Source organism: Lathamus discolor, chromosome 2 (genome assembly GCF_037157495.1).
Source record: "Lathamus discolor isolate bLatDis1 chromosome 2, bLatDis1.hap1, whole genome shotgun sequence".
NCBI lineage: Eukaryota > Metazoa > Chordata > Aves > Psittaciformes > Psittacidae > Lathamus > Lathamus discolor.
This window is the reverse complement of record NC_088885.1, coordinates 99162986-99451343: the sequence shown is the minus strand read 5'-3', so window position 1 is coordinate 99451343 and position 288358 is coordinate 99162986. Positions and strand designations below refer to the sequence as shown.

The 288358-nt window shown below is 41.3% G+C and overlaps 1 protein-coding gene and 2 long non-coding RNA genes across 13 annotated transcripts; 2 read left to right on the top strand and 1 right to left on the bottom strand.

The window, feature by feature from the left end:
• The first annotated feature begins 102611 nt into the window (after positions 1–102611).
• LOC136008502 (uncharacterized) lies at positions 102612–126730 on the top strand. 7 transcript variants are annotated; one of them, XR_010610111.1, is made up of 6 exons: positions 102612–103037; positions 103137–103398; positions 117180–117284; positions 118989–122869; positions 123626–123708; positions 126261–126730. It is a non-coding gene; the product is annotated as an uncharacterized LOC136008502 (long non-coding RNA). The 7 variants fall into 7 exon arrangements; XR_010610109.1 differs by having other exon boundaries at positions 123626–126730; XR_010610106.1 differs by lacking the exons at positions 117180–117284; positions 123626–123708; positions 126261–126730 and adding an exon at positions 117476–117524 and having other exon boundaries at positions 118989–123523.
• Positions 115613–244239, bottom strand: ZNF516 (zinc finger protein 516). 5 transcript variants are annotated; one of them, XM_065667872.1, is made up of 6 exons: positions 243370–243452; positions 198479–200503; positions 157126–158604; positions 152224–152328; positions 151259–151326; positions 115613–115807 (listed from the first exon to the last, which is right to left on the bottom strand). In XM_065667872.1, exons 2-6 carry the CDS (start codon positions 200376–200378, stop codon positions 115787–115789), a joined length of 3573 nt encoding a protein of 1190 aa, XP_065523944.1. In that variant the 5' UTR covers positions 200379–200503; positions 243370–243452; the 3' UTR covers positions 115613–115786. The 5 variants fall into 5 exon arrangements, with proteins under 5 accessions (XP_065523944.1, XP_065523942.1, XP_065523940.1 ...); XM_065667870.1 differs by lacking the exons at positions 115613–115807; positions 243370–243452 and adding exons at positions 144646–144789; positions 244123–244239; XM_065667868.1 differs by lacking the exon at positions 115613–115807 and adding an exon at positions 144646–144789.
• LOC136009326 (uncharacterized) lies at positions 241190–241820 on the top strand. The gene is made up of 2 exons (XR_010610498.1): positions 241190–241337; positions 241482–241820. It is a non-coding gene; the product is annotated as an uncharacterized LOC136009326 (long non-coding RNA).
• Positions 244240–288358: the final 44119 nt, after the last annotated feature.

Here is a 288358-nt window from a genome sequence, read left to right as displayed (position 1 = left end):
TAATTGCTGACCCTCGCAGGTCCAATCAGCAGTTATACTGAGATAGCCCACTGTACCAGTGCTTTTTGCACGTACATATATTGAAACTTTCATTGTACTCAGTAGTGCGTCTACAGGCTTTGCAGCTACTTTTCAACTGATTTGAGGAATATTGGGAAGAATGACTGCTGAACCACCTCTGGATATGAACAGGTATATGTACAGATATATGCGTGCCACCAAAAGACATGCACTGCAAAACGGTCATGATCTCGAACCAAATGCAATATATTTCAGCGAGCATTTTCAATCACATTCTCTGATTTTTATAATTTGATGAGGTAATCTTAACCATTTAGCTCTAATAAACTCAAAGATCATGAACAATGGCTGCATTAAGTCTATTGTCACTAGCAGTAACACGAGGCGCAAAGGCTCACCGGCTCTTCTCACAGCATCTGATTTTATTCACTCCATCTCTCATTCTACATCAGCTGCCATCTGGACAAAATTCAGAAACCATGACACCTCCTTGAAGAATAAGATGCTGATCAGATGGAATGAGCTGGGACTTTATCTTGAGAGCAGAAACGTGAATTGTTGGTAACACAATCGCTTAAAAGGTTTGTAAATTATGTGCCTTCAGCTAAGCATATGGCTCATGTGAAATATGGACTTGTGAACTTTTCACAAAACTTGAGCTCAGATGATATAGTGGTGGCTGTTTCATAAACATATGTGATAAATAAGTACAACTTTACACATATACACACGAGAGAGTGTCAATGGCTTTCAGCACCCTTTTAAATAATGATACTATTTTATGTTTGCTTAGCAGCATACAAATATTTATTTTGCCAAAAATATCCATGTAGGCCCCACAGTACTGATGGGAAAAAAAAAAAACAAAAAAACAAAACAGTCAAGAAAACCTGAGGCTTTCTGGCTATACTGCCCTGGTGTGGAAACCAGCCCCTGTTGCCACCCACACAATGGGTAGGGACTTAAGCCCTCCATCAGCTGGGCACAGCACAGCCCCTCAGCCCCTTTGCTCCAGCAGAGATGTAATTTCTGTAAGGATGGTCACGGTCAGCACAAAACCCCTTCTGTCCTGGGAAAGGTGACTCTGTCTCAGGAGTCAGCATGGAAATGCACCCAAGCAACCCTGCCCTTTGCAGACCAGGGACCAGAGGAACGTCTGGCATCTGTTCACTAAGGAGTTTGCAGAAGTGTAACTATCAGTTTGAGTGGACCAACACGGACACTGCAAGTGTTTCAAGCCCACTTTTGTTGATTCTCTGGATTATATGTCTGTGCAGGTTTCTCACAACATGTGGGGATTTCTGGGTATTGACAGTCAAGAACTGAATTTGAAGAAACAGGGCTTCTTATTACCCTATTATTTGATTCCAGCTAGTGCTGCTGAGACATTAATGAACTCATTTTCATTTCTTTCCCAATTTTGAAGAAAAGAAACCCCAAAACAAAAAATAAACCAAAAAAAAAAAAAAACCACACACAAAAAAATCTTTCAGAACTTTTTTTGGGGATGATACAGATTAAAAAAAGGGGGTCTCTCATTCTAATGCCAAGTTATGGTGCTTTATAGCAACCAGCTTTGCAGTGTTAAATTGTCTTTTGTAGCCTACAAGAAATAGTGACAAATTACAGTTAGGGGGAGAAAACTGATGAAAGAAATATTCCATTTTTAATTGCCTTTTCATTTTCTTTTTATAGCCACGCTTAAACCGTGAGTTATCAGAAGCTGTTCGAAGTCTTTCTTTTACCATTTTAAAATATATTCCTCCTAAAGCCAGATGAAAAATATGGTTAATGGGGTTTTGTGACTCCCACAAAGTCCCCTACAAATTAAGGGACTTTGAAAAAATGTCAGCTGCCCAGTTCCCAAGAAAGAAAAATTAAACAATAAAGGCTTATCGACTTGTTCCTGAGAAGATAAAGCACTTATGAATGAGACCCTCTCATACTCTCCAGTTTGTGATCAGAGGCTGCAATTTCCAAGATTCACAGAAAATATTTTGATTAGCAAAAAAACCCACTCTGATGAAATAAGCTTTAAGGTTTTATAACTGACTCCCTTCAACCTGTTTTCATACAATATACTATCTCCTTCAGTCGTGCTGCTATCACTACCAATTATAACCAGTGCCATAAAAACATCACATTCATGCAGATCAGCTGATCGTGCCAAGTTCAAGAAAGGACAGCAGGATAGAGATGACAGCAGCTTCTGCTGGCTCTGCTCCAAAGTCCCTTCAGGCTTGTTCTTGTTTTTCTCTTTTGCAGACCCCCAGGATTTTGCTTCCTCAGAAACATTAATTCTATCCCACTCTCTAAATGGGCCCAAATCCCAGTCTACAGACATGACTGAGGGTATTTCCATTGACTTCAACAGGTCATCTACAGAGCTCTTCATCTTTCACGTCTTCCTCTTTTATGCTATTTCTGATCTTGCTGCTTTGTGTCAGCTAAGCAAAAGCCTTAAACAGCAAACTCCAGCCGCTATCATGTATTCAGTACATACATATCACATACAGGTAAACTGCAGGATTATGGCTGACTTCTTCGCTGTGTGTATGGCTGCTACATGGTCTAAAAGACCTTAGAGGAAAGAGGGGGAAAGACACCTGTGGGAGACCTCCATTTTAAGTTTTCTAACTTGTGAAGTCCTGCCCTATGACATCTAGAGAAAGTGTGATAATACAAAAAGAAAAGTAGGACTTACGTTGCCTCTTTCTTGTCCAAGCACAGTAAACAAAGCATCTCTCTAGAATCTTGTCAGATTAGTATAGAAAGCCCAGATACCTTTCCTGATTTCCTTTATTTGGAAATTGAGAATTGTTTCACCTGGAAAATAATTATCACCTTAGCTAGCCAGCTATATTAATCAGAATTGAAAATGGGTTTAAAATGTTTTGCATTAATGCTATTACCAAAAGTAAGCTAAAGAAACCAGCTCTTTTTATACTGAACAAAGGAAAATGAGATATTAAAAATACCTTTTTTATTCCCTTTCCCTCTGTCACTCCATTTTCTTGACATTAGAAATGTGAGGGCAATTTCATCAACAAGATGACAATGGTCAGCTGCAGAAGGGAGGACCATTCACTTCTCCATATGAGCAGCAGCAAAACCTCGCCTAAAATATCCACTTCAGAGTTTTAAAAAAATCTTACCGTAATTAAAGACAAATAAAGCATTTTTATCTTACTCATTTTAATCTTTAAAAAAAAACAAATAAAACCAACTAAATCTAACACCATGAACACAGTGTTCAGCCTTCCTTCAGGCTCCTAACCTGAGCAGTGTTGTATATTTTTAGCATTCAGTTGACTTGGCTAACTAAGCAGGGACAACACTAATTGCCGTGGGAGGCTAATGTGGAAGAAAATAGTCACATTCTTCTTCTAACATGGCATAGTCTGCCGTGACTCTGCAGAGTGACACAGCGGACTCAGAATAGCAGCCAAACCAGCTGAGTCTTCCTAATGCCAAACAGGGATCATAGAAAATGATGGAGTGCCTCTGAATTAAAGACAAGAAGTAAAAAGTAGGCAAAGTCAGGAAAGCCAGCCCATGCCGAAGGAATATTTGCTTTGATTTAATTGATGATAAAAGAAAACCCAGGAGAAGGGTAAGTTTGGATGACATTCAAGTGTGTGTCCTGCATTAGGAGGAGGGTAGAGATACCATCTGCTTACATTACCCTTCATTGCTAGAACCACAACGGATAAGTACAACTATGAAAAGAGCTTTTGCTACACAAGAAGAGGCATGGCCAAAAAAGTCAAAGATTTGCTGTTTCATCAGCTGCTGGCCTGTCTGCTAAGGCATCTCCTCTGGAGTGGCTGGCGGAAGGCAGAACAAGTGGCAGGGAGCAGCAGGATGAGGCTACCCTGCTCCCTTAAGAGTGAATTTTCCCCATACTCATTCTTTTTATGTAAGAGAAAAACACCAAAGCTGTGCAGTTATGTTTCCCTTGGTCCAGAAAGTGACTCTCGACCCTTTGGTCTATTTATTTATATGTTGAATGTGATGCACAGAAATTCTGAAAAATTAAGGCATGTTTTTGTCAAAGGTGGTATAAACAAATAAAGAAGCAGAGAAGAAATTTTCTAAGCTCCAGGAAAAGAAAATTCTTTGTTGTGTCAAACAAAACCAGATCTAAAAAATAATCAGGCTTTTCTCATCTCATAAACCACCTGATCACCACATCTCTTTCTCACCAGTATGAGATGCAGGAGACATACAATCACTTTCCTGGTCAAATGCTAAAGAGGCATTGTATATAAAATGCACAGACAAGCAGAATAGGTTTACATAATGTTAATATAGACAAATGACATGTACAACATATCTAGCTGCAATTTAATTAGATTAATTAGATCAATATAATTAGCAGTGCTATATTACACTATCAAGACTTAGCCTTGCAAAGAACAGTGCTAAAAATGTTTTACAGTCTTAAAGCGTTGTAACAGCGCAGGCAGTATCCATGCTATCACGCATCAATATCACCACTAACACACTATTAATACTGGGAGTTTATAGGACACTCAAGAGACACATAAAACACTACCCTTGCAGAGGAAAATTTTGATAATGGAGCCTGTGAAATTATTTCAACTGTTGAAAAGAGCTCACTCGAACTTAATTCCAAACTACAGCATGGTCATGATTATATAGCAAGTTAATTTAACCCATTGAGGCAGAAGCAGACATAATGAACAAAACAGATTGAGGTAGCATGACTTCCCAATGAACATTTTGCTGAGAGTTCTCCATAAGTTTTGTACACATAATAAATCACAGGTGGCTGTTTAACTATTGCATCATCTACTTGGACGTAGACTGGATGTCACACTTAGTGAAATCTCATACAGTTGTTACTGGTTTTAACAGTGATTTTGCATTAAACAGGACTGTGGGGTTGTGCTTGGACATCTAAGCCTCCATAGTTGTAAAAAATGTTGATTTACATCTGCTAGTGTTCTTGGTACACTTGGGTTCATAACTTACCAAAGAAAGTATGTAAGTGTAACATCTCAAATCAACTACTGCAACTTTCTGTACGCTGGAAATCACAGCCCTTGCAGAGAGAAAGAAAACAAACAGCAATTCCAGCTCATTCAAAATAACAACAGCCACTAAAATTTAGTAACACGAAGTGGTAAATCCACCAGAATACATGTTTATGGATTTCTCCCACTAAGCAAAAAAACCAATCATAACAAGTCCATCTGCACTTTTAATCTGATGTTTGCACCAAATTTTAAGAAATAAAAAAAATGGTATATAAGCTACTTAGACTTCTAAAGGGTGTTTTCTTTTTGCATTTAGACATATGTAAAAATACATCTGCTCATGGAAGGGATGTAGTAACAGCCTTGGAGTCTGCTCTCTATGAACAAGGTACTCAGACAAGGCAAAAATGACAGAAAGCATACTTCCATTCTGTAGACTTTGCTGGTGAGAGATGGCTCAAATTGTATTTCCATTTGACCAGGGAGTACTAAGGAAATAAAATCAATCAATTTCATAAAGAAGATCAGATAATTCAGCGCCTACCATGCTCATCTCCCTAGAAAACCAAAGAAGACCAAAGAATCTCAGGACAAAATGGTCTTGTTTCAGCCTGTGAATCTTGGCTGGCCACAAGAGGTAGGTCCCAGACATCCTGAAGCTCATTAGAAGAGCATGTGCAGAAAGCATAGGTGTAGCTTAGATATTCTTAAGAACAAATGCAATTAAAAGGTATGTATCTCCCTATAAATGCCAAAGGAAGTCATCCCATTTTCTGTAGTTCCCAGGGTTCTACTGTTTGTTATAATTCATTACGGTTTACACTAGCTGTACTCCAAGTCATCTGTCCTTGATCATACTTTTTGTTTCAGGGGAAAGTTAAATTCAATGTGAATAGCCTCTCTGTCTTTCTGTTGGGAATATACCTTAATGCTTAACTGAAAAAATACCCAGCAGCATTCTGTCTTTATCTGTCTTCAGTATCACGTTGGATATGCACTACCTGACTTTGACTTTGGTTAATTTTGCATCCTTATTACCTACAATCTAGTCTTCACGAGATTTACACTACCAGATAAATAGAATAAAGCACAGAGGACTGAAATAAAGAGTGCCTTGTTTCTGGAAACAATCACTTATGTTGTGGAAATTGTGAAAGCTGAAAATGAACATTATAGCTTTCCAGCTTTCTTAATGTGATGCTGATTTTAGCTTCTCTGATAGAAAACTTTGCTCGCTCAATTTGTATGGGATATATTCAGAAGAAAGTAGTACTATTTTCATGTGTGAACACAATTAGCAAAAAGCACGTAGGTAGCCCAGCTGATATTAAATTAAAAAACTTGGGGGCAGAAGCCATTTGTGTCAGTTCTCCATTTTGTCACTCTCCTTTTCAAACAGCTAATTTAGAATACTCTGTCACACACTAGTGTTTTATGGTATGTATATTTTATGACAGCTAAATGACAAATTTGTCTGAAATGAAGCTATTCTTTGAAGAGTTAATTATAACCTGTGTAACATATTAAAGAAAATTAATATATATTTGGAATGAGTCACTATTGGATCTTATTCCAAACAGAGCAAGCCTATTCTGAAAATTAAAGTTCCATTTTTAACTCTGCTTTTGCTAAAATAATCTAATTTGAGAATTAATTAGTATAAAAAGGATACTTTGTCTATATTCCTGTGCAACAACCCTTTCTACTGTAGTATTATGTAATCTGCTTGTATGATGTTCGTCTGAAAAATTCACATTTAATTTTGTTTGACAGCAAAACAATGGCCCAGACTGGTCTAATTGCTGAACATCTTGACACGCATGATATTTGGACTTTGAAGAGCATCACCAAATTTTGGGTATCTGTTCCAACCTTTCAAGCTCTTTCAAATAATTAGACAGAGATCTAAGAATTTACTCTGAGAATTGCTCCAGGAATAAGTAAGGAAAAGTACATTTTCCAGTCACCTCCAGTACTAGGGGTTTTGTCTGAGGTAGCTACCAGTAATTTCAGCTTACAGGTTTTGTCATTATAATTTCTTACTGTGTATACCACATACTACAGCAATAGTTCTGCAGCTACAGCCACCCAAAGTATAACAAACTAAAATTTTAGTATGAAATATCTAAATGTTTTGAAGTTGACTCACCTTCTTCTAGCAACGACTACAAAGCTTAAGAAACATACCTCAAATGTTTCATTTGTACAAAGCAAGGGAAAGGATTAAAATAATTTATTATTTTTTCTTTAGAAAAATGTTAAGATCCTCAAAAAGAGACACAGAAAGACATGGTTTATAATATTCATTGGGCTTATAGTTCAAAAAAAATTTGGAGAAAAATAAGGACATGCATAAAGTAATTCATACTCTATTCAGAGAAGTGACTTTTTAGCTATATGTGGATGCTAGCTGCATGGATATTTATCTCAAGGCATTTAGCAGAATTCTGTCTCATCATCTGATCTTTTGGTCAGGTAGGCTCTGCAACCACGCACTCATTTTAAGAAAACAGGTTTTATTGCTGTAGCTGAAAAGAAGCCAGAGGTAATGTAAAACCAGTCCATTGTCTGTAGGAGGTATAGGCAGATTACGAGCAGGATTACAGGAGCATACCAATATGCCATCTACAGACAATGAATCCAAATTTATGGAGTTTCCACCTGTTATGTCCTGAAGCAATTCTTAGTTGCTGAGAAATAAAGCTAAATGTTCAATTACAATTGCAAAAGGAAAAGAGGATAATGGACAGCCTTGTCTAGCTCCCTGGTGTCATTTTAAAAAGGGCGAGTTTAAATTGCTAGTATATACAGACCTGGTCAGGATATTACACAATATTTTTAATCCAATTTTTATGAAGGTCTTTCTGAAGTGAAGAGTGTGAGTGTTTGCTGGTTTTTGGGTTTAGGGTTTTTTTCCCTTTTTTTCTTTTTTTAAGAACAGTCAACAAGTACATCCATTTCAATGGGTCTGAAGAGTTTCCCAGTCAGTTGAACAGACAAAGATATTTTATCAAATGTTTGTGGTAAATAAACACAAAACACAAAATCATCCTCAGTGAAGACCAATAGAAATAATCCAGACTGATCTATGTGGAAATCATTGTGATGAGATAAAGAACTGTCCCAGCAAGCTCCCCTTTAAACCTTCATTTTAAGGCTTACTAGAGATTTGAGTGCCTGAATATGCGCTTTGCATGAAGGAGTGTACTTCAACACCAGTGAATAAATGGAGTCCAGCATTAAATACCAATACTCAGTGCTGCAGGTAGATATGAAAACCAGTTCATTGGGATTGTCGAGGTGTGTAATAACAGACTTCTTGATTCAAAAGTTTGGTTAAACACTTCCAATAACAGTTCAGTTTTGTATACACAGTTTCTCACTGAATGTTTACTGGCAGCTCATCCAAACATGTTACTTTCACCACTGTTAGACTTTAACAGCATTTATTATTTCTTATTAAGTCTAAGGTTGCACTTTGATCTGGTGAAAGTTTCAATAAAGTGCTTTTGTTTACAAACTTTATCTCCTGTTTAAAGCCACTTGGAAGATTAGGGTGTCTGACATTGCTCTTTGAAAGCATTATTTACGATTTTTAGATCATATGTCAAAGTTGGAGCCTTTAGTTTTAATAATTGACACAGTTTGGGATACTTCATCTTATTCTTTACACAGAACATGTGCCAGCAGTTTCTCATTTGTATTCCTGCTGGCTTACTTTATATGAAAGCTTCTCTGCAGCCGTGGCTTGTTGCTGCTTGTTCACTTTTTGTCAGCTAATTCCGTTGAGGTTTTTTTACTACACATATTAGTATTCATTGATTTTTGTCATTTTAAAACTATTATTCAAAATTACTATTGTTGTATCTCTCTTTTTTTGAGGTCTGCACCATTGTTAATTGTGGTTTTTAATGATTGCTGTCTTGGATTTTATAGCATATTATTACCATCAGAGAATCAAGTTTCAAATTAATATTTTGCTCTGAAGAAAATCACTCTTTTTTTTTTTTTCCCAAGAAGTATTTGATTTGTTCATTCAGCTTCCTGCTTGTGACGATTGTAAAATGAAAATTTTCTGCTACTTTCACAGTGGGAAAACTGCCCCAAATATCTTTCTTTAGTCTTAAAGTCTGTGAGACAGGCATGAAACAGAAGATTTACTTGGCCTTTGGCGGTGAAGATTTTCTACGGAGAAGAACGCAAACCCACCTCCAAGATACGTAGTCTTAAGGTCTATCATCTGCAGCATCCTCACCACAGTGGGCACGCGAGTATCTTTCAAAAGCAGCAAATGCAAGGCTGGTTTGGAAGAAAGAAGCACCAAAAGAGAAGTAAAAAAACGTGTCTGTAACACTTGCATGACATTTTCAGTGTAGCCTTGTTTTTCTACAAGACAGGTTGCAACGTATTGATCCACTTTCCATGTGCTGTTCATGGTTGCCCAAGACAAAATGAAGTTCTGTAAGCTGGGGACACCTAACAGACAGATCACTGAAATTAGTCCATCACTTAAGGCAAATGATCATATATATCTTGCTGGTCCAAAAAGACCTTCTTCACCATTGCCTCCTGTGTACCTATGGCTAATGGCACTCCCAGATGAAGCTTGGGTCTGTGCATCATGCTGATGATCAATAGGAAAAAGCCCTCAACAAAAGGTGAGTTCTTAAAGTATTGCTTTTCCCTGCCACCCTCACCTTGTCTTATTTACTAAAAGCTGGATCCTGCTTCTTTCAACAATGTGTTTATTTCTCACAGGCACTGCAACATCTGGGCAGTAATACTGGTTGCCCCTGCAAAAACAGGCAGGAAGCTATGTAGGAATGCTCTTGATGATAGATTAACAAAGATGTTGAAAAAGATAAGAGCAGAAGATTGAAAACCACTTATCCCACAGGGGAGGATCTTCTGTTATCTGTCCAAGAGAAACATGCAGAGCCAGCTCAGAGCTACACATCCTGCCTGCCAGGTCCTGTAAGTGAATCAGCTGCACCTAAGAGACTGGTGCAGACTCTCGAAGGTTGTTGATGGATCAAGCACCAATAATGTACATGTCTTCCCTTGCTCAGTCGCCATAGGATGTTCACCCACCAGGATCACTAGAGCAGTCTCCACACTGTGCTCCAGACTGATACCTGATTGTGAAGAACATTGTATTTTGACAGCTGGAGTTCTAGACACACCTTTTCCAGTATTTTTGCTTAGACAAAAGAGTTTAGATGTCTTACGTATTCCTGCTTCACAAACTTGTTGAGGTGAAGACAGACAGCTGAGAGAAGTCTAAGAAGCTTTAAGCACCCTGGCTTTCAATCATTTCTCAGCTTAGCTTTAATATAAAAATCTGTTATTTCAAACCTTAAATCTTCTGTTAAAATTTTAACCTTAGAACTGAGGACTTCTTTATCCCAAGAGCTTTAATTTCTTTATGGATTGTTGAATTAAAATACAATCTTCCTGTAGGACTTGTCCCTATTTTTATGATTCTTCCTGAAGTACAAGATTCTTGATCCTGTACAAGAAACAGAGCGAGAGAAAAAAGAAAAAACTGTACTTGTCTTCTGGTGGTCTCCCAAAAAGAATGTTTTCCAGGAATAGAGAAAAGAAAGGAAAGCAGGACAGCAGCTTTATTATGCATTAAAGTTATTGCAAACAGGGAGAAATAGTGATGCATCATTTGGTACAGTGGTGACACATACAGTAGTAATTGCACAGTATCGTGGGAATTATCCAAAACTCTTGTACTAAATTTCAACATATCTTATATATTAACTGTCCAAACAACTTATATTACAACTACACACTGAGAATGAGCGAGTAAATTTACAAAGTTGAGATAAGCCATCCTGCCCGTAATAAGGGAAATTGGTAAGATAGTGAGCACCCTGAAGTCGGTTATCATATATTGATGCCCTAAATTCAAATTTTAAATCAACAGAAGTTCCTACAGAATCTCTAATTAAATACAAAGAAATGCTGAAAGGCTGTAATTTATTTCTGCTGTGCCAAGACACTACGTATAGCTGATATAGCTGCAGATGCAGTGGTAACCAAGGTACTGATACGCTGTTTATAAATATTAACAGGCAACCATGAGAACACTGGGAGAATGCTAGATGTTCAATTAGCAGAGGACAGGGTCTATACCCTAGTTTTATTAACATTAATATGACCGATTAAACCAGAGAAATCTTTCTAATAAATAGCTCTTGTTTGGGCAGGATATTAACTGAAGGAAAAATTATATGAAGGCTTAAGGTTAGGATTTGATTGAAGATTTTAGTCTACTGAATCTATTTAGTAATTAGATGAGGACTAAAGGGAACATTTTATCTCAGAGTGAATATGAGTTATTTGTTGGGACAAAGAGCCAAAGTCCCGGGTGTCATGCTTTCATCTACTTACGGCAAATGGGGAAAAGTTGGCTTCTCAGCAGTGGTCAGTAATCAAATGTGAAAATTCAGTCAACTTAGTGTTTTTTCAATTACAAAGCTTTTTAATGTATTGTTTTAAAATAATTGAGAATAAGCATCAGTGGGAATAAAATCCTCATTTTTAAAATGTTTCTGCAGCAAGAATGTCTAAACAAAATACAGCAAATAGCTTCATTTTTAACAGCCTCACTCAGTCTATTGTAAGTGCTGATGTAAATTACACCAGGGTTCAGACCTACATCGTTTTCTCTACTGTATTTTTTTTATTTTCATTCCAAAGGCAATGTCACACAGGAATGGTGCCGGGAGGGGCCAAGTTTGCACAGGATGAAGTTTCTTCACACAAATTTTTCTCTCAGAGTAGATATTCATTGAGAGATTTTTAGAATTTGCTATGTCAAGAGAGGGTTTCTTAATTCAAGGTATAATTCTGCCTGATCGTTTACAAACGTATACTTACAAACATTTAGACACGGAAACTTTGCAGTGGCTGTTTCAGTCAGTATTATTAGGTCCACTATTGCAATGCAACAAACAAAAAAATGGCAGGAAGTGATACCACAAACAGGATCTAAAAATGACACAAAAGCAAAAGACATCCAAGCTTTACATCTACAATACATGTGTCTGGTGTCATAATCTAGAGAAAGGAAGACACTCTCTTCAGCTGATGATACCAATGATTTCTTAAATCACCATATTTCACCTTTAAATTTGTTTTCCAGGGTTTCTGTGATTTGATACCTATTTTTTCCCTTTCAATGTCACTTTAATAGAATGCAGAATTCATAGAAAATCTACTTCTGAATTTGTATTCAGAACTCAAAATACATGAATTTGCATTTGTCTTATACTAGAGCACAATTCTGAAGGATCAAAAGGACTTGGATTTCAGAGCTGTTTATAAACTGTGAATGGAATTAACTTGTCTTCCAACCCTAGTTTCTTGGGATTAGTCTCTTCAATGAAATATTTCAGAATCTGAAGCTTGCACTGACCCCTTCACATCCTGTTGATGAAGGAGGAGACATAAAGTGGTATGATCTTTGTACTTGCTACTAAAAGCATCTATCCTACTCTTATGCCACACAAGCACTACTGCCATGGCAAAGCATCAAGCGCAGGCTTGCGTGGGATTCTTGAAGAACTTTTGGATAAGGAAGACATCCAAGAATCTTAACAGACAAGCCTTACAAAGAATGGACTAAGGGTACTAAGAAGAGGTCAGTTGTAATATTTCCAGCAAAGACCTGGGAAGCATCAAATGGTGTTATATAAACTAAGCCAAAAATCCAGAGACAGTCATGAAAATAGATTGAGATCTGCAACTGATTTTTATCTCAAGGACCCATACTTTGAACTGAAAGATCCCAGAGCTTAGCTGGGCTGAAAAATCAGGTACAACCTGACTGCATTTGGACATTTAAAATGGATGCACTCAAGAAGAGGATGAGCTTTATAAATTCAGCTGCTTAGAGAGGAAAAATAAAATAAAATTCCAATCACCACATTTGTGTATGAAGGTAATCTTAGGCCAAAATAGAAATGAGAGAATCAAGCACAGCATGACTTCTGTCTGCAGAGAAAAGAACTCTCCAGAAGGTTATGCAGAGGTCTGATAGTTTTTTAAATATTTTAAAGATTCATTTATTAAGAAAGTAAGGAACATCTCCATGATCCACACACAGAAAATGCAATTGAAGAATTATTTTGTAAACACTCTTTTGGATGGGGGGGGATATATGACTACTATTACAAACCTTTAACAAGCATACAGCTAAATCAATCAGTGAAAGTTGTGATTAAAGAAAAACAAGCTGTAAGTGAAGTAGACAGAACTGCTAATATCAGGCAATTGGAACAGAAAGTAGCGTAATAGATTGATCAATTTAATGACTGACTAAAACTCAGTTCTAAAATAAGCTGCAGGACAAATAGGTGTAAAAATCCTTCCTGACTACACAGTCATTTCTTTATGATCAATTCCTTCATCTGCATTGCACAGTATTACACAAACTGGTTGAGATTAAAATCTTGAGGCTCTGGTTTTTTGGATTTGTCTCAACTGGCAGCTTATTCAAAGTTATTAATCAGATCTGATTCATAATTCTCAAAATGTCATAAAGACGGCTCACATTAAAGAAAAAAACCATGTATATCACTCAAACATCTTCCTGGGGATGACTCAGTCAGCTGTAGGTTGTGCCGCAGCCCTGTTGCAGTGTGTACCACTGTTTGAGTCACTGATTCTAGCCAGACTTCTTTGAACCTGATTTCCTCCGGAAATCCTACAGATTTTTTTCCTTTCTTCCCCTCCTCAGAAGAGCAAGAAGACATAAATGAACAGATCTCCCATAAATTACTGTGACCCTAACCATATCTTCAACACAACACAGTAATGGAAAGCAGTAACTAAATCTACACAGAGTTGTTCTAAACTTAGATTTAATTACAAGCAAAAACAATAACAAAAGAATCAGGAATCTGAGACACATCATTTTTGTTTTCATCAAGTATGAAATCAGTCACCAAAGGATGGCAATGTTCTTCAGGATGAAAAAAAAAAAAAACAAACAGCCCCAAAAAACCCCACATTTTCTTATGGTATTTCAGCTTCTGGACAAAATACTCACTGAAGGAGATAAAACAGACTTGAGGAGAAAGACAGTGTGAGATGTCATCCACGTTGAAGGCTTTTCTAGAATTCTGTGGGTTTGGTTACACACATTAAACCCAGTTGTCAGACTAAATAGGGAAGGTAGACATGTAAAATTGAGTCAGTTCAATAGGAACCTCAGGACACTAAGAAACTGAGCTGTAAACTGTAGAGCCTGACCTAGACAGCTGAAATATTCTACAAAGCAGAACATTATTTAAAGACCTTTCCTAAAGGTAACAAAACCCCCTCTGGCTAAGCCTGAATAAAGCTCATTAAAAAGTGCTTCTCCAATCCACATTTTCTAAGGAAATTTAATTGCTCTTTAGTGGCAATTCAAATACCAAAAATTTTCTACCAAAATCCAAAATACGCTTCTGTGGAAATACTCCTATGCTGCCAAAATATATATGTGCATACATATATATAATTTTGACATTGTCTGCTCTCATTCTCTTCTGTTGGTCCACTTTCCAGACAGCTTTCTCCCCAGAAAGTCATTACAACCCTTCCTCTATTACAATGCAAAGGCAATGTGCTGGTAAGCATTAAACAAAGACAGTGTATGACTTTGGCTTTAGTGCATCAGTGGGAGATATTTGGTATATGGGTAGTCTGTCCCTGAAAGAGGATGGAGACAAGAAACAATAACCCCACAACACTCCCAATGTCTTATTTCCGGATCAAAATACAATCATAGAACAGTAAGGCTTGGAAAGGACATTAAGATCATGAAGTTCCAATCCCTCTTCCAGGGGCAGGGGCACCTCACACTAAACCGTGCCACCCAAGGCTTTGTCCAAACTGGCCGTGAACACCTCCAGGGGTGGAGCATTCACAACTTCCCTGGGCAACACATTCCAGTGCCTCACCAACCTCTGGAAAGAACTTCTTCCTTATATCCAATCTAAACTTCCCCTGTTTAAGTTTTAACCCGTTACCCCTTCTCCCATCACTACAGTCCCTAATGAAGAGTCACTCTCCAACATCCTTATCCCCTTTCAGATGCTGGAAGGCTTCTGTGAAGTCTCCACGCAGCCTTCTCTTCTCCAGGCTGAACAGACCCAACTTCCTCAGCCCGTCTTCATACGGGAGGTGCTCCAGTCCCCTGATCATCCTCGTGGCCCTCCTCTGGACTTGTTCCAGCAGTTCCATGTCCTTTTTATGTTGAAGACACCAGAACTGCACACAATACTCCAGGTGAGGTCTCACAAGAGCAGAGTAGAGGGGCAGGATCACCTCCTTCGACCTGGAGCGCTGGTCACGCTCCTCTTGATGCAGCCCAGGATATGGTTGGCTTTCTGGGCTGTGAGCACACACTGAAGCTGGCTCATGTTCATTTTCTCATTGATCAACACTCCCAAGTCCTTCTCCACAGGGCTGCTCTGAATCTCTTCTTTGCCCACCCTGTAGCTGTGCCTGGGATTGCTCCGACCCAGGTGTAGGACCTTGCACTTGTCATGGTTAAACTTCATAAGGTTGGCATCAGACCATCTCTCAAGCGTGTCAAGGTCCCTCTGGATGTCATCCCTTCCCTCCGAATGGCATCCCTTCCCTCCAGCATATCAACTGAACCACACAGCTTGGTGTCATGGGCAAACTTGCTGAGGGAGCACTCAATCCCACTGTCCATGTCAGCAACAAAGATGTTGAACAAGATTGGTTCCAACACCGATCCCTGAGGGACACCACTCGTTACTGGTCTCCAGGTGGACATTGAGCCATTGATCAAAAATACTTTGCTTTTCAGCCAAAAATATGCAGAAACTCTGTTACGTCTTTAAAACAAATGCATTTTTAAAAAATTCCCTTCAGGAAATCTGAGAGAAATTTTTTTTCTGCAAAACTAACCATCTCAGATGAAAATAATGTGATTATTATTACTTCATCTTTTCAGCTTTAAATATTCACAGTTTTTGGTAAAATAAATGTGTTTAATGCAAGTATTTGTAGAAAAAGTAATAGGGGTTCAACCAAGACTCAGTAAAGTTGATATACTTCTTAAGAAAAAATCCAGAAGTCACAAAGGATATTTCAGAGTTGCCTTACATGAAAAAGTCGCAGACATAATTTTATATTGTTTCATTATCCAGAACAAATTAAACTTCATAAAACATAAAATCCATCTTTTATCTGTCTATTATATAGTGTCATGAAAGGCAAGAAATAAATGTTTTATCACTGTCAACTTGAATATGCAGCTTATACCTTTCTTGCTCTATTTTAAGAATATTCAAGAAGCAAGAAACAAAAAAGTACTAAAAGTACTAAAAGTTGACTATCAAACATGCTCTATACTGAAAAGGTTAAAAGTAGATTTTGGGGTCTTCTTGGTGAACATACCCTGAATTTCTATTATATAATCCTAAAGCATATTTTTACTTTTTTTTTTTTTTTTTGCATACTACAGCTTGTAAGTCATCCAAGTACTACTATTTCAAGATGTTAACACAATCTTCTTTTAAGTATTTTCTAAATAGATGCAAAATCTGAAGGTTTCTTTCATTCCAATTACAAGTATTTGTCAATCTATTTCAATTTCACAATTCTATTTATGTTGTTTAAAAAATAACATTGTATTTCTCCAATTTGGATAAGTCTAACATACAGTCCACAAATTATTTTGAAGTGTTATTTTTTTAACTAGCACATTATATCACTTTAATGGGGTGTGTTGCATCTACCCAAGACCTTGCACGTACCCAGTGTCATCAGATTCAAGACTATTTTTCTCCATTTTCTCCATTATTTCATATTGTTGTTGTCAAAGAAGACCAGTATGCTTTTCAATCATGGAAATACAGACACAGCAGAGAACTCAACACAGGTCTGTATGAATTTAGAATAAGGCTGAGGTGTCCTGATGTGGGTTGTATTGCTCTTAAGAGAGTGACTTGAAAATTGCACTCTGTTTTTTCCAGCTGAACAATGGAACGTGTACATATATATCGGCACACCATTACAACAGCAAATTCTGTGCACCCTCTTAATATATTATGTTACTCTGTGCTATCGTTTCAGTCAATATTATTATCACTAACAGTAACATTTTAAAAAAAAAAAAAAAGTGTACTTGTTTTCCTGAAGAGGAGTGTGGAGACCTAGCAGTGAAAACCGTGAAGACTATTGCCATTGGAACTGGCTGGGAATACTTCTGATGGAATAATTTTTCAAAGGGAAATTCAAAAGTGTCCAAAGTAAGATGCTTTGGAAACTTACATGGGGTTTTGCCAAGATTTTCTTTCTGAGAAAAATGAAGACAAAAGTTCCAGCAATGAAGAAAAATCTGCTGCTTGGATATCTTCCAAATGAATCATTTCAGATTTTGCATGTGTGTTGCAAGCTTATGTTTCTCAATACAGAAGTAGCAAAAGGAAAAATTGTAAAAAAAAGGATGCAATTTTTCCGAAGTGATGTACTTTGATTGATCAGCAATATTTTGATGTAAGTGGAAGATGAAATTTAATTTTTTCACTCCAGAGGATTTTAAAACTTGCATCAATTACATTCTCTGTCCTTCATCCGCATTGCTTCAGGCAGGCAGAAGAATAGCAAAATTCAGGTTGTATATGTGCCACTGAAAGTCTTCCAGCACAAGGTGATCTTCCTTTGTCTGCAAGCTTCACCACCAAAACCTTCTATCAAACAACCTAAAGTGGCCCTTATGATGTTCAATAAACGGCCAAAGAGCTGCATGTGTGGTTTAGTCTGCAAAAACCTCAGTAGATATTATTTCCCAGGGATCCAATTGCAGACCATTCTGGGAAAGGTCCTGCACTGGTAAAACACTTCCACGAGGTCCATAAAGTTACCCAGTAGCATTTCCAATGGCACGGAGTTTGTCAAATTGGTATAGTTGCAAATTGGAAAAACCCAGGGGCATTTTGGGTACTAATTCAAAAGGTCCATTTCCTCCAGTGCATAAAAAGAAACTTGCAAGTGTGCATCCAACTTACTAGAAAGAAAAATAACATTAGGAATAGCTTCTGCACAGATTTTTGGCTAGCATCAGTACTTTTGTCCAAGGACATTTTCTGTCTAATGCTGGCTTCTTGCTGCTTCATAACACTTGACAAATTCTTGGTTCCTAAAAGCAACCCTAAATGTGTTGTGAATTGCTTCATTTAGCAGGGAGCTCTCAGGACCTCGCCCTGGTATTCAGTGTGGTTCTGTCTTCTCTCTTTAGCTTATCTTTATATTCATACATTTCCAACTCTGATAACTTTTTTTGCCTCGCCCCTTCCCTGGACCACTGGAGAGATTTACCATCTGTAAGATAGAATTTCCCCAGCCATAAGAAGTTCTCCTGAAGGGGGCTCTATTTTAGGAGGGCTAGGGCATACAGGAGCAGCATTTATAAATCCAGTGTTTAGGAAAAAAAGGAGGCAGTAGAGCAACTAGGGATTTTGTGCAAGTGCACAACCATTGTGAATTCCAACCAAAGTCATAAAAAGGGATTACTGAAATAGCTATTATATAATCTCTCTCCAGAACTACAGTATCATATGTTTTGAATAATAACCATTCAAGAGACCAGAAACGACATGCATTTTAAAAACAGGAAGGAGGAGGATTAAAAAAGAAATATATGTATGTCACCTAGCAAAAATCACATACTAAGAATCCAGTTGAAGCAGGAAGCCAAATTGACAAACCTTCTCCAAACACTAGCATTCAGAAAGGCAAGATATCAGAACTTGTTTGGAATATTTTGCTGGATAAATTCTATTAAAAATGAGATACGATCCTGTAAATATAAGATCATGTGTTCAATCTTTGTGTCAGCACTCAGGGCTTCTGGTTCATTCCCCAAAGTACAATATCCTGGATATTACACCAAGGCTGCACAGTACAGGTTTCAGTCACTCAGAAATGATACCTTTTAAACCAGATCATGTAAATGAAATATTTTTCACCGCAAAACTAACCTTAAGACTAACATAACATAACCCTGATTCACTGCTATCTGTACTACTGAAGGCAGAAATTTTAACTTGCACTAGTGAAAAATACCATGCACGATTTTACTAAGCACCTAGACAGGCACTTAAATAATAATTCCATACTTCTAGCAAGATTAGTAAAAAACACCCCAGTCAAAATGAAAAAAAAAAAAAACCCAAAAAAATCAGAAATCTCAAGTTGTATTAAATATTTGCCTATGAAAAGCACAGATTTTGCTTTGATCATATGCTTGAAGTCCATTTTCCAAGAAATCTATAATAATTGCCTGTACAATATTTGTTTTGCATGCAACTAGGGATTAAGGTAAATAGTCTATTTTCTCTAGTATCTTTTAGGTGGTAGTCATGGTAATACCCAAAACATATATTATTTTTGTAGGCTTCCTGACTTTTTGAGTTTGGCAATAGCAAAATAACATTAGGACATTAATTCTTGAGCAGCACAAGCAGAGCTAATTTAGCTACACAGGCAATTATTTGTCAGCAAGTACCATGGGAATCCTTGGAGATGCCCCTAGGATCTCTTACTCATTCCTAGGACAGCCCTGGTTAATGTTTCCTTCCTGCGAAATCAAAGAAAGAGATGAAGGCAAAAGGGAACACTCTCAGAATTCTCTTTTTAATGTGCTATAGTGTACTCTTTCATAAAACAAGAAATTATCCTTGAAGAATGATTGCTTTATTTACATCAAGGGGACAAGTAGGTACCTAAAATTTGGGATTGGCTGGGCACTGAAAGACAAAAATGCTGATAAGGAAAAGGAATTGTATTCCCTGCACAAGCATGCAAATTATGCTATTTTTAAATAGAAGGTTTTGGGGAGGATATTTGGAGGTGGTTGCTGGCTTCTTCTTTTACTGCAGCTGTGCAAGTCAATATATGTTTATGTGCTCCCCAGCCATGACTGAGCATGAAAATCTGTGCTGGACTAGGCAATATACAAACAGGACAAAAAGAAAACCTTTTCCAGATGGATCCATGTCTACCATTTCACCGCTTTTCCCACAAGACACTTGCAAAAGACTGTTCCTTCTTTTTCCCATCCTTCTTTGATTTATAACAGTAAGAGTCTAGGAACATTTCCTACTTTTTTGATTACTAGTTTGTCTATGTGTGGCCAGCACTCTGCTTCTACACCTCTACACCTCTAACGTTTCTAACCCATTATGCCTGATACATAAACTTAAAAAAAAAGAAAAAAAAATAAAATGTAGAAAATGTGAAATCTGTTTCAAAAAGCTATGTAGTGATAGAGAAAATGTGCCCAAAATCTCACTGAGGTTCATCCTAGTGTAAATCAGCTCTATACACCACCACATCCTCAATGTGTACCTTGAGATGTTTGTGAGCAACAAGGTCACACATATTTTTCAATCTTGTTGTAAGTCTTATGACGAAAATTTCAGTGTTTCAGCTATAAACATGATAAAACTGCAACTAACACATAGTAGGTGTATGCCAACATATCTTTATGTAAACTTGTTATTCCACAGTTCTGCATTTGGAGCAGTGGTAAGTACAAACATATTATATGTTTCCAACCCTTCAGACTAGTTGGGTTCACACATATCCTGAGCATATCACAGCAAGGGGACAACGCATGTGAAAGCCCTTTGATCCTGTAGCTCTTGGCCTCAGTAAAGGCAAAATTATGCTTGTCAAAATCATTTGTGTCCTTTCTTCCTCTTGATCCTTCCTACTGCTTTCCTAGCACACTGTAGCCTAACCCTGGCTATCATGTCCTTCTTTCCTCTCTAATTTACTGATGCCTCTACTTTTTTTCTCATTTCTACATACTCTTAGGTAGGCCCAAAATGTTCCTGGAAGATCTACATGCCCCATCTCCTTCTGTCTATCAAGACTGTATCATCTTGTATGAAGAACATCCCTGGTGTCTTCTGCAGGGTTATGGGATCCTTCCCTGTATGCCCTCAGCCTTTGCATAACAAGAGACATTCCCCAGAATCAGCAGAGTGCTCTGCAGAGCGCTTCTGGTCAGTGTGTCCTATGCCAGCTGATCAAATACACTGTCTTTCCAATCCTTGGTGGCAGGGTTTCAGCTGGAAACCATTATGATCCGCATTGAAGACAATATAAAAGATCTGGGATTCATGAAGACAGAAGAGACTGTGGTGAGTCAGTGTTTAGGTTACGTTTTCTACGTTAGGTATACAGGGTAGACTAGAGAAGTAGGGAAATAAACACATACAAAGCCCACTGCTGTGGGGACAGCACATACTTCTTTTACCATGATCTCAACTAGTTACATTAAGAGCATGGAACAAACAAAGTCCCTTTAGAAACTGTATAGTTCAATTATATTAAACAAATGACTAGCCCTCACTCTTGTTCTGAAGGAAATCAACAAACAAAAAAATATAAAGATTTTCTTCTGGAGAAGGGAAAAAAGAAAACAGCAAAGCAAAGCAAAGCAAAGCAAAAAACAAAAACCTGACATACATGTCTTTGTAGTGATTTCGGAGAAGTCAACAGTTCACATAAACAAAAATAACATGCAAATTTTGTGAATAGGTTAGCGAGGCAAGCCTGCCTTTTTGGCAAATAAACTATTCTCTCTCCACATTTTCTTTCTTTCCAACCATAACAAAACAATGCCAGTACTGAAGAACCTCTGAAAGCTCACTGAGTTTGAGTGCAATGCTTACAGAGAAAGAAAAGCTTCCTAACACCCATTATTTTCTCTGTGGACAGAAAAAGAGTTCACACCACTTTGCCCCATACGTTTTATTGAATTAAACTAAAATATGTTCTATCTTGTAGCTATCTCAAAAGAAGTAAATATGTTGTACATCCTCTTGTCAAAGTCTTCATTCATTGTTGCATTTTGGAAAAGCTACCTTGCATTTCATTTTTTATTGATACTGATTATTGGAGTTCTGACCAGAAAAGTAAAAAATCAGTAGATAAAATTTGCATCTAAGCTCCCCTGTAGTCTACTCAAGACTTGACCAGGACATCTGCTTTTCAAGTCAGTGGAAACTCTCTGTAACCTACAAGCAAGTTAAAATGGCAAAGGAGCTTTAAGAATCAAAAACGCAGCACCACAAGCCTTGGCTAGTGCTGGAATGTGAAGCACAGTCCTTGGGAACAGATGGTTTAATACATCACAATAAATCTCTTACCAGCCTTTGCAACATAGTACTTCACATAAAAATAAGTTTAAGTTACAGTCTGTGAACAAAATGTTGCCCTCAGAAGCAGAGAGGAACGGCTTTATACTTTACTGAGAGTAGCAGATCCATTTTAGAAAAAAAATTATAATTAATTTATGCTTTTATAGGAGCTGATCAAAAGTTCCTTCTCACCTTATTTCATAATTGTGAAATTCAGCCCAAAAGACTACATAATGACTCAACACTAACAACCCCTGCAGCTAAAAATACACCATTCGGCATTTATCCTCCTCACCCAGGACACTTGGAACAGCAGCTTGTGATCCACCTGCTTCACAGACATTAGAGAATACAGGACAATTATCAGAGCAAAGTAAGAATGTCATTTGAGCTACAAAGTGCCCACATTACATACAGCTGACACATCAGAATACCTGCTTTGAGCAACCAGATTTGCATAAATGAAAGAGCTACAGACCATGACTGTCACAAAGGTGTCACATCAATTGGACCGCGCTTCCTTCTGGGTTAGGTTTGTATGGAGCGCAGTCCAGGGAAGGTGGAAGAATGAGAAGAAGAAAGAAGGGTATTTTGGATAACATAGTACAGCTGCATTTTCCATTTTCAGCAGTTAAAGATTGTATTTTTAGAATGAAGAACTTAAAGAGGACTGGGTACAAGTTGGTAATTTCTTGACCTAAGGAACATTAACATTCATTTCTAATTCATATAAGTTGGCACGAATCTTCAATTGCATCTGCAATGTTTATTCCATCATTTGCTTCGTTTCACATGAGTTCTTTCATTTAAACAATATTCTTGTACAGTAGGGGTGATGGGTCCTGAGCTCTCTCCAGTGGCATCAGCAGCATCTTATGTCTCCCTTGGAGAAGTTAACAGTGGACAAATTCATCATACTCATGAATGCAGTTCATGAACAAACTGCAGTTTTTACAAGTTCATTTTCTATTTGAAGCTGTCCAATAAGTGTTTTGTGCAAACCAATTTCAGCCTACAAATTGCTCATAAACTGCTCACTGTGAGTAGTGCTCCCTGTATTTGCTACTTGTAATTCAGCAGTCAGCCTTTGGGATTGGTCAGGCCGATTATATGGCTTAGTTTTCTTCCTTGAACATTAAACTAATCCTACCAAATCCTAAGCAGAGGAGCAAATGGGAAGGTGACTAGGTAATAAACCAGGACACAGTAGGTGTAACGCCCAAGGGGACTTGTGAAGATAGGAAGGTCAGTAAGGATAACCTACTACATGTTAACAAAACAATGTTAACTTGGATGTTAGCAGTACGAAAAAATGAACAGCAATTCACAGTGAGGAGCTGCAAGTTTATTCTCCTTATTCTTTATTTAAGAGGATGATCCAGACCAAGAGGAAATTCAGGTTTGACCTGGACAAAATTATGAGGTTTCCCATGATAAATGAAGTCGCTTCATTTCATCATTTTAAAAGTTGCTTTTTTCACTACTTCACATATAACAAAACTATGCTTTTCCCAGATTATTTATTTCAACCATCAGTTCACAACAACCAGGTAGGAAAGTAGAAAGATTTGTGGAAGAACAGGAACACTGATTTTTCAACACTTCTGAACAAAAAAAAAAATTAATTCAAAAGTGTTCCCTGACCTATGTGTTGATACTGTCCTCTGCTTCAGACTCCATGTTCTAGAAAATATAAAAATACCAAGCCTGCAATATCCCTTCCCACTCCCCAAATAGTTGCCTTAGAATTGAGAGAGAAAATAAAAATGTTATTTCTCCATGCTACACGTAAGTTTAATCACAGCGCATTTTTCTTCCATTTGCTTCAAGGCAAAACAGAAATTTTAGAGAGGACTGAACAGTTACCAATAGATCATAGAGGTAGGCAGAAAGGCAAGAAAAGGACATAAAGGTATTATTGGCGAAGCAGAATAAGCAAAGGGGGACTCAGCAAGAGAATTAGCAGAAACATAGGTCAGACCTAAGGTCTTCTTGTCAGCAGAGGTTAACAAAGAAAGTTTGAAACTAGGAAAGTCACACAGAGGAAGTGTTTCTCAAGATGTGATTGTGCATGTGACCACTGGTGCTGAAGAAACTTCAAATAAATTACTGTACAATTATAACTGTAATTTCTCTAGTGGATATCACAGAAGTTATATTCTAAAACACTCTGTCAAGTTTAACTCGCACAGACTCTGGTATTAAACAACATCCAGAGGACTGGTTTTTTTTTCCAATCTGCAATCATTATTGGAGAAAAAGAGAAACTCAAGGCAAGTGGAAAGAAAGAACTCCAAAAGATCTATGCATTTGCTTAATTTTAAATAGATGGGGGGTTTTGAGACTGAAAGAATGCTTGTTTTCCAAGGCTTCAACAGCTTGTCATGTTGTTTACTGCTTCAAACACAGCAGAAGCCCAGAGCTTCCCTGGATAGGAGGTGACACCATTCACAATGCAGACCTCTAACCCAGAATATGACCCCAGACTCAGATCTTCAAAACGTGGTATCCTCCTGATCATGGACAGTTAGTTATCTGCCAGTACATTTTGAAGAGTAGAAAGAACCCATAGAAATATTTTTATCTAATGGGGTAAGATTTGGACGTATTCATGACAGTTTTCCAGTCGTCAGTGATGAAGAGAAAAAATCAGCTTCAGCAGAAAATTATCATGAAAAACCTTGAAAAGCCAAAGCTGAGAATTGAAGGGAGTGTGAAGCAGAGGTAATGCCAATCACTGTTCCTCCATCAGTTAGTGGCAATAGCATTAAGAAGCCAAATATTCATCACTTCCCACTGCACAGGTGAATTGTAATTTTGCAGCTTGGAAAAATGTCATCCTTCAATTGTATTTTGTTTTTCAACAGGTAGCAAAATATTGCCATCATGTGTGGGTACATACCATAATCCTGTCAGTGCTTACCTTTCAACAGATAATTTCAACCTCTAGCATCCAGACAAATTAAATGAGGTCATATGTAAAATACTCAGTGTTATGTGAAGACCAGAAACGCTTAGATTACAACAACACCAGTAAAGCGTCATGTGAACAGCAAGAGTAAAATCATTTGTCCAATATTGTTGGATACACACATTTTCAACTCCTGTGAATGGTAGCTATTGTTCAGAGACTTCTAGAATAATAACACATTGTGCAAGTAACTCTGTTAGGAGGAATAGAATAGGGATGAGACAGATGATCTTTCCAACTTTCACTCACTGGATTCCTCTCAGCACTTGGTTTCCATAGTCCATCCATTTCATCTGGTCACTTGGGATGTCAGCAAGCAGTGATGATACAAGTATACAGTCAGGTGCTGCTATTTACCAAGCACCATGCTACACCTATTGCTTGAATAAATCTGAACAGCATCTTAAAGCAAAGGAGACACTGCTGCAGTAACATTGACAGAAGACCTAGCTATTAAGCTGTCTACAGAGTCTAGTATCAGTGAAATGTTTGACAGCCGCAGGGACAAATATGTATTAGCAACATTGCTTAATCCATGTTTCAAGGGCAGAATTGAAACCATGCCTTCACCCTATGCAGGCACAGATTGCTGGAAGGATACTGTCATAAATAATAGTGCTGGAGGCCATACCATTATGCACCTCCTCTTCTCCCTCATCCTTCCACTTAGCTCCCCTAGGCCAAGTATATCTCATAAAGCAGAAGATGCACAAGCTCCTGGAACACCACAGAGTGCAAAAGAAGTAATCACAGCATACCTATAGTTCCTGGGTCTTCCTTTATCAGCTCAGAGTGGGGCAGTACCTCCTAGGAAAAACTCAATTTTTCTGTATCATGGGAAGGATCTGTCTATTATGAAAGGTCTATAGGTGTCATGGGAGACCTTTTCATATCCTGGGAAGTGAGAAGTTGACTTTCAAAAAGATATGCTCTAGTTCAGACAGGAATTAATACAGCAGAGCCTATGGCCTGTGTTAAGCAGGAGGTCAGATCTCATGATTGCAGTGGTCCCTTCTGGCTTTATAATCTGTAAAGACTAACTACTTTAAGGGAGGGAGGGAGGGATGGAGGGGGGAGAAAGACAAAAAAATAAACCAATACCAGCTTTTTTAAACCTCCAAATTCTCCACTATCCAATACATACTCAGATTTCTTTTTCAGGTATGTGTCTGGCACTGAAACATGTTGAAGAAGTGGGCTTAATAAACCTCAGCATAGAGCACCTCTTTCTTCAGGGAGTAATTCGAAAAGCTTAGCAAGTTATACATGCAACATGCAGGTGACTCTAAATTAGCCTAATGGAGGAGACTGCAGAGGAATCTATCAATCAATTCAGGAAGGTGAAGAGGCATATTACCAAGTGTTGTGCTTATGTTCCTATTCCCTTTTTCCTCTCTTCCCAAATATTATATAAAAGATTTTCTCTGTTCTCCGCTTGAATAATTTGGCAGAAGATAAGAATTGTGCAAATCACTGTTCTGTGAGAGCTTTTCATGAAGCTTTGATTCACCTGGGTTCATAAATCTCTGAGTCTTGCTTTGAGGTTTAAGGACATGTGAGCTGCAAAACTGCAAACTGATCTCACATTAATAGCATGCAAAATTGCGAAATTACAAAGCCATAAATGGATTTACATTTGCAACTTAGGAACAATGGGCTGACTTTCCCGTTCGTAACAAGAATCCACAGCCAGGCACGTTTTACCATACATCCACAGCATATGTGCACACAGATACAGAAGCAGCCGATTTACTTGCTGCGTGAATCCAAAGACTGAAAGCTCATAGAGAGTAAACAATTTGAGGAGTATTCTCTCTCTTCATCTTAGGCTTCTGGATTATTTCACTTTTATTTTCTCTTGTAGTACTGAATGTTAAATCAAATAAAACCCACACGATGTAAAACAAGAAATCAGTCAAGCTATTGAGACTGTAAGGCTTGTGTTTGTACTGGAGTATTTAAATAGAGAACAGAAATCCCCGATTTAAAAGCACACATTCTGGTGAATTCAGCAGGTGTGGTAAAATTGAGTAATTTCTTTTTTCTCTGCAATAATTTCATAACACAGGAAGCTCCTTTCAAGAATAAGTCACAAAAGAACAGTTGTACCAGTATCAAAGTGTTATGTTGACATACAGTCATTAAAAGCAAACTAAGCAAACTGCAATACAAAAATTGCAAATTTATTTTCATTTGAAAGGGAATTTTTTTGAGGATAGTTATGGTGGCCAAAAGGGACTATTTCACTTTGATAAAAATCATTTGGCAGGAGACAAAGAGGATAAAGTATTTACTTCACGTTTTCCATTCCAATTTCAGCTGTGTAACAAAAAGGGATGGGTCTATTCCACTTTTGACAAATGTTTGGCTTGTGAGAAGTCACCCATACCAATTTCCATCATTATTCCTAGCCAGCCACGTATTGCAGAGACAAGCGTGTGTCTCTTCGCTTATTATCATTATCATTACTGTTTATTCTGGGTGACAAAGAGGGACACCAAGCTCAAGGTTCATTGTCTTAAGTGTTAAGCTTTATCCTCATGTCAGGCCCCAAGAAGTCTTATTAAGATGCCTCAAATAGGCAACACTCAGGGTAACTGCAAGTCTAAGAAACTACAAAACTGCAACAGTCGGAAACACAAAGTAGTAGAAACATGCACATCCAGAAATGAGCCCATTTTCAAAGAGACTTAAGAGCATAATTACAAAATCCCACTCTTAAGGACTTTTATCCCCATGAGGTATATGCAAGTTAGGCACATACAGCAAGATTCATGATAAGTCTATGCATTTTTCAAGTTTCTGAGCCATGTAAAAGGTTCAGCTGAACTGTGCAGGGGCTCTTTCACCTCCTGGCCTCCTTAAAAGACATGCCAAAAAGAAGCTCCACTGTTTCTGACTATAGAGGTAGCTAAGTCCTCCTTTCTTATGCAGGAGAGCCAAAATAGCTAATATTTCCCTTTAGAGATTGCAGCTTGGAGATGTGTAGCCTGTTAAGCAAAATCCATTTCTCCTGTGGCTCCCTGTGTTATGCATCTGTCATGTGAGGGACAGTGCTAACTGTAGGGGAAAAAGGCACTTTGGAGGTAGAGGTGGGGATGACTGACCAGAAAGCAGCAATTCCTTGCTACAGAGGGGAAAAGGAAGGGTAAACTCTTCTTGCCTGCAAATACAGCCCCGCTTCCCACCTCCAAGCCGTAGACACACTCTCAGCACCTTAATCTCAAGGGTACATGCACACAAACTCACAAGCAGACTATTAGGTCCCTTCTAAGCAAGTCTGTGTCATGTCTCTCACTCTTAAGGCAAGTCAAAAAGAAACTACTTTGAGACTCCTGATGCTGCCAGATAGCTTTATGGACAGGTACCAGATTGCTTTATGAAGATCCATCAGCAGAAACTTAGGTAGTTCAGGACAAGGAGTGTATGTTTCAGAAATACTCATGGCTGGGAAGCTTTACTGCTTCCAGGTTTTGGCAACAAAGCTGAAGCAATTCTGGGGAGGTCAGTGAGGCTTTATAAGACAGAGGCAGCGAGAGATTTCCAAGGGCCTACGTCCAGAGCCTTGCCTTCATTAGCAACCCTAAGAATACTAACGCAAAGGCAATAATCTTTCCTGTTATCATTTGAAACATTATTTTATTTATTCCCACTTGGGACAGAACTAGTAAACACAGTATTTAAAAATTACTTTGCCTTCCTGCATGAGATCTCCCAGTGGTTTTGGACCTGTGGAGCAACAGAGAGAGAGATCTGCCAAAAAACCTCCTCAAACCAGGAAGCATTAGGAAAAACTCTCAGGAAATCCTAATCCCTCAGTATTTGTAACTCACAACAGTTTGGCTGAGTCTCCAAGCCCCTGGATGTTTATGTGAATTGGAATCACCGATCTTTGTAAAAATTCAGTCCTCCCTCAGAAGCGTTTAAAGCATTCTTGTCTTGCTAGTTTGAGCTCAGGTAAAGTCAAATGAGCTTTATGTCCCCACTGCCACTGAAAGCATGCCTAGAGCACAATAGGATCCTAGCTGGCATGGGTGACAGCAGACCTTTTGGTCCCCACCAGGGATCTCAGGTATGTGCTCAAATCACTAGTCCCCACTGAAGCCTGTACCAGTGTGCATTTGTGCTTCTTGCTAAAACCCAGTAAATTCCAGTCTCCTGTCCAAGTAACTCAATAAATGTGGACCACCAGCAGTAAACTAGTTTTTCTTAAGAAAGGCAAGGAGGACTGGGTCTTGGCAACCCATGTTCTACTCTCACTGGCCAGCTTTGCTTTCTAAGTATGGCAAAGTTCTGGCAAAAATAAATATATAAATAAAAAACTGCAGCGATCAGCATGAGGGAAGCAAGCAGAGTAGAAGGCTTTGCCCAGCAGCAGGCTGAGAGGGGCTGATAATGAATGACTGATGATGATTACATGCAATTTTTTACTTCTTTCAAAATGATAGATACTGGCCAAGTCAGCCCCACAGCATCAGAGCACCATAAAGCCAGGCTGGAAAGCCAGCTCGACAGCAGACCTCTTCTTCCTCTGTAGATGAAGCATCCACAAGCTTCTGGAGCTGCCCTGGGCACTCATGGAGCAGCTTGAATGCAGGAGATCCTGGGACACTGCCGCAGGTGGCACAGCCACTTGGCAGGAGTGGTCAAGGGAAAGGAATGGCAGGGAGATGAATTCAACAGGGGAAGGGGAGGAGGAGAAACCCACATAACAAAAGTGCCTATGATTAATGGATCGGAGATGAGGAAAGTTTACATATGCACTTGGAGAGGAGGAAAGGATGTTCACAAGCTTCCTCCATGACAAATGCAAGCAAGAAACAGAGAGGAAAGAACTATTAATCAGTGGTACAAACAAATTTTTTTCCCCTCAGGAGGAGCTAGTCCAGGTAAACCCCTCGGGGTGGCTGTCTCCAGCTTGCCCTTTACAGAGGGTTCCTCTGCAGGCCCTACTGCTGCCTGTGATGAGCCAGAGACCTTTAAGCTCAGCTCCTCTTTCATCTTCTCACACAAAGTGGAAAAGAATCCTAAAGACAGCATATGAGTAAAACCCTTCATCTTCATGTTTCAGACACTGTGTTGTTATTCACAGCGCACCTTACAAGCATGGCTACCTGCCAGTCAAACAAATACCACTCTACTGAGTCCCCTAAACAGCCATCTGATCCTTTTCTAACTGTTGTTTAGAGTTGTTTAGGGGTGCCCATGGAGTGCTGATTAACAGCCCCAGGCGCTGTGCAAGCACTTGGAATATGCATTTCTTACTAGTAGGGACATTTTTTCCTTCATATTTTTATTGGTTGTGTTTTATTAGTCACATTGCTCTTCAGCCTCCCTGCAGCATTGGCAGCAATGCCATTAGCTCGAGATGAAGGTGCATGTCCTCCCTTCATGGCTGAGGTGAGGTACCACAATAAAAGCAATATCAATAAACAGTACATTGCAGAAAATTAATAAGCAGTACACTGATGAATTGTTGGCACCTAGTAGTGACTACAGAATAGGTGACACACTAAATATCAAAGTTATTTCCTATTTTGGTTGCTAAGAAAGTATTTAAGGAGTCCTGGTAGAATGTAGTAAAACAGACTGGGAAACATTAAGTGAAGTCCAAGCACATTAATTACTTAATAAGTGCTTGTAATTATCTGAAGCACCTTGCTTGATCTGACATATGTAGTGTTACTCCCTTGCACCAGCCACAAGAAACACCGTGGAAACACTGGCACTGTGTAATAAAATATCCTGCTCTCTTACCCCGGTATCTCAGAGATCTGCACAGCAGGACAAAACCTCACAGCATCCCAGCAGTCACATAAGCCTTTTTGGACCCATTTTACAAGTGGGGAAGGAGAATCAGGAACTCCTGGAAGGTTTTAAAACTATATACTGAGGTGAAAAAGGAAAGCATCACCGTGCACCAGGGCTCTCGTACAGGAATAAGGACATCTGTTTTTTAATTCTTAGCTTTGTCCGGAGTCTCATTTTTTCCATATGGAAAATAAGGATGATACTACACCTCTTCATGTGCACATAGGTCCCACATAATGACAACTAACATGTCATCCACCTAAAAGGCATTTCCATGTCACTACTATTATGGTTTAATATTAAGCCGTGAGCATCACGGCCTATACGAGTGCAGGTGGCAAATTCTTCAGGGGAGAGGGCACACTTTCCTTACACACAGGTGCAGGACAGAGCACGGAGTGGGGCTGATTTCGCCTCGTCTTATTAGATGCTGCTGCAGTCCAGACAAAAAGCAGCACGAGGACGCACACAGCATTCTCCCAATATGATGACTGAGCCACAGGAATATAGATGATATTATATACCACCAGCAGCTTTGCAAGGAGAAAGAAATTATGCTACTGCAGTTGGGTTTGGTTTGTTTTAATTTTTTTCCCCAGAACTTTATGGAATGCCTTATGGCTTGCTCTTCTTCTTATGAAGTTGTTTAAAAGCATGAAGGAAGAAACTACGTGAAAGAAAAAGAAGAAGATTAACATATTTCCAAATACATTACTAAGTAAAGAAATTAAATCACCTGATCCCTACCAGAACTTCACATTAAATTGTTAAAAGGGGGGGAAAGAAGGGGGAAATCCTGTAAAACATCCCATCCAGATGGTAGTTCCAGTGCTCTGTGGTCAGCCTGTTTATTAATGAACATCTGTTTTTCTTACAAAACAGGGTGGACTTTTTACTACAAATTCTCTTTTCATATATTTCTTGGAAAATGACATTAGGAGCTACTCACTGTCACATAGATAAGCCAAATATATTTTTAATTTTAGAAATTGCATATTAATTATGGCATTTCTGTCACTCACTAGATTATTGATGAATGTGTTGCTAAAACATAGAGCTATTTGAATACTGAAAAAAAAATATGACTTTGTCTTTGAAGATATTTGGCTCCAGTCCCTTTAGCTGTCCTTTCCTTTTATCTTTCTGCACAACTGGATGAATGCTCTTGGTAAAGATGACAATGGACATCAAACTTCAAAGCACTATACACATAGTGCTAGATATCCCTAAAATAATCAATACACTTGAACATATCACTGTTCAGTCATGGATACTTTTTTAACAGAAAAATGTCTTTATTGTAATTCAAGGCAAGCTTATTTTTAGTTGTAACTATATCTTATCATTTACTGAATGTTATACATTTAATTGCATAGGAAGACTGATATTTGGTAATCTAAAAGGCAATTAAAACTTTGAGATAGACTAGTTATAACTACAGCACCGTATGTAGGGCAATATTTTAATTACAAATGAGAACATGATGGAAGATTTCAGTCCAGTCTCAGGATTTTGAATCACCACAATCAAAAGACATTGAAAGGGAATGTTTAGATGCAACCATTTGAAAAGTAAGTTTTACATACAAACTCAAAAAGATTTAATGGTCTATTACCGATATTCACCTTCCAAGACCATAAGGATCTGGAAACTCATCTAGAACTGGGGGTGGGGGGTACAAGCATGGCTTTGTTTCTGTATTCAGCATGATACTTACCTGCAGTTCAATGGTTATTCCTATGACACATGGCAGGTCAAAAACCTGTGAATAAATGGCATATTACTAGCCTACTGGAAGCTGTAATAGTGAGGGCAGTGAAACTGCTACTTAGAAAACATGGCTCCTTGCTAGTTTCAAACTACGCAGCACAGCCACCATCAAACTCAGCTTTTCACCTCCATCAGAGCTGTAAGCATTTTGGTGAAAAAATATGAACAAAAGAAATAAAACAAACCCCAGGCAACCAAATTCATGAGACAAAAGCCAGACAAAAGCATGTGATAAATGTTTATATTGTCTGTGTTGTCCATGCTGCAATAAGCTTTTTCAGAGAAAGCATGGACATTTCCATAGGAAAGGGGGAAAAGCAGAAGAGTACAAAATTGAGGGCAGGCGACCTTGGGAATGGGGTTTGGCTTTTATCAACTGAGGAGGTAACTCCCTTTTCCTGATTGTTTTCTCTCACAGGTAATCAAAATTGTCAAGGCAGGAGTTAACTAACCCGATACAAGCAGGGAGGGACTGATTCAGGTGTGGCTGTAGCTGGAAGCCCCAGCAGGCTTGGACACAAAGCCACAAACACCCCACAGCAGCAGCCAGGCAGCTCAGACCTTCCTTTGCAGTTGCCATCCCCTTCTGCCCACTCTGCTCACTTGGGAGGATTACACCATCCAACAACAAGCTGCTCAGCAGTGGACAAGAGCTCTGCCTCCCGTGCAAGGCTGTTGCCAGAACAGTTTTGGCATCCAATCTGAAGTTTTAAATAAGCGCTTCAAGATCCAAATGCCCCAGCCTACACCCACTGAGACTTCAGGAAGCAAAATTAAGCTTGGGATTGCCTTTATTTACAAACCACAAGCACAAAAGAGGTTTTAAATATCTGGCCTTAAATGCTTCTAAAACTGCAAGTGTAAAACCGCACAGAAACATCCTCCTTGAGGAAGGCTTGCAGCCGAGTCCTGGAGCAGCAACTGCTCTCGAGTCTGTTCCAAGTCCATTACAAATGACACAAGGCATATCATTTTTCTGTGCCTCACTGCCACCTTTGGACTCCTCTGTTCAGGCAGTAAACAGTTTCCTGAAGGAATAATCTCTGGCTGTGTCTGTGTTGCTCTTAGTTCAGTGAAGCTCAGCTGAGGCAGTACTGTAACTATCTGTTTCTCTGCTGCAACAGCAAATCTCTAATTATAAGCTTAATTGAATGGCCTCGAAAAGGGGCCAGAGCATCATCTCCTGTGCGTATACATTTAACAAAAATGGGACTGGGAGACAGAGCTGTTACAGCTTGCATCTTTCAGAAAAAATAAAATACACTAGGCTATTTCAGGATTTTCATGGTCAGCTTGTGACACCCTTGCACTGCTGTACAAAGGCGAGATGTACATTTTAAGCCCCAAGGTTCTTTCAAAAATCCTGGCCTCAGTGGTTAAGACTGTTTTATCACCAATTGAGTGATCCTTTCCTAACTCTAGGGGAAGTCAGTGTGATCCACTAGATAACAGAGTGGCCTGGAACTGCACAGATTTGCCTACAATCCCAGCTCTGCTATTACTTGACTAAGATGACCTTGAGTACATTATCTGACTCCACAAAGCTTTTATTCCCCATATGAAAATGGAGACCCTGACAGTTACTCCATTTTTAAAGAACTTGAAGATCTACTGGTAAAGATGTCTCAGGTAACAGCCACATATTATCATTAATAACTCACGTTCCTTATGCAATATTCTCTGTGCCAAACATGGAAGTCATTCAATTTGCAGAACTGCCATTAATTGCCTTGTTGCTGTTAAAAAGGAAGAATAAGAGCTTAAAAAACTCTCGCAGTAGGAATAGCGGGGACAAAATGAAGACCAGCTTTCACGTAAGACTGGTTGAATTTGTTATTGGTGCAACTGGCTGCAACAGAAGGAAGGTAGGTCTGCTGATCTGAGGAACTGCTTACTCTTTCAAGGGTGTCATATATGCTCTTAAAATGCTCTTTTCAGTTCCTCAATCAACAACTCTCTAAGCTGAAAGATATTTGGATCCTTTGTTCAACTTCAGTATTCTCACAATATTTTAATGCAATTTAACTAAAAGCAGACTTCAAGATGGTTTTTTTCCCTTCTTCACTGCCTCCTTGAAATTACAAGGTACCAGGAAGTTTCAAAATAAAGTAGCCTGTTTGCAGTGTTTTTAAATTAAGAAGTTGAAAAAGAGAAACTCTTGTGTGTGCAAAGCAAATGTTTGGTAGGCAAGTTGTAAGCACTTCTCTTTATCCCATAATTATAAGTGAAATGTTTTTTAATGTGCAGTACTAACCTTCAAGTTATGCTACTTTGCAACTAATAATAATATACAACAGCATGGGGCATGATAGCTAGCAAAGTTTTTCTAGCTTAATGTATTACCCACATCTATCTGCCTTATTTTCCAGTGCCTTGGCTTTTCAATCAAGCCTTTATGCTGGAAATTTGAGACTGAGTGGAGCAGTAGTTACTTACCTTTTTAAGGAAAGTGTTTGAAGCAAGACTGCTGAGTAGCTCAAATCATTCCCATACAGAGCAATGTATAATAGATTTCTTTTTCTTGTTTGTTTGCGTCAAATAGAAAAGCTGGAGATGTGACTGTTTGAATCCTTTAGTCCTGAAAAACCCTAAGTTCTTTCCAAACTTGCAAGATGTTATGCAAACAGGAGGAAAAACTGACAGAAAAAAAAGCAGAGGTCATCAAGACCCAGGAATGTGCATCAATTTTGCTCGCAAATGAAGGAATAAATTTATCATTTCAGAGGCTGCATTAGTTACTGTAGACTTGCACCATTTCCAAGATTTCTCGGGGGGTGAGAATACTGCGTACCAGAGCCAGCTTCTCCATTAGGCTTTTAACCGCAATGCTTCCTTGTTTTTCCTGATGAGGAGTTAGATTTAGAAGCATAGGGAGGGGAAGCAAGCACACACAAAAACACCATCCCTCTAGCTAAATTAAACTAAAACCTAGGTGAAGCCTCAGTGGGAAGCCTGCTGCACAAATTGGATCTCCAAATGCAGAAAAAATTAATTATGTGATGCACAGCAATGAAGTAAGCAACACCTTGAAGTTAACCTGGACAGAGCTATTGATTCAGCAAAAACATAAGCACTTTGCTTCACCTTCTCTGGTGTTCTAATGTTAGTTTGGACTGTTGCCTGACCATTTCCAGCTAGCATTTTGTTCATTTTTAGCTGTTCGAAATGCACACTCTTCCCCAATGGTTCAGACAAAAACTGATCCCACCTTAGTTAATATGTTGGTTTAGGGGAAAATACTGTGCATGCAAAAAAGAGTTTGTTGTAAACATAGCAGAACAGACCTTGCCACCAGCCCGGAGCTCTGAAGTGGATGGCTCTCAAAGCCCCAGGGAAGCAAACAGAATTGATCAAGTAGTTTTGCCTACCTCTACTCCAACAGTGCCAATAAATCACTAGAAACCGATGAGCTGCCTTCTACCCAGGGAAATCCCATATTGCCCCATCCTGCAAAGCTTTCTGCCATCTCCACTTCTACATGCTGTGTAAATGGGAACCCTGTCTAAAGATGACTTGGGCTGTGCATGAGAAGTGATGGAGGGAGAACACAGCTACCCAGCTGCAGCAGCGTGCTTTAACTTTACACAGCTACAGTTAGTTCTGCAGCCTGAGAGGGCCTTCTGAGCAGCAGGGCCCACCTCACAGCTTAGAAACCGTTTGAGAGCCATGGTTTTTCTGACCAAAAGCATTCTGTTCCAGATCTGCTCTGCTGATCACAACCAGCCCTTAGCTCTCAGAGCAGCTCTGCACTGAGGACAGCTTCTGTTAGTGCATGCTACTACACGTGCATCTGTGGTCATTCTGCCTCTTTGTTCATTCACAGCCATGCTTCTTGCTTGCCCTTTTGTGTCACCTTCCAAGCAGTGGAACTGTTTTAAGCATTGACTGTGATCTTTGTATTCCTAAATAAGTTGGATCCAGGCACCTTTAGCAACCACCTCTTCCTAGAGATATGTCCAGTGGAATTGTGTTGACTGATAGATGCATGAATTACCTGGAGCAAGGTTGTCGCAGGGTCTGTGTGAAGGGTTCTGGGTTCCAGTTTTTTTATTTCCTTCCTTGGTTTAGCAGAACCAAGATTTATTGACCTTCAAGCCATGCTACAAAACCTGGCTGTTGTTCTTGGCTCTTCCAGAGGAGGATAAGGAGGCAGCCCAAGGCACTATGGAACTTTCTGCTGGAGTACTTTTTCAGATGCTGAGCTATTCAAGTCTCTGTTCTTTATAATGATTGCTGTTGTGCCTGAAGTTTCAGTCAGCCTGCCTTTACATAAACCAAAAATTATCAATCAATATATTGTTCTTTATGGACAGTGATATAATCCCATTATTTGTTGGTGGCTCATCTTTTTTACTTCAGCTTCTACTGTTTAACAGGAACACGAAGGAAACTAAGACACATTTAAAAGAAGAAATTTACCTTTTGCTTCTTATTTGGCAGATTAGACAGGGCCAAAACATTGCACACAGGAGGTTCTAAGCAACTTTCTCTTTTCCTGTCCTCTACTTTGCAACAATGAAGACGAAGTAAAATTTTCTACTGTCTTAATAAGGAAGAAAGTAAGTTTGTCACAGAATTAAAACAAGGTCCTCCCCACCAGCACTGCGGAGTCCTTTCAGCTGACTCACACAGCAGGCCTGGAAGAGTATGATCTCACTTTGCAGAAGGTCCTAACAGCTGACATCTGGTGGATTGAAGTGTGTCAACACTAAGGAATTATTCTTTAGGGTAAGAAAAAAGTTCCAGTTATGAGGCTGGGATGAGGATACAGAATCATAGGTATGGAGATGCATTATTTCACTTTAAGAAGATATTTAAATATAGCCTGATTCCCTGAAAATTTTCCTAGGAATAAAGTCTGTTAGGCTGGGAAATTGTTTTAGAACAAAAAGAGTCTGCAATTGAAGGGGGAAAAAAGCAGTTCAAGAGAACATGAAGCCCATTGAAGACTTGTGTTGCAATTATTAATTATAGGCAAAAAGCAAACTGGGCTGGTAAAAAAAGGAGACTTGGAAATGTAAAATTTAGCTTTGCCATTTTTGCCATTAGCCTTCACAGCTAATGGAAATGCCAGCTATGGGTCAGGTGCCAGCAGTCAACTACAGATAGAATCCAAAGATTGAAATTCAAAAAAAAAAGGCTAAGACAGCTAAGGTGAATTTTACTCATAAGCAAAACAAGTGGTATAAGACTTGCTCTTCAAACAAATTTAAGGGCTTGATTCTAGGCTAAAGCTTAGCATTTCTCTCCCCCCTCCCTGGGATTTTGAGCTGTGTAGAATTTCCTTGATGTCCAAGAAGAGAGTAAGAAACCAAATCTCAAATCCTTCTTTCACGAGAGTGGCGTTTGACTCTCCCACATCCTAGTTGGTTGCTCTAAACAGCTTATATTAATTAAGGTATAAGGAAAATAATTACCTCCACATCACATTTTCTGAGCAACATAATGTATTCAAAGCATGCCTACAATATTAAATCCTAGTTGTAGATACAGTGTGTGACTCCTACCAGGGCTTAAGCACAGGATAAACTCAAAGTACCTTCAAAGAATAAAACCAGCTGATTTAGCATAGAGCAAAGAAATAACAGTCCAGAATCTACATAATGAATCAGAGGGTGTCTCTAGCATCAAACAGGACCTCTGAGGTTTAACAGAGCGGACATGGATATCTAAAGAGACTTTTAGTCACACAGCTTCTCCTCTCCCCAAGTTATTGTGTTAGCGAATGGAAGTATAAATCCCTGAAACAGAATTACTTCCCTGGCTTGTACTTTCAACTTCAATGTTTTCCTGTACTAGGAAATTTTCATTTACTAAAAAGCTCTCTACACCCATAAGTAACCCATGACCCTCTGTCCCACTGAACACAAACCATCTGACCATGCCAAACAACATGACCGCAAGCATGGTTTGAAGTTTGATTTCTCCAGCTCAGTACTTTCATCTCCAAAGTGGAAGCAAACTACCAGGAACAAAGAAAACAGTGTTCCCATCCCTGACTCACTGATCAATGTGGGACTTTTCTAAAATACATTGCTTTGTAGAACTGGTTTGAGACCTGGAGCGGATGTACCTTGCAAGGCATTAAATATGAAGTAGACTAAAAGAACATCAAGCATACATCCAGTGAAGACCTTGATGGTCTTAATATATGATACTACATCATTATAGTTTCAGGTAGCCATTTCAATTAAATGCAGTTAAGTGCTTTAGTGACAAAAAAAATCACAGAAAAGTTAGTCAAAGTTGTCATTGACTTTGATGTCTATTTTTAATACACTCAGTCCCTTGGTGCCAGTAAGTTGTTGCAGGTTAATTAATGACTGCATAAATGTGAAGAGCTTTACATTTCCTTTCATTCAAGGAACACAGACTTTGTTTCAAGCAAAACCAGAAAGCTCATCAACGTGAGTTATCCAAAATGATTCAGAGCAAAATATAGACACCAAGACAAAGCCCTTCATTAATATAGTACGGCAAGGACATTGAGAATGACTTTGTTAGGAAAGGGAGTCATACCATTCCCAGTGAATAAAGTTAATCATGTAGGCCTTTTTTTTCTCTCCATGAGTTACCTGTTAAGTCCCGGTTGCTTCAAGTTTGCTTAATGTAGCCCTTGGATCCTTCATAAACATATGGCACAAATATTAATGAGTCACTGTTGCCCCAGTGTAATTGGTCATCTAACCAAATGGCTCTGTTTGCATTCCTTGATTGGATTACCTCATTTTCTTTACGGAAGTGTCTAAAAATTGATTGTAGCTTGGTTTCTTTCAGGAGGTTTTTTCATTATGAACCCCACCTTTGCCCAAACTACCTACCCCAACTCTTCAGCCTGAAAATGATTTCTTAACCCTTATGCTCCCATGCAACATGCTCATTCTCTATCTCCAGTTTTAATTATCAGCCTATGGTAATGAATATGGCCATGGTAGATTTAGCCTAAATGACTCTGTCTTGTGAATTTTGTTTTTACACTCATGGATAACACTTTTTCCTTCCATAACTTCAGTTTCTCAGCTAAATATTCACAAATAAGAGACTAGAAGAGATTGAATATACCAGTAAAACAAGTATCTCCCTCTTTTTTTTTTTTTCCTTTTTTTTTTTTTTTTCATATTCATCCTGCTGGAGGCAAAAGAAACCCCTAATATCTATAAAGATCTGAACCACACATGGCAACAACCATTCCTCCCGAGTTAAATGCTAATACTTTTAGATAAACAGAACTTATTTATGACAACACCATCTGCGGGATTCTGATAATGTTGGGGGAGGAGATTAATTTATCTTGCATTTTAAATAGAGATGGCCGCTGGCATCAAAATCCAGATCTAGCTTTTAGCCACCCCGTTATCAGGGAATTTCATATTCAGGGTACTGCATCCCTCACCAGAATGTCTCTATAATACCAGTGGACAAGCGATATGAGGTGACATAATGGTAGCACAGATCAGTTCCTCCTTCTCCCCAGCGCAGGCAGCATGGCCAGATGAGCACAATGAAGAATTCCCCCAGTAATGAAAAGTTCATAGAGTTAGGACTGGATTTGATTTCTAGGTTTTTAATTAGCACATCATATGACATAATGGTCTTGCCAATTTTTGTGATCAATTGGGATTATCACAGTACTTTGTTGTCCCAGGAAAAAAGTACACAGTCTCAATTCTGGTCAGAGACTTGCAGATCCAGCAAAATTCCAGTAAAATCCTACACAATACATGCATAATATATCCCACTCCAAACCTGTTGCCATGCCCTTTCCTTTTCCTCACTTTATTCAAGGTCACTTGTACAGCAGTGGAAAAGGAGGCACACCTAGGACAGGAGTCTGCATGATCCACTGTTCTGCAGTATGCCTTGCTCAATATTAAATAGATAAGTTGCAAACTTTTATTATCCAAAGCACTGGCTCTTGTACACTTGATAGCTACTACAACCATAGCCACTGAAACAAAAGTGGATGAATACTTAGGGAAGTCCTCTATCTTCAAGCAAGGCAAGGTGACCTGGGAACTAAGTTTCCCACATAACACTGCGGATAACCTGCAGACTTCATAGCAGCACCCTATGGGGAAGGAAAAGTAACTTGCAACTTTATCCTATGTCCTTCTCTCGCTTTTGCGTGCCTACTCTTTTACCCACCAGAATACTGACAGTTATGGTGTATCTGACTAAAGAAATCTGAAATGCCACAAAAAAATTAAACAGATAAAATTAACATTAGAGTCCATTTACAACAACTTTTAATTCAAGTTACATGATCATTTCCTAATGGACATCAATAAAGAAAACACAAGATGATCCCCCACTATGAAAACCAAAACTGGTCTTGCTAAGATAAGTCTAAACAAAAGTCGGTTATCATACCAGCATTTCCTTCCCATGACCTTTTAATTCATTTGCTACAACCCTACTGCAGCCCTTTTGATTAAAGAACTCAGATTCAACCTGCAAAGGCAGGGAAAAGATGCCACACTTCAGTAATGAATACAAGTAATGAATACATCAAAGGAACAGAGGAAATGGCAACTCAAATTCTATCATTTGGTGAATTTTGAGTATTTAAGTAAAGTTGTAAGCCAATATTCTTTTAACGTTTTTTCACTTAATGCCTAGAGTTTGCAGGTGTGAAAAAAAAATGGATCTATAAATAGGTTGCATATAATTCTTCACATTCACCTCTTTGTTGAACAAGAGGGCTGAAGAGGGAAAGTGGCTGCTGTTCTTACCAGACAGGACACTGTATACTTGTATATATAATGCACACTTTGAAAACATAGCCAAGCCAATTTATGCACTGGAAGAAATGTAACAGTGTTAGTACTGCCACCACCATCAAGATGAAGTTGACCCCAGATGTCTAAACCTTGTTCAGGTATCTCCCCCGCAGCACAGACACACACACACACCTTCTGCAGGAAGCTGCAAGGTGTCTGAGGAGCAAAGCCGGTAAATAGATGTGATGCTGCAAGAGGGGAGATTGAAAGACACTTGAGAAAGGCTCCGATAGATGTGAGGCAATATCACGTATGTGTGAGCACGATGTGTGAACCTGACAGGTGTCAGGCAGCATCATGTAAGAAGCAGTAGGTGTGTATGCCTAACGATTTTTCAATAAATAGTCAAATACATCCACATCTTCTGGCCACCCCATGCCAGATGCCCACTCCAGGTCTCAGAAACAGCAGCAGTTCAAGAGGACAGCACCACTGAAGCTGCTGAAGAGTAAAGGAAAAGGATTGGAGAGAGCGGCAGCATTCACGAAGGCAACAAGAACCGACGCAAGGGAAGAAGCCTGTATTTGTGCTCAGTTTTCTAAGAGCTGTTGTGGAGTTACCTCCCTTGAATGTGTGGACTGGAAAAGGATGACCGCCCTCAGCTGATCCCTGCAGGAGAGGGGAGAAAAAAAACATTTCCTTGGGCAGAAATCCACAGGAGGCTGCAGGGAGGTGAGAAATCACCCCGGTAACACATTTCACCTGGTAGTCCGACATTGTTTATCAGCGTAATAAAAAGTGCCAATACTTACCACCTGTCTAAAATATGCAGTAATAATAAACACAGTTACAGGGCATATTATGGTCAATGATGAGATATTAATTTATAACCACGGAAGAAGGGAAGGAAGGCAGAGGCTGTGGTGCCTTACAGGGGGCAAAGCTTGCTGTGGATGAGGCCAAGGCCTTTTCCTCTCTGATGAGAATGAATTGCATTGATTTTTTTCTTCTTCTTTTTTTTTTTTTTTTTTTTTTGGTGGGTTTGGTTGTTGGGTTTGGGTTTTTTTCTTTAAGTTTTAAAATAATATCCCTGTATATATGATCAAGTTACTGAAACAAACAGCCAGGATATTAGCTTTCCATTCCCATGTCATCTGGTAATATCTGTGTAAGAGCACATGTTGATTTTGTGCAGAATTAAAGACAAATTAATTCAGATGTGTGTATGGGGGGTGTCCACCAATGTCAGGGCTCCCTGGGGAGCATTGAGGGTTCCTGGGACAGGGCTGGGCCAAGACAACAATTCCATGTTTTTCTGTATTATGGTACTGGTTAAAAGCAGAGTTGGCTGGGAAATTTTCAACAAAAGAATTATTTTTGGCCATGAAATTTCAATTAGCTCAATCTTAATTTAATGTCATGGCCATCAATGCAGTTCACTATTTTCCAGAAAATTATATGACTCAAAAGCACATCATAGGAAATAACTATAAGCTTAACTGTAATGAAAGAAGTGGATTATTTCCTACCATGTCTATAGCTTCTTACAGATAACCCTTTGCCTGTAACTTTAGACCTAAAAGTCCTGTAACTTCAGACCTAAAAGACCTGAAAAGGGGAAGTTAACCCTATACTTAGAAACATGGCTACATACAGCAACAACTGAGTGCTCCCATGCTTATGTGTGGGTCCATACAGGAAAAAAAATGAAGTTTCACTTCACAGGGGTTCCTCTTGCCTTGTCTTGCAGCACAGCTGGGAGGGGAAGGCAGATGAAAGAGTACACCTTGTCCTGACTTGCTGCCCTCTTGATGGAAAGCAAAGATGGAGTCCAAGTGGTCACACTCAGGAAGGCAGAAGAAAACCAGCAAAAGGAAAAGGTCCTGCTGAGTGAAAAACAGACCTCCTTGGGCCACCTACAGGGTGAGCAGAGGGGCAGCTGCAGCATCTGAAAAACGTGAGTTATACTAATGGCTGGCTCAAGGTCTTTGCCACATGCTCCCGGGGACGCACAGATTAATGTTAAGGTTTCTAGCCATGTTCTGGCTAACTCTTCCTCAGTCGTGTGTGGGTTTTTGCAAAACAACTCTTAGTGGTGGTGTTAAATATATTCAAATATGTGTGGCCAGGACATATAAAAATCTTCCTGCTGCTCCTGATTCAAGGTTGTTAATTGGGACATTAAAACACAACTGAAAGTCTCAGGAGAGAAACCCCTGAGATATTGTTATTTAAATGCAAACTCAAATTTTACTGACGGCCTTGCAGAAAGATTGGGAGCTTTCTGTTTGCCTTCAGCATTTTGGGTTAGAAGTACATTTACTACAAGGACCACTAGACAGCACAGATGCAGGAAAACAACTGTTTTCCTGCCTGATTATTTGAGTCAGGGATTAGACTCATTTATCGCTTGCCTCTACATTTGTACTATCTTTCTGTAGCATAATATGTGGAGTCACCCCTAGAAATGAAATGAAGTCTCACAAGTTTGTGAATTTGAGGGCAAATGAGTTTCAGAAATGCCACTAGGAAATCTTGGCATGCCACATGAAGTCACATGGAAGATTTCCACCTCACTCCCCCCTCGGCCTTTAGTTGTCCCAAGATTCATTTAGAACCCGCCTCGCTGCCTACCAAACATCTACGCTTTTTCTGTCTCCCACACATACACACACCCCCCCACGCTGCCATGCTGGTGTGTGTATACATCTCTCCAGCTGTGTCCTGGAGGTTCCCGGGAGCCTGAAGGGAATGCTCATGAAACGTGACTTTCACAGACTCTCCATCCATCTGGAACACTAGGACAGCATATGGCGGGGCAGCACAGTAACTGTCTGCGGACATGTCAGACTATTTTTGCCTTGTGTATTACCTGATTCAGGGAAGAGAAGACGTACCAGTATAAACCTCTTTCTCCCACATCAGCCCTCTCCGATTTTATTTTTCAATTTAAAACGAAAGGATCTTTTGGCCAGCCCTGCAGGGATAGCATTCCCCAAAAGGTACAAGAATGCCAACATAAACACAACGTTACTGATACAATTATACCAGCTTAGCATAGACAGTGATAAAAAAAATAAAGGCGTGCAAGGGAAGAATGTTTTTAATATAAATTGTAGGGTTATCCCTGGGGCTGGAGAAAAAGGTACAGTTAAAAAAAAAAAAAAAAAAAAAAGATTAGCAAATAATAACTAAAGCTGCATGCTTTATTACTTCAGGTAAAAATATCTTATGAATAATATAATCATTGTCTCTGGTTATTGGGTATGAAAAAGATAAGTGTAATCAGTGTACTGTGATACAGGAACATTAACACTTTCACATTGACTGGATGCAGACTTAGAAATGAGTTAAGAATCACTGGGTCATCTAAGTGGAGGATTATTCTACACACAGGCCCCTAGGTCAATTTAAATTATTTAATTTATCTCAGTGACCGCAGGGGCCTAACCATCCCTGAGCCTGCATTTTTATCTTGCAGTCCTGTTAACATAGGTTTAATTCTGCGGGGTCTGAAAAGCTAGACTAACAAGGCAGTGTACAAAAATGCAGGCACTGGCTCCTTTAGGGTTAATAATAGAACCACAAAGAGAAATGACTCAAATTATACCAAGGACGTTTTATTACCCAGCAGCCTTAATCAGTATTTTTTTTTTCCACATTATTATACCAAGGGTCCTTTCAGTGCTCATTGGGTTGTTACAAGCATTAAAAGAGGGGACAATGCATTACAATTAATTCCATATCTTACCCCGAGTCTCACTATTTTCTTTGAGTAGAGTTGGGAGGAAAGCAGACAGATGCAGCCTATCTTGCTGCTGAAAGCTGTCCAAAAATTACCAGGAAAGAAGGTGAAAGAAGTTTACGAGCATGCTACAATTACGCTCATTTCTTCCACGGGCAGTGGGGACCACTGCAGTCATTTACCCACAGACCGTATTTTTTTAAAACAGCAGATATTTCCAGCACTGAACATCTTCCTAGGATAATATTCAAGAGTGAAATGAATAATGGAGATCTGACAGCTACCAGACCTCCTTAGGTGAAGTATTATGCACCCAGTTTGGACCTCAGCAGCAGCTTAGCAAGTGCCATCCAAGGCAATGTTAAACACGCTACAGAAGGTTGCTTGTCAGGTAGAATTCAAACCTTGGTTCACATTGGTTTGCAGCTTCAAAAAGGAAACTATGCCCAGCGAACCAAAGTGGTTCTCTAGCATTTTGCTTTACCTTTACCCATCTTGCATTATTTCAGTTCACTTTAAATTCTAAGCATAATAATATCCCAGACCTGAAAGAAAATTTACCTGAAACAGTCTGTTTGCTGCCTGAAAATCTGCACTACCTCAAGGTTTTATGTTAAGTGAATCTCAGCCTTGGCTTGTGCTGTGCAAATTCACAGTTTCCTCTTGGTAGTTTGTTTTAAGTTTAAGCCAAAATCTATTGCAAAGAAAGACTTAAATTTAGGGCATTTTTTCCCCCAAAGTAGAACAGAAATTTCAGCACCTCTGCAGTACTTAAGAAATTCGGATCTGAATAAAGCTTCTGCCACCTTAAGTCATGGCAAGGTTTCAGAACTGGTTACAAATATGCCCCACAAAAAAAAAAAAAAAAAAAAAAAAAAAAAAAGGAAACAAAATCGCTGACTTTGTTCTGGTGTGAGGAAAGAAATGGGATTTATTTTGTTTTGTTGGGTTTTTTTTATAATTAACCACTGAAAGATCAGCCTTGACACTGTTCCCAGAGCTAGTACTTCCCCCTCTTGCATTTTAGCATAGGCTACTCTCAGCGGTTTCATGCAGCATGTTCTTTTTAGTAAACCAACTTTTTCCACCAGTGGTAGAAAAAGGACCGTTCTAGTCTCCCTCTAAAAACCTATTTACATGCAGATTTATGCAGTCTGTAGCTAATGTTTCAAGGGAAACTTAAGGTGGAAGTTGTTGACTCTGTATATACTGTTCAATGTGAAACTCTAATGGCTGTTCAATGTTGTTCAAAGCAGGTTAATAAGAGCTATTCATTTGGTGCTTATTTTTTCCCTTTAATTGGAGATTCACAACAGCAATGATATCTTAAAATAAAAACGCTTTCATTTTAAAAGATTACCTTTTCAGAATGTGTTTAAACTTAGATGCTCTAAGAAGGGTCCTACAGGACACGATACTTCTGTCAACCCAGTAGAAGACAACAAACAAATACTCCTGAAATGAAATCAGAGTTGATAGAAACCAGGAAACAAAAACCAAACCAAACCAACCAAGCAAACAAAACAAACAGAGGAATCTGGAGGAAACAGTAATTTAAATGAAGAGTTGTGAAAGTCTTGAAAATATTTTAGGTCACCTATTGAAAGCATTGGTAGGTCGAATATTCTTCTATTGCTTCTCCAAGATGCTCAAGAGAATCAAGGTGTTTTATTTCCATCTTCTTTGAATGGCCAAGAGGCCTAGATGTCCACTAGTGTAAAACTGACTCTTCCAAAACATTACAGAAGTGCTGATTATTACCCCAACGGAGCAACGCTCCTTGTCTCAATCAGTGTTTCTTTTAATTGAGGAAATACTTTGTTTTCCTTCACTGAATAAGTAGCATACAACCAGCCTCTTCAGTGAAGCTTCAGCTTTGCTCCTCTTATCCCTCAAATTAATGGAGGAAAGTGAAGTTGATAAACACGCTGGAACTTGTAACATTAGAAACACTTGCCTGTGTTTGCAGCTCCCCAAATGCACAGCCTCATTTGCTGCCCAATCAAACTCAGTAGTTGTAACAGTTACCTATGCAGGTCTTACTCTAGAGTTTAAAATTCCCCACCTACAATATATATAGTTAGTCTTAATAAATAAATGACTTGGACCATGCATTATATATCATTCAAATCCATAAGGACAGAAATTATGTATAATACATTAGCTGTGTAATTTATTTATTAAGCAAAACGTGAATTTTCCATGGTTGTGTTTTGAGGCACAGTTTGTCACACACAGCTAAATGATGTATTCTTATTAGTCCCACTCAATTACCAAGTCATCCCACTGTGCACTGTATATTTGTTAATGATAGTGCCACAACACTGCATCTACAATACCTGTGATTTTAGTGATTCATAACCACTCACTAAAACTGTGAAAATGATAAATTGACTGCTGTTGATTAAATGCCGCCAACAGTATGCTTCGTATGTGTTTGTCGCAGTTAGGAGTTAAAGAAACAGCATTGCTCCAATCATTTAAATATCTAATTAAGCAGAACCCCAGCTAGATAGGAAGAGCTTGTTGGAATGAAATATCATTAAAGGAAAAGGGGAAAAAAAAAGTGTAGCACTGATTTTTGCATGTGTGCACATAAAGACTTTTCATCTCAACCCCACTGATCGTAAATATGTCATGAACAAAACAAGACCAAAAGATAAAAATTAAAAAGGCTGAGGAAGTTGGAGTGGAGTCCTCCCAGACTCACTGCACAGCTGCACATGGTTGATTTGATGGCTTTAGCTGATATCTGAGATTAGCTTGAAACAACAGTGAACTCCAGTAACATATAAGACAGTCTTTGATGACAGCCCTTAAGACTGGGGCAAATAATGTGGAGAGGAGATAATAGGGGGAAGCTATATTCCAGTAAAGCAAATAGCACCTCTCAGCCTCCCACTGTAGGGAAAAATGTTTGCACATTTGTAGCAAAGGAATGGCAGAAGAAGAGGAAAATATCTCTTTCAAACTTAGATTAATTATCTTTATTGCTTCACTTAATGCTTTTTGTCTCCCTTCAGATTAATCCTGTATAGAATCCTCAAGCTAATACTGGAAGCAGAGTGGAACAAGACCAAGAAAAGTGGATGTTTCTGTGCCAACAATTTGACTCCTATCTGAGGATGCTAGAGTAGACAGAGTAATAAAAATAAAGACTTGCCAACTTATGGTCATCTTATTAAGATGAATTGGAAGGGATTTTTTTCCTCTCCCTCATTTTGAATTTGGAGCTAAGTAGATAGACACCAGAGTACATTAGGGGTTTATGTCTTTTTTTCATAACCATTCTTCTGACAGGCAATGCTTCTATATTTCTGTATCTAAATAGTCAGTTTTACTTCAAATAACTTTGCACACTCTGTGGCCAGAAAACTGCCTGGTTAACAGGAGAAGCAGAGGAAGAAAATATCTGTTGCAAAGTCTATGTCTTTTATAGTCCATTGTACGTTTTCTTTTTTAAATACATGAACTATGCTAAGCCCAAAAATGCTTCACCTTTTAAATGTGCACAGAACACATATGTGCAGTTTATTGCAACTCAGGAGCAGAGGTCTAAGCCAGTTCTGCCCAGATTTTAACTTGAGTCCACGAGGACAGTAAATATTTTAGACAAGATGCTTACATCACAGAATCGCCTTGTGTTGCAGAGTTATACTAATATGTCATGTATGGTCTTTTTCACTTTGTTTTCAGTAGGTATTCTCTCTTTATAGAAAATGTGTCCCCAGCACTGTACATGACTTCCTGCTCCTGTACCCCTGGACTCCTAGGCAGTGTTTTGTAGAAGCCAGTAAATTAGGATAAAAGGAAAGAATTTGCCTTTCCTATGAACTGTGTTCTACAAGGTGAACAAATATCAATTGTGATAAAGAAAGCAGCTTCAGGCTATGCAGTGCTGCCATGGAGAAAATAGTCTGTGAGGTGGTTAATGCTATGATTAAAGTGACATGCCTAAATTAACAAAGCAAACAAGGGCAAAAGTTGTGAGTTGCACTGAGTACCTCTGAAATTTAGACTTACACCTTATTTCCTTTTTTCTCTTTCCTGGGATATTCAAGAGCCATCTCAACACAATTGTGAGCAATGTGCTCTAGGTGACCCTGCTTGAGCAGTGAGGTTGGACTAGATGACCTTTAGTGGTGCCTTGCAGCCTCCACCATTCTGTGATTTCCATATCAACAAACCAATCTTCTTCTCAGTTACTGGGTGTTTGTTCATGTATGCTTGTATCTACATACACATCAACCAATCACCCATGGAAGCGGCAGGAAGAAGAGAAAGCCCAAGGGTGCTGGAAAAGTTGCTGCTGGGATTAACTTGTTCTTCCAAGTGAAGTTTGGCCAAGGAAGTATCTGAAGCACATCCCCAGCTGTACTTCAGCAGTAACTATGAAGTGCATATAGGAAGAAAAGGCAAAGATTTTTCACAGAGCCGAGACCAGAAAGATCAGAAATGAATATATTTTCATTGTTTTTTCCCATGTTTACCCCAGCCAGACCCTAAATGTGAGTGAACCCTGCATCTTGCCACAATACAAGTAATAAACCTATTATCCATCAGTGGAGAGGATATCTGGAGCATGGTTGTATGTCTAAACTGGGAAGAAAACAGTATCTGGAGCCAAAATAATAAGTGTCCTGATTTTTCATGACAGATTCACCATTCCACCAATTAAATACTTAAAAAGGCCAAATCTCATGTTATTTTGCATCTGAAAGCCCAAAGGAAAAGAATAAATAAAAAGCCTTGCATAGAAGTGCCACAAGTTAATGCTGAGATGCAAAATTCTACACTACAACAGAATCCTATTGAAACTTACCTTCAGACAAAGTGCCTAACCAGATCTTAACTATAATTGGGGTAGAAAGGAATAAAATAACAATTTTGTCAAAATAAAGACCCAAAGTATTAGGTGTCACAGAAAATGCACATGTCATTCTTCCATAAATAAAGTTGCTAAGCAGATTTACTGTGAAACAATTTATGCTGTGTTATGTAAATGGCAAAATTCTTAAGCCTGCTTGGTTGTAAAGAACAAACCTGTGAAAAGAATCCATTTTTACCATCAGTCACACCATACATTTAGCAGGTGTCTGTTTTACCCACAAGCCTTGCAGATATGCAAATAAATACGTAAAATGCCAAATGTATCAGCTATTCTAATAACGTTTTCCTCCTAATTTTTTTTTCCCAAAAGAAATGAGCAACTGCTTTATTAGACCTGTATGGATGTCCCTTTCCAATTTCTTTATAATCAACCAGAAACTTGGCAGTGAACCAAAGCATTTACTCTTCAGAGCACACAATGTTTTAGCTACTACTTAGCTACTCCTACTGTAAAAGACTCTTATCAAGGACTCTATCAAGTATACCATGAAGTATACTCATTATAAAGAATAAGCTTCTCAGCTGTCCTTTTATTTACTGACTGCACAAGCAACATTGAAAGGCAGGTTAGAGAACCACAGCTGGTTATAATCAAGGAATTAAGATTATAACCAGATTAAATACAAAGAATTTAACAAGGGCAGAAATGTGAGCAAACTAGGAGGTATAAAACAAAAATCTAAACTGAGGAGGTTGGAAGGAACATGGAATATAAAAAGAGGTGACAGGTTGATGGGGAAAGAAGAAGATGATGGGGAGGAGAATAGCAAAATAAATTCAAAAAAAGCAACAGCAAAAGAAGGAAAATCTGAAAGTAAAACCAAGGAATTGAAAGGGTAACACTGAAGCGTTAGAAACCAGAAGGTCCATTCACTTTCCACAGAGCATTAGGGAATGAACTGGTGGATAAAAGTTAAAAAACTGGCTGAACTGAACCCTCTTTTGTTTACAAGTATGAAAACAGATAATAACTGTTAAAAGAGCAGGGTGACTACAAGTTACCCCTTGCATGCGCGTCTGTGAGTCACATTATAGCTTTCCGTATCTATGATTAGCCATTAGTGCTAAATGGGTGCTTCCCTAATTTTCTGATGCTAGCTCTGTTCCCTCAAACAAAAAGGAAAATCTTAATTAAAGCCTTCCACACCCACCCCCCAAAAAAGTTTATAACAGGAAAATCTATCCATCTTTCAGTTCATCCTTGCTACAGGCCCAGTGTTTATTTTCTGTGCACATCCACCAGAACAAAAATGTCAAGTGTTCAAATTCTCTGAAAAGGGTGACTGCAGTCATAACTGGACTTTGAAGCTAATGAAAGCATAGGAAATACTGTTTCTATACTTGTTTGGTCTATACAATGGTGTCAAGAAAAAGAATGGGTTGAGGGTAGGCAGAAGATGCATTGCTGATGCAATGAGAAATATAATGCCTACAGTTTAATTGGTCATGCTGTCATCACATATCTTTGATACTAATGTTGGAATTCAGAACTAGCACATGTTCTTCTGCCTACCCAGACCATGCAAATGAAGAAACCAGGCAGCACAGAGGCACAGGTATAAAGTGCTCCTCCAACTGCATGCTGACATCTGACTGGAACATACCTAAGGAGCTACCTTGCAATTCATCTAGGGAAATCAGCACTCCTGCTGAGCCCAGACAAACAACATCCAAACAGTGAAAGCAATCTGCTTTAGTTTTACTTTGAAGTTTCATGACTAAACCAGCCAAAAGACATTTCTTTCTACCAGGAGTGTTTTTCTTCCATTCTCGTGGCTGTCCTTTACCATTCACCATTATTGGTCAGTTTCTGTGATATGATCTCTAAATGAAGTTTCCCCTTGCACAAGTGAAGCAAATGATTATGCAAGGTACTACCGCAGAATTTAGCCTTTCAATCAGGACATTTCACAGTTGCTAATGCAAGATTGTTTATTTAAGAGTGTTGTTTTTATTAAGTTAAGGATTTCCTGAAACTGTTAGGGATGTCAGTTTTCTAATCTTTTCTGTTATTTCCCACTGATCACTAAAGATGATTGGCTGGCAGACGTTATCAATCAGCTTGAGTGCAAGGATTTGCACAGCACTGTGTTTCAAGAAAAAAAAGTGCAGTGAATATTCAAGGCTCTATACTGACTGGGTACCCTAATTAGTCCATCTGATTCAATCTTGTCTTCCATTTTCAAGCTGTTCACTAGCAGCAAAGGTGTCACTCACTCTGAGACTCCCTTCAAGTAAAAGAATAACTTCAACATGTATGAGAAATAACAGTACCAATAGAAAGTGTGACATACAAATTAATAAAAATTCTTAATAAATAAAAATAAGCTTCCTGATTTACTTCTATCTTCTGTTTGCCCCCATTTACTCTCTGTGTGCAAGTAAAGTTACTGTCTCCACTTTTTCACCGATAATTCATTTACGTTTATAGAGTTGTCATGGTTAAACCCCATCTGGCAACTAAGTGCCACCCAGGCTATCACTCACTTTTTCCTAATGGAATGGGGGAAAGAACCAGAAAAATAAAAGAAAACTCATGGGTTGAGATAAAGACAGTTAAATAAGTAAAGCAAAAGCTGTGCATGCAAGCAAAGCAAAGCAAGGAATTCATTCACTGCTTCCCATGGGCAGGCAGGTGTTCAGCCGTCCTCTTGAAAGCCAGGCTCCATCACTCATTAACACCTACTTGGGAAGGCAAACACCATTACTCTGAATGTCCCCCCTTTTCCTTCTTCCCCCAGTTTTATATGCTGACCAGAAAGTCATAAGGTATATCCCTTGGGATATCCCTTGGGTCAGTTGAGGTCAGCTGTCCCAGCTGCATCCCCTTCCAACCTCTCATGCACCCTGGCCCACTCACTGGTGGGGTGGGGTGAGGAGCAGAAAAGCACTGTTCAGCGACAGCGAAAACATCCCTATGTTATTGACACTGTTTCCAGCATACATCCAAACTTTGCGCCATACTAGCTACTATGAAGAAAATGTAACTCTATCCCAGTCAAAACCAGTACATTCTCCACCTCTTATTCATACCATTTTTGTGATGCTTAGGTCCTATGCTATCCGGTGTTCCCTCATTACCTATGGTCACACTTCCCATCCTTCGGTTTAATACACAGATATTATTTTTCCTTAGTCTGTGGACCACCCGTGTGAAAAGTCTGTAGAATGTCCGTAAAATGTCCATAAATGTCAATAAATGTCTACAAAATGTCTGCTGAGTTCATTTAGTCCATGACTTTGGGCTCCATGTGTTATGGTGGTCACTTGGGACAAGAGAGGTGATGTGTTGCATGGAGTTACTGGGCACCAAAGCCGGCTCAGGTTGGGTCACTGCTGCATCTGCGCTGCTTCTTGTAAGGCAGAAGTGTTGGTTCAGTAATTACCTGCTACAGTAATTCCTGTAACATGCAACTCCAGTCTTGGAGTACAACAATTTCACGGTATTTCCATCACAATCTCCACCTCCAATCCCTTGGGCCAGACTAAAGGATTTAACGTTATGATAAGCTTCTCTCATTGCTCCTAGCCTGGCTAGCAACAAGTGGTTTCTGCTATTGTAATTCCCATAACATGTAACTCAAGTCCCAGGTTACAACACTTTAAAGGTATTTCCACTACAACCTCCACTCCAGTTCCTTTGGACCAGACCATAGGGTTTAACATTTCAATGAACTCCTCCCCTTGTCCCTGCTCCAGGTTGGACATATCCACAGGCTGTAGTCCTTGATGGGTGTGCCTGCTCCAAGTGAAGCCTTACCTATGAGTCACAGTCTCTTCAAGGGTATACCTGCTGTGGCACAGACTTATCCACAGCCAGAGTCACTTTAAGGTGCATCTGTTCCAGTGTGGCCTCCTTCATGGGTCACAATGCCTTCAGAGAGATACCTGCTCCAGCATGGCCTTACCCACAGCCACACATCCTTCAGAAGTAAACCTGCTCCAACATGGCCTTACCCATGGCTGCAGTCCCTCCAGGGGTGTACCCTCTTTGCTGTGGGCTTTTCTGTTGCCACACATTGAGATGCTTCCACACAATCTCATGCGCAGCCACCAGTTCTTGAAAGCGTACCTGCTCCTGCATGGACTTCACAGCCGCAAATGCTTGGAGGTGTAACTTTTCCACTATGGACTTATCCTTGCCCACAGTCCTTTCAGAGACACAATCCCTTCTTTGGCACAGACATAACCAGAGCCATAGACAATTTGAGATGTACCTGCTTTGGCATGGGCTTATCCACAGCCACAGAGACACCTCAAGGTGTCCTGCTCCTGCATGGACTTACCCACAGGACACAGTCCCTTTGACTCGAGTTCCAGCCTGTCCAGCACAGCAGCACAGAAACAGCAGCGATGCCCTGGCCACCTGCCATCCCAGGCGCAGGGCCATGGCTGTTATCAGAATGCTCCCAGGCACAGCAGGGAGGTGATCAGCAGTGCAGTGCTACAGCGAGCAGCAAAAGTGAAGAGCACCCACTAGCGAGCACTAGACTTTAATATACAGCTAGGCAAGCAAGCCCGTGGCAAGCAGAGGAGCCTGCCAATTAATAGGTGAGTGGCAATAACAGTCCACAAATTTGATCTAAGACATTCCAATCAAACCTCGAACCCTTTGAGCCCCATGTTGGGCATGAAAAAGGACTGTCGTGGTTTAACCCCACCTGGCAACTAAGCACCACACAGCGGACCTCCCACTCCCCCATCTCAGGATGGGAGAGAGAAGAGAAGGACTAAAAGTGAGAAAACTTTTGGATTGGGATAAAGACAGTTTAATAGGAAAGCAAAAGCTGGAGTGCAAGCAAAGCACAACAAGGAATTCATTCACTGCTTCCCATGGGCAGGCAGGTGTTCAGCCATCCTCTGGAAAGCAGGGCTCCATCACTCATAACAGTTACTTGGGAAGACAAAACACCATCACTCCAAACGTCTCCCCTTCCTTCTTCTTCCCCTAGCTTTATATGCTAACCCCAGTGTCATATGGCATGTAATATTCCTTGGGCCACTTGGGGTTAGGTGTCCCAGTTGTGTCCCCTCTAGTCTATTCACCCCTTCGTGCACCCCTAGCCTACTCTACTGGTGAGCTGGTGAGATGCAGAAAAGGCCTTGCCTCTGTGGAATCACTGCTCAGCAATAATGAAAACGTCCCTGTGTTATCAACACTGTTTTCAGCACAAACTTATATCATCACCCCATATTAGCTAATATGAAGAAAATTAACTCTACCCCAGCCAAAACCAGCACAGGAGACAAGAGGCTGCATTTAAAATTCTAAAATACAACAGAAACTAAAACTTATTCTAATTATCACAGAAGAGGCATGAACAGGTATTATAAAGGAAGAGAGCTGTGAAGTGGAAACCATGAAAGAGGTATCACTACAAATTAGAAACTGATTTACCCCTCAAAAGTTTGTTGAGCTGCCTGGGGAGGGAGATAGGGCAATATGTATGGCATGCTTACTTAAACAACGTGTTAACTTTTTCTGTTGCAAAGTATCAGTTAACAATTTCTATACATTTAAATAAAACACTGTACTCAGTGCTTGAGCCTACATAAAGTCTTAATGGAAACAAAGTAGAACCCTTTATTGGCATTAATGCCATTAAAGCATTCCTGTTAACAGTGACACTAACTTTTCTATTTACTAATACCTTCAGGTCTCATCAGATTTTTCTTGTCAGAAAGAACCTTGAAATCATCAAATAGGTATTTTGGCTTTCCAATTTGTTCAGTTTAAAGTACAGTTAATACCTCTTTAAAAACAAAAGATGTAAAACTAACCAAAGAAAACCCCCATACATTTCTAGTTTGACTGCTTCCAATACATGCAAAGTTATAAAAGGAGTCTGTCATTTATAAAAGGGAGTAGGCTTCACTTCTAATGCAAGAAGTAAACTTCGATTTCAGGGGAAATTTACCCTGAGACAACTGTATTAGTCAATATATAAAATAATGACAGTTCCTAGGGAGTAAGGGAATTAGAGATTAGTGATGTATCACAGGCTGCCAGAATTAGAAACACAGGGGCTAGGAGAAATTTTATTCTGAGCAATAAGTTCAACAAACCTGGAAATTCTCATTCTCTCCCCCTAAAAAAAAAAAAAAAAAAAAAAGGAAACAAAGAAAGAGAAAAAAAAAAAAAAGGCAGCAGGAATCAGTTTACTTGAGCCATGTGGAGCAGACTTCCAAATCTGGACATGGAAGAATTAGAGAAACCTAAGGACTGTTCATTGCACGTCTCTGTTAAATGAAGAAATGACAAAAAAAGTAACTAGTATTTTGTCTTCTTTTCAAAACAGTTTGGGAGAGAAGATGTTTTCTTCATGGTTTCCAAGCCTTTGCGATATACTTTTGGACTATTCTTCCCAGATGGAAGAACTAGAATTTTTTCCTTCAAAAGCTAAAAGCTGAGAGGATCACCCGTAATCTTATTCAGAATCTGTAGATTTAAGGGTCACAGAAAGGCTCCTATCTTTCCACTTTAGACTTTTGTCCTTGTTTTTCCACCATTCCCTATGTAAGTTCTTACTCTGCTGCCAGAATAAAGACATCATGCAATATCAAGTTATGCTTTGAATCTATTTCTGGCACTGTTCCATGCAGTTCTTGCTCTGTTTCCTTAAATAAGAAGCATGTTAATTACTAGGATGCATTTTAAGCAAACACACCATTTTGAGTGCTGCTGTCTTCTTTATAGCAGATTTCAGTCTACATTTGAGTTGCAATCTACAGAACCCCACCACTCCTATGAAATTTCAGAAAATCCTGAGTGAGGTCTACCAAGTCCAATTTCAGGTATGTGGGATCTGAAACCAAAGAATTTCTACTGTGCAAGCTACTATCAATTTCTGTCCTTTGTAGCTGAAATCAGGATCTGGACCACTGAATTTATTTTCTCCATTTGTCTCCTGTGAAAACCAGTGCTGTGTAGGTGTCCACAGCAGAGACTAATCTGTTCAGATTCAGTTGTTTGAGCTACTTTGCGTCAGTTTTAGTAAACAGCAGCATGCCTTCTGTTTTTTGTTTCTCAGACATTTTCTTTCTTCTTAGAGAAAGCTTTAAAAGAAAAAAAAAGTAAGTGCTTTCTTCGTGAGTCTTCGGCCTTACGTAGTGGCCTGTCCTCCCAGTGTCCTTCCCCAGGCCCCGAGTCATGCATCACTCATCTTGTCACATTGAACTCCAGATGCTCCTACCCTAGAGAATGCTCTGACTCTGGCAATTTTTCTTCATTCTCACTAACAATTTGGTAATGAAATATTGATTTTTAGTTAGATTCATATTGATGCTATTAGGTTTGCATTGATAAATCATGCTGGCCTCCTGTCTGAGAGGCTAGAAAGTGCTACACTGAACCCTGGAGATTACAATCAACTCATTGATGTGTTAATTTGATGGATTTTTTCGTTCTCTAAGAAGAAGTAGGAGGGGTAGGGGAAGATTTTTCAGTACGGCTGTTGTAAAGTTTTAACAGCAAAATCAGGGACAGTAATTGTGGGCTTTTCTACACTCGTTCAGTTTAAAAGTATCTTTCTGCCTATTTGTCCAGAACATAAAAAGGAAGGAGGGGGAGAAGGACCCTGGGGTTGAGAGGATATGACACACCTTGTAAACAGAGCTCCAGACTCCCACATGGAGTGGAAAAAATAAGAACAGTTAAATCCCAATTAAACCCTTCAGAGGTCGTAATCAAAAAGCATTTCCTTCTGCTAAACAGGTCTTCATGTAGAGCTAAATCCCAGATGAAGTGAAAATATTGTGGAAATGGGAACCCCCTCTGCTGGCCCTATTCTACCTGGAGACACAGCAGTGGGACAGCTCCCCCTTCTTTCTCCAGCAAAGTGCCACTTAGCCAACATCCACATGCATCTGCAGCCTATTTAAAACAGCCTCTAGCTTTGATTTATGGTACTGTGCAAATGTAATGCCTGTCATTAAGGGACAATACGTGCCTAACCAAAGGATTACATTGTGATTTCCTTCAAAGGCACAGGGTTTCAGGGGGGTACAGCAGCCACTACAGCATGAGGGAAAAAAAGGCTTTTAGAGAACACTTAAGTCAAAATTTGCTGAATCATTATTTTGTAAAGCAAAATCATTTCACATTTAGGCATTGCTTTACTTATTTTACCCAAAAGGCTATAATCCTTCCCTTCAGCTGCATCCCCCACCATGCCCCTCAGCACCAAGGGACAGCAGCAAAGCAAAACGGACCAATCCTGTAAGCTTTATTAATAAATCCATCTTCCTCACTGAAATAAATTCTCAAGTTCTTAAGTCAGATGCATCTTTTTTATTTATTTATTTTTTATTATTCTCATCCTTTCTTTTCCTGCACTTTTAAGAACACTGGTGATCAGCCTGCCATGTCAATGACATCTTAACCGAGTCTGGATCTCATGCAGCCTAGATCAGACCAAGGGAGTTACTAAAAGAGCCTCAGCAAAAGACATTCCAGCTGCCTTTGATTAATAATTCTTGTATGGAGTTGGAGGGGAGAGGGAGAGTGGAAGAAACTCCATTATCAACTCTTCTTGCCCTTCCAAGAGGCTTTGCTACTCCATTCAAGGTTGAACCATTAAAAATAATAACGCCACCGAACATAGGACAGTTTATTATTACCCTAGCTGTTCTGTTTTGGTGCCAGCAGAAAGAAAGAAGGGGCGCTTGGAGGAATAGAAAAACTAAGGCTTTTCTGTGCTGTGCGAGAAGGGGCACCTTTTTGCTGGAGCTTGCTTAAATAAACCACTTAGGTACTAGGACATTTTCTAATTAGCTTCACTCCAAATCTCCCTCCCCACATCTCTCTCCTTCTTCTCCCTCCTGGATGAAAGCATACAGAGAGTCCTGTCCTAAAGAAATATATTGCAGTACATAAGGACACAATCATCTGTACCTTCAGAAGATGATGTCAGTGATGAAACTGTTAGTTAAATTCTGTTGTACTATTGACATCTTAATGCCACAAACCCAGCTGGTACGAGATCAGTAACGTAAATAGCCGAGTTCAAATTAATCTCTTTGAACCTCACTGCTGAGCTGAAACCTCTGTTTGACAGTCTAAACTGCCAACTTCATCTTCTTCTCCTGGTTATACAGTAGGCTAAATGTGAAAAAAAGCACCCTGCTAATGCGCAAAGATTTTGCATGTAGCAAGGAAATTTAAACTCTGGCAACCATTTCGAGCACAGCTCTTCCTCTTTGCACACATGTAGTAGTTTGCATTACCACATATGCTGTTAACTAATTTACTCATTTATTTAGATTTTTACAGCACTTATCCCATGCTCCAAGTGCTTTTAGAATTATTTAAACATTCAGTGCAACACTTAACATTTAAATTTACAATTCAGTTAAGAATACTTAGGTTATGGTAGAACAACCAAATTTAAAACTAATTTACTCTACCAAAGCACCCTCACAGAAAACCCACAGGGAGTTAAAGCTGTCAGCCCAGCTCTAACCCAAACGTCTGCCTGAAAAAAACAGAGCTAAAAAGGAAAGGCAAGCAAGCCTCTGAGCCACTGGAGCTCAAACCAATGCAGGCTCTGAAGACTGGGGAAGGCAAATATGTTCTGGGATCAGAAACCCCTTAAGAAAGCATCCTGCCAGCTACCTTACTCCTTTAAAAGCCAATTCCAGCCATTCCATCAACAGCTTACCACATCCCAAACTACTTCATCCAGAGTTATAAATCTGTGTCTGCTGAAGTTCATGTCAGCTCTCTCCTATGAGCACAAGGTGGCTCAGGGTTTATACCCACAGTCAAGCTACCATGGCTAAGCAAGTTACCAGAGATCAGTTGAACCCAGATAACTCTTTTTGAGTGCCCTTATAGCCCATCATAAATATGAGGTAATTCAATTTAGCCTGCAATGAAAATAGATTAAGCTAAGTCAAATCACCTTACATTTGTCAAAGGTGAGGAGGACACATGCGGGCTGTTTCTGCAGCATAGCTGATGCATGGTAACCCGTTAAAATGCAGTAACTCAATTGTAGGTCTGAGCCCTAACCTGCAGGCACTCCGAAGGGCTGAACTTCTTGACATGAAGCATGTCATTTTTCTGTAGATCTTTTTTTCACTAACCTTAACAATCACAAGTGACCACAGTAAGAGCCAAAGTCCTGGCCCATGGTTTCACTGAAGGCCAACTTAGCTAGGTGTTCGAATGGCCACACCAGTCTGCACATTTGAATTAAGCTTGAAGTTTGTAGGTCTCCTCCCCTTACTATTCGAATGCTCCCACTGACAATTTAAGAAACTTCTGTGGGTCACAGGGCTCAAAGAACCAAATGCAATGCTCTTGAGAGAGCACAGAATATATTTAAAGCTGCACAATCACAGTATTGCAAGACTTACAGGAACAGTGGCAAGAAAGGAAGAAATAAGAGTAAGGGCTAAGGTCTACAAACTGGGTCTTTTCTGGATGATTGTTTAATATTTGTTGATATTTTCAGGGACTGGATGACTAAGAGTAACATAGGTATCTAGAGAGCTGTATTTTCTACCTGACAAAGCATAGCAGGAAGGCGTGTACTGCATATAAACAGTAAATGATTTTCTGATTATTATTCATTTTCCTAATTATTTCCACAGCAGATTTCCTCAAAGTTACTTATATACTCTTGATGCAATTGTCTGAGGTTTTTATGGCACCCCTAACACTGTAGCATGGCATTGCTTGCTTCCATACAGTTCAGCCATAAAATCCATCATAAAACAGCCCCTTGAAATCTCGGGATATTTTACACTTGATCTTTGCAATTTTCACACTTTGGACCATTTGCACACATCTCCTCTTCTCTGACCCTCTGCTATTTTCACCTTGCAAAGCTCCAGCTAACGTTGCTTTCCATTTCACTTTGAGGTTAAATCATGTCATCCTCTGCCCAAAACCCTGGCCACAAGGAGAAGTGCTCCAGCCTTCTGGTACAGCTGGCAGCCATGCTCATAGTGGCTTTTCAGTGGCATGCAGATGTTCACTTTGCTCAGGGATGGAAATCTCACAAACTGTGGCAAACCATAGCAACACTGCAAGATGTGTGTTTAATTAACAAAGCCTGAAGGATCCTCTAGAGAGAGAAAGGAAATTAAACCACCTATACCAGGAAGTATTTAGTGAGTTTAGCCCAGGTGACGGATGAGATCCAAAGCATCTCTCCAGACAGTGCAGCGGGAAGCAGCAGCTCAGCTCCCACCTCCTTCCCTGAGGCCACCTTGTCCCTGAGGTGAGACCTGGAGACGGAGGGTGCTGGTGGGGCTACCAGGGTCAGCTCTTTTCGGGAGATGTCTTGCGGTTTGCTGTACAGGCTTTTGCAGCTGCCCTTCCCCTGACCCTTCCCTTCCCTGACCGCACGCCACAATTAGATTTCACTAAAAGACAAAAGCTCTCTTCCTCCTTCACCGTAGGGGTTCTGAGGAGTGGGAAGGGATAGAAACATCTTCTACACGGAAAATAATTTCCTGCTTGCCAGTGTATCTGAAATTGATGCAGCCAACAGCGTTCCTTGTGAATGTTAAATTAATTTGGAAAGTTTTCATGTATTGTTTCTCACCATGAAAAGCACTCATCACTTCTCGCTGGCTCTCTGCCCTGCCTAGGAACAGGGAGGGAAGTTTAACAGGCCACAGCGAAAACATTCATGAGGCTGCAGCCTGTAGCTTAGCATGAGAGCTGGGAAATTCCTATCACCCAAAATAGTGGGCAGCAATGACAGCTTTGTGTCGAATGCAGAGAACTCAGAATTTATTAATGCTGCTGCACCAACTGTGAAAGGAAGATTGAATTGTCCTTAAAGGAAAATAAAGGTAAATATGTTCTTTTGGCTTCACACTTACTTAAAGCCTGCTTAAGAGTTCAGTATCTAAAAGCTCTCTGGACTAACAACTGTATAGGCATGGAAAACAACATATTGAATATGTCAGAAGAACACTGAAATACTTAAAAAACCTAATAAATCATCTTCTGATTAGTTTGAACTGTGCATGTGAAATTGTACCGGGTTTGCTTAAATGCTATAAGGAAGCAAGAATGACTCAAATTAAATTCCGTAGAGCAGGTTTCTTTTTTTGTCCTTTTAAAAAACACTATATTGTCAAAAATTGATTCTATATTATATCTAATTTTCCACTGCTGCTTTACCTCGCTGTAGATGCCTCTAAGTGTAACCAGTCTCTGAGTGCCTCTCAACTCTTAGCTCTGTTTATTTTTTTAAGTTCTTGAACTTGCTCACCCTTTCCACCTGCCTTATACTTCAGAGGATGCTGCTCCATATTAATCCATTCTGTCTTTTACCGATCTAGTCTTTCTGCTTTTTTCTTTCCTCATCAGAATGGATTTTTTTTTTTGTTATTAAATCCACATTCTGCATCAGCTGCTAAGTTGAAGATTGACCGTTAATTTCATTTTGCTTTTAGGCTTCCATTTCCTTCCCTAAAAACTATTTTTGGTATTTAATTTTTAATTAGAAGTGAGTCTGAGTTGCAAAAAACATCTCTAACCCTTCTAACTTCCAGATCCAGAGGTTTGGGCAGCCACGGGCTGGCCAGCTGTGGAAGCTGGATCTAGACCTAGACTGTGATTCCGGTTGTCTGAAGGTCACAACTTTTGGAACCAGCATTTCCATGAAAGTCATTATTTAAAGAGGGCCCATCTACCTTATTTAAAAAGCCTACAGTATACTAACAAGAGGAACACAGCTCTGCTTTTCCCAGCAATTACCCAATTCCCATGCAAGAGAGAAAGGTCTCCTAGTTCACCCATTCAAGACCTAGAGTATTGCCTCATAAAAGAGGGCAGAAGTCCTGGTTTATTGTTAAACACATTCACTGAAGTTTAATTATGAGATATCACTAAAAGAAGCATTTTAAAATCCCATTTTTCAAACTGGCCTCAGTAACACTCCGAAAAGACCAGATCAGGAGGCAAAACAAAACAGGCAAACTACCCTCTCCTCCCATATTATCTCCTTTATTCTGCAGAGTGGAGAAGTCTCCTTCCAGATGAGGGACCATGTTAGAAAGCCACGTGGTCAGCAAAGCTGCATTATCATTTGTCTCATGGCTCCAGACGTTTTCTGCCTAACCAATTCTAAAATACTAATTAAAGTAGGTAGTGACTCCTCCTTCCTGACCTCAAAATTTCCAGCACATCTGCTGAAAAGGTACAGCACATATTAAACATATGTGTTTAATATGGTCAACATCCTAAATGATCTTTACCATTCTTCCCTCCCCACATTTCACCATCACATTCAGATGCCTCCTCCAGAGAGGTATTAATGGGCTGGCTGGATTTTCTGACCTGTGTTTCAGGCCGTAATGTGGGTAGCTTTTGTCTTTTCCAAACAGGGGCTTTTCACTTCCTGCCTTGCAAACGAGCTTGTGCCCATCCCAGACCAAGAAAATAGGTGGAAAGATTGCTCTCCAGCCTTTTTAAGAAGAAAAATATCTCCAGACTCTTTAAGACTAATGGTGCCTCACATTTTTATCCAAAAATCAACTCCCGTTTCTCCAGAAACAGTGAAAAGCAACACATACCCCAAATGGCTTACAGTTCCAGGCAGGCAGGGCAAACTAAAACTGAGAGTAAAAGCAGTATATCCATTTGATAGTGAGAAGAAATACATAGAACAATAAAATTGCTTGCCTAAGGGAGGACCAAGAAATAAGCCTATTTTTTCAGAAGTCCAGCCTCATGCCCTTAAGATGAAGCCTTGTTATCCATGTTTGCCAACAAGAGAGTCATAAAACTAATGTTGAAGGCAAAAGAGAGGTCTAATGTGAATAATCCAGTCCTAAAGACAAATTAGGAATGATAGTCATAAAAGAAGCATGCTCTCCTGCTTTCCTTTTCCAGTTCCACAATAAGGACTTCCAAATTGAGTTTAACCTTATTAGAGGTGACCAGAAAATGCAGGAAATATGGATTTTAATAGCACACACTATCAGGTATATTGATCAATCACAGGGACAGAAAGGGACATATTCATGGTTTTGCAGATTAATTAACTGAAGGTTTCTTGCCTTTAGAGGTGGGGGGAAGGATACTTAAGTAAGCTGCTTAAGCAAAGACACTTCAGCAACCATATTGATTTCCTGCATAGACCTACATGGCAGTAACAATTCTGCTCACCAGCAAAGGCCTGACCTTCAGCCCTAGGTTTGCCTTCCCAGAGCATCCTGTATAACACCAAATGATGATACATTATAACAGAAAGAAACATGAAAGATCTTAACAGACCCCAAATGCTTGTTGGTTTTCAGAAAATGACTTGTCATGTGTAGGTTGCCAGCCACTGCTTAAAACCAACGATTTAATAATGCTGGATTGGCATCAGCATGCAAAGGCCCAGCTAAATCTCAGGGAAGCTAATCTGCCTCAGGGCTCTGGAATATTACTTGAATCTCTGGAAAAATCAGTAAAGCAAGCAATGAACATCTCTATCCTTCCTTTCATAATTAAATTGCAAGAAAAAAAGGTTTTATTCTGCAAAATCATTAGTTACATAGGAAAACATTTGCCATTCTCTCTGCGTCCCAGGATATATCTGTCACTGGAGAATTAACCCTGATTATTACCTTTTTTTATACACCATCTAATGAGCTAATGAAGGGTTTTGGGTATATCACGTTAGGCGAAAGACTAGAGAGAGTGTATTAGATACATCTGATCCAGTTTAAGAATACAGCAAGTTAACAGTGGAAAAGACATGTACCTGTGACTACGACATGCAAAATCCGCCTCCAGTCACTCCTTCCCATTGGTATCCCTGCTCATGGAGAAGACCATGTCCACAAATAATTGGAGATGACATTTGCCATGATGGCTGATTGCTGAATAAAAGGAAATGCAAACTAACCAGAAATCCTCATGATTCTCTCCAATGGACCTACTTCACAAAGGTGAGCTGGGTATTTTTAAGGGTTATATTTCAAGCATTTGTAGGGAAAAGGTCAGTGACTGCCATGTATATTTTCCATCCATGATTTCTTGCATCAGATCATCTGGTATGGGTAAATTTGTTAAGCAAGCGTTTACTGCAGAGCTAAACCAGAGATGGAGAAATATCTTTGTACCCATGTCACTGCCCTTCAAACAAGATTTGAGCATGGCCTCCTAAACATGCAATGCCTGTGTGTTTCCTCTGTATGTGAATCAGCTAGAGGTCCACAGGCCGCATTAACTGGATTGCAATCTTCTAGTAATTACCAATAGGCAGCCTGTCCCCTTGTGCATGCCTGCTGGGAAAGAATGGGTTGTATCTGTATAACCTCTACCCCTCATTTTAAAATCTGGCTACTTATTCAGATTAGATCTTACTGTCATTGTTTCTAGAAGCTATCAGACCTTGTTGGGGAAGTAGTTATCTTTCTTCTCTGGTCTGCTGTCTGTGTTAGAGATAGGATTTTGTGGAGATGCAAATCAGAATAAATAAATAAATAAATAAATAAATAGTACCTAATTTCATCAGGATTTTACAAAACCAGCTAATAGGTGACACAAATAAGATGCATTGCTTTAGTAAATGAATAGAAAACAAACAAAGGAAATGCTTATCTTCCTGTTTTAATATGTTACTTCACTTTTTTCTAATATTTAAAATCTGACCACCTGCAAAAGATTATCAAGAGCCTCTGTGGATTTGCAGGAATGCTTGCAGTACTTGGCACAAATGAGATACTCTCGCTAGCACACACTACTCCCTGTCATTCAGTGTGCTAACAGCGAGAGACAGGGCCATCAGCAATGCAATTGTTATTATTTGGTAAAGGCTGGTGGTGACTTATGAGTTTCAGAATGCAGCTTCCTCATTTGTTTAATGTCGAGAGATTACAGTTTCCATTTACTATGTTTTTATAACATGCAGGTGGGAAAAATCTCTTTTTGAAAGCCTGTCAGTAGCTGGTGCCAAAGCTGAAATATTCCTGCTTGATTCTTGCAGATGAACCTATGCCGTATTTGGGTACAACACTAGGTCCAGATCCTGTAACTGATGCCTGCTGTAGGCTGCTGCCAGGGACTCGGATGCAGCGCCCATGGACAGGGCGCACTGGCCGCACACTGCAGCCAGCCAAAGGAACCGCTGGTGAGCTACTGGGGTACAGCCAGTGTTGGGTGCAGCCCTCTAGCATGCGTCCTGTCTTGGCTTCCCCACTGCTAAGGGGTATAAGTAGAGTATTTCCTGATATGAGAGGGGTCCTGCACAGAGGAACTTCAGTGTCCTAGAGAACAGATCCATCTGTACGCTAATGTTTTAAAAGGCTGGGGAGGATGTTGTGGCCTGCAAAACAGTAGTTCTGAATTGAATTTTGATGTTTGAGGCATGGGTTCTTCCAGCGTCTTTCCCCTGGGTAACCCCAGCCTGACAGCACAGCAGTGTGGATGGCTTCACGTGAGTGCTATGCCTCTGTCCCACTGAACTATGTGGTGTCAGTCTCCTGGATGCCTAAACTAAGGCTTTGGTTTGGGGGTTCAGGCTGAAGCTATGGCTTCAGCTCTCCATTGTTTCAGCTCAAATCCTGTCAGTTAGGCAGGTTGGCAACCCCAAATCTGTTTACCAGAGGGTAAGGGTAGGCAGGCAGCTATGGGGCTCTGCCAGAGGGAGATTTTACCCCATGCTTCTTGACTATCTGCACTCCATTTTACTCTCTCAAGAAGCAGAGCTGGCAGCACAGTAGTGTCTGTGGTGCAGCATGAAGGTGGGAAATAAGATAGGATGCTAATAGTGTTGCTGTTAGTGGAACCTAAATAGGGTAAGTTAGTAAGACAGGACAAACTTTAGGCAGGAAAAAAGGAGGTCCATTCCTTCTTCAGACACTCCCACCAGCAGTATAAGCTCAGAATAGGCAGGCAAGGAAATTTTCCTTGCTGAATAGGTCCCCACAAACATTTCCAGAATGTGGGTACACAGAGGTAGACACATAACACATGTGCTGGCACAACACGTGGCAAGAATGATGAGGGGACTTGCAGTCTGACACTGCCCTGAAGCCTGATGAGTGAAAACAGACTTTGTGCTGAATAGACCCCAGCTAAGGGATGGCTGGTTGCGTTTGAACCATTACTGTGAAACAATAGGATATTGGGAGAGGGAATGTGGGGTTAAATTCAAAAGGTTTCAAAATAACGCTTCAAGTTGAATTCAGGCTCAAGAAGAAAAATGAGATGAGTGGGTTAAGATCAGGGTTGTGTGTGTAGTGTCCCTTCGTTTTCCTCACTCATATTTGTTGTTAATGATAATGGTAACAATGTAAAATATATGTTCTTAGCACTGCTTCAAAATGTTGATTGCTGTGAATTCCTGATGTAACATGAATGTGAGTACACAGGCATAAGCACAACTTGGTTAGGGAACTTTGAATCTTTCTTTTGAGATCTGGTTGTATTGTCCAGCTTTGCACCATCACAACATCAGCCACAGCATGAAATCTGAGTGACAGAGGGGCCAGCCTGAAAGGCCCTAGATCAGCTTAGTGAAAAGCTTTCCACAGTAGAGTAGGGGGCCCAAGCCAATGCAGTCTGATTCCCCTAAGCCCTGAACTCCAGTGAAACTGTGATCCAGGTGTTGCAGCTGTAGCTGATCTCAACTAAAACCTCACACAAAATCTGTGGTTAATCTTAGTCACATTAGCATTAATGTTCTAAATATAGACTTTCATTTGTCCCTCCTCATCAGAGACTAAAAGCACAGTGTCTTTAGCGTGGCTCTCCTCACTTCTATAATCAAGTGAGATGCTAGTCAGTCCCTTTCTTCCAGGAAGTGAGCTGGTGCATGCTTCCATAGGGAATTTACCCAGAGTAACACAAGTAGTTCGTAAAAAGGACAAGGACCTCTCCTGAGGTCCTGCTTATTTGCCAGACCATTTCTCCTCTGTAGTTATGAGAAGGGTCAAAACCCATATCGAGGTTCACAGCCTTGGCTCAGTCCCAAACAAGCCTGCAAAACCTAATAAGAACTGGCAATTTTGCTTTTACTTTTTATGCTAAAGCTTCTTTCTCATTTCTGTTTGTAAAGGCTGTGGAGGAGTGGACACGCATTGCTCTGCAGGTAAAAGATGAGACCAAAGTTTGGAGGCTGGTGTGGAATTTAATGCTATGTCTCACAGACCTTGTCAGCAGGTGTCAGTCTGTCCTTTTGGGCACGGGTGATGCCCTTCATTTAGTCACAGATTTCATGTTCAGGGAGACTGGAGCCTGTCCTAGCCCTGAGACACTGAGGATAAGTAGACAATTTTATTTGCATGCCAGGAGGTGAAGAGATCTTCCTACTATAAGACCTGCAGAGGCAGGGACAGTTTACTTGTGCCTTATAAAAATAACCATTTTAATTTGAAAAATAGTTACACATACAAAGGAAGAAAGAAAATATGTCTTAATATATTTCCTTTATAGGTTAGGTTGAAACAGAATACTTGTCTCTCCCTTCCCCCATAGACAAAAATCTGCACTGTGTGTTTAATTATATCTTACATTTATTTTAGGCTTTGTGTCCAACGATATCCTAAGTCAAAGCAGAAAAATCTCTTCACCCATCACTGAAATTCAGTCACCTTGGGGATGAAGAATGGCAGTCAACAGCACAGCCAGTACACAGTAACCTTGGCCAAAAACCCAGGTGCAGAAATCTGCTACCACCAAAAGTGCCATGGGACCTAGCTTTTAAAGACTTTCCCACAGTAAATTAAATGAAAGTGTATTTATCTGCTTCAGCAAAATGAAATGCTGAGTTGACTCAGCCAAGCCTCAATCTCTCATTTTAGAGACTCTGAGCATTTCAAACATAATGCAGAAAACACCATGCTCTTGCAGTTGCTTATGGCAATGACAGAAAAAAGTTGTTTCAAATCACTGACTTTGAATTTATCCAGAACTTGGCCTCTCCAAAACCACAAGGTAATGGCAAATTCAGAGCTTAGATTCCCCCTATTAAAATTGCTCATCCACACCCTATTACCAAGTCAAAAAAAAAGGAAGATCACTTTTGTCAGCACTGGGACTGAGACTAATATTTATCTGGCACAAGATACCAACACACATAACAAACATGCTAATGCATTGCTAGCTCAGTGCAATATTATTCAGCACACCAAATGAACAATTTGCAAAGGCACTTAGACTCTTACGCACATAAGATTCTTCTGAACAAAAAGTTCTCTTCTTAAGTAAGCTTGTGATGGGGAAGAAAAGTGATACTGCTCTTCTGAGCATTTTTAGCAGAAGTACAAATAATGGGCACTGAGACATTGCTGGTTTTTCTTACAAACACCAGATTTTTTTCTTTCAATTTTTTAGGCCCTTGAAAGACACAATTTCATTGGAAAAGCAGATTTAATGAGTGATTAGAGGGTAATCGCTGTTCTCTTGTAATATGCAAAGGGCAGTTTTGGGTTGTGAGGTAGTTTGTGGGTCATGTGAATTTAATTGTCATATCCAGAGACTTATACCACATTAAGTGTATCCCTAGTGAAACAGCAGAGCTGTAAATCTGTGAGATATATATATATATATGCACTATTTTATAACAGAGCTATGGGAATAGTCCATTACCTATAAAATAAAGAAACAACGTTAAATATGCCAAATCAATTTCCTCGTGAAACCAGCAACAGATACTTAGCCAGTTACTACATGAGACTCCAAATTTCAGCTCAGGTTCCACACACTGTCCCCCTTTCCACCATTTTAGCTAGTGCTTGCAATGCCTGTCTAGAAAGTGTCAAGTTTAACAAGCCGTCTTCGAAGACATGTGAGGATAAAATCATCTGTTAATTTCCTTTTCCATATTTCTGCGAAAAAAAATTGTCTTTAGAGTAAAAAGAGTTAAAATAAACAGAGAAGGACCACTATATTGCCTATACACAAAAGCCACACTGACCATTTTGTTTCTGAACTTGGGGATCTGAAGACCTAATCCTGACCCCCTTGAAGTCAATGGGGATTCCATCATAGATCTAAATGGAATCCAGAATTACTCTGAATCCTCTACAGCCTACACCTTGGCTCCTCTGCTGCTCACCCAGTACTGACTTTCCACTCCTCTGCTCTGTCCCACTACTGAAAGCCAATGACTCTCCTATTTTCCACCACCTGGCACTCAACTTTCTCCTCAGAAACTTCTTTTTTCTCTGCTGCCTTTTGAAACTCTTCTTCTTCCTGAGTTATGGTTTAAGGCGAAGTAGCTCAACTAGGTAACATAAAAAAAAACCAGTTTTCAGGTACAGTGGCATGCCTGTTTGTCAGTACAAGGCCTGAGATAGGAATCTTAAGGGTCTTTTAGTGGACATCGTCGAAAAGACAACATTTACTATTTCACAGTGATTACGTTACCATGATATCATCACTTCTACCTATGGAAAGTTATCAGTTACCTCAGGTATCTGAAGCAGAGTGTCTGAGAAATGCTTGCTCTAATGAAAGAGCCAAAAAAGAGACTGCAGAGAAGGGTGCTGTTGAGAAAAAAGGCCATAGTGGAGTCTCGAATCTAGTATGCCACTGCAGACTTAATGCAAAATTTTTTGTGTTATTGTTATTATTCTGCCATAAGACCTTGCACCGAGACCAGAGCTGTAGCCAGGATTTTCATCCTTAACCCTGAATTTCCTGGCTTTTATAGATTTAAAGCCAGCCTTTCATGTTACTCAAACATAGCCTTACGCAGCCGAATTGATTTAACAGTGTGGTTTAGCTAAATGGACAATCTCCATAGCAGTTACTTGAAGGAGCTCAGAAGCAGCTCACCTCCACTCACAGAACTCCAATGCACCCTTTCAAATGTGCCTCCTGATAACGTGCTAATTCCTGGGCTCCAGAGGCAGCCACTTTCACAGGAGGCCTCTGCTAATTATTATTCTTATAAAAGCAAAACAATCTCCCGGTTATTGTTTCACACAAAGTTATTTGTAACCCACCATTTTGCACAAGAGGACAGCAATACCTGTCTCACATTTTGAATCCATTTGGTCTTTAATGAGCAGATCTGGTCTTTCCAAACCAAATCTTTCCAAGTCACAGCTATGTGAAAAGTAATGCCAGTTTATCAAGAATGCTTGGGGGGACTTGGGCTGGCCTCACAGCACTGAATGAAAAATCAGGTTATATGCAGTGCACAGGATATGGTGAATATATTTCAGACGTGCAGCTTTAGGTAAAGGGGAACTGATTTAATATTTCTATTTGGAATCTTCTATCCTCCAAAAACCTTATAAGAGGCTGACCTACATCAAAATTTTCTTTTTTGTTTTAAGTAACATTCTGCAGACAGAGATAACTGTTCCAAAATGACTCCACAGTAAAGAAATGGCTTGAACTATGGTGCTACATATACTGAGTATTAAAAATGAGCAGCTGGTTATGTTTTTCTTTCAACAAATCTCTTGTTTCTTTTTCTACTGTGTTTTGTTCTAGCATCTAGTTATGAATTTTGTGAGCATAAAGCAATCTCGCTTGCTGTAAGGCCAAATGTGTTTAAAACACAAATCATGATTCAGAACTGTGGTGTGGAGATATGAAGCTGATCTTGAAACTGATAATTATCGGCTTTGGTTTCTCACCATTTATATCTGAAAACATAAGCCTCGCTTAAAAAAAAAGAAGGCTCTTCTCTCTAGAAACAACTAATTTGGAGGTGCCCTAATGCTTTAAGAGCTGAAGGGTCTCTGCATAGCATGTACACATGAACACAGTACACATGACCAAATGGGAGCACTTCTAGGTCTGTACACCTGATTAGCTAAACCCCATAAGCGTGTTCTGCTCTGTTGTGGAGTTCCAGGATAAAAAGACTTGGTTGCTTTTGTAAGTAATGAGAAAGGAGGAGGGAGGGGACCTTGTCCTCCAGGAAGATGGAGGGAATAAAGGGTATTCTTGTAAAATGTTATAAATGTTGCATTTAAATAGAAAAGTCTTAAATTGCGGAGCTGGTCCATGTAATAGAAGGATCAGTAATTTTAAAAGAGTGCCAGAAATGAGCCAATTTCACAAGCTATTTGAAGGATATTTTCATGTAACTTCTGGCCAAAGCAATGTTCCAAAAAGTCTGAAAATTGAATCCTAATTAGTTACAAGGATCCCTCTGGCTCAAGTTGACTATTATATTGTGCTCCATGCTCCCGAAGCAGATGAGAGCCATCACACCTTGCCAACATATGACAAGGAGAAAGGTAAACTCACCATGCCACTGCTTTCAGAAGAGTTTAAATCAAGAAAAGAGAGAAAATTACACAAATCTTGAAGGAGAATTGCCATTCTTCCCACATAATAACAGTCATCTGGGAAAATATGCCTGTATTTCACTTGTCAAAGCATGCTGTTTACTGTTTGGTCTTTTAATAGTGAATTTAGTGAACATTAAGAGACATTAAGGCGAAGCAAGCATTTTTATGTTATATCAGCTCATTCCCCTGCCCTTCAATACACAAGTCTTTACAGTCCTTTGTGTGTTCTGAAGAGATCTTATGCATCTTTCCATATAGGTTAAGCTGACACTGCAGAAATGAACACGGCCGATTTAAATCTTTATTAAAAATATAAATGTCTCAAATACTAAACCTGCCTATTCATAAACCAGGAACTTCTGCCCTGCACATGCTGAATAGATCTGGGGTTGCTGTGGGGACAGGATCATTCTCTGAGCTTTTGGTGTGTGTGTGCGGGTGTCCACACACACCTCCTCCTTGTGAATTTTTTCTTGTTGTTTTAAAGAAATGAAATGCTAATCTCAGCTCCACCTCTATTGGGTCAACTCCAGGTCAGCAGATTAGAGAAATCAACAGAAGAAGGAAGACAGTCTACTCCAACTGCGGGGCAGGATGACCCAGTTATTAATCAATCTGATGGCAGCATTTGAACAATGACAGTCATCTGTCAGAAACAGGAGGTGGCTCCTCATTAACACACCGCTCACCTGCCCTGAGCTACAATTCTTTTATAATAATATCTATCATTCACCTCCAAGGTGTTGCTTTTTTCGCTGGATACATGAAATAACAGAGACTGTTTTCTGCTCCCTCCCTGGTACTCCATTTTCTTGAAGCTTACTCAACATGCAGCATGGCCTTACCAGAAACAAAAAAAAAAAACCCAACAAAAACCCAAAACTCCAAAAAACCAAACCACAAAACACTGAAAGAAAGGAAAACCCCAAAACCTAAACAAGTAAAAATAACCAAGCAAAAACAGAGAGCCCAGAATGATTTCTAACTAATTTGATAAGACTTTCTAGCCTTCAGATTAAAATAAGTAAAGCAAGTTACCATTTTAACACAGTAACACACCACAGTTATAAATTGGCTTCTTTCTTCCAAGTAACAGGTCAACCGTTTTTTCTGCCAATCTGATTTCACCACAACTGTCCCAGCAGGTTCCCTCACACCAGCTTTATATCGTCATATACCTTTTAAAATTACTCTGTTTTGCTCTGGCAGTTTGCAATCCACATGCAGATGTTAAGCTAAAATAATATTTTAAGCAAATAATTCTTTCAAATATGCAGCTAATCAACACATATTTTTGTTATTAGATGCTTACACATGTTGGAGGTCAAACACAGGACTGATGAGTAACCACACACAGACCTGGTTCTGCCATTAGCTATGCCTACGAACAGGCTCACACCAATTTCCACTAGCCTCCTCAAAAATCTGACAAGATGTATCATTAAAGGAAAGATTATGCAGCTAGTGTAAACTAAAACTTACTCCACCAGTTGTGTTCAGTACTATATACTGGATCAACAAACTGCAAGGCACCTACAGATTTCTTGCTCCTCTGCCTTTGTTTCCAGTGCTTCAATACTGTTCACTCTTTAAAACCTCCTCCAACAAAAAACTGTGGACCTATATAGCCTTTCATTAAAGGAAATCCCCAAGGTGTTGTCTATAAGCACACCGTGTACTATAATTCTAACCCAAAGGTCCTACCTACCCTCCATCTCTACATAACCTGCTGCTGCTTCTCAGCAGCTCCCCTTGATCCCTCAGCCCAGGGTTTTCTTCCCCCAGTTCCTGTAACTCCTCTGCTTCTGATTTTGTGCAGGTTATTTGAGGATGAGTTTACACATAGCAGGGATCCTAAATGGCTGCAGATTATCTGCGCTGGAAGCTGAAGCACCTCTCTTAGACCTAGAACTGGTGTGAAGCAGCTCCTGAAGTGACACAAAAGCCCACAGCAGTCAAGGAGGGGCTCAAGCTTCTCAGAAACATAAAACTAGTACTAATCAGATAAAGTATGGCAATACCTCAGCACCAAGCAAGGTGAGAAGCCCTGGTGCTGGGAACGAGCTGTCCGGGGCTGACTGTGCATTCTGAAAAGCTTGAACTGAAAACAGACATGAGAAGCAAATGATGGAGTGAACTTCCAAGCATAGCAAGTAACACATTCGCTGCCTACCTAACACAAGAGCTACCATGTCCTATATGGGTGAGCACGTTCTATGGATGTGCTCTTAAAAGGGTGATCTTTCTTCAGCTGTTTTGGGTCTCCTCTACCAAACCCAGCTGCAGGCAAGCCACCTTCCTCACTCAAGCCAGCCCCTGGTGAGCAGACAGAAATGAAAGGCAGCAGCTTCTTAGCAGTCACTAGTAACAGGTATCACCTCATCCGCATGTTTCTGGAGGACTGCAGTGAGGCAGTTGGAGAGTAGGAAGGAATCACTGACTCCAAGTGCCCCAAAACTGCTGAGTCAAACCCCATTCAAACTACATCTGTCTGCTCAAATGGGCTAGAAACTTAGCAGTTAAAGTGCTGGTATTTCTGGTCTCCTTTCCACTCCTACGGCAAGGGCAGCATCTTGAAGGCTGTCTAAGCTGCTTCCAGTTCCAGTTGGGCATTATTAGCACATATTAAAATGGGGAAAAAGCTAGCTCCACAAATGCTTTCAAACACTCCAAAAAAAAGGAATAATTCCAAATCTGGGAGTCTGGACCTTCTTTTTTTTTTTTTTTTATACTCACTTTCTTGTTAGCAGGAATGCATTATAATTCTACTCAAAGTGAAAATTCATGTTTTGATTTTGGTAACAAATAATCTTTCTCTGTATTACACTAATTCTTAGCATTAGATACCAGCAAAACAACATCCAGCAAACAAACTAAAAAAACCAAACCCAAAACTTACCCCAAAAATTTAAGAAAACAGACAAAAAAAAAAAAAAAGCCAAACACAACCACATTTTAGAAACATTAGGGTCACAGTCTTTCTGTCTAAACCCTGTTTGTTTAGGCAATTCCACTGCCTGCTACTTACCCATAATGTTGTCCTTTAGTTGGAGTGCTGTGTGGATGATTTGATGGTGCTAATGTCTAGATTTCTGGGAGGAGAGAGGCGAGAGGAAACGTTACTTCTGAACTCTGACCTCTGTGGATGTCTTTCTGGGGAATGCACTCTACTGATTGTCTTCTTTTTGAGCTGCAGAGGATGTAATTGCATATATATATGGCCTGTGTTTTGCTTGTGTTATGTTTTTAGGTACAGATCAGTATGTCCACAATGGCGCATTAAGGTAATAATAATGAAAATAGTATCCAGCAAGTAATTTCAGTGCTGTTACCATGCTGGGCTGTAACCACCCTGCAAGCCTTGTGTGGTAACACTCATGCTCCATCTACCTCCATGCCACTAGCCCCCCACCCAGGACAGCAGGGCAAGCAGCACCCACCTTGCAGTTTGGTAGCTGTTCCTCCCTCCTCTGCTATAAGCACACGTGCGTTTTGGTGTGTGCACATATTCGTTACAGCTGGAACAGGAGCTCATGAGGGAGAAGCATGTGAGCCCTCAGCTTCACCCTCCTATGAAGGAAGAAAATATTATCATCATGTTACAGGTGAACAGTTTGATACATTTAAGTAATACACCAAGCAGTGGCACCTGAATTAGTTTAAAACTAACGAAGGGGAGCACACTGCTACTGAATCTTCCTTTCACACTGTGGATGTGCCTGCAAATCCTTCACGGCTAGCTCTTTGCACAGAAGGACCCCAAAACACACGCCGGGGCTGATTTCTTCCCTTTTTCCTCCAAATAATGCCTTTTTCCCCAGGAAAAAAAAAAAAAAAAAAAAAAAGACACAAAAAAACCAAACAAAGTAAACAAACAAAAAAGCAATAAAATGGGTTTAATTTTATCTTCTGTTTTATTGTCATTTCCTCCTTCACTTGAACAGGATTACTGTTAACATCAGTTTCAGACTAAAGTGTTGTGTCTCATATTTTGGTTCCCTCCCCCAGTGGAAAACCTTATAAATAATATAAGGGCATATCTACCTATCTTTTCCAATATTATATTCTTGACTAAAGTTTGGGGTTTTTTCTATTAAGAAATTTGTATTAAAACCCCACTTTCTTATTAATTTTGCGCAAGTGTATATGTTAATTTTGGTACAAGTGTGCATGATTTTTTGTACTGAATATCCCTTTTACAGTGCATATATACACATCGAGTGTCTCTCTCTCTACAAATAATGTAATGATATATCTGCCTCTCATGTTCTTTGTGTTTATATACTTATATATATATGTATGTACATGTGTGTATATTCCCCTGTATGTATAGAGATGTATGTATATGTGGATAATATATATATAATTGCCCGGGCTTTACAAACGGATGCCAGCGCGCAAATACCTGTCTATTGCTCTGTCAAATGTGACTCACTGGGAAAGCTATTGGGTTTATAGAAGAGACAAACATTTCAGGCACGCCATTCTGGGGTAATGAAGCATGGCAACAAAATATACCTGTGCAACATTTGATAAAGATGAGCTGACACACCAGTCCAAATAGGTTCTTTTGTGTGTCTGCACGTGTCTACCATCATTGCTTTCATCTTAAAACAGGAAGGTAGCAATAGCAGCAGCAGCTGGCAGAAACCACAAGAGGAAGAGCAGCTCACACAATTAAACGTCATTTACCTCTGGCCTTTATTTCACTCCTCTCTCCCCCTAATTTATTATGTGTTTTCTCCATCTCTATGCAAAAAACACAGGCTCAATTTTTCTTTCTTTCTTGTGCTATCTAGCTCTTTTTACAGGGGGACTAAAAAAGACAATAGGCAAAATCCCACGACATTTAGCTTTGGATCTTAACTTGAAATGCTTCTTAGTAGGGTTTTTATGGCCTTTATTGTTCTTTGATTAATGTAAAGTAAAATTAAACCCTACAGTTACACATTAGTACATCAACTAGAGAGAAGGCAAAACTGTGCTGTGTACTTCACTTTACAGAAAACATTTTTTGTTGTGTTTAATCCTTGGAGCAAAGGAAGGGAAAAAGCGTTACCTGCTGTGGGGAACTTCGAAGGGAAAGGAAAGGTATACCTCAGCTGCGGTGCTGAGCAAGCAACCCAAGTTACATTGCTCTCCTCATTAGGGGCTGACTAATAGCCCTGATTTAGGCAGAAGTTCCTGGTATGTGGAGTCCAGCAAAGAGGTCTCACAGGCTCTGCTTGACCCCCAGAAATTTTGTTTACAAGGGTAACTAGAGACAACCAAATTTTATAGTAGTTGTTATGTGGATCACCACTGTTTTTTACCAAAAAGAGACAGCAGCATAAACCTTTCTTCCAGGTTAAGTTTAAAAGCATGTTTTCATTGCCTAGAGGTTATATATATAAATATATGCTTGCAAATGTTTGTATTCAACTCAAATGAAAGCTTAATTGTGGATAATATTCTGGTTAACATCTACTCAATAGGCTGAAGTCCTTCTTTATGTATTGTATATGGCACATGTGTGGTATTTTTCACCAGATATGCCCTGCTCTCATCTCTTCCCTTTGCACAAAATCTCCTTGGTATGTGTGATTTTTCACTCTGCCAGCCGGTAAATTCATTTTTACTCTGGGTTTCCAGTGGTTCTTTTCTTCTTCTTTTTCCACAGCTGTTTCTAGGCAAAATGCATAACAGTTCAGCTCAAGTAAAACTTTCAGCATTATGGGTTCTGAGTGGGGTTTGAGTTGCGGGGTGAGACAGAATGAGTTTGGCTCCTTGTAATCTCTATACTGAAGCAACACGTAACTGAAATTGATAATTTTTTTCTCCCCCACCCCCCCCACCCCCCCAGTAAAACTCATGTTAAATCTGAAAGATAGGTAACACATTTGACATCATGTTTTCCTCAGAACAGCAGTATTTTTTATTATTTACTACTAGTTGGTATGGCTGATTGTAAATGCCTCTTAACATGCTTATTCTTTTCCATTTTCATAGTAGTCAGAGCACAGGGACTTCAATTTCAACTTCTGGTTGTCCCCCACCTCACACCCATTTCATGAAATCTATTGTATCTTCAGCCAAGTTCACAAGTTAAATGACATGTACGTGGCCTTTCTGTTCATTTTATCTGACACTTAAGAAAATTCAATTGATGCTCAGCATAAAAAGAAGAAAAAAAACCAAAATTACAGAGCAGCTCTGCCAAGGGTAAGAATAGGTCAAGAGCCAAAGGAATTTAAGCAAACTGTCTTTTATACACAGGAAGCGGTTAACGTATGGAATGAAAGAACAGGGATAGCAATTGATGAAACATTTGGGAGAAACTTAGATAAACAATCATAAAAAAGATTTAGACAAGTGCTTGGAGTAGCCAAAAAAATAAATAAAACTAGTATAGAGTGTACAAGTCACTTCATCGTCCTTCCATTCTGAAATAGCTGAAATAAAATGGCAATGAGCAGATAAACTGCAAAATATCATTATGATATAGTAGCCATTTCTTTCCATCAGAACCACTGTTTTAATTTTCGTTCTTCCAAATTACAAAGTAACAATAAAATATCCTTTTCGATTTATGGCAATGAGACCCTTTTAATTGAATTTCAGAAATGAGTTGATTTGACTGATGGGTAGGTAATGGGGATATACAATTTACAGTGGGAAATGCATTTCCAGTAGAAGGTTTTGAGGAAGCACAGCAAAATAGATATTTATAAGCAGGATTTCAGATGGCTTACATATACACACACACATACACACACACACAAATATATATGTTCACCCTGAGTACAACAAACAGTATTTCTGTTTAATCCTAAAAGCTTCTACCAAAGAAAAAAAGTTTGTGAGCACTTAGACCATTTATTCCAGTAACAGCCGAGTGTACAATCACTATGACCTCATTATAACTCTCACTTTTTCTCTCTGTGTAGAGAGACATGGGATTGAGGGCGCTTTTACCCTGAATGTTAGGCCAAATCTGAAAATACTGGTGACTTACAGGCCACCTCACTCTGCCCAAGAGTTAATGTGAAGTAACCGACACCAGCCATCACTTTTTGCATTGCAATGGCAAAATTCCAGCTGACTTTAATGGAGCCAGAATTTCACCCCAGGTGCACTATTACAATTGACTAGGGCCTGATAGATTGATTCCTGAGATGCTCTGGATTCCAGATGTGGATCTCATAAAATTGTGGAGTGCAGTGTGTGCACAGCTTTTTTTTTTTTTTTTTGTCCCCCATTAAATAAATAATAATAATAATAAAACACAGTCCTTATAATGCAGTGCAATAGAGAATATGTGCTGTTTTTTTCTCTGTCTTTCAAGAAACAGCCCCTTCTTCTTTCTCTTCTAGTTATGATCTCACATTTATATAGCAAGAGGACAAAAAACCCAAACAGCTCGTGAGCTGCATCTGGTTTAAAATATATGTAGAGCTGAGTCCATGTGTGCCTGCTGAAATTTTATCAGCAACACCTGCAATAGAAAGTCTAATCAGACGCCAACTGTGTTAAGTAAGAGAGGCTGAAAAATACCCTCAAAAGCCAGGCAATCCACAGGACTGTAACAGGAATAGAACAAAAGAAGCCTTCACCTTCAGGAGGGCATGGTGTAACAAATAAAAGGAGAGGAAAGGAGATCTGCCACTCTGAAATAAGCTCTGAGGGACTGTGCGATCAACAAGGCAGGTGTTTCCCTTCCTGGGCTGGCATTGCTTTGTGGAAGGGAGAGATCCTGCCCTCTTGTAACCAGGTATCTGTGCTGGCTCCTCCAGTTGTCCTTCCTCTTCTCTTTTGCCCTGATAAATATTTGAGATAAATCCATCTACATCTGTCTCCATGTCTATCAGGAGACTAGGGAGAGGAAAAATATTTCTGTTCCCAGGAGCCAAGTAACAGTGGGACAGTTTCTGCTCAGTAAGGACATAAGGACAAAATCTGAGCCTTTTTTCTCTATTACAGTTAGCAGTAGTAGCAGGGAGAAATATTCCTCACACCCCACGAGACAGAGATGGAGAGACAGGGACAACAAAAGAGCATAAAAGAGGAAGATGCGCAGTCAGCAGAGTTACCCTGCTGCGGCCTTTGACTTCCCAAGGGTTGGGAAACTAAGGAAGAGGAGAAGTGAAGGAGCCCAGGTAAGGGCATGATGCTTAGTGGGGCAGCAAGGGCTGCTCTCATCATGTTTCCACACAACTTGGTGGAACACAAATGTGTTGCACCCAAGTTAAAAACAGAGTCAAGAGGAATGTGGTCCATGTGTGTGAGTATTGGGAAAGATGCTATGTAGGATAAACTTTCAAATATTTCTTAGCAAGGATGTGGTGTCAAAAGCAGAGGGCTGCAAAGGAAAACAAGCAAGGCAACCAAAAAGACGAAACAGTCAAAAGGTAGCTGCCTGATTTTGGGGTAACATTACCCAGGGCTGCGTAGCCTACCCCAACTCAAGTCACCGAGTGCAACAGCAGCAAAAGCAGGCTGCACATCGTCAAGTGAAATCCCAGAAATTGTTGCAGGTGTGTTAGATGTGGTTGAAAGACAGAATGACAAAGAGGGAAGAGGCTGCATGAAGTTACATGGAGCACAGATTAAAAACACCGTACTATATTAAAAAAACAACATATCCACTATATATGCTATAGAGGCAGACCAAAAATAACTGTACCTATCTGTTTTGTGAGCAACATGGTACTATTTTAAAACTCTCTGAAAAGCACTCGTAGTAGCCACTGTATTAAAAGACATGTCTGCTCTTATGTTTCTCAACAAATGCCCCTGTTTACAACTCCTACTGTGGACACAAAATATTTTGTGTGAATCTGTGTTTGTATGGAATTATCAGATGCATTTGCCCGTGGAAGGACAAACACGGACAAGGTCAAAGGAAAATATTCTTTAGAATAGCCCTTAAGCAGGCAGAGGAATTAGGCCTGATTTATGAATGTATTTCCACAATTCACTTGAAAATTTGTAATGTCTGTGCTGTCTGGCAAGAAAAAAAGGTGAGGGTAATGTGAAGGAATGCTTCTATTCCACTTTATTGTAAAATTATCCCATGTTACCTGCTCTAATCCCCTGAAAACAAATTAAATCCTCACTAAGCTGACTTTAAATCAATAGTTTCATTTAAGAATAGTGTGACTTAATAAAAATAAAAAACTAACTGGTCCAGCCAATTTAAGAGGGAAATAAATCATTGCCCAAGGAAAAAAGCAGATTTGACTTGTATATGGGCCACAGTTTTGTTGAGGGGACTAACCTGCTGTCTAAATTAACTCAGGGTATATTACAAATCTCATCAGCCTCATTCAGAAATCTGCTCCACTGTACTAGGAAAGAAGATTGCTAAAAAAAAAAAAAAAAAGAAAGAAAAAATAAAAAAAGAACTGGAGATGTTATGAAATGAAACAATATTTCTGAGAACACTTAGTAAATCACATAAGAAAACACATCTCTGAATTGCCCTGAAAGATCACCTCACACTCCAGCATCTCCCTTGTCTAACTTGCTTGGAGAGGATGTTTATGAAGGAAAAAGGATGCCATATTTGCAGCTAGGGCAAGAGCAAAAATAGCTGTGTTAGAAACGGGAGAGAAAGGAGCAGAGCAATGAACAGACAGGCAAGCTGCCAGCTGTTTAATTCATTCATACAGCAAAACTAGTTAAAATAATAACTGAATAAATTATTTGTAAATCTATAGATTGAATTATCCATGCAATCTTTGCAATTTGGTAAAGATATTACTTCAGTGTTATTAAGTGTGGATATATTTATCACTAATTTACTTTTTAAATGTTATGAAACTTGCCTAATAAAAGTCTTAAAGGTTCAGAAGACCAGAATATAAACAGAGGCCACAATGAAGCAGCTTACTCAAATCAGTGCAACTTATGCATTGCATGTCACTGACAGCAGGAGAATTTAATAATCCTGGCTCCAGCTGACTTATTCTAACTATTCCCGGATGAATACCTTTCTCTATCACTTACCACATTTCCAGGCAAGCCTTTGAAAACTATCTTTTAAACAACCTATGTAAGGGCACCCCACAAGCTGGCAACAAAGGACAGGACCAGCTTCTTCAGAAGCTCAGGAAATGCTTTAACTGTGTGCCCATCTTGTAGTCTACTGTGATAATCTGTAGGAGCTGACAAGGTTTCTGGATTTGCCTCAAATACCCTGGATTCAAGGAAGGATTGCAGTGAATCCATGAGCTTAGAGACTTGGCTTAGAAGAAAGAACTTCTCATGTGGCTTTCCTCTACATTTGTCTGATTCCCCCAACATGATCACAAAATATGTTAATATCTCGATCTCATTTTTTCCCCTTACAACATTCCAGTAGGAATAAGCACTAAAGATTTTGGTGATAAGAACCCTAAGAATTCATGTGATTACTAGGGAAGAAAAATTACAGGTATGTGAAAGAATGACGACAGGGTATAGACTTTCACCTTGGTATTCTCTGTGCTGTATCATCAGTACAGGCTTGCCAACTTTGTCAGGTCCAACATAAAACTACCTCACACAAATATTTCAGTAGAGAATGAAAATGAACAGTCAAACATCCAAGTTTATAAAACTGGGGAAGCTATTCTTTTTCAGTTAGTTTTATTCTTAAGCACAAGCATTTCTATAAAAAGTAAGGATATTTTAAAACAGACAAACAAAAAAATTTGCTCAGGAGTGCCCAAATTTGCAAGGAACCTGACAGAGATGGACTTGAAGGGCTCTGGAGGAAATGGACTATTGCAGAGCAAAATATGCTCCAAATGCTCCAGACTGCCCTGAACCTGTCTGACAGAATACTATATGACTGTGTGTTTAACAGGTAGTTTGAGTTGCAGTTATCCGTATTTGTATTCCCCAGGAAGTGCTCCTAGGCTCTGCTACCCCACTGTGATTTTGAGATATGAGGTCTTAAGGAGAGTTGGATCAAATAGTGTCTCACAAGATCATCTGCACTGGCTCCTCTTTCTCTTTTTTCTTTTGGTTGTCATTTTTCTTATCCTTCCTTGATTCTGAGCCTACCTATTTGTTTGTTATAGGGATAACCATCTGTGTTAGAGCTAGAATGAAGGATCATTGTACATGTTACATTTGTATTTGATGGACTCCTTCTTGCTAGATAAAAATACAGTATGCTGTTGTCCACTGTATCAGACTGAACATACAGAAGTTAGTTTTCTTTCTGGCTGTGAATTATTTAATAAACTTTAAGATGATCTTCATATCATGAGGAAGATTTATGGCTGCATTCTTCCAAGTGGGAAGGTCTTACTTCTCCTCATAACTTTTCATTTCCTTTTTTCCAAATTCCTTAGAAAAGAGTGGTTTCCTTCATGTTAGGCAGAGTTTTCCAGGAATCTGTGAAGAGAACATCTTAAGCTTCCCAAATCGTCAGGCCATCCAGTTCCCAGATAATAATATTTTTAAAGCACACTCTCCTTTGTGCTTCTCAACATCTTTTTAAAATTCAGGATCTCCAAGACACAATTAGGAGACTCAAAAGCCTACAGTATTGGAAATTAGTGGTGGGGGTTTTTTAAACCTGAGCCATTGGTCACAACATTTCTGTTTGCAGACTGTCCCTGTCTTACTAATCCTCGTCTTGTTTTAGAGCTGAACGTTCATCAAAAGGCGTATATTTTGCACTTGCAAGGTGCCTTCAAATCAACTGTTGCTTGCAGTGACTTGTAACTTACATGTGCACACTCAAACCTGCTAAAGAGAGAAATGTGAGGAATGCATATCAGGTCAGAATTGTACTGACAAAATGATAACATTCAGAAAGCACTTGTAAGATTGTACAAAAGGTCCAAACCTCAAAGCTGAATTTTGAATACTTGCCCTTTAAATTCTATTATAAGTTTAAGGCAAACCTTAGGGCTTCTTAACATTTTTTTTGACAAGTGAATAAATTACCACAAGAATATAATTAATTGGTTTAACATAAAGGGAGAATAAGTTAGGATGTAAAGACAATAGTAAATGATACATTATAGACACCATCATTACGGTGTTACAGGTGATACTGCCCTTGAGTTGTAATTCTATTTACTTATTTTTACCTAGTACAGAGCCAAGTACGGTTTCACTGGTTAAAAGGAACTAAACAAGTAATAATAATGAACTAATGTAGTGAATGCACCATATGCCCATATGGCATATACATAGCATATGGAAAAGAAGTAAATAATTGCATTTTAAAACCAAACTGTTGCTAGAAACTCTGCTTTGTCTAAAGGTCTCTTTGTTACTCATGCTTAAAGATTTTTCTATTTCAAAATTCCAGGGTCATATAATTTGTAAAAAGCATTTGCAACCCAATGGAAAATTATATGTTATGTTATTTAGCAGGGTTTACATTTCCTAAGGACCTTGGGATCACCCCATCTTTCCAGGATCACCATACTGGTCGGACTTTCAGGATACACTTGGGTGTAACAGCCAGTATACTGATGAACCACTTAGTGACACTACTTACTAAACTGGAACTGGTTTATAAATTAGATTCTGTGATCCATTTGTTTTCACATGTTAATATCCTTGGCATCTAATGCACCAGAATGCCAGTATTTAATCTGGATAACATAAACTACAAATTCTCAGATGTTCCTCATCACCTGGATGATGAGGAAATGGAAAAAATAAGTTATTCATTCAAAGTTTTTGAGATTAAACTGCAAGAGTTACAAATTTCTGAAGAGCTCTGGCACAACTTGTGGATGTGTTCAGCTAGTGCAGTCCACGGACGGGTGCTCTTTCTGCAGGTAATCAGCTCAGGGGAAGGTTGTGTAGTGATTATAGAAACCCAAATGCCCATTCCCATTACAGAAAGTTTCTTGTGTTACTTTCACATGCCTAATTCAATTGGAGCTATATTTGCAGTGTGCAAATAGCTTCTCCTAAGAGAGATAGATTTTGGGACTATGAAAAATTAAACTGAAATAAACAAATGCTCTGAATCTTTAAATAGCTCCTTCTTTTCATGTTTATTTATGGAATCACAATAAATATTTGGGGTTCTGGATTTCTTTCGCCCACCATTTTCCCTTGTCATTGCCCATCATATAACTATGTGTGAAAATTTACCAAGAGACAAAACAAAGAACTATAAATCTCTCTTGTTCTTGGTAATCTCATGCATTCCTGGCTCCCAGCTGATCTATCAGAGGTCATTTGGTTGAAAGCCAGCTTGCCAGACCTCCCTCCCTTGTCACTGTTTTAATTTCCTTTTTTGCTTGTTTTATTCTCAGTACTGGTACATTTTAAAAGAAATAGCATTTGCATCTTTACAAGGAATGCCATTTTAAATAAGACATTCTTGGGCAACAACAAAAAAGACCCTCTGTCTCTGAGGATGTGTCTTGACAACTTGTTTTTAGTGTTTGGAAACACATACCACTTTGTTCAGTTCTGCACTAGCACATAGTTTCAGACAACTGCTTAATAGTACCCCAAGCAAGAAAAATAAGTCAACGGGAACACAAATCACTGGCTACTTATCCCAGGCCTTGATACTTGTTGTAGCCAGCAGTCTTCTCCCTGTCTGATGGCAGAAGTATTTTAAACATACACACAATATCTTTTCTTGCAGATTTGTATATAGTCTGACTCAGAGGGAATCAGACACAGGATGGGGGGCAGCAGTCTTCCAGCACTGCAAAGGGCAGAATTCTTGCCTGGCCAGTTTTGTTCTAGGTTTTATAAGTAAGAAGCACATCTTGGCCTTGATTGATTTAACAGTCTGGTGTTTGCTCTTTAGTCTTTGGTCTCTTTTCCAAGCTGGCTGTTGACAGGCTGTGGAGTATTACACACAGGTTTTAATCTTCAGGAAACATAAAGCATATGTAGCTGGCTCCAAATCACCAGCTCTCCCATACCACAGAATAGGAAAGATGGGGCTTAAGGGAAGGGCTAAAGTACAGAGGGGTGGGAGTAGCAGGAGTTTCCAGAGTACTGCATATAACTCCAGCCACTGCCATGCTCCCACTGAGGCTGAGACATCAAGAATTACTCAGCCAATGTCTCAGCTATTTGAAGCTAGGCCAGGAGCTGTTTGGTCTCTGCAAATACCTGAAAAGATATCAGAAAGGCAGCACAGCATCCTCTCTTCCTCTGCTCAACAGCAAGTATTTCCATTTACAAGCAGCTGGCACATTCAATCCAATATCATGTTTCGTGCTTACCTGAGATGCAGCTGGAAATCAAAACAGTTCTTTGGGCAGAAAAGCTAAAACTCTTCTGCAGATGATGTCACTTCTCTCATTTCCCAGATTCTGTTGCTGGGAGTTGTTCTTTGTGGTGAAGGGAAAAAGCCAAAAGAATCCATTTGATTTGCTGCCAGCCAGAGGATGGCAATGCTCTAATTTGCTCACATTCAACCCCAAACTTGGGTGATCTGAGTTGAATCCTGTCCCAGATTCTGCAGCTCAGGCCTGTTTCTAGAGTACATCTCTCTTCTGGCCTTCTTCTCTGGCCAACAGTGCCAGAGCCCAGGGTCGGTTAACCCACTAGCTGAGAAAAGACCGCTGTCTTCTCCTTTGACAAGTTCACAAACAGGAGCTCTTTAATAAGTTGCTTAGGAAATTCCCTGTATCTAGGTCAGCCTTTGACAGAAGACATGCCTGTGGGTCTTTGCATCGTCACAGCACAGTCCACAACATAATCCAGCAACTGGCCCAGCCTTTCTGTAATTAGACCAGAGTAACCCCGTCTCCCCCAGAACCCATGCCCTTTATCCTTCAGCAACTCAACGGGTGAGGAACAACCTCACCGACTGAGTTATGCTTCTGTCCTACTCTTACGTGGTAGCCTGGGGGGAAATGGGGTGTCAGTGGTTTATAAAGGCAGTCCTGGAAGAGGGAGCCACGAAATAAGAGGTTTGTGGGAGAAGCAGAGATCTGTCAGATCACCTACAGGAAGGACAGGATTTCCTACCTCCAGCCAGCAAACACACTCAGATTTTCTAGCCTCACACCTTTATATTATAGTATTATTACTCTTTATAGTTTAATAAGTTTCCCCATTGTTGTGACATGTGACAGCAGCACCTGTGTTGGTGGATGAAGCAAAGTGAGAACAATGCCTTGTTGTCTGTAACAAATACCTGTCAATTCCAGATTGACAATTTCTACTTAAGCTAATTTACAAAAGGAAAGGTAAAACACCCTCTCCCGGGGCATTATGAAAAGAAATAACGAAACGTTTGATATATGCTTTTACAATTAGAACAAAACCTAAAGCTTTAGCTTAACAGCATAAAAGAAAATAAAAGAATGAAAAAAAATGAATGTGTGGCCTGATTGACAGTTGCTGCAAAAAAAATATAAAGTTATACATCTGTGTATATATTCTTATCTGTAAAACAAATGTATTCATTTGGAAACTGGGTGAAAATCCTTCTCCTTCTCTTGCAGATTGTCCTAGATGTGCCACAAACCACTCCAAAGGCCGTGATCTGCAGGTGATGAAAGTGGCTTTGGCCTCCAGGACCAAGCCATTACTGATTCACTCTCTCAGTGAACACAAGACCATGTGGTTTTTATCAGTGCAGCCAGTATGTTTATGTCATTTAACAGAGCAGAGCACGAGCTCTCCTAGAAAGGACTAGGTGTGCTTTGGAAAGGGAGTTCTTTCCCAGTTCCCTCCTTCTTTTCTTCTCTTTTAGGTATTTAATGATGGCGTTTGGCTTTCCCGCTATGCTGAGCACCCTTTACTGAACCCAAACAGGGTGGAAATGTAGTGGGAAAAAAAAATTGCAGGTCTTCCTTCAAATTCTCTGTACCAGCACAGACAGTGGCATGCAGAAGGGTGTCCTGAAGGGGACAATGAGCCCCCTGCCTTGCTGACATATTCACTCCACCACCACGTGAACCATGCCAGTCCCGAACCCTGCAGGAGCCCGCCGCCTCTAATGGAGGCATTTGCAAGAGTCCCTGTTTGCTGGGATACGGGCAGACAGACGGCATGTTTCAAGAACGCGTTCTCCTAAACACATCCCTTCCCTATTTTCTACCTTTAGCAACTGGGAAAATGGGACTTCATTAATGTTATTCTAGACAAAGAGCGGCAGAGAAATGTAACTTTAAAAAAAAGCCTATATTTTTAAATTGAGAAAGACCAATTACAAAAGCTATAAACACTTTAATCATTTCTCTGAACATGTGGAAATACATACATTGTGAACCTTTTTCATAGGAAATGCTGGAATCCTTTCCTTAATAGCACATTTTCTTAATGGCTTTACAGTTTCTCAGTTCATTTCAAAGGGCTGTTATTTGTTATGTGGACATAAGTTTAGATTATGTTTTAGAATTCTGAGAGATGTTTGAAAGAATTATCTGGTGGATGGTGGCAGCTACTTTTGCGTTGCCTTCTGTTCTTGCTTGAAATATATGGGGGTGGGGATAGAGGGGGATGGAATGCCTGTGTGCTAAATATTCCCCATAAAAATGTGGGTTGAAATCCTGTCCCCTGTCAAATCAAGAGCATATCTTGCATTTCTTCAACTGCCAGATTTTATCCAGGTATTTTACTTTATTAAGTACTAAAGTAAAAATAAAGTTTATGAAAAAGGATGTCTTTATTCTTTGCACTGAGATATTTCTACCTTATGCTATGAATCTTTGATCTTTGGGGGCACAATGATAGTATGCGCAAGACTGAAAGGGGAAAAAAAAAAAGAACAAAAATGTGTTGTATAAAAAGAAGTCAGGACAGGGGCATTGCAGATGATGAAGTCAGAAAATTAGAAAACATTGATAATTTCTGGAAACAGAATGCTCTTTGTAAAGAAGAAATGTGGGCTACATGAACGTCTTAGAATGATGTGGAGGTCTTGGATGAAATCCCAGCCCTGCTGAACTCAATGGGACTTTTTCCTTTCACTGTAACAAAATCAAGATTTCACTTGCCCCTTGCTTTAAAAGCATGTGGAGGTAGAGTGGAATTTCTTATTTAGAACAAATCTTGTCTGGTTTAAACATTCATACTCCTTTCCTGCCCTGCACTCTTCTCCCTTGTCTTCCAGAGCTCTAATCTTGAGCTCCTTTGCTACTCAAGTATCTCACAGAGGGGAATTCCCCCCTAAATTGGAGACTGCATTCATTCACCGAACGCCTAATTCATACAATTTCATTGAATAACTATTGACATCCCTCTACCAGGGTTAAGAAGCCTATTCCACTGACTCTGAGAGCATTTATACAGACTTGGGAAAGCCTGAATGGAATTTTTGGAGGCCCATCAAACCACCGTTTGTCATAATCCTCTTGACCAAACTCAAGACTTGCTGGAAACTCAGTACAGCCTTTAGGGGTCTTCTGAAAGAAAAATTGTAAAAAATAAAATAATGATGGCTCATTTTATGGTTAATCCAGCCCCAGTGGTTGCATCAGTGTGCAAAACTGAAAGGAGGAAAAAAACAGCAAAACCAAAAATGTGTTGTATAAAAAGAAGTCAGGACAGGGGCACTGCAGATGATGAAGTCAGAAAATTAGAAAACATTGATAATTTCTGGAAACAGAATACAGAATCCAGCCTTAGTGGCTGGATTCGCCATTACTTCCAAGCAAGTAGAGATTGCTAACATAATGCCAGACAAGCAAGAGCTGAAGCTTCCTCGGGAGCTCAGCCTCTAACCTAAAGTGAGTGCCAGCTTGCCTCAAGTCTTTGCTTCCTTGGGGTATTTCACCATCCCCTGTTTTGGATTCCGTTCCACTGTAAAGAAAAGGGATGTGACTGCCTGTGAATCCTTAATGTTTGGAGTCCTCGGCACTTTAAACATAAACTCTAAGAGGTTACTCCACTGTTATATGCTCAGTTACAGATATTTCGCTTGTGTTTGTTGATGGAAAGTCATACTCTGGGTCATTGCTCTGTTCCATCACAAATCCAGATATTACACTAACACGTCTTCTGAAATGACAAGGCAAATTTGACATGACCTGTGGGATTCTTCCTGCGAAGAGTCACCGCTCAGTCCAAACGACAGAGAGTAAAGTTCAGCTGATGTGGACACAAATCAGTTACAAGCTTGGTTTTGTTTTTCCCTACTGTGGCTGATTTCACAAGCAAGGAGAATTATTTTTTTTACTGAAGTGGTTAAGCCTGTAGCTTTCATTGTTTCCCCTCCACCACCACACACATACACTGGCTGTTCACCTGGTATTTGGGAGAGGGCCACAGACCCCTCCATATTAGGTAGTAAATGTGGAAGACTGCAGCCTGTAGCTTTTTTTGTTTTGATGAAAGTCTCACATTACCTATCCTGCTTGCAGACTGCAGTCCTTGCAGTACTTATTCTAAGTAGAGGTAGGTGCAAATCGCCTCTCCATCTGCATCATGGACTGTCACTTGCCACATACAGGCTAGCCCCATGCCCAGTCAGCTCAATAACCGTGTTGACATGGCAAACATTACCCAAAAGTTTAAGGATAATTTGTATAATTTGTGCAATTAATCTGCGGTTTACACATTGCATAAAATTGTTGGAAAGTTCTCACTTATTGGAGGAGAGTTGATAAATTCCCCAAATGTCAACCTCTAAAGAACATATTCAAACAATGGTGTTGTTCTATGCCTGTGGGGGAGAAGACTGAGCCTGGCAACCAGATGTCCACCATGCTTTGCACCCAGAGAAAGAAAAGGCATGTGCTCGTGTGTGTGTGCATGTATGTGTGTGTGCATGTGAGTGTGAGACAGAGAGAATCCTGAAAAGGAAGATTTCTTTGTCTTTTAACAATAAAATTTGATTTTGAGAATCATACTCCCATTGAATAAAACACACTTAAAATACATTGAATTTTCCTTCCTGATTTGATTCCTATACTCCAAATGATTCCTATGTTTTAATCCCTGTCTGTACAGCAGAGTATTTCATTAAAATTTCAATCCAATGACTTGTCTTATCTGTGTGCAACAAGCTGGGAGGTCTGCAGTATCTCATGTTGTAGTTGTTCCCTGTAAATTTGGAGTTGGATTGCACATTTCAGCTGTGGGTTGCACATCTTAACTATAACTAGTGCAAAATAAGCCATTCCAAAACAATGCGTAAATGGTGCCTGAAGAGCCAAAAGCTTCCCGCTAGGCATTCAGATAGCCTGAGACTCCCTGTGAAGAGCTATGGGTGGAGGAGCATGCCTGTGGCTCATGGAGAAGTTACAGACATCTTTCAACAGCGATTTGATGAATACCACTTGGAGAGAGAAGGGGATCCAAGAGATGGGGAGGAGTGAGGGAAGATCCTTGCATCTTCCTTTCCTAGGGCAGCAATACCAGTCATACTTTGGTGCATGAAAGCCTGTGCAGGGCAATTGGGGGTTAAACATTCATGTGAATGCTAATATCCATGCTGATTCTGCTTGGTAAAGTGGAGGAGAACACTTAGCATCTTCCAGGAAAAGACCAACATGGCTGCATCCACCAGTCCAACAAATGCATGCTTCCTACCTGAGGAAGGGAGAAAGGCAGAAGAAAAAGGAATACGCACCACTCGCATAGTAAGAGAGAAGCAGAAACTGGACTCTCAGGAGGACCTTTAGTTCTGGGAGTGCTGTGGATATCTAGAAAAGCTACGCACAGCCCAGAGACATCTTTATCAGTATACAAGAGGAGACTACGGAATTCCTTATGTCCAAGAAATCTACATAGCCATCAATAACATTGGATAGCTTTATTGTTTTCATTAACCACTGTCAGATTTTAATAGCAGCTGAGGCACATGTAAGGAAAGGCTTGGCTTGCTTAAGATATAGTGTTCATGTAATTAGCCTTTCCACCCATCCCAGCTCATGATGCCATATGTACTGACTTAACTGTGTTATAGTCCTGCCCAAACACTACAAAACCTGCCATTTATTTCTTCTCCCTAACATCTACAGGAGGCAGGGAAGTGGCATTACACCCATTTCACACATATGGGAAAAAAAAAATCACAGAGAAACTCAGGAGGCAGATTTACCCCAGAAATTCACCCAGGACGAAAGAGGGTACTGAAGTCCCTCCTAACAAACTGGCCAAGCCTTTTTCTTGACATCTGCACACAATTTGCTAATATTCCCAGAAGTGCAGATGTTACAAGAGCCTTCCCTCCCACCAGTTTGCAAGCATGCTGGGAGGCCCTTCCACTTTGAAGGTTTCAGGTCACATTTAGCCTAAATCCATCTCTTTGCAATCAAACAGAGAAGCACCTGTCAGTTTTGGGTAACGCACTTTGGCTTTAGGAGGTGAGGGACACTGAATATGGAGAGGAGAACAAAAGAACATCTGCTGGTGCTTGCCCCAGGGCAGAGATCAAAGATCACCCTATTTCAAAGGTGGTCAGACTGTCCAGGAACATAAAACAAAATAAAAGGCAAACTGTGACTGATAAGTAGATTTTATCACTCCATAGACCCCTAACAACAGAGAAAATATTTATTTCTATTTTTCTATATCCCTTTATATATTGCTTCTTCCCTCCCTCAGCGCTTGTCTTTTGATTTCAGCTTGCTTATTATTCTTTTTCATTATTGTATTCGCTACACTTTGGATTCTGGTTTATGTTCAAGTTCTTGTTTTACTAGAAATGCTACGTCCTGGTGGATTTAAAATCCAAATTGGATTTAGAGCACTGCTTAATTTGAGCTCTAGTGTCCCAGATGTTTTTTAGGTGCTGCGAACACTGCAAAATCTAATAATGTTTCTCACCTAAAAAAGATTCATTAATGTAATGCTAGGAATGAGACGTGCTGAGGGGCAGTGGAAGCCAAAAGAAACCTGAGTAAACATTGCCAAAATGCTTTTTCTCCCCTCGATTCCCACCCTCTCCCTGGGCTTTAGGTATTGCAGCACACGTGGAAGGCCTCTGCAACACTAGGAAACGCTCTATAGTTGTGATTTCATACAGCAAAACAAATAGTCTTTGCTCCTCTAATATTTAATCCAGATTTGTAGTTTCCCAGTGCACTGCTGTAAAATCACCCCGTGTGGCGGGGTCCTTCAATAGCACGGCAGCGCCAAGTCTCAAGGTGGCTGAGCTGAGGGTTATGTTTCAATTTGGCAGCCTAACACCGTTTCCATAGACAAATTAACATTGTTTCATTTCATTTTGACACCATAATGTCTTTTCCATAGACCTGCACTGACATTGTCTTGAAATCATTGCGTCCCAATCAAGTGAATGGGAAATTAGCACCATGACACAAAACATACTGAGAAAGTAACCACAGCTTAGTTTATTTGTCAAACTGAAATACCTCAGCCACCTTCAAAAGCATTTTCTGAAGCACTAGAAGAGCTGAGTTCAGGAATCAACACTAACAAAACATACGCTGTAGAACATGTTCCTTCCATTCAAGATTTAGGAAAGCTGCTAAAAATGAATGGTCCTTACTGCAGGCTTTGCTGGTTAGGGCTCGTGCTCTCCCTCCCTTCCTCCCTCCCTCCCTCTCTCAGCATTTCTCTTTGGTACTTGCATCTGAGCTGAGGGTTTGCAATTCCAGGGAATTGGTGCGACCCCTGCATCCTGCAGCTGCTCAGCATGCTCAGTGCAGAGGTTGATGGGGAATGTTGCTGTTAGTATTTTGATCAGACAGAAATGGGAATCATCTTGGGGTTTCCAGGGTTTTACCTTGAGACCCTCACTAAAACAGATGCCATAAGACCTTAATCTGAAACCACAAAAATCTCTTTATAGGAGAAATGTCCTGAAAATAGGCCAAATCATGGATTCCTTAAACTTTTTTGCTCTTAGACCTGACCCTAAAAACAGACAATACATTCATCTCTTAGCCTGAGCATATTAAAGGGGTCACATATACGATTTTCCCTTATGCCAGTAGTATGTTAAATGCTAGAATACCAACCGATGTGACAATTATCATTTCTCTTCATTCCATTCATACACACATATAAATACTAAAAGAAGATGAGGTTAAAAAGCCTAAAAATGTCAAATCTGCCTCTCTCACATAGATCACACACCATCACTTCCCTCCTGGTATCTGTCACCTTTTTATTTTGTGCCAGCCCACTAGCTGACTTCTCCCCACTCCTAGAATCTGCTCTCTCCTCATTGCACCTCCCAGCCCTCTCTGCCCTCCCCAGTTCATCACTGCTTCCTCTGCTTTTCTCTTCCTGCAGCTTCTTCTTCTGCACGTCTCATTCCTGAATCCCACATCCCTCCTGCCTCCTGTCACCTCCCTCCTCAGGCAGCTGCATTGAGGGAACAAGAGTCAACTTTTCTTATTCTCTGTCTCGTTACTGAAGTATACCTGTAGCAACCCACAGGCTGCTATAACCATATGTGTGTGTGTGTGTGTGTGTGTGTGTGTGTGTGTGTAGCAGCCACCAGCAACTTAAGGAAAGTCCTGCTCTGCCAGCATTAGACCAGACTCTGATGCCAAACTTGACTGTAACTCTGCTAAATGTGGGTAAGAATAAGACTTTTATGGAGGATTGCAGCACAATGAAACACTGACAGATTTTTACATGGGCTTTAAACTTTAAGAGTTCACTTCATCTGTACCTGAATGATTTTTTTTCACACTTTTTTCCTGAAATATCTAGTCCGAGACAAAAACCTGTTTTAGAAATGTTCAGTCCAGGGTGTTAAAGCTTAGCAACTGAAAAAACATTAAAACAATCTGAACATTTTTAGCAGCCTTAATTGTAGCCTTATAACTGACCCACGACTGTAACAGCCTTACAGATTGTGCTTCTACAGGGTAACTGTGCACACATCCATGGACATGCCTCAGCTAGAAATCAGATGATTACTCTCATCAGTAATGGGACAACAAACTCTACAAGTCCCGTTAGAACAAGAGTGTACTCAGGGGCAATACGGCTACCTGGACTAAAACAAAGAACAGATGATGGCAGTATAAAGAGAGTAAAACCAGTCTGAACAGAGAGATGAAAGTAGCTGGGCTTAAACACAGAAAATATGCTTCACGTATCTAAGACTAAACCATATAGTGAAGCTAAGCAGTTCAAGCCAGCACAAGCACCCCCAGATTCTCCTTGCAGATCTAGACCCTATACCTCAAGACAGCCTTTCCATGGTGTCCCCAAGCTGCAGGTATCTCTAGAGAAAGAGACTTTAGAGTCTGTGATCTAGAGTTTGTGATCTAGAGTTTGCTGAGTTCCCACCTAAGCCTCATAGATATCCACCTGGAATATGCACAACCCTTTTATCTCGTCCAACAATGGAAGCATCCCTGCTTCCCTGGGTTCTGCTTCTGTGACATGGTCAGGTGAAATCACCAAGTGATGAACAACACATTTTACTTTGCCACAATCACATAACTTGGGCTTTTTGAACCCAAAACATCTGCACCTCTTCCCAAACTCTATGATTACACATTACAGTGACTGCCTGCAGGACTTCAGTAAGGAGAAGCTCTCAGGTAAGGAGAAGGTAGTATTTCTAAAACAGATAGTAATTTACATCTTGTGCACCAGCTCACACCTTGTGCTCCCTTTTGAGCTGAAGGAACCACAGGGATCAGCTGAGCTATCAGCTTATTTAACATTCATTCCCCCCATCCGTGGACCTCTGCCAGCAAGATACTTCTGAACAGGGTTCCACAAAGCTGGTGCCTTAGTGGGACAGTGACATAATCTTCTCCCTGCAGCCTGGTCCCAGGAACTTTTGTTTGCTTGTACTCATGGAAAGGGTGAGGAAGAAACACAAAGTATGGGCAAAAGAGGAAAAAAAAAGAATAAAAATAATTCATTTCCACTTTCAACACCAAAACAATTGTTTCACTCCTACCACCGCAATCTACTCTCCACTTCACATATGTAGGAAGTGAATTAGATTGAGGCAAAGTCACAGTTTTAAAAATTGTCTAGGCACTGCCTTGTAATTTTCTGTGTCTTTTCCTCTTTGATGAGTTCATAGAGCTCCCACTTACACTATGCAACAATCTCAGATATTCATGAAGAAGCAGCTGGGCCAACTCGCCTGTCACTTCACTCTCTTTTGTGCTGCCCTGACAGCACGGAGCAGATGAACTCTAGTGAGTATCACCCTGTGCAGGATTTCTCTTTCCTGATGAGAACCCTCTGTTGTCATCAGGCTGTTGGACAAAGCACTGACTTGGGAGGTGTTTGCCTCCTCCCAGCTGGCATCAAATTACTGTAACAGCCTCTGGGGTCTTCTAGAATAAGTATTAGTTGAGGATTAAACCCCTGTCCTATTCGCAACAAGGGTATCCAGAATCACATTTCCCCTATCTATCCCACCCCCAGGGCAAGTGCTCAGATGGAGCCAGGCCATGTCACACTGCAGAAGTTCACCCATCCCGAATGCCACCCCCAGGCTCATGGTATTGCCTGGGGGCCTGAGAACACCTCGTTGAGCTGACCCATGCTGAAGAAAATGGGAATATGCTCCCTCTCTCTCCCGTCAGGGAGTCCTCAAAAGGCAGCCTCTGACTGGTACTACGCTTCCACCCTCAGTTGATTTTTCAACCAGGACCATGGTCAGTAATGGTCCGGGGACCATTTTACCCCTCTAGAGTCTTTTTATACAGCTATAAGTGGCCAGAATAGGGGCACAAATCTTGTCCCAGGCCTTGTCCCAACTGCTGTATCCCAGTCTGTTCCATGTATTTGGTGGTGAGAGACTAATGAGGACTCTAACTGCAATTCCCAATTCCTCCATTCCTTTACCTCAGCAGAATCACTTTTAGCTACATAATATTCTAACCTTTTTGGATGAAGAATGCACCACAAAAATCCAATCTGGATTTTGTGATTAGCTTGAATTGCCTTTTCTGCATTTTTTTAGTCTCAAATTTATGCTTATTCAAATTCTAGTTAGTCTGTTTATCAAAATCCTATGCAGAAAATATGCTAATTGGCAGAGAAGCCCCTTTTTTCAGTGTCAGCTTGCTCATGCTGGATTCCTCACAAATGGAGCTATAGTTTATTTTACAGGATACCTTCCAGCCCACAGCTTCCTCAGGTATCCGATGCAAACCAAGCAGTACACCCAGCTGACATCCTCCCGAGCTTGAGCCCATTCGTGGGCTGAAACCACAACTGTTGTAAGTGCACTGAAAATATGAGTAATGAGGAAGCTGCTTAGAACAAGGCTGTAAGCAGTCACGTTGCTTCGGATTTTAAACGTCTAACAATACAAAGTTGCCGCATAGATAGAACTCCTCTGAAAACTGGCATTTGTCTGTTACTCAGGACCCATGCTGTTATTGTTGTTGTTTGGCTGGGAGCCTGGCTGGAGAGGGAAAGAGAAAGGGAGACAGAGAAAAGCAAAAAACAAACTTGGGAATCATTTCAAGGCCTGCGATGTGGACAGGTTTGCTGAGAGATATCTTGGAGCAGTACAAGGTAAACACGGTCTAAATCACCTGCTTTGGGAAGATAAGTACTGCGAGTTCTCTAAGCTAAATGTACACCGCTGAAATTTGATTGAAAACTTTGCGATGTGAAGACTGAAAATCACAAGAAAGAGGCAGGCAGCGTTTAATCTCCTGTTGGATGACAATTCAAGATAGACTGATAGAGATACCTGCTGCCTGATAAACCAGTCAATATTGTAGATGGTAGACACTTGCAGGAAACAGACACTGCAAAGGGGGAAAAAATCCTCCGTATTTTTATATTTTCGTCCTGTTCTCAGCTTTCTGCTCAGCAGGATGAGACTTGTATTTTCCTCTGTCAAGTTATTGCACTTCAGATGCTGTGAGCACCCAAATTTCCTTTAAAGGGCATGCTGTTTAAGGTAGGAGTAACATGTATGCACGAAATCTAGGGAATTCTAAGTGCCTGGAAAACACAGCGTGATAGAAACCAAAGGTGACAGATCCTGCCACGACTTCTTATTAATTTCTTTTCTTGTCTATTATGGAAGAATTATTCGCCCCCTAACCTGCTGCAGACTGAATGGTGGTGTTTTGTACAAGCAGCACACCTTTTGAACAAGAGTACCTGGCTGTGAGACCATAAAACAAAAAAGCACCAAGTTTGTGAAAGCATGAGGAAATCACAGATAAGCAGAAGGCACTATTTAGACTTCTCTTTGAAAGGACCTGGATAAGTCGATATATACATATTCTTACCACAACACTTCAGCTTTTGTGTGCACATATCCTTCGCCTTATGTTTATTGCTAGAGCTAAGACAGCAGGCTTTCTAACAGCTCTCTGTTGCTGCTGTCTTACTATGATTTTCCTATCTTTTAATTAAAAGTATATTTCACAGCCAAGCCAAATGTTTTATAATAACAAGAAGGAAATGCAGAGAAACAGCAAGGAAAACTTTTGACCTGCTGTGGACTGAACATACTTCTTCTTGCCATGCAACGAGACTAAATCATCGCATGTGCTGCTGATGGACATTCATCATTATTTCTTCCCAAACTGAAGGCATATTTCATTTTCTTGAAGCCTGGATTTTCTCCAAGTTTTGCAGGAAAATGTTGTTGCCATTGGAGCTTGTTGCTGTATGTCACCACCTGCTGGCAAACATCAGTTGAGGGTTTCTGTCTTGATTGCACAGCTGAAACAGTGTAGACAAGGACTTTTATCTTCCTTGATAGAGACAGATAGGTGGCCGCAAACGGAACATATGTTATTTAAACAGATTTTTGGTCTTGAATGCATATATTCAGACCAAGCCTGTTTGTATAACATGCAATCTGGATCCTGCAAACCATTACTCAGACAACTAGTTCTTAGTAAAGGAGGAAAAGACGCAATTTCATAGAAAAGGTTGCCAGTGTGGGGAAATCTTCATGGACTCCTCTTGTTCATGTACCTGAGTTTGCTAGAAAAATAAACCAGAGTTTAAAAATACATGGCATAGGCTGCTGCAATATTTAATTAAAAATTAAAAATTAAAAATAGTATAGATTGAAAACTCACAATAACCGCCTGGAGACAGGCTCAGACTTACATTTCTTGACCTACGCTATTTATTTCACAGGGTTAACTATGAGAGTTTCTTCTTCTTCTATGAGATGTTTTTAGAAATCAGCCCTTTGAATATGAAAGTATATTTTGAAGCACTTATTATTCATTCTATCCACTCTAATAGGTAAATGTGCATTGCAGTGTGGGCACTAATGCTGATAATTCATATCATTTATCTGATAGATCGGGAGCCATTACGGCCTGTTGTGTAAATTCATATTTTGGCACTCTTTAAAAAGTGGATTATTATTGACCCAATAGACCGTAACAGCTCCAAAGAAGCCATTACTGTCTATTGTGTAAGTCCTTCATGGCGCATGTTTTATTGACCCTTTGGAGCCATCATGGTCTGTCTTGTCAATCCGGATGCAATGCGAGCGTATTAAGGCTGCCTGCGTAATATCCGTACAGAGCGGGAGTCGCATTATTGATGCGTGCCCCTACGAAATTACATTTTGAGCCACGTCAGCCAGCTGTTTTTTTCCTCAGGTTCCAAAACACCTATTGTTCTAGTTCACATCCTGAACTAGAGATGAGGGCTATGAAAATCGCCTGAAGAAAATGAAGCCATTACTCTTTTTTTCTTGAAAGAAAAAGAGTGAAAATCTGGCTCCCCTTCACCAGGACGAAAAGAGAAATGGCTGTGGATGGTCAAACTATCATATCTCTTCCCCATGACCCTCTCTCCTCTCCCAGCTGCACACAAATAGGACAGCACCTGTATAAAAGGAAATGTCCTCTCCTCCCTTCATGGCCCACAAAAGCTCCCTTGACAGACAGCAGGGTGGCTGTCTTTTCTGTGCAGGGAGAAGGCTGAGCAGGCTTTGCCTTGTGACCAACTTGCCCAAGGAGCAAGCAGGCTTGAACACAATGCTAGGTGAAAGTGTTCATGCACACTGTGTGCATGGAGGTGCCTTGATTTGAGGGCTTTAATGAGAAACAGAAGGGATAAAGTGAGGCCCCAGCTGAAATCTTGTCCTGAGGGAGTGCCTGCTGCTGCTTCCAGGCTCAAGATGCTGGTCTGGCCAGCCCTGCAAATCAAACTACTGCAAATCCTTACTGTCTAGCTAACCCCTCTGTAGGGGAGCAACAAAGTCTACCCTGAGCATGGCTTTGCCCAGCACATGTCCACGAAGATAAACACAGCTCACTGTCAGGAGCCCATTACCTGCAGACTGTCTCACTCCTTTTCTCCAATGAGTCCCAAACAAAAACCACACAGAAACCACACAACCTGAGCTGTCTCCAAAACAAAGTCTTCCTGAGGCCAGATCAAATTCAGCTGAACAGCCAGTGGGGCTAAGTTCAACCTGCAGCTGCCTAAATGCTGGAATTATTCCTACGCCTAGCATAATAAAGATCTAGTGTTGGCAGTGGTTGCTTGTCTTATACATTCATAAATATTTATCCAAATATTAATGAGCAGAAAAACAATTTATTTCTTTTTTTCCTAATTGTAACATCAATTCTAATATGTTTTGTTACTTAGTCACCTCACAAGTATATTGATTTTCTTATCCACCAATAGGTATTTAAATGTTTTACAAGTACATGCCAGGATCCTGAAATGAGAACTGTGTTTGGAACTTGTAGCAGGGCTGGTACTTTTAGATTTATTTAATTTTTTTCTTTGCTAACATTGGCAGAGTTATGTATTAAAAGTTCCACATAAAGGATAGGTAACGGTTTCATGTGATGTACATCTCTGAAGGCTTCTTCAGACCGTACACAAATGTACTTATGCATGTAAAATGCACAGCATGCTGCAGAAGAGCACTTGCTCCTACTGTTCCTCTACATACTTCTCTTTCTCTTTTCACATACATGAACACCCCCCACTTGTGCATAATATTGGCATAATTTATGATTTCCAGTTGCAAGGGTGGGTATCTAATTTCCAAGGCAGCATTTGAGAACTCTTCTTGAAATTTAGTTTCCACTTCAGCAGCCTGCTACAGCACATCCGGTTTAATGCATGCAGAGTCCCAGCAAAGTCAGCTACCTGCTTAGCCACCTTACTAAACCAAGGCGTCACTTTTGATAGATCTCAGCAACTTTTCATCACCCCCCTAGATAGTGAAAGATGCAGATAATCTGACCTTGCATAGTAACTGAAAACTTTTTCAGTGATATTACTTGTGACAGCTGTATATTTCCTCAGAGGGGAAGATAAAGCCTTAGGTCCATGCAATTCACTAAAAGCACACTTTATTAGTCCAGCATTTCCTTCTGTGGTGGAAATTTTATCAGATGCTCACCAACATTCTGCTGTGCATTAATGCCGGAGGACCACAACAAATAACCTCTGGTGATGATAACAATTTGGCATGAGACCTTCTTCCTGTGTAGATACCCATAAGCTTGCTAGGTATGTAAGGGAGATGGAGCTTCTCTGACATTTGTGGAATTACATCAGTGATCCAGGAGTCTCGTCTATTTTGGGCAGTCCCAAAATGACTCTCATTGTCCCTCTAAAAGAGGAAAGCAGGAGTTTTTGTTTGTTTTTTGCAGGGACATATTTTGCCATTTGCCTTTTATCCTGATGGGGGTTTATTTGCCATTATTCCAAAACAGATAATAAAAAGGTCTCCTGATTTTGAAAAGTATGCAAAATCCTTTTGCTTTCTCTAACGTAAATAAGAAGAGTTTAGGCAGATGTGATACCGATGAAGTTCATACACAGGATATAATGTTTACCAAATAAACACATTAATTTTATAAATGGTAGCTTTGCCTCTCTTCTAATTCACTTATTTTTAGAGCTGGGAATTGGTTTGTTCAGGGTAAGAACAGCAACCTCATCACCAGCTTCGGGAGAGTTATACCCAATACACACTGGTGTAAGCATCAGCAAAATTTCAATCCAGTATCCTGGCATAAGGGCTGCTTTCTTTCTCCTCCTGGATTTCTGAGACAAGGGACAATTGATAATGCTGCCAAACAAACTCCCTACAAGGAGAGGGCATGGGGGTGCAGCAGAGCTCAAAGTCCATGACAGCCAGGTCTCAGTTTAAGCCAGGAATGAGGACTGTGCCTTCTGGGTGGATTATGTACATCTTACTGGTGCCCATGTTAGCTGCAGGGAAGGGAGACAAGACCAGGCAGCTTCGTCTCAACACTGTAAAAAAACTGCACTCAGATATGTCCCCACTGCTACAGTTCAGATCAGAAAAATCCCCCAAAACCCTGCACTAACCACTGTCACGGTTTCTCAGGGTTATAGTAGAAACTCCCAGGGTCTCATACCCTTCTGGTTCAGTGCATAGCTTTATATATGCAAAAAAATACAAATGCTTACGGTCTGGATTTTAGTATTTGTATTGTAGTGTTCTGCTTCTGTTCACAAAACCACTGACAAGCGAGCCTTTGCCTAGCTCTCTCAGGGCACACGGCCGATGAGCTGCCTGAAACAGCAGGGCCACAGAGAAAAAAATACAACCAAAATGTTCAGCATCAGGATCACCTCACTCATAAACTCCTGACAGATTGAACACACCGGAGCTGGAATTACTGGAAAGATGATGATTTACCTTCAGACTTCCCAGCTGCAGCCGACTCCGAATCCTGCCACAAAAGGCAAACAAAACCCAAGAAAATATCTGATGACTTCGTGTTTTTCTATGACAACCGACATCATTTATGACCCATTATGTAATGACACGAGCATTATACATTGAAAAGCTGTCTTGAAAGACATTGTAAATAAACATTCCTGGTTTGCAAACAGGAAGCCAGAGATATTACTGTGGAAGCTGAGAGGATGGGGTTAGATTCTTGAAACGTGAGTGATTTGGTTTTTTTTCCTTCCATCTCTCCCAAACTCGTGGTGCAGTCATATTGCTACTAGCTAATGCATGTAATTTTCTCTCCACCCTTACAGCTAAAATACAACTTAAAAAAACATTAAAGAGAACAGCGATGGAATGACAGACTAGATAGGTACAAGATGAGAAATAAAAGTGGCAAAAAGATAAAATAGGAGATATAAACTATTTTGGACTACAGGGATTCAAACCAAGTATTGGAAGAGTCTAACCTCCAACACTGGACGATTGCAGTGACTTCAGCAGAAGGCACAAAATCACCAAGAATAAATATTCTCCCGGGGAAGCATCTTCAAATTCCACACACTGCATAAGCAGGTATGTTCTGCACCATGTAGGGGGAGGTTCTTCAAATACATGTAGTCCTCCTAGCAATCAGAATTGTACAAAGAGAGGTAATAGTTCATGTTAGCCTAAATATTGATGGAAAAAAACAGGGTTTGGGGTTTAAAATTCTTTCTTAGGACTGAGATGAGGAACAAGCTTAGAGCTAGGTTTTGCAGCCTCTCTTTCAGACCTGAGTGGATTTTGAACTGTATTTCTCACTCCAGTAACTATTTCTCTACAAACCCTGCTCAGCTCCTACCCTTAAGCCATTACAACTACTACAGCACTACTAACTACCTGCCCTTAGCTTGAGGGAAGCAAATTCCTGACAGCAATAGGTTGAAACTGGCTGAATTGCACTCTTCTCACCGCAGCAGCCTGCGCAGGGGGCTACACAGCCGACTCCAGCACAGCCCCTAGGGTCCAGTGAAGCATGGCCTGCCAGCTGACACAGCAGTCAGAGGAGGGCTCACCACCAGCTTCCACCAGAGAAGGATCAGACCCTTTCTCCTTTTGATGTATTTTAAAGCATCACTTTTTTTCTATGCTAACTGCTCATAACAGTTGCCCAGACCAGGCATCGAATAAACACTGGCTTTTATATCCCGGCACTAGTGTTACTGTGAAGGAAGTGTTCAGTCAAACAATACCACTGAAGAAAATCTTTTCTCCTACTGATGCCATGTGACAATTTTTTATTATTTTTTCCTCTAACCTGAATTTCTAACCCATTTTAAACCTGCCATTTTTTCACACATTAATGGGAAGATTTTTTTTCCTTCCTCCTTTCTCTGCCTTTTTCCCCCCCTTCAGTAGATCAACTTTAAATGCAATAGTGTGCTCATCCTGAGTGACCCTGCCTGCTGGGAGTAATTGTCTAGAGGAGAATAGAAGAATCTAAGAGCTTTTGTGCAAGGGAATAGAGAAGACAGACTTTATTATGATTCTGAATCGTAAGCTCGCTCTCTTTCCCCCCACCACCCCATCCTTTCTCTCTCTCCCTTTCTTTCCTTTTTTTTTGGGGGGGGGGGGGGGGAGGTTTAACAGCTGTTTCCCATCACAACCGGTGTTTGAAAGACACAGCAAAATTGAGTGTATCAGTATCACAATTAGTTTCACAGGCGGCTAATAACTTACTTGCCAGCCATGCCTGATTTAATCAGGACAGTCCTGATTTATGGTTGTTTGTCCCAGTGTCCGATTTTCTCTGCCAGCTCCATCACAAGGAGATGCATGCAGCCCGCTTCTGTGCTCTGTCAGGGCCACCGGTTCACTAGGGTGGGCTTGCTGCACCAGAGGGGAAAAAGGAGGAGGCGGCTCAAATGAGAAGTCTGGAGCCCTCTAACACAACTCAGGAAACATATTCTTCTTTCTGTGATAAACAGAGCGGCTCACACTGGTGGAGGCGTGCCAGGCTGACTTGCGGAGGCTTGTACATTTATCAAGGTATCTCACAGTGGCCTGCTACCCCCCTCTTCCCTTGTGACCTGGAGGAACCTCCTGGGTTAGGGTCAAAAGGTGATTTTAGCAGCACATTATCTCAAGCCTGCAAGGCCCCAAGCTGCTGTGAGTGAGTCTTCTGTCAATGGTGCCAAATTACGCGTGGCTCATTTTTGCAAAGTGATCTACTGCTGCTGCTCACTGGGGACAGAGCTGAGACCATCCAACTCATTTTTCTTAGGACTGCAAGCTGGTCTGGAGTAAGTCCCAGCAGCGAGAGCCAGGCTCATGCCTTTCTCATTCAGCAACTCCTTGTAGCAGAAAAAAACCTGTCCATGAGAAGCTATTTAACGGATCGGTTGTAGTACTTAAAAGATGAGATCTGAGGTAGTCTTGCATATGGATGAAAAAGGGAGGAAAAAAAAAAGAAAAGGAGAAAATAGGTTTTGTTTGTTGGAGGCTTTTGGCTAGGCTGCTGCACCACAGTTCCCCCCTCTTAAAGGAAACAGGCAAATCATTTCCTTGAAGAACACAGAAATGTGAGCAAAGCTGTGCTATAAATAGGCATCTGAACTGACACCTGCACGGCCCTTCAGGGTGGATTTCCCTGCAGCCACCTGCAGATTACTCCAGTGTTCTCCTTCACATCTCTCTGCTAGGTTCTCTTTGCTGGGATGGTTACAGACTGGAGCAGTGACTAAGCCACTGCTGAGCTGAGCCCATTGACCATTGCTGTCCCATCTTCACCTTGGGCTCCCCAAAAAGCAGCAAGTTAAAAGGTCCATCTGTATCTGCTGTTTTTCTGTCATCTTTTGGTTTGGTTTGGATTTGCCTATATTTCTGAAGGGGAGAGAAAGTTGAGGTCCAAATCCACATCTGCAGTTCCTCCGTGCCACAGCAACAATAACCCTCAGGGATGTCTAATCACAAGAGCTATAGCACGTTCATGTCAAAGGGAGCCTGTGCATCGTGATTAAGAGTGTTTTCAACCTGCAAATGGAGGTTTTCTACTTTAGACTGAAAGATTGTCATGGAAAATCCCTCATGTCACCTGTTTTTAAAGATGTGTGTTACACTCCTATAGTTAGCTCTGAAATGTGAAAGACAAGATGGGCCTTGTCATCACAGTCTTAAGTCAGGGATATAGAAATCTCAGGCTCCCAGTTTGCAAGTGGAGATGCAGGCTGACACGTTGCACCTTCCTTATATGTGCTGAGGGGTCACGCTGAAAGGGCATCACTTAGGGTTGCCACCCAGTCCTGGTCCTTGACCTGAGGAGCTTTAGTTTGGGTACAAGGCAACAATCTCACTGGGAGGCTTGAAAGACGGAGGGTGTTTTTGGGTTTTTTCCTCTTTTCTTACCTTATGGAGAGAGTTGGTAATGCATGACAGAGAACACACAGCTATTGAAAGCATAACAGCTAGTCAAGCTACAGGAAGGGGTACTGACTATTTCCTCAGATGACAAAACACAAACAGAGGCCACAGCACACATTTTCCGCTAGCTGGAGGAGTCGAATCTGCATTTGCAAGCCCCTAAGGAGCAAGAATTGGAGCATCTCAGTTGCCGATTTCACTTAATTTCAAAGAGTTTCAGAATGCAAATTTGCATTCAGGTTTTCCAGCTCAATAAAAGACATCTTGCACAATACCTTTTACAGGAGGTATTCACGCCGCTTCAGCTGGAACACTTCCCTCCACCTCTTGGGTTTCCCATCAGCCATTTCTAGAGGGGCTTCCCTTCAGTATGGAGACATGGTGATTTGCCCTACAGCAGGGACCAGTCTCTCTCTATGGTCCCCAATGAGCGTCTTCAGCCTTTCCCAGCAGCCTCTGGAGGGGCCTCGTGCTGTTCTTTGTTTCAAGCTAAAGAGGACGAGCTGTCTGGAAACCTTACCTGAAGCAGCAACCTCATTTTTAGGTTTTCCAGTACTGAGCTTAGGTCCTAAAGTAGAACCTAGGTCTAGCATGTCGTTACAAGCAGGTATCCAAGCTCATGGTTTTCAGTGCTAACTTCTCCATCTTCTCTCAGAAGGAGCCATCATTGTTTTCTCATCAAAGGTGGCAGAAAGGGGGACTGGAGCTGCAGCAACTCCAGTAAGAAATCTGAACTTGGGATTACTTCTTGCCATTCTTTTTTCTTCCTCTGTTTACACAAAAGGCAGACCATGTTCAATGGTATCAGCACAACCCAACCATGATACTCATTGAGCAGTTAACACACATGCAGATACAAAGAGAAAAAGAAAAAGTGACAGTCTATCCATCTCACTTGGCATGTTTATATGTCCTTCTTAACCATAAAAAAGAAGCCTGTTTACAAAGCGGAGTGTCGGTAACATTGTGTAAAGGAACACTTATCTGAGAAACTTTGATCTCCTTCTGAAGCACCATTACTCTGAGACAGAACGGCTAATGGCTCTTTGGGTGGGAGAGAAAGTTTTCAACAGGAAAAGAAGGAAGTTTATTGTGCTATCTAGTGGACACATTTAGAAAATTCTCCTCCTTGGAATAAGTCACTGGCAGCCTTAACCCACATCATGCAGGCTGCCGAATGGGGGGGAAATAACAAGGCATTGAGGCCTCCTGTAATGGGATAGCGGGGAAGTTGTTACTCTAGTGCAGGCCTGCTATCTCGCTCATTTAAGTAATGGACGTATTAATGGAGCTGAGAGCTAAACCAGACACATAGCCTGCCTATTGGAGCTAACGTTTTCCATTTACTGACTCTGGGACACATTTTACAATACTGATTCACGTATCTAGGTCCTACTTGAGTGAGTAATCATACTGGCTTTGAAAGCACAAGCAGAACATTGGCCTCAACAACGGGTGTAAAAATCCACTGCCAGGAAGAGTGGTGGGATCAGATCCTAAAGCATCTAGTGATGAGTTATCATTAAGTATAAAAATACGAATGCCTTTTTTTAAGGGACTGAGGATTTCTGAGATCCAGAAAGTGGGTTGAAAAGCACACATAAGACTCAGGTAGATTTGAGGGCAGAAATTCCACAAGAACAACATCATTTACTCCACTGCCTTTGTAAAAACAGCACAAAACCTTGTCCAAACCCTTTTGTGATTCCTAATTTCAAGCTTGCCAGATATCCCTAAGACGCTGAGGTTCACTTGATGCTTCACCACAGGCAAAGATTTGGGCACCTCCGATCCTTCCTGCAAACATATTGCTCTAAAATGTTTGTTAAAATGCGCTGTCAAATCAAAACTTAATAGCACAGACCTTCCTCACAAACATAAACGGCACCTCCAGAGGCTCACACATCACTGCTCTCTGCTTGCATCTGTCCTGCTGCTCTCCATTTTATTTCTCCTTGCTGCTGCTTGCACTTTTCAACTTCTCATATCTGTCGCTGAGTCCTTCACTCGGAGGCCACCGAAATCCTTGGGAGCCCATCCAATACCTGCCACCAGCTCCAGGCCCCACCGCAGCAATCCTGCCCTGCAAGCACCAAACGCTCCCTCCAAGGCACTGAACAACTTCATTAACTAATCTTGTTAAAAATACTCCATCACTAGCAGGCCTTTGAACACTGGCATCTATTGTATAAACGTGTACTTCTCTTATAAACATTCCTGGGGAGGCAATATAGAGATAGGCTGGAGCTGTCTTTTGCGAGTTGCTTGGCCTGTTGAAACAATTAGCTTGCAAGGCAGACTTTAAAAGATGAGGGGTTTGTGCCCGCAAAAGAAAAGCAGCGGCTTCAAAAGAGTGTGATTTATGCGAAAGGGAGGGAAAAAATAAAAGGAAGCAGAATAGTCAGGCTCATTGAGTTTCCATCCTGTAGTTTCCTTATTTTGCTAGGCTGTGAAAGACCACGGCCAGGCTCTATAGAGAGTGCACGTTTGAACCCAGAGTTGCTAATGACTGGTACGGCAGCCACGAAAGTTCAATTTATGCCTTTCTCCTTCCGAAAAAAAACACGGTGTTCACAAGCCACCGTATTTTTTGGTGAGAGATAAATAAGGCAACTGTTATTGCAGGGTGTTTAAAATAGATAATACCCCATTTGGAAGCCAAGATGAAGTGCCCTTCTATCTGGCATAGCCTTGAAACATTTACGGAAAGCCTTTTAATGGAGATTTAGTGCATGTGTAATAATAACACAGAATTTGATACCCTCTAGGAAAAAACTGCCTGACCCTCCCTTAACAACCACAATTACCACACAACTAGTTATACCTGAAGTTAATAAACCCGAATTAAGGTTATGAACAAACTTCATTAACCAGCAGGAGCACGTGTCTTCTCCCGCATGTGACTGTCCCGCGAGAACCAAAGCCCCTGTGTTTATCCCTAAGTTTACCTTTCCTGGGGCACGCAGCCAACCCCAAAAGCTCTGGCAAGTGACTGAGATGTACTGGGGGCAAGCCAAAAAAATACGGACATAAAATAAAATTAAAAAATAAATGAATGAAATAAAATCAAACAAAACAACAACAACAAAAATTAAAAAACTAAAATAAAAAAATAAAATAAATGAAAATAGCATAAAATAAAATAAAAAAATCATAAAATTTAAAAATGAACAGGTACAATAAATGATAGAATAAATAAAATAAAATAAATAAAACAAAAATCCATAAAATACTACAAAATTAAATAACATAAAATGAAATGAAATGGAAACAAATCAAAACTAAAATAGAATAAAATAAGATTTATAAATACAAAATTAAAATAAAAGAAATTAAACTAAAAGAAAAACAAAATTAGAACAAAGCAAAACTAACCTAACCTAACAAGAACAAAACTAAAATAGAATAAAATAAAATTTTTAAATAATTTATTAATAAAGGAATGGACTACGCTAAACTGTACCGAAATGATATAAATGAAACTAAAAGAAAAGTAGCATTAAACTAAGCTAAAGTGAAGTGAAACTAAATGAAATGTAATGAAACGAGATAGCACAACACAACATAAAGGTCTCTTTCCTACCCCCCCCCCCCCCGGTGGGTTGCGCTGCCCGGTCTCTTTCCTACCTCCCCCCCCGCGGTGGGTTGCGCTGCCCCGGAGACCTCCCCGGCTACGACCAGCGCTGCGGAGGGGGGGGCGGTCGGAGGCGGCGCGGAGCTGGGAGAAGGAGACGGGCGCAGCCGAGCGGCGCGGGCGACACCTTGTGGCCGCAGGCGGCACCACCGCCCCCTGCGCCCCCTGCCGCCTCCGCCAGTGCCCGGGCGCAGGAGGCCGCGGCTCCGCGGGCAGCGGGGGTACCGGTTAAATGAGCGCTGCGGGAAGGACGTGACTTCAAAACCGCTCCGGGTGCAGGCGAGGCAGGCAGCGCTTCACACTAGGCAGCTGCGGGCACTTCACAGGAAGGTGGCTCTTCCCGTTGTCAGCAGGACTGCAAGGTGGGCGAGCCTGGGAGAGGGGGAGAAGTTCACCTTCCTCACCCCTTGCTCCTTGCAGAAGCCTGGTTTTGACACAAACCGCTTCAGAAAGCAGGAGCCTGATGCTCCAGCCCAGTGCGAGTCTGTGTCGGATGTCCTCACGGGGAGATGCTTTATTCAGATGGAGGAGGTGATGATGAGACAGCGTTCTTTGGGCCAACAGAATTACAATGCGTGTGGTTTGGGCCTCTGCGAGCCTGTCTTCAATTACTGTTGTTTATTTTGGTGCTTCCCCAAGCCTTTCAGATACAGTACCTTCACTCATGTTTTTGTTCTTTCAGGAACAGGCATGAGAATCCAAAAATACAGTCCTTGCCCGACAGTGCATCCCTGTGCCAAAAAGGCCAAAGCAATTGTAATTGCTGTCAGAAAGGAGCTTTCAACAGGCCCCTAGAGCAGAGACAGTGAAGAATAAAACCAATCTTTCTCTTCCTTGGCCTCTAAAATGCCTCTAAACTTTGCTCCACTGGCAGAGAAAGGCCAGCTGTGGGAAGGGCATGCTGTGGGCTCACCACCTCTGCTGACAGACCTCCTGCTTATGAAGCTCTTTGGTGTTTCCACCTGCTCCCTAACCAGAGATAGTAAATACAAACGAAATAGCAAAAAGCTTTGTAACATAGCTGCTCTCACAGGTAGGAAAGGGGGCAAGATGCTTTGTGCTCCAAACGATATGTTAAATTTGAATCATAGAACAGTTAGGGTTGGAAAGAACCTTAAGATCATCAAGTTCCAACCCCCCTGCCATGGGCAGGGACACCTCACACTAAACCATCCCACACAAGGCTTCATCCAACCTGGCCTTGAACGCTACCAGGGATGGAGCACTCACAGCCTCCCTGGGCAATCCATTCCAGTGCCTCACCACCCTCACAGGAAAGAACTTCTTCATTATCTCCAACCTAAACTTAAACATTTTGTGCATAATGGCAAGGTTCCCATTAGCCTCTCCCCCTGCTGAAAACCATAGGAAAATTTGGGGTTCCTGAACATAGGTTCCTAGCATTATTTTAGGTGCCATGGTCTTTCCAAAATATCTTCATGACCTGAAAGAGATGGCATCCAGGCTGCAGGAGACCCACATCTTTCCAGAGAAGTGGCTGATTGTCAGGTGGGAGAGTCAAGACTACCCTGGAACAGCACTAGAAATGGATGTTTAGGCAACTTTATTTCACACATGTATCCACCTTTTTTGCTCATACCTCTTAGGTACAGACTCTCAAGTCTGAGGCCTTTTAAACATCCTCAGCATATAGCCAAAAAGAACAGGGGTGGAAGATCACCAAGAATCAGATTGTATTTGAATTAGGGCAAGCGTGGGCTAGGAAGTTGCTGGAGCTACTCTGGTGGTTGCTGCAGCTCTGAGCTTATACTCCAAGACTTCAGCACAGATTTGGCCTGCAACAGGAAAGTCTTCACCCCAGGTTTAAAACCTGCTGCCATTAACCTAGAACTGACCTTATTGAGTTGGTGGAAGGAGCATACCCAGTTCCTGGCCCATCCAAACCTCATCTCAAGTGGTGGACAGCAGAAGGTTATCCACCACCAGCTGTAACCAGGCCAGACAGGACACCCAGTGTCCATACAAACCCTCTTATTACCTCTCTGTTGTTAGACAGATTTTGAGGACAGAAAGGAAGTCCTTTTCACTCCAGCACAATGTATGTTGAGATGACTGAAATTGGAAACAAGGTCACAAAACTGAAACATAATGAAGAGAATTTATAGGTATGGCCTTTCAGAACAGAGCTCTCCTCTTAAGGTACAATGTCTAGGTGTATAATGGGAAAGCCATCTCATCTTCAGATCAGTGTAGAGAAATTGAGTATCTTCTTAGGAAACATGGCTTTCTTCGTGGCTCACCCCTCAATCTGAAGAAATATCTTCAACAAGAACCTAAATCAACAGATTCATAGAAAAAAAGACCATTTTTAAGCCTATTAGGAGCCACTGCACCTTTTTTCTCCTCCTCCATGTGGTTCTGCTTAAAGCTGGAAGCCTGGTGCAGGGAATAATGCAACTACAGCTTTATTTCTTTCTCCCAGAGGAAAGAGGATTCTTTCTTATCATGGTAGTTCAGCTTCACCTGAAATATGGTTCACTCCTCCTGCAACATAAATGGAGCAAGAAGACTTTCAAACCTCCCTCACAGATTTGATTCAAATAACACTTTTTCTGTTAGCTGCAATGCTTCATAATCATGCATCTTAAAAAATTAATGATTATATCAAACCTATACATATATAATTTAACATAAAATGATAACACCATAGTTAGCAGGTTGCCTCCAGCACAACAAAGAAGCCACGCATGACACAAAAATATTCTGAATTACAAAGGTGGGAATAGATGCTCTTGTATTGAAAGCAATTTAATTGAGGGGACTCTTATACCTTATACTCTTATACCCTTGCTGTACACATGTTAAATACATTTTTATAGATTCATAGAATCACAGAATGGTTTGTGTTGGAAGGGACCTTAAAGATCATCCAGTTCCAACCCCCCTGTCATGGGCAGGGACACTTTCCACTCGGACCGGGTTGCTCAAAGCCCTGTCTAACCTGGCCTTGAACATTGCTAGGGATGAGGCCTCCATAACTTCTCAAACAATGGTGACATTTCAGAAAGGAAAAGTTATGCACCATATTTTGCGAGGTACAAATGAAACCACAGCCATTCCTTTGTGAGTAGGTACAGCCTAGAATTTAGCAGGATATAAAGGCAGCCCTAGTTCTATGGTTAAGAAAAATTTTACCACTTCTTCTCTCTCATTTAAGTTTCATGTAATTAAACATGCTAACAGAAAAAAATAATCGTCCTTTATCAAATTGAGAGTTAAGCCCTGAGTCAAAACCATAACCTCCAGCATGTTCAAAGCTGAAAGTTCAATCTGCCTGACATTTTGTCTTTTAACACATGCCATCGTAACCCCAAATTAAAGGCAGCACTTATATTGCACCAAGCTAAATCACACACACTTCAGAAACTTTGGCATGTAAAAGAAGCACAAGGCAACATAAAGATGGTGTCAGACCAAATTTTCAGCCTTCTTTTCTTGGTGTTTTGAATTTTACTCAGACAGTCAAGGTTATATACATTTCATGGTTTAATTTCTGTTATTCCCTAAGGCACTGGTGCATATTTACCCACTAACTATACTAACTCCTTTGAAACAAAATAATTTGTAATAGGCATATTATGATCCTTTCAGATGTATTGTGATCTAATCACTAGGCACGTATGTAGGAAATCTAAAATCCTTTCAAGACTTTTACCTTGAGACAGTCTAAGAATGCACAATTCATAAGCACATGGTGATCCATTGGTAAGGTGATCCATTCTCCAAAGCCAGAAAATATATATAATAAAGTTAATTGAACATCAGCCATCTTTCAAAACCTAATTGCACTTCTTGCTAAGAAAAAAGGGTTGCAGAAATGTTTTTGTAAATCAAAGGCATATTTGAACTGTAGGCACACAGAGAAGTGGGAAAAGTCAGGTTTGGCTGGATTGTCACTTAGGGATGATTTTGAGTTTATAGATATAAATCAGCCTCTAAGTGTGAATTAAAGGGTGTTTTCTCCCTGTTGATAGCCAAACTTCAGGGGTTTGTTGCCTCAAAATCTGAAGACTGCCTTATCACTGTATCATGTATCAAAACCTCTTTTTGGTAGTTTGATTTGTTTTCCTATGAGTTGGGTGAACTCTCAAGCAGGTCCTACCCCTGTTCAGTGGAGCTGTATCAGCATAACAGTCATGGCACAAGTCAATGTAGACATGGTCCTGAGTTCCTCAGCTTGGGGATGTCCATCTTGAGGTATTTTCTAGTATCTTAAATAAATAAACTGTGTGTCATTTAAAGGGTCACTCTATAGTGGTGTCAGATTATCAGCCTAAGCAAAGGACCTTACTCCTTCTGATGTCAATGAGAGTTTTTCCTGTCTTCTTCAGTAGAGAGTAATAGGGACTTCATTAAACTTTTATTAAAGTCCATTGAAACTTGGATGGACTTTGGGTAAAACCTTCAGAGACAAAATTAAATAGATAGATAGATTAGATAGATAGATAGATAGATAGGTACATAGATAGATATATAGATAGATAGACAGACAGACAAATACAGACAAACCAGCAAGTTTTTGGCTGGGATTTGAACTTTAATTACAGATAGGTGCTTCTAGGTTAAACACATAAGCAAATGTTCTCCTCCCTCTTCTCCTCCTTCTGTGCAGCCCAGTGGGATAGGGCATAGCCTAACCTTACTCTGGTTTCTGTTTTCAGCTGCTGAGGGACAGTGAACAGATCAGGAAGCCTGTTATTCCAAATCTGAAATTCCAAGTGCATTACTTGTTCAAATTAAGCCATGTGATACTGTTTTAGTTCATTGATTTGACAACTGTGACATTTAAAACAATGTTTCTGATACAGAAACTGCTGGAAAAGCAAATGAAAAATGTCCCAAAAGCAAACCGTTGTGGAAAGTAAGCACAGCTGGATCCTAATTCTTTAATAAATTGGTATGAATATTCCCAGACCAGATTTTCAGTATTTAGCCGTGTTTTTAAACTGCAAGACTTCTGAACTTGCTTGACACCTGGAAAACATACTATCCTCACTCTCTCCCTTAACTGAGTATTTCAAGAACTTTTCCTTGTCTGCACAAAAACAAAGCCTCTTAAGTTCAAGCGTGATCATCCCTTTTTTTTAACTATAAAGTTCAAACCTACAATACACAGAACTTTGAAATTATTTAAGCTTCTAATGGCACAAATGTTTGTTTTCTGAGATTTTTCAAAACTACCAAAGCAACTTGAAGCACCCCAAAGGTGCCTTTTACTTTTGTTATTATCTACTTGCCTCTCTACTTTCTTCCCATCTCCTGTCTTCTCTTGTCCCACTGTCTCCATTGCCAACCTTTTTTTCCTTTATTTTCCTCCAAATGCCAGACTAAGGAACACTTCACTTCTGTCTGCTTTCCCAACCTGTATCTCAGCAAGCTGACCTTACCTTTGCTGGATTTCCAAGACCATTAAAATACAGGCAAACAGTCAGTGAGAGATATTGGTGTAAGTAGCAACAGTCTAGTGTACCCAAAAGGTGCAAGGGCACCATGAAAATAGAGCACAAAAAAAATAAATAAAAGAAGCGATGCTTTCATCCCTCCTAGGTGAAGGAAAAGATTGCCATGGAAGCTCAGTTTTCCCACTCTCTCCTTGCCCAATTTGTTGGCCATCCTTCTCTTCCTTCCCCACTCATCCATGAGGAGTTGAAAAGGGCAGAACCCAAGCAGCACGAAATGGGAATGAGACTTGTAAAGACAATGAAACAGAATGAATAGACATAGGTAAAATAATCCTAAAACAATGACAGCTCTCTTTATTGTAAAAACCGAGATGATAAAACGGATAGTAAAACTTTTAATCGCCTCTTTACCGCGCTGTGCAAGACTGCTGCTGTCAGGGTCCTGCAGTCAAGCTGTGGCCAGGCTGAGCAGGGTTTTTAGAGCTTCATTCTTCATCTGCAGACTTCAGGAATGAAAGGATTGTTCCTAGGAGAGGAAGTTAAAATTTAAATTGCCCAATTTCTTCCTTAGGCTGGCATAAATCAAAAGTATCAATTGAGTTAGGCTGGTTGGAAAGAGCTGAAAGTCTGGCCTGTAATCTTTAAAAGAAAATGCATTTCTATTGTACATTACTAGAAAATTAACTTCTTCTTTCCTTTTTTTTTTTTTTTCCCTCCATAAGACAACCATAAGAAAGGAGGAGAAAAATAAAAAGTTCAAAGTACAGTACTATGTCCCATGGCCTCTTTTTGGAGCACTAGTCAGACATCAATCTTAAAGTAAGGCCCTCCAAGGCTGCAAAGGACCTCAGCTTTAAAGGGATCCCAAAATTATGGCCACAAGCCCAGGGTCATAACAGATGACCAGGAAGAAAGGGCAGACTTCCACCACAAACCTGTCAAACTTGAAACATTTCCATTAAGCAATTCAAGTTAAACTTGTCATCCCTTTTTGAGTTTTATCCTGGCTCTACTCAGCTGGCCTGTAGTTGTGCCAGAAGATTTCGGTAAGTGAGGGGCAGGAAAGCTTGAATCAAACCCTTCCAATTTTAGATACAGATCATCTGTGGAGCCCTGTCAGAGTGTGGACTCTGGGGAGACTAGCTCTTCATTTGCCTTTTATAATTTTCCCCTCTACATTTGTTTCAAAACCACAATCTTTCTCCTCTTTTAGTCTTGGATACATTTCATGACCTGAATGCTGGCTGCCACTCCTGCTGACTGACTGATAAAGCCTGCATCTATTTCTAAATTAAAGCTGAGAGTAGACTACAGCATATCTGAGCCAGGCTGGGATGAGAAGAATGCTTGAATGAGAGGGATGGTTGTGGTAGAGAAGGGGCAAGTCAGAGATTTAGGCTCTATGCTTGTTCCCAGGCTGGTGATTTGGGACAGACCACTCTGCCCTTTACCAATAAAAGAGGAACAAAATTACCCCTCTCCCTGCTGCAACACTGCTCCATGGCACAGCAGCAAGGGAAAGAGAAGAAGGATCTGTTTGGAGCATCCATCCATCCATCCACCCTATAGGTTCTGGAGCCCACACCCCAGCATTATGCCCAGGCCATGGTGCACCATCCCAGTAGAAGCCCTCCTGGGAGCACAGGGCATTCCAGACTGCCACTGTACATCAGACAGAGGTGGCAGGCAAACTAAGATGGATTTGAAACCTCTCCTCCTAACATGGGTGGGGGAGATTAAAACAAATGGGCAACAGGCTGGCTAATAGCAGTGGTACAGTCACTGGCAATCGCACTTGTAATAGAGTCAGCCTTGGAGCGAGCTCAAGGAGTGGTGATGTTACTTCATTCTTAGTAATGATCAGTGTCAAATAATATTTGTCTGCTGAATGCCTGCAGGTCCTTGTCAAGGATCAGGCCCCCGCTATGGTTGTCCCTGCATACACCCTAATAAAAAAGCTGCCATCATCCAGAGCTTGAAATTGAAGCACAAGTCAAAAGACAGTAAGTGAATTCTGCAAAGAAACAGGTGAACCCCAGGGTAAGAATGAGACAAATGTGTGATGGCATGGCCTGCAAGTGGCCAAAGAGTTACATGCAAGAGGATGAGAAATGCAGCTATTTCTGTTAATTTGAAGAGTCCCTTGGACAGTCTATCCAAGTTAAAGTTGCCAGGTCTTTTGATGCTTTTTCAGAGTTGAAGTCCCCCTCCTGGTATGCAGCTGTCAGGGAGGCAGGAAAGAGGTAAGCCTCTCTCTCTTGGTGATAAGAAGTGAATGTGGGAGCAGCAATGTTGATACCTAAGGCTAACTCTGCGTATGCTCCATTTGAACTGCATCTTCCAGAAGCCAAACCAGACTTTCCAGGCAGCTAATAAAAGGGATTTGTCTTCTGTAAAAACTGGCTGCTGCCAAATGACCACTGTAGGCTGAGCAAACAGTCCTTCCGAAAGCTCATGCTCTTCAGAAAATAATGATGGTTTTGCTGTCTCTGCTGACCAGCTCTATACTGAAATGGGAAAGGCTCCATACATGTAATAGGAGCTCAGAGACTATGGTAATGAGTATGGTATAAAAAATGACAGATAGGTGGATGGACAGATCTCTCTTTATCATTTCTCTGAGCCATCCAATTTCCCCAGGCACGGAGTACACCCCAGAGATTTGGGTTTAAGGCAGAGAAAGCTTTACACGATGAATTGAGTGTTGTGTAAATATGTAAATAAAGAATAGCTCTTTAATTTTTTATGAGGAGTGCATTTTAAAGCCCTGCTTTGGCCTCCTTACTCAGGCAAAATTGCCACCTAACAAAATGGCAGTCATACCTGAACAAACGTAACTATGATCTGCACATAAAGCACCTTTATTAAAAATTAACTAACGAAAAAAACATTTGGATAATATTAAAAAACAGCAAAAAAACTTGTGCTGAACATCAGGAGAAAGATTCCTAGGGTATGAAGTACACCATGTTGTGGAAGAAGGTCTTCATAGGCCACATGCTGCACACTCACATGCTCAAATCCCAAATAATCTGGTTTTGCACAGGGAGTGTCAGAGCTGCCCTACTGCCATGCATGACATGTCTCAGGGCAGTCTGTGCACAGCAGTGTGTAGTGGTGGCACCGTAAAGGGCCAAGCTTTCCAGCAGCAAGAATGGCACCTAAGCATCCTGAAGATGCTGGGCCTTTGATGCACTTATTGGGCAGAACTGCCAGGGAAACCTGAGGCGGGGTTTAGCACACAAGATCCCAAACTGGAAGCTGCAGTACCACCATGCCAGCAGAGGGAAGCAGAAAGCTAATCCCCCCACAGCACATCAAACATACAGCCTGCACCTCGACATGCTACCTCAGGGATTTCTGACGTGACCCTAGGTTTGTGGTTAAGTATACCCTGTACAACTGGTTTCCTCTTCCATGACAGTGTCTCCACACAGTCCCTCTGTTGGCATTGTGATAAGGGGCTCAGTTTTCCAGCTGCGTGGTAGAGCCAGCACACTTCTGCCTGCATGCCTGCCCCATCCTGGTCTGGCCTTACACGGTGAAATTAGGAAGGCAAGGGGGCCCCAAAAGCAATAAAAGACACACTGCAAGTGATTTACATGGAGGGTGGCTAAGGCAAAGCCATGTACCTGACTGGTAACAATCCTGAGCTGGCAGGAGCACAGACAAGATGTCCACTCATAATCACTCTTTTCCCCCTCCAGGATCTCCAGCAAGATGTGAAAAGTTTCACTAACTGATTACCACCATTCAAAGGAAATCTCTTTTTCAGAGCTCTGGTTCTGCTTGTATTTAAGAAAAAAAAAATCTCAGAACTGTTCTCCTGCAAGAAGTGTAAATATCATCCACAAGGAGAGACTCTGACATTAAAAACGTCCTTGTTGTGTTCATACCACCAAAGACACAGTGTTCTGCCTAACTAAAGGTCACAAAACAGCAGAAATTTGAATGCTTCTATGAGCAATCCAAGAGATTTCACATAAAGCCTGTAACCCATCCAGTAAACACATATACACACATACATATAGATAGATGTTTATATTCACACACATACATATAATGAAGGTGGAAATGTTTCTTTTAATAACATGACCTTGCTGTTTGGTACCACTGTTTAAGAAAGGGGTTGTTAGTGAAGTCAGCGGAAGTGAAGCAGTGTTTGTTAAGACAGGGAAAACACCCTTTCCTCCCTTTTTCAGCTGAAACCCTTACATACCATCCACACTCTTGCAGTGTTTAGGTGTAAATAACACCCGGTGTGTACAAAGCTCCCCCTTTCATATTCATTACTGTCATAGCTTTGAAAGGAAAATAGCAGAGGTCATTTATTAGAGGTTACTTTTCATGCAAAACACCCTGTGGTTGCTGTCATTCAGAACTACTTAGTCTACGCCCTCAGTCATATATTAGCAGGGCTTCAGGTCATAACCTTTAGTGGCATTTGGAATCCCAGAACCTCTGATTAGTGCAGGATTTACATATTCTCCAGTAAAAAATGCTCAGCTATAGAAATGCATGAAGTGTTGTAAATTTTTTTGGCCTTTTGTCTGGAATACATATGAACTCTGCATTCAAAGGAGGGTGCATTAAACTATATTTGTTTATCATGTTATAACTCCTCTATTAATGTGGCAACAGTTAACCCACTGAAGACAAACTGCCCTTTCAAAACGGACTCGTAATTGAGCACAAAGAGGAGGTGCACGCTGGTGCAATTAATAGGTTCAGATTACAAGAGCCAACTGTTAGTGCTTCTTGAGGCCTGTTACATTTTTATCAGAGAAGTAGCCATGCTATACCAAGTTTGATTTAATGGTCTTTGCTGGGATACATATCATGAAAGTTTACTGGAAAGTGAAAGAATACCAGAGTCGTTGCTTTGGAAGATAGCAGCAAGGTGCAACCTATCAAGTACTTTCTGGGTTTTAATATGGCAGAAATATCATTCATTTGGGATAAAGGATCAATACATGTTATTTTTTTTGCTGCTGGAATTTGGAAATAAAGCTAAATTACACTGTTCTTCTGACAGAAATGTCATTTACAAGCATTAGCATGACTAATTGGTTGATTTAGCTCAGCAGGGAGGATTTGTCAAACAATACTAAGCTGGTTTCCCAGATATTTGAGTAGTTGGGGTTTTCTTCTACATTCTCATGTATTTCAAGAAAAAAACATTTTTAAAAGGTATAACATTCACGGTGCATGACTAGAATCACTCATGATTGAGAGGACCTCAACCAAACTGAAGTTTTCTAAGTCATACACAGTGAGACACCATCTATGTTTTTTTCAGGTTGGTTATGACTCTCTTGCCTGGACATGAATTCTAACAGCATTCTAATTCTAATAAAAGTGGTAGCCTGGTGCAGCCGGGGCTTCTTTGTACCATCACAGAGCTTCGCCAGGGTGTCCCGACCTTTGAGTCAAATGAAATTCCAGCCAGAAGAACATTTAGCCTGTGGTCTTCCTGCTGAGGTAGTTAATTTGGATGTCAGTGAGTGCCAGTGAGTACACAGCAGCTGGGATACTTGACAAGGGTATTTTCCACACACACATTTTGACCTTGAGTGGTTATATGTCCCCTCTAGCTAAAGCTGGAGACATTTTCACCATAAGTTTTCCAAAATAAATATTTAGGGTCTATCTCCTTACACTAAATGAATACATGACCATGCATATAAGCTGGTGGACATCTTTAGTCCCCAGTTCCTTTCAACTTAATCCAACTGAGAGATGACACTTAGAAGTCAGTCTCAAAATCCTTTGTTCAAAGAGCAACCTCAACCACCTCCCTGCCAAATCCAGGGTAATTTCTGGATGTCTCAGTGTTTCATAACTCAGATATGAAAGGAACTCCTTGATGCCCTGCAAATACCAATGAGACACAAGCTGGAGGGATGCTCCTTGCATGGGCAGAGCTTTGGCAGGCTGATCCGTGGTCAACAAAGAGGGCATCACTGCTGCAGGTCTATGACATGTCTTAACATCCAAACAGCTGTCCAGTTCTGTAGCTGCTCCTAGACCTGCCTGCAGCAAGTGGAGAATGACTGGATGGCCTGGCCTCCTGAGTATAGAACTCGGTTTTTGATGTCACAGCTGTGCAATGTTTCTGGAAGAAGGAGGTCGAGCATTTAAATATGTCTCCTGGTTTAAATTAAACTCAGCTATAAAGGGCAGAGAGACTCCATATTCAGGTGATTTGCTGCAATGGCTTGGAACCAACCCACCCTCCAGGGGTGCAGAAGGACACAATCTCACCTTTAAACTGCCAGCGATGGGGCAAGACTGCAAACACATGAACTGTATCTCAAGTGATAGTAAACTTGACTTTTTCAATTCAAGAAAGTATTTCAAGGCATTAGGGGCTGAAACACAGAACACAGATCTAGTTATACCCCAGCCTGACCCTTTGGCTCTTTTTTACCACAGAGAAGCAGGTCCTTTTCAATCATAAGAGACATCAAAAAGCCTATCTTTGACAGGCAGATGGCTGAAATACCTACCTAGGAAATGTGATTTTCCTGCAACACCAGGTTCTGGCATGGGTATCTTCATTGATCAGGCTTCATAAGCCCCCAGGGCTACCAAACTCAGCAGGATAGAATCACATGTGCACCATCTTATTTTACCTTTCACATATCCAAGTGTACAGCAGAACCAGAGGAAAAGCAGATGGCAATTTCCATTCTGCAGGATCAGAAAAGTGTATGACGCTGAGCCAACAATCACATGAGCTCAGGAGCAAAGCTGAGGACATTTCCTATGGGAAGCTGAGGTGGAGAATGATCCACTACAGGACACACTGAAAATAGCATCAAGGGTCTAGCCATGTCTCCTATGCATGTTTTGAAATCCCAAAGTGCTACCAGTTCTCCAACACTGCACTCAGAAGTTGTAGGAGGCAGGACACTGTCAAGTGAATGTGACTCAAGAAAGGACTACTGCCACTCTCATCCAGATGTGACGCTGCCCCAACACACATTAGTACTTAGAGTGAACAACATATAAAAAGTGAATCAGTAGGTGTCGAGGTTGCTCTCCAGGGACACAGAGGAGAGGTGGTTTTCTGGGCTTTCATGGGATTTCATAAAACACTCATCAATCCTCCCCTGATGATGAAAGAAGCTTCATACATTGGACAGTGCTCACCACCCACAGAATAAGAGCCCTGGGGGACATATCAAGGGTAAGGAAGGATTAATAATGGGAAGCAATGAAAAGTAATAGGGAAAAGAAAGTAAGAAGCAGTAAAAGACATGGAGAATGGGATCAAAGCAGTAAAAACCACTTTGAAAGAAAACTTTCTCACATGGTTGGTTGAAAATAGATGGCATATGGACACCTCTTAACTCATTATAGCTGTTTGTCAGGGCAAGTAAGGCAGCTAGCCTGCAGATACCTCTGAGCCCACAACTTCTGACTGCCTGCTGCATGCACATTTATTCACAGTTCAAATGGTCAAAGGGAGCACCACTCCAGAACAGATATTTTTTTGGAATATGAAAAAGGAGAACTGGACTGACACCACAAACTCTGTTCCATATGGGCCGGTGATGGAAAAGATGACTAGCTCCAACCATTTGTAAGAGAATTTGCTTTCTTCTACTAGTTAAGCTGTTAATCCTCATTCATCGAAGCTTTGACACTAACTTTAGGCTGTTGGACACCAACAGGTCTCTACCTTCAGTTAATCTGGAACACAAATGTTTTGCTAAAATGAGACCCAAGAAAACCACCTGTTTACATAGAAGTCAGGGAATGCTTCATGACCAGCATCAGTGAGGGAAGTCTGAATCCCATGTTGTATGGTTACAAATTGCATTTAAAAAATGAATTTAATTTAGAAATCATTTTATTAATATAAATACTGTATTTGTTATCTCTCCCTTAAGTAAATCCTCTGAGATTAAACTATTTTCCTCAAAACCTAGCTACATAAAACTACAATATTCACAAGCATACTTGATATATGGTTCAAGTTTAAACTGAAGATAATAAGTAAATTCAAGAGTTGATCAGTCCCAGCTGCTGAATGGGAGGAGTCATCGTTGAGGTCAGAGAACAGTTGCCACCGGTTTCCTACCATGTCCCATCAGTTACTCATGCAGTTTTGATGTCCCCGACACCCACTGTGATTTCGTTAGATGAGACGTTTTGAGCTTCTGTTGGAACTTGAATGTGAATCACATGTTCTCAACTAAATCAGGAAATAAAATTAAACACAATTTTGATCAGCTTTCTACCCCGAGTGAAAGTTTTGTGTTTGTATGTGCAGACACATACATCTCCATATATGTATCCAGTTTTTAATGGATTATTCTGATTGTCTGCCCTCCAGCTGCAGCACACTCACTGTATTTAAGATTGCTGTGACCTTCCGCCGTATAGGAGAGTGTGACTGAAAGAACAGAAGACACATCCGTATGTTCTCCCCAGTGCCTTTCCCTCCTCTGCTTCAGCACTCCCCCACATCCTGACACTTGCTCAGACAAGAAGGTCTGCTATTTTTCCCACTTCACAGGTTAACACAGTTTATTACACCACCATTCTTCAAAATTCACCACCCCTGCCCATGTTTGCAGTGCCGGTGCACTACGGCACCTTCAAATATAACTCTTCTGTCTTGGGTGCTTGTGCATTGACCTTATCAACTTCCCTTGGAATGATAGTCATAAACAGCAATTTAAACACCAGATTTATTTAAAACTGAAGTGATCAAGTGAGTACAGCACGACCAGGGCTCAGGGAACATGGTTTTTATCCCTGGTTCTCCCTCTGACTGACTATTAAGACTTCAGGCAAGTTGCTGAGTTTCTCTGTGCTTATATTCAGGGCTCAGACACGTCTCCCTCTAAACTTCACAGCTCCAGAGACAAGGACTGTCTTTTAGTCCAGATCTGTAAAATGAGTGGCACAGTAAGGCCTTGTTAGTAGCTGGGATCTGTAGGTATTATGGCAATATCACAAATGCTGCTAACATTTTATAATCAAGTAACTGCACTGCAAATGCATTTAGCGCCCGACAGTCAAATAACGTAATAGGTCCCTGCCCCATAATCAAGGTTAGATTTCTCTTAAAACAATAGCACTAAAGAAGGCATTGGAGTGTGGAGACTAGAGCAGGCTTCGCGATACTTGTCTGGCTTACACAAGCATTTTCTGCTTTCCATCTGAGCTGTCACTGCTTGACTTGCCCTCCCAACAGGCCACACACTGAGCAGTGGCTGACCTGACCTGCCTGTGAGGATGGTGAGCTCAAGCTCATGGTAACCCCAGGGCTTTTGGTCATCCCCGTGTGTGGGCAGCAAGGGTGCTTCTGCCTGAAAAAGGTGTTGTGTAGACATATTTGTACTCAGCAGACGGCTGAGAGTGAAGCTGCTCAACAGAGCAGGTTCTGGCATAGTTAAACAAATGGAGATAGGGGAGAGGAAATCACCATCTCCTAAACTGGTCACAATACTGCGTCCAGGGAGGATTCTGCTCTCCCCCTTCTTGCAAAGAGGAGGTTGAAGTAGCTACGCAAACATCTACCGACCTCACTTCAAGACAGAAATCTGCAGCAGAGACAAAGTAGGTGACAAACACCAGAGGTATGATTTCTCAGATAGACAGATGTATTTGTAATTTCTAGGCTGTAGAGCAGAACTGGGACCTAAACAATTTGTGTGCATTGATTTTTGCACTAGACTCAAGCTGTTCAGTTCACCTCTGACATCTCTTAGCAGAAATTTTTTAAGACTATCATGTGACACGAAGTGAAAAATCCCTGTTGAGCTTTCTCTATCACAAGTGTCTGCACCTCTCTGAACTTTCCCAGTAAACCATCCATGAGAAACACAATAATGCCACTTTAAGTCATTGTCTCATTTTCCAGCTGTTGGTAATGGACACACTGTGCCTTAGCCTGTAATGAAAAAACTGAAACCATGCTCTCTGTGTTTATTGGCCTCTGCTCTTTTGAAGTGGGTCACGACATCTACACCAAAATAGGTCTTCTTTGGCTACAGCTGGAAAAAATGCAGCAGTAAAACACTTAGCTGAAATAGATTATTTTTTTGTGAGAGGTGAGAAGAATTATTTTTTTGTAAAATCCCATAAATGAAATAGTGCCTCTTTATGATTTTTAAGTACTAAAGATTTATAAGGAGAAGCAAAAAAAACCCCACTCAGTTCAATACTGGGTTTAGTCTTTCTGTATCACAGACTGAAAATGCCTTAGATATTTCAGTTGTAGGCGCTGCTTAGTGAAATATCTTCCAAAGTGGTAGGGTTGAGTTGGGTTGGGGTTTTTTTTGAAGGCGAGATGTGAGAACCAAGGAAACCCATCCAGAACAATGTATTTACACACTGTGTATGAGCAAACCAGTGCTGCTGGGATTGAGACTGCTTGGTGAAGATTAAGGAAAAGGCTATAGCCGTCAGCAGGGAGGGTCTCTTTTGTCTGCTCCTGAGAGTCTCACACATTGCCATAAATGACCATCTGAAGCCTTTTCCAGAAGGACAATCCTCGACTAATGGGCAGCTGAGATAGAGGGTGGCATTTCAAAACCAGGCGGTGGGATGGCCCCAGCTTGGGGACTCCAGCAACTATACGGCTGATGGGAGAACCCCTCACCCCGGTTACTGGGTCACACATGTGACAGCCCTAAATGTTACCAGTAAAGAACTCTCTGTTTCAGCGAGCCAACATTTGATATAATGAAGATGGTTTTGCTGTGCCCATCTCTGCTCCAGGCTGCATGTCCAATGGCCCTTGCTGGAAGCCCCCCATACCATCTAGAACCATCTTGAAGGCATGTTACCCACCAGAGTTACCCCCTGCAAACACTGTGCTGCTGATGCCTCTTTGTTTCGCTGCTCACAAGCCCAAAGCATGCAAAGAAAACCTTTCCAACTCCTATTCAAAAGCAAACAATGACAATACCCAGGAATCACTCCTTTTGTTTTCCTGTTATTTTACCCATCACAATCAGGCTGACCAGGAGGTGGGGAAGGAAGAGAGAGCAGCAGATGTTTCCAAAGCTGTCTGGCCAAGCTGTCTGGAAGATGTTTCACATCTGGGAGGGAAACCATTCATGTATGCACTGCAGCAGTTACTTAATCCCTACACCCACAGAAAATTGGAGAGGACCACAAAGGCTGAGGCAGTTCTGTTTGTTCCTACTGAAAGCCCCTGTTCTGGCAACCCAACATTGAGCTGAGGCTGAGATGTACAGTTTCCTTCTTACCTTGCCTCTCTCTCCACTCCCTCACCCCCAATTTAAACTGGAAACCACTCAAATGCTTTTCTTAGGCCTGCAAATCTAATTCTTTCTAGGTTTAGGTTGTTGGTTGGGTTTTTTTTCACATGAAAATGCCCGGTTCTGTGTAACATATGGCTTTTATAAAGGTGGCTGTGTATTAAGGCAAAAGAGAAAACGAAAGAATAAAGTTTATTATTTTACACAGTGGAGTGGACACCCTACATGGCTAATTCTTGAGCTAAATGTGTTTTCCAAGAAAATGTTTAGTCTTTCATTGAACAATTATTTTAAATACCTTGCCACCAAGAAAGTAAGGCAGTGTAAGTTTTATGAACATGCATATTTTTTTTTCCTTTCACGGAAACATTTGCTTGACTGATCCCTTATAGTTCCAGAAACAAATACGAGTGCATTTGCTTAAAATAACAAAGCCACACACAATACTTAACTCATTAGGATGATTTAGCGGTGGTTCAGTATTTCTTTTGGCTGAGTGCTCTGGATGAAATCCCATGTATACAGTGTTGCATTTTACACCAATACTTTTACTTCAGGTTATACACTAATCTCTGTCAGAAGCTGTGCCCCAAGTCCAGTGTAAAAAGATATCTGCTTGTGGAACGTCTCTGTCAAAGGGGCATGTGCAGAATAGGTTTTATAAATTAAACTTAATGCATTACACTTTATGGGTGTTAGAGTGCAGAATTGATTGAGATGGTAAGCCCACGCTCCCCACCACTTAAAAGATAAACACGGTCACTGAGCAAAGGATATATCCACAACTATGAGGAAAAAATTTGCCTCAGTCCTAGGAAAATTATCTCACCGTCCTCCTTCCTCTTCATGCCTAGCACATGTAGAGATCAAATGTGTTAAACTGCAAATATAATTAAAAGAATCAAAGAAACCTCATAAAATATATTAGCACAACCTCTATGAGTACTCCTCTGTACAAAACTATGATTGGCTTCCCTCTTTATGTGCCAGAACAATCCTTTGTGAAATTTGTCCTTAAATACCTTTAATTTATATGTCTCTGGCTGGTGATGCACACACTTCACATCTCTGCAATATGGAGGCAGTTGACTGCAGCATAAGCACTGCGTATTAAGTGTTGTGGCACAAGCTTCTCCAGCTGCAACATGCCAAATGTTATACTATGACCTCACACTCAAATGCCTGCAGCTTATAACTATTTAGGTACCAAACTCTTAGTTTCCCTGAGGAAGGGTGTCAGAATCCTGCTCTACATTGGAGAACGCATTTACAGATCCCATTCTGCCATCCTTCCACAGATATGCTTCCTACTAGCTTAATTAGAGCTGCAGGGGAGCTTCTAATTTTTCTGGTCACACTTTATTATCCTCTGATTACTTGCTATTAGTCTTCATCTTTCTCTAGGTTCTGGGTTTGGGCTTTTTTTCTGTTTTAAAAAATAAAATTCAGAAAGTAGCCAGGAATGAGATGTATGTTGAAAATCAATTTATCCTTTTGTCAAAATTATTGCTAGCTGGAGATGATAATTTCTTTGTTCAGAACAGATACAGAACTATTGTCTTGGCCTTCTAAATTGGTTCACCCTACCCCATGCTGTCTGTGAGTAGCAGTATGGAGCCATGCACAGTAGATGCTGAATATACTCTATAACGGAGGTGTCCCTGTCTAACAAAAACTAACGCCCTTTTTTTTAATGGAAGAGAAATAATGAGACAACCGCACAGCATTTTAGTCCACAATTCTCTATTTCCTTCCCATAAAAGGTCTCAAAGAAATGCAAAGCACCATTGAAGAGTTCAAAGACATACCTCAGAATGTGACTGCACATTCAAGGCGCACTGACATATTCAACACTGGATAGCGCTATTGGAGGGGGGAAAAAAGAGGGAGAGAAAGAAAGAGAGAGAGAAAAGAAAGAAAAAGGCTCAGCATACAAAATACACTATCTAGTTCTACTGTGTGAAACTCACTGCATTCATTTTGCTCACTGAGAAAACTAGGTCCCAGAGTATAACACATACAATAAATCTAGCCATTTTTTTCTGTAGGAGCTGATTTCTAGGGAAGCTAAAAATTACTTGGTGTAAATGATGCAGAGGCTGATGCAGCTGAATTTATAAATTGGGTTGAAAAGTTTGACATGCTGAATTAGATTACACCGTATAATGCATCACTAAGTAATTGATATGTACATTACGTGCAAAGAAAGCCCCGCTAACTCAAGTGTAACTTTTTCTCCTTGCGTTATTGTGCAACTTGGCCATCAGCTCATTGTCAGTTGAACAAATTTTCAAAAGGAGGTTCAGTCCTTTACTAGCTGAATAAAAATACAATTTTGATACATTCTGGTGTTAAAAAAATAAAATACGGGATAAAGATACATGTTTAAAAAATAGAAAATAAGTAGAAACGCATCTAAGCATTTACTGACCATTTTGGGGGTTTGTTTGGGGTTTTTTTTTCCATTTTTAGGGAAGTTTTCCCTGCATTTGTTCCAGCAATGTAGAAGTCCAGATGAAAGATGTGCAATGCCAGCCCCAACTGGAGAGGTGACAGGGAATGCAAGGGAATGGGGAATATACAATTTCTCCAGTTAAAAGCAAACAATGGAACACAGATTTCTGTGTCCAGGGAGCACAATGGGGATCTAAAAAATCCTACCAGAAAGAAATCTCAGTTTTACACTGAGATTTCAGTGTCTTTCCAGTCTTCCACTGATAATCCGCATTTTTAAGGAGATGAAAATTTCCCTCTGCAGTAACTAGTGTATCTGCCCTGATCCAATGCTGATTACAACACAGGGTCTTAAATCTCCGTAATCTGTCTGAAACATTATTAAATATTAGATTACAGTGTGATTTGTTTTCTTACCACTTTACTTGCAACTTTACTGCCATTCGCAGCCAAGAGACCTTGAACTGGAGGCTGCGGCTTTAATCTCAATTTGTTACACTAAAATGCAAAATTAAAGAAAAATGAAGGAAGTTGAATATTACTGAGGAATGTAATTGATAGCATTGTGTCATTTTTGAGTTTCAGTATTATAAACTGAATTTTATGATACTCTACCCTAATAGTGACACATTTAACATTTTAAGACTGGATATAATAATTTTATGGGGCAAAATGGGTAGTCTTAGAAGATTATACAGTAGCACTTTGTCAAATCCTTGTATATTAAATACCAAAACACTATGATAAAATAATAGTAAGAGTCTCATTTCATCTCGGAGAAGAAAATTCATTCTTAACATCTCTGGTTCAAGACCTCCTGGAGCATCCTGGTCAGTGAGAAGCACCTCTGTGCATGGGGGTAATGGACAGCTAGCATTTGCAGCATACTGGCAGGTTTAATACAAAAATGCAAAATAGGGGCATTTTTATATCCCAACAACTTCTGCTTTGCTTCCAGGCAATTCCAGTTAGGAAAATGCCCAAAGGACATATGCCAAAAGGAAAAGGCACAAGCAAGCTTTCAAACAGCACAGAAGCAGTCAGGAATGGCTCACTTTGTTTTTCCTCCCACTTTTGACCCTTCCTCAAACTATGGCTGTTCCTAACAGCCTTCCTGAAAACATGATTTCTGCATGATTTGTATCATGTAGAAATCCAAAACTGTGTTCAGAGCAAGCTACCTTGCTGGAGTGTATAGGATGTCATCAATGATTACAATGTTGGCATATGTCTGTCATGGTAAAGGATTCTGGACTAAGAAGGAGGAGTCATTCCCTGCTGTCAGGAGCCTGCAACTCTAAACCCAAAATAAACCCAAAGAAAAATAGGATATTGATAGCAATATTAGATGCTATGACTGCAGTATGTGATGGCATTAAAATGGCAGTAATTCTGTAGATGAGATATAATCGCATGTGCAGGGTACAGATGTACGAAGGAGGATAGCACAGGACTGCAGCTATGGAAATCTGCAGATCAGGTTACAAACCAAGCAATTCCATTGTGCTTTGTCTGCCTGACTCGCTATTCACCATCATCCAAGCAATGTTCCTCCTTAACAGTCTATCCTTAAAGTGTGTATAATAAAATGAGGCCATTGAGACTTGTACATGGCTGGCTCTCTCCACTGATTTTAATTCACTAAGTAGAAACACTGCACAAGGTCAGTATATGTGGAAAATCCGTATCAGCGGAGGCACAGACTGACCCTCCATTCAGGAGGAAATGATAGGATTTCAAATTGGGTTTTCTGTATAGATGAGTAGGGTCCCACAATGAGAAAGGTGCCTACAGGAAAGAATGGTGACTGAGATTTTTATACATACATATATAAAGGCTTAGAATAGCTATACCATGTTTTTGTTAGTTATATAGGTCTCTTTGGGATCTATAAAGATTGTGGATTCACAAAAATCAAACATTTCAGAGCTGTCGAATGAAAAGTGTCAAATAAATGAGGACTGGGGGAGTTTTCTAGTTCATTCTAACTGGAGGAAAAGAAAGAAAGAAGCAAAGAAGCAAAGAATCAAAGAAACAAAGAAAAAAATGGCTTATACTTTGGATATCTCTAAATCTGAAAAGACAATCTAGTTACATTTGGTGTTCACGAAGGAGTTAAGAGTTGACTGTTCCAGAAAGTTTTGTCCAACAAGCTCTGTGTGCCCCGATGTAGAGCCCCAAGCATGATACTTTATTGCTTAGATTTGTCATCTCTTACTGGTGAGATTTAGGGACAGAGTTCTTGCTCTAAATCCTCCCCACCAAATGCAGGTCAACAAAGGTCTTATTAGCTGGTGTATTTTCCTGGCTTGCTTTCAGATCCACACCCCAGATTAGTACCTTAACATCTCCACTGTCTTTGCCCCATTTCCTCCCTGGATTTTTGTGCACTTACACTCAAAGTGAAACTCTCTTCATTTTAGTATTTCAGAGATACAGATATTTTTATTTTATTTTTTGATTCTAGCGTATCCCATGATAGGAAAACTTCAGGGTGAAATCTAAGGAAACTCAGGGATGTCTGTCTATAGCAAGAGAAATGAACTAGAGACTAGCTCCTGTTGTATTCAGTTTAAACCTACTAGAAACCTTCGCAAGTATTAAGGACAAACTTTATCCAAATACATTCTCCCTCCATCCATGGACAGTCCTGGAAAGAAAGGTCATGGCTGTCTTCCCCTTGGAAGATGATCACAAAATAATCTCTGAGATGTTAGTTTCAAGTACACGTCAATTACCCTCCCACAACATTATCCCAGAGATGAGTTCAGAAACGAACCATCTATTTAAATATGCCAGCTTTGCTCAAAGGGAAAGAGAATTCCCCTACAGAAAAACACTTTCAAAACCAAAATGAACATCAATTGAAAGAAAAACTAAAATCGGTCCGTATTTATGGAACAAGAGGAGAACCAAGACTTGTCTGATCACACCGGAAAGGTACGTGCACATCTGTAGTACAAAGCGAGGAAGCGAAGCTGGCTAATTTTCACTGAGTTTCGCTTGTTTTCTTCTCAGAAAACAAGGACAGAAAAAACCAAACAAAACCCAGGGGTGGAAATGTGAAGGGAAAAGGAAACACTCGCTCACAAGAAGACTCTCTAATTCCACCTTTGGAGATGTCAGTGAACATAAAGAGCTGTGCTGGCAGCGGGACAGATCATTACAAGCATTAGGAGCCACAGATTCTGCACCAGGCTGAATTCCCAGGGGAGCTGTAACACCTAACAAGGAGCAGCCAGCAGCACTGCCAAGGTTTTACTGCCCCAGACCAGTAGGGCAGAGTGAAAGGGGCCAGGAACGGCAGCAGGCTGGATTATCCATCTCAGCGTAAGTGCACTGCAGCAAAAGGAAGAGGACTCTGTGTACTTGCACAGAGTACGTGCTTGTCTAAAAATGACTCGCCGTGACACATGATTGCTGTGACTTGGCTCGCTGCTCTATCAGAATAAAACAAACTCGATGACCCAAAATTCTGGTTATGTTCAACCTGGAGACATAAAAGCCCAGGCACCAAAGAGGTCCATCCCGGAGCCGTTGCACCTCAGCAATGATTAAAGGGAACATTTTTGTATTACAGCACAATATAGTCATGGTGTTTGGACTTGTCAAAACAAACAAACCATATTCAGTGAAATCTGTGGCACAAAAGAGCTAAGCAAATTATGGGGTAGAGGCGAACGTGGCCACACCATCAGCATTCAAGACCTGAAGAAAAGAGTGGAAACTTTCAGCATCTGAATGCAGGAGTGGAAAAGCTAATTGAGCACAAATGAAAGGATCTATTACAGCTGAAAGAATAAGTGAGAGTACAGGCAGGACAATACTCTCATTTATGATTCAAATATCCATGGATAGTGCGGTACAGCTTTAAATACAATTTACAGCCTTGATTACAAATGACTATGTGCATCAACTTGGAAGGAATGCGAAGGCTGTGAGCGAGAGAAAGAGCCTGCCTTGTCAGAAAGGAAGGAGATGGGGATAAGTGAAGGCAGAGCTGGGCTGGACACTCAGAAGCAATTGGGATGTGCAGAATTATGAAATAGTGCTTTTAAAAACCTGAAGATGAACTGATTAGTGTGCAAGAAGGCTCACATTTAAAATAACTGAATTGCCCAGTGATAAGATTATAAAGGGAGATTTATGCTACATAATCACAGCAAGATCAGAGGGAAGGGAGTATCATTCTGTCCCTCTGTCTTCCAAAAGCAAAATATAAAAATATGGATGTGGTAAAAGTAATAAGTACTGGAAATGAAGAACAAGGAGAGGCTCCTACCTTTATGGAAAGCAGCAGCAGCTTTTTTCCTCAGCCTACAGGAGATCAGAAACTGGTCTTAAACCACCCAAGTTATGAACTAGTTTTTACCCAGAAATTGTTTCTGTGCTCCTTTTTCTAAGCTGCGTTATGTCTTCTTATGGACATGTCTTCCTATGTCACACGACTTCTGTGAAACTGAGAATTAAATTAGAAAACAAAGTTTGAAAATTCTAAAAATCTCATGAAAACTGTAACATGATTCAGGCTGTGTAGCAAAAAAATTAGCCCAGCCTCTCATGGACGGACACTGGCACAAAAGACAGTGCATCCCGAGGTCACATAGACTGTACATTCTCATCCTTTCTATTCCACGTCCATTCCGAGCTCCAGAGGACATGGCGCACCACAGCAGCTAGCGACAGTCAGGAAAAAGCCATCAACCCTCCACAGGTCACAATTCTCCAGCTCTCCCAGAGCCTGCCTGAAACCAACCTGAAAACAGAAACTCCCTAATAGGCAAGTGGTGGGAGCTACACCTCAGCAACAAGGAGACAGGCACAAGCAGGACAGATGAAGTGGTGACTTTCATACCTGCATGACATCAGTACCTGAGAACTCGGCCCTGCTGTGCTCTTCACTGGCACTGGCTACACAATAAGGGTAAGGATGCATTTACCTCTTACCCTAGGTGGCCCCAAGATGCTGTTTCTTCCAAGTGGAAGTCACTCACTCAACGTGATCTGTGCATCCATGACTGTCAGGCTTAATTACTGGCAGCGCACCACATGCTCAGGAGTGAAACCCAAATCTAAAAAGCCTCCATGCCCAGGGCAGTGTGCAGCAGTCCCTCAAGTAAATAAACTTCAGGAACTGCACGCATATTCTTGTGACATCCCAACCAGCTCCCACTAAATGCTCTTCAGAACCAGTTTCCAGAATTTGCAGGTAATAAGAATGATCAAACATTAGGAATTAACTCTCCTCTCATAACCAAGAACCACCACCTTCATGATTATGTGCATGGGAGTGCGTGTAACGAGGAGAAAGAAAATGAGAGGTTTCTTGATGACTAGTTGAAGACAATGGAACCCTCGTCTATGAACCCAAAAAGCAACCACACAAAAGACAAAACCAAAGTCTCCTCTGTTTTCCTCATCACAACCATTTATTGCAGAGCACAATAACGCTGGGGCAAGTGTGTGTATTTTTACTTCTTTTGTAAGGGTTCAGCTGGAACCTTTCTTAAGCAAGACAGTTAGTGTGAGTAGCCAAACATAGTACCATTTCCCCACAATTATTCATTTTTTAAGGACATTGCTTTTGAAATGGAAAGAGAATGAAACTATATGGCATGTGCTCCCAGTCTCAGATTGGATGTGGAAGAAAATAATGGCCACACACTGCTATACAATTAGGTCTGTCTTGGAAAGGAATTATACTGATGTTTTTCTAAGCAATGCCAGGTGGTTTATTCACCAAATAATGAGACACTAAATGGATCTAAAGATTCTTGGCAACTGGTAAATGCTTACCTTGGACTCCCCATTCCTCTCTTCAAGAAATGGTTTGCTTTTCCCAAGACCTTTCTTAAGCAGCTCCTCAGCTGTGATTAAAAGCAAATAACAGTGGACTAAAGGTTGGTTAACTTACACTTGTTTAATGATACAGCTCAGGGAACTGCGAGTGCACATCAGATGGCTGTCATTGATTTAGTAAACAGCGTCAGCCATTGGAAGACCTTGTTTTCGAAGTCCATAGTTCTCTTTAAAAAAACAAACAAACCAAAACTGTTGTAGTTAACTTTTCTCTACTTGATCTTTGCCTAAAATCCCATTGAAAAAAAGAAAACCCAAAAAGCAAAAACAACAACAAAAAGACAATAATTTAAGTGCATTATTGGCAAAAGCAACAAAAACATGCAGTCATTTTCTGCGCTGCAGGAGGAGGGCAGACAACCCCAGCAGAAGAGCATGCACCCATGGGCAGTGGCAGTGATGACTGGTGGTGACTGTAGCCCAGCATGGGGGACCGAGGAGCCAGGCTCCTACCTGCCTCCAAAGCTGAGTGAGAAAGGCAGTGTCTCAACAGGCTTACAGCACCCTCCCTGCTCCATGTTGACTATGAAGCAAATTGGCTTCACGTGGGTAAGAAGATGGACTTCAGCGGACCCAGCGCCAGCGTCTGCCCAAGCCCAGGCACTACTCATGGTGGGGTAGCCAAGAGCCTCCGAGCCAACATAGCAAAACCTCTCAGTGTCATCCTGGGCCCTGGGGCCCAGAGGAGCACCAACTGAATCATCCCATTGATCACTGGGAAACACGATGTTGCAACAGCAGCTCTATCCCACCCCATGCTGCCCTGCCTTGGAGAACTGGAAAGCAAGTGCCCTGGCTCCAAACACAACTGACCTGGGAACACTGTGCCTCTTGGACATACACAAAGAACATGATGGATAAACCTGGGATGCTGAAGTCAGGCTCAGTGTGGACTTTGTTTCCCCCAGTGCTGCAGATGAGTACCTGCACAGCCAGGGGTGGAAAAGACCTTGTGGGCTGGGGTGGACACCGAGGCCAGGAGAAGCACCAGCATGCAGTGGGTAACAGTGGCTGGACATCACCTGGGTGAAAGTCTTTGCAGGAATGTGCCATTTCCAAACTATCAGCAGATAGCAAATCAATTAGACAAAGGATTTTGCTTCCCTTTCTTTTCATCAGTTTAAGGAGCAAAGCACGTCATAAAAAAAAATTAAGGATGTTAGAAAAAAATAAAATGCTGTGAATAATTCTTTGCTTATGGTTTCTCCTCCAAATACTTGGTATTTAGAATTAGTACTGCTTTGGCCTTCTCTGTCCAAAGATCGCTCCCATTTCAAGAGATGACTGTTCACAGCTGGTGATTCAGAATTTCATCTATGTGAATACAAATTGATTTCTATGTAAAATCCGACATCTCAACTATACCTACTTAAAAGTCATTTTCTAGAATATTCCACAAAGCTCTAAATATACTGAACTTTGCAAGGCTTCCCAAGAAGAACTAATTACAATGCCCAAATTAATATTAGAAGAAAATCTTGAAGCAATAGCTCTGCTCTCATTTAAATACGTGACTACTGTCTTCATAATGTGCAAAGCATTATAACCATTTATATATGTTCCAAGTGATATATTACCGAGTTGAACCTAGTTTCCACTTCTTTTGTTCTGAGTTCATAACCTCACTGTATTATCTTCCATAACTCTATAGCTTGCTAATGCATAATTCAAGCCTCTCTTATTGACAAAAGGCAGCAGAAAGAAAGAATATTTCAATGCCACTTTCTCACGTAGATAGTATTGCTTTCACTTCAACTGGCATCATTTCCATACTAAAGCCAAAACTTTTAAAGTATATTAAGTATCATTGTTGCAATTGCTTCTTCGCAATTGATTCACTGGGACAACTACACCTGTTTACCTCCATCTTCTGAGGCTATTTTATTGCAGGTTTTTTGCTGGGTTTGGGGTGGCTTTTTTGGTTTTGATTTTTTTTTTCTTAAGACGCATTTCTTGCCAAAAGAAGAAACTTCAGCTAAAACATTATGAGCTAATATATGACATCAGCTTCACAATAATCTCTTAGCTGGAGCTTGGCTTTAGGACTGATGTTACAAGTTTATCCAGATGTGTGTAGGGAACAGGACCATTTTGTGATCATTCTGCAATCCCTGCTCTAACCACTTCCCTTCATAAAATAACTATGCACATAGGCATATATCAAATGTCTGTACATCACTGACTGGAGGTCACATTTGTCCTTACCATGTAGCCATGCAACTACGCAAAAATCCCACTGATGTCAATGTAGTTGCTTCAAATACACACAGGTGGGAGAAGATAGTTTGCCCTTTTTCCATGTTGGTGAAGGATGGAGAGAACTCCAAAGGCTTCCAGTCTCTTCTAAGAAACAGCTTACATCCTCCCAATGGTACAAAAGCGATACAGACTCATGGATAGACAGAATAATTAAAAACAAATAAACAAAGGATTTCTATAGAAATGGCGAAGTATCAAGCTTTCCACATACCTAGCCAGGTTAAGACTGTCAAGTTCTTGTGCTTCCATAAACCCTTAGCATCCTTCGGAAGCCTAAGAAGGACATGTCTTTCTTTACGTATGCTGTAGGGCAGTGAGCAAATGCTCTTCCTTTGTATCAGCCCAGTGGAGCCCACCACCATGTCTTTTGTGCACTCCCTGCATACTGTGCAAGGTGCTGAGAGGTGAGGCTCCTCCATAGCCTTCCTACACACCTATGCACTTACCTGAGCTGTGAAATCCTGCTCTCCCACATCTAACTTGCCTGGGCTCAGCCTGAAGGCAGACTGCCTACACATCCCGCCTTGACCTTGTGACAAGCAATGTCCACCACCCAGCCAGCATTGTTTGCTTCGCATCTTGGCTGCATTAAGAGCAGATGTTCAGGACAGATTGACTGATAAAACCAAGGGTGACAGGGCCCATCCCCACAGCAGGTAATGCTTTTAGAGCATTGTGTGTGTCCCCTGTGCATTGCACCCTGCTTCTCAAAGCAGTAACTAGCTTGCCTCACAGGCAGCTTAAAGGCATCCAAGCAGGTAAGTGAGGTGGGCAGAAGGTTAATTTGCCCTTAAGCCCAGCTCAGAGTCACTTCTGCATGGCAACACACATGCAGCTTCTGCATCAGGAAGTATCTCTCACCATACAGTGCCCAGCACAGACAGACACCGACCTAAGAGGCCCTTCATATAATGAAGGAAACTGTAACCTCACAAAGAAAATTACTCTGCCACAAGCAGTATGAAAAATGATCAGAGCAGGCCCTAAGAGGCATCTGTACTCCCTGGAGTCACATTTACCAAACCAGTCTCAGTAATAAAATGGCTAAATCAACACCTAGGTAGGTTTACAGCCTTGGTGTTTCTTCCTATGCCACCTCAGCACTCACCTGTTTCTTGCAAGTTCAAAATTCTGAAACACTGTAATTCTGGATACGGTCAAAATAATTTGTCAGAACTTTTTTCTACTTTTTCTAAAAACTCTCAAAGACTCATTCTCTGCAAAATACGTCACAAAATGTAACTCGAGAAGCAAAACTCAGGTAGGTTGAATGGTGCCTCCAGCTGTGCTTCATTTTAAAGTCCCCATTTATTTAACATAATGAATGCAAAGCAGAATGAACTCAGTTACCAAGTAATTTAATGTCGTACTCTGAAAAAGTAGGTGTTTAGGGACAGCAACACTGCTCCCGTTTGGACCATTCCCTTTCTACTTGGCTCACCTTAAAAACCACGTAATTCCTCCCATCATGTTCTGTCAGTAGGGACAAAATGAAAATAACCTAGGTAGCCTTGCAGGGAACTCCTTACATGTTTCTAACCCTGAAAGTACTAAAACTTCCAGGGATGGGGCAGCCACAGCTTCTCTGGGCAACCTGTGCCAGTGCCTCACCACCCTCAATGAAAAATTTCTTCCTAATGTCTAATCTAAATCTCCCCTCTGTCACTTTAAACCCATGCCCCCTTGTCCTATCACTACATGCCCTTTTAAGTCCCTCCCCAGCATCCCTATAGGCCCCCTTCAGATGCTGGAAGGCTGCTATGAGGTCTCCACGCAGCCTTCTCTTCTCCAGGCTGAACAGCCCCAACTTCCTCAGCCTGTCTTCATACGGGAGGTGCTCCAGTCCCCTGATCATCCTCGTGGCCCTCCTCTGGTGAATTCCCTGCAATTCCACCTGGGCTTCCTTGGATTTAGCCCCAGCACTGCACTCAAGCCTAGCTCAGGAAGTTCCTGCAGGCTTCTTGCATGTCACTTCTGCCATAAATAACCCTTGGCCAGGTGCTAGGCGCCCTTACTTGCAAAGGGTGAAGTGGGAGTTGCAGTGAGCCTTTCCAGAAGTCACCACCCAGAGTCTTAAGACAAGCTACTCATCACATGCAGGGTCCTCCAGGAAGGCCTGGAACATCTTCCCAGCTAAAAAGCTTGGGGCTCCTGGGCTGCTCCCATTGCATGGCTGGTGTAAAACCTGAGCATATATCCATACATTTCTACTTTCTAGTTAGCAAATTCGCACAAATTCACCACGGCAAGGAGCCCTTAGAGCCTGCCAGTAGACCTACCATTCTACAGATAGAAAAGGTGCCTTACGTCGCATCTGCACCAACTAGGCTTCCTCCAGATTGTCTCTAACCCTGAGGCCCCGGGACGCTCTACTCTGTCAATATTTGAAAACAAAGAAAAACTTGGAGAACAAACAATCATTCCCATATCCACAGCAAGCTTCTGTGCCTCACTGGGAACACAGCCACACAACAATGGATTTGCCACTTGACAGGAGACATGGGGAGGGAAGCCCAGCAGGGGGGATGAGACACTCCGCAAGCCCCGACATGGACTTCTTGTCAACATAAACTCTTCCCAGCCGCCTCTTCCCACCACTGCTCTGGAGATGTCACCTCCTCCATGGTGCAACCAACCACCTGCATTTGTGCTCTCTGAGGGAGGAGAGGAACACAAAGAAAACTTCAGGAAAACAGTAGCCAGTAAGCTGGTTATCAGTTAAGTCCATGGTCCTCCGACTGCAGTGACCTCCCACTGCTAGCTCCCCTCTGGAAGAACAGACCCAGTATCCCAGCAGCATCAACATGACTCTCATGGAAACTTGTGGTAAAACAAAGAAATGGTGCAGTTTGCAAACTACCTTTGCCAAGACAGGTCCCTAGTAGAAGTGTGTTTATTGCAGCACCACTCCGGTGCTGTGGCAAGCCATAGGTCTTGGAAGCCACTGGTGCCTCCTTCATTGTCCCAGGCAAGGCTTAATGCTGCCCTGTCCCAGAAAAGTCAGTTGAATTCTGGGAGTCAGATGAACTGGAGGGCCAGTGTCCCTTTTATTTTGTGTCATACCAGAACAACGAATATTTAGAAGATAAGTAAATCACTTTTCTCTGCTGAGAAAAATCTTCCAAGCCTCCTGTGGTGCTTGAGTTGATGATGATGAAATATGGCATGCAGAGATTTTTACTTACAGAACGGGAACATGGGTACCTCACATTTTCTAAACTCTTGACAAGTAACTCACCTTTGTAGACAACACTGATGACACAGGAACAAACAAATCAAGCTGTCTGTACCATGATCCACAACTTAAATTTGAGATGCAAAGGGTTTCACAAAGGAGAGAGCCAAGTGTCTGAAGCCATTTTAATACTGGACTTTTTTTCTTAACAGCTTTGAGCATTTCTTAACAGCTTTTGAGCTCTTTTACCCAACATTCTATGAGACATCTTAAAATATTCTGTATTAGAGAATGCTATCTGAATGTACCCTCTAGCATCCTCAAAGGATTGCTCCAGTTCAGCAACTGCTTAAAACACTATGCCTTCTTCCCTGCTTTTTTTTTTTTTCCCCTTCCTGCTTAGGGCTAACCAGAGTCTGCTTGTTTCTTGAAAAGAGCAATATGCTTTTCAAAATCCCTCGGGTATTGGAGAGACCCTTCAGTCCAGCCTCAACTACTCATAATTACAGTCCTAACTCTGGTTCACCCATCAGTCAACAGAGTAAAGATCCAAAAAGGCATCCCCTTATTTTCTGTCAGAACATCATTCAGGCTCATTTCACCAAATAACATTTTTGCAGAATAAGATGATTCACTGAGTTTAAATTATGTGCTTATTTTCTGAAGCTTCCAATCCATCTCCACAGAAGCTGCCTGTGTGTCCATCCTTCCTCCCTTTTATCCGAGCATCCTTTTGCAAGGCACAGACCTCTCCTGCAAATCACTCTGCTCTCTCACACTGTTGACTTTGCCATTTTGGGCAACTTTCCTACTCTTGCTGATTCTGGTCTAAATCTTTTGCTTCACTCCTTGTTTCTCTTTTGTCTCAACCTCAACACCGGCCTTTCTCAGACACTGCCTTCTGTCTACTGACATGAATTTCAGAGGGTTGAAACTTGGCCCCTTACAGATCTTTCATATGCTTTCTCCATCTCTTTACAGGGATTACCACAAAAGGTGCATCATGTCAAAACTTGGCAATCCCTCCAGTTTCAGGTTTTTATCTGAGTCAGTTAATAGCAGAACACTGTTTTGCACTACGAAGATGCTATTTTCCAAAGGATAATTAAGTTCCTAACTAGCTGTTCTCATGGAAGCAGAGTCTTCCATAGAATGGGGGCAGCATTTTATGTTTTACTAAAGATGAAAGTGGTTTGAAATACAAAACTTAAAACCGTTTTGGCTTTCTAGTTTGCTTTCCATTTTGCAGTGTGTACCCCTTTATTCACGGCATTTCTGACAGAAGGAATTTAAAGAATGCAAACAGTATGATAGCCTATTAGCTCCGTGGAAAAAGTTTCTCAAAGTTCCGCTTTCGGTCAGCGCACAACATACAGCATACAGAAATACTCCAGCATGGAAGGTCTTTCTTTCACTTGAGCTGTAATAAAGATGATCTTCTACACTTTATCTATAATGAACCACACAAAAAACAGAGTGAGGGAGAGAGAAAGAGAGAGAGAGATGGCAGATACACTGAGAATCTGCAGCGTAGATAATCAAACCCTTTATTGTCTAAGTTACATTAGACTTGCAACACCATAAAAACCTGTTAAGAGAAGAAACAGTAGATTGGTAGAGGTAGTAGAAAGTCCCTGTAACAGTCATAAAAGGGCTTTACAGGAGTGTGTCATGCCAAAAAAAGTTATCACTTGCTTAAAAAGCTGATCCAAGCCCATTGACTAAATAAATAAGGAACACAACTCATTTTAAATACTATGGCCTAACTAAAATAACAAATCAATACAATACAATGATAAAGAAGAAAACAGAAATCGCGGGATCGCTTCTGAAAACAGATGGTCTTTAAGGTTGGCTTTCACCCACCCAACTCTTATTTCTTGTTTAATTAAGTGAAAATCTCATTTCTGTGCTATACACAGCATATAATTATTTAAACTGATTTTTCCTACTCTTGTTCTTCATGGAGCTAAATTATGATTGTAAACTTTGCTGATTAGTACCCTGGTAATGGCATTGACAGCACTAGTTTCTCTGTCAGAGATTCTGGAAGAAAAACTCCAGAAAGAAGCTCTTGGCTCTAAATATTAACTCAGATTTTCTAGATCTGCTTGCCAGAAAGAATGCCATTAAAAAATAAAGAGGAATTACAGATGTACTTTCGTGCCATTTTGGGTACAGAAGAGTTTTTAATAACTAAACCACAAACAAATAGGCTAAGCAACTAGCTTTTGTGCAGTCCTGAACTGTCACCATACTTCCACTGACGGAAAATATGATTCAGAAAAGCAACAAAAGTGAAACAAAACAAAAAGAAAAAACCCAAACCAAACCGAGCAAGCTAGTGCAAACCCAAAATGATAATCATAAAGCAACACAGCAAAATAGTTCAGTTTTTCTTTTTTTCTCCTTTTTTTTTTGGTGTACAATGGAATGTGTCTATGCGACCTCCCTCAACTTCACAGAACAGTTAATTACAGTCACTTGAAAGTACTTGCACAGACATTCCTAACTACACCGAGACTTACAGAGGATTCTGGTATACATCTGGTGTAATAGCATAAGGAAAGACTAGTTAAAAAAAAAAATACATAAGAAAGTTAATTTGCATTGTTGCAAGTGTTGCGAAGTAACAAAAACTGTCAAGTAATTTAAAACAAGTAGTATCCAGAACCAATTACTGACTAGAGTTCTTTAAAAAAGCAACCCCCCACCCACCAAAATGGTTAGAACAGAAAGATCACACTTTAAGGTTTTTTCTGCTTTTTGTTTTTTTAAACAAATCTTTGTGTCAGAAGCCCATGTCTACAAAAACAGCACTATTCCGTTAATGTATTAAGTAAACTGTTGCTCTCACCTGTATTAAAGGTTAGCATTATTTCTGTACATGTAAAATTATTGCTTTCTTGAAAAATATATTTAGCATGCTAGGTTGTTTTTTTCTTTTTAATCCGCTTCCTGCCTTTACAAAAATGTTACAATTTAAAAAAAACAAACTAGTAAAGCTTTTGCAAAAATTTTCACAGAACATTTTCTTTCAAGGCAGCAGTAACTTTTGATAATGCATAAAATTATATGTGCAAAATCTGAAACTCTCAGAAATATTACCATCACACATAGTGTCACAGCAATAAGAAAAGAAAATATTTATATCTGTGGAATACATTTTTAATTGCTTACACTGCATGGTTTAACAACCTGTTATGTGCCACAACCCCACCTTGAAAACTTGCAGTTAAAGAGTTACGGTAGAAGAGGTATATAAAGCTTTTTTTTCTTTCTTTTTTTTTTCCTAACACCACCAGTGATCACCAAGTACGAGACATGACACATTTATATGAACATTAACCTGCCACCACAAAATAAATTCCTTGTCTTGCCAAAACGTCACTGGGCCCGATGTGGAGTGTAGCTGGCCTGCCGAACCAAACGCAGGAGCAGGAAGTACCTTATGGGCCCAGGGCTGCCCCAAGTTGCTCAGTGACACTTTTTCTCTTCTAAAGGTACAGATCAGCGGCGTTAGACAGCTGAGTGTTTTAATGTATTATTTCTCTTGTTTCTACTAAAAAAGTGAAGACTTCCTTTGTTGGGATCAGGTTGAAGAAAGTAGCCCTGTTACAAAAAAAAAAAAAGGTCCTGAGAGTAAAACACAGAAGCCTGTTTTTTTCTCTTAGTGTTCGACTAGCTTTTCTTTTCTTAAGCAAGAATAGAAGCTTTTCTCTGGAAGTGTTTCAATTTCCATATTCACATACTATTAATGGTGCGCAGTCAAGAGCAAGAGCACTAGAAATGCAAGTGGTCCCCAAACTGTAATGAAACAAACCATTGCAGAATGACGGTCTTTCTCTTTAGTCCCTTTAATCCTTCATCAAGCATTGCTTTCTCAGCACCAAATGCCACCTTTTCCCCGCACCCCCCATTCTTCCTCTCTCTGTTGTTGTTGATTCTTTTTTTTTCCCTTAATTTGCTTTTCAGCATGACAGGCAGTGGCAGTTTCATTAATTAATACTTCTCCAGCCCTCGAATCCACTGCTGTTTTTCAAATGTATCAAATAGTCATTGCGAGCATCAGGGAGGTTTTTGTTACAGTGCTTAACTTCTTCATGCTGTCCAAATCACATAAAGTTTAATTTTTCCAGTGTCTCAAACTTCTCTTGATTAATACAGATGCCTTGTGCTGCCACAGTGCTTGCCAGCTCCACTGTTTATTACAAAGGAAATAAGGAACCATGGGACTGATTAGTACGTCAATTTATATATATCTTGTGTAGCATCTTCATTTATTTTAAGATGATTAACAGCGCAGAGGCACCCTCTCCTTGCAGAGCGCCAGTCTCGGTCTCGCTCAGTGGCTCTGGGCGAGGCGATGGCTGGCATGGAGGGAGGGAAGGAGGGAGGCTGCTCTGCAGACAACAGGGAGCTGCCCGCCATGGTGGGGGCTCCTCAGCTGGGGCTCTAGGTTCCCTTCCGGAGACGCAGCATGTGGGTGACCTCCGCACCGCCGTGGTCTCTCCCCTGCAAAAAGGATGACACAGGGAAAAGCTCATTCTCACCTCCACTCCCAGGTGCAACCCTCCAGCAAGTCCTGGTGGCATTTTTTACCCTGTATTAGCAACACATACTCTCCTTTTGGCTCGGTGCATCAGAAGGTTTGTGGGGCTTTTTTAAGCATCTCCAGCTAGAGAAAAGCGTGTCACGCCTATAAACAGGCCCTGGCAGACTAGGGAGAGAAAGCAGCAATGTCTGATGGAGCAGTTCAGAAAAGGTTGTGGACAAGGAGGGGAAGAAGAGGCCTCCAAAAAGCAGAACTTCGTGCTACCCAAAAGGGATTCATAACTAGATCAGAGTTTTAAAAATGCTGAAGTTTGAGGTCACAGCTAAAAGAAGAAAAAACTGAATTCTTCTGCAGGTCTGTCATATGCTAAGGCAGCTTCCTCTTCTCCCCCTTGTCATCTTCCTTTTTTTTTTTTTTTTTTTTGCCAATTTTCATGAATAATTACCATGTTGGAAAAAAAAGCAGGGATATTCTCAAAATCAAGTGAAATTAAAGATAACATCATGAATAAGTGGGAGCCTGCAGCTCCCGAGAAAAGCTTTAAAATGACATTTAGAACATCACTGTCGGAACAATGCAGTTTACAATCCTGATCCTAAAACAACATGGCAAGATTAATCTTACATAAATGCATTATCCTTAAGCTAAAGTCTTGATGAAGTGAAACGGACCATTTTAAATTAATGCAACATAAAATACGGCACCCATGTAAAATCCAAGGAAGTTTCAAGCTGTGCCTATGGCAGCCCTCGAAATAGCTAAAGAAAGCCCAGCTCTGGTTGACATAATGTATTAAGTGCATCTCTTTTGTTAATAGATTTAGAAAATTCCTAATTAAACCTGGCCCGAGATTCATGACATTTACCAGTCAAAGTTTGGTTTAAGTCGGAAAGATTTGCAACAAAATTAAAGAAAAAAAAAGCTGCTGTACAGACTGCAGTATATTTGAAATGTAGGAAACAGTAACTGAATGAGAGATGTGATAAAACTTCCTTAGTTGGATGCTGAATTTCCTGCAGTAAACCAAGAGAGATGCTTTACATTTTTGCACGGCTGCATCATGCCTGAGAGACAGAGCCACAATTCCAGGAGGAGGCATTCATCACTAAAATGTCTCGTATCGAACCAGCTCTATGTACATGGGGAGCGCAGCAGGGTTTTGCAGAGCCAGGGGAGGAGGGAAGGATGAGGGGAGGGGATGGCAGGCACCTTGCCCCAGTTTCCCTGAGCAAGAACTGGAAAAAGGTGAGTAACCAGTGGCACTTTTTGGGGATAGATAGCCTGTGGGGTGCTGGATGACAGAGTCATATCCTGCAGGTCTGGACCACACAGCACTGGGGACCATGAAAGGGCTAATCCATCCTCCTCCCACCTGGCAGTGAAGCACATAGGTGCAAAGGGTGGCTAGGCCCCTCTTACGTATGGTTGCACTCCCAGTTTCACAAGGAAATAGCACCTGAGCTTCATGAATGCCAAAACCTACCCAGTGGCACACACCCTTCCACTTGCAGCAGCCCCAGCAGGCAATCAGGTTTTGGACCAGCTGAGACATAGCTGGATTGAATTCTTTCTGAAGTGAAATGATTACCATTCTAAAAAGGAGGCTTTCTCCACTTTCACGATTTTAAAGGAGAAAAGCATCAGTTCTTGAAGTGAAACCTATAGCTTCCATACCAACAGCTCAGCTGCTTTCACACCTACTTCTAGGGCTTTTTGGCAGTTAACAGGAAAAAAGCAGTTTGTGCACGTCAATATATTAGAGACAGATTACTGCATGACATGGAAATAAACTGGAGTGATGGCTTTGGAGCACAGATGCCACTCCAGTTTGCTGGCAAGGGGAAAGTGTTGGGACAAGAACTACAGCTCCTAATCCTGTCTATAATGCTCCAAAACTAATGGACATACAGCACATGCATATTACTGAGATGCCAGTACAGCAGCCTCCATGGTTCCTTGATTGTTTGCATTATAATCTCCATATGTATGAACGAGACAAATTAGGTTGCCATTTATTTGTTCATTATCTATTATTTTGATTAATGGAATTCTTGTTCTCAGAATAACTATTTAAAAATAACATTTGCAATAATGAGGACTGAACTATTAATCATGATCTTCAGAAGAAACTCTAGAAGGAACTGGGGCAAGGCATTTCACATGAACAAATGTCATAAATCGGGCTTCTAACAGACAGTGCTAGAATTTCAAATGCAAAAAAGAAACAAGCCAACCAAACTCAGACACCAGTGGTTTAAATAACTTTTCTATTTGTTTGGGGATTTTATTTACTTTTTTTTTTTCCTCTTCCCTTTCTCTCCAAAGTTGCTTTAGGACAAAAGGAGGGCTGCAGTGATGCTGGACTGTAAAAACAGTAGAGGTAACAGATGCCCCCAGCCTTTCTCCCAAGCTCCTTTACAATGTATATGTGGTGTACATACCCATATATATACACACACAGTGTTTTCTTGACGGTTCTTTCTGATCTGCCTATCCCCCAAACTCTATTATTTATGCTATCTCAAGTACTGAATACTTCAAGTACTATTTCAGAATACTTGCAGTGGAGAAAATTAAGGCTTACAGACTCCTTAATGAAGGTGGTTTACTCCTGTCACTGAATGAGGCTCAAGAACTGTGGTGTCCAAAGCTGTTTCACAGAAAACAATCATTACTGCCTTCTGGCATGAAGAAAGCTTCAGCCAGAGATATCCATGATACCACCAGTTCGATTTTCCTGGGCTATAGCTTTAAATTGATTTCCTGTGAGTGAAAAGGCATGTTTCCAGAGAGGGCGTTTTGGAGTTTTGAGGTTTTTGCTTGTTTCACTTGCACAAAAGGCAGGGAACCTCATGTCTCCAGTTCCAGCACTGCAAATATCCTTCACACAGCTCCCAATGAGACAGAACTCTTCCTTGTTGCTAACCAATAAAACACGCCTTTTGAACACCCAATTACTTGTCCTTTAAAATTTTCAGAGCATATTGTTTGACACAGCACTGACAGAGGATAAACTACATTCCTAAAGCAGGCCAAGCTCTTGCATGTTTTTAAAAACACAGAAGTTAAAAGCAAGGAATTTTTAAAGATTGCTACGACTGCTGTCACCATTTTGTAGAAGCAGGCTGGAGAGTCACTTGGGAATTGGGCTTCCAGCTGCAATGCTGCAGCACCAGGCAGTGTCTCTGAAATGACCCCATGTTTTAGGAGAGCTTTGCTTTGAGAGGTGCAGCAGCTTTGAGATACACGCAGTCACAGGGACTGTTCTGAAAAGGAGCCAGCTTTTGTCTTGCAATGTATATGCAATTGCTAGCGCACTCCTCGAATTCATGCCTACTAAATCAGGTCTTTGGATGCTGCCTGGTGTATTCCAAATTAAGATACATATTCATTGTGGATAAGCAAGTTTAATCATGGATATATTGGGATATTTAGCATTTATAAAAATATTCAGAATATTCAGTATGTTTAATATGGCAGCATTTCAAGAGAATCTACATGACTTTGCACAGATTGTATTGACTCGGGGTATGTAATGAGCATTTTCTGTCCTATAGACAAAGAAGAGTAGGAAATATTCCAGAGTTCACAGGAAATTAATTTCATGTAAAAATGTCTTTTTACATAAAAAGCATTCAGGTAGAAGTAGGAAATAATGTTATGAAGGAAATTAACATCTTATTTCCCACACTTTGTTTATATTTCATTGGTGCTGATAACAAAGCCTGAAACACAACTCGGTGCTAATATTATCAAGATGGGCTGTGTATGATCTTCTTTACACACCCCTATAGGTGGCCTACTTTTCAGTGATGCTGAACACCTGCATATTCTGTTGGTGGTTCACCACCCTAAAGTAGGTTTCCCATTTAGACACCTAAATATAGATTTAGCTGGCTCACGTTTGAAAAAGCCTGGCTGTAAACCCTGTTTTTAATGTGCAGAATTAGAATTATTCTGTGAGCAAACTGCTAAATAATGTAGCACTGTTGTAAGCTATTATGCTTTTAAAATCCCTATTATGATTTTAAAATCCCTAACATTCTTTCATAAAGGAAACCTTTAGAGATGATCTTCTGGTTGACTACAGAAGGAAATGGGGGAACTGTGAAGCACTTATGTGAATATTTTTACTCTTTAGCAGACAACTCAGGGGAAGATCTTTTACCTGTGAGGAGGAAGCTTTACATAAAGTAAATTATTTCCACTTAGCAGTAAAAAAAAAACAAAACCAACCTTTCATTCTCAAGCTACTGTATGTGGTTACTATTGTTTCTTGCTTGGAGCATGTGCATGGCACTTCCATAACTTGAACTGACTTTACACTGTAAACTCGCAAGAACAGATCTGTCCCCAATTAAGAAAAGAAGTGAAGACACGGAGTGACAATGTTTAAAGTGGGAAATCACAACGTTACCAGAGTGCTGCAGGCATCTTTCTCAGTGCGAGCTAATTTCTGCGCTTCTAAAGGCCCCTGCAGCTGCAGGTAGAAATGAGTGTATTCCCTCTCTAACGCACAGGGACTGTGCAGGTGGAGTCTTCTGGGGAAGCGCAAAGCTGCTTGCGATGAGAATGAGCAAAACAGCAGACAACTGAATAATCCTAACTGACACAGATGCTGACAAACCGAGACAAAGGCTGATACTGAGGAGCACACAAGACAAAAGAAAGGGAACTATCTTCTGGAGAAGTTATCATATTGCAGCTTCTGTGGAAGAAATACTGACTGCAAGAGACGAAGCAATTCATGAAGCTAACCCCTACTCAGTATTCTGCTGTATGGAGAGACACTGTAATTTAATCAAATAACTTTGAAAACAGATTGACATGGACAGAGACTGCAAGAGCAAGCTACATTTGCCGTGGAAGAAGTTAGCCAATAAATTCTGGCATGGCAGTAGCTTACAAAGACAAGATTATGAGTGAATTTATTGTGCAGTAGTATAACCTGAATTACAGGAAGAGTCCAGGACTCGATGTGGACTGAGCTGCCAGTGGATAGATACAGTCATTTCAGAATTTTTTAAGTTTGACCTTACGTTGTCTTGTAGAGGGAAAAAAAACACAGATGCCTTCAGAATCCGACCATAACTACACATGAACTAAAACCATGAGCATGAAAAGATGGAAGAGCATTTTAAAGATGCTTAGGTTTACTAAGTCTACATTTCTAAACCAGCAAGAACCAAAGATCAGTTGAGCTAGTTTGAAGAGTTGCAACGTACCACTCTGTCACATACTGCTACTGAGAGGTATGCCCTCGCACAATTTAATCAAGTAAGCATCATAAGGAGATCACTTTCATCTAGCTCTCCAACTACAACATAACTTTGCTACTACTGTTCCTCAAAAGCAAAGTAAACATCACCCACAACTACTGAAGAGCTATGACATCTTGAAAACTTTCTGAGAGGAGTTGTTGGCCCCTCCTATCACCTGATGGCAACTCAAGTACTCCTGTGGCAGCAGCTGGGCCAGAAAGATGCAAATGCAACAGAGAAAGAAGGTGCCCCATGAAGGGTGCTAGAGCTTGCAATGTGGAGGTGCCCAGTGAGGATATTTACTGAGCCAGCAGAAACCAACTCCTGAACTTCATGAAGGCAGGACTAGCATAAAGATGCATTCTCCAAGCATGGCTGAAACCATCTACATTCATTTACAAAGAAACAGGACAAAAGAAGTGCTGCAGTCAAAATTAAACTAAAAACGTGGATGAAAGGAAAAGTGAGTTATGTTGGAAGCATCTTCACAATGGAAGAGAACTGCCCATGAGAAGGTGTGCCCTTCCTGCCAACCTGTAAGATGAAGTGGGAATGTCCAGTTGGAAACACTGGTTTTCAAAGATGTAATATACAAATTCATTTTAATGGTGTTCTATGCAACAACTTTGTCCTGTACAATTCAGAGTGCTGAGAAGCGTTTGTTAAGACTGAAAACTCTACACTAGAAACAGAAAAGCACACCACCCCACAGAGTCCACAGAAACTGAAGGATGAGAGCCTTTCAAAGGCCAGATACTGGATAGCAAGGTACAAATACTCCAAAAAAAATACAGATTAAGCTTTAATGGTACTGCCGCAGTAGAAAATGTGTTAGTTTTAAGAGCAAATTATATCTAGGAATTCTTTGTGTACAATCTCACTATTACGCATCACTGTGCATTACAACTACATATCCCACCCAGTCCCCACTAAGCCACCAACTTGTCTATTTAAACACTAACTACGTGCTTTACAATTAATTGACTCTCTATATAACAGACTTTGATACGACAATTGAAATATATAAAAGCTAAAAATCAAGCAACACTGTTATTATTTATACATGTTATAAACCAGTCAGTGCTTTCTTTAGTGATGAGTATCACTGTGCAACTTTTTCCCAGCTACCACATTAAAACCCAAACATCCAATTAATTGTAAAACATACTTGTTTTGGGGCATCTGCGGAGGTGGTGTGAACTTCAGTACCTCGGAGTCCATTAGACTCAAATACCACTGTGGGAACAAGGGGGCTTGTTAACAGATGAACATTCAAGCTTCGTTAGTGTGTGTACATTATTTGAGACCATTACAGATTAATCACGTTCAAAAAAAGACACCAGCTACTAGCCTGTGGCCGGAAAATACCAATTTACCGTAACACTTACTGTAAGAGAGTGTGCTAATGGCAGCCTAGGGCCACTGCCCTTTTTAATTCAGACCTCAGTGCTGAAGAAAGCAATCACTGACAACATTAATTATCAGTGTATGTGTAAAGGGACCCTCTTCTTGCATTACTTACCATTTGGCCTCTGTCATTTCGCATCAGATTGGCTTATGTATGCATCATTCACACTTTTCAGTAGGAACCTGCTAGTCTCACTGTCTCATGCAGTGCTTGGAGGTCTCCTGACACCGGTGGTTTTAGCCTCCTACAGCCTCAACCACAGACTGTGCCAGGTTAAAAATGGCTGGTAGGGATTTCCCATCTTAGGGCTGACCAGCGTGTGGAAAAATCTCGTTTCCTGCAAAAATGTTCCTGTCAACAGCAATGATGAGGCAAAATAAAGCCTTCTGTTGTGCTGAAAGGGGTACTTTGATTTCAATTTGTGCTGGTGGCAACAGAATTCATTAGCATATTCATTTCTGAGTACCCTACTCTCTAATTAAAATAAAACATTTGCAAACAGACTTATCTCGAATGCATTGTGATTTTATGGAATTCAGGCAGGAATCAGGTAAGCAATATCCAAAGAACAAGGGCAATAGTCGTAAAAATAAAAAACCTGTCTATTAGATTTAGGTACCGGAATTACTTAGGTTAACATGGTATGTGAAATATAACCTTGGCATTCTGTTAGCCAGATGTGAAAGCAGGCAAAGGAGGAAGCAAGAGTGAGTGTGAAAAGGTACCTGTGTGGGCCCTCTGATGAGTCCTGAGGTGACTGGGTTGGGTAAAGCATTTTCCACATTCTCTGCAGACGCAGTCTCCTTGGCGTGTTTGTGTCCTGAGCATCCCTGTAGTCAGGAGGGAGGGAGAGAGGGAGGAGGGGTTGGGGAGGGGAGAGAGGAAAGTTGAGAAGAAAACATTATGCCAGAAGAAAACATCATTAGTATGTCTAATGTGTCATTATGTGAGGCTACCTTCAGGCCCTGGATGACAACTGTCAGCCTTCATCTAGGCACTGGCTGACAGGCCAGGCACACACAGGACTGCAAGAATGCATAAATTACATTGAATTAAAAAATGCTCCCCATGATGTGCCCGCACCAGGACTGGCATGTCAGGTGTGCGCTTTTCAGAGCAGCTGGATCCACTTCTCAGCCATCACCCAGCTTTGTCAAGCAGTACATCAGGCAAATCAAAGTGACTCCAGCGTGGTGGAGACAAGTCACATGGATAATAGGAAGTGAGTAGGACCAGAGCCCAACTGTCCCCCCCAGGCTGCAATACCTCAGAGACAAATGCAGAGCGAGCGGAGCCATCGCAGACTGATCAAACCTTTCGCCCCTGCCTACCTGCCTGCCGGTGCTGCTTTGACCCCGGACCTCTGAGGCACAGACGAAAGACATCTGTGAATGAAAGTGTCATTCCGGACATTTTGAGCTGGTAGCAGCGCAGCAGCCTTCCCCCAGCCCTGGGTAAACATGTTTTCTAGGCCATTAGCATTTGTGGAAAACTGCTCAAACCTCTCCTTTTTCTCCAAAGGTCAGTTTACAGCATCTGACTTAAAGGGCTGGTCTTTGTCTTTTTGCTGCTGATCAAAAAAGACACATTTGACTTTTATTGGGCATTTTTATTATTAAAAAAAAAAAAAAAGAATGTTTGAACCTCGTCTTTTCTATTTTGGTAAAATGCCCTCCTCAGAAGGAAAGAGTTGATGTTTCCGTTTGCCACTGGAATACTTTGGCTTTTAAAGAAATTCTCTGGGGGTTGTTAGTGGAAGTGAAGTTTCAGATTTTCTTTCCCCCACCCTGTTGCAGCATTTAAAAATAACAAAATTGTGAACAAAACAGTTACAACAACACCCCCCACCCCACCCCCCCCATTTGAAAAATCAACTGCAAGATGCCAGAGAATTCATCCAAAATACAGATGCTGTGCCTGAGGATGAATGGAAAAAGACAAGCTGCCATATACTCTGCTGGTATGTCACCAAGGATCTGCCAATGGTTTTCACAACAGCATATACTGCAAAGAAATGTCTGGCTGCTAAAAAAAAACCAATCCACTCACATATATATTTTTTTCTAACAGCACCTCCTGCAGATGGCAGCACAGTCTGTATAATATAGCTGAAACACACTCACTCCTGACAATTAAGCTCCTGGCAGTCAAATATAAGATAGTGATTTAGAAGCAAATCCAGATCACGTATACACACACAGACAGACATGCACACAACCCCTCAAAAAAACCCCCAAATCACACAAATTTCAAGAGAGCTTCACCATACTATAATGGTACAGATTTGCCTTGTAAGGCAGTCAAGATTAAAGCAGATTTTCTGGTCTGTTACTAGCATTTTCTCCTCACTAGCCAGAACTACAGCTGCAAGCTTGAAAGCAAAAAACTGAGTGAAGCATGTTGGAGGACCAGAAGTGGCCTTTGCCAGACACAAAGAGCAGGGCTCAGCTACCAGCCGAGCAGTCCCAGTGAAGCCTGGGAGACCTGGGTTCCACAGATGATTTTTCTGCCACCTCTGGGAAGACATTTAATCTCTCTGTACCCCAGATCTCCCTCTGTGGAAAGTGAATACATTTGTCTCAGACGTCATCACGGCCCCAGCCCCACAGCTTTCAATGGAAGCACTGCTTCCACTTGAGTCACACATGAAGGAAGATTGAGGATGCTATGGTGAGCCAGCCTACCTTCTATAAACTCTGCAGGTGAGCTGATTAACACTTTCATCTAACCCCTTCCTAGCACTCACTTTATGGGAGTTATTTAGGTGGAAAAAATGGGTTGCTTCTAGGTGCATTTACCATTGTTGCATTTCCTAAGGAGCACCATCAGGCTTTTGAGAGTTCAGAGCTTTGGGCAAAGGGCATCACTGCCAGAAGGCACTACCCCCTTGAGTCATCAGTCAGGTTACCCTGTATGTGAACGAAAGAGGGTGGATGACTATAGATCTTAGCAAATTAAGGTAAAGGAATGTGACTGTATGAATGGGAGCTCCTGCAAAACTGATGCTCAAAAGTGGTCTCAAAGGAGCCCCAGGGAAAGAGTGCATCTGCTGCCATAACCCATCCTTTCCTAATATGGTGATTTGTGTATATATCATGAATAAAATAAATAACCACTATGAAATACAACAGTAAGATTCTCTCTGCAAGCATTCAGGAAGACTGGGCAGTGTGAAACAAACCTAGCCTAAGTGCAGCAATCCTTGTGTTTGCAGCCGTATCATAACAGTACATACAACTCTTTTCCAAGGACACAATGGAATAAACACAAATGTAAAACAAGGATCCCAGAAATAAATCCAGTCACTCTAAGGGAAGTTGAACACTGCTCTACTAGATACTAAAATATTCTAGTGTGATCCAAGATGAGGTTGTATAACAAACACTTGAGTAAAGTCCATTGGGAACCTTCAACTGAGGAAAAAACCACAACAAATAGCATACGTAAGTGGGATTTCTGTTTGTGCTTTATGTCATGATTGCCATATGCACATTGCCATATTAAAACTAGATTGTATGATGCATACTGACTCAGAGAACACACAGCCCTAGACTGAGATGTCTCAAAATACATTTATCCTCCTCTATTTGCAGTTGGTAGAACCTCAGTCCTTTTGCCTGCAGCAGCTTTTTTAGTGCTATGAAAAACAGCCATCATGCCAATTGGTTTGGAGAACCATCAACAACCTGGAAGTTGTATATAAAATGAAGACAAGAAACATAGAAAAAAAAAGGTTTCAAATTCTGAAAATTTGACTGCTGTAAACCACTTGGAATGAAAGAAGAGATTTCAAAGCAGAAATGGGCACTAAATAACTTCCAGTTAAAGTGTCTCTGGAAATCACTGCCCAGCAAAAACATTCTGGCAATAAAAAAAAAAAAATTTAAAAATCAGGTAAACAGAGACCTCCTTGGAAACCCTGGCCCTACTTTGCCCCAACAGTCCTCATGGTTTTTCTGGTGCCTACATTCACTAAGCCACCTTCTAGTTCCTGGCTTTTACTGTTTCCCTTTATCCCTCTTAACACAGTTGGGAGCACACTGGAACAGCTAGATTTCTTTGAGCAGGCTGGCAAAACGTAGTATTGAAGAACACAAAGGAGGGTGCCCAGATGAAGGGACCCGAAATGGAACAACTAACCAGTGGTTTTTAGAGCAGGAAGTGGAAACTTGAGGCAACATTCCTAGGCACTGGGATGCCAAAAGCAAAGTAATCTAAACAAAATGAGGAACACTGATGTGGCAGTTTTGGAAACTGAGCATCTCCGTCTCTGCTTCCTTGAAAACCAGGAGCCTGATGTTAGTTATAATCATCATGCAGCCTCTAACCACCTGTAGAATCATCTACTCAATAAGTAACACAATGGAGTGGCTGAAAGATGCACCCCACAGACTATTTCGGGTAGATTTTGCCTTCCTGTCTTCTCCAAAAGGCCTTCCACCAACACCTGACCAAATACGATGGCTCCTTCCTTGCCTCACAGCTGCCAGGGTGGACAACTTGCACACACCTTCTGGGCAGTAGACCATAACTGTCCTCATGCTACCAGCTTCCAAACGTCCTGGATTTTGTCCCACTTGCAAAATGGGGTCACAAGCTCCATTTCACACATGCTTTTAACAAAACAGAGAGCATTATGTCAGGTGAGGACACCAGAACACCGATCTGGAGCGTGTGCTCTTTCCATGTGGAGTTCAGTATTTGCACAGCTTCCAGAAAAAGAAGCGTATAAAAGAATGGGATAGGTCCCATTCTCTCTCTTCCCACCCCACCCCCCACCCCCCCCATACACCCATTTAAGACTAATAAATCAGTGTGATTTTCAGTTTCTACTTTAACAAACTAATTCTGGCAGATCATCAGAAGAGTATGGTTTCAAATGCAAACACACAGGTTTGTTGTTCTTTTTTCCCCCCTTTTCTTTCTTCTTTTTACATGGCAGTTAACTGCAAGAAACAGGAGAGCTCTGGTACTTCTGAAGTCCCTCAACTTTTAAACTGGCACCAACTGTCTTTCCTGCTTATGTGTATTTGGTCCTACCTCTTCTTAATTTGAAACATACAAACAGATCAAAAGAATCATTTGAGAAAAAGGACTGCAGTCTTTGATATGGACAAGGAAGATCTTAAGACTTTTGTCAAGAAAGACAAAGGACACTGCCAAGTGATTATCTCTGTTGGAAGACTTGTTTGCAGATAAAAACTGAACAAAACCTCCAAAATGACATTACAGTTAAGCCCCAGAGGATGTTTATTTTGCCCGAAGCAAAAAGATGATGATGTGTGCCAGCAGCAGCATATCAGGGGGATCTTCATGTGACAGCATCTGTGTAACTTTAGCCTGCTTGATGTGAGGGGACAAAGGAACAGTAATACTCCAGGTGGAACCAGGTACATTTAACCTGTGACAGAAATGTCACACGGTGCACAAGGGGGGGATGCTGTAATATTAGAGATCAGTAAACAAACCCATTCAAGCCTATCCAGAAATGATAAAACCAATGAACTTGTAATGCAACCGTTAAAGGGACAGAAAGAAGAAACCATGAAACAGCACATCATGGCTCTTAACAAAGCAGGAATAAGCTGCATCCTCAGCTATGGAAGAGCTTGTGAAAAGTATCTTACCTGCATGATCCAGGACAGGGCTGTTGGCACCACAGGTTTGGTACAACGAAGCAAGGTCCTTTGGAATGTATGTTTTAAAGATATTTAAAATGTCTAAATGTTTCTCGTGCCCATCTGATCCCAAATCCTGTTTGCTGGAGTGTAAAGCCGGAGGAACTCCCGCAGCACTAGGCTGGGACTGCAACAGCGGACTTGCTCGTGCTACAGCTGTGCAGTTTGCCGATGTCCTCATCTCATTCCCAGCCTTCATGTGAGACTCCCTCTGAGGCACCAGTGGCTCTTCATGTTTAGTGTGCTGCTCACTTTTACACAGAGGATGATACTGTGGTGGTGGGCTGAATTTGGCCTTCATGGAGTCAGATGCACAGTGCTTACCTGGAGGGGCAAAACTACTACTTCCTTGGGGAACCACATACTTTTCAGCTTGCTTACTATTGGTGGGCTGTGTGCTAGGCCTGGATATGACTGTTGGAGTAGGCGTTACGCTTCTGCTATAGGCTCCCATTTGCATAAGTTTGGAATTTGCTTCATATTTACTTTTTTGTTGTGCTGCTATGCTGTATTGCTCCTGGGAATGGTTTAACTTGGGCTGTCTGTATCCATCCAGACCTGATAAGCGTGGACCACAGTGGCTGAAGGCATGACCATCCTTTGACTGATGAGTATTGCCAGACTTCCCAGTCATCCCAACAGAAAGAGAGCTGCTTTTGGACCCTGGCGATGCACTTGGCACTTGAGTGCGCGTAAATCTGGCTATGGGCAAAGGCTGGCATTCCTTACCGCCCAAAACAGGAGGGGGGCCGGTACGCCCACTCCTAGCCAGAAAGACCAGGTTGTTTTTAATACTCCTGAATCCATTCTGTTGAACCCAAGGGGGGACCATCAAATTACAGCTGATTTTGTGCAAAATTCTTTTGTGCATCCACAGGACTTCAGGGTAGTAGGTCTTATGACTGCAGAAAGGACATGGGTAGATGATTAAAGCAGCCTGCAAGGATGTATTCAGATTTTTATTGCATGAATTATCCCTTGTTGATTTTTCACTCAAATCGAGTGGAGCTACCTCTTGAGCTTCAGCACCTTTTTCTATCAGAGGATGCTCCCTGTGCAAGTCCAGCAAAGTTTCTCTACCACAACTAGTCTGCACTTCAAGTGACGTTTTCAAGTCCATGACCATGTGTGAAGATGTCTGTCCCACACCTGAAGCAAAGCCAGCAATGCGACTGGAGCAAGGAAGCCCCTGGCTGTAGTGAAATGCTGGCATCTTTATGTCTGCAGCACCTGTTAGATCTTGGTATTTTGATAAGGGCTCCCTGATGACACTCTCCACTGTTGACACCAGGGCGGGAATCTCTGGTTTGGATTCCTTGACCTCGTTTTCTCTGGTGTTGCGGCTTCCCAGCTTCTGGAGTTCATCCAACTGAGATGTTACCACCGGGGTTTCCTCTTCAGAAAACTTGCAGGGGTATGGCTTTTCATCTGAATGGGACAAACAAAAAACCATCGCTGTCATTTTATGCAGAAAGGAGCCCAGAAGACAGAGCAGAATTCAAGATTAGAATAAGATGATAGCAGGAGAAAAAGCAAACTTTGCTATAAGTATCGTAATGACATGCTACAGACTAAACGTACTGCGTAAGCAAGAAAATCTTGAAATAAGGCACAACAATCCAATTTACTTTTAAAGATGACTGTGAGGTCTGGATAAGCTCTCTAATGCTGCACATTCATGACTTTTTGAAGAAAGAACAATTCAATAACGTACTCAATGTTAAAATTCTGGGACTGTGGGAAAAATAAACAAATACGCATCCATTTAATGCTTTAACATAATGGAGCCAGATAAGACTGAGCTAGTTAAAGGTCTGGCAGCACTTCCATTACAAGCCAGTATTTTCAAAGGGTTTATAACTCAGCAATAAAAATTGGCTCCACACAGAATTCAAGCGTGTAAGCAGGTACAGCATACAGAATAAACTGCTCACCGAAGAGGGACCTCTGCAGTGGTGAAGTATAAAAGATGACTTACGGAGGATGCAAATTCTGAATTTTCTGTTTATTAGTTTCAAGCAGATACTTTTTTTTTTTTCTAATATATGTTTACATTTGAGTCAAACTTTAGGAAAACTTTATGATCACTCACTCGATCCACTGAGAGATAAGGAATTCAACATTTTCAGCCATGTTGATTACAGAATACGAACCATTTTGATTCTTCTCATTTTCTCCTTTGCTTCTCTTAAGAGCAAATACATCTACCTAACATGTCCTGGAAAGGGAACATACTAGGCATTGATTAAAGCTGTTTAGGGTTAAAGAGAAGGATTTGTTTTTGCTGGGAGTGTGGCTACCTCTGCATGCTCTCCTAGTGCAGATCTCTCGTCACTGCTGCTGAATCCCTCCAAATCAGTTCACAAATCAATTCCACTAAGATTTTCATCACAGCAGTAATGCTTGCTGCACGAATCCATTTAACATGTAATCGAATTGAATTGCCTGACAAACTTTCAGTTTCAATTAACATGCAGCTAATGAGCCACTACCAGGCAAGTGGCATGCTCCAGCTAAAATCTCACCAGTCCAAAGTTATCACCGCATCCCTAGGAGAGGTGAGAATGGGAAGGAGTGAACTGCTCTAGAGCTGCATATCCTCTTGCAACTCGGAAAAGCCAAGAAAATCAAGCACTGTTCTGTCAGAACAGAGAAGTGCCACAGGCATTATTCTGAACAGCACAATGGAAGAAGCTAGTCTTCAGCTGGAATTCCACTGCAAATAAAGTCTACGTAGCCTCACCTTCAATTCACGCAAAAATTTCTTAAGCTCTTACTTAATTTGAGGTAATTAGGTTAAAAATAACCCACAGATGTGTGGCCTTGCAGGGCTGAGTGCTCACTCTGCTAAGACCATGTTCCTTTCAAACTCTCTAAGGAAGTAAATTCAGTGGAAAAAATCAAAACAAACCATAACCCAGAAACTTGTTTTTCCTGTGTTGCAGGGGCAAGGTTTCGGGAAAGCACATACCTAGCCCTACCAGCCAAATTTACAGTTTGAAACAAAGATATTGCATGCAGTGGTGAAATCTGACACTGCACATCTGTGTTATTTTCGAAGCACATCTGTCAAAGCCCAAAATATTTGTGCTTTTAAATAAGATTTTAAGGCTCCTCTTTATGATCACAAGGAGTGGCTCCTTTGATCATCGTAGTAAACAATAAAGCAAAGCAAAGCAAAGCAAAACCAAATCATTTGGTCCTAGCAGAACTCGGCAGACACTGAACCTACTGGCTACCCTGAGCAAAGCAGGCAGAGCGGGGAGGTGGGGACCAGGCCTGCACAGCCAGGAAGTACCAGCCACTCTGTACAGCCTTGATGAAGGAGTGCACAGCCAGACACCCTCAACTCCCAGGTTGCTCTGCATACCCCCTGATGCTTTCTGACTCGGTCAACGTGAGATGGCACAGCTTGGTCTTTAGGTCTGGACTGTTCAGTTTACATCTGTACTTGGGGAGAAGAAGGAAGCAGAGACACGCCACAGTCCCATGTGCCCCAACAACAATGGGTATAAAGCCTGGTACTGAAACCTCGAGGCGGCTACAGTTCTTTTAGCAGTATTGCTTTAAGTGCAGCCATCAAAGAAAAAGGGATTTTCCAGGTGGAAAACACAGCACAGAACAGGAAAACTGTGAAGGCATTTTGAGGTGTATCTAGGCCCCCAGCTGCCACAATGCTGAAGGCATATGCTGTCAGTACAATATATGAAAATGTGTAAGGTTATGATAAAGCACAGCTTCTAACATCTCTTGGCAGTGTTTTGCTAGATTCTATTCCCCTCATGTCTCACATGAACACTATTGGACATACCAGGAATAATTTTAAAAGCTCAGACCAGGAGCCTTAGTAGCAGTATTTGTGTTAATTACTCAAGCTGCACTCCTAGGAAAAAAAAAAATGCCCCAAACAAAGCCACATCCTTGGCCCCCTTCCCCAAGATCTGGACAGACATGCTTTTCAACTGCAGGCCAACTCATACTTCTTCACCAGCACAAAGCACAGCCTAAGCTTTTCCCTAGTCCCATCCTGATCTCCACCAGGGATCTGACACTCCAGGTACCAGTGCCCAGGCTGAAATGCTGCCATCCTTCCCATCATGGGTGGTGATCTAGACTGGGCTGTGAGCAGGTAGCAAAATCCAGGGGGGAAGAAGAGATGCAGGCAAGAGGAGACGGTATGTAACCCAAAAATATAGAGCCTTTTTAGAAAAACAGATTAAATTTATTTCTGCCTGCTCCTAGCCGCTTGCCCCAGCTGAAAAGAGGTAGTAACAATCCTTTTAAATCACTGGCATAAAATATTGCTCTAAGCAGTGCAGTACAGGCATTACTGTCACCAGAAACTTTCGAGATTTTATTATGGCCAGGTCAAAGCAAAAAGCCATGAATGGGATGCCTTTTACATGATCTCCAGAGACTATAGCTCACATTCCCTATTGAAAGAGTTCCTGGCTAAGCATGCTCTCACTTTTTATCATACAGTCCCCTGTCACCTTCTCATGTTTGTCTCAATTCCTTTGTTTCTTACCCAAACCAGCCATTTACCTGTTGTACTCAAAAAGAGTAAGAAAGGTCCTTTCACCACATCCCTGAAATGGTAGCAGTTTTTCTGTGTCACAGATACCTGGCCAACAGCTGAAGTGGAGGAATTTTACAAGGTACCCAGCTAGGAAGTGGTGGCTGATGCTATCTTGTGCCTTCAGTTTGGCCATAGCTTCAAATATCGATGGCATTGCACAACAGTAAAAAGGAACACTGGGAAACAACTACACTGGAAGCCATGGTCTAGAAACACAGGACCATTCAGGCATTCAACCAGTTATTCAGAAATACATCTAACTTCCATCACTTAGTTACCAATCCAACACAGCCAGATAAAAGTGACTCCCCTTCTCCCCACACACACCTCTTTCTCTTCACTCTCGCTTCCCCTCACATGCATAAACTCCACTTGTTTCCTCCTCAGCTCTGTTTCTCCACGAAACCACATTTCAGAACAGGCTGCACAGCTGTTTTAATTCATGAGGCTTCCTATAAAGTAAACCAGGCTACAAGTCTGAGGACAATGAAACTGTGATTTCTATTCAGAGGAGCAGAACTGGCTAGAAATTGGCCCCTTTTCTGGCTAGCATTTACAGCACTATGCGTCAAAAGGAAAGGAGCAGATGCAATGTGTTTGATTTTCAGTAAACATTTGATAGTGATTTGCGCTTTGAGATGAATGCTGTGGCTCAATTTGAAAACTGGCTGCAAATAAATCATAATAAAAGCAAAGGGTAACACGGAAAGGAGGTGAAATGTTGCAAAGACCTGTATTAGGTCCTATTTCACTTGGTATATTCTTTAATGATCCAGAAGAGACTCTAGACGGCATGTTAATTTAAATGTCCAGGAAACAGCATGTTTGGAGGAACTGCAAAAATAATGGGGACAAGGAAAGACTGCACAGGGACTTAGAGAGAATAGAAATGTAGTCTGAAAATAATCAAATGAGATTCATTCTGGAAAAGAAAGCAGGCTAAGACAAGTGAAGGGAAATGATCCAAAAAAACCCATGCAGTGGGAGGGCAAAATCTGGGAAGCAGCAACGTTGAAAATAACAGATGTTACAATAGACAGCAAGTTAAATGCAAGTGTTCTAGGTGAGGTTTTTCAGTTTAGCTTTCACAAATAAGAATATTCATTATAAAAATAAAGCTACTCCTCAGAAGACATTTACGTGATGGCCATGTTGGTCACATTATTTTATGTATATACATATATGGGGTGCGTGTGTATGCATGTGTGTGTATATATATATATATATATATGATATGTGCATATATATAAACCAAAATATATATACCATAGTAAGGGGCACTGTGTAAAAGTTTACAATAAGCACAGTACAATGGGAAATGGGGGGGGGGGGGGGGAGGGGGGGAGAAGGGAAAAAAGCAGGTGTGCAACAGAAAATCAAGGTATTTTATCCTGTGAAAGGAAGGTCCAACAAAAATACTCCCTGCTCCCAGAATATCTGTGCAGATCTGCAAATACAAACAAGTCAGAAGGAGTTCAGAGAACTGCAACAGGAAAGTAGCCAGACAGAAAATAAAGATAAGGAGTTAAGTGTCCCTCACATGGCTGAGGGAAGATTGGACTGTGACAAGCCAATGGCTGCAACCTCATCAGGAATGCCAAGTTCCGAAAGAGAACATCATCCTGAGCACTGGAGTCTATCATGACCGTCAGATATAAATTCATAAGGGACAATTCACAATGAATAGGGGAAACAGAAAGAAAAATAAATGTGTATTTGAAGCTTGCAAAATAAATGTCAAGAGAAGAGATGAACATTGCTTGGACTGTAAACCATGAATGGACAAAACACGGATTATCAATGCATGATAAAAATCCACCCTTTTCATGAGGAAGTAAAAAGCATGACTGACTTAGTCCTTCTCTTTGCTCTACCTGCACAGCAAACCAAAACCCCTTGTAAGCTAACATCCATACATTACAACTGCATTGTAGATATATGCCAAAACCAGCCTCCCTTTCAAACTAGTTCCTGATGTGGTTAGCTAACAAAAGGACTCCTGAGCCCGTGACCCTCCTAACGAAATTTAACTTTTTTCACTCCCACTCTTTTCTTCCTAAATGGTACTACCACTGTTGCCACCATGATCAACTGACTTATACTTGGAGCCATAAATTCAACTTTTTTATGATCGTACTGTTTTTCAGCTGTTTTTCCTTGCACAGTTGTTTTCACACCTTCTGGAACAACAACAACATACCGATTTATTCCAAAGTCCCGTTTGCTTCACTCACTAACTTTACACCCCACAATTTCTAACTTTACCCACAAGATACTTCTTACCTTTGCTGTTGAACACTTAAAACATCGTACAGCCATGCCCTGCACATGAAAACAGCTGAAAGACCCTGTTATACTGTTCATCTCCTTTCCTCTGCAGAACTGGGGTACACTGCAGGGGATGAAAGCAGGACAGGCCAGCTGAGACCACCACTCCTAACATTCCCCAGTTGCCATTTGACTAATCTCTCTGGCATTGTCCGGGAGGACACCTGCTGCTTGTGAAAACAAAACCCACTGGGCTTTTACAATCCAGGCAGCAAAAAACATGAATAGGCAACCACCAAACTAATTCAGCCAAGTCTGTTCAGTTCTGGGCTGCACATGCGGAGGTGTCTGAATTATTTTAGACTACTGTTGTTACTATCATCAGAGACACTGATTGCATTAGTTTTGCATTTTGGAAAGAATCTGAAAGGTCACCAAAGTGACTGGGGAAAAGGGCATAAAAATTTTAGTAGCTTAAATTTGAAACTTAGCATTTTGAGATGAGTGAAATCCAAGTCTCAGAACAGTTACAGTACAGCACACAAAAGACCCCTTTCTATAAGGTATTCCCTAGCTCAGTAAAATCACAAATTCCTTTGCACAGCAGAAATGTTTCAGAGTTATGTCACACTTCAAGGATCACTTTTTTTGTCAAAAAGAAAAGGAAGGCCTGAAAACAATCCCCCATCCACAGATGCAAGCACCAGCAAGGTTACTGTAGTTTCAAGCACGGTTACAGAATAGGCACCAACAATGTAACCGAGGAACTACATGCAAAAGAAAAGGGTATTGGATCCAGAATCTGTTGGGCTGAGGTGCACACTGTTAGGTACCAGAGGCATGATGAAAAACAAGACTGAAAGTTCACAGTGAACTCCATCTGCTTGCCTACCATTTTTCCCTGAAGAATATTTGATTTTGTTGTTAAGTAGGGTACCAATGCTACAGGACTCCCAAAGGCCAACTGGCTGCAAGAGCAGCTTCATGTGCAAATTACTCCACTCTCCCCTCACAGAGTATATTTTCAACACCCTCAGCATCGCACTGATGCGCATCAAGTGCAAAAACCTTTGTGCTGAAGCCCAAACACAAACTCTCTTCTAGGGCCAGGTGCTTTGGGATCTGTCTCCCAGGTATCAGCCCTTCCAGAGTCAACACACACTTTATTTGGAGGTGAGAGAAGGAAAGTATCCACAGCAGAGCACATAATGAAATGAAAGTGCACGTGTGGGTAAAATGGCTGCTGCTGGCAGCGCGCCACGACACATTTCCAGTGTTCATCACATCTCTCTGCACCCCCTCAGTGGGGTTTTTTTGTAAGCCATTATATATATGGTGCATAGGAATTCTGGGCAGCAGCAGAGCTAGCGATGACTTACCAATCCTGTCACCTTCGTATTTCTCATAGGGGTCCAAGAGAATAATCTCTGCCCAGCAGCAGGGGAAAAGCCCCATTAAGTATATGTGCAGGCAAAGCTACAGCTCCTATTATCATAGTATTTTCAAGAGCCTCTTTCACCCTTCATCCACACTAGCTTGACCCAAGGGTAGTTAAGATTTCAGATAGGCTTTTGTTGGTTGAGAAGAAAGCTTGTCTTTTAAATACAGAGCTGAGGGGAGCTGACATGGGTCTATCCAGCCTTACACGGCAAGGCTGCAACTAATGCCGATTCCTATACTGCCATCACATCTGTCTCACGGTACATACACAGCTCCTTCTGAGGACTGAACTTCCCGGTCACACCTCACAGCCTCTATTTGCCCTGTGAACTTCAAGTACATCCTGATGTCTTCCTGTCTCACACAGGGCTGAGTTGTCCACGTTATGCATGGCTTTGCAATTCTGTCCCCACCTTACAAAACTTCAAACCTGCTCCTCTTCCTTTAGGAAATGTAATGCCAAAATGCGTTAAGTGGATGTAGAAGAAAGGTCTATCACTCCCACTCATGGACTAAACTGGAGCAAAGGCACTTAAAACATACAGGCACCTTCACAGTTCCACATCATTGTCTGAATCTCAGAAAGTGGTGAGGCAATGGTAGGTACTCGTCTATAAATTATGTGTAAAATAGAGGGAGAGATGAGTACGTACACAGGACCAATACAGAAACACTTGCAGTGACTGCTTGCCAACATGAAAACTGTACAATTTGGCATCGCTTTAAATGTTGCTGCTCGTAATACACTTAAAGAAAATTATGGGACATAAAACCCCTGGAATGCTCTGCAAAATTAGGAAGTGATTAGGCCAGATGATACCAATTTGACTCTAACACAGCTCTGTTGTAATTTCAGAGTTAAGAGCAATACAGTATGAACTGGTCCAAAACGTAGGCAGAGTACTTCCAGTATGCTCTGTAGCTGCTAGGCATTTCTCCGTGTGTGGCCCTGCCTGTGAAGTTTGGTGCAGGTAGAAGGAGGAAGAAGGAAGGGCGTAAGACTATTAACACAGCAGGATATACAATTAAATTTGAGAGGACTGGATTCGGGTAGGGGCTGTTGTGTTTTTTGGGTTTGGGTTTGTTTGGGGTTTTTATTTTAGTTTAAGGTACAGAAAGAGAAGTGCAATCGGTTTTGATGCATTAAAATGACTTGCAGAGATGGAAAATTATGAGGGCTTTTTTTTTTTTAAGCAAGTGGCAGCCTGTCTGTACATCCACTCCAAACATAGCCCCAAACAGTTGTAAATCTTCCTAGAGATTTTCCCTTTCGTTCCAACAGTCAGACTTGCCACAACGTCTGCTCCAGGGTGTCTTCTTGACCACCACCTGTTCCTCTTCCTTCAAGTGCATTAAGGAAAAAGGCTTTCCACACCAGGACTGTGGACTGGCAGCCACCCCATACAGCTTAACATTCCACATCCAATATTTCATTTCCCCTATCATTTGTTAAGCATGGGTAGTGTATCGCCATACATCATAAAGCCCTACTAGAGCTGCTCTGTCTAAAAACAGAGGGTACAGCTGTGCTGCAGGCTAGCATTCTGCAGAAATACCTAAGCTTCAGCCAGCAAGCCCAGCATGGTTAACAGAGGTAGCACAGTTACGGAAATAAGAAGCTGTGCATAACCTAATTTGCCTTGTTGCTCCTGACGATGCCCATGCTACCATGGCTTGCGGCTCTCTTCAGACTTAAGGCAACCAAGGAACTCTCTACTGTGCATGTCAGTCACATCACGTATGGTGGCAAACCACAGAAAGGTGAATTTAGATTGTAAGTATTACACATACGTAAAGATTCACTAGACAGTACTCTGACAGAAAATCTTCCTTCTGTTGTTTTCTTTTTTCAGGTTTTCAGAGGAAAGAGGACTTTGGAAAGAGAATGGAAGAAAATAGGGCTGGAATAGGAAAAGAAGTCAGATCAAACCCAAGACAGAGGTGGACAGACTCTTGGAGAAGGGGGACATTGCTGGATCATAACTATCACCATTATGTGGTGCTGCAAGGACGTGGTAGGCCAGATAAGCGGCTGAGCCCAGCAGGATGTGAGATGTGCAGTGCTCCCTCAAGGTACAAGAAGGCTCTAAGCTACACATAGATCAGAAGTTGATTTGAACCGCTCTGTTCTGGATGGATCAAAGAGTAGCGGAGCTCCCAGGGAGGATGTGGCTGCAGGCACGAGGGCAGCCTGTGGCCACTTGACCAAGGCCACTGACTCAGTGGCAACTGAGCTGAACTGCACCAAACACACTCTGCATGTGAGCAGCCCTGAGCCTCAAGAGAAGGGGCATAAGCTCCTGCCTGACAGACCCAGTTCCCCTCCAGGCAGCCTCTGGCTGGCTGTCAGCACTGCTTGCTCCTACTGACCAATCAGGGCAGGGGTATTGGCAGGTTGGCTAATTGCTAGGTAAGTAGCCTTTCCTTTACCCTTCCCTTTCTTTCCACTGTCCTCCCTTGCCCCTTTGTGTAGGAACAGAGGAAATGGTAACAATAACTATGGGAGGCACTTCCAGCAAAGTAAATGGCCTTTCAGACCTGGCTTGAAACAACTCTGTTGACAGCCTTACACAGATCACTAAAGACATCAGCCATTTACTGGCAACTTCCATAATCCCCTTGAAGAGCTAATAGACAAAGCAGGCTGGAACCTACCACCAACAGCACAGCGGCAGAAAGGGCAGCTGCCTGCAGGCAAAATGTGCTCTAAAAGGGATTTTGAGTTTTAGCATTTTTCCTGACACTTTTCCTTTCATACAGAGAGGCAAATTTGAGAGCTCATGAGAGCACCAATGTTCTGGGCTCACTTAAATCCTTACTTTTAAAAGACTTACTAATCTGGAAAGTGAATAAGGGGAACAAAATAACTTTTAACATTCAATTTAAAAGATAAAATAAGTAAATTCCAGCATCTATTCATCTCTGGTGCAAGAGGAAGCCTTCTGTTTTGGAAGGAAGTGGGATGAGAATCATCCCACGGTGCATGATGTAGCTCAAAAGGTCAGAAGACAAGGGAATGTCTCAAAGATGTCTTGAAAAAAGAAGAACCAGCTGCAAATGTGTTTAAATGAATTTTTCAAATAATAGAAACATTGTTATGCTAAAGGAGAATGGGGGAGAGAAATCAAATCCATTTGAAAAATGGCAGTAGCAACACATCACTTTTAAAACAAGCTTCATAGACAACGAAATAGCAATTCTGCACCTGTGAGTCATGATTATTTATATCACACAATCATTTTAATAACAGCTGCAGAAAATGCTAAAACGTTATTAAACACTGAAAACTAGCTATTGCATACAGCACATAGGAAGCTTCCCAACTTTTCCAACTGGCATCAAGGCTTACGCTTAAATGCAGCAGAAGCCCAAGAAATGCTGAAAAACACTGCCACAGGCTGGCTTAATTTGGAATTTCTCCTTTTAAAATGGATCTAAAAAAAGCCTGAAACAACACACAGAACCAAAGCAAATCACACATCCAGAATGGCTGCAAAGTACTTCAGGTTCTACTTTTTTTTCCTTTCTCAAGCCCTCACTCTGTTACCTACCTTACAAGCGAGTAGGGAAGTATGTTTTTAAGGGCAACTTAAAAACTTGGTTTGATAGAAAAGAGGCTCTACACGTGCACCTGCAGCAGCCTGCAAACACTATTTTGGCATGAGGCTCAGTTAACCTCACTGACGTCTCCTTCCTTCATGTTGAGAGCAAGCCCTTAGAAAGCAGCATGAAAACTCCCTGCACCTGTCATGGGATTAACAAAGGAACATTTTAAAATGCCAGTGATCAGCTATCTATATGAGGTGTTCCTAAACAGAAAGATGCCTGCCACTGCAGTGCAAAGCTTTTTGCCTCAGACATGCTAACCTGGTGGGATGGAGGCTCACCCCGCTGGGAGCAAGGAACAAGCTGCATCGATTCTTGGGCGAGAGCTGTGGCCTGGTGTATTTATGTGAGAAGCAGTCCTGACGCCTCTCCTCCTGAGGAGCTTAAGTGTTAATTACTATTCCTGAGTGTTCCGGTCGTACAGGGACCAGATTTTTTTGGAAACTCAGGAAGGCCATCTGCTTTCCCAGCAGTGACTGGTCAGAGCAACTCCAGCAGGGTCAAACAATGCACTGGGGAGGGACGAGGGGACCTGAGGTAACCGAACCAACCTGCCCACCCCACTGCCCAGGTCCTGTATCAGTTGCAGGGGCTGTTGTTATGCATATAAAACTCCACAGAGAAGAAGAAAACAAAAAAACCCAAATAAAAAGGATTAAGTTATCAATAGACAGAGCTCCTCAGATCACCTACATCACTTACTTGCCATTTATAGACATGCTCCTGCTACAAAAGGCAGGACACCCCCAACCCCAAACCCAGTTGACTCCTTAAGACTGCTTCCAGATGGAAATAAAACTTTCCTAAAGAAGGGGTTTAAGAAATAAGTCTGGTTATTTCAGATTCTTTAATAGAAGAAAATCACACATAAAAACAGAGGTATGCCCAGAGTATTTCCAAAAAGGCAAAGGTAAACAATTGCACGGTGTGAGTGTACGTGTGTCCCCAGTAGTGTCACACAAAGAAGTACTTGCTACCACGGGTACTCTGGCAAAGATACAGATTAGGACCATGTCAGTAAAATAAAGCATATTGAAAATCCTCCTCAGAGTCAGAGCCATTTAAAATCTATTCACTCAGATGCATTTAATCCCTGACTTAATCCACCTGCACACCTGACTACACACAAGGTCCAGGTGATAACTAGTCTTCACGCACATCACGCTGATTTCAGTTTTAGTTCTTTAATCAAAAATAATGCATAGCTTCCCAAGTGGCCCGAAAGTGTTGAAAGAGAGGTTATGTAGCGAACAGAGCTACCTATCCCCATGAGTTAAGTAATACACTCTGCACTACTTCACCTTGGCACCTCCATCTGCATATAGGTAATGTTCTCAGTTAAAATCCCACCCACCCCATGAGTCATGTGCAGCAAATCTGACCTTTCCCTGCCACGGACACACCACCATAGCTCCCATGTTCCAAAGAGCACAGTTAAACCAGATCTTTACAGTGCGCCGCGTACAAGAAAACTCTAGTGCTGTCCCAGACGTTAGATGCGCCGTTATTTCCCCCGCATGCCTATGTCAGTCCCTGGCTCAGCAGCTGCACAGCTAAGAGCGGCCGGGCAGGAGAGAGGAGGAGGAGAAAGAGGAAGAGGAGGACGGGAGGGGTGTAGGAGTGGCGCCTGCCGGTCCGCCCGCCGCCGCCAGGTGGCGCCGCCGCCCAGCGGATGAGCCCCGGCGCTGCGCCTCATGCTCCAAACCCCAACCGCAGCGCAAAACCACCCCCAATAAAACCCGAAAACCAAACCAAAACAAAGAGCAACAAATCCCCACCAAGAAAAGCAAAGCCCGCAGGGGACTGCTCCCACAGCAGCTCCTCAGGAACCCCAGCCCTAAGTATGGCTGACCCAGCGCAGCGGAAACCTCCCCTCAGTGTGCATGCAACACTTCCGTCGCCATCGGCGCCGATGCCCTCTTAGTTGGGTCTCCTGCATCGAGGAACACCGCAAAGTTAGTGGGGGTAATAAAGTAATAAAATATTTTAAAAAACCAAGCCAAAACAAAAATGCAATAAACAAACAAAACAAACCCAAAAGGTCTTACCCCACAGAAGTGTTCCTAGGTGATGGCAGTGTCACATCGGATGCTGCTGCCAGGAGAGAAAGCCTTCAAGCGGGACTCATCCCTGCTTCACCACATGCTCCAGGCAGCCCTATTCCTTCACTTTATACAAGATGATTACATCGACCACGCAGGTGCAGTCACTGGCATACTTGTGAGCACCTACCACCACGCTTCCAAAGGACAGAGATGGAATTGCCTCGCAGAACCAGAAGAGAAGCTATTGGACTAGGAAAGGGCAGTCAGCATCCCATCACTCCTTTCACCAGCTGTGAATTCGGGAAACCCAATCCCCACCCTAGGGGAGTCTCTGGACTGAGCTCCCATGCCATCCATAATCAAAATCAGACATGCCATGATACCCCTGTGCGATGAGGACACAAATCACACAGTGACCAAGCACTCCAGTATGGAGGGGAGCTCCATCCTCTCAGATGACAGTGCCAGCAGGACTGAGGTGTGCCATGTTTAACCATGATGAGCAACACACCCTAGGTCAAGGTGTTTGTGACCACCAAGGAAACAAAAGAGAATGAAAATCTTCTCACAGATGAAGCTGTGTGTGGTCCCAGTGAACTGGGGTGTAATTAGAGAAACATCAGGAACAGAGACAGAAGGCATAGTATTTTGATAAGGTTTTCTATATAATGTACCATACTATATGCATTTGTCTTGTTTAGAGGTTTGTTTGTTTTTCAAACAAGAACTGCCTTGAAATAAATAGCTCCCAACAGGCTAATACAGGTTACTTTACAGGAAGCACCATGTTTGCAGATGGTAGAAAAGCATCCATTTTAAGGGAAGCAAAACCTCCAGCACAGAGGTTTTTGACTTTTGATCACTGCTCCGACTATTTAGAAAGGATCTCCGTCAAAACAGGCCAGAGTTGGAGCAGTCAGCAGTAGGATGAGGTAATGACAATCTCCTCCTTTTTAGAGAGTTCTTCTTGATGCATGGTAATTAGTTAGCCCACATGCATCTCTCTGCAGGAAAGGATCACTTGAACTTTCCTAGCGCAGCCACTGGGGAATATACAGAAACGTGGGAGAAGAAAATACAAAGACCTCACAAATGCAAAAACCTTTGCCTGCCGAGTGCTAATTGAGAGAACATTCTTGCAGATTAAGGAAGTGCTGTGGGAGTGGGAGAAGTTTCACTTACACACATACATACAACTAGCAGTAAAGCAAACCAGTGAGCAGCAACGTGCACAAGGAAAGAGGTATCTATGGAGATGGCATCCAACATTTGCAACTGGGTCAGTTTTAAACTATTCCCGACTGCTGGATTATGGACAGAGGACAAGCTAAAATGCTGCAGCAATGTATTATTATATTTAAAGTATCTGGAAAGGGCATATGAATAAAAAACTTCAGATTTTGCCAAATGTAGTGAGGGAAAAGCAAAGAGTACATTTTTATGTTCTGGATTCAACTTCAAGCTTAAGACGAAGACCAGCAGTTGTATAAATGGAGCCAACTCTTTATTCTCAGGAAAAAAAAAAGAATAATCAAAGATTATGGGGGAGGAGGGCCTCCAATACAAAGGCCTAGGTATGTTAAAGCAATAAAGAATTTTGGGTGCTCCTATTTTTTAGCATGAAAACTTATGTCATATGTTTTCATTCATAGGGCAAAGCTTTCAGAAGACAAGTATATTTCATCATGTTCTGCAAAACTTGGAAATGCTACCTGTCACTAGGCACCCAAGTGCACTTAGTACACTGACTGGCATCTGTCCTCCACTTATCAAGGAATGAGAGCAAACCACTGACTCTTCCCTTCCACTTTTCCATTTGATTACTGGGGAATGTAGAACAACACTAGCAAGGTCAGAACATGCCATTTTAGGATGCTTTAGGAAAGTTCAATGAAAAACAGCACTTTCAAAGTAAATTCTAAAAAAAATTGCCTGGTTTAATGATTCAGGTTTAATTCACATAATAATTCTTTCATTATTTCAGAATGAAAGTTCCCTGCAAAGTATCAGAACATAAATGAGCACAGAGTTTACCAGGGACTTTCCAAAGCAGTTTTAATTTTGTGTATTTGCTGATGAAATACTGGCTTTCCCAAGCTCACTGTTAACAATCCCCCTCCCCCTCCCCCTTTTCTTTAAAGAGCCTTTAAAGTTTTCTTTTGTCTATAATTAAGAAATTCTATGCTATGAGGTACCTCTTTTCATCTTGTTTAGGGCTTGCAAGTAGGCTTCCTATGCAAAGGGGAGCCTTAGCACGTTCTCTAGATTGCAGTGGTCTGTGTTTAAGGTCACAGGTGTGAAAGCCACCCTCTACAGCAGCACGCAGAATTCAGCCAACTACGAAGACAAGTCAACCTTTCAGTCTCCGCTGGGTTCATGCAAAAGGACTTTTCTTCTTTGCCCTTCCTGTTTGAATCTTCCTGTCTATCTTTCCGCATTATTTAGCCTGTGGAAAAGCTTATTACACCTAGTTTTGCGTTAGCCAAAACCATAAAGATGACTTTTGGAGTCCTTTAGCCCCTACCCTTCCAGTATCTTGAGACCATATACTTCTTACTATTCACCAGTACTCTTCCTCTGTCCTTCTGTCTTTCTCCGTTCCCTGCTTCACAAGGAAAAACATGTATCTCAGAGGGTGGATGGTTTTGTAGTTAAAGGCATTCAAAGACATTCCAAGTTACAGATTTCAGTTTTACCACAGAGTTTAGTCTCATAAATGACCATGAGAAAGTTGTTCAATCCCTCTGAGATTAAACTTGACTATCCTCTGGGAAAGGAACAGATACTCATAAGTGAGAACGTCTCTTAGCTACAACCAACTGAGATTTGTCCTCTGCCCAACTCAACTCTCCATGTTAAAGTCTCTGCCTTAAGTTCAGTTGTGTGTTTCCTTGATCACATGCCCTGGCCAAGACAGGGAACTTGGTACAATGCCAGTGTCTGAATATGAAACACTGTAATGGTGATACGCTGACTGTAACTCCTCATCATATCCAGTCTTCATCATTTACTACAACTGCAACTTCAGATCAGAGCTTGTAGCCTGGTTATTCTTTCTCTCAACTTAACTAGTTGCAGTGAAGTTCTAAGTAATTGCATGAGGCAAAAAAAGTCCTAGTTGTTATGAGAAAAAAAAAAAACCAACAAGCATACATTTAAAATAAACATCACTTTACATTCTCTTTACCCTTCTCTTTCCCCCACATCTCTGAACCCCACTGTTCAGTTTTTCTCAGCGTTCTTTGTATTTTCAATGCATTACATTTGTGCTTATGGAAAGTCAGAGAACTTCCTTTAGGCAGTAACTCTTGCCCAGGCAATTCAAGCTCCCTCAACCTAAACACAGAATTCAAGACTTCATTTAAACTACCAGGAATTTCACATGGCTGAGAATTACTGGCACTTGTATTGTGCTAGATGTCTTCTTGCTGCTCAGTGTTGGACTTCAAAGTGAAGCTGAGTTTTACCCTGCAAGCCTTCTCAACAGGAACAACTTAAGACAGTTCAAACTACAGAGTCCTTTTAATATTGTGGTAAAACATAATCCTTGTTTTCCAGCAAATCCAAAGGACAAGTACCATAGCAGCTCTTCTATAAAATGTTTCATTCTGTTTACCTAAAAAGAAAACAGAAATGCATTGCTAGTGCAGTGCTGTACTCCTGTATTTACAATGAGAAGTGCCTTCAAAATGGAGCTGATTTTTTTTAGACATGCCCTGTTTTGGTTCAAAATTGATCCACTACTATTGGTAGCAAGGTTAAGCTGTAATGCGAAGAACATAAAATTTTTAACAGATCTGTTTCTATGTAACCTAATTACCCAGGTTACTATCTGAGTCATCTTGTTACTAGGCTGAAAAAAAACCCACAAAAAACAAAGCAATACTTTGTCTAACAACATTACTGAATCACAAGAAATTAATTATTTTCTGTGGAAAGCAGTGATTTTAAACATTATAATAACACACTGCTCCAAAGACTATTTTCAAAATGTGCATAGTTGGATCTTAAGACTCATTTTAAGTAGCTTTCATTAAATTTTTCTAGCCTTCATTTTGAAATTAAGTATGAGAAATCCAATGCATCCGGATAATCTCAGTTAAAGTTGTTTCCAAATTCTAGGCTGATGGGCTCTATTATCCAAGTTGAAAGGAACCAGGAGGGGTTTAGCAGAGTTTCTCTATCCCTCTGCCAGTCTTCTCAAACCCAAATCTTTGCCAATCTAATTTTCTCCATCCTGCAGACTCTCACTGCAAGAGATGGCTGCAGACTCAAAATGGAGATCCACCACTGAACAAGTTTCACCTCTCTTTGCAACACCCTCTGAGGAGATTTTTCCATTCCCCCCCACTCAGAAACACGCTATCCACAGCCCCTTTTACTGTGATTGTCTTCTTCAGGGTGGGTGTCAACCTACCTCTTCTACCAAGCTCCTTTCTCCATCTAAGAGGATCTAAGAAATCCCTTATTTTGTGTGGCCTGCCCTCTAAGACATGAAGACTCAGGGTGATAATGGGTCAATACAGTCTAAAGATAGATCTGCCTGCCCTAAGAGCTTAATGGCTTGTTGCAGGGAGCTGTAGCACTTAATAAGGCAAAGAACAATAACTCAGCTCCTCCTGCAAGGTGCTGCTCACAACTGCTGGGAGGGGCACTTCCCAACTTGGCAAAAAAAAAAAAAAAAAAAAAAAAAAAGGAAAAAGAAAAAAAACACCAGAGAAATACACAACTTGTGTTTATCATCATTTTACTACTCATCACTAAGTCAGTCTTGGAGCTGGTGACAGTACCTGCACCTCCCAAATCTTAAGCCCATGTTTACCAGGTGATGCTGATCAGAGATGGAAAGGATAAATTACCTCCGCCAACTCACTGAACCAGTACCAGCACAGGCTCTCCAGCAAACCACTGAAAATGGATACCATCTCCACCACATCTCCTGATCATCAGTTTAAAGGGAACACAATGAAGTTGTTGTACTGGCAACTCTTCCTGTTTCCCTTCCTGAACCAATCTCACCAGCTTGGCAGAGAGTTACAGGACTTCAGCCAGTCTCAACCTACATGTCTATCAAGCACTGCCAAGGAAGAGCCCTGACACCACACTGCAGCCTGGGGATACACGGTTTGGAAGAACACAGAAGCTTGACCTTCTTAATTAGTTAATTCCCCAGGAGTTCGTTCCACGAACATCTGCTCTTCCAGGGAATGTCAAGTTTGGTTGGAAGACGCAAAAACCAGTAACAAATCCACAGTATCTATAGGACTAACATTTTTAAATGAAACTTGCCTGACAGTCACAATAACGCCCTGTTTTCTTCAAATGACCTTGTCACAGCCCATCAGATTAAAACCAAGAGGAGCCCCACCTCTCCTATGCAGGGTTGCTTGACGCATGCCGTTTTCAGACTTGAAAAATCTGCAGGTTTATATTTTGCAGGGCAAAAGTAATAACATGCAGGCCATTGCAGGCATACCTAAAAAGAAAAATGCTAGTACTGCTAGATCGCTGCAGAGTTCGGGTTTCAACTTCTTTCCACATTAAAAAATATAATGATATTTTGGACCTGATATGAAATAACCAAAATTGCTACAGTGCTTCCCCTGTGAGCAAAACAAGTCAGGAATAGAAATGTATGAGCCACTGCCCCAAGTGCTCCAATGGTACTTTGAGGCGCATCAGCCTGTGCCGAGCAGCGAACCATCCCTGAAGCGCTGTAACTTCAGTTAGACCTTGTAATTCAGAAATCTCCCAGTGACCCCATTATCAGCGTAGCATAGAGAAAACAGAGCTGGTCTCAGTATATGAAGGCAATGACTATTCAGGGAGCTTTAATCAGAAGGAATTTAACTGAACAAACAGCCATGGCTCCCAGAGAAGGGCTGAGGACTTTTAAAAATTGAAAGTAGCTGACCGTATGCTTTAGAACAGTAAGATAAAATTATTACACTAAACCCCTTTAATTAATGCATGCGACAGAAGCTGTGATTTTTAAACCCTAATCTCCCTGTCATTTCAGTTTTTAAGAAATAGTAAGAAGCACCCATCTGCTCAAGCTGCCACACAAGGCCCAAAGTTCTGTTCTCACACCAGTTTTGTGCCGGATGTCTCAATAAATTTACTGCTTATTTACATCAGCCAAAATGGAGAAGAAAGCTGCTGATTTCCTAAGTGTGCCCTCCTGTAAAAACAGCTAAAATACGTTTTGCTGTTACACACACCATTTTCCACCCCTGAAAAGCAGGGGCTTATGTTGTCCATCCCCCCCCCCCCCCAAAAAAAAAAAAGAAGAAAACCCATAGGGCATTTTGAAAACCCTGACAGATGTTTAATTACAGAGGCACTAGGCAGGCATTCTTCTGAGAGGCTCAAACACAAAACGACTGTAGCTGACGACCAAATGGCATAAGTGTCTGCTGCACCACCAGAGAAGCAAAAACTTTGCTAATCCACATTTTGCTAATTCAAACACCTAATAATTCACATGCAAGCAAAAAGCTGCTGGTAGCGCAACACGTCTGAATAACCATTTAACAGCAGGAATCTGTGGTGCGATCTCATGTTACTGGGGGTGTATTACGAAATACAGCAAACAGCAGTCAGCACTATGTTATGAAATATCAAACCGAACTCTTACTCTCAACATCTAGGAACAAAGTACCTTTTGTAATGCAGGTTTCTTCCCTCCCCCTGCCCCCCGCACTTATTAATTCATGAAGTTCATTCATTTAAATAGGTCCTTTAGTCACTGATGTAAATGAACAGGGATCTACAGTACAGTCTGTGGGCTGTGTGGCAGGAAGAGAATAGAGATGGCACTGCCTTCTCCACTGTTATCTCCAGCTGTTTCTTACAAATTTCTCACTGATTCCCTGGAAGTTTTCACATTAGGTTCAAATTAAAAGAAAAAAAGTCTTGTATTCCAAAAGTTAGAAAAATCTTATTCTGACCTATTATAAAGATCAAAACAAAATCTAAGAATACAGGCACCTGGACCTGCGACTAAAATTTCTTGGATGTGCCTCTGAATGGAACAGGACCTGCCCCAAATTCAGTAGCAATCAATCTTCACCCTTATCCACCCTCACAGCTGAGAGTGAGGCATATGCGCTTTGCCATGCTGCTGAATTGTGTACTGAGCATGCAGCAACACGAAATATTGTCTTAACAGATTTAAGCATGCCTCAAAGCACATTGTTCTGACAGTGCCTGGGTCTCCGTCATCACTCTCGTAACTATCAATGATTCTGGTTAATTTTACAATCACAAGAGGTACAAGCCTCCATCTGGTTAGTCTACATATTACTGCAGAGTTGGAATCACACTGATCAACAAAATATGTTGGCCAGTACTGCTCTGTTAAGGTGGACTGGTGAGTGGAGAACAGCCCTACTTTCAGCTGCTCTAAAGACCCACCAGGAATACAAGAGAACAGAGAACGAATACTGGCGATTGCTCCCTGGGGAGAGGCACCTGGTGCTCCAGGGCTGCTAGATCAGGATTCAGGTGTGCCGGCAGGACTGCGTGGTAACCTAACATATGTATCAGCTTCAGCCTCCTGAACGCCTGCACTGCTTATGGCAAAAGCGTGCCACAGCTCCTTCCCTGGAATGAAGCTGAAGGGAAGAGATGTCCTGGATTAATGCCTGTGACTGAAGTGACCTTGTAAGCACAGGTAGCAGGGCTTCCGAATGCTTTTTGTTCCCTGCTTGCGCAACCACCAAGTACACCACCACCCTCTCCCACAACAGAGTCGTGGCATAGCTGTTACAACAGAAGCGACTGCCATCCCCATCATCCCACACCAAGAAGCGCTGCCTCACAGGTCAGATAGGGAAAGCAGCCATGGTGTCACTGTGAGAAGTTCCACACACCGGGAGTTCCAAGCCTACATCCATGCCAGGAGCCACAACCAGACATCCATGAGACTGTCAGCATGGTATCAGAGCAAGGCTGCAATTTGTGCTGTTACAGCCAAATTCCCCTTTCTCTGCACGCAGCCCAGTCAGATATGCCACTTGGTTGACACCTTTGCATCTGCACAAAGATTCCTTCCACCACACCTGTATACCAGTCAGGGTGTTACACTGCTATAAAGCCTACCACAGACAATTCTGCTGGTAGAACCTGCAATGCTAAGTGCATCTAGGTCTCCTGTGAAAGAGATGTGCTTGCTCATCTTCCAATTTTGGGTTACTTTTGGCTGTTGTCACAGACCAGGACTCCTTTCCATCCCCTTCTGTCTTCGAGTACGTGGCCCAGTGTTGATTTCTGCCAGGTCTAGCTGAGTTTTATTTATACCTTCTAAATATGCCCTTTGTGTGAACTCCTGGTAAGCAGAACATTCAAATGCAGAACTACATTTCTGTAGACTGGAACCTACAGCACTTCCCCAACCAAGTTAGCAAAAATCACAATTACTGTGCTTTTAAAACAGTGTACTCCATAAGCAAAACAAATCCAAAATTTAAGAGCCTCTTCTCATTTTGGACTTCAGAAAACACTTCTCCAGTCGGATACTGAGTAAACAGACTTAAACGCTCTTAAAACTTCAGCTTGATCTGTAATGTTAAATTATGGACTTTTCACAGCACAGTACACCTAATGTACGATTATACAATGGAGTTCCCTTATGCTCACAGTTAGGAAGCAAAATATCTCAAGCCTTGCATTGTTTCAGTCAGGGTTTTTGTATTAACCTACCAGGCAAACAGAAACAGCCCATGCGCAAAGGGCAAATATCCCTTCCTTCCTCTGCTTTTGCTGAGAACTCCCCACAGCTCTACTCACCATCAGATATAGTACAGGATCCCCAACCACATTTTATTTCATTCACCTAATATCATTCTAAACATGTACAAGAAGCCTGTTACAATCCTGCTGAAGTCACCAATGATAAAACTATTAACCTCAAAGGAAGGAGAACTGATCCAAAGAATATAAACAGATAATAAGCAGTAAATTCAGAAACTCTCCCAGGTCTGGACAGCTGGAGTTTTTAAAAACCCAGTGGCTCCATGTCATAAGCAATGAAAAACATGTTACAGAACTCAGCAACAGGAATTAATAAAACTGACCAAAGGTCATGTGTAGTCCATCAATCACTGCATCGTTTACAGTTCATATTACAGTAGAAAGGTATGAACATTGCCAGTGTTGTACATCGGCTACTCAGACCTATCATGAATAATTGATAGAGGTTATCCATTTGAGTCCCAGCCTATTATTCAAAACTCTAAACCTGCTGTTCACCAACAGCAAAGAGCACTACAGATGAAGTATGGAAGGGCACTATAGGGAACTATTTTCAATGATGCAAGCAATGATGAGGGAATGCAGATCATCTGAAAACAAAAGCTGATTTTTTCTGAGATGCAGGGCACTTCCATTTGTTAAGCAGCAAACCAGCATTTAATGTTTACCTATTTTGCACAATTTACTGTCATGAATAAAATACATCAGCTAATCTGAACTTCCGTTTTTCAGTCTTCAGTCTCTTAAAAGCTTGGCTGGTTGAACTGAAGGCTGAAAAGTGCATTTGCCTCACACTCCCTTATGTATTTCACATTGAGCATCTAATATGCATGTTCCTGTTAAAGAGACTTTGACCTACAATCGAAGACTAAAGATCCTTACTGTTACTAACCCAGGTTTTGATGTTAATTTTAAAATAAGTAAATAATAAACCAGGAATAGCTATATTTACAAACTACACTGGACACCTGAAGAACAAAGAATGCCACACAACCTACACTGTACTAACCCTGGCAGAGCCATTACCCAAGTAACTGTCTCCATCACGGCATTAATTCCAACAGTAGCAAATTGCAGCATGCCTTTAAAATTTAGGGCAAGGTTAAAATGCCAAATAAGATTCTATTAACTACTAACAGTCCTACTAACTAATGCCTTGTCAGGCAGGGCAACTTATTTACAGTTCCCCATGACTGAAGAATCACCATCCTGGACTCTCTTAAACACATACCCCATGGTGCAAAACAGATCATAATTTCATCTTAGATTTAAGAAGGCCAAGCTCACTGAGATGCCTTTGTTTGGTTTATAATGTCAGAATAATCCTTTACTACAATGACAGCCTGAGACATTGAATGGGACTGTCTACGAACAGCAGCCCCACTGTTTACTCCACACAGAAGCAGCTCCTCAGCCACATTTGAACAAGCCACGATATAGTTACATCCTTTGACAGCAACACCTGAAACGCCTCCCTTATCTTCACACATCCCAGGACCCAACAGAAATGTAACACTTTGTCTATTAACTATGAGTGGCAGGTAGTCAAAAGAAAGATTTCTCTTTAAATTTAGGGACATCAGAGCCTGCTTTTAACTCCCTTTGCTGAAACACAAGGCCCTGTCTAGACACCAGCCTTAAGGCAGTCTCTGCATATAAGGCAGGCCAGGGTATATTGGAAGCATAAGGATTGTCAAAAAACCTGTTTGGCCTTTGGTAAATTAGTAGTATATATTCTGTAGACAGCACAGTTCTTAGACACAGTTCTATGCCTGACAGAAGAAAAAAAAAAAAAAAAGCCACAGTCTTTTTGACAAACTCCTTGCCAAAAGCCAGCCTCTCTCCAACTCAGCCTGACTCGACACCGGCCTGAAGAAGGCTTCGTTCAAATCTCCACTTTCTCCCACAGGGAGATACATTTTGTTTGTTTTGATTGAGTTTTGGAGCCTACGCACTTCGGTGTTGTGGACTCCAAGATCAGCAATACTGGTTTTGTACTTGACTTCTTGCAACCTCCCACTCATCATTTTCACCAACTCTGTGGTGCCACATTTTGACCAGAGGCTAATTAACATCCTGCCTCAACAAAATGGCAGCACCCTTTCTCTCACGCTTCCTGTAAATAGCATAACCCAATCCTGCTCCCATCTTCACTTCATAAGTGCTTTTCTCACACCAAGCTCTTGTACAACAGCTTGCGTGTAGTGGTCAGGCTGTAGACACCTTACACATGTACAGCGAGTGGTTCCTTTTGATGAGTCAGATTCTCAGCTGTTACACTCCTTATGGATATGGGCTTCCAGGCAAGTGGATTAACCCAGTTTGAAACATCATTTCAGCAACAAGACAGTTGAAGAGACTGGACAGTTCTCACTGAGAAACTGACAACTGAATTGGCTGAGCCTTTCATACAGTAGCAGCACAGGGAGAAGGGAAGACAGAGAGGGACACCAATCTGATTGCACACAAATAACTCATCACTAACTTAACTCTGCTGCTTCCACATAATTCCTCAGCTAGTTACAAAGTCAAAAGGCCCATACAATATTTGACATGGATAAGCAAATACAAACAGCAACATTCAGTAAATCAATTAAGAAGATCAGCTTTGCCTTATGACATCTGAGCAAAATACAAGATCTAAAGCTCAAATGAAGTTCATAATGTAGAAAAATAATCTAACTGCACTTTAAAGAAAGCCTAGTAAAATTACTGCACAATCAGAAGGCAATCATTTATTAATATGTGATGATCAGGTATTTCTGTTCTTTTCAGTTAGGCTTAGATCTGAAATATGAGCCTTATATGGAAAGATGCTTTGATGACAGTCATTTATTTGGGAAAGCTTTTCCAGCCTTTTTGTTTTACACAAATGATTTGAATGTTTAAAGAATTTAAAGAATTTCGTATCTAGGTATTAATAAAGAGCTATTGTCTTTTCTTTTATATTTTTATTAAGCTCTTACTGAAAATGCAGCTGCTGACTTGTAAGTGATTCAAAAATAACATATATAGCAAACAGGCAGCCATCTTCACAGTCTGGCAAGTAACACATTTCCATAAATAACAAAGAATACAGGGTCATGATATCAGCTGTTCAGAAATCTTTAAAAGTCACAATGCCTCTAATCCTGCAGTAACTATTTGCCGGATTGGTTTTATTTATGGCTTTCCAACTGACAGGCTTTCTCTCTGCTGTCTTCTCATTTGACTTCCACATGTCTGTGTCCACACGGAGTGCAGTGGATAATACTGGCCCAAAAGTTGGGGGTTTTGTACAGGTTTGTGAACAGCTCTGCATGCATTTGTGTGCACACACTGTACACACACTGGGTTATTCCTTCATACAAATGGACAGCTGCCCTGTTACCTGGCTCTTCCGATGCCTGACATTAATTGCATTGTACATCAGCTTTAGATAATTAGACACAGCTGTATGTTCAAAAATAGCAACGCGTAATGGGAAATCCTGCTGGAAGATTTTGGCCATACACACTTTCAGAGTTCTCAGATATAGCATTATCCACTCCTTAACGCCCTGGTTTGATCCCTGTTTAAAGTTTTCTCTTACTTTTCCCCTGGGTACTTTGCCAAGCATTCCACTTGAAAAGGATTCTGTGACATTATCACTCAGCTTCTTTCCAATAGAAAAAAAAATAATAAAAAAAAAAAAAAGAAACATTCATGAAAATTAAAGCTGTTTCCTCAACAGAATCAAGGCGGGGGGGGGGGGGGGGGAAGTGTTTTTTTAGAAACAGAGTTTATGGACAAGAAGCAGTTATTTTTTTCTTTGGAACGACATATGAAAGAATGCATTTCATGTATTTTTCCCTCCCAAAAAAATCTGGTAATTTTTCTAGAAAGAGACAGGAAGCTCCACTTCTGGGGGAGGAAAGCGGTGAAAACCAAACAGAACAAATACAAAAAAATCCCCACTAAAACTGTCTCAGATCTGCTCAAATTATCTTCCACAAACGTAAGTTACAAGCCATTTTAGCTTAGAGGCTGGGTTTTGTTCATAAAATTATGAGACTATTATTATTTCTTATCCAGAAATATGCACAAGTCAGGTCTCAAGACATCTTGAAAGAATGGCTTGTTCCATTTTGTTGTATTGGAGGTGGTGTTTAAAAATGAAGGGGGAAAAGATTATACTGACAACTGTAAAAGCACGAAAGTCCACAAGCACAAAGGCATACAGAGAAACAAACACAGCAAACATAAATACAGCAAAACAGAAATAAATGTCCAATTTAACTGTATTATCTGGCATCCCATAACCAGAGTACAGTATTAGTTTAAGAGTGTAAGCAAGCGGTTTCTTCATTGGTTTTGGAAGTTCAGGTAGTGAAGACAGAAGAGTCTAAGAGAAGAGCTGTGGTAACACGTTAACCTCAGCAAACAGAGCATAGTATATCCCTTTAATTTTGATGCATGAGCTAAGAATTTCCTTCTTCCTTGTTTCTAACTGCCACTAACTGTATTTCTGGTCTACTGCTTCAAGTGAGCACCAAGCTACTAGGGGATTTCCTAAATGGGATTACCCCTACTTCTTCAGTTCCTGCTAGCTGCTTACGCCTGCACCTGTGACAATTTAACCCAGCTGGCTGTCAATGACCAGCAACCAAACATGAGGAAATAGCAGAGAGACTTAAGCTCTCTCAGAGGAATGGATGAAACGTAACCTCAGGGTGGGATTTCTTCTTTTGGCTGAAATTGGTAAGGACTTCTAATTCCTAAAAAAAGAACCGAAAATCTAAGCTAGCCTAAAAACTTCCGCCTTTCTGTCAAAAGAGACTTGTATTTCCATTCAGCTTTTGCTGAGGTACACTTGCAGGGTAAAATATAATTAACCCCTGAGTAAAAGAAGAATGGGAAAATGGTTTCCCTTCTCTTCTCAGGAAAAGCCTTTTGGGGTGGGGGGTGGGGGTCACAACAGAACAGCACCACAGCTTAAAGTAAAGAGAGGCATAATTAAGCTTTCATACAACATCTGTACCACATTTGCACATGCACTCGCTTCCAGAGAAGAGACAGACATCAAAACTAATGGAGAACATCCCAACTCCCCAAATGCAGGAAGAATGCTATATAGCCTTCCCAGCTGCACTCTTGGGACTGTAAAACAAGAGATCAGCAAAGAAGCCTTCTCCTGTATTGCTTTTACTGATGTTTTTGCCCAGGCAGTGTTACAGAGTTCTTAAACAGATTTATCCTACTGCTCCATGTACTACGAGAGGCTTACGTGCACCACAACTACTGGAAAACAACGGGTGCAGAATAAGCTTCGTCATCTTCTGGTTGTTACGCACAGTAATTGGTTCCAGGGTCAACACTGTGATGCTGCAACAAAGGGCTGTAGCTTAAGGGTAAAGAATAAACAGCAGGAGTCAATGGAAGTTCTGTTACTATACAAATGCCCCCAAAATGAAAGAAAGGCAGCAAACAAAATATTTTGTATAAGCACAACTGATCAGGAATCCAACATGCAACCTTAGCTCTCAACAAGCTGTTAATCTCATTAAAGGAAAGAAACACAGCAAGTACTTTCAAGTATCTGTAACAAGAAAACAACACATTAAGATTTTGAACCTGGTTTGACAAACACAGTGCCTTGCACTGGGCGCCAGTTTATTTGTGTGAAAACATATAGGCAGAGAAGGGTGTCTGGAATTACAGTATTAATCATAAAATACTCATTACTAGGATAGAGACAACTTTGCTCAAAACACCATGCATGCTTGCTCCACTAAATCTAAACATCTGGGGAAAGTTATGTATCTGGCTTTAGTGCCTTTGAAATGACATGCTACGTTTAAGCCAAGCGGTCCAGCCACACCAGTTTTCAGAGTCAAGTTTTCAAAGTCCATCACTTTATCATTTTGAATCTTTCCATTCAGTGACACTTTTGATAAAAATGTATTTATTCCTTTTCCCCGCGCACCAGGAAAGTGAAACAGATGAAGAACTGCAAATGTCTTCTTTCAAAGTTGTTTCTCCAAACATAACTATTATCTCCCGACACTTAAGCACTCAATTGAAAAGGCACAAAGGAATATAGTCATCCTTGTGATTTACCAGGTGAAACACTAAGACATGCAACGTATCAAAACGAAATCCCTCATTTGTATGCTTCATGGTTACACTTCTCCTTCCCTCTTCAGTTGCCGCTGTTCTCAGGACCTGAAAGAAACTTTTACCTGACTTTCTTTCACCTGCGCTCTACCGCTGTGCATAGCTCTTGAGTGCCAGGACTGCTTGCGCAGAGCAGTGGCAGGGGCATGATGTAACCTCCTGCCCCAATGCACTCCCACACCCTAACACAAACAGGGTAACACTCCACCACAGTGCCTCCTTCCTTGGTGCTCCACTTTCTCTCCACATGCGCCCTGCGGTCACTCACTTCCTTTAAACAACATTCATTTTCTGAGAGCCAACTGTGCTCACATAGGCTGACTCCCTGCAGCATGCCAACCTCCCTGGCATGTGCCAGGCCTCAGCCATCCTCATGGCCCTCCTCTGACCAACAGGCTAACACCATGACACCACTTACTCAAACACAACCTTTGCTTACCTCCAGCTTACTTCCTTGTGCCACTGATTCAGCTTTCTTACAAGGCTGTCCCTAGAGCTGCCATTCCTACTTAAACCACCTGTAGGTTTCAGTTGACAAGAGCCTGAATCTGGACCAACACCTTCAAGACAACATCTTCCATCACCCCTTTCGATTCACAACTTCATGATTGTTGCAACAAGCTGGATCAAAGGGAAATGACCCCAGCCAGGTCCCATCCATGTCCTCACAGCACCCAGCTCTCAGCAGCACCAGCCTGGGTGCCTGCTTTCTCCACAGCACTGCTGAGATACGATAAACTTTGTCTCACTCTGAATTCAGACCCCCAATAAAAGAAATGTAGACTGGTTACCTTACAGTATATACTGTGTGATACTTTTGACACTGTGCATCAGACTTAATTTTTTCATGCCAGAAAGCAAATTCACAGATAGGGTAGTTACTGCAGGAGACTACATTTCTGGCTTGTGCTTTTGTGCACCCTCAACTCCCCTCTATGACAGCGATCTCTGTAGTGCTGTCAGCATCAGAGATCTGCTTGGAAGTAACCACGAGCTTCCAGAGTAAGTTGTTTACATCACTTGGATGCATCTCTAATAGTAACACATCAGCACTTTCCCATTTATGTATATTAACCTATACTTGTTACACATCCACACTTCACGATTTTTTGCCTTGCCTTTCTTAAACCTTTTTCAGCTTGACACAGTTTTTAATTACATTATGTTTCTGGCCCATTCCAACCTTCACCTCCATATGTATCATGTTTCTTTCCTTTTGGCTTCTGAAGGCCTCAAAGAAAGTTGCAAAACTGGAATTTGAGTAAATACTGTAGGAAGAGTACTTTCCATGACGCATTGGTTGAGTGAACTCAGCACTTGAACTTACTAAGGATATCGTAAGATATTAAAAAAAAAATCTTATAAAATCTTGCTCTAATCTGACCAAGAAAGGTCAGTCTAGCAGAACATTTTACTAGCACGTAAAAATTTCATTATGCATTAATAACACTTCCGTTCCATTACAGGCCTTAATATTAGGCACTTCATGCTGATAACATCAGAGATAAAAAATCATGACAACTTCACTTGCAAAATAAAGTGATTATGTTTGAATCATAACCAGTAAGTCATGTGGGTGTGTATAAACTAATGAAATAAACAATATTCCGTATTTCCACACAAATAACAGTACTGAGGCTTCCCCATCAAACGTATTTAGGGCTACAATAGCAAGTAAGTGATTCTTACTTACATGCACCCAGTCTGTTGACCCGTAACAATCCAAGTAAAGATTAAGTTTTTCCTGTTACAACTTTACCTGACATTCTGTGGAGGGCTTTTCAAGGCTTCTCCAGGCTTCAACAGTACTTAAGGTTAAGATGCTTCTGGGAAACTGCTGTGCATGTGGATACAGGCATGTGCAAGGACAAGAAACTTCTGCAAAGTATTATAAAGGGTTTAGGATTAATGTGTTCCACGTGCAGTATAAGCTGTACTTCCTGAATTCTCCTTTAAGGAAAGAGAAGGATCTATTTGCTTCATTATCTACTAAAAAAGGCTTTACTACCAACCCAGTAAAGGCTTAACCACAGAAAACTGAATATACCTTTGGTTCAATGGTGCTACCCAACTAGCAAAACATGCAAAAGGCAACAACTGCATGCAACAGCTGCTCCACCTCCTTGGGGTACAGCAGAGGTGGGAAGAAATGAAGTCTTTAACATCCAGTTATCGCAATTCACTGTGCTCAGTCTTTCACCATCATGACACTGGCATGCAACCTTTATTGTTAACACACAGAAAATGTTTCACAGACTAGGAAAAATTAAGATGCCGCATGGACCCGAGGTTCACACTTCGAAAAGAATCCATCTATTTCCCTTGTGTTGTGCTTTCTTTTCCCCTCCAAAAAATATTTAGGTTTTGCTGACAGTAGCTTGCCTCAAATGCTATTTAAGCAGTAAGACATCAGAAGACATATGCTATCCTGAGATAACACACACCTCTGAAGTGCTGTTAGGTGTAGCTGATGCCTTCAACTGCCTGATGAATTTGTTATCTCAAAGAAACACAAGGTTTGGGAGTGCCTTATATTGCAAACTAACCCCAAATTTAAAAAATAAATAAATCGGTGACTTTGAATCCTTTGGATCATGGGGGAGGGAGTGGGACAACAGGGAAGATGACTTAGAGTAACTATTGCTAACTTACGGCTCCCGAACAAGACTAAAATTACAGCTGTGATACGATTTCATTTTAATGGTTATTTGTTTTTCTGTTTATGGAAGTGACAGACCTTAAGTAGTATATAAGGTTTGAGATTACAAACCTGGAAAACAAAGTTCTAAAAAGTAAAAAGGCAAATCTTCCCCCATGGGTCTGGTATGAGAAGTATCTCATGCTCTAAATCCATGTTAAGTAAGCACCGATATCCAAGTTACAAGCATCAGCTGAAAGAATACTTTTGTGTTTCACATGGACACTCTCTCAGTAGAGATTCTACACTTCAAAAGAACAAGGTGTTGATTTTTTCTCTCAGCATCACTAAAGCGTAAGTGAATCCATTAAGAGAGTACCCACAAAAGACAATTCTGATACCTGTTTCTCTCCCTTAATCTTAACACCTGTAAAGTTTGCATGCTACAGTACATTTCAGGATATGCCATTTACACTGGCATCGATTACAGCAAAGAAAGATTTCTCTATTCTTCTCTAACCTCAAGCCATTAGGTGCCAAGTAGTTCAACAAAGCAGTTGTTAATGACTCCAACCTGACTGCTCATATGCCTAAATCAAGCCAGCAGTTATGAGTTTTGCTGGATCAGGACCAAAACATTCAGCAATTTGCCAGTTCAAACTCATGCTGTCTATAAACACAGAAAACAAATTCACCATGAAAATAAATTTACAAATCCATTCCAGGCACTGAAAATAAGGTCTAGGTATTGGTCACAAAATATGGAACAGTAGCAGTCACACACCAAGTGTAACAAGTATCCAAAAGTCTCATTCAAGGACTAAGGGCATTGAAAATTCTACAGAATTTTCAACTCAAGAAGTTTTCCTCGGCAGTTTCCACACAATTCACTATATGCTTTTCATCTCCCTAAAAACCCATTCCCACTGTAAAGGGTTCCCCTGACTACAGCTAAGTTGCTTTTGACTTCTACTGGTATGACTGGTACCACAGTCAGCCCCACTGAAGTTAAAGCAATCCAGTGCTTGCATGAGACTACTGAGTTATGAAGTAATAAACATAAAGTCAAGCGATACTGAGTAAAACTTGTATTTGTAAAATGCACCTTCAGAAAACAGATTATCTACCAACACTAGGCCAAACTGCGCATTACTTGTATACCCCGTGCAGCCCGGGGACTCCCCAGGTTTCAGCTCCCACAGAATTTAGCCCACCACACCCACTGAGAGCACCTGCTGCCAAACCCAACATGTTAACAAAGAAAACCTGGTTTTAGACGGATGAAGAGCAAACTGTGAACCACGATGTTAAGAGCAGCAAAAGCATTTAACAAAGACTCAAGTCCCTCATTACCAGAGCTTTACAGATCAGTATAATCCACAGCCACAGCACTACTGAAATATTTGGAAATCAGATAAAAAACACTAGCATTGCCATTTTCATTGCTTGAATCTTGTTTTACTAGATGGGGGGAAGGAAGTCCTTGCTCACTAATCAGAAACTGCTAGAAAATAAAAGCACTACACAATGTGATCTTATGACTGTAAATGTCACAAAGCAGTATTTCACATGCTATAACTTGATGTAATAGAAACATCAGTACTAACAAATACCAGAATTGCTTGCTAAACTGGCTTTTACAAGGCAGCAAGGCCAGGGTAGGTGTCAAGAAATGAGTGTTTTGAACAAGCCAAGTTACTATGCAGCTGGATGCCTGAGTGCCCATCCCTATATGCAGATGTTTATGATACTTGCTGAAGAAAAGCTAAAAGCCTACTATGAAAACTGCAACCCCTGTGGCAAGGCAACTGACTTAAACATAAAGGGGTATTTTTGAATGCACAAACTGAAAACAAGATGGCTAACAGCTTTCCACACCCTTGGAATTTATTTTACAAAGAAACGCTAGTGCTTGGCAAGCACGGAATGGGAACTGGCAATTCAGGAAGGACTGAACATAAAATACAAGTGATCCTTAGAAGCAGCTCTTGTGACAACATTTCGAAAAGCTGTGGAAGAAGTATGAAGAACTAATCTTGCTTTGGGCATCTGACAGAAGCTTCAGGGCAAAGCTTATCCTACCACTGCCTACTTCTAAGAAACCACACTGACTTCCCTGCTTTCCGATAGATAAAATAAAGGATGGGTAAACCTATCTCTCCCTTAGCACCTTGGCACAAATTTTCTTCCAAGCTGAGCTATGCTTTGGTTGCTTGTATCACAGATTACAGCTACAATAAACTATCTAAACAATACTTCTAATTGTGTCTCTTGATACTGAATATGGCAACCTGCAAAAACAGGAACATTAACAATTAAAGCTAAATCCAGTAAAACTGTCTTGGACATGCTGTATCAAAATGCCCTGCACAGAATTTTTCAGTACTTAAACAAGACCCCAACATAAATGTTTGCAAGGAATAAAAGCAATGCAATAGTTGGATTACTAAATTCAAACTGCTGCAAAAATTGTCTCTGAGCAACAGCAATCTTTGTCTTGAGAAGTCATTCGTCTGCTGAAGTATCTCAAGCTCAACCAGCAAGACTTAGGTCTGACTTGAGCTGACTGTGTGTTATCTGTTTCTCATCACCATGCTCTGTTGGGAGAGGAACCTGAATTACTGTTTAACACTCTTGCTGGCCACCCACATTACAGGACACTGAGTAAAACAGGACCTAGTAATGCATAATGAGAAACACAGTGGAAATTACCCAAGATGCCTACAGGGCAATCGTTACACGTTCCTTAGTTGTATGACGTCAGGGTAATGCACAGCATTAAAGGGTAATGACTACATTATCCCAAAGCATTGCTGCCCTGTTCCAGTCAAACACTTTTCGTATGAGCTTCTTGAAGCACAGCTCCCATCATCACGCTAAACCAAACAAGGGCCAAGTAACTTCACATGTGTGAGGTACACATCCAAGAGAGGTTTTGACCCACAACTCTGTCCTACGGCTCTTCTCCCTTTCTCTCCCCTTGATACACACTTCAGTGATCCTGGCTGTCAGAATTTTTCTTGTTATCCATTTGCTTGGGATGATCAGCATAATTTCTATTTTCTTCTGTTTCCTCAGTTCTTCTTCCCATTCACGTCAACCCACACTTAAAAATAAATGAAAGCAAAAGCTACTGTTGATGGCAGCAGCACCACAGGAATATATATATACTCACACATAGAAGATAGCCTCTGCAGTCCTGAGGAGTGCAGAAGAGTCCAAAAGGGAGTGAAGAGGTAACAAAGTGCTGCTGTGGAGATACACAGAGGTCTGTACTGGTCAAAAATGATGCTTCAACCTGCAGTACCTTACAGAGAAACTTCAGATTCTGAGAAAATATCACACTGCATGTGGATTTGCTACACACATCACGACTGGACTATGTGCATTACAGCAAGGCAGACACAAGAGAAATTTCTGAATGGTATTATTAGGCACGTTCAAACCAGGTAAGTGACCTAGTCCTGATCCACTGAATGGGCTTTAAGGAACAGTTTGAACTTTAAAGTCCCAAACAATGCTTACGAGATCTTACTTTTGTAAGCAAAGGGTCCTTGGTCCAAGTCACAGAAGAAGCTGGGCAGAGACATCAACTTGCTGTATTTAAAGTCCTGGCATTAATCCCACTGGTGTTAACAACCAAAACAATTCATTTGGTTTATAAAGTTGAGGGGGTTTTATATGCCAACAACGATCCTTAGCAATGCCAAAACTAACTGGGGAAGTGTGTAATCACAGTGTAATGTTTTTATCTCTGTGGTAGGGATCTAACAGAAGTCACTGAGACACTCTTCCTCCCTGAAACTACCTCATTTCTTGGAAGCTTGGGGCAGGAGTTACTAATACTGCAGCACTGAGACATTCCCCAACTTCTAATACGCTTATTCTGCAAAATAAATAAGCTAAATAACTTCAACATACTTAAGACTGTACATGCAGAACAAGATCTTCACTTGGTGTAAAACGCCTGAACAGCCTTCAGTGGCATGACACTGTGGGATTTACAGTAAGTGAGAATCTGGCATGAGAAGTTATCTGAAGTGTAATCATTTGATTAAGATATATAGTAAAAATGTTTGATTTTTTCAAGAGTGAAGAGGACTTCCACAGAGGAACGCTTTTTCATATAAGCGGAACAATGACGTCCTGGTACTGGATACTGACAGCTTTTTTTCATGCACTCACTCTGGCCACAGAGAACACTTACTAGGACTATCTTTCTTCTTCGGAGTTACTATACATTTTAATTTTTCTACTTTCACTCGCTTAGCTGGTTCCTCCCCTCCCCAAGTTACAGCTTCACCGTTTTACTGAAAAATTAAAGCAACTCAAGGCAATTTTTACTTTTACTTTAAATCAAAACCCTCATGAAATTGGGCACTTTTTGTCAGAAAGTTCCAGCTCTTGGATTCATTATGATTTATATCTGAGCAAAACAAAGTCCAAATTTATGCTTTGTAAGTCTCTCCTACTCTTCTTCTTTCACAAAACATGCTAATGTTATGTTTCTATTCAAGCACTCCAATTTACATATAGAATTTTCTTATAATATGCTTGGGATAAATGGTATGTGCTACATCTCTCAGTTTGTATAACCTGTAAGCAATTCACAAACAGATGTCTCTTCTCCTTCAGTTTACTAATAAAGATACTAAAGCAATGTCTGGCCATGGATTTCTAAGAGTTTTTTTAAATGTAACAAGCATGAAGAGCTCTAAAACCAAGCACTGCTCCCTTGTTTTGTTTAAGCTAAAGCCAAGGAAGGAGCTGAGAGTTCAGACATTTCAACAGATCAGTAACAACAGGCCAGTGACTCCAGTGGCAGGTGTGGACAAGGTGAGCTCCTGCTGCTGCCTCCCATTCACATGACTACTCCACTCTTGCACTTCACACGGCAACCTTCTTGGAGTCACCAGCCTCTTGAGTGTAGGGCGTCACAAGCCCTCACGGCTTCAGTGCAAGACACCCAGCACCCTGCCATTGCCTTGGAGGGTCTGAACCCCAACACCATCCCACACCTCTTTTCAGCCTGCCCACCTCTTCAAAACCTCACTGTACAGCACAACTCCCTTCACCAAGGTCTTGCTCCTCTCTGCCTTCCCCAATTTCCCCTTCTCTCCCCCCTACACCTTATTCCCATCTTGTCTCACCCCTTCATAGAGCTCATCATCTCTTGAGCAAGTCCCACCATACCACCAGTTAACTCCCGGTGGTAAAACACAAACCAAACGCAGCCACAAATGACTGTTTTGTATTCATTATTTGTTGGGGGGGGGGGGGGGGGTTGAACATTCTATGCAGTCTAGCAATTTGTGTCCCCGTCATCTAGTCAGCCCACGAGCTCCTTGGGCCTGCAGCAGTGCTGGTACAGGGCCTAGCGCAACAGTTCTCACTTGCAATCAACCCCTTCCTGCATTAGCCAGTGTAATAAAAGCAGCATGTGTTGAGTAAGGGTGAATCAGTCCCTCATTAAAGCATTTCAAAAATCCAGGAGTCTGACAGGAAATAAAAAGGAAGAAGAAAATGGAGAGAAGATGCAGGGAGATGAAGGGAATAAAATGGTTATGACTGTTTCCACTGGAAGCAGCATTCCAAGGAGCAATACCCTTTCTACCTGCCATCCTTCCCTGACAAGGTCAGGCTAGAAGCAGCATTCCTCCTTTATTCCTATATAAAACTCTTCTTTTTTTTTCCCCCTCCCCAGATCACTTCCAACACTTACTTCCTGCCCAGTCTGGCACTTACATGCAAAAAGAAGTACCTTTATGGCATTCCTTTACTGGCTGGCTGGGGTATCACAGGCCTGTGCTTTTACTACGTGTTTGCCAAGCACCAAGCAGTATTTGTTTTCTTCATCTTCCCACTTGTCAGCAGCAGTCACAGCCTCAAAAACTGAATTTGCTTCTTCATTTCAGGACTGAAATCGTTCATAGTGCCTAACGTAACAGGCTGCAACACCTTCACTGCTAAGCACACCATGACAATGAGGGGGGCCCGCACTGAGCCTTAAAAGCCAACAAAAGCACACAGGCTGAATTATTTCTTTTTCATACCAAAACTTACATTTTACTTGAGAACATGGAAGATTAGAAAGACAGAGCGTTTTCCTTTCCACTTTTATCAGCACATGCATAATCCCCCTCTACTCCCTCAGTCACAGCTCTCGGGTTTAGTTAAAAATTAAAATCACAGACAAAAAAAAAAGCCTCAAGCTGGAGAAGTGCTGTGCAACAATTTATAAGTGGTTCAAACAGCCTGGATGCAACTCAGCGGAAATTCAGGTACAGCTCACTAGTGGCTGGAATGCCAAATAAAAAACAAAGACTCATATGGGGCAGGAAGGCCTCAAAAATATTCAGGCTGCTCTTAATGGAGTGAATGTGCTCTGGGCCACCTCTTCCCATGTGGCTGTCACACAAAGCACATATACCTCATTGCATATATACAAAGTATATATATATATATATATATACACACTATGCAATATATAATACAGGTATCACATGGTACACCATGCGTAACTCCAGAAACCTAATTTTTACCCTCCATCCAACAAGATGGAAAGCACTTCGTAACCAGCTAGCTTACCCCATGACAGCTGATAAGCTGGGTTTGCAAACACTATCCCAGTGCCTGAGAAATCATTACGTTAGTCTATGTAGACAGCAAATTACTGATGTGTTAAGAACAAAGCAGTGCCTACCCTGGAGGCTCTCAACCCCATTTCACATGCAAGGTGCAATTCTTGCTCTTTCCCAGTAAGCCCTATCAGTACTTCTCAGCCTCAACATCTCTTGGCCCTACGTGACCACAGAGGTGCATTGACAGTTCCCCCATCGCAAGACTCTGTGTGTCAACAGGACTACCCAGCTGATTAAGACTTAGCCACACAAAGAAAAACCTTCAGCTGAGTCAAGGCCACAACATTCAGCACTTGGCAGTCTCGAGGCCCTTTTCTGAACCAGGATAACACAGTAATGTGTCAAAGGAGAGAAAACCAGTAAAGATGTGAAAGTAAAAATATGATACAGTTGCTATATAACCTTAGGAGTAGCCCAAGATTTTCCTGACTGTAGCCGGAGTAAAAATTCCACCATAGGAGGTATGTCAGGAAGAGGAACTGAGAGCACCACTTGCCCACCTCCACTGGGACAGGATGCTGTCTGTAGGGCTGGAGCACAGCTCTTAATGGAAAAGCTTCACTTGCAAGAGTGACTATGAAAAGCCGCAGGGGAGGACAGCAAACCTCACTACTTCTAGGACAAAATGTGCTTCAAGACCATTCCGGAACACCTGATTTTAGCAGGCGCATACATGAGGGCGGAATTTGGCCTATATTCTGTACACTTTTATGTTTCTGTTCATAGGGGAAAGAAAGAAGGCCTCTCAAGTTAAAGCGGCAACCTGAAGAGTAAAAATAATCCTACAGCCTGGTGGACAGAAGGTTCCCTGTCCTTAGAGAACAGCGTAAGGGCAATGTCAGTAAATCTGCATACCAAAAACAGAAAACTGAGAAATGTAAGTCTTGAACATTGACTTATGAAAATGTCTTTAAACAAACAAACGAACAAAAAAATACCACCACCACCAAACAACTTTCTTTTGAATCCCAAAAATCTTTTGTCACTTGCAAAAAGCATTCGCTTCACGACACATTTTACTTAAATAAGCTCTATTAATAAGTAAGGGTAACATTTCTCTTGGTCATAATCTTATCAGCCAATTGAATACTTGATTAGCTCTTTAGCTATGATATTAGCAAATGCAACATGCAGCTGCCACCCTCTCATCTCACTGATGCAAAACCACCCCTTTTCCAAGATGCACCTTTATTCAGGCCCATCAGTTTGCTGGTTCTTTACAGTCAAACACGGGGACCAATTTGGTACCATGACAAATACGTTTCCAGGTGTTGGCTACTGGCATACATTAAGCCAGTCACTTAATTCCTGTGGGAGAAACTGCCATGTTAAATTAACTGTCACCTTTCACTCCTGCAAGAAGAGCTTAAAGCTTGAGTTGAGGTAAGAAGCAGGACTGGCGAAGAGATGAGACTCTTTTTGTCAAAAAGAGATGACTCTTTTTGTCAGCAAGAACGCTTCATATGGAGAGCCTGTAAGAACAGCTTTCCTACTTGAACATCAGGGAAGAAGTGTTCAGGTGTTTTTAGCCATCTCCAGAGAGACACTTTTCCACCGCAGCAGTTTCCGTTAAGGCAAATGTACATGCACTGGTAAAACATGGCAACCGTATTTAACTGTAGACAAAGCTGCAAGTTTATCACTACATCTTGTGTCAACTGTACCAAGGTGCTTCAGGCAGCAGCTGACGGATTTTCACACAAAGTGTGTATGCTTCCATAATGAAGTTCATTTAAGTGGCCAAATTCCAACAGCAGATAGGAAAGCTAAATTCTGAGTCTTTCAAATAGGCAAGTAATCACTGAGAAAATATGTAAGTCAGCCTGTCACTGGACTTTTTGGAATTGTGGTTTATGGAAAGGACCAAAAAAAAAAAAAAAAAGGAGTTCCTGGCTTAATTTACATTTCTGTTCTAGCACTCACTCGATTTGTCCACTGGGGACTTGATCCAAGTTGTAGCAAAATCAAGTTTAGGACCATTCTTGTTAATTTAAGGACAAACAGATGGCTTTAATTTTTTACAGCTTCAATCCTCTGGAGCTCTCTTCCCTCTACACCTTACAAGTAGTGCTGGCTCCAACTTTAATTGTCCTAAAACCATGGGACTTTCACAAAAGCAGCTCAATGACCAAAAAGTGTGTGTAATATATATATATACACATATAAACTTTATGAAAAACATGTAAGAATATACAATTCTGGAAAGTGTTCCTTTGCTGCTGTGGGGTCTGTAGCCAGGAGAAAGCACAACATTATATAAAATCCTGACAGAATACAGCTACTTAAATAATCCCACCCTCTTCCACAATGGTGCAGATTACTTAATCTGCGATGGTCTTGAAAATGCATTTAACTCTACAGATAACTATGTTCTTCACAACAAAAGGAATGAAAATGAGAGGAAAACATTACTGTTTGCCAAAGAGAAAACAAACAAAAAAGCAGCACAAGGCTAGTAAGGAAAGAATGGTTAATCTCACATTTCTAAAAGGGTATTATAAACAAAGAATGGTGAACAACAGAAAGAAAATATATTAAAAAAATACAAAAGTGCTTAATGGTGTTCTTTTAAATATTTACTTTGCTGCTATTTGAAGAATAATTTGTTCCATTTAGTAGTGCTGGGCTCAAAGGACCGCTTTAATCCAGAGAGATTAATTATAGCCTTTGGAGCTATAAACACAATTTGGGAAGTGAAGCAGAGAAGAAGAGAGCGATGCCTCTCACGCTGGAGATTAACAAGTTTACATGCTTCGGGGCTGCACCACACTGGCTGTGCCCCTGCTACACCTGCATGCTGCAGGCAGAACAGTGCACAAGGTGCCCATAAACTGGGGAAAAACAGCCCCCATGATATCCAGGGAAGACACTACTCTACCCTACAGCATTGGGTAGTTGCCCATACACTGTTGCTATGGGCAACTAAAATATTTCTCAGGTGTCCTTCACCAAAATACAAATTCACTTGTACCTTATGAAGCCGTCCTCTGATCTTGCTTTTATTACCTGTGCCAAGAACAAAAGCCACCATGCCAAGACAAGCAGCAGCACTCAGTGGGCACAGGACCTCAACCACACTGCCTTTAAACCTTTCATGTGCTTTCACGCGTCTCTCCCTCTGCTCATCACCATGTCCCTCACCGGGAGACACAGAACCTGGCAACACGGTGCAGAGCAAAGCTGGAAGCAATCTTACCTAGCAAGGGGTTGGCTGCTCCCTCCTCCGAGCTCTCCTCAGCCCCTTCCTCCCCCAGGCCGGAGGTGACCGAGTCCTCAGGTGCGGACGCAGATTCGGGGGTACTGGGCCCACTGACAGATCCCGAGTCCCCTTCCTCGCTGCTGGAGCCATAGCGGTCCGGCTGGGCAGCCGCCCCCCCCTCACGGCAGCTCCTGCGCTCCTTGCGGTGCACCCGGGAGTGCAGCACCATTTGGTGGTAGGTGCGGAAGATCTTGCCGCACTCGAAGCACTCGGTGGACTTGTTCTGGGTGGCCCGCCGGCTCTGCCGTGAGGCAGGGCGGTAGTCCAGGTCCCCCTGGGCGAGCGGGCAGCTCTCCCCTGATGGGGTGCTGCCTGTTTTCTCCAGGCGCCCACTGGTGCAGCTCTTCTTCTTGGGGTTGTTGGAAGAGCTGGGTGAGTCCTGGTCTCGCTTGCGTTTCTCCTGGTTGACAAGGATATACTCTCTTTTATCCTTGTCGTAAGTCACGTCTGCATCCGCCAGGGCCTCGTCCCATCCCACATACTTCACATACTCTGAGGGCTCTACTACTTTTCCTTTGGTGGCCAGCTGCCAAGCTTGGTAGCTACTGACAGGATCCAGCTCGGCTACCCTTTTCCCAGGCTGTTCTCTTGTAACTCTATCCAGCCCTACAGATGGCCTTAGATTGAGACACTGCAAGAAAAACTGCTTCGTTACCGAGGAGCTAAGGCTCCCATCAATTAAGTCCTCAGCTTTATCCCCAGTGCTGCCCCTCTGTGCTCGGTAGTGAACAGCATTATGCGCTTTCAGGCTTTCCATATTTGTAAACAGATTTCCACACTTGGTGCAAACTTCATACAGAGATAGGCCTGTCACAATCATCTCTTCCTGTATCACGTTATTGATAGTGGCTATGAGCTCCAAATCATTTTTTGGTTTGTTTTTGCTCCCAGTCTTGGGGCCGTGTGACTTCATGTGGTTTTTGAGAAACCAGGGCTCTTTGAATCTCCTACCACAAATGTGGCACCCATGATCAAATGACCCCCTGTGCTTTTTCATGTGAGCTTTCAGGAACCAGGTTTGACTGAAAGCCTGACCACAGACTTCACATGGAAACTCGCCTGCACTTGGCTCACTCTTGCAGTTCTCAGTGTAGGCCCCCCCATTTGGGACCTGAGCATGGTCCTTCTCTACATGGCTTAAGAGCATCTCCTCCCTCAGGGTCATGTAGCTACACAACCTGCACTTGAATGGTTTATGGACCTGGTGTAGGTGCTGCTCCAGGTCTTTCTTCCTTTCAAATTTGTTTTTGCAGAAGGTGCACTGGTAAGAGGTCAGCTTGCCATCCACCTCGGCTGGAACCGCCTCCATGACCTCCTTTTTGCTGCTTCTCAACAAGATCTTGCTGCTATCAACCTGAGCAGTACCATTCAAGATCTTGTTGCAGGCAGATGTACTTTTAGTGGGGCTGGTGCACCCACCAAGGCCCTCCGAAACGCCCATCTCCCCCAGCTGCGCCTCTCCCATCTCCGCCTCATGCCCCTGACTTAAAGTGCCTGTTCTGTGACTACGGATGTGGATCTTGAGGTTGCCCTTTTGGGAAGCTCTGTGATCACAGTAAGGGCATTTGTAGGGCTTCTCACCCGTGTGCTTCCTCATGTGCTGCGACAAGGAGCTCTGAAAAGGGAAACTTTTACCACAGATGCAGCAGCTGTGGCACATGCTCTTGTCAGTATCCATGTCATTCTTGCTTAGCTTGCCTGGGCTGGAGGATCTCCGTAGCTCCATTTCTGCCTCTCTTCTACGATCCATCTGTATTACTGCAACATCAGGTGAGCGGGGCAGGAGGACAAAAGCATGCCCGGCAGCAGAGGAGGGCTGGACCGCGTTTTCAATCATACGGTTCTGCAGAGAGATGTTTTATTGCTTCATTCTCTGGGTAACGTTTCTCCTTTCAGCTGCTCAAGAGAGTCTGAAGCCCCGCTTTACTTCTGTGCGCTGTGTAAATGGATGGCATAGATCACCTGAAACAAGAACAAAAAATCACACAAATGTACAGAAATCATGTAAGCAGATTCTTAAACCTATATATTTAAACCTATTCATACTTTTAATTCAAAAGCTTCCAACACACCCCACATTCAGAAGCATACTGTGCTATAATTTATTGCACCAAAAAGCAGCAGCTTCTCCTTTTGCTGATAATCTAGATTTCAGTGGCAAACATCATTAATAAACAAGTAAAATCAAAAAAAAAAAGCAAATATTAATTTCCATAAACTGACATCAGAGTGTCTTTCAAAAAGTACAAACTTTCAAAACACTTTTTGTTTTAAAACCAGGCAGAAGCGGCTAAAAATATACCTTAAATGAGGAAAACATTTCTTGAACGGGTTATTATGCTTTAAATCTGTGGCTTTACCATCATGTGTAATTTCATGTAAAATACTTACTTGCCAAAGATAAAAGGCTTTCCTAGAGTCTTTAGCAAGTATCATATTCCTGCTGGCAACTGCATTACTTTGCGTCTCAGACAGCTCTGCTCTGCTTGATGTGGCATGCACAGAGCAGGCGCAGAGGCTGAGGACGCTCAGTACTTTGATTAGAGAGAAAACAAGAATCCAGAGCCTGACAAAGCATTCAGGAAAACTAGAACTTATTTCCTGATGGACAATGAAGAAAAAACCTAAACCCCTCAAAGTGTAATATTTAGTCACAATCTAACAAAGGAAACTGATGATGTGCGTAGATATCAAATACGAGTTATTTATGTCAACAAGACATACAGGAAACCACAGCACCGCCCACCACAATGAAACAGAATCTTAACCATAAACAAACAAACAAAACAAGAAACAGCTTTGATTAACAAAACAGATTAATAGACGTTTAAAAGCTTTTGTATCTCATCATGACAAAATGCAACATCAATATCTGCCTCAGCAATGCAAGATGCAACACACCGGCAATTCCCCACCTTGTATATGGCAAAAGACAATGGGTAAGTCTCCACAGATTGTTTCTTTTCCAATTACCACACTGGAAAAAATCTTCCCCCCTTCCTATCCTCGTTAAGTACTACAAACACCACATGGCTAAGATCAAAGAATACTGTATTTTCTAATAAAAAGAACCAATCTATTACTACATTAAGAAAACATCAACTTCCTAAAATGCAGCTAAAAATATGCAGAGCAATAACAAGACTATATATTCACACATCTATCACTTGACATCTGTGACTCAATAAATAAACAGCTACAGATCTACAGTTGCACATTTTAAGGTGTACTCACCTCTGCATCTCTTCAATGTGTAAATAAATAAATAGTCTAACTACACCACCAGCATGAGCCTTACAAAAAGCAAGGTAAAACTGATGCAATGCTCATACCAGCTACACACTATAGAATAACTTCATTATGTTTAAAATAATCTAGTCTCTTATTTGCTACAGGACCATACATTTCTGGGTTTGATTTTCTGCAATATCTAATATCCATTCAGCATGTGAGGAGTTATCAACAGCATCTACCCAAACTACCTTTTCCTCAAGAGAGCTGACAGTAATATCCAAAGGACATGATGCAAATGCAATTTCATTCCTTGAATGAAGTATTTCCATATTATGACTAATTTATTGTGACTAAAAAGAAAAATAAAATCCCAAATTCAGAAATCCAGATGAGCAGGAAATTTATAAACAAGAGTATCTAAATTAATCTCTGAAATTAGCCATTTAAAACCAAACGGAGGGGCAGCCTCAGAAGAAATTCCCTGGGTATTTAACGCATGTCAGCCACTGGAAGTTGTGGCTGTACCAGAAGGTACGAACATGCCAAACAGCAAATAGAAGTGCAGTTTACACCGCATTATTGATGTACGAAACAATTTAAAGTAACATCTTATTTATTTGACCTGTAATCTAAACTTGCCAAGTAACAACCCAATCAAAGACTTAACATAAAAGTCATTAAATCATAAAAAGAAACACGAGGGTAACTTCTTGCATTTAAAACAGCAGCACAGAATACTCGAACAAGCTACAGATTCTTTTCTAATGTTCTCCACCACTGCAGAAAAAAAAACCAACAAGCTCTGGGGCAGATTTTTCCAGGTATTTTTTACAATCTTTTCTACATTCTGTATTTTCTACAGTTTACACCAGTGAGAAACACGGCTTATTGACAGGCTGACTTTTAGACTAGTGACTTCTGGTTTTTTTGTAGGTCCCATTTTAACTCAACTTTCTACAAGGTTTCCTGTCTGAAAGTTCAAAAGAGCTTTAAGAGCCAAACTTCGACAAGAATGCCATATGCAGCAGTTCAGACACACATAAATCCAAAGCTTCAGAGTCCCTTTGTTTACTTGGCCGCAACTTCCCTGTGCTTAGCCTTGACATACTTCACTTTAATTATTTATAGCATTTTCATTAATGAAACTTAGTTATGAAAATGAGGATATGAAGAAAGCATTATTTATAAGAGGGGTATTAGCCACTCACAGGAGATTCCCCTAAGCCCTATATTACATTAGGCCTGAGGGGGAAAAAGTCAAGAGTTAAAAAATTGCAAAATTATTTTATTAGTGTAAAATACTTAATGGAAGTGTTATCGTCTTCACCAAAATATTCTGAGATAATTGCTTCATCTTTACTACTTTAGCTTGGCCAACATAGTGCAGTGTGTAACTTTAAGTGTTAAAATAAAGTAGTCCTAGATTTGAATTATTTAAGACTCACAAAAATTCCAGCCTGTTCTTCCACAGACAGGAATTCCAGGAGGAGGAAGGGTGTTCACCCAATCCGAGTTTGCTTTACACAGCGTGGAGAGGTCTCCCTTAGGCTTTGGCAAATCGACTGAGATAAACATATATGAACAACTTAGAACTCCCTCCCTACATCATTTGAGTGCCACTTAAAAGTAATGCTTTTAGAGGGGCTCTTTGAGAACAGCAAAGCCAGTGTTCATTGGAAAGAAGCAGGAAAAAAGAAAAAACAACTTTGAAGAAAGCTCGAATTCCAAAGACTGAATGCACAAAATAAGGAAAACATCACTTGCAAAATCCTTCCAATAGAAAATAATATTTTGGCTTAGTAATTTCCACTTTAGCATTAACCACGAAACAAAGATGGCACAAGGGATGGAAGACATCAGCTTGCAAATCAAGCCCCAGTGATTGCTCTTCTGCTGTGAGTAAAATTTTGTCACAGCTATTTTTGTTTCTTCCAGGCTGACTGTGGTAATAAAAATATTTGTATTTTGAAATAATTATGAATTTGAAAGTATTCTGAAAAAATTCTTTCAGCACACATACAACATGGCCATGTTCAGCTACCCTAAGGCTACTACAAAAACATTTCAACTCTTACTGATTTCAGGTGGTAGACGGTAACCTTTCATTGCTCTGGTTCAAGTTCACCCTGCAGTTCCTTAGCACCATCCTGTCACACAGAATCCATAGCAGAGTCACATCCAGCCTGCAGATTTCTCCTAGACTGTCACAGCACAGTGATCCCCACTAGCACACTTGCAAACCATAAGGAAATTCAAGCGAATGCAACCTGTGAATTAATATGTAGTCTTTAAAAGTATCTTGTGTGTTTTAATGGCAATGCAGCCATTAAAACACAGTAACGTGTGCATATGCAAAATGCAATACAACTCCTTGAGCGTGTTTGATAGTATGTTGTAAGAGGCATATGAACTAGATTCACTTTGTTTGTTGAACTAAGGATCAGCAGTTCATATAAGAGGATGCTGGCCCGTATCCAGGGCATTTCCAGCCCCTACTAAAGTCACTGAGGCACTTAATACCACTACCATTTACATGCAGGTTTGGTATATAAAGCAAGGTGGAAGAGAAACGTACAAAGACCCAAAACCAGGAGGGGTGGCATGATGAGAAATGCCTTTGCTCAGCCAAATATTTCAGGCTTGTTTCTGCACCATTTGCCCCACAGACAGCCTTTGCCTTGACTCACACAGTGACAAATACAAATAAACTTTTCTTAATGTCCCCACCAGAAGGGAAAACAAGCTTTCCTACTGGCTTAAACCAATAACTGGTTAGAATTGACTCTGTTTCAAACACTTAGACACCAAAACTTCTCTGTTTTTAAAAACGAACTCAGACACCATTCTTGGGTGAGAGAAAATACATTTGGTCAAAGGGATCTGCTGTCATCACGGAGCCACAAGGCCTTTCCCAGCACCAGTCACAGCTTCACCAGCAAGGTCATGGTAGCACATCCCTGGTGGCGGAGATGTATGTGCACCAGTGCATGGCTGCACCATCCTCGCAACTTCTGCAGGTCTTTAAGTATATTAAAAGTACAGGGGACCAGCATTTTAAGTAAAACAGGAGCACTCTGAAATACCTACTACTCTAAATGCCACCTGCATGTTCTGGAAGAGGACCGGGTATGCTGTGAGGACTCCCTGTAAGGCAAGACAGACACTCCTTAAGGGCCTTTTGCGCCTCTTGGAAAACAATTAATGCAAGAAGAAACTGAAAATAAACTACACTAGAAAACTGAAAAATAGAATGCAAGAGGTACCATATTGTAAAACTAATTGAAAATTCATTTGCTACATACAGATATCCTGTGCAGAGCAGAATGAGAGGAAAACATACACAAAAATTATTCCTGTTTTAACATACAGAAGACTATACATTCTTTTTTAATTTCCCTTCAACTAAACCTGACTTTAAACATCACTTTGCACGGCTGTAACGGCAAGAAGGGAAAACTCTCCAGTAAGTAATAAGCAAGAACATACAATCTGGGAAGCTACACAGACCTATTCAAACAGTGCAGTGTCTATTTTAAAACAAACTGCTTTCAGCTTGGGTGCAAGTATTTCAAATCCCATCTAAAACAAATGCACTGGAGAAATATCGCTCTTACAATCTTGAAGAGCTTTGACTATACACTCCAATCACTCCACCGTGTTCTTTTGCCAAAAGCAACGACTTTAAAAAACTAAACAAAACAAACAAAACAAAAAAAAAAAAAATCCAGCACACAGAAAACACTGTAAGGCATGATCTTGTGGAAAAAATATCTTACTGAAATTTCTTCTAGATGATGAAATGATAGGACACGGAACATAAATGTGTAGGTGAATTTGAGTTGTAACTGTTAACAGCAACCTGGAGAACTGAGCTCTCTCGATTTGAGGAGGCTCAAGTAACTCCAGAGCCAAACAGACTTTGATGTTGAGAGCAGAGGCCAGAAGAGAGCAAAGGGCCCGGGAAGAGTGGATGGAAGGCACAGAAAGTTTTACAACTGTCTCACTAGCTTTCATGCTCACCAAATCACAGAGACCTTTTTCCCCTCCCTGTCTTCTCCCTAGGCTGCAGGGACACCACCTTACACACATACTAGCCGTGCTCTACCTACACACCCTCCTCCTCACTTTGTGAGGAGACATGGTTTCTTCTGAACACCTAGATCCTATGGAGCCATCGGTCCACCACACTGATTAAAGACTCGATCCTGCCATCCTCATTTATGCACCAGCCCTACCAAAATGCCTTTTACAGACCTATGTCACTAGCCTCTAGACCCTTTGCTTGATTGAGCTTATCAGCACCTTTCAGGCTATCAGAGGGTAGTAGAGCAAGTGTACCTTTAGGTAGTAAGCACATACTTGCTGGAAATCCTGACATTCTGCAACCTATGGACTAAAGTTGCCATTAGCTAAAGACTGCATAGCTCTGAAGTGATTTTCTGAGAGCAAACCAAGCTAACCCACTAAAAAGCTATTCAAAAATCCAAAACCAGTTCTAAAAGACTGTCAAATTTTCAAATGCATTCAGTTATTAAAAGCAGCAATCTTGACAACAGACCTCCTAAAGTTGGTTTAACCATGCCAAAACTGACACAGGATTGAAAAGGAGAAATAAAAAGCTCACGGAAAAACAAACAAGGAATTTCTACTCATTTATTTCTGCTTAGGCTATATAAAATCCTTCAGCAGCATTTTGCAATACTTTTTTGTTCAATTATTTTAAACCAGCCTTGCCCTGCGGCTGGGGAAGCTCTTCCCATTTGAAAAGTTTGCTGTCTGAACCCTGCAATATTATTTTGAGCTTCTCCAAATACATCATATGTTTTCGTGTCCTTCTCCTTCCATGAGCTAATGACATTTTGCAGCAGGCTTCAGAGCAGCAGCCAGGGCTGCAAAAGCAGAGTCAGGCCTTTTTCAACTGATGCCACACCCTTAGCAGGGGAAAGAATACACTGAAATGAAGATAAAACCACAAATGCTTAAAAAGCAGGAGGTAGGCATCTGCAGCGAGGTGATCTCTCTCAAAACAAGGTCAGCACATCCTCTGTAACCCAGATTTTATTGTGGCTCCTCAAGAAGCAGTTCAGGAGCAAGGGAAAGAGGGGGGGAGCTTGCTTTTGCGCTGCTACAGGGTATGTTGAGAAAGACAGAGCTGTCACCCACTCCATACACATTTTGTGTTTTAGTATACTGTGCGTGTTTGTCTTCTGGGAGACAAAGAAATGTACTTTATTAGTTACACTGTAGTATTCTAAGCAATGAATTGAAATATATCATTAACATCCAGGACAAGCTTTATCTTGCTACTCAAACAAAGGGACTATTCTTTGAACAAATTGAGGGGGAAAATCCCATAATGACAATGAAGAGTTCCTCTCCCTAAAAACTGTGCTGCACAAGAGTAACAATTACGGGCTTATATTCTACAGACTGGGGTTGCAAATAGCTGCATGAAGCGATGCATTCACTATTGGGAGACTAAGTACCATTGATGACAAGGCCTTGGGGCTTCTGCTGTTCGCAGACCAATCAATAATCCATTATGAACAAACTACATTTCCCCTCTAATATGAAGAAATGAATAAAAGGGAGCCAGTATCACTAGTACTTTCACGGAAAAAAACAACAATGCAGAAATCACAAAATGCCATCACAAGACTTAAAACTACTGGTGATGTCTAACACTCACAGAACTACCCACAATAACCCTTTATTTTTACAGCAGTTGCTGGAGATTATAATCCAAACTAATAATCATTAAAAGCTTTTTTTAAAGGCAAGATTCTTTCAAGACTACTTATTGTGGCTGCAGGACAAAACAAAAGAGCAACATTAATCTTTCAAGACAAGGAGAAGAAAATTAACTAACTTCAAGTATCTACTAGTTTGCTCAAACTGTTTTCTAATGCAACGTAAATAAGAATGTCTAATTAGAAATAACAATGTGACTGGACAACCATAACAAGACTTTATTGCAGCAGCTGTGTTACCATCCAGACACGAGGCCCTGAAATTGTTGTTCTCCCATTGTCATTGTCACATGCTACAACGCCATCAGGAGAGGATCCATTTAAATAGCACAGTCATAGCAAGCCTCAGCATCCTCAGTCCAGTTCCCAAACAGACTTCTCAACACAGCATGGGAAGGCAGAAGAGGAGAAAAGCTCTTCTGAAAAATGACAAATAAAGTATTAAAAAAAAAAAAAAAGTTACTGATTTTTGATCCGTAACAGTAAATTAGACCCAAAGGAAACTCTGAGACCAATATTTTTAATGCATAAGGCAGTCTGTGTCCTTCCTTTTTCTGAAATATAAAGACTAGTAGTTAAAGTTGACCTCGCGGGGTAGGGGGCTAGCGGGAATGAATACACAATGTGATTATTGATCAGCCCTAGAAAAGCCAAGAACTGCAGTAGTGCAGATGTGATTTTTTTTTTCCTAGGGTCATTAATGATATATGTCGGAAAGACAAAAGCTCGTATTCTGACATGCTGCAACAGTACTGCTAATTTTGAATATAAGCATCATCCTGGCTTCAGAAAAATCTCAAAAACAAAACAAAAAAGACCTCAATTTTTTCAATATAACAATAATGTTTTCCCATTTGGCCACACCCACCAAGTTACTTTAGTATCTTAGTACTCCCAAGCAGTAAAAATTAGAAGAAAAGTTGAAGGAACATCCCCAGTTCTGACAGTATCAAAAAAATAAGTCAGTTACAAATACAAGCAAAGTCACCTCAATACTGTTTTATTACCTCCTTATTCAGATCAATGGCATTGACGCTGTCTAGTCATGCATGTCTATGGAGATGCACATATACATGGGCAGCACAGTATTTTCCCGGCATCTAACAGTGCTTTTATATTTAATGATCTTGTTAGGGTTTCCACTGCAAACCAATTTACACGGAGATGTAACATGGCCATTTTAAATCTTCAGCATGGGGGCTGATTTCAAACTGTATGGGCAGGGTATTTTCCCACCAATATGCTGCTATGTGCTCAGTTTGTATCTTAAAATGGGGAAAACAAAAAAGGTATCTGTTTTTATTTTGAGTGTCATGACAAGGAAATACTTGGGTTTTTAATTTTTACATTATCTGCGAAAGAACAGGGACTGGATCTTCAGCTGGCAGCCAATGCAGCAGTACAGTACATCACACACATACACACACACCACCCACCCCGCCCCTTGCTGCCTCTTTCATTTGCCCCATCAATGCAAGCTACACACAAACCACATCCTCAGCTGCCGTAAGCACACACAGTGCCATGAAATCAATTTGCACCAAACGAGAAGCCGTACCGTTAGCTAAAACCAGAATGCCTTTGTGCTGTGTAAATCAAGATTTGAATGCAAGAAAAGCAAGAGCATAATTAAAAGTAAACATTATGAATTGTTGATTTCCTACCTCAGCAAAAAGTTACAGGAAGCAATGTTGTCCTATGTGCCCAAATTCCTCCCTGCCACAACTAACAGCTACACCAGTGAGGAACAAACTTCTGTGCTTGAGTACATTCATACAGTGCTGTAATGACTTGCCCATAGCAGGCCTGAAATGCAAAAAGCTCTATGTTTAATACCAAGCAAATTTACTAGCTACAGCTATGTTCAGCAGGTCAATGGAAGGTAAAGATTATTTCTACGGTACGTTGCTATGAAATAAGCTGTGTGGAGAATTAAGAAATTCAAGGTAATAAATTAGTTTCTCTTACACCTAATATATCCTACTGCTCAAATTGCTGCAGTAAAATCATTACCTTATAAATGTAAGTGTTGCCAAGCGTTAACCTGTTAACAGATTTAGAATTACAGCACTGTTGTTTGATTAACTATTAAAGCCTTACAGTAACAAAAAATTGTTTCTGAAATAACACCAGCAAGTTGTTGCTTAGTCCTAACCCCCCCCCCCCAATTATAAAGGAATTATAAAGCACTGAAACAGGCTTTCAGGCAATACTACCTTAACTCTTTTCAAAACCCCGTTTTAAGAGAGTAGAAAGACTGTATTAAAAAAAAGGGGTGGGGGGAGGGGGAATGGAAGGGGAGAGGGAAGAGACTGGAAGAAAGGGAGAGGGAAAGGGCAGAAGGGAAAGGGAGAGAACTGCGCCCTGAAACACAAGGAGGGATAATCATATGCAGTAAGCCATAAAATATTCTGTTAAACATTACCTTCTGAGATAGCAATGTTTAGCACTGAGACGCAACACAAAACACACACCACCAAAACCTCATTTTCCATTGTTGGGTTACTTATTTTTATATACGAAAGTGTTTTACTGTAAACTCTTGCAAAGCACAAAACAGCATGAACAAAGTCTATTTTAGGAAGCTTTCTCAAACGTTTAAGAACTTAAGCAGGTAATTAAGACTTTCAATCACAGTTTTTCCATTCTCTGCAACATTTCTGAATGTCAAGCATGCAGACTATGCCCAAGCCCGAGCACAGACGTTCAGCACTTTTGAGATCCTAAACCAGCCAAGCTGAAGCTAGGTTTGCACCAGCTGAAACTCAGGACCCACTGTGTTGCTTAAAGTGCACGCAGCTTTGGCTCAGTGACTCCCAGCCCCAAACTGGCAGAGGACAGTGCTGAAGGCCAATCTGTGGATTCCCAGTGGCTCAGAAATACCTTCATTTTAACCTTCTTTTCGCTAAGGTACACAGATACCCCCAAATATCGCTTGATCCACAAGTATATTTTGTGATATTGAGCTTTTTTACACTTAGTATTTAAGACACATGACTGCTCATAGTTTAAAAGAAGGATCACGAGTTCCTAAGTTCACCAGTGGTTTTAAAGGTAAGAAGATGCCTGCTGTTGTTTCACTACCCTGTTAATTGACTTTAGAGTTTTCTGTAGTTCTCAGCATTAAAAGCTACTGCCAGTGTGTATGTGATAAATCCAACTTATTACATACTGAATCTTGTAGTGCCCTATCACTATCAGCACAGAAAAGCAAACAGGTATAGCCAGTACAACAAAAGTGGTATTACCATAAAACATGAGCTGACTTACACAGTGGGGCAACTACGTTTCTCCTCTATTTATGTATTTACTTTTATAAACACAAAGGGAAGAAAGAAACAGTCCTGTATATCAAATGAATACAAAGCACAAGATGATTTTTTCTGGATTTCAAAGCTCCCAGAAGAGAGAAGAGAAACTAAACTCAAACCAAATCATTCAGCTGTCAGTTGGTCTGGCTTATTTTGGTCTGAAATGCTGAACTATCTCTGTGAAACATCACTGCAATGTATCATCCAGACAGACAAACAGATTCCATCCGCTCCTCATAAATACAATTTCAAGGCACATTTTACCAAGCCTGTTAACTTTATTCTCATTAAGGCACAATGTAAGGCATGCTTCAGATTTTGGCAGGTCAGAACACTGTGGATATCACAAGATACACCCTGACAACTCTGTCCAGAACTACTCCACCTTCCTTACAAAAACAGGTATATGTACTTCCCCTCCCTTTGCCCTTTAATCAGACTTTAAATCTTTGGGCCAATCCCTCATCTACAGCATACAAGTTGTTTCTTCAGAAATACAGACAGAAATTTACCTAAGTGCTGAAAATTATTCTGCATTTCATCCTCAATGGAAGGGCCTGGATAGACATCCATCTCTAAAACCATTCCTGAGCTCACTGCTGGCCTTGGGAGCAGGGATAAGAGCAGACAGAAGACTAAAAAGAAGAGGAACAAAACCCAGCCTCTACACAGAAACTCTTGTACAGCCTCAGCACGTAAATGTTGAGCAACTACTTAAAAAAAAAACAACCTCCCTACAATTACCACTGATAGGATAGTAAGCAAACAAGCCTGCAAGGAAGAAAGGTCTGGTGTTGCCTGATTGTTTATTTTTCCATACATTACAACTGCAACTTGCAAGGCAAATCTATCAGCTGGCAAGACAAATATCAATTACACTAAGAACATGAATTTGTTTACATCACCAAATACTGAAGTCAGACTTTATTTCTCCTTTCAAAGAAACATGCCTGTGTAGCACATATACACACCAACACCCTCCCCTCTCACTTACTCTTTGTGACAGAGAACTCACATGCCATCATTGCTACATTCACATCATCTTCCACCACAGCCCGGGTCCCTGTCCATCCCACTCACACCAACACCCCTTCTACAGCACTAATTTCCTTCCTTACACTCTCCTATCCACCTCCACCCCACCTCCATCACCACCATGCCTCCAAGCCTCAGCTATCCACACACACCACCTGCCTGTCAGATCCGTTCTGGACTACCTGGAGGCAGCATGGTCCCCTTCCCAAGCCACTGCCACCCCACAGTCCCAGTGTAAAGGCCACTTCTTTTCCCCACTCTTCCCTTAGTCTGCTTGCTCTTCAGCCCTGTTTTCTCAGTCCTCCCCAAAGCTGCTGTTTCTTCCAGAAGCACCTTCACCTCCTCTCTCTCAAACCTGTTTGGGCCCTTCCTGACTAATTCTGTATTTGGGCTCTCCCTCACTTGCATGGCTTACATCCCTGCTCACTGGCTCCTTGTCTGGCAGGACAGTCAGCAAGTGCCTCTTCTTTTCCCCTTCTGTCTTGCTCTCTAGAAGATGCCCATTCTTCAGGTGTTTCTATCTTCATTTACTACAGAATCATCTCTGGCCACCAAGATGCTCTCCTCTGCTCTATTCAAGTAACTGCTGCTAACAGCATAGCGCTCTCCCAAAAGTCAAATGGATTATAACACCCAGGTCAAACGCCTCACATGTTAGGTTCAAGTGTCATTCTTATCCCTCAAGGACCTCCACAGTTCCACCTCCTCTCTTTTGTGTGGGCAGTGATTCACTCTCCCTAATGCATCTTTCGCATCAGATTCCCACTTACGACCTTGTGTTTTGACACTGCATTTAGAACTGTTTTTCCATTATTTTTCCATTTATTCTTAAAAGCACATTTTCCACAAATTACTCAAAATTATTTTCCAAAACAAAATCCATCACTCCGTGTTGTTGTTTCTTTTCCCCCAATGCATAATATGTGTAGCAGATATTGCTGTATTCTAATTGGTACATATATTCCTCAAGGCAGGGACTTGAAATATTTTAAACATGCTCTTTTATATACTTTATAATAGAGTGCCAAATGTTCCAACTTCAAACAATTTCTAAGAACAAATTATCATTATAAAGTCAAGACTCGCCCTTTGAAAGAGTCAAAGTCCCTCTTTTCATCACAGGCACAGCCACAAGTTGAGAAACCAAGATTCTTTCCCGTGAGCCCCAAAAGTAAACTAATGCCTTCTTCTGCCTACCCAGAGTTCACCTATTAGTGAACCAAAAGGACTATCAGATAGTAAAGAAACGAACAAAGCACAAATCATGTCACTAACCTCTCACCTCTCTGCCTTTTTGAAACACAGGTTTCCAGCCAATTGCATTCATTTACACAATATTAATAACAGCAAGCAAAAAGCATAATAACAAGCACATTTCAAGTGTACATGCCGCCAAAGGAAACACTGGGAAAAAAGTGGGCAGTGCAGAACATCAAATTAAAGTATAAGATCCGTAGTGGTGAATCTCACTTCAATAAGGTATTCTTACAAGCCTTAGTTTCTTTTCTACAGCTGGGACTGGAAGCCCGATTTGAAAGCTTTCTAAACTCACTTTCCTCCAGGACGTGCATGCTGCTTTCTATCACACATTTTACCATTCTGCAAATATGAATACTGCTTGACTCTCAGGACAATGCTGAAGCAAGTAGATTTTCCACCAGAGATGTACAATGTACTGTGACTCGCTAACTCCGAGAGCAGAATTTGAGCCACACTGCTAAATCCTTAAACCTGTTACACAACAAATAAGCATGGATTATGGCGTGGCTGGTTCACCATGGGATGTTTTGTGATGCTATTCCTAACACACAAACGCCATTTGTCCCAGCCACATACACAAAGATCCTTCTTCTGTTTTTCATTACTCGTTTTTTTTTTTACCACTTTCACTTTTCTGCATCTGACCCAATTATTACTCAACTACTCCCTATTTAATGTATTTTTACACCATAGTGAGTGCTAAATAATCATGGTTCAACAGCACAGTATTATGCTTGCTCTGTGTATAAGTGACTGCTCGCACGGGTTACTTGACACTTCTTACTATGAAAACAAACCATTTATAACTATATACTATCTTTAGTACTCCATGGCTACTCCACTTGCAGTGGAGAGCATACAAATAAAAAGAAGCAATCTGCGCTGCGGAGGTTTTTATTTCAGTAGAAATATCAAGCAAAACTACGAAAATGTCTGGCTAGAAGCACATTTTTAGGCAAGTGCAATCTAATTTTGGCAGGTATACAAGTCAGCTACAATGCTTGCTAATACTTTAGAGGATTTCGGATTTTATTTTTTTTAAACAGGCTTAGACAAGAACACCCGTATTTACTTACTTAGGTAATGGGTGCGTTTATCAGAGTCACTGTTTATAATCTGAAAAGATTTCCTCACAAAGAAAAACTGGCCACATTAAACAAAAAAACAAAGTCACCGAGCCTCACAACTTGACTAACAGTAAAAAACACATTCTTGAAAGAAAGAACACACAGAGCATTACTACTACTGTATACAGGGTCACAAGTACAGGACCTCACCCATAACCATGTATTTTCTAAATGTAAGGAAACCTTTTTCATAAAACCCATGTATGAGGCTTGTAATCAAGTAGGAGAACTCCTTTCAATATCACGACTCTCAATATACAGCTTTGTTAAGTATCATACCTCATTCTACCACACTTCTCTACTCACAGGCTTTCAAGTAGCTCCTAAACTCCCCACGTGATTAACACAATCAACATATAAAGTCAAAGTGTTAATTAAAAACACTATCCAAAACCAGGTATAGTTAAAACCTGCACAGAAAGCACAATAAAAATTATGATTATAGTACTGCAAACTCGGAACACTAAACCTCATGGGCCAAGCGCTCAAACACCACAATATACCCAAAGACAGGAGAGGTTTTTGAATGTAGCTTCACTGTGGATTCTCTTTTTTGCCTTTTGAGCTTTTACATTCAGTCATGTCTCAAGCTTCTTCCAACAACTATGAAGCCAAGGAAATTTTTGTTTTCAGAGGCTTACATCTCCTGTTTTGCAATCACCGGACAGCAGAAAAAGGGGATGCAGGAAATGATCTCCATCCTCTCCTCTGACAAAATCATACAAAGGGGGAACACCATAAGTACAGCAAACAGATGTGGTATTCCTTTCCTCCTCCACTTCAGCCATAAACACTCCTCAGAAAGCTATAGCAGCTTACCTATAAACATCTAATGCTGGGGGCCAGAATAATCCCTCCACATACTCATCCAGTGGATGGTCAGGTGTACAGAGCATGCATAGCCTCCATTTACTCCATGGAATTTACATGAATCAAAAAATGAGGCAAAAGAAAACAAACTATTTAATTTAGGTATATAGTGCTTGAGATCTAGGTTCATAAATATTTTCCTTAATGCTTTCAACTAGACTTAACAAAATTAAGAATGCTAAAGATAAATACAGTGTTGAAAACCATCTTAATTTGACAAGTCTGTATAACCATAAAAAGATCAAGGTACCCACTGACAGACACCCAGCGCCATATACTCCTTGGCCCCAGCTACTTCTTCTGCAGGACACAAGCCCTTTGTTATATCTGCCAGGTGTCTTGTGGTGCAGATGCAGTATAGACATTGCAAAACCTTGAATGGTACTAAAAATACCTTGATCTTCTGCCAGAATGTTTCTAAGTAAACCATAACCCTGAATATAAGTAGAATAGTTGGTGATAATACTACTGTAAGACAAGCCAGCTCTGAGGGAGCAGACAAACCCCACTGTGTCTCACTGGGTTTGTCATTTGCAGATTATAAACAGTGACTCTGCAAAACTGAGTCTTGTCTTGGGTACAGCTAAAGGCAGCTGCAGCAGCTAACACCAAAACCACTAAGGACTGGGTTGTTTCAACCCAAATTATTAGGTATCCTTGTAAAAGAGAAGTCCAACAGGCCAATCCTCTGAGACACATCTATGATGTCAAAAATAAAGGTCTGGATTAGCATCTATTTCAACACTTTACGTTCTAGCACATTATCACCTTCAGACTTGTGAAGACGACGTTCCTCCATATGCTGCAGACCACAAACAAAAGGTACGGAGGGTGGTCTCATGCTGCCACCTAGATGCTTCCTCATGCTGCCTTCTAGATGACTGGACCAAGCAAGGCTGGTCCAGCCTCTGTGTTTGGCCACCATGGGGCCTCACCATGTGGCTGCATGGTACCTCCTGCACAAGGCAGCTGGTTCTCTGGGAGCTCTGCTACAGCAGTTTCATATAGCTCTTTTATACTCTGAGGATCTCCCATCTCAGGGCTAGCAGAGAGACTGCCAGCTCACAAGAGGTTCAGGCACGTTCAAGTCTTTCTTGGTAATAAACTGCAAGTCAGATATTAAGCTGAGTCAGACAGGTGCTCAATCCCAACCTACCACATCAAGTTTAGCAGAGTCACTACACATTACACTCGCATGAGAAGGGAGAAACACCAGCCCTTCAGCTTTAAAGTACAAGATTGACATTTATCTCTTATGCATTCAGCATTATTTGTTTGCACCAGACTTCTTTATAAAATCTGTCTGAGCCTACGAGGTGCAGATCAGCTCGAAACCAACGAGCCACCACTGAGCACTATCAGAGAGAGGATACTGGAGCACACGAACATTCAGCCTGATCCAGTTCACACCCTCTTATGTTCCGATGACTGTTCGTAACAAATCTTAAGCCATCTGCTGCTGTACAGAAAAAAACTGAAAGTCCCCTGTGTTCCAAACTTACAGCCTAGCCACCTCCAGTCAAACGGTGGGGAGTCATTTTTATGTGACCACAAAATTTTGGGACATTATCTTTCACACTGAGCTGCAAAACAGCCTGCACTGCAGCCACCCAGCACGCAGCCAGCATCTCCAGCAGAGCAGTGGGAACACACCTCGCCATCATAAAGCTGACTCCCTTCCATGCCTTTTTATGCACGTATCTGAGAGGTCAGTGGTCTCCAGAAAAGCTGACAACATAACTTTCAAGCTGGGAAGGCAAACAGTGCTGGTTCCCTGGGACACAAAAATAGAAGGAGGAGGGAAAAAAAGCCTCTAAACACACACACATGTCCGCCCACTCTGCTACCTGCTCTGCTTCTGTGTCACAACGTCCCACTGCGCAGGCTGTCAGGAACACAGACACCTTCCTTACTGCAAACCAGACACTGCCACAGCTGCCTACAACGAGCTTCCGAAACATCCCCGTGCCTTCACCGAATGGACTCCATTGACCAACACAAGCCAGGTGTCTTGCACCCGAAGCTGAGGAACAGAAATCAAGCCAGAAAACATCCATAGTTTATCACAGGATTTTTTCTTAAACAATGCCATTTTTAAATTACATCTTCTTAAACATGTCCTAAGATTTAACTACCCAAACACCATTAGATTTTTTGAGTGAATGGAATGCTACTATGAAGAAAGCAATGACATTATCAGTGTATTTGCACTCACAGACACACTTACACATCAGCCTTCACAGCTTTCACTAAATGACCAATAGTTTCTCTGTCTGAAACAGTGCAACTCATCTGTAGAGATTTTGCGGCTAACAAGCATTTGATTTCACTTTCCAGCAACAATGCAGCCATTGTATTATAAATACCATCAAATGAAATTTTAATTATTTTCTAAGAGTCACTTGGTAGCTGTTAATGAAGGCAAACTGTTAGGGAAACCCTGCCAAAAGAAAGTAATGACCAGATGTGTATCAGAGCACCAAGGTCTAATTTAACTGAATAACAACTATAAATCATTATAAAGAGTCAGACCCATCTATTATCAGCACTCATCCCAATAGTCCTTTTAAAGTATTTCTCCCAACCAGAATCTGTAAAAGCCCTCAAAGAAGTAGTTTAGAAACCATGTAAGTATGTGAAAAGAGAAAGAGCAGTAATTTTACAAGGCTTTCCAGTTTAAATCCCAAATTGTTTTCAGTAACTTCTGTTAACCTCTCTTTACAGCTTTTTTAGAGTTCATAATGCTTCCTGCAACCTAAAACAAAACAAACCGCTGAGACGTCACAGAGTTAAGGATGCGCACTTTAATTACGCTACGTTAATAGCATTTGTCATCTACATTAACATTGTAAATGAAAACAACACATGCAGATTTGGGGCTCTGCTTGCAATAGCTTTTACCCTTTGCTACCACGCCTGTGCGGTAGCAGCTAATTAAGACTGTTGCTAGGCTGTGAGATACTATATTCTCGCTCCTTGTATTGCAAAAAACAGTGATTTATAGTCCAGCTCGGTTTTAACTGCACGGTGTGTGGCTCTGAGAAAAACTCGCATTTCACACTGATATTATTATACTGGTATTTCTCACAAAGCTGAAGGGAACTATGTTTGCGTATACATTAAGTAACTGGAAAGCAACTGAAGGAACAGCCCGTATCACCTTACATTTCCTTATACGGGATTTGCAACCCAAAAATATTTAAAACTACTCTGATAGCCCTTTGACATAAACATACTAAACTCCAAGGCATGAAACCACAACGTATCTTCCAACACAGCGCAGAAATATCCAACTTAAAAGCTGCTTCATTTGTAAACACTTCTTTATTAGAAGAATTCTTACTGCTTCACAGGTTCATATTCTCATGTCTCCGGCCTATTGACTAAATAAGTGTAACAACATCTACGCATTTTGTAATTAAGTTATCTCCACATTATTGCTCTTGTTCTCCACTGGTGAAAGCCCTAAAGGAAGAAATGCAACTGCCGAGCACTGAAGGCAATCCTCACTTAAATACCTTACAGAACAATGGCTGAAGCCAAAAGTTGGTCTCCTTCATTCAGCACAACAAAATCTTTCTAGGGAGAGGCTCCACAATTATCAAGTATCAATCAAACATGCACAAAAATCACAGTTCTTCACCCATCAGTTTCTAGAGCCCATAAAAGATTTTTTTTGAGTGTTATGATTATTTATAATTATTTGAATTACTTATTACAGAAATGCAACCAACAACTGAAGAACTACAGGCAGGGTTTTAATTACTCTCTTAAGTGCCTTACATGAAGTTTGTTCTAACATTTTTTCAGCCAGCCAAGAAAAGCAACATATGTCAAGGTCAGAGAGAAATAGTCGGTTCTTGCTTCATCTGAATTCCAGTTCTAGGCAACAAAAAATCCAGCAATTTAAACAGGAAACTGGCTTGATAGTTCTGAATTCATCTTTTCCATGAATAGAGAAGCAACATACAGCAAGTCTGCCTGCTTCTGCTTGTTTCAGCACTGAGGGAAAGAAAAATGCATTTTAAAAGTATCAGATTTGGTCTTGCTGGAGAGGAGGGGATTGGCAAGCAGTGGCTGGTTTAATAAAGCTATTCTTCAGTGAAGCACAGAAGATGTAAGTTGCAGAGCAAAGCAGCGTGTTGCTTTCCTAACTCTACAGTGTTCGTTTCTAGTATGAACTGTAGTCTCTTGCACAAAAGAAGATAATCAAGGGCAAGTGCCAGCAGGTCACCAGCTCATACAAGCTAGTGTAGTTTTGGTGACACTGCAAGAACTCTGTGGCTTTATTTCATCTGACCTAGAGCTTAATCACTGTACTATTCCCCCCACCCCTCTCTTATTAGAATAAAAAGCCATTTTATGATGAACACTGTTCGTATTTGGTACAAAGATAACAGAGCATGCACAATGAGGACATTTCCTTATTTCCTTAAAATCTAAGTCACCATAGCAGTGACTCACAGGGAGAAAAAATATTTTTTCTAAGACCAGTGCCATCACTTCATTGTAAGAACAGCCAGAGAGATGAGACCAATGCCCCAACTTCAGAAGGCACAAAGTCATTCAGAAGCAGGCAACAGCACGCTCTTCTGAAAAGGTGTCTTCTTGACTTCAGACTTTGAGTAGCCCTCTTAAGCCATAAGCTGTATGCTATAACCTCTCCATTAGTCACCCTGCGCTGCGAGGTTTTACTGTGGTAATACCTTGGTACAGCGAGTCCCACAGATAAAATATCTTTTCAGAGGTCACCTCATTCTGGCACTCAGCCACATGAAGACTCCTCTTTTCACTCAAGCACAATTCCACAAACTATTAGAGGCAATAGTTTTGAATGTAAGTTCAATGTAGAATATCGGTAAAATACTTTGAGCCTAAAGCAACTTTTTCTCAATATCTACACTTCACTTGAAAGAGATACCAAGCCAGTTTTACAATATTTTATGGAGTTGCATGGGCACAGACAAGCAATATAGACAAAGAAAGAGGTGTAAACTGCAACTTTTAAAGTAGTGAAAGAAACTTATGCATGTTATTTTGGAGGTTCCTTTGAAAACTTCAGCTGTGCTTTTTGCAAGTCTCCTCCTCTGCCTTCTTGTATAAGGGTTAACCAGATAATTTAGCGATAAGTACTCACAAATGCATACCCAGAAAGGCAGGAAAAAAAAAAAAAAATCTCTTGAGGAAAGGGGGGAGGGAATAGAAGAAAAATGAGAGAGGGAGGGAGGTTACAGAGTGAGGTTTCTGAAGGAAGTACTAGAAAAAGTTTCTGGTCCACCTTAAGTGCATGGGGGTTCATTATGCTTTAAATGCTACTTTGAAAACATTCTATTTTGTCTACAGAACAAGCCAGAAAGTATCTGTAACCATTAAATTTCTAGGTATTACCCAAAATGGCCTATAACACACTATATTGGCACTGTTACAGGATCTATTTAAAACTGATAGTTTACAAATCTACTTCCCTAAAATATGTAGTCTTAGCATTTCCAGGTTTTGTTGCGTACTGCCTGAATAAAAATATCTGATGCACATAATTTATAGTGTCCTAAAGTGGCCTGCATCAGAGAAAGCCTCATCTGTCTCCTTGTTCTACATAAAACTATTCAACTGCTCTGAATGGTAAAGTCAGCATTTCATAATTATAACACTAAATTAAGGCTTTTGTGTTGTTATTCTCCAGGAAAACTCATACCTACATTTTACAATGAGAGAAAAAATATCAAAATACATCTTACTAAAGGCTTATGAATGAATCCATTGTACCACTGACAAAACACGCATAAAACCAAAATCCATTTCATTTCCACATTACTTTTTTTTCTTCTACAGGAACAGAAGTTCACCTAAAATTATTTTCCTTTCTGAGCCCAAATGCAGAGAGGGCGCTGCACTGTAAATACACTTTTCAGGCATCTTTAAAATAAAACCAAGTTATTAAAGACAGAGCAAAAAGAAACTTAAGTCATTAACTGAAACTTTACACAAGCACAAATTCTGCAAACACTTACGCAACTGAGTAACTTTACACACAGAAATAATCTGATTAAATCCAGTGGGGCTACTCTTTTCCTCAAAGCCACTCAGACCTATGAAGTGTGAGCAGAGTCACATCACAATAGGTTTAACAGAAAGTGAAATCAGAGATTTCAGTGTGAAACTTCAAAATTTATTACAAGACAGTAGTACTTCAAACACTTGATCAAATTCTAAGCCAAAAACCCCACAATATTTAAAATCATTTAAAATTATTTTAAATATTTAAAATCATTTAAAATTATTTTAAATGCAACCTGAAATTTCCCAAATGATGTGCAGATATTTTCCAAACAGTTAATTGGCTCTAGAGATACTAACTAGGTTACTAATTTAAGCAAACACTTTTTAAGTCTCAGGTATCTCTATAAACCATCATGTTTAAGGGCTTAACAAGGACAGCTTGCTTTTCAACGTGCTTATTACTGCAATTCCCGTTGACTGCAATGGGATTTCTAAGTACTCAGCTCTTCTGAGTAAGGGAATACTTAATACCAGGACAGAGGAGTGCAAATTTAGAAATGTATAATTAGGTCATCCAGATTTTAGAGTTTTTGTCTGAATGACTGATTTGTGCATTGTTCTTGAGATGATAAACTATCACACAAACACGCAAAAAGCCAAACCCAAAACCCTAGAAATTATGACACAGTAAAATAAAAAGCACACACCTTTTCAAAGAATTGTATGAGAAGATGCCAACAGAAGGCTGGAGCTTTGATCTTAATAATCACTCACACAGTGGCAGAAATATCCTTAACCCTCCAAAATACATTCAGCCAACATTACAAGATGCAGGGCTTTCTCAATAAGCATTAAATAGAGGATGACTTCACCTAAGAAGTCCTTTAATCCTTCCTGTATTACTTTGTTGTCTAAGCACATAGCAAAACCCTCCCTGTTGTACCTCTCCCTGTATCTGCAGATAGCATTCTCTACAACTTGGATGCAATAAGCTGCAATTCACTTTTCAAATGTACAATCAATACTATTAAGTGGGAATCTGGACCTTTTTTTCCCCTTGTATGAGTGCTTGTAGACATTATTGAATCATTTCTCATCTGCTATCTTGCATAACGTCAGGGTTTACTCTTTCAACTTTTGCCTTTGTTTCTGCTGCATCTCCACTTTCAGAACCTGCTTCCAGACTCACTTTGTAGGCATTTAGTCATAGCAGGGTGGCAAAAGTGCTTCCTTGGGATGCTCATTTTGTGCTATGTTAAACACACACCAGAAAAAGCACACCAAACACTGAAAAGAAAAGAAAAAGAAGTCACTTTCTGATACTTTCATTGATTTTTCTCCTCAATTTTAGGGTGTGAGTCAGCTCCCAAACGAAACTCATGCTGGAAAGCTGTCAGGAAACTATTTATATCTTGCAAGTTATTAAGTACTGCGAATGTTTACGGTTTAATTTAGAAAAATTATCTGTTACCAATACTTCAACCCTCTCCATCACTGATTTCCTAATGTTACCCACCCATAACCAAAAGACGGATCAATACACGTTTGATGATCACCCAACATAAATTGCCCATTTGTAGTATTGATCAGCAGCTTTTTTTACACGTGCAGTAGTTTGAGGGAATAACAGGCACTTGGCAGTATCAACACTGTGCTGACAGAAAGAAAAACTGGCTGGCACTCATGCAACATCATGTCGGTAGATACCACGTCCATCAAATGCTGACAGTTTGGCAGATCAGGCACTCTCTGCCATAATGTCATAATGACTTCAATTTACTCCTCTGCAGCACCCAAGGGCTGCGATTTCATCAGCCATCCAAGACTCTTCTCTTCAAGAACAAGACTCTCCTGCTTTTACATCCCTGACAGCTCCATATATTTCCTTGAAGTTTCCTAGCAGGCATAACCAGAACAGTAAGAAACACAAAGCTGTTACTGCTTCCCTCATAATTTACATGAATAACTGAAGTTTTATTTAGCAACTAAAATTTCACGCTTAAGATTCAAACAGGCTAGTTTCAAGTGCTGAAGGATGAACGGAAAGAGGAGGAAACCCAAAGAAACCCGCTGGGGTTGCAATTTTTACAAGCCCAAGGTAGGTAGGCTGCCTACACTTTTAAGTGAAGATTAGATGCTAGCATTTGACTTCCAGAGATGTACTTCCATCTACCAAGAAGAGGCAGTAACAGTTTTAATCGAAGATGGGAGGAAAGCAAAGGGAGCTATGCACGTTCAGGCCCCACTGCATGAAGTCACCAAGACATCATAAGCAATCAGGAGATACTCACTCAGGTACTTCCTCGCAGTTAACTCAGATGCTGCAACAGGGGCAATAATGGCGTCAATCAGCAGTTGAAATGAAACTGCTGTCTGAGCTTTGGCACAAAAACGTTAAAGGGTCCTTAACTTCACTGCACCACTACTTTTAATTCGACAAGTATCTTTGCCTCCTCTTCCTTTCCACCTCCCAAATCCCTCAGTTCTTCTCTGCTGGCTAGGATAATTAGCTAATATTTTACATTACCTTGAATAGCACAGTCTCAATCTTTTCCTTTAAAACTTAACAAGTGGAACAAAAAGTGCAAACCTTTTCTTCTGAAAGAACAGAGACTCGGAATTGAGAAATCAAACATGGGTTTCTGTATGCAATTTCTGCTTGCCACAGGAAATATTTTCTTCCTGTAAAGCATGGCAGCTTAACCTACACTTCTGGTAAAGTGGAGGTAGAAGAACACTACCACCTAAAAGCAAAGACGGAGGGTGAGAAGGCAGTCTTTCCACCAGAGGACTTCAAAGCACACCCTAACTCAAACATCTCAATGCTTCCAGTGCAGGTGAACCACCACCTCCACATCATACCCCTGCTCCCCCCGTAGCTGCAGCATGAAGGCCCCCATCTCCCCACCTCCACTTCCTCTGCCCCTTCACCAGGGCTCTGCTCTCCACCGCATACCCACTGTGACAAATGAAGACACCACACCACAAGGGACAGAGTCTCTTTTTTATGGAATTTGGCTGCTCAAGAAGCCTTACCCATTGGGCCAGAAAGGAGGGGTAAGAGACCCACACAGCATGAGGCACACCAGTAGGAGGCACAACTTCTGTGTTGTTGGGTCAGCATAAAGCAAACAGTGATTTCACAGAATCATAGAATAGTTAGGGTTGGAAAGGACCTCAAGATCATCTAGTTCCAACCCCCCTGCCATGGACAGGGACACCTCACACTAAACCATCCCACACAAGGCTTCATCCAACCTGGCCTTGAACACCGCCAGGGATGGAGCACTCACAACCTCCCTGTGATTCATTTCAGTTTGCAGCACTGCAATGGTTACATCCTATGTACAGAGAAAAAAGAAGTTTGGTCGTATCATACGACAACTTCTCATTCACCTACTAGCTTTTGAAAATGAAGCAACAAGAAACAACCCTAAAGAAAAGTTTATATAAGCTACCCTAGCATACACAACCACAAGTGACTGTTATATAAATACAGAATAATTACATCTTAATCCCCTGTTTAAAGAGATGGATCTCGTTAATCTGAAGAAGTATGCAAACTCTTTTTGTTCTGCTGCAAAACCTCTCCAGATTATTAAATCAGTAAGATCAGGAACCATATAACTAGCTCAAAATGCAGGCACCTGCTACATTACAGGATGGCTCACTGGTCAGTAACCACAGGAAGAATAACTAAGCACAGGATGACTGAATCTGACTGCACCCTGGTGATTGCACCAACTCAGCCTTATCACATTTTAGCATACTCGCCAATTGATACACCCCAACCAAATCCCTTCCTCCTCACCCTTGCAAAGTTGCACAGGATATCTAGTGTGCTAATGAGGTCTCTCAGACCTGGTCTTCACATCTACCAGTGCCACAACAACAAAAAAAAAAAAAGTACAAAAAACAAAGTGTGTGGATAAAAAACTAAAACAACCCCAAAAACCCCAAACCACACCTCTCCAGTGCTGATTCAGCCATTCCATACCAACCCTTTCCTGAAAGAAGGGCTACAGCAGGCTGAGGAAGCAACCTGTCCCAGGACTGCTGTTAAGGTCACCTCTCCACCAACAGCCACAGTGAAGTACCATCTCCATGCCCAACTGCATGCACTGCTGTGCTGAGAATAAAGAACAAAAAGCACCCCACACCTCTACTTTTGCCTGGGTAAGGGGGGGGGGGTATTTTTCACTCTTTGACCTTGGAATTTGAACTTTGCTTTCAAAGCCTGAAAGTTCTCCTTATACTCAATGGAGAACATACCATATCCATACACATCTCCAGACAGTGACAACAGGGTCCAATGAATACATCAGTTTTGCTTACGAGTTTAATATTCACACATCCCTACTGGGGCTTTACAAGTAGTAAAACTGGTTATTTAGAACAAAGCAGCAAGTCTGGGGTAAAATGTTACCTGACACTGCCATGAGCACTTCCTTGGAAAAGTTAAAATAACATTTTGCTTCACCCTAAACCTTTTAAACTTGCAATATTATGTCCTTCACCAGGACCCTTCTAAAACAAACTTTTCATATGAAAACTAATCACCTCCCCCCAGAAAAAACCATTGCTGATACACAATTCTGTAACATCTATGCTGTTTCAAGAGGAAGAGTTAAGTTAATTTTAAGAAAAAGTAATTCTGACTTCTTTGCCTTGGAGCCTTCCAACCATACACTAGAGAAGACTCTTTTTTGCAGTGACACCTGCAGTGACTCCCTCTAAGCGCATATGCAAGCAGGCAGTGTCAAAACATGCTTCCTGAAGTGATGCCTGAGGGAAGTTTTTGGCCAAAAGACATCCGTATAGGGGTTACAGCATGAAAACTCAAAGAGGGGAGCACCGATGCACTTCCCTGCTCAACCGCTCCTGCTGTCGGAACAGGGCATGTGGAGCAACGGGGCAAGAAGATCTCACCCATGGTATGTCAGCACTACATTCATTAAATTCCTTCATTTAGTAAAGTCGGCATTTTAGCTCCCCTAAACATTTTACACCTTCTCCTCATTGCTTTTAGAAAACTCCACAGGAACAAATGCTCTTGCTTGCTCCTCCAGTTCCCAACTCTGCACTCTGCCATCCTGCAGGCATCTGAGTGGAAGCATCAGCAGGGATCCTAGCCTCTGACCTGCAGCAGCAGCAGGGCTATCCTGCACACTATTACTGCGTTATATGCCCAGCTAGGCTTTTAAGTCATCCTGAAGATGATAGTGTCCCTTAGGATAACTGCAATGCTATCATTTGGGCTGCCTGAGACCCTTCTCACCGAGCACAGATTACAGCTGACCTGGGCAGGGTACCAAGCGCCTGAACATCTTGAAAAACACAACCAGTGGGGAGCTGTAAGGGTTCAGACACTTCATAGATCTGAACACTACACCTGGGCATCAAGTGCTAAATCTAGGGCTCGGGGGCTCTGTGCATTTGTGACACTTGAGGAGGACTCTGAATCCATAAACTAATGGTTGGGTTACACTGATACATAAATATAGGGGTTTCATGCAGTTGACAAACTGTTTCTCCAGCCATTTAATGTAAATTATCTGGTTTTACACCCTAGCTAGGAATGTTTCAAAGAGAAGCACTGTTTGTCCTCTTGAGTAAGCAAAGCAATTATTTGAGCTCTAAAATTAGGCAACAGTGAATTGTTAATTGCCTCTAAAACTAAACCCCCAGTTGTAAAGACTGACCCCCATGAGCAAATCTCTGCAGACAGTTCAATAGGTTTCCAAGTGGCCACTAGCATCTGCCTATACAGATCAGCTTGCCAGACCAAGAACAAGCATCACATTACAAGCTCTGTACTCATGGCAAGTATGTTGATTAAATAAATGAAGAAATAAAGAAAGATCAGTTTTATTACTGGCAGCATGGCAACCCCATGCCAAAACTTCAAAACCTATTTAATTTCGGGCTCATGCTAATATTAGTTTAAAAATATCAAACCAAAAATAATCCTTTAATCTTTAACCAAACAGCTATGTTTGTCCCTGGTGAAACTCTGCCAACACTGGAAATGAAGCAGAGATTAATTTGGTTCAACGAATTTGGCTTTTAACCTAGACAATAAAATTTACTTGTATAAAAGCTCAAATCCCAACTGGCAATGTAATAATGCCTTAGGGTACACTCTGGTTCTTGCCAACCTTTATAGCTTTAAAATAAATCTGTGACTTTTGTTTCCACATGTATAAGCATATACTCTGTTTATATTACCCCAAAAAAATCAACACTGACTTGGAAGGGTTAATAGTATGATGCTTGCTAATGTATAACCTCAAAACTATAGAGGACTACAAACAACCTACTTCTGCAAAACTGGAAGGAGGGGAAGGGAAAAAAAAGGAAATATTTTGCTTTTTTGAAAGATAAGCAGAAATACTGAACAACTACAGGATTCTGAAGTTAGTATATTAAATTACATTCTTACCTTTGGCATTGACTTTATCCTACACTTACTCTCACTCTAGTGAGCTAGTACATTATTTAGCTACCCATCTTCTGTCATATTTCAGGAATTACAGACAGCCATCTCTGTTTCTAAGGTTGTAATCATGACAATATCGCCTTTGTTTTCCCATTATCTAATAAGTCATGTACCATTTTCTCTTAACAGCCAACCTGTACTATAAACAAATATATTCACACAGCATGCAGGTGTGTTGTCCTGTATACACAGAGGACCAACTTGGCCTGACCTGCACCCCTGAAATCTCCACATTAGCAAGAACTGATGGCAAAGAGTTGAGGAGAATCCAGCCTATGATGCCGAGGAGGAGGCAAGGAGCCAGAAGTGCACCACAGCATGCTGCTATACACACAAAGCATTCTACATCATCATCATGCTTGGCCGAGGAGGCACCTGTATTTCCAAGGTTGCAGGTATTCTGTTTGCCTGGTTTTAAACAGATGTCCAGCATCAATAACAGAAGTGAAACCAACAATTTCACATTTTTCAAGTCCTGGCCTAGTAATACTCCTGGCTTTTTGTGTGTGTGCCTGCATGTGTGCATGTGTGTGTCCGGACAACGCCAAGGGTAGGATGGCTGAGTCATAACACCACCCTATGGGACCAGGCTGGGTAACCACTGCTAACACTGGCAAACTCTTACTCACAAGAAAGTGCCTCTGAAGTCAGCAAGACTTCTCAAATGAGTAAAAAGTGCTCACTGATGCCAAGAAAGATTATTCAGTGAGGGCTCTGAAGGTTTTATTTTGTAGTAAAGTATGTGTGCACATGCACAGGAACAGACATGACTACCTACAAGCCATGAATTCATCACTAATCTACAAGGCAGCATGGGTTACAGTGAAAAGCAGTCAAATAATAAGATAAATGACCCGATAGGTCATTTATAAGATAAATGACCATGACTTCAAGGTAGGAATGACCCCAGCGCAAGCTGTACCTACCTGTATCAGGGCTAAATATGACACCGGGAGTACAAGGCTGAAGTACGCAGAGGCACAAGATACATACCATAAGCATCTCTCCTTCTGCTGGCTCAGTCCCATGCCATCCTGCTACACTTTCTATGCCACAGTGCATATTTAGCACACTGAATGCTAACCTCCAGTCTCGCGTATGCTGATACAAGTTTAAATTAACGTAACTGAAATCAGTGGAGAAACACCAATGAAATGCAGAGTGAGTGAGCAAAGCTCAGTCTCTAGGGTCACGTTGGCACAAGAATCTGTACAATTTTCTGACCAGTATCTAGAAGAAATTACGAAGCCATTTACGCGTCCATGGGATATGGCACCAGTTTAACCCCAGCTTTACTGCTCAGTACATACATGAATGTGAGCTTTGTGCATATTTACTATGCCGCACAACTCTTACGCTGAAGTACCAAAACCAAAAAAATTCTACTGCTGTTTGCAAAAGTAGAGTGTCTTTGCAGAGAAGGAAAACTGCATAAACAATACTTTACCCCACAGGCAAGCACTGTACTCATATGAACGCACTCATGCTACATGGCATGCCAAGCATTCTTCCTCCTTGTCTGCTCCCATCTCTCATGTGACTTTTCACCGTCATCTTTTCACTACTACCCCTCTGTAAGAGATACAAAGGGGGCTAACATAAAGATGAACCACCCTCATTTTTCCATGTAGCTGGCAGGTTAATTTCTGCGATGACCCAAATACTTTGGCACTGACCACATTTCCAGACACCCACAGAGCGATGCAGAAGCAGAGCCCCATGGTGCTGTTTTCCTACAAGCCTGGGACAGGACTGGTCCTCACACAGAAACCAACCAAGTTTGGAGAAGGGCAGGAAGTAATTCCACAGCGTCAAACACACAGGCAGCCTTCAGTACCAGGGAAACTGTTGCCAAATTTTTGCCTCCTATTGTGGATACACATTCAAATGCCAGCTGAGGATCAAACACTGAAGTTGGCTTCGCCCCTGCTCTAGTAAAATGCACTGTAAATTCAATTCTAATAACTTATTGTGAAGAGGGCTGTGGTAATTAACAGACATTTATTAGTATTTAATTTGACAGCAGATATGCTTTGAAGAATTTTAATGACCCATTAATGGATCCATACAACCACATGTACACAGAGAAGATACAATCAAGTCCTGAGACTGATTCTTACTATGTGTTTGTACACATCCCAGAACAAGAATAACAGATCACCATTGCTACTGGGTGCCACCATATGACAACAGCTATAATTATACTGTCCTGATAAATCGTAATCTACTGTAAGCCTAAACCGCTGACTTTGTGTCAGATAAAAGCAGATGCCTACCATGTTCTCACACACCTTTACCTGATCATCACGTTGTGGTTTGATTTAGAGGATGACTGTTAACAAAAGGAACTGATCAAAACTACAGAGGCTCGGAAAAAGGAACTGCAGCATGTCCTCATTTTATCTCCCTTATAATGCTTGAAACATTTAAGTTATTACTCCATTTTAACAGACCAGAAACATTATACACAGCACATTCTTTGTAAAAATAACCAGACTTACGGTCGTAGCAGTGAAAGTCACGTCTAGAAAATGTGCTTTCAGGACAGATTCATGAGTATTCACAGAAAAGACGGGGGATGAACAACAGACTTCCCATGTGCCTTTTTTTTTTAATGGCTGGTTTTGCTGACACGCATCTTTCACAAACTTAGCTAGTCCTAACAAATTCTATTCACTCACAGCAATTTCTTTGTTTCCTTTTTTAAGGAAGTTTGCTGCCAGCACTGAAAATTAATCAGCCTTAGGCAGCTGTCAGCATCCTGCCTGCTATCCTCCTAGACCTCTTGTACCCACAGACCAGTTGCTTGGCATAGACCCATCCTTCTCACTGGCACCTCACAACACTCTGATTGCTCCCATTTTCGTCTTGATGGCAAACCAGCTCCACTTCATATTCCTCCTTCAAAAAATCTCATGCTCAGGATGCCACATTCACCCACTTATCCCAAGTCTCTGTCACCTTTAGGTGAACACTGACACTGGCTCAAGTTCAGATGCGCACAGCAGCTGGGAAACAGGGATTGCAGACCAAAGCAGACCTGGGAGACAAGAGGCAGGAAAAGGGTCTATGACAAGCAGTGATCTGTGAAGCGTCTACAATAAGCAGTGACTGGTGCAGTGGGAACCAAGTCTTTAGTCCCTTAAAACAACTACAGCAAAGAAAAATTCAGTTACTTCGCACACATGCAAACATGTCCCAGGACCCCTGGTGATGAAGCAGGAGCGCAAGTCTTAGACACCGGACAAACACCAGGTAATTCCATGCCGTGCTCCTACACAGCTCCGCACAATCCCTGCCTCCTTCTTGTGCTGCTGTGGGATGGCACAGACCACCCGGCAGGTCAGTGCCACAGGAAACAAAACACACAAGACCTCAGTTAGACCATGTCAACCTATTCCAGAGAGCGACATCCAGCGATGCTGTACAGGGACACAATGACTGGGGGAGCTCCAGCCGCCACCTCAGACCCACCGCTCACGAAGAAAAGCATCACCAAGGGGCAACGATCATTTTACTACCTTAACACAGATAACTGCAGATTCCTGCCATGGTGATTTCTGATGAGAGAAAGAACAAAGACACCCACCTACAGAAACTCAGCGTCCCGAGGCACAAGGGAAACGCATTCTTCACCTTCAATAGTCTTCCTGGACATCCACAGCTCTTCCGAACACCCATTTTCTCTCCCCTTATTTCTGCACGGTCTTGTTACATTCTCCTTTCCTTTAAGGCTGTGTTCAGCTCCTCACGCCTTGCGTTTCCCTCTCCCCCAGCTTTTGCAGCGGCTGCTGCCTGCACCAGCTCTTCACTGCCTCTGCAGAGACTGACGCTGATGCCAGCCGTGAAACGGCTGAGAGATCTTTACAAGTCAACTAGCTCATCTTGGCACAGCTCCGCTATCCCAAACGCAAGGTGTAACCTTGTGGGTGGAATTACACCGAGAGTAATTCTGGGTATCTGCTCTTCAATAAACTTCTCAGAGCTGCTGTAAAACTCGTGACAGAACCCCAAGTTGCACTCATTAAAATCCACTAGACCCTAAAAGCACGTAAGTGAAGGAGGGAGGATTGTGATGAGTGTTTTTCCTGCTCCTCCGCAAAATTATTTTTCATGTATTTTTTCCACATTCACTTACCCCTGCATCTACACAAATATTTTATTTTTAAAAAATTACTGAGAAAATTCAAACTGAAAACTTCATTTTGCATGGCAATTTTGAATGAGAAACTGAGATTTCAGCCCTTCAAATACTGTTCGCTGTATAATACACTGAACAAAGCAGGATGAACTGGGTTTGTAAGAACAACAAAAATCTGTTTCATGTCTAGCATCTTCTTAGCTGTCAGACTCACACTTCTGATCATCTCGTCCTTTTTCTTACATATTGAAGAGACTTTAGCTTAAGAGGAAGTGTGCCCTCTTCCATGGGGACAAGAGAAGACAGAGACTCTAATGAGTCATGGGGGTTTTCTCCTCTGCAGGGCAAGTACTAACTGGGAGGGCAGCATTCCCCATCCTACCAAGGCAGCAGCATCACTGAATGGTCCCTATATGCTGCAGAGTAACCTGCACTCTGGTCTATGCAAGATCTGCAAGAGAGAGGACTCAAGCCAAACTTTGGACAAACTTCTCTATCCTGCCACTGCCCTAGGCTGCTCGTCCTTCACCGCATCTGTTACCCTCTCTCTCTCCCATCTCCCGTCCTCTGGGAGCACAAAACTCATGTACAAAGAAGCCACATTAAGGGGATAACCATCTGTCTTCCTCTCCAGTCTCATGATACAAGTCTTGACCCCTGGACATCAGTCCCAGAGCCTGCAGGAGGCTTGGCCAAGCTTTTTGCAAGGGGAGATGAGGACCTAGGCCTTAGAAGGGTAAGGAATTAGACTGATTTCTTACATCTCAAGGACTCTGTTTCCTTCCCCTTCCTCAGCCTGCCGGACCGGCCAGTCCCACATGGATTCCTTTTTAGCTAATATTTTCCATTCTTCTCTCAAACCAGGTCACATTTCTCTTCTTAAACTTCCTGTTTCCCCCCTCATTTTCTGTCAGATCCAAGGAAGCAAAACCAGTTACAAGTCTCTCTACCAATCTTCTCCAGTGCTCCAAACCTACCTAAAAAGTTGCAGAAGTCTTCACCTGCCATTTCAAAGGCATTTCACGTGGCAAGTACTAAAAGCCAATAAACATCACTGGGCTACCTCAAGCTGCACGCCACCAAGGTAGCAAAGAGGAGCACGAAAGCCACAGCACCCCCTGAGCTAGACAGCAGAAGAGTTAATATTGAGATATTACAGGACTCCGTCGTGGCTCTCGTGTTCCTATGAAGATTGAGAGGGGACACCCTGGTCCGCAATTTTATGCCTAGCTTGGAGATGAACACACAACCTGCAGTATACAGGCAGCAGTCAGATTTTTTGTTATGCAGGGGTACACATGAAGTCAGTTTGTTTGCAGGTTATAACAAGGACACATAGAAATCTTCAGTCTATTGCACAAACTGCACATCATATACATTATCATGACTAAACAAAAATGCTCTCTGTCCTGCACTGGAACCATAGGAGACATAACAGCAAGAGCAACAGGTATTTTGACATTTCATATTTAGTGGCCTGCATGAATTTCACAAGTTACATTAGTGCTTTCACTCCCTTCTTCAGATTTTTAACAAGTCAAGCCAGCCCACTACAACACCCATGCTCCTCAGACTTCCACTTCAGAGCATTGAAATTGGGGAGAAAAGGCTGCCCGCAGTCTAGAAGACTCTTCTGAGCGTCAGTCACCCTCCTTTTAAGTGCATGGAACTTTTAAGTGAAATATTAGCCAACCTCTCCTTTTGCACTGCTTACTTTTGTGATACAAATACATGGCAACCTATAATCCCTAATCAACCTAGAAAATAAATGACTGATAAACCAATCTGCTTGTAACCCCATTAACAGATTCTGGCTTCAGTATCAACAGGGTAATTTGCTGAGACTGTTTTTAATCCCGACTGCTAAACCATTAATCCTACGATTTCCACATATTTTCCTACAACCACCACCACACTCACCCAAGGTTACCAACAATTTTGGAACTCAATTAAAGAGCAGATAAATAAGTAACATTTGCAAATATACACCTCTTGGCACTGGAGAACTGGGAGACTCCGATTACTCGGCTGATCCCCTTAAAGCCATTACTTTCTAATTGGAAGGAGTCATTCAGAAGCAAAGCTGTGTGTCTGGCATGTCACTTGACACCTGGTATGTACTGTTCATGATAAGATGAAGTCTCCAGTATGCTTGCCACAATGAGGAGAAGTGGGTTATTTCATCATACCACCAACAGTCACAGCTCTCTCTACTGAAAGATGTTCCAACTTAATGGGACCAGGTTTATCATCATAAATTGTCATGTTTTCTCAGACTGGCATTAAAACGTCCTCCAAGTATCATTATTAATGTCAATATAAATTATGCATTGAAGATCACAGCATTCATTACAGAGGTAAAATTTATCTGGGGGAAAGGGGGAAAAAAAACAGAAGAGACAAACAGAGCAAATCTAATTAGAGTAAGTATTTTTAGATTTTGTTCAGCTTTTCTCAGTAGTGATGAAAACACTTCCTAAAAATGGTCTTAAAATAAGCATTCACAGAGTCATTCAAAACAGTACCAAGACAGCACTGTGTTAATCAGCTAAAGGTACAGTTATACACAGGATATTGCAAAGGGGCTGACGCGATAATACGTGAGACTGGTAGCTTATCCAAGGATGTATCAACGTGCTAGCACAACAATCTGGAAGACAGACCCTTGGTTTCACGTAAGCAGCTACAACGGGAGGAAAAGCTGTATTTAGTGTTGGAAGGGTGGCGTTTAATGCTCCTTTCAACTTCTCTAAATTACAACGTCAGCCATTCCTAATTGGTACACATTAGTATTCAAACACCACGTTGGAATTAGAAGCTTAGCAGTTTTTCAGTGCGCTTACAGACACTTCACACAAACACATGAATAACCTTATTGAAATATTTCTGCATTCCAAGGTTAAAAGAAACGACTTTAAGAGACAGATGGTGAGCAACTGGTACCTCACCGAGGAGTGACACCGACTTTTGGGAGTTCTCACGCGACGCACCGTATGGGGCTAACTCCTGTTTACTACATGCCTTGGGACTTTTGAGTAGAGCCCTGTCTTCTGAAGCCCTGAAGATATGCATAGCTAGGAACGACGGGGGAAAGAAAGCCTAAAAATACAACTCCCAGGGGCTCCAAATTCAAAGCAAAAATAAAAGACTTTGTTTCCCTAATTGCATAGTTTAAGTCAATCCTTAAGCTGCCTGATTCATGGTTTTACCATACTTGTGGCTGCCAATACTGGTACCAGCTCACCAACACAGGTGACTCACAATCTACTGCAAGGGAAGCCAGAATGCATCCGTTAAAATAGACAACCAAGCAACCTCTGTGTGAAGACTAAAGCCGGAGTGGGGGAGAAAGTCTTCCTAAGCACATCCTCAACCATCAAAGGAGCAGCTCTAGTTTCAGCCAGCAGAGACCGTAACACCTCGCTCCGCAGTCCTTTACAACACACCGTGTCGCTGGCTATTGTTCGTAACTCTTCCCGCAAATCATTTCAACATTCAGACACAGATTATTTCTTAAGGAAATTATTTTGGAAGGGGGAAAAAAAGAAAATAAAACTGCTTACTCGTGAACCTGGTATCATTCTAACCATGAGGCAAAACAGCTAAAGACACGGTTACATTGCACAACCCAAAATGCACCGTTTATTGTACTAGATTGCAGAAAAAGACCATTCTGAAACACTGAAATAAATCAAGAGTATAAATGTGACTTGTTGTCAGCCCATACAATATGGGTTAAATGCTACCATATGGTGAGCGCATACACGTTCCCCTTTAAAAACAAAGAACATGGCTATTTTCTTTCCCAAATCTAGTTTAAAATAAATAAACTTGATTATTTTAAAACCAGGCTACAATTGTGACTCAAACACCTCAATTTCCACCAGCTCTTTCTTTTCTCTCTTTTTTCACTGAAAACTAACGCCACTTCACTGCTCACCATCTTTCTTAAAAAGACAAGGAAAAATTTCCATTAACTCAGCTTTATCCCTCATAATAAGCCAGCACATGCATTTCTGTGCAGTGTAAAAACAGTGACAAGCCAGCTCACCTTCCTGCCTTTATTTACCTGCCTGAAAAGCAAAGCATGAGTGTGTGCGTGCAACGCGTTAAAACTCACTGACATATGATCCGATTTTCAGCAAACACTCCCAACAGGACCTGCCTGACAGAGCTCTCATTTTCTCTGCACCCCCCAGCCATGTACTGAAACACACAGTTTCGGTACACTCCCAACCAAAAAGAACAAAAAGACTAAAGCAAACATGTCTGAAGTACACACACAGTAGCTGAAGCGGATGCTGTTGGTTTGAAAATTGCCTGTCTTAGCCTCTGTGCTGAGTATTTGTTTTTATCATTATACTATAAATGAAACATGTCAGGAGTCTAAAAATAGCTGCAAAATGTAATTACATATGCTCTGTAGTCTCTGTTTTACTTTGAAAAGAAGATTAAAAGCTAGATAGTTTTAGAAACTGGCCTTAAAGATTTGGGGAGCCACAAAAATTATTCTACTTCGCAATTTGCAGTACACTGCTGGAAAACATTTCCTTTGGGACGTAAATATCATGGCCCCAACATGGAGAAGCAAGCTCCCAACACCACAGAGCAAGATGGCAAGAAAAAACGGGGAAGAGGAGACAAAGAAAAAAGTAATTTCTTAGAGATTCTAAGAGCGCCCTGATTACGGATGTAATACTATAAGCTTTAATTAGGAGCTAAGTGCTGTGTGCTAAATTCATCCCCATGCACAGCCCTGTAAATTCAGAGTCACTCTGCTAAAGTTACACAGTCGTCGTAAACCCAAGGTAACAGCAATGCCTGGCCTACGGCTTCTGCAACAGCCCGTAATGAAACATGGATTTTGTTGAACAAGCGTTAAGCTATGCAATATCCTGCTGATACCAATTAAATTCTTTTCCATAAGCAATCATTTTGATGAAAGGTTAGCAAAAAAGGACAATAAGTAGTCATCAGAACATAAGTGGTTTTGAATCCACAGTAAAAAGCCCCTGTTCCTCTATGAGGTAAGACTTGAAACAGTTTAAAGCAGTGTCTTCATTAACACAAGACTTCGTCATGGTGCAAACTGCCACTGTCCCAGTGTCCCTGCAACAGGCACTATGCGCAATGTTAGCTCACAGCTCGGGAGTGGTAAACAAATGAATTATCTTACAGCAGCCTTGTGCTACTGCTATAAAATACCTGCTAGAATTTATTAGGCAATAAATACTTGGGCAGCAACTTACAAGGTGCAAGCATTGTCCATCCACACACTAATTTAATCTTAGAACATATGCTTAATGCCGCGAGTCCATTTGCATAAGCGCTGTTGCCGTAATACAGTTTCAGGAACACAAGGAGAAACTGCTAACGTGAAGTGTGTTACAATGCTGATGGGCCTCTACAGATAACTGAGATGTAAACAACATCAAAAACTGAGTAACTGATGTTGAGTAACCATCACATCAAACAAACAGAGCTCACTGGCTTCAAACAGCAAAGCAGGTTCAGCAGATCAAGAGACCCAACATTTGCTGACTAACAGTTAGGTAATGAAAGTAAACATTCGCAATGAAGTCATCATCCTAATGAAAGCCATGGCGATGTTAACTACCTGGGCCATAAGCCACTAGTACGTTTTAACGCGGGCTCACTAACATAATATTTACTAGAATCGCTCCTGCTGGAAAAGGAAAGGAAGACTCCTTTACTTCTAATGCAGAAGTGATAATCAAGACATACTGCTATATGTTAAGGCGTTCTAACTCCTAGTACTGTATTGATGACACCCAGAGTTACTGTGCAGTTACAGCGAGTAACTTAAAACAGAGTTTTGTCTTCAGTGGCTGAGTCAGAATAGCTTTATCCTTGCACTGATGTGTAAAAACATTTGCAGCATTTAAGATGTCTGCTTTGAAAAAGCAAAGTTGCTTCAACATCCAAATATTTATATTGCAGATATCTAATCAAATAAATGTGACTTTTTTGTTTGTTGCCATGAAGTGATTAATTACCTGGATTACCTATATGACTTCAGAAAAAAAGGGAGAAAAAAAAAGAAAAAATACCCTGGTTTTAGTTTCAGTTAAGTTTTAGCTAAGTTTTAGCTGATTAACTGCCAATATTGTTAAGATTTCAGACTCACACAGAGAAAACGTAATTCCACCCAGAGCCACACTCCTGCAACCCACAGTACTCAGTGGGAGTAGCAAGCATGCTCATTAAGGGACAGCACTGGGCTCACAAGCAACAAGTCAATTTACAGGATGGCTGCACACACTCTTACCAAACAGGGGCACATCACATAGCTATGAAAAACAATGGAAGTCCATTCCCTTTTTCTGCACAGAAATCTAGTGCCCATTCAGGCTCAGAAGGTATGTGCCTACAAATTCATACTTGCGCCTCAAAAACTTTAGCAGGCACATTTTACTTGCAAAATTTGCAAGCTCGGACAAGTTGCTTCCTGCAAAATGCAATCACTCTGTATTTCAGCTTTCTATTTTGATGACTTTAAGAAACAAGATAGTCAAACCCAGCTTTCCAGTTTGAGCACACATCTACAGGCTTCATCACTGGTCTCACAAAAGCACTGGCTCATTTTGCACAGTGTATGTTATCTCAGAAAAGTCCTGAAAGTACTTGGCATGAATTTAAGTCTTCACAGAAATGAGGCCTTTCAAAGTTGACAGGTTTTGGATCATACTAAATATAGATGGCCTCCATCAGATGGGACCTCCACATAGAACTCATCAGTTAGAATCACACGTATCTACAGGTGGATACCTGTTGGAAGTCACCTGCACATAAAGACCTCGAAAACCAAATCTGAATAAACAGATGGTTTTCAAGAGTTGATGAGTACATCACTCATCTAGTGATATTCTTCCAGGCTACCCGCCTGGTACCAGCCATGCAAGCACCCACAGCAAAGTGCATTTTAAAGGCTATTTGCTTTTCAGTCAACCAAAGACAACATCCTTGCTTCTGAAGTACGTACATAAAGCTTTAAGACATAAGCATCTTCCTTTGCTAAGACGAGGGATGGTTGCACTTGTAACAAGCAAAGATTCAGAAGGATGGCACAATCATTTTCAACCCCTTCAATGAGTACTTTTGTACTGATAATTGCTATTACTACATCTTGGTGACAGCAAGATACAATGACCAACTATAAAAACATATGATAAACCTAATTTTTAAAGCAAAGACATTAGTCACTGTCACAGGGAAACTTTAATCTACAAAAGCTGAATGTCACTGCTGTTGCTCCATTCAGCCAGCTATACTGTTACCGAGGTCACTTGCAAATAACAACAGGTAGCTTTCACCCTAGTCATGTAAATTGTTTTCTTTTCTAGGATGCACAGAGCGGCAGTCGTTCACATGTTTTAGTCACAGACAGCAATTTAGAAGGCTGTGCTGAGCCTAGATAGGAGCCCTGCTAACAAATACCATTCTTCTCTTTAAACGTGTTTTGGATCACTCCTTAAGACAATGCTATTCTCACTGATGTTGGTGTTTAGTTGATTTTTTCTTTCCTTTTGTAAGCACTACTTTTGCATATTAAACTAACAGTTTAGAGAGGGGTTATAATGCCCTATTGTAGACACAGGCCACTTATCACTAATAGACGTCACTTCAACACCACCCAGTTTTATAGGAACTACAGGCTTGAAAACAAATCCCAGGTCAGAATTTTTAGAGATACCTAAACTCCACACAAACCACTTCATCGTAGAGAGTTCACTCAAGATGGCTACGGCAGCTACTCTTGTGAAACAAAAGATGACTCCCAAAATAACTGCGCCATAATACTAATTACATCTCAGGTGCTCCTACACAACTCCAGCTTCCAGTTCTACCAGAGGAGAGCTCCAAAAACCACCAAGGCCCACTCCTCCTGATTGGCCTGGGACAAGATGGTTGCACAGAGCAGCACATGACCAGGACAGACAGCCATAGGTTTGCTGTTACGGAGCTGAAGGACACGCTGATGGTGAACAAGAGATGACTCCTGATCCCAATCAGCCACCGCAGACAAAACTACAAGAGCTAATCCCCCAAAATACTCCCTGCCTCCATGAAACTTCTGCTCCTACCACCACCCCTCCCTGGCACTGCTCTCCCACCAAAACCTCTTGCAATAGTTATTTATGGCCCACCAGCAGCCGAGGGGGGCCTCTCTCAAGAACCAGGCGTGATGTTGCACTCAGCACCCACCACCACCTCCACCCATCCATGGGACACAGCCCAACACCACACACACACGTGTATCAGCACACACACACACACCTGCCCCATGAAGCACCCCCTGCCTCACACGCGTGCCCTCACACATGTGTTCACTCATTCAATCCCCATCCTGGCATGCACATGCATAATCCCTCCTCCAGCAAGACCTGCAGGTACACACATGTGGCTTATGTGCAGCAGTGCAGTGTACCCCATCTCTGGCCATGCATGCATGCACACAAACACCGTCCCATTTGCAACAACACGTGCACCTGCCCTGCATTCAGCAGCGTGCCGCCCAGCACACACATACACACACAGCCCCTCTTGGCCCCATCCACACACCCCACCGTGGGGCAGCAGGGAAGATAAAGCAGAAGCAGCAAGTTGCTGCCCTCACTCAGGGTCAGCATCTCCCCTGCTTGGGTCCCTTCTAGGGCACACAGGGCCTTAATGCACCATGGCAAAGCAATGGTCAAAAATCAAGAGGCACACACCTCACAAAATGAAACTGTTACCAACTCACCCAAATGCCATGCACGGGGAGCGGGCACAAAGAGAACATCCTGAGAAGCAGACAACCCCCCCATCAATCCACACTATGCCACTCAGCTTCTGCTCAGAATTATGCTGCACTGGGGTTTGGGGGGGGGGGGGGGGGCAAAGCCAACTAAATACACGGTTGCCAAGTCGAGTTAATGAAAAACCCTTTGGCTGTTAACTCATTTAGTGCAGCAAGCATGAAATAAAGTCCATGGCACCGGGCCAAAGCACAGCGGCCCTTTGCCGGGCAGGCTTCTGGGACCTCTCCCCGGCCCGGCCGCCGACGAGGCAGCTCAGAGCAGCCCAGTTCCGAAAAGCTGCTCTGATCTTCCTCTAGAAAGTCGCTAAATCTGCCTCAAAAACAACCCCGATGGCACCGCCAAGCCCGAGGAGATGTTGTGTAAGGGCACTTTCGCATCCACTTCCAAAAGCAGCCCAACCCCACCACCGAGAGGGAAGCTCCGAGGGGATGTAAAGGATGAGGCTGGGCGCAGGATGGGAGTAGGCAGCTCCCGGCCCGGCCCAGCGGCTGCCCGTCCCACCTCGCCGCGCCCCGACACCCCGGGGCCGGGCCGGGCAGGGCCGAGAGGGGCCGGGCGGTGGCGGGGGGGCGGGCCCGCGGACTGGGGCCGCCCCGGCGGGGCGGGGACCGCCGGCGGGCGGGGGCTCAGCTCCGCGGCCCGTCCGACCCTCCGTCCCCCCCCTCCATCCACAGCACCCCCCGCGGCACTCCCCGCCGAGGAAACTTCTCCGCTCTCAAGGAAAAGAGTTCGGCTCCCTGGGCGGGGGTACGAGGGGGGCGACCGGCGATGGGGGGGGGGGGGGGGGGACAGGGAGGGGGAGGAGGAAGAGTTGCAGCTCTCCCCAAAAAGGGACTTTGACCCCTGGCAGCGCTCGCCGGCAGACCCCCAATGCCATTATTTTTGCCACAGGACGGACCCTCGCCGCCGCACGTCGCCACAGCGTCTTAATTTATGAACTCATCAGCCTAATTTCATTATTTAATCATGCGCCCGGCAATCGTGTTTCCTTAAGAAAGGACTGACCTATTTTTGGCTGGAGATAAACGATCATGTTAACAGATGTTAATCTTGTAATCTGTTTTTCCTGTAAGCACTTCGCATACCCGCGTTTCAGACGTTAAAAATAATAATAATAAAAATAATCAAACAACGGCAACAAAAAAAAAAAAATCTTTCCCAAACGACTTGACGTCACGATTCGGCTCGCATTAAAATAAATAAATAAATAAATCTCGCAATGGTTTCAAAGACATTAAATCTTTTTCACTTTATAAATGCTGATTTGTTCTGCCTCAACTCCCACAGGCTTTTATTTGCATTTCAAATTCCACAGGTTACACCAGTCGCCTTTTCAGAAAATGTAAACCAACAATAAGGCAGTAAATGGGGGGAAAAAAAAAAGGGGGGGGGGGAACCCTGCATCTGGATTAAATAAAGGCCAGAATTAATGTTTGGAAAGTAGTCCGAGCAAAATGGTATTTGCGCGTCCAGTGCCCGAGCGCCTCCGTATCTGCGGGGGGAATGTAAAGGCTCAGCCGTGGGCACACACAATGCGCATTCCCCACACGATCCCCGCCTGCTGCTGGGAGCTTATTAACGCTCCTAATAAATGGGGCCCGGCTCCAAACCCACACTTTTCGGTTTAAAAAAGGGAAAAAAAGAAAAAAAGAACCCAACCCACGGGGTTTGTCTCCGCCGATTAATGGCAGAGGTTAGGTGCTAGGGGGGGAGCAAGAGCCGGCTGTCATGCCCCCCCCATACACATACAACACACACATACACGCTCGGCCGGTCCACACACCCCAGCTCCCTCCCTCCCTCTCGGCGAAGTTCACCCATCCAAACTTTCCCCAACTTGCCCGAGTGCTCCGCTCGCATCAGGATCGCGACTGGGCGCTATGCTAATGATCACCGGGGATAGCAGCGGGGGGAGGGAGGGAGGGACGAGGAGGAGGAAAGCTTTTATAGCACAAAATGTCTGGAACTGCATTATTTCTATTCTTCTTCCCTCCTCCCCCCTCCTCTCTTTTTTTAACATACACATCAAGCCCCCCCACCCTACCCGCACCAAACGGGCTATTTTTCCTCTTCTGGCAATAACCGCTGCGGAGACATTGTCCTTCTCGTTGTCTGTATGTGAATAATTGTTTTCCCCGTCCGCCCGCCCCCAACTTCCCTCGATGAACTGTGTACTTCTGCGATGGGGACCCACTCGTGGAGAGCGGATAAATAACAAGGGGGGACACGGGGTTGGGGGGGCACCCACGCACCGCCACACATCGGGCATCGTACAAACAATACTATGCGGCGGGGGGAGGAGGGGGGGGCTAAATAGCTAAAAAAATATCAACCCCACTTAATAATTTAACCGGCCACTCGGGGCTCCAAGACCCATCACCCACCTCCGTTCCCCGAAGCGTTTTACTTTAAAGTGAGGCAATTTGTTCTTTGTTTCTTAATGGATTAATATCGCAGTCCCCGCGTTGTCCCCCCATTCACAGCCCCTGACGGAGCGTACAAAGCCAAAAGGCTCCCACAAACACCCCCCACACACACACTTCCTTCCCCCCCCCCCCCCCCCCCCCCCAGGCACCACCACTGCAGTAAAACCATCCTCCTCCTCCTCCAAGGGAAACAGCGCAAAGTTACCATTTTGGAGCCGCTCCGGTGGCCGGGGCACAGCCGCCTACTCCTGGGGGGGGGCTAAGGAGGGGGGGTTGCCGCGAAGTTTCCCTTCTGCCCCCATACCTACACACCGAGCCCCCCCGCCTCCCGCGGGCCCCGCGCCGCCCCTCACCTCCTCGCCTGGCCGGCGGCCGCTGCCGCGGAAGGGCGCGCCGAGCCGCCCGCCGCCGCCCTGAAGGTGAAACCACGCGCCGCATGCGAGCGGCCGCGCGCTCCACATGATCCGCCGAGCGGCTCCACTGGAGCGGGGGGGGGGGGGGGGGGGGGGGGGCGGCCCGACGGACCCCGCCGCGCCCCGCGCACCGCCCCCCGCACGCCGCGCCCCGCCGCGCCCCGCCCGCTCCGCCACCGCGCCCCCCCCTCCCCGCAATGGTGGGGCCGGTGCGGAGCGGAGGGTAGCGCGCCCGGTACTATTGTCTCCGCGGAGCAAAGTTGGGGCGCGAGGTGCTGCCGGGCGGGAGCGGGCACGGGGCCGCGCTTCTGCCCACCGCCGGCCCGGTTCCCACGTACCTCCGATGCGAAAGGTGCGCGCTGGAGTTGCCCCCGATGCGTTTCTGTGCGAAACTTTCCCCTTTTTTAGCCTTTTTTTTTTTTCTAATTATGTTTTTTTTTTTTTTGGGGGGGGGGGGAGGGGGTGGCGAATTCCGCTGGTAAAATATTTATGGATCTATTGAAATGCGCAGAAACAACACAACATTAAAGTCCTCAATCAAGATCAAAGCGGAATACTGTTCAACAGCCACGCCGGGGAAGTTGAAAGACCTCCGAACAAATCAATCTGCCATATGGCTTAAAAAAAAAAAAAAAAAAAAAAGAAGGAAAAGAAAAAAAACCCCGAGCCCCCCCCTCCCCCCCCCCCACACACCCCCTCCTGCCGTGTCTGCAAAGTTCGGTCCGTGTGTCCCCGCGTGTTCCCAAAGCCCGGTGTAGCCGCGGCCAGCCCGTGTGCCACCGGCGTGTTCCGCCCGTGCCTGGAAAGCCCAATTTAACGTGCCGAAGCCCGGTACTAGACAGCGAGGGTGTGGAGGAGGCGCTTTTTTTTTTTCCTCCTCTTTCTTTGTCTCGTAATGTGCGATGACGTAGAATTGACACGGAGGACTTTTGACGGAGGGTCCGGGTTATCTCCCACCCTGGGGCCGCCGCCCCGGGCCGGGCCGGGCAGGGTGGGATCCCGGACCCCCTTCTCCTTTCGCCTCCTCGGGCACCCCGGGTCCCAGCCTCCCGCCCGGGGCTGCTCCCCGACCCCGCTCCTGCCCCCCTCCAGCTCCGCCTTGCACTTGGGACGCAAACTGCTCCGACAAGGGAGACGGAAACAAAATTGGGGCGAGAAGGAGGCGGGGGGAGAGGGGTTTAAACCCTGCCCTTCCCAGTGCTCGTTAGCAGAACCCCGGGAATAAAGGAAAGAAAGGAGGGGGATGGGGGGCAGCGAGTGAAGGGGGAAAGTTGGTAATGAAGGATACACGAATCATAAAATGTAAGCTATGCGTGATTAATGATCTGCACTAATTTGAATAGCAGGCGTGTTAAAGGTCAGTGACAATTGTTGCTGCTTTCAGCATGAATGCCTGAGTGGGATGTATTTGGGACAATCAAATTTAATTCTAATTCACAGGGAAAAAAAAAAATATCGGACGTGCAGAGCAGCTGGTCAAAACAGAGAGGGGACGCGCTTTAAAAAATGCACTTTGCCTGTCCTTCAAAGGCAGCTCATTACGCCAAGATAGCGCTTTTACACGCCTCAATAGTAAATAATCTATCTGGAATGTCTGGATTTTGTTCCTTCTGCATCAGCATCTTCCCTGCACGCTTTTTCAATCGCGGGCCACATTGTGTTCCCAGTCCCTTGCAGCGTTTTGTGGGAATTCCGAGTTCCCTGACGACGGACTTACCTGCGAATGGACCGGAGAAGATGCCACCTCCCCCGGCTTGAAGAATTCACCCCAGACGCATGCCCTGCAGCATAAGAGTGTAGATTATCTAATCACAGCGCGCGTTGTAGTTTAGCATTTCTTTACACAAAGAGTAAGAAATCCCTTATAAATCACCATTCCTGGGCAGTATTTAGGGCTACAGTATTAAGCTAATAATTTCCATATGGTGAAAATTGACAAGTCAGGGCAATGAAAGGTGCAGGAGACTTCCCAAATCCTCTACCTAAAAAATGTGATTTTTACAACCTACTCCTTTTCCCTCATAGTCTGTATAGGTTCTTTTCCTTAGACAGTAAAACATGAGAATACACAACACAGCACTTGCTTTACTATTTGATAGAGTAATGCTTGAAATGCTTAATATTTTCCATATTTGCTTCTGCAGGGCCCACTCTTGCACTCCTTGTTCCTGTAAAAAAAACATAGGATGCAGTGGCTACGGGGGTGAAAGGACTGGAGAAGCCATTTCAAACCCAGTAAGTGAGGGGTATTCCACTTTAATGGAAAGGCAATTAAAAATTCAGAAGATGCAGGGACTTTAAAAACAATCAAGCGGTATATTAATTTCATGGAAACTCACTAGCAGAGTTCCTCTGTCCATGTAATTTTAAATAGGAGATTTTCTCACATTTCTTCTGCTGAGTCCAGCACTTCTGGGTTTCAATAGCAAACCCAGAACAGGGTAAGGATTTGTAGACTTACAGGATATGCAAAATATATTAGCATAACATCATCGGTGTCGTTAGAAATTTCAGGTAGAGGAGATGCTCCTAATTTTCAAGTCGTCAGTAACGTACCATTACCATGGGTGATTAATCTGTTTGCAGACACTATTTACCCATTTTGTCTTTGCCAGAAATCTTCCAGGCGATGTCCTCCCGTTTCAAATTCTTTAAATTACGGTATTTCGTACAAGAATGTCAGCGATATTAATGGCTCAATACGTGGTTTGCTATTTATAGACTCGCATGTATAATAATTCTGGCTAACGAAATACTTGGAGCAGGAAAACATTTATTTACTTTTGCTACGATCTAATAAATTATTTGTTCAGCATTTGGGACCAGGCTTTCTCAAGTTAAGGAAAATGGCATTTTGATGAAAATCTCTGTGATGACTTGTCTGCATAACTTAGCCTTAGGAATGATTGGTGGAAGTTTAGATAAGAAAAGGTTCCCGAGAAACCCCAGCGTGGAATAGTGAGGAAAAAAGGCAGTCTCTCTAAAAGCAAAGCTGAAAGCATGTATAAATACTTCAAGGCAGGCAAACAAGCCAAGTTTGTATCACATTGTGTATATATGTGTGTGTGTGTATACGTGTCACATCCACAGATACATTCAGTGAAATGTAATCTAGAGGAGTCAGTTGCTTTAGCTTTGGCTGTACGCTTGCTCAGAGTTGCTCAGGTTTTGTGCCGGTTAATACTTTCTGTTGTTACGAATCTGTCTGAAATTTAGAGAATGTGTCTAAATAGTGCTAAACCAGGATGGTTTGCGGCTCTTGATTTTTTTAAGGAATCTGTCTCTCCATCTCAAGACTCAGACTAGCATTTTCCTTGGCGTCTCCCGTCATAATCTGTCTCTCAACGACCTTTTCTAAACACAGACCCTAGCCTTATAGTTAGTTCTCCAGTTCTGCCAATAAACCAGTATATATCTGTTTTAATCTAAACCAGAGAGTTTGCTTTCAAAGTGTGCTTGGGTCAGAGAAAAAAAAAGAGCACGCAAAGCCTGACGACAAATAATCCTCTATGAGTCTCTACATTCAAACCCAGACTCTTTCTTGGTGTACTTGGAAGTACAAAGAGCATGTGCAGAACTTGCAGACTGGAAGGCGCACACAACTCTAATGCCCGTGTACGTCTGCAGATCACTGCACAGAAACATTCCCAGGGATGCTTTTTAACAAGAAACTGACATTTCTGACTTAATTAAAATGGGCCATTCTAACACTGGTGTGCTTTCAGAGTTTATGTGGGGGGCACAAATTTCACTCAAACAAAATGGTTTCGATCAATACCCAGCGTATACTCTTCGATAAAATAGATCGACGTCTCACACGCCACAAAAATCTTTGTCTCTTCTTTAATCGTGCCCCAGTAGCTGCGCGTTGTCCGGCTGCTTCCAAAGTTTGCACTATGAAAACACAGCACCACCCAGCAAAGTTTCGCACACTGGTGTACGCTGGGTGTGCGTGGACTGAGGTCAAGCTCTTGCGCACCATTAATTGAGTCAGGCATAAATCTAGCAAACAGATTTGAAGATACTTTTCCATTCAGAGAGCTGCATGTATTTCAGGATCTGATGAGTCTATTAACATGTAACCACAATAAGCAACCTGGGCATATCCGATGACAAATTGCATGGGGTGTCATTTTTAAAGAGGATGTGGCCACATCCTCTTTACCTTTTACTCATACAAGTTGTCCCCTTGCTGTTAATGGAATTGCTTTAATGATAAAAGATGATCAGTGTTTGTCTCCATCATCTCATTTATGGCATGTAATGAGCTTTTCCTTATGGCAGAAATAATCCGGAATCCTTTCTTGAAGAATCAACATATTTAATGTCTTTCATATTTGTCCCTACCATCAACACAGTTGCTAGGATATGGCCTGATTTTGATTTTTGTGCTTTGATCTTCTCAAACCCACTTTTTTTATTTTAATTCAAGTTATTCAACGTAGCTTTTACAATGACGCTGAGGAAGAGAGCAGAAAAAGTTAATATTGCAAAGTAAGTGCAGCCTTAGTGTACGTGGTTATTTTAGGTTCATGCTAAAGGCTGTATATATTACCAACTTTTCCAGCCCTGGCAGTCAGATTTTCTCACCCATATGTAATTTTATAAACTATATCACGGCTTCACAGCAGGTAGGGAGCCCACAAACCTGTTCTTAATTTCAGTTTAACTGAAAGAATCTCGGCAGCAGCTGTTTTCAGAATAGCTGATACAGACTTCCACAGATGTGGCCCATCATAGGTTCAGAAATAAGAAAGAACTAGGCCACAACGTAGAACTGATTTCAAGAGAGACAAATTCAATAACGATGCCACTTTTGAGACATTATTTTGTTATTTATTTAAGAGATCTTTGGCAGGGCATATTTCTGTGGCCATGTTGTCTACCGACTGTAGTACTGCAGGACTTGATTTCCTGGCAGGCCCGACCTGGCTGTTAGCAGGCTGCACTCTCTCGAAGCAAAGAAACGGGCTATTTCTGAGTTTGTGTTGCCTCCCCTCCCCCTCACCCTTCTTATGTTCCTCCAAGCATAACTGATAGTACTGGAGTGCTTGTGCGCTTTTCTAACTGGACCAGACAAAGAGGTACAATAGCTAAAAATGACCTCTGATGATACAGAGAATGCGGAGCTTGATAAAACTGGGGGAACTGGCTGCTAGCTCTAAAACAGCGTGTTATTTGGTAACGTTTCATAAAAGACTTGAGATAAAGGAGCACAGAAAAAAACAGTTTCACAAGTGTTAATTTCTGGAGTTTAGTAAGGGGAAGGCTTTAAATGATTCCTGTGACAGCATGGCAAGTAGAGAGATTTACTTCTGCTGAGTAAAACATATCTCAAAAGTAAAAGCAGAACAAAACAAGTCACTTGTTCTTGCTAACAAAATTTCCCTTGACATTCTAGGCAGTGGTCTAAGTGTTTGAATGATCTTGGTTTATATGGTCTTTCAGCTCAGGCATGCAAGGCAAAAGGAACTTCAAAAAGAGAAAATTTACCTGATCTGTACTATTTTAAGGCTCCAGTAGTTAGAGAATTCCAAAGGTCAAAATAGCCATCAATATCACGAGCAACAGAGTAGAAGTAACATGTTTAAGAGGAAGTTAGTTTGTTGGCTGTAACATAATACATCGTAAGCACTAGGACATGGATCTGCAGTAGCGAGCAGCAGAAAAAAAAACCAAAACAGAAAAACCAGCATCAAGTATTTATTTTGCTGAAAGCACACAAGAACTTGCAGACGAGAAATAGAGATGCTTTTGAGCCTAAATCCCAGATTTTTTTACCTCACCGCAGAGATGCAGTAATCTGTACTGAGGTCCATCCACAGAGAACCATGCATAGGCTGAAGAAAGTTTGCCAGTGCTTTCTAACCTTTCACTGAGCCAGATGAAAACTTGGGATTCAGAAGCTCCCAAACCCTTTTTTCCGCCTTCTGGTTCTCATTCAAATCAGAAATGTGTGGCATTAGCCTCTTTTTAGCATAGTACTGCCCACCTCTTAAAGTCAAATCATTAAATACTAGATCAGGGTGGGTAGCTGAGATGTTGCTGTGTATCTGTTACTCCTAAAACTGTGTGTTCCTGCCCGCATTTCTGAACTGGCGTAGATTAAAAATGAGTAAAAGTACGATGATTACACATGAAGATGCAGTAGTTTGCAACAGTATAAGTCATAATAAAGATGTACAATTCTGTGGAAAATTATTTTGAGAATGGGAGCTCTTCCAAAAACTTCCCACTATTTCTTTCATTGCTGATAGACCATTTTTCTTCCCTGTATAATTTTATGCGAAATTGGCTACTTTTCTAATTTCCCCATTAATCACGCAAAATTCATGACTCCTTTTTCCACATTTGGATCCACAAATCAACCGAGTGAATTCGTTCCATTGAAAGAAAGAGGCTGAAACAAATGCCTGGGATCATTAACATAAAATTAGAGGCATAGAATTACCCTAAGAATTACCCTAACTTTTTACAAAAAAATAAAAAAATTGCAGAAGGCTTCTAGTTTGTTGCTTCCATTGGGTTTGAAAGACAGAAGTGAGTTAGGGAAGTCGGCCTGGTACAGACTCTGGGAGGCATTTGCCTTTTTCCCCTGTTAAACTCCAAAGCTAATAAACCCGGAGCATTCAGTAACAAGTGAGGCACTCATGTCAACAAAGGCCTTACTTAGAGACGGCAAGGTTTTAAGAAACTTCTGTGGTGAGGATTTGAAGATATTTTAGTCATATGCGGTGCACTTTTGCTTCTCTGTTTCATACAGTATAATCCCCTTTGCTTCCCCCCCTCCCTCCCCCTTCCCCGTGTTTTAAAACGAGCACAGAAAAGGCCGAGTGTTAAACTACACTATTCAATTGTCCGGTAAGTACACAAATTCTGTTCAAATCAGAACAAACTTTCAAGCAGACAGAAAGGGCTATTTGGATTTCTATTTTATCCCGGAAACCCTGCTGAACACCAGTGTGGCGGGGAATATAGCCATATCAGGCCAACAAAAGGCTCCTAATGTAGGAGAAGACCTCCTCCCCCCGCCTCAGCAAGGAAGCCGGCTGGCATAGCTTTTGCTATCGGAATTGTTTGCCGAATAACCAGACTAAAGCAGCTCCCTGTGTGGGTGCCTTGTTTGGGAATAAGCAGCACTTTTATTCTAAAACACTCATGTTGCTTCCTAAAGAGTTGAACAGGCTATTTGGGAGATATTTCTTCGTTTTGAATGTTCTTGTGGAGCAATAGCTCATCTGGGGTTTTTTCCTTCTATTTACATTTTCATTTGCTTCTCTGACAAAAGCAGAGATGTACTCATTCAGTAAAGCAGTTATTACATACAGCAGCAACTCTTAGATTCCTTTGGCTGTGCAAAAGATTCCCGAGTACTGTTTTTATTGCAAAAGATCCCATTAATATCAATGGTGCAAGCATGCTGTTCATTCCTAGAGGCTTTATATAATAAAAGGGTTACGCTTAATAAAATCTAATATGGTAGATCTGCTCTTCACATGACCAGTACAACAGTGTTCTCGTAATACAAGCTGTACCACTAGTCATACTTTTATTGTTATGAAGTATGCTGCCATATAATATCCCACATATTTTTACCTAAGACACTAGAACATTTCATGCCAAATCCCTCCATCGAGTAAGGAGTCCAGGATCCTATTTCTTTGGTGGGCCTTGGTGTAATAAACATAATACACTGCAAAATAAGTGTGGCAACAACACTGCCAAAAATGCTCACAGAATTATGCTGTCAGTATTGTCCAAGCCAATGCTTTGTCTCTTCAGAGAAGGAGGATGAGTATGAGTGTGTACCGGAAACTCTGGTGTGCCCGCGCAGCCACTGAAGCTAAAGTTCCTGTTTGTTTGTTTTACAGAATTAAAGAGAGGTTGTTTTACCATTTGGTGCTTAACTCTCTGAAGGCACTGCTATGTGGAACTGCATCCTTACTTCTGTAGTGCACAGGAGAGACAGCATATAAGGCATAAATGGGAAGAAGGGGTCAAGGGATGGTGAAGAGAAGCCAAAAGGCCTCTGGCAGCACTCTCTTGCTGTGTAAGCCAAAACACCATTATGATGGTCCTAGTACCAGGTCTGTGCAAGGTCAGTGACTGGAAGTTGGGGTAAAACAGATGAACACGAATCCGAGCTCCCCACGCTGCCTTCAGCTGTAAGAACCAGAGACGTGCTGGTGGTGAGATCTCGGAGAGGAGGTGGGGAGCAGCTCTGCTGTGGGACCCAAGATAAAGCTGTCTGGTTTTGCATCCCTGCCCATGCTCAGCATCTGCTCCTGAAGCCTGCTCTGTTCCCACCTCTGCCTCTTGCAGGAGGCAGTGTGGCAGAGCATTCACACTATCTCAGCCCACTCCCCATTTCATTCACAAGTGCTTCCTCGAGGACTACAAACCACCATTTATCTTTACTTTCAAGAGTTTTCTACCCAGAGTCTGCACCACTCTGCTGTAGGGCAGGCGAAGTAGCCATAATCTGGCTGTAAAAAAAGGTGCCGGTGAATGGGATATTTGCATGAATGACCTCATTTTTCACTTGCTCACTAGAACATTTTTAAAAGGAAGTATTTGCTTGGTTAGTAGCCAAGTGTTTTCTTCTCCTTGACAACCAATTGTGTTTAGTCCATGTTAAGGGTAAAATTCTCTCCAGAGTTCACTGGTGATTTCCAGACCCTGTAAGATTTGCACGCAAGAGATTGACAGCAATATTCTTATTTAATCATTTCCCACCATATTGCAGAAAAATGTGGTTTTGCAGATCCTCCTGACTTCCAAATGCAAAGTGGAAAATGTCCAAAAAAGGCACTACTTCATCTAATGCCATTTACTTAGCACAAATATAATCCTACTGTCCTGCTTTATCAAAACCAAGGGGATGTGTGACTTGTTTGTATAACCTAAAGTTTCTGCTTATCTGGACTCCCATAAGTGCATTCAGCAGCTCCCTCAGATGTACAGTTAATGGGAAATTCTGTGAGTTTTACATTTAAACTTAGAATCATAGAACAGTTTGGGTTGGAAAGGACCTTAAGGTCATCTAGTTCCAATCCCCTGCCATGGGCAGGGACACCTTCCACTAGACCAGGCTGCTCCAAGTCCCATCCAGCCTGACCTTGAGCACTGCCTTGAGCACAGCTCCTCTGGGCAACCTGTGCCAGTGCCTCACCACCCTCACAATAAAGAACTTCTTCCTTACGTCTAACCTGAACTTCCCCTCTTTAAACACATTACCCCTTGTCCTATTGCTACGGTCCCTGATTTAACTTAATCAGAGATAGGAATGGAAGAATGTAACCATGAAGGCCATTGTAGAGCCCTTCACTCCCTGAATTTTGGGCTCATAAACCCATGAATAAGTTACATTCATCCACGTATTAACACATCTTTGTCACTGCTAATGCAAAATGGGCTTAGAACTCCAACTATTAATCTATGCTGAATTTCACTCGAGATACTCAATCTTTACCAAGGGTCTGTAAGACTTGTCCCCTTTTCACCCTGTGCAGCTTGGGTCCCAGTGCAGGGGCTCTGTCAAAGACCCCATTGCCAAGCAGATGGATGAGGAGAGAGGAAGGATCACACTGCCCAGCAGAGCAGACGTGGCTGAGCTGGATCCCAGGTGGTTAGCGGCTGGCCATGGCTGCATCTGCACCTACCTGCCTGTGGCACTGCATGTACCATGTTCCACTCCACCTGGGCATCGCCTGCAGCCTGCCACAGCATGGGATGCAGGAATAGCACATCTCTCCCCTGCGTGCAAGGAGATGTGCTGGGTTCAACCCCTGTTGCAGCCATATATACTGAGTTTAGGGGGGACACTCCACTCACTGGCCACACAAGCCAGTTCTGAGCCTCATTTTTTGTAGCTGCAAAATGTGTCCGTACTTTTGGAGAGCTGTCCTCCGCACTGCCATAATGAAATACTCTGAGACCTTCTGTGACCCTGGCAGAGCAAATCATGGAAAAAAGTCACGCATGGTACCTGTGCTTGGAATTGCATTTTGGCATATTTATCTAATACAGCACGTAACAAGGGTTATATCTGTTCTGCGATCTCTGCTGAAACTTTTTTGCACCTTCCTTGAGCTGGGTGTGCAATGAGAGAGAGGTGGTCACACAGCTAAAAGAATAAATATACTGAATAGAGGAGAAAGTCTCCCCCAAAAGACAAGCCAAAGAGAAACAAACGGGGTGTAGCATCAATCCAGTATGGGTTAATTCGGTGTCTCTCAGTACTCCAAGGTGGTAGATCAGGAAAGTGTAAGCTGAGAAGTGCCCACTCAGATAAAGACCTCTAGGATAAAAATAGCCCTGTCAATACGAACCGCATAGGAATCAAGAGATTTAGTGGACCAATTGGATTATACTTTGGGGCTCTTCCAGTGAAAAGTTAAACTTCTATTTGCATTCAGTTTTGGGGAAGTGAATAAACAGTGCCTGAAAGTAAAGGGAAAAAAATATATTACTCAGCTCTAATTGATACAATTTAATTTTGTAATTAAAAAGAAAGGAAAAAAAATGAGTACCATCCAGACACACCTGTGTGCCAAGTTTCAACCTGATGCAACTTGATACAGATGAGATATTAAACCCCAAAGACCAAGTTAACAATGGAAACAGTGACAGACTGCTAACAGTAGTAAGGGGTAGTGGTTGCCGTTCTAATAGTAAGTTATATGTTTTTCACAGTATAGTGGGACAGCTGCTAAACCCTGAACCTGTCTGCTGGCTGCCTTTAATTTGCCTATAGCTTGTTTAGCCAGCACCACTCTAGGAGTGACCTTGTGTTTACTCATTAATCCTGCTTCATGGGGAATTAGAGCAGCAAAGCAGCTAGAATATTTTTAATATCAAGAGTATTTTGCCTTGTTTCTTCATTGTCTTTGTAATTTAAATATCCGGTTGTGCAAGCCTAAAGGCAGGAAGTGAGCTATACAAACCCTTACAATAACAGTATTAGGTTGCAGATAAGCCTATGTGCTCAGTGATGTCGGCTATTTTTTTTTCCTGGGGTAATATAAGTTTTGCAAATGCTAGAAGAGATTATGTTTTCTCTTAGGAGCACATTTAAGGTCTTTCAAAATAAGCTTCATCTGTTACACACACACAAAAAAAATCACCCTCCTGGTAACAAGAAATGACTCTGGCCCGTAATGCCAGGCTTTAATTATTTAGTTTCACACTGTATTTGTGTTTCGGTCGTGAAACCCAAACCTTTTTGGCGGGCAGAGATGTGGTGGTGGGGTAGGTGCCTACCTATCCTCTCTTCCATTTGTTTCCCTCCAGCCCAGCAGTGTTCTAATGCAAATCAAACCCTTGGTGCGTACATAGCTAGCACAGATATGCTTGCACTCCATGCACCTGGCAGTCGGCTTTCCTGCTGAGGCTGCTGCCGAACTCGATCATTTCCTCTCATGGTGATTACACTTGGCTCTCTGCAATAAAAGACAAGAACTTCTGTACAGATGATAAACAGAAACCCTTTATTTTTTCTTTTTATAGATATACCTGGATTTATGGGCCCAAAGAATAAAGCTCTGTTAATGATAATATTTAGAAATTCACAAATGAATCAAGTAATTTTTACAAGTCAGATACACAACTAGCATTTCAAATTATAAACAATCCGTATAACCTACCAGTGCTGCATTCAACAAAAGTAGGACATGATTTCTGAATCTATTCTCCTTTAATGAGATTATAATCCTGACTGTCCTGTTCTTACTGCAGTCAGAGATAGTACTGTTGTTGCTGAGTGGCTCATGAGCAGCAGGCCTGTCTGCTTGCATAACTGATCCTGAATTACACACGGAGACTATCTATGGGTGATATTCTTGAACATGATAAATTGTTTGAATTGTTTGATCACTGTGTGTGCACAAGCACATTTGCACCCACGTGGCACATACGTGTTTATTTCACATGCACAGCATTAGGTGTAATGAGATCATTACATTTGTGTATATGCACAGCGTGAAAAGGAAAATTGCCTGACTCTCAACCTTTACAAGCCTGTCTTCCTAGACAGCTAGATTTCATCAGAGTTTAGACATTTCTGCTGTCGTTTGCATGCAGTGCCTGATTCAAGCTCAAATTCTAATGAAAATTTCAGCCAAAACTGCTTAGCTGTTTCTGAGAGTGAGGTTAACATAAACCAGGTGGGTTTGCCCATCATTAAACATTCTGGATATTCTCTGAGAATTGTTCTAGCACCTCCACAATTTGAAGCCAGAGTCTGAAAAATCTGAAGAGGCTCCCTGTTGCCTTTTGCTATTCTCGTTATACATTTGGCTGTGTTATAAGCCTGTGAAAATTCACAGTTTGCACATGCTCCATCACTACCTCTTCAGTTGGAGTCGCTAAATTCTAAGAAGATTCTGCTGTAACTGAGGATGCTCAGGTTTCTCACAGCTGGTAGCGCTGACTGAGCCACATATGCCATGTCCTCAGTTATAGACTACTGTCCTCACTATTCCATGCTCGAATATATTATTCTAGGATAGATTACAGGGCCAAAGCCAAAATTTCGCTGTACTAAGAACTCAAAGCAGTAAGGTTGGGATGAGTTCCAAAAGCAACTGCTAAGAGGGACATATATTAATTTATGTTCATGCAGCTTTCAAATAGTGCAGAACCGGTCACCACAGAAAATCTCATGAGGAATTTAATTATTCTTTTTTTGAGAAAAGTGCTTGAATAGCATACTGTAAATAAGGCAAGGGATAACAAACTGCTTTGAAGGTAGCAAAATATGGAATTGCTCCTAATTCCTGAAATTTAAATGATGCTTTACAATGAAATTAGCAGGTAGGTGTGCAATGAAAGATGATACCATAAAGCACACATGTAAGGGGCTGAGTGGACAGACATCCTCAGTATTGACACCTTCTATCTTATTTTGTCTACACAACCTAAGAAAATAGTAAAGAACCTGGTTCCTTTACTATGTATTATGGATATGCACGTGCCTATAGACAGCTTGCCTCTAGTTCAAAATAATAAAATAATGGTGGACCATGAAGTGGGTAATAGTTAATTTCATTTGACAGTATAAAAAAAGGCAGGAATAGCTAAACTGAAGTTGTCAGAGACCGTGATTTACTGGACATTATGGTCAATCCACAGCACAGAGCTTTCAGCTATCCCCCCAGAATATTAAAATCCATGATAACCAGTGAAGCACAAAGTGAGGGACTTTCTGGAATTTCCATTCATGTCTCAGCCAGCTCTAAAAAAAACAACCAGGGGGAACTGTCTATGATAAACTTCTCTTTGTCTTCACTTCTTCCAGCTGCAGTAAGCAAGGAGCTCCATTTTCAGCTATGGAAATGAACCATGATTTCATTTTTGAGAGACCTTTTTTCAGTAGCCTACTTTGAATAATAAACAACTATTAACTTTACAAGCACAGAGGAAGATGTATCATTTTTAAAGCACATCCTGTTTCAAGGACTTGGGGATATAAATGGCTTAAGAGAAAGAAATTGTGGAAATAAATGAGAGATAACAAAATTGTTCCCAGTGCAGTGAGGTTGTCAGTCTTTCTGCGCTCCTGCCCTTGTAATTCTATATGTTGGGCCTGATTCCCTGGCTTCATTTGAGACCCCTTGGGGGAAAACAGAAGTAACATATTGGAGAATCATGTTCTTTTCCCAACATTTATTTTTTGGAGGGCCAGTCTAGTGTGGTGCTAAAAAGCCTCACAAGAACTGCACAGAGCTTATATGATTTCTTTTGGCTTGCTGAAAGTGTGAGGATGGTGCTGCTTGTACAGCCTTGTTTCATGATAGCCCATTTAAACAGGTTTTAGTGTTAACTTCGACTTCTTAACAAGCTTAAGTGCAGCACCACATTTGATTTGGTTTTGCAAATGTCTGGAACTTTTCAGGTGGAATTAGCAGATCTCAGTCTTCAAGCCTAATGAACTCAGATAAAACTCGGCAGGATGCCCTGTTAGAAACTAATTTTTTTTGTACAAAGACATCTCTTTGGTCCTCTTTTCTTGCATTGTGTTTGTTGACTTGTCTCAGAGGCTCGTAAGCTATCAGCTCTCTATTGATCTGTTCTAAAGTCACTTGAAAACATAATTTTGCAAGCAGCATTTCAGCATCTCTGCTTGTTTGATCTCTTTACTGTGGCAAACTGTGGCACAGTTTTCCAAGCATTAGGCTGAAAATCAATGTGTTTTTTTTTTTTTTAATGCTTAATAATGCATATTTTTTAAAATCTTTACATCTGCCTAATTGTATTTAAAATGCCTCTCTATGTTACATTTTCTGCTTTATTAAAATCTGTCCTAGGATTCACATCCCTTCAGTTTAATTTAGCTACAAATTGATTCTTAAAGCATCACATTTAATAGCCTTTGGGGTTTGATGCGCAAACTATTCTGACGTCTATTCATAGACCTTTATAATGGGACCCACTCCAGTTTATCCCTTGAACTGTCAGGCTCTTGGGGAAATAATAGCTCCTGACAGTTGTAGAGTTAAAATATAGGATTAATGATCAGCTTTTAATGTGCAAATGGGGTATTCAACTTTCCTCTTACCCATCTTATTTAATGCAAATTCACTGTTGAAACAGGTAGCATGAGTTGCTGCACTCACTAAACATAGATTAATCTATCAGGGTAAATTCCTGAATCAAAATAGAAATTTAGATACATACCACAAAGTAAATACAAGGCACTTCATTGGTGCTGACTTCTAGCCAAGTATTTTTGTCCTCTGCCAAGTCCAGCATTTATTTTCGAGGCTTCAAAACCTCACTTTCACACAAAAATAAAAATAGCTGTGCATCACAGCAACCAATTTAACCAGCAGGAAGGAGTCTGCCCTTCTCTATTAAATACAGCTGTAGAAAACCCAACGGACTTTGATTTAATTGTTTCCAATAGGCCAAAACAATCTGCTACCTGCACTTTGTAAAAAAGTAAAAAAGAGAAAAGAAAAAAGAAAGGGGTTTCTACAGTGAGGCATGGAGCAGTTCACATGTTTTCACTAGGAGATTAATAACATTTGTGATATTGGGCCTTAGGAATTGTATGGTAATTTTCAGTTGCAGCATCCTATTAAAAAGCTGCCTACGTATACAAAATTAGCCTATTTGTTTAGAAAATGCTATATACTCATGTAATTGGAAAATGCATTTTAAACTATGGCATAATGAGGAGCGTTTGACCATTATGTTATGCAGTGATAGGCAGTTCTGTGTCCGCGGAGCAGAGCATGGGGAGGAGACGATGGATTAAGGTGACATTTAGAGAATGTTGCACCTTTCATAGAGTATCTGGAAGCTAAAGGATTGGAGGGCAAGTTAAATTAAAGTCAAAACATATAAAAACAAATGAAACACTGAGTCATTCAGAAAAATCTTTCCTATTTAAGCCAGTCACACACCTGCCCATACATCTCTAATAACCGCTAGCTTTCCCAAGAACGTGAAACAGAAAGGTGTCCCTCAGGATATAAGACTTAATCCTTGCAGTGCTTGAGCGCCTTAAGCTGCCGATAAACCAAAGAGTGAAGTCTGTTGTCTGCAATTATTCCTTTGAAAGGAGTAACATCAGAGCAGCAGGCAGATACAAGTACCCTGAGTGGCAAAGGAAGAGGAAGAAGAGCAAGAAGAATATGCAGCACATGTGACTTCGTGTCTTCTCTTATTACTACTTAACATCTTTGCATGCATGCTTTAACACAGTAGCAGGGAAGAATACAACTAATATTATTTGGGAAACCTGGTTCCAAGAGCTTCTAAATGGCCTACAGGGATTTCTTTTGTTGTTCTGATAACAGTGTCAATTTACTAGGATATCCCCCCCCCTCCCCAGTTTCTAAGAAAGCAAAGCAATCTCTCAGTAATGGCTCTAGAGAAACATAAGCTAAATTTAAATTAACCTCACAGACATTGTTTATAACATCCTTAGCTATTCTGTTCCTAATTTTCCGCTGCCTTCTACCTTGTATTCACAGCTGTGCAGAGCAAGTTGAAACGGCATTCAGGCAGCACCGTTCCACAGATATGCTGCATTTACATTGCTTTGGTGTAAATTAGGGGCAGTTTGGCAGAGAATTGCTGGTTGCAGACACACTGATAAATATATATGTGTGTATATATATATCATAACCATAGCAGGCAATGGGTCACCAAGTGGACTAAAGCTGTGATCTAGCACTTGATGGGCCAGAGGATGCTTTAGCGGCTCCATGCCATTTCTGGCCCTTGCCAGCAACTTGTTCCTCTCATGTTCCTCCTGTAGTGTTGTCCTGGATGTGCAGTAGGCTGGATGGTGGACCTGAACCCCTGGGGGAAAAAACAAACAACCAACCAAAACCAACCCACCCAGAAAATATAAAATTTACAAATAGATAGGAAATATAAGAATAAGCAGTGTTTTTTCCTGGGATTCAGTTCCCAAGGCCCACTACAATGCCAAGGATTAAAATGAGTAAAATTAAAATGAGTAAAAGGAGTAAAATGGGGAAAGGAGAGAGAGGAGGTTACTGGCAGCCTTCCTGAAAAGTTATTCATTAAATTACACCAGGAGAACACAGAGTATTGTGAATTCTGGCCAGAGACCTGCCTTGTATGAGAGGCACAGAGGCACAGAGGCTGTGGCTATGGCCCAGACTCCACCTTTTCATGTCTTGCTGCCACTACATCTGCCAGGCTTCCTTGGGCAGAGAGGGACTGATGTTTTCCCAGCACAAGGTATTGTTTGCGCTTTAGTAGGTACACAGGGAGACAGTTTGTACTCTGTCTTGGAGCTTTGATTTTCAACATCCTGGTGGGTTTGGTTTACGCTGGCTTCAGAACACCTTCAACTTGTAAAATGGTTGTCATCCTCAATAGAAGTTAAACCCACAGGCTCTAAATGATTTGATATTTTCCTGCATTTTAGGATGGTTTTCTCTGGAGATAAGTTTTTTAGGTAGAGAGAGGGTTTTTTTCGACTTTCTGTGTAACCCTTTCAGAATTCACTTAAATGAAAAAAAAGAGATAAAAAATTAGACCTTGCATTTATCAAGCTTCATCGATAAAACTCCGAGTCACTCAAGGTTGATGCGGTTTCACAGTCATAGCCAGTAAACTTTATTATTTCCTTCCCAACTTGCTTGTTGGAAATTCAAAAATACACATCACAAAAAGCGCAGCTCACAAGGGAAAAAAGTTTTTACTAATCCAGTGAGCAGAGATTAACTAAGCTCAGAACTCAGCTAACGAAGGGGAAAATCACTGAAAGCCAGGAACTCCAGTATATGTCAGAGGGCCAGTTTGGGGCTGGGGTGGGGAAAGAGGGACTCCAAGAAAGGAGGAGCTGCTGGCAGCCAGGAGACTCATCCGCTTGAAGTATCCCAGAAAGCAGATCCAGCAAAGCGAGGAATCACAACCCTCTCCCAGCCACCCCCATAATTCATCAGTGCACAGAACTCTGAAATAGTACACGTGATCAGAGGATGCTTAGCATTTCATGTTGTCCCCAACACATTTATTATGGCTAGTGTTTGAGGGGAAAAAGGGATGAGCCTTTGGTACTGGGACACCTGTCTGCTAGTGCAGGCAGCAGCATGGACTAATGTGAGCACTGAATCCCAGCCTGTCTCCCCTTTTCCCCAGAGCTTGCTTTTGCTGTAGGAGGATAAAAAAAACAGTCTCACATATCCACCCAGTTTAGTGAAACTTGGGGATATTTAACCCCAGGTATTACCCTAAAATGAAGTCAGGACTGAAAACACATAAAACTGTAATCTAAACTTCTGTGGCTCAGGGGGAGGATGCCCCACACCTCGGCCCTATGCAACTCACCGCTGCCCTGATTTCATGTGGTTAAGTGGGCATTGAAGGGAAAGGTCTCTCGTAGCTCACAGTTTTGTCCTGCGGTCATTCAATCTCCCAGCTTTTGTTTTGTTATGTTTTGTTTGTATTTTCTGACCTTGCATAACTTTAAAATGGCCATGCATAATTATTTGGACAGTTTCCATTTGGGGCAGAAACCCTTCTTGACAGGTTCAGCAAAGGCTGCAATTTAATAGATGCATTTCAAATTCTTTAAAACCAGGGTTTGAAGTGCTCAGACACCAGTTTTAGCATCATTGGGATCACAACACAGCAGAGGACGTGCAAGCATGTGTTATTTATGTTTGTCTGCAGTTTTACTTCAGGTTTGTGTGCTGTTTGGATATAAATACGGGGCCAGATTCAGTTCCAGTCAGTGCTATCTTATGATGATATAAACCCCAAAGGAGACCTCTGAGGTGGGAAATCTGTTGGTAGTGGAATTTCCCACAACCAAAACCAACCATCACCCCTGTGTGGCTGAGGGGTCCTCCTGGGGATGGCAGCATGCCCCAACATGGTTCTGCCATCCAGAGGAGTTACAGGATGTGCTGACCCAGCACGTCCCCCACAGTCTCTGCTAACGGTCATAAACTAAAGCAAATGCCTGTGCTCACGCCAGTGGAAAGTCTGAAGGGGGAGGAGGAACCGGTGGGAACTTTATCTCTTTAGGGAGTGAATCCCACTGTGGCACGGGGGGTTTGGTAATGCAAGGAGGGGAGACTGTATACTGGGTTCTGCTCACTCCTGCTCCCCTGCAAGAGGCTCACAGACTAATACGAGTCTATTTGTTGCTGCAGCTGACGGCAGAAATATAATGTAAGTGCAAATATATATGAAAGTGATGATAAACAATGGCACAGGGGGAAACAAACCTAATAAAATCAGATGGGACAGTTCACAGGGCAATTGGGTGTTTGCGTTGTCCCAGGAAAATGCAGTCTTGAGGAGGTGAAGGGAATTGATCAGTTTATACTCTCACTTTTCCTAACAAACACCAGCAACCCACAGAGACTGGGAAACAAACAAACAAACAAGCCAAACCACTCTGAGGCTTCCCTCTCCCCCATCCTCTCTCTTGTTATTTTTTAAAACAGGGAGAGGGGCAAAGGGGCAAAAGAGCAATCCTTGTAATTGCCAGCCAGTAAATCTAACTTCAATCCCCAGTGAAACAATGGGACAACTAGTTAACGGAGGGTGAGGGGGAAGGGGACAGAACATAATGGGGTCATGAGCAATTAAAAGGTTTGGCCTTTGTTTTAATGCAGTTCTAAATCAGCAGAATCATATCTGGGTTAAATTTAACTGCCTAGTCTTTCGAATTTTCTGGAGAAGAAATAATGCCAAAGAAACTCAGTTCATCTGGTGGAATCAAAAGATGTAGTGGGAAAAATATGTTTTCTTCTTGCTTGCAACAGCTGTTAAACTTCAGCATGCAAAATCATATAGGAGGGAAAAAAACCCACCCTTTCTTAAAATTCTAGTATCCCTCTCAGTTAATCTAAACTGTGAAAAAGCTCATAATAAAATCCCAGTCCCTCCCTCAAAAGCCTCCAACTCCCTTATCCCCAAACAGGGGAAAAACAGCCTTGGCATTCTTGATATTATCGAGACTGAAAGATTGTTTAGTTTTCCTCTCCCCTCTGCTCCCCCCACGTTATAAATCAACACATTTCCCAGATGAATTTATACTCTGTGTGTGCATGCGTATTAAGGAAAGGCTCACAAATCCCATTTTTGAAAGAAAGGAAGCCGTTTTACATTACATTTTAAAATTAGCCAGGACTAAACATTGCAATGCAGAAACTGCTCCTCTCGCTATTACGCAGCCCCTGGCAAAACATCCAGGGAGCAGTTTCAAGACAGTTTAGAATGATGAAGCTAGCGAGGGTCCTCCCTCTTTCCTGGGCCATGCCACATGTTGCTGATGCACAGAACTGCATTAGCACCGCTGCTTATCTGACCCCTCCTTGAGCCAAGTTAAACAAATAGCCTTTCTTTTCTTTCTTCTGTTTTTTTCCTGGGTTACTTTTCAGCTGGTTTGAGACTTTAAATTGAGTCACGGAGAGGTCAGGGGAGCACCAGGGCCAGCAAAAGGGCAGGGTCTGGTAATGCGTCACCAAGTCCAAGGTGAGGATGGCGTGGTAGCACTCCTTGAGACGGGGTCATCGCTCCTAATCTGTGAGCAGCCAGCTTCGGTTTTTCCCATTCTCACAGTTTATTTCAAACAATTTCACCTGGATTGGGAAATTAATCCAGATAAAGATTAGTCAACACTAAGATTATTTTTCAGCCAGATCTGTTCCCCAGTCCAGCTCACTGGGCATCTGTGCCAGTGTAGCTGAGACTTTTGAAGAGCAGAAGCCAGGGTGGTCAATGAGAGACATAGAATCATAGAATCATAGAATAGTTAGGGTTGGAAAGGACCTCAAGATCATCTTGTTCCAACCCTCCTGCCATAGGCAGGGACACCTCACACTAAACCATCCCACACAAGGCTTCATCCAACCTGGCCTTGAACACCGCCAGGGATGGAGCACTCACAACCTCCCTGGGCAACCCATTCCAGTGTCTCACCACCCTAACAGGAAAGAATTTCCTCCTTATATCCAATCTAAACTTCCCCTGTTTAAGGTTTAACCCGTTATCCCTTGTCCAGTCACTACAGTCCCTGACGATGAGACCCTCCCCAGCATCCCTATAGGCCCCCTTCAGGTACTGGAAGGCTGCTATGAGGTCCCCACGCAGCCTTCTCTTCTCCAGGCTGAACAGCCCCAGCTTTCTCAGCCTGTCTTCATACGGGAGGTGCTCCAGTCCCCTGATCATCCTCGTGGCCCTCCTCTGGACTTGTTCCAGCAGTTCCATGTCCTTTTTGTGTTGAGGACACCAGAACTGCACACAATGCTCCAGGTGAGGATGTGCTGCCCCCTAAAACTTACACTGCGTAGGAACTGAGGCTGTTTTGTGAGGAAACTGTGTCACTGCTTGGGAAACTCCTGTTGAAAATGTTCTGTATTAAAAAAAAAAAAAAAGCCAGATTTAAAATCTGGTCTGTTTGTTGCAGACGTGTGTATTAATGAGCTTCCAACCGAAGAGCTAGGTTTCAGCTCACTCCGTTTCCTCTCCCACTGTTCACTGCTGCGTGTTCTCAGTAGACAGTAATTATCAACCCTAAAGCCAACAAGAATGATGTCATTTTAAATTCATCAAATACCAGGTATCCCAGGGGCATCCTTCACCAGAAATGTAGCACTTCTGAAACCAATTTTGGATTTTGGCTTTGGTGGAGGGGTGGTAACTTTGGGACTAAAAGTGTTTGAAAACTCAGAAGTCATCATAATGACTTTCTGACTGTCTCTGCAGTAACAGGCTAACACCACGAACAACAGCTGACATTTCAGACTCTGGTTCACCCCTGGGTATTTTCTAGCTCTTGGTTTTTTCCCTAACCACTAAGTCTCTGAATAACTGAGATACAGCTAGGTGAAGTATGCTGAAGACATCAGATTGCCTACAAACCTGATGCTGTCATTTTAACCAACTTATTTTGCATAAAGGCTGATTCTGTATGAGGATGCCATAGACACGTAACCTATTGCGCAATGTTGTTTTTCAGCAGGACAGCAAAATAGATGAGCTCACAATATGATGCAGAGAGCACGTGTTAATTCTTGCATAGTCTTACTGGATTTATTCTGAGAGGTTACTGAGGCTTCCTGCAAAGATTGTTTAATAGCTTCAGTGGAAATGGTCGAGCTTTTATAATAATACTGCTGAACAAACCATGACTTTCCAATATCTAACCAAAGCCTGATTATACTCATTGAAATACTAATGTCAATATTTATTAACTAATATTAAAATTACTGCCATCTCATTTTTGCAGTTAGTCAGAAAATCATTATGTATCCCTTTTCAAAAGTCATTGACTTTTCCTTAGCACAGAAAACTCTATTATCAGTCTTTATAAAATATTTATGGCTTTCCTTGACATTATTATAATATCCCTAGGAGAACAATCAGCATTCCTTTCACTGAAAATAAGACAAACCTTTTCTCCCTGAAAAATAATTAATGAATTAAATGTAAATGACACCAAGCCAGAGAGGTAAAAAGCTACAGCTTGTTCATCTGTTGTTTCGTCTGACTTTAGGAAAAATCAAAGGGATCTCTGTTTTAACCCCTTTTTTACTATTATTTGAAAAAAAAAAAAAAAAGCTGTCTCAAAGTGTCACTGAAGGGCAAATTGTTATTCAGTTAGCACCTAAGAATATGAAGAGTATTATTAGGCTAAATGGAGGGGCTTTTCACTGATTCACTGTTTTTTCTGTGCTCTTCATTGTTTGTGCCACCACTTCTTCATTAACAAGACACCTCTCTTCAAGGTGCAGGGCAGGTTATTGTCAAAATTCACTACAAATGTTTAATCACCTAAAATCACCCATGTTTTCATCAGCCGTTGCCAGAGCTCCTTATGATCTGAATGAAACAGCACACTTTCATGCTACTGTAGTCTTACTTGATGCTGATTTTCCCTCCTATAAACTGTTTTAGAAATCCTGATGTGCTGGCTTTCATGTCCCTATTTGTGTTTTCACCTGTAATCACTCGATAAGGAGAGGAGATGCAAAAGGACACCCTCCCCCTCCATATCACTGCAGGAGCCATGTATCAGCAGTGCCCCTTGTTTAGTTAGCAATTCTGCCTTTGTGCAAACTTTTTACATGCAGTTGGCTTGTTGCACTTCTCTGTGTACTGAGCTGTATTGCCATGGCAATAGGGAAAACGTGATGATGCAGATCTGGAGAGAAAGGAAAGAAAAAAAAGAGATAAAACACTACTGTCATCTCAAGGCTAGATGAGGTCGGAATCGGATAATTTATCTGAGAAGTTAAGAGACATGCGATTTGAAAGATCAGAGAGGTTAAAAGGAGCCCTGAAGTGGAGAATTTTCAATTCATAAACATGCAAAGATGTTCAACATGAAGATCTGGATTTCCCTAATTGGGTCCAATAAGTCAGCCTGCACTCAGACAGGACACCTACTGAAAATTCCCCACTTCAGTGGGGGATTTGGCTAGCGCTTTCTAAAGCAGATAGAGCATAAACATTAAGATTCAGCTTTTGTCTTTATAGATATATTTATATACATCTATATAGAACTTTACATTTTCCAAACATTATTTTAATATAAATTAGTTAAATAGCTTATTGCTATTTATATAAAAATGGTCATAAAATTAGATCTTCTTTCCAAATTTCCAACTATTTCTATCTTTCATGTTTAAAATTCTTTTGGCATAAGTATAATTTCCTCCATTTTATTTACAATTCCAACACCCCCATGTGTTGCTATTTCAATTCAAGCATTCAGAGAGATGGTGAGCCAAAAGGACAGAACAGTAGAAGAGTTTCACCAGAGAGTTCAAAGTCTAATCTTGCAATCATTTACCCATGTGAATACTTCTGAGCTCAACAGTATTACTCTGGTGACAACGTTACTTTTACAGAACTTGAGTCTTTCAAATGCTTGCACACATGAAAAATTTTATGCATCTGAATAGTCTTCTTCTGTGAAACTACTGCCTTGTGTCAAGTTAACCATGTGCAGATGTTTCCAAGGATGAGAAGGCTCCCAGGATGATGGTCCTGGGGGTTTGTCAGAATAAGCCTTCTTGACCACTGTATGAATAAAGCATCGTGAATGTGATCAGTCCATTACAAACATGCAAATACTGCACAAGCAATACTGATGAAATGTAAATCAAAATTTTGAAGAAAATGCAGATTTGACTTTTAACAGGGAATTTCAACATGAAAATGTCTCTTTAAAAATTCACTGCAGTAAGATCAGTAAATATAAATAAAACATGTGAAGAATATTAATCTTAGTAAAATTGAAGAAGCAAGCTGTCAATGACTGTCAGACACAATGTGAACTGACAGTTGCATGGCTCACAGTCTGACATGGGGATCGTTACCTGTCTGTTTCTCTATCAAAATACCTACAGGGAATAGGAGTTTGCAGATTGCAGGCATGGGTGGGAGTGGGGAAAGGGGAAGAGCAGTTCGAATGGAAGCTTCACGACAGCTGTGAAACATATGTATGCAACTTATTCATTAGGATTAATCATCAGTCTTAAGGAATGGCTTACGTCATTCATTATCATCATTACTGGAAAAAGGCTTTAAAACAGTATCTATAGCTTTCAGATCCCACTCCTCCCTCAAATCAAACTCAAACCTGACACCGAACCCTTTTCTGGTCTGCCACATACACAAGACCTGTAGATGAAGGTTTAATCATGTTCACATATTAATACAGTTTACTGGAAAGCATCAGAGCAGATCCTTGTGTGCATGGATGCTGCAGGCTTTTCCAGTGTTCTCTGTCAGTCCAGCTCCCCTGGCCAGGCACCCACCCTCCCAGGGTAACACAGAACTCCTCTGGGTGCACTCGGCCTGACAGGCAGGAGGAATGACTCATGGGCAGGTACCTCTGTGACTCTGGTCTTCACTGCCAGGAGTGCATGCTGAGAACATCCATCCTAGTATAAGCTGATTTTTCATTGAAACTGTAGAGTCAAAGGGTGACAGGTCATGGAGAGCATCCTCTGGGTGTATTCCCTCTGGGGTCCCAGGATGGTTAAACTCGGTGTGACCATTTATGTGATCAGGGAAGAACCACGGGGGATATTTCTTTTCCTGGCAGTCCGTTTCTACAACTTTTACCTCCAGACAACTTAATCCACACATGCAAGTCCTTGCTGAGGGTTAAGCACAGTGATCTAGGATCACTAGAAAACTGAAGCATGATGCTCACAGGAACCAGCAAAGAGAGGGACATATCCAGACATAAAATCTCTGAGCCACCTTTTTGCACTCATTTTGGACAACTGGGTGCACAGAGACACTGATGGGAGAGCATCTCCTGTAACAGCAATTGTACGGAGGGCCTGGGGACAGGTTTGCATACATAGAGGCTGCACAGTGCCACCATATTGACTTATTGAAGGACTACTTGATCCTTGAAAGAAAGCAGATAGCATTGCATGCAAGAAATACACTGGGGTCCATTTAACCCCTAAAGAATAACTATTATCAGGCTTACAAGGAAGCTGGTATGCTGTTAGTTTAAGACTTTGGAAAGCATGTCAGACAAAAGCTAGGAAAATTCAGCCTTTTCCCCTTTAGATCTAAAATTGCACCTTGATACACTCTGAGGAGCAGCATCCCACACGCTCAGCATTCCCATCTTCCCAGGCTGGGTGGCATTTCTAAAGGCTACTTCAGGGTTACAGGAACCTTGTCTGTGGGCTTTTCTAAGGCTTCTGAGTGGATTTTCCTGGATAAATGCTGACTGAAACAAAACACAGTTGGGTGAACGACATAAACTTTTTCTATTAAATATTGCTTGGTATTAAAATATGTATCTATTTCAACCATGCTGAAAGTCTTCACGTCTCCTTGTCATAAACATTCACGCAGGAAAATAGTAGTGCTACACCTTTATGGAAAATTTTATGCACATACATACCAAGGCTTTAATTTTGAAATGTATTTCTTGTGAGGCTTCAGACAAGAAACCTGATGAAGGTGGCATTCATCCACTCTAGGAGCTGAAATAATGCCATGTGACAAATCACCATCAAAAATGCAGCTCTGGTGGCAAGTATTTAATATCAGCTAGAGAGTGAAAAACAGCTCACAGGTAGAATCTCTGCAACATTTATCAAGAATTTTAATAATAAATACATAAAAAATAATGCAATCTCCTTCTAGCTGTAGCTTGTTAAAACTTGAGTGAATCTCAGAATTCCAGCAGAACATTACATTAAAATTTCAACTGCCAAACAAAAATAAACCACCTTGTTATTGACAATTTATGCAGCAGAATTTAATGCTTTTCCACTAGTTCCACTGACCTACCTATTGGACAAAAATCACGGTTAAAAAGTGCATTCCTAAAGGCTCCCCCTGTTGTACCACTGAAGGTGAAGAGAATGGATGGAGCAAAAGGAAGAACCTTCACTAACCCCAAGCAGCTTGTTTTGTTTTTAAATAAGTATAGAGCTTGATTGGATAAGTCTCTCATACTTGATAATTTCCATAACAATTCACTGAAAAGTACGAAGGGTGAAGCATGTTCCCTCAGCTGATACGCTGGAGGGAAGGGATGCCATCCAGAGGGTCCATGACACGCTTGTGAGGTGGGCTGGTGCCAACCTCATGAAGTTCAACCACGACAAGTGCAAGGTCCTACACCTGGGTCAGAGCAATCCCAGGCACAGCTACAGGTTGGGCAGAGAAGAGATTCAGAGCGGCCCTGCAGAGAAGGACTTGGGGGTGCTGGTTGATGAGAAAAAGAACATGAGCCGGCTTCAGTGTGTGCTCGCAGCCCAGAAAGCCAACCGTATCCCGGGCTGCATCAAAAGGAGCGTGACCAGCAGGTCGAAGGAGGTGATCCTGCCCCTCTACTCTGCTCTTGTGAGACCTCACCTGGAGTTTTGTGTGCAGTTCTGGTGTCCTCAACATAAAAAGGACATGGAACTGCTGGAACAAGTCCAGAGGAGGCCACGAGGATGATCAGGGGACTGGAGCACCTCCCGTATGAAGACAGGCTGAGAAAGCTGGGGCTGTTCAGCCTGGAGAACAGAAGGCTGCATGGGGACCTCATAGCAGCCTTCCAGTACCTGAAGGGGGCCTGTAAGGATGCTGGGGATGGACTCTTCATTAGGGACTGTAGTGACAGGACAAGGGGTAACGGGTTAAACCTTAAACAGGGGAAGTTTAGATTGGATATAAGGAAGAAGTTCTTTCCTGTTAGGGTGGTGAGACACTGGAATGGGTTGCCCAGGGAAGTTGTGAGCGCTCCATCCCTGGCAGTGTTCAAGGCCAGGTTGGATGAAGCCTTGTGTGGGATGGTTTAGTGTGAGGTGTCCTTGCCTATGGCAGGGGGGTTGGAACAAGATGATCTTGAGGTCCTTTCCAACCCTAACTATTCTATGGTTCTATGATTCTGTGTATTTGCTTTGTCTGGTGACAAAAATATTATCTATAAATTTATAGGTATTAAAAATACATGCTATTTAGTATTAATTCAATTTATATCATAAAATACTCATTTTCAGTCATGGGAGTATACTATACATACATTAAGTATGTGTATATTCACTGTACTCAAAGAAGGACTGAAAATGAGTACAGTTCCCATTAATAATTATATATAGTTATTTCTACTATGGCAGTATCTGCAATATGCAGCTAGAATTTTTACTCTCTTTATAGAAGACACCTTACAAAACATAGGAAACCTTGCCCCTAAGAGCTATAGTGCTGACTGCACAACTTCAAAGGGAGGAAACTTTATCTTCTGATTTCATATTTGCTGAGGATACAATAGAGTCAACATTATGATTGGTATATTGTGTAACAAAGGTGATTTCCAAAGGCATACTAGCTCAAACAAAAGCAAGAAAGAGTAGAAATTACACAATCCATTATATAGACACCCCTTCAGACTGTGGATGAAGTAGATTTTAGTGTGAGTTAGCAGACAGGGACTGAGTACCCATCATGATTCATAACATCATCACCCTGTCCTGGGCACATGTTAGAGGAGCTGCACTTGCTTTTGTTCTGTGTGCAGGTGGAATTCTAGCACATAAAAATTGCCAGTATTCCCACTTTCATGTCATTGCAGCGTAAGGACTGAATTCCTGGGATATTAAAAACTGTGTATACTTAATTCCTATTTATTTAAAAAAAATACCAAACCCTTTGGGACAGCAAAAGCAAAAGTTTCACAAGGTTATGGCCATAATTTACATGGAGATTTCTTCTGCAGTGACAGGGGCCCCAGGCAGTGACTATAGGCTTTCCTGTCTCTCTCCGTCTCCCATCTCTGGTGTCAATCTTGACGTACACCATGAAAGTCTATCAGGATTTTACCTGGGGGGCTGCGAACAGGTCTTAGTAAGGGCCACAGAAAGGCAGAGCTAGGAAATGGAAGACTTTTGGGTGGGTGTTTTTCTAGCAGCTATAGATGCAAACCTGTTTTCAGTCTGCCATTCTCTCTGGCTTGTGTTTCCAAATTAACCTAGGCGAGTTCCAATCCCTACTAAGCCATAATGATACCTCTCTCTTAACCAGACTCCTTTTCCCGTACTTTGATAAACACCCACACCAGTCCTTTAATGTTAAGAGTAAACAAGATACTCAAAAGTTCACATGGAGGAAAAGCCTGCCCACTGCTGAAATGAAGTGTGATGCCTTTCAGTGAAGGGAAGTGCATGGGAGGTCACTCTTGAACCATCCCTCCCACCTTCCCAGGTATTTCACCCTTCTAAGAAGCTGATTTACAAGGGAAAACTGCCTGGATTTGTCAGTTTGGGATCAAGGCTTTATATCCTCTCTTGACAATCATGAAGACATGTTCTCAATAAGGCAGAAATCATACTTTTTACCCAGCAAAAATCTGCATTTGCACTGGGCTCATTACCTTCATCCTCAACACAGTAATGTTCAGCCTCTACTGCTGACATGCAGTCCTGCAATGTCTGCTTGGCAACATGGGCTGCTTCAGGGTGCAATGTACCAGCTTTCCCCTAAAGCTGTAAGAGAAAACACAGTGTTCCTTAAATTGTCTTGCAGGTCTTGCTAACACAACTGAGCTCAGGATGCTGAATGTTCACTTTCTAAATCAGTGGCTGGACATTCTAATGACATGTCAATAAAAGTAATGCAGAGAGAAGCGCTGGCTTCAAACTTGTCTGAAGCACTGAGAAAACCTCATGACTAGATGGGTAAAAACCCCTAAGAAAAAAAAGTGATTCTCAGGTGGTCATGGACATAGAGGGTTGACTTCATGGCAGAAAAAGATTGGAAGGAGACTAAGGATAAAAGCAAGGCTGAGGCTTTGTTTCTGCCACTGTCATTTATATTAATCCAGATCTTGACTTGTGTACAATTAAAGCTTCACAAGCAATGACATTTTTTCTCATTTGAGATTTTTGGAAATACTTATTATTAACTTATTCTTAATATGTTCATTAAATCGATACAGAGGCAGAGCTGACTCCTACGTAGGCAATGGTAGGAAGTAAGTAAATCTTCAGGTTCCTAAGAAATGAATCCTAGACATTATTTTACTTCACTAGGGCTTCATGCCTTATCAAGACCATAAACTTTCTGCATGGAACAAGGAAAGTGTGATGAAAACACTAATGCATACATTCCTCTCTGTTCTCTTATTTCCACATTCTATATGTGAACCAATAAACCACATACTTTTCATCCACACTATTCGTATTGAGCAGAGTCATGACAGATTAGTGCAGACTGGTAAAAGCTTTCAGTGGGAAATTTTAACCCATCTGGGGTGTTGAAGATCACCTGATTGTTTCAAGGCATTTTTAGTAAGAACGGTAGTTGGTCTTTAAATTAAAAATTAAGAAAGTCCATCCTCTGACAGATGCTTTTACTACCTTGTCAGGAACCTCACTTTTTTTCTCAGTGGGTGATAATTGGATGGTTTGAGGCTTAAGTGTTTACTAGAAGACAAAATATGGTTTATTCTGTGCCTGATAGCCAGTTCACATATTGATGTATTTTTCTCCATTTTAATGATAGCTCTATTAACCTTATAATTTGGTAGATGAGGAAATAATAAACTGGCTTAGGCTGTAGCAAAGCATAACATTATTATTTCACTCTGGAGAAAATTCTGGGGTGAGTCTATAAAAACATTTATTTTTATATTCTAAGAAATCGTTGTTGACCTTACCCACAAGGATGGTATTCTATAAGCAAGGACCTGAGCCTAACTGTACCAATAGCATGAACTAGCAGGCAAGTTTAAAGCTTATCCAAAAATGTACTGTGAATTCTGTATTTATTAGTCTATTCTTCAAAAAAAATCATAATTTAAACCTTTAGTGATTCACAGAAATAGGCGATGCCAATGTGAACATTTTTATTTTGGTTGCACATCATTGTTCTAAGTGGGGCTTCAGCTCTATCAGTGTCTGACCTGAAGTGTCTCACCTGCATCTCACCTACCAAAGTTAATGGCAAAGCATTAGCAAGATGATGAGGCACTTGTGGTTTTCATTAGGTAGGTGCCTGCCATAACGAACCACCTTATTTCCAACAGTGAATCTACAATAATAACTTCATGTATGGGTAACACTATCTTGCACAGGATTACACCATGCAAGAATTAGATATGTTTTTCATTTCCTGTTCCCATCTCCCCAGGCTTATTTTCCATCTCCAGCCACCATTTTTTCCCCCTTTTTTCTTTCACCTGCCTCTTCTATAGTTTTCCTTCTTTCTCTCTATGTCAGTTTTAATCCAAAGTTCACCCTAATTCATCGTATTTACATAGTATTCATGTTGTCCTACTCCTCACTTGTTTGCTAGCTCTGTTCTTCCAGCAGTTCATTGAGCACTTTTTAGTGCTCAAGAAAATGCATGATATTTAATAAACTGCACTTTAAATAAAACTTAGTGCTTCTGCCTTGTGACCTTGAGGTACCTTAAATACGTAGTTAAATATCATCAGTGCTCATTTAACAGTTAAGAGAAATATCTGAGGGTGCAAAATGTCTGATTTTGAGCCAAAAAGTGAATCGGAGGCAGCGTGGGGAGTAGAAGCCTAGACTTGTGTTTCTTGCCCTCCATTCAATGACTTTCGCCGCCATGTGTCTGCAGTGACTTTCAGCTGGAGAGCAAAATATACATGCAAATAAAGTCCAGGCTTCTAAGAAGTAGAAAGCGTTGTATTTATCTGTGTCTCTGCTGCATATGTACAGAAAGATTAGTAAATTGAGTATATCATAAGGGCATATTCAGGGTCAATGGTAAGCAGATCCCTTGTTCAGAGATGTCACAGTGTGTCAGACTTCCTTGGTCTGTTTCTTCCCTGTAACCCTGAAATTCAGTCTAGACATATAAAAAGGTTGACTCAAATTCATCTGAACCAATATGTATTTACACTGAAATAATGCATAATGTGTGATAATTTGCTTTTCACAGTGAAACTGAGACCATAACCCAACTACAACCAATATAAACTTTGGTTTGCTTTGATTTTTAGAGAAACATCCAAAGCTTCCAACATACCCACAACAGGTATTGTAAAAAAGCCAACAGCAGCTGTTTGCACATGTCTTTGCAAAGTAAAACTGCATTCATTATTCAGTTCCTTTTCTGTTTCTTGTATTATACTTTAGGGTGTACTGCCTCCTTAATTCCATGTTACCAGCTGAACATATTCTTTGAGATCCAAGTCTTCATACTTAGTCCAGAGTGCACAAATACTAAATCTGTACCATCATACTGTCTGAAGTAACGATAATTAGAAATTAAGCAATTATTTTTAGATTAATTTTCTTTAGCATCAATATTAAAATCCACAATAAATTTAAAAAAAATCCTCTCATAAAACAAGTCTTCTGCAGAAAATTCTGTAAAAAGATAAAGAAAGCAATATAAAATAAACCCTTTCCCTAGTGTTCTAATCAATGTCTGGAAAAAAAACCAAAATTTGATACAAAGTTCTATTTAAGTTCACTATTATATTTCCCAGGTTTAAAATGTTATAGAAAGTCTACTATTTTCTATTATATTGTGCATAACAATATAATATCTCTCTCAAAATGAATTAGCAAACTTTGCATATAAAAACCACATATCTGAATGGATTTTTATCAGATGTGCAGGTACCGTCCAGAGGCTGAAAACAGTAAGAAAGCAGGTAATTTTTTATTTCCATAGCAGATCTTCTGCTGTTCCATATCTGCAAAGCTAAAAGGATATTCTTTATCATTTCAAGCATTAAAGAAATGTTGAATAATTCATTTCCAGGAGTATTAATCTACAAAAATTTATTTTAAAAAAGATAATTTCTTTTATTAGTTTCACAGTTTGAAGACATTTCAAAATCTTTGTGAGATACTAATTTTACAAAAGTAATGTCCTCGGGAAATGAAATTTGATGCCTGATTCCCTAAGCAGCCTAAGCAGTTTACTTTGTGTATTATTCAGCTTCTGCCTACTTTGTCCTTATTGAAATACATAGATGGAATTCCTGAATAGGTTCAGAATGGATATTCTTAATTATTAGTGGCTATCATGAGATTTTAAATCATTACTGAATTCTTGGATTACTTCATAGTATGCTTCAAAAGTCTGGATAGAAGGGAGATCTGGGAAAGAGAGATAATGAGGCATTAAACTATTTTTTCTTGAACCCTAAAAATGAAAACTTATTATAAAAAAGTGAAAAAAGGGGGGAGATGAGAGTCTAGTTTTTGCAGCTTTTCCAGCTTGTCTGCATCTTGGCAGGTAGATTCATCAGTAAGAAGACACTGAAAAGCTTTCTTTACCCTTGCCTTGCTTTTATGATGCATCACTTCAAAAGACTGAGCGACTTAGGAAATGAAAAATCACCTTTGTTGAGCAGGGTAACAATTACCATTTATTCCTGAGGTATTTTGAGCACCTTCTTTGATTTACTTGGAATACTGGTCTTTGAGGTGAGATTATGGTACTTGCCACTAACCAGGCTGGAGACCCTGACCTGGTGTGAGGTGAGTATACTTTCTTTATTCCAAAAACCTTAGAGAAAAAGGGAAAAAAAAGGGATCTAAAAATGTGTTAACCTTGGAAAAAGAATCATGTAAGGAATTTCAACAGATACAAGGCCAGTATTACTTAAAATAAATTACTGTAATAATCAGACTGAGCTCTTCATTCCTGTGGTGTTTTTCATGCAGATAGAAGCATTTCTCTCCCCTCTGAATATTTTAGGCTTGCCTCTTTGGACAGCAATGTCCCCAAGGCAGGGACTGGCTCCCAGTGGGGCTTGGTAGGGTGCCTAACCCAGCAAGGCCCCATCCCTGGCTGGTCTGCAGACACCACAGTCGTCTTGATGTAACCTTAAAGCCCTAAGTTCAAATGGGAAAGGAGGGCAGGATGAAGTAAAATAAAAAAGCACATTGCACAAGACAAATGTTTTAATGGCAGAAGCAGAGATGTTAGTTCTTATTCTCTATCCTTACCTTTAATTAAACAATGTCTCAGTAAATGAGGAAAATATGGGGAAGAAGCTATGAAAAATTATGGAGAAATTAAAGGAAAGGGAAGGGACATGTTAGTAAAAGATACAGAAGGGCAGTAACTGAAAAAAAATCCTGTCTGGCCGGAAAGCAGGGGTAGCAGTCAGTCGTGTGGTGGAAGCTCTGCCTCATCTCCTCAGCTTCCTGTGGGCATGAGATTGGGATTTAGTTTGTGTAGGAATTTCATTCTCTCTATCCAAAGCTTAGTGCCTCTGCCTGCATAGCCCTGAGCTGCCACTTCAGCTGGTTCTGGTACTACAAGAAATGGGACTGCAACAAACAGCCCTTTTTATGAAAGGCCACTGAACATTCATTGGATGGTAATATCACAATTTTCAGCTAACAACCTGAACTTCATTCCAGTCAGTAACCCGGAAGGAAAAGGTGCCATATCCTATTACCAACCCTCTGAGCCAGGTCCCCATCTGCTTTTATCTTAATGGTTTCTCTGCAGATTAACATCCCTCCATCCCTCTTTTTTTTTTCTTCTTTAGAAATGAGAGGAGGCTCCCTGCGTATACTCATGTCCCACGGGAAGCTGTACATAAGAAGCTCATTTTACTGTTTACAGTAAATTACACCATGCAATCATTGCTGTTTCTTTCTCTTCTGTATTTTCATCAATTTTATCAATTGAAAATGTATTGGCAGGGAATAACTGTAGTCATGATATGTAACCCATGCAATGTGTCACCAAGAGAAGTCTGAACTTTTCCTTTATGAAATAGCTCTTAGAAATGTAACTCACAGGGCTCAGGACTACTTTCTGTATCAGAGTAGCACAGAAAAGACACGTGATTATTATATTTTAGTGTGATGCCAAATACATATGTACAGATGAAAGGATAGTTAGCAGACAGCAATATGCAATTAGTTATCAGAAAATAACTATTATGAGAAATCTTTCTTTATTATCATGATATCAAAGAGCAGCAGTAATATAATATTACTTTCCAATACCACTAGAGATACAATAAGCAATTGCAATATTTTCTTAATGGAGGGAGTTCTTGTGCCTGTGCATTTGAAAGGCATCCATCATTAAAGTACTAGAAAATATATATCTGCAGATCAATCCTGCTATATTTCTGTGAAGCTCTTTTGAAAATGATACAGTCTCTACTACTCTTAAAGTATGTCAGTGTAAAGCCCGGAACACCGGGGAATAGATTTAAACTACACTTCAGGATAGAAGACTTATCTTTAAACTGACTAATGAACTCTGTGTGATGTCTGATCCTGCTTGGCAGCAGCAACATGGTAGAGGCTGCATCATACTATTCTTAGAGCACCATCCACAAGATCTGGGCTAAGGCCTGAATTCCTGCTGTATGTTTTTACCCCAAGGAATGGAAAATAGTCACTACTGGTAGACTCCAGGTAAGTGGGTGAGGCAATCATCTGCAGCTTTTAAACAGAAGACATCTACCCCACATGCTACGAGGCTGAGTGTGTAATGGTTGACTGACAGACTCAGACGGCTCCTCCGGCACTGGCCGTTCAGCATTACTGACATGTAGGTACTTCAAGGGCAGCCATATGACAAAAGCCAAAATCATAGAATCATAGAATCACTTAGGTTAGAAAAGACATTGAAGATGTACACAAATTGTTGCTGTTGCAGATGAGGGAATTTTTTTTTTGCATGGACTCTAAAGCAATGCTTACTATTAAAATGCTGCTATGGAGTCTTTCCAAATCCATGGAGAACAGGTCTTTAAGATTTCATCTATATTTCCATAGTTCTTTTTCACAAACAACCTTCTTCACCCGTACCAGTTTCTGCCTAATTTGGTAAATGAACAACTATCACCCTGAGCCCATTGCTGCAGTCTTCAAGCTTTCCACAGATTAATGAATTCCTTTTTCTTGTTGTGAGAGAGGGAAAAGTTACAATCCTTCCTCCCAGAGGGGATGAGCTACTGCCAAAAGCGCGAGATTGAAATCCTCAGAGATGTCTGACTTGTGTTTTGGAACTTGGTGGAGGTTAGGGGTACCAAAAGAGGAGTGAAATCCTTCAAAGTCTTTTGGACTAAGTGGCTTTGTCTGGACTATCACAAAGCAGAGAACTAAATCTAGATGCTCCTGTTCTTTGCTTTAACCAGTGGGCCATCATTTGTCTCTAACAGCGAAGGGTGATGAATTGGATCAAGCAGGATATAAAACAGTATTACAACCTCAGGCTGAGTCGTAGGTCAACTTTGCAATCAACTCAAAGCCCAGATTTTACCTGGTGCCTTCCCTGCGTCTGGAAAATAGAATGGAAGACAAAAATAAGAAGTTATACAGGATTTAAAAAAAAAAAACCCCAAACCCATTTCTATTAAAATTAAATTTGGTTTACCACTTCTAATCTTTGTGACCATGCTCCTAAATTACAAAAAAACCCTAAAGGATTTATTGGAAATGAAACTTCCTAATAAGAGGCTGTTAGTCAGCCAAGTTCTGGATTTGATTTTTAGCCTTATTCTAATGAGCCCCACCATGACTGGAGGCATATGGCACTTTGTCAAACCAAGGACAGAAGAAATACTGTAAATCTACTTTTTTTCTCCTGAAAGTACAAGACTTTGTCCATAAAATTTGATAGAAGCAAAGTGATTCTGTCATTTTCCTATAAGATACTTCTAATCTACACATCTTCATAAATGTTGCCTGGAGGATGATGCTTTCTCTTTAAGGGAAGATATTGCAAGAACAGACAATGCCACTTGCAAAAGTGGCATCTACAAAACTCATATACATCTGTGTTATGGAAGAAATATCACTCCCACTTACTTCTGTGAACTGTGCTAATTGCCAGGCCAGCCACCAAGCCTCCAGGCAAGCTTTGTGGATTAAAACAAAAAAAAAAAACAAAAAAAAAAAAAAGAGGTTTTGTTATACCTGATTCTGTCAGCTCAAATAATGCAGCTTTATAGCTAAACTTGTACAGCAATGTAATGATAAACTTCCTTATTGCCTGTAATTCTCCTGAGGTGCTATGTTCACAGGGACAGTATGACAGCAATAAGTTCCTGCATGGGAAGAAGCTGAAGACCTGAAGAAGGAGGGCTTGACCAGCACTGAACTTGGGGAGACCTGGGAGCCCTACTACTGACTCTGACAGACTAGATTAATGACTCGGACTTTTCTGGCAGTGTCCAGTGTCTCCCAAACCAAGTTGTTTTGACGACAACTTTTACTCATTGACAATGTTTGACTCATATGGATCCAGCTGATTCAGAACACAGGATGAAAGAGTGCCAAAGGTGAGATGGTGGCCCCAGGTCTTACATTTGCCGTACGAAAGATGAATGATTCAGACCGAACACTTCGTGAACTTCAACTGATTTCCTTTTTACCTATTAGGCAGGTTTGGAGTCTCATTCTGAGGACTTAAGTGCAATGAGGCCAAAGAGGATCCTGCCTCTCAGTCTCAGCCTTAAGTCCGAGCTTACATATTTTCTACATTCTGAGGGTAAAGCTGAGTGAGACACTGGCAAGAAACACTTTATGAACCACGTATGTCATCACAGTCACACTCTCAACACAGACCCATCCTCTGGCTCTAGGAGACAAATGGACAACCAGCTGTTTTGAACTGATCAGATAGGTTTTTCCATTTTCTCCCTGTCCTGGGAATAGGGCCCCAGCCACAGGCTGCGTTTTAGTAGCTGCAGGAAAGCTATCCGCTTCTTCCTCCCATCCAGCCTCCAGATATTAGCTTAGTGGATTGGCCCTCCTAGGCATAGGTGGAATTTTACAGCATAAGAAACATTTCTACACCAAAAATATTTCTATTACCATAACTGCATTTCTCCTAGCTTGACAAGTCAGTGTGTAGTGAAACACATTGCCCTGGTTTCCCTTTGTCAGTGTCGCAATGTGTGGAGCAGTGGTGTCTTAAGGCTGCTCAACCAGAGGGCAGAAGGGATTTTGCCCCTGAAGAGTTTGAAGCCATTTCCTCTTTACTCCTGACCCGAAGAAACAGAATGTGAATGCTCTGAGGCTGCTTTAAATTATGCAGGGATGAAAAAAGCCCCTGAGCAGCCTGGGAATGCAAAGGATAAGAGAAGATAACTTAAGCTGTCTCTGTTCCATCCCCTCTCAGCTGCATTAAGGGTACCTTGGTGACAGCTAAGTTTGCTCCTCTTGGTAATTGTCTTGGCCATTTTCATATGGTATTGGCTGATAATAGCAAAGGTGTCACAAGAATAAGTTTTCTTGTGTCAGACACTGATTTTAAGGATCTGTATCCTCTGCAATGTTAGATACAGACACTAGATACCAAAGTCAGCATTACCTGACATGCTGTTTGGTTATGTTTTTATCCTATATAGATGCAAATCAACTGAGAGATTTTGATTACAGCCAAAAGCAAGCTAACAAAGGTAATGTTTTATAAATTTAGAATCCTATAAGTTGCCAAAAGTATCTTCAGCAGAAGATAACTGAGTCTGGCTTCCTTCTTTCAGATTTCCAGGTGTCTCCTCACACACATTCAGACTGGCCATATTATCTGACGATATTTTTGAACAGGAGAAAGATTTTCTTTTTCTTTCCTTTAATATCTTGATCGAATATTATCAAACAGTCCTTGCTTTGCTAACACAATACAATGGGGGCTACTTTTATAAATGGATTATACAAAAGCATTCATTTAAGAATTCTAAGAGAGGCTGGCTGAGCAAGCTAATTTATGTTGTCCAGAAGAGACCCCATTAGTATAAGACTGATATTTTTCCCTGTAGTGAGTGAGCTGCTTGGAGGTAATTAGATAGAGAACAAAACCAAGCCAATACGCAGGTATCTGCCTTCCCCTGCGAGGACCTAATGTATGTAGCAACCTACAAGACGGAGGAGGAGAGACTGCAGGAGTCCTTCCAGAGTTGTTCTGTTTGCCTGTGGCTAGAGTACTATCCACTGAGGTAACTCCAAGCTTTTCATCCAGAGTCAGTTCAGGCATGGAAACAGCCTCACTTGTTATAGTCGCTGGGCACACACACTGGATACACCAGATGTGACGAGGCCAGTCTCAGCCTGGTGCTCTGGGTTCCTTTAGTGCAACTGAGATCAGGACCTTGTGGTAGGAGGGCTGACTGGGCTGACTGGGAGGTAAATGCATGAGTGGCCCAGGGAAGCTGTGGCATTGCTGACTGCTGAAGTAATGCTAGTCCAATGGCTACCTAGGACATTTGTGTTGTGACCATCACTGTGTACAGTCATCAGTACACTGATAACAGTAACCCTTATTTTAATCTCTTCAGGATAAATCCCCATCAGAAACCCGGGTTTCCAAAGTGTAGGGGGGACCAAGGGAAGGTGATGGAACTCTATGCACTTACTGAGTCATTACAGAAACAATAAATTAGTAAGTCTAATATTATCCATTTGGATGGGAAGATTCATGGGTACAGTTATTGACTATGCAGATGGTGAAACTGCATCAATTACTGGGTAGTGGGACCAGGCAAAAGCATATTGCAAGGATAACCAGACAGGGAGTCTCATTCAATTTATTGGCCAACTGTTTTATTTTTCCAACACGACTCATAGGGGCCAATCTTCTGCCCATGAAGCAAATACAAAGCAAATACGCCATGGCCTGGGGAAACTGGGTCTCAATACTGAGTGAGAAGAAAAATCAAATCAAAACCATTTGTACGTCCCAGCACCAGCGTCAATAGGAAAAGCAGATGCAGATCCAGCTGAGGTCACAAGAACAGAGTACCTGCCACTTCCTACAGCTGTGCCGCTGGCTCAATGGTCAGGGACAGTGTGCTTGCCACTTTCTGTCACCCATCTCTCCCACGTTCTGTTTTGTTTCTTGTTACAGTAATTTCTTAAGTTTCCCACTTTGGATAAATTCCTGGAAAAATGTTAGGGTTTAGTATTGCATGAACTTTTCAGCCTGGTGTGCACCTCAGAGTATGTTAATTCTGATCAATCAGGGACAGAGCAGGAGGAAGCAACAGTGAAGGACCTGCATGCCCTCCCCCATTAGCAATGCTGGGATTACGTGTAAAGTCTTGATAACACCATTCATTCTTAGAGGGCCACTTTTTGTCAGTCTGGTCACGGCAGCTGGCCATGAAAGCAAAGGATTTGGGTCTGGGAACCTCCATACAGGGTCTTTGTCTATACCTTATAAACAATTTCCAATACTTTCTCCCTGGCGTGATTTTTCCATGACCTTTTCCCTTTGTGCCTGCCCTCAGCTGTAGATTTGGACCCTGTGCTATGTCCATCTTTTCTATGCCTCCTTGGCTTTTAGGTAACCTTCCATTTGGGACCTCCTGTCAGCAGCAGCTACCTGCACCATTTCTCTCACCTGCTTGTGCCCGAGATTCTCCCTTCACTTGCTGTGTTTTAGTCACACATACAAACATAAAGAACAGAGCAAGGATTTGCTTCCTTTAATCTTCATTAGCTGGAACTCACTATCTTTTGCTACAATTTTGCTACCAGTACAAACATGGTGCACGTGGTAGAGTTTTACCCACTGAAAAACAAGCACCTGAGATGCAAAACAAGGAAGAATAAGGCCAAAGGATTTAATCCCTGTTTGTTTGCTGCTTAGGAGGGGCAAGTGGGGTGACTTTATTATGGGTGACAATTACAAGCCAGGGACTAGGTAGGCTTTCTCAGAGAAAACACTGCTGCTACATTGCATATTCAGCCTTAGGTCAGTTCCTTAGTCTGCTGACGCTCTAAAGGAAAAGGTAGCGTTTGTAAAATTTTAAGTCTTCAGTACTTGATCATTGTTTAAATAAAGCACTTATAATAAAAGGAAGTAAAGGTTGATGTGTATAGAATAATTTCATCATGTTTTCTCATTCTTCCCTTCATTCTTCCTCTTTCCTCCCATTGTTTATTGTGATCCTTTTCTATGTTAAGCCTGGGTTATGCTGTAAGATCCATTAATTGCTTCAAATGTTGTGCATGCTTATTGTGGTATATAAATATATGAACCAGGCTTACACTGGTGAGTAGTGGGTGCTGTCCCAGTGTGATGGAAACCAGTAATTTGGTTTGGAAGAACACCAGTTCGGAGGACTGAAGCCAGTAACACTATCTTCCCAGGGTCTGCTGTGCTTCTGGCTCCTGCACTGAGCTATCCACATCTGCAACCTTCATCAAATATGCTGCCCCTACAGCAAATGAGAGCACAACAGTCAGGGAGCGCTCTTTCTCCAGTTAATATTTATCTTGCAGAGACAGTGGAAAATCCAGTTATCCAACTGATAATAACAGTACAGCTCCAGGATGCTATTCTTCTCCACTGCACCAGACTAAATCTGGCTGTGTTCAGTGAAGTTACTCTTATTTTCACAGCACCGAGGCAGTACCACGCTGTCTCTCTCCCTCTCATCAGCTCAGTACTCTCCAAATTATTATGGATTTACACTTCGCATCAACGTCTAGCAAGAGTCCAGGGTTTTTCAAAAAAGTATGTCCTATCCACTTAGCAGAGATTCCTAAGTCTTTCACACAGCTAATTTGGAAGAGCCAGACTCAAAAGGCTTCTGTGCTGTTATAAACCAATATTTTTAGAGACGGTTGTAACTTAATGTGACCATTTGGCTGCTTCTCACTGTTTCCCATGTTGAGACCATCTTGAGATCCACAAACCTCCTTCAGTGCTAGGGATGCTGGTGGGTGGGAATAAAAGGAGTTTTGTTTTCTGTCTCTTTTCTCAAGTGTGTTAGCTAACAGGTTTTAGACTCCTGTTATTGACAGGACAAATTGTACCTTAATATGGTTTAGTTGGCTCACTCCTAGGGCTCACGTACATTACCTAACACATATTAAAACATTACTTGCTCAGCCTGTGCCGGAATATATAATATAGTAGTTAAAAGGAGTCAGCTAACACATTTTGAAGAAAAATGCCACTTCTACTCAAGCCAAGATATTCTGTTAATGAGTTGAATATTCCTTCTAGCTCTTTCTCCAGCAAAGAGAAAATGGTTTTTACATCGTCCAGACCCCTGGCATGGGCTCACACAATGGGAGAGGTGATAAGGCTGGCCCATGGGAATGTGCCAGGAGGGGGACTGTATCCCTGCCCCATAGGGCTGTGCACTTGGCCACAGCTGAGCGCTCAACAGCAGCCTCGCCTCGCAAGGAGAATGGAAGCAGAGCCAGGTGCTTGTGGCTAGAGGCCTGCCACATGAGGGACCACACTAGCTGCAGGGCCACAGTCTCTCCCGCCAGCCAGGCCAACTGCTTTTGCTGCAACACAGTGAGAAGCTAAGCCACAGCACTGTAAATGCATCTCAGAAGGATGAATGATGGCCAGGGGATGTTAGGATGGAAGTCAAACTAATGGCTCCTCCACAAAATGAGAGAAATGCAATAGGTCTGGTTGTCAAATCTGATGACAGTGCCTGATCCTATGAGTGCTGAAATTACCAGGAAGGTGCTATGACCTGCCTTGGCAAAAGTGGCAGATGGTAGCAAGGGACGCACTTTGGATGCTTTCTGCTAGGCCTGTTACCCCATCACCCCCCACCCATGAACCCTTGATTTTGAGATACCCCAAGCTATGAAACCAGACCATGTTGTCTTCTGCCATTTCTGTTACTCACCACCATCTTGAGGCTTGAGCACCCCTAAAGTGAATGTGTTTGGTTACAGATTTTTGTATCTGGAGAATGGGCCTTTGGCATTTTCATCACTTTGTACTATTTTACTTCAGTGGTGGTTTGTTGTTGGGTTTTGGCTATATTTACAAATTCCAGCAAGCTGTCCTTAAGAGAAAGGTGCTTTTTACAAGTCTCCCATTCAGCATTCATGGCACAAATCATGGAAATTCCTTTAGGCTACACTGGTGCCAGACTCTGCACCTCCCACTTTTAGGTATGCTTCATAAAATGCATCTATTTTCTTATGACCAAACTATCTTGGTTTCAGTCATATCAAGGATGAAATACAATTGCTTTAGTAATGCCATCTGTGCGGTGCCTGATCTCCTGTTTCTCCATGTTTCGTTAGGATCTTTTCCTGCCTTGTTGAGGAACTTTTTCTTTTCTCTTCAGCTGTTCTTTTCTCCTTTTTTAGCCTTTTTCCTGCTGCTTCTCCCTCCTTCTTTTCCCCTCCCCCAATTTACGCTTAACCGTCTGTTTCTCCTCCTGTCCTGGCAGGAAGGATATAATGCAATCGTTGCTATACAGTGACAAAAGTAAATATGTAGCTCCGAGTAAGCGCAACAGGGTTAACAGCCCTTTTGCAATATGATACCGCATAATCTGCTTCTCTTCTAGAGATAGTTGCTTGAATGCTAAAGAGTTGCAGCTCCACTGCTTTTACAACTCAATAGTTTTTACTCTGCTTTTCTTTTGCTTTGCATAAAGCAGTTCTTTTACTGGGGCTGGTTCTGGAGCTATCTTCCAGCCTAAATCTAAAGTGGGAATAAAAGGCATGGGTTCATGTTTCAGATGGTTCCCTCGCCTTTTGAATGTCCATGTATTTTTCTGCACGTAGGAGTTAAAAAGGAAAGCTGGATAATTTATGTGTGGTAAAGCCACACGCAACACACAGAGACACAGGAAGACTTCTAATGCTAAATCCTTATGACTAAGCACCCAACACAGTAAGTGTTCTCTTTACACAACTGCTGGTGGCATGTGAGCTTTTTAACTTTCCCAAAGAAAACCATTAGGGGTAAAACTTTTTGAAAGAGCCTACAAGACTCGGGAGCTCTAAATTCCATTGAAAATCAATGGCACTGCTGCATCTAAAATTCCCTGTCGCTTGTGAAAAATTAGCAACACTGAGAGGTGCCACAGAAGTGTATTTATTTTATGCGTCTCCCACAAAGGAGTGCCTTTAATGCGCAACGAGAAGTTCAAATTACGGGTTAGCTATTTTACGTAACCAGTAAAATATGACTAGTTTAATTAACTGCTTTACAGAAACACATGCTTTTTAATGCCTGTGAATTTCATACTTTAAAGGTGCGGCACAACCGCTGCAAATTCACCTGGGTCAGGAGACTGGATGTGGTGCTGGGTACATTTTCTTTGGCTGTAAAGCTGCCTCACAAGATCTTCTCCCTTATGCTTTCGCATCCCCCACACTGCGGTTCACTGTCACCCTGAATTGTGCTGATACAACTGTCTGGGAGCCTGCACTCTAAGCTCATCATTAAAAATTAGCCTCCAAAACCCTCAGGTTCTCTCATTTCCTTGACCATTTTATAGCACAGTCTTACAGTTTTACTGGCACACATCAGAAAGGGATAAATTGCAATTCAAGAGCAGGAGCTTATGAGAAAACTGGGACTGGCAACATCTTTAGTCTCCTTCCCAATCAAATAAAATGTTCATGGAACCATACTCTGAAGTCATGGCTGCATCTTCCAGCAGCACTACCGAATTATAGAGTACCTACTCCCAGGTATTAGCTACTGTCTCTTTGCTGCCTCCAGTTTGCCAGGCAGTGCAGTCACTGAGATCAGCCAGCTGATCCAGGTTACAAATGTATAAACAGATAAGTTTGGATGAATAAAATACAAGTAAATGATAGGTAAGCAAAATATAAATAAGTATACAGATTTTGCCTACTTCTACCTTCTTTTTTTGGCTGGGATCTAGAAAATGATGTTGAAGGGAAAATAGGAGTGGCTAAGCTAGCACCACTGGTAAAACATAAATCTTTGTAAGAGCAAATGATGACAATTCATATTGATTTCAATGGTGCAGGCTGAACTCCTGCGTTTTGCAACCTTTGCAATATATTCCTGGGAATGGTGGCAGGAGAGAGTTGTTAGGTAGGGGAGCTAGAATAGCTGAAAGGGAGGGAAGCAGAAGCGTGAGATTTCCTAAGAGGTTACTTTGGGTTTTATATTTAAAGGAAATGTTTCCTTTCTGAAACATAAGCAGCTAAACTACTTCTGCTATTCAGGAAGCATCCTAATTTACATGACCAGGAATGAGGTAATGTCTTAATGCAAAATATATGCAAAGCAGCTTAAAGTTTCAGCAGTTTCTTTATCTGAAGATGACACTACACACTAAGGTGTCTCAAGTGCTGAGGAAGACAAACTTTTAGTCCATGCTGATTTCCACAGATTTAACAGCTGAAACTGTGCACCACAGCTACAGAGTGTCACACATACCAGAGAATAAAGTAAAAAATTATAATCCCACCAGGAAACAGAAGAGAACCAAATTTTGCTTTAATGAAAGTACTCCTTTGTGACACCAAATAACTCTCACCTAGTAAGATAAAGATGAAATGTTATAGCCAAGAGCCTAATTTATGGGGTAAATGTGTCTACTCAAAGCTCATATTTCTGTGATGCTGCTTTTGTGAAACACTAGACCTACGCTGTGTAAGTAGGATTAAACCTAGCGCTTTATTTCAGCAGACTCATAGTTCTAGTTAATATGGAGCTATTTCAAAGAACAGGCCCATAAGAAGTCCTACAAAGATGTAATCAGATGCAGATGCTAAAATTTTCAAAGTTAAATCCCTTGTTACCAACTCTGGGAGGAGCCTTAAGTATTGCAAACAAGCACGATAAAATAATAAAAGCCACAGTTCTTGAGTTCACATGGCACTGTCAAGCTCTCATTTGGCAATAAAGGCAATTGCTGTCCCTCCTGGTTGTGAAGAAAAAAGTCTTGAAAATAGAACTTCAAAGACTGCAGCGTCAGCAAAAAAAAAAAAATCAGGGAAAAACAGAAGTAGCTTTTGTTCAAGTTGGCTTTAATCTCAGAATTCTTACACCAATCTCTAGATTTTGATGACTTATGGATTTTGGACAGCTGGAATTGGAAATGCCTGGTCTGGCACCAAACCTTGAGAAAAACCCTACTAGTAAGGATTGATCTGAGGATATTCTAGATACCCGCAGAACTGTAGACATTGAGCTTCCTCCATGGCACAATTTACTTAGATGCTTAATTACATATTTCAAGAACCAGTGTAAAGCAACTAAACTCAGACTATTGGCTATAGTTAGCATAACTCAG

Excerpts from the sequence above, each read along its gene's own strand:
- ZNF516 (XM_065667870.1), bottom strand. The coding sequence starts at position 200,378 with ATGATTGAAAACGCGGTCCAGCCCTCCTCTGCTGCCGGGCATGCTTTT. Across the intron at positions 152,329-157,125 it reads CCCTGTCCTGGATCATGCAG|GGATGCTCAGGACACAAACA; the intron begins GTAAGATACTTT and ends TCCTGACTACAG. Across the intron at positions 151,327-152,223 it reads TCATCAGAGGGCCCACACAG|TGGTATTTGAGTCTAATGGA; the intron begins GTACCTTTTCAC and ends TTGTTCCCACAG.